Consider the following 288,358-nt stretch of genomic DNA (forward strand, 5'->3'; position numbering starts at 1 on the left):
TGCAGATACCCATAATTTGAAAAGTGCAAACGTTAGTAAATCGCATTGCACGATCACTTTACATACTACACTCACATAAAACTTGGACAGAAAATTCCTACAAATGCATGTCAAAACCTTTTAATCGCTATTCTTTGCAGAGAATGTTAATGCAAACTGTTAGTAAAGTAGTTATCATTTTCAGATAGTTTTTTAACTCTTTTACTGGAATCATGACTGTTTGGCTGACGTTTTGCCCATAGATTACCATTAAAACAAATTAACAAAAAAAAAGAAAAAGAAAACAACAGCTAAATTTGTGTTGTGGTGTCAGGAACACAAATTGTTGGACACAAACAAGTTTTTTTTTTTCTTTAAATGGAGATTAAATGGTTAAAGACAGAATAAATGGTTCTTAAACCACAAATTTACTATGATAGTTAATTTTGTCAGTCTGTTCCATTACATTTCGTGTCTCAATTGAACATTCTGTTTGTTTGGATTCACTCTGTGTAACGAGTGAACTTGTTGAGCTGAACACTTTAATGTTTGCTGCATTAAGTGGTTTCCATCGCTCTGCTCAGCGGCAGGCCCTGAAGCACAGGCATTCATCTACAATTGCGCACACTGTATCTCTCCATTAACTGACAGCTCTCAGAAACGCACACTGCTGTCATTCATCCACAGCCCACTCCAGCTAAAGAAAATGGGCCAACATGCATCACTGTTCCTAATATACATCCGTTCACATTCAATTGCATTTTTTAGCTTATTTTGACAGAGAGAAAATGCTTTGAACGTGGCGGGTTTTGAACCTGAGACTTGCAGTGAAAAAGTCCACTAGACCAAAAGTATTGACTATTTCTTAGTATTGTGTAATATTCTTAGTGTGTATGCAAATTAGGGATGTCCCGATCAGGTTTTTTGCCCTTGAGTCTGTGACATTTGATTTTGTGTATCTACTGATACCGAAACCCAATCCGATACAGAGTGAAGAAACAGATCCAGGATGTTCCTAATTTTTTTATTTAATTCATCTTATTTTACATTCAACATCTCTGTTAACAAACAGAGTACTTCTGTGAAGTAGCTTAAACAATGAATTAACAAATAACTAATTCTGCACTTTTGAACTTTAGTGCAACAGTAAATATAAATAAAAATTAATATAAAAACAAATTGCACTTTAAATACCGCAAGTTTACATATCTCACAGCTTGCTATGGCCATGTTGTCGTCATTAACTTTTTAATCTTTTTAAATGCTCGCGTTTTCTGCTTCAAACTGCTTCTGTGCTCTACTTTGCCGGCATTTAACCAATAGCGTCTCTGCAGCAAAGGGATGTGAGAGTGAAGAGAGAGGTCTAACTCTGTGCCATCGCATAACAATAAATGTGTTAAAACATAATGGCTATATATATATATATATATATATATATATATATATATATATATATATATATATATATATATATATATATATATATATATAATTATTTTTATTTTTATTTTTTTTGTTATATATATATATATATATATATATATATATATATATATATATATATATATATATATATATATATATATATATATATATATATATATATATATATACATATATACATATACTTATATTTATATATACTTATATTCAAGTCCCGATTGAGTAGTAACGTCCGATTCCTATCGAGTCTGAAACTGTGTGATCGGGCCCGATTTCCAATACATGATCAGATCTGAACATCACTAACCCAAATGCAGTTTAAATGTAAAATTTATAATTTAGAAAATTTCAATGAAGTAAAAGATTTAAATACTACATATACGGCATAAGCTGTCTGTGTTGGTCTAGTAGAACTCTGTTGACAGAGGCCCTTCTCGTAGTGAAATTGATTTATATTGTTTTTTTAGACCCCTTGCATTTAAGAATGTGGTGTAAAGGTTACTTGAAAAATATGTAAAGGTTTAATATAAAAAACACAAAACAATTCTGAGTTCCACATATTTGATTTGTGTTGGTGCATCATGAAAACAATAAGTTAATTATCATTAGTTTTTACAACTTTAAGTGCATTAGATCGAATATAAAACAATCAAGTTGTCCCAAAAAAACTACACAAATCTATAAAATTGCTTCTACATTTTTTGCTATACTAGCCAAATTTCTCAACCATCATACTGTAGGTGCAGAATGTAAAGGCGAAATATATAAAATGTATATGTTAAGTTACATATATAAATGTATTAACATTATTAGTCTTAACCCCTACCTTACGGCATTTGTTTATATTTCTCAAAAAAATCTGCAGTGTCTGTACTAAAGCCTCCTTTCCACTGCACACGTCAAGCGACAGACCGCAAGTCATTAATTTCCAATGGACAGTAGTCCGGGAGCTGCATGGAGTTCCAACCATCTCCATATGTGGAAAATTCGGATCCGATTTGAGCTGCGGATCCGTTGAAATATTTGAACTCCTACAACTAGACCGACTGCAGGCAGTCGACTAGATGTGATGTATTCAGTGTTGTCCAAGCAGGTCCATGCGCGCGAGATGAGAAATAGGAGTTTTTTGTTATTTTTTGAATCAGAAAAAAGTTTATATTAAAAAAAAAAATCTATTTATAAATGAGTAAAAAAGAGTGTATAATGTTGTCTCCACATTCCCTCCAAAATTTTTAACGGTTTATGAGTTTCTAGTTTTCATTCATTTAACCTTGGTGAACAAAGGCTCTTGCTTTTATACTCCTTTATTTCGGACACTGCGAGAACAGCTTCTCTCCCATGGTGCACGACAAAACTGAAAATTCTGTCCAAATGTTGTGTGCAGTGGAAAGGCGGCTTGAGATATCAAACAAACTTCCAAAAAAGTTCAGATGTCTCCGAAAATAGTGGGATGATCTTATGCAGCTCATAGGACAGTAGAAAGCTGGGCATCTAATAAGCAGGCAATTTTGAGCCCTCACCCTGACCCCACGTATAGTTTAAAGACCACTCTTTTATTACTTGGCACATGAGGATGTCGTGTAAAACTGCCCATAAGAACATTTGTTAATAAACTGAACCATATAACAAAATTAGCTCTAAAATGGTTGTTTTGCTAAGAAATGAAATACTCACACAGTTGCTATTTTGAGATTGTGTGAAGAATACTCCATGTTGTTTAGTTTAAGGTGAAGTAAGTGTAATTTGTATTCATTAGGTGTCTGTAATGAGATATAATGAATTACGCCAACAGTTTCTCCTTGAGCGTTTCCTTGTGTCATGTTTTCATGGTAACTCTTATTTCCACACACTCCTACATCTGTATTCCTATTCGCCCTCAGGTTCCTAATCAGTCTCGTCCTGCCTTGCAACATGTTCTCAATGGCCCTCGAGGTGCCAAAGAAAAAAGACTGTAATTATATTTCTGATTCGCTTTCATCTTGTGCTGATCTCTTCTGGATAGGTATTGTCATTAACTTAATGACAAGTTAGATTCATGGCGCGTGTGACTACGCAATGTAAGTTTTGAATCATGATGTGGGCGGATCAAGTTATTTCCATTGAAACGGCTTCTATTGAACCAACCTTTGAACTTTCATTTTGCTGAAAAACAGCAGAAGGTCCTCAGAGTGCATTGATTCTCTAAGTTAACAGTGTTTGGCATTGGGGTCAGTGTTTACCCCCCCTTAGTGCCATCAGACCTGTGGATCACGTATTCATGTGGTTTTCCCATAGGATTGTTTGCTATTGACCACAGTGCTCCGCTTGGTCGATGGATTCTAGGAAGATCTCTGTTAGTGATGCCAGAAAAAGCTCTTCATAAGATAAATCTCAAGCAAGTGTGCAATGATTATTTGTTTATTGACAGTAGCGAGCCTTGCTAAATGAGAATTTGTGTGGTGATTTTCTTTTAACGGGATTTCAACTGTGACTCGTATTTCCAGAAGGAAATTGTTGAGCTTGGAAGGCAGCAAAGCAGGAAAGTGTTTGATTAGCTTACGTTTTAGACTTTGGTTCTGCTTAATTAAAGGTACATTTTCCCTGATTGATTTGCAATCTGCTTGTTTGAGCCAAGAAGGTCTCAGTGGCAGTGGCATTCATCTCAGTGGCAGGTACTTGGCAAGATGAAAAGAAGAAAAATGTACAGATATAGAATATATCCCTTATGACAGATTTTCTTCGCAAGTAAATAAAGGAATAAGCATGAATGCTTCCCTGTCTACTGTTTTTGATGTTACAAATGAAAAATGCCTTGATGTGGTGTACTTTAAGCAAATCACTTAAAGTCACTACTTAAAGTCACTACATCAATACTTGCTATACACTTTTATACACATATACACTTATTTAACAACACACTTTACATGCCAATTTGCACATACACTAACAGCTGCACATATAACGTTGTATATAGTAATAAACACGAACATACACTTGTCAATCTGTATATTTGCACTCATTACTTACTTCTATTTCTTTAAAATATATTTATTATCTGTTTTTTGTCCTGTCTCTGTAATCCTGTTGCACTGTAGAAGCTCTGTCACGAAAACAAATTCCTAGTATGTGTGAACATACCTGGCAATAAAGCTCTTTCTGATTCTGATTCTGAAATAGAAAAAATCTGCTGTGATGTAATTTTGACCTAAATTTAGTTTGGCCACACTTTTTTTTGATGGTCCGTTTGTTGAATTTAAGTTATATTGCATCTACATGCCAACTAATTCTCATTAGATTATAAGGAGACTGTTAGGTTGGGGTTAGGGTTAGTGTAAGTTGACATGTACTTGCAAAGTTTCTTATAGTCAGTTAAATGTCTGTTGAAGGAGCAGTATCAACAGATTTTAAGCAGACGGTCTACTAATACTCAAATAGACCATAAAAATAAAGTGTTACCTCAAGTTTTTTTGAGTTCATTTAAAAAGTTTGGTAATAAGGGCTTTGAGTAAGTTTTAATGTGAATGTAGTGGTGAACAATGGTTCGTTTGTAAAAATGTATATTACATATTACATATACATATAATGCATATACATTTCACACACAAATTTGTATGTTCACATTTAGTGAAAGAAATCCTTCATGAAAAAAAATCTTCATGTTTATTAGTGTAAAATTGCTTGCTTAATACGTGTCTACCGTATAAAGTAAATAAATGCTGTTTATTGTTTTTGCATTTTCCAAATAACAATAAAATAAACATCAGACAGGGCAAATGATGAAACACACACAGAATGTGAAATAAAAAGGTAAAATAAAATAAAGCAAAATCCATACATTATCAAATCCAATCAAGTAGTACTATTTTTAAATAATAAAATGTATTCCAGATTTTGTTATATAATTCACACCTTCCTCTCAAAAAATGTGTAATCTTCTCCAGTGGTACAGTTGCAAACGTCTGGGAAGTACAGTCAGTTCAATTGCCATGTCAATTTCTTGCCCTCCATTCCAGAGCAATACATTTTTAGCTATAGTCAGCAACATTTCAGTAAGATTAATAGCTCAATTATGTTGGAGATTAGAGTTTGTAAAATTGCCCAATAAACATACCTCTGGATCCAATGGAAAATCAATTCCATGGATCTGTGATATGGAATTGCATACTTGTACCTGAACCACTTTTACTTTAGAACTCAACCATTTACCACCTTTTGTACCACATATGAGGCAAAGGGTTGAAATGCTGTTGTTAAATTTGGATAATGAGTAAGAAATTAAATTGAATTACCTGGAGTTGAAAGGCTTTATCATAAATGACTCCATGGGTCATTTTCCAGTGTTATTCCCAAATCACTTTAGATTTATCTGGATCAAGTAAAGCTCTCATAAAAAGTCAAATAAAATTGTGAATTATGAGAGCAACAAAGTTACTGGTAGCTGGTAAATCTTTGTTAATTATCCCTGCTGAAAAATCCAGCTTAAACCAGCCTAGGCTGGTTGGCTGGCTTTAGCTGGTTGACCAGCCTTGTTTTAGAGGGGTTTTGGCCATTAGCTGGTCAGGCTGGAAAATGACCAGCTAAATCCAGCTAAAACCAACTTGACCAGCCTGGTTTAAGCTGGACATAGCTGGTTTTGGCTGGGCTCCCAGCCTGGCTAGGCTGGTCAAGCTGGTTTTAGCTGATCATTTTCCAGCCTGACCTGCTAAGACCAGGCTGGAAATGGCTGGAAACCAGCCTGGAAATGGCCAAAACCCCTCTAAAACCAGGCTGGTCAACCAGCTAAAACCAGCCAATCAGCCTAGACTGGTTTAAGCTGTTTTTTTCAGTAGGTATGTTATATGTTTTTGTTAACAGTTCCAATAATGTTAAAAATACCATCATTAAATGCTTTAAACGCACAATTCTCTTATCTGCTTAAAGTGCTTGTGTTGTGTACAATGCAAATTATCCAAACTGGTTCACAAGGATGAAAAGGGAAATAAAAATCAGTTAACAATATTTCATTTTGTGGGACATATTCAATATATCAGACAGGCTGTATATCTGTCAGTTTAGTAGAAATGTCACTGTTGAATGATGTTCTGCTGAGGAGCAGCTCCACTGACCCCAACCAAGAAAACCAAAGGCGACAGTAAAAAGGAACCAAAACTCCACAGGAAAGTGCACTTTTTTATCTATACACAGCTCTCAACAGTGTGCTGTCAATATTTCAAACCTCTAATTTTCTTCAAACAGTGAATGAAAAAGACTTTTACTCTAAGTTTACTGTATAAGGCATTTATAAAGATGAAATGCTATGAGCAATTCACCAAACTAATCAAACCTATATTATCATTATTATCACATTATTGTTAAAATGTAAAAATAATAGACATTGACATTATATATTGAAAACCAACAAACAAACAAATCTGCACTGTGCACTTTTTTTTACTTGCGTAAAGAAGTGTAGCGGTCATGTTTTAATGATAATTCTATATTATATATTCCAATGTATGTTATTTACGGATAACAACTGCTTAAACTAAAAACAAAGGCTCATCTGGGTACTTCAAATCATCTTGACCGCTAGTGAATAGACTGACTGAATTATAAAGTAGGTTATTACAGGATGCATTTTGTTTCTGTCAGGTTTACCTTCAATGAAAAGGTTAAAAAATTATTACAGCTCAGGGGTGCGTTTCCCAAACAACAACGGAACTCGGGGCTGAAATATCAGAGTACGATGCATCATTTGGGAAAAGAACGATGTGGTGACGAGTGTTTCCAAAACCCCTAGTTTCTCTGTCGCAGATCCATCGCCTAAACCACGTTAGTTATAGCGTAAAACGCCCATAAGGATGCTCTATAGGGGGGGATAAGTGGGAATAGAGCACAGCCAGGAACTATGTTTCTAACTACAGCTCCAGTGGTGTAGTTGCAAGTGCAGTTTGTGACGCAGTTTGTGAATGTTCGTTGGAACGATGGATTTGGGAAACAGCAAATCAACGAACTGTTTGTAACGACGGAACTTGCATCCTTAGTTGGCTAACAATAGTTTTGGGAAACGCAGCCCAGATCAATGTTTGTGTATAGTTTTAGGTAGCCATGTAATAAGTGGGATAATGCACATCAAGGCAGAATAAAGTTCGTTATCAAGAAAATTATAAAACAGCCCTCCGCTTTACGTCAGGCTGCTGAGAAGCCTGTTGGGCTTTATTCTGTGAGAACAACCAACTAACTGATTCTGTGAGAACAACCAACCAACTGATTGGTCAGACATTCCAAGTCATGTTATTCTGAGATAACATCCACTGAATAACACAGGTTTATTCAGGTACTTTGAGTCATCTTGACCGTCAGTGAATATGTTCACATCCATATACATACATTTACATTCAGATTTACATTTACTTGTAAGCTCCATTCAGCTAGTTTATTTTTTTTGTCAGCTTTGCATTTTTACTGTTTGGTGCCATCTTGTGACTGAATAATAGGCAAGTTAGTGTATACTCCATCACCTACTCCATTATTTATTTATTTTTTCAGTTCACTTTGCATTTAATGAAAGAAGTAATCAAATGTTATGACTCAGAACAAAGTTCTGTCTGACATTTAAGTTTTGTGGCAAATCGCTGTGTAATAAGCACAATAACGTACATCTGTAAGTACATCTTGTTTTAATGGATGTTCATTTGTAAACGGGATGATCTTTATACCTTACTTAATGTCTCTGAAAAAAGAAATACTAACCATTTGATATAGTAGTTGGACATTTAAAAAGCTGTTTGGAAGTAATTATTAATTTCAATATTTGCATTGAAAAAAGATTAACAAAGGAGGCTGACATCATCCTCGTTTTTTTTTAATCTGTTCTTCATCCCTTAAAATGTTTTAACCCCCTCAAAAAAGAGCAAAAAGATTGGATTAATAGCATTGTATGATTCATAAATTCTTTCAACCATCTGTTGTTGTAATTATTCACTTTAATCATCTTATTTTAAAACAAACAGTCATAAAAATAGCCTGTAATCAAGCACTGGAATTTCCATGGCCTTCATACAATGTTAATTTGGTGCTGCTTTGTTATTTCAGTGTCTGTTATTAATGAGGAAAATCAGCCTTCTGAGACGCACCGCTGCAGATTAATTAAGAGATATTCAGAAAACATGAAGTCAAGAGCAGGTGAATGCCCTATAAATAATTTATTTACTTTCTGTGAAAGGTTCTCTTTCTTTAACTTCACCCATCACTAACTGCACTGCCTTACCGGACTGGATACTTTCCGCTCTATTTAGCTGCATTTTGTAAATTGCTTCAAGCAAAACAAATCTAAGCTATATTTTTGTAATTCTGTATTTTTACTGAAGTGATGTTTAGCTGAACTGTGAAAGTGAATGAGGTGTAATCTGACCAGTGAGGACTTTGTTTTCTCTCTTCTGCTCCATCAGTAGAATTTTTTCCTTCCATATTGTTCAAATTCACACACTCAGAATGACCTCTCCATTTAGCATTAGTATCTTTTTTTAGGGATTATGTGGAAGAAAATCCTATTGCAAGATTGTGATCTTACCATTATTCTTGCACTTAATCTTTGAGGCAAATCATTTATTTATAAAAGCAGTCAAATTCATGGATGTTCATATTCTCCGCTGATGTTTTATTTCCAATGTGCTTATAAATTTTAGTAATCGGGTTAGACAGTTCAGAATACAGGCTTTAGACACTGGCTAAAATCATCCTCACTCCAATCTCTTGCAGACTTCATTTTTCCCATTAAGCGCGCTCTTATGTCATACATTAGTTCATATCCTCACATACAGTAGTTCATGTAATTCAGCTGTGTATGTGCACAGTAACCCTTCACTGGGAAGCCAGTGTCCTAATGAGTGCTGTGGGGCGATTTTCTGTCCTCTCTGGGGTGAGGCTGACGTAGGTTTGTGTCTGAGTGCACGTCGTCTTGTCTCTGCAGTTTTATAGACTAATACAGTTCTGTAATTTGTCTTGGCAATGAGTTGATTACACTTTTTATTTATATGTTCTATATTTATTTAACTCTAGCCAATGAAGACATAAAAACGTTGTCTTGTGACGTAATCACAATCATCACAGGATGGCAGGAAGTGGCTTCTTAATATTTTCTTTGAGTAATTCAGACAAGTCTTATGAGATTTCTGGTGTACAATGCTTGTGAGCATTTATCAGTGGTTTTATGTAGGGTACCTTTCAGATGGAATTTATTAGTGTCCATACTTTTTGTTGCTTTATTAATCAAAAGAAATCTCATGACTTTTAAGTCAATGGGTTTCACTTGCTTTTTTACTTGGGTAACTTATTGCATTTTACAGTGAATAAGAAAATTTTACAGGAATAATCAAATTAAATATGACAGAAAATATAAAACTGATGTCTTGGAGCTGAAGTGATATTTTTGTGCAATTTAACAATTAAATTTTAAGTTTAAAGTTTTAACAGACAGACAAATTAGGGGGGAAAAGGTGATTTAAGTGAATTTGAACGTGGCATGGTTGTTGGTGTCAGTCGGGCTGGTCAGAGTATTTCAGAAACTTCTGATCTACTGGGATTTTCACGCACAACCATGTCTAGGGTTTACAGAGAATGGTCTGAAAAAGAGAAAATATCCATTGAGCGGCAGTTCTGTGGGCGCAAATGCCTTGTTGATGCCAGAGGTCAGAGGGGAATGGCCAGAATGGTTAGAGCTGATTGAAAGGCAACAGTAACTCAAATAACCACTCGTTACAACCAAGGTATACAGAAGAGCATCTCTGAATACACAACACGTCCAACTTTGAGGCAGATGGGCTACTGCAGCAGAAGACCACACCAGGTGCCTCTCCTATCAGCTAAGAACAGGAAACTGAGGCTACAATTCGCACAGGCTCACCAAAATTGGACAATAGAAGATTGGAAAAACATTGTCTGGTCTGATGAGTCTCGATTTCTGCTCATTCGGATGGTAGGGTCAGAATTTGGTATCAACAACATGAAAGCATGGATCCATCTTGCCTTGTATCAACAGTTCAGGCTGGTGGTTGTGACTGATCAGTTTTAGGCCCTTTGCTGTTTACAATATACATGCTACCCCTGGGAGACATTATAAGAAGACATGGGATCAGCTTTCACGTCTATGCAAATGATACTCAATTATATATTTCAACTAAACCTGACGAGACGTCTAAACTGTCTAAGCTAACTGAGTTTATTAAAGATGTTAAAGACTGGATGACCAACAATTTTCTTCTCTTAAACTCAAAAACAGAAATATTACTTATTGGGCCTAAATCCTGTACACAGCAGATCTCACAACTCAACCTGCAATTAGAGGGATACAAAGTTAGCGTTTGCTCTACTATTAAAGATCTGGGTGTCATATTAGACAGCAATTTAACTTTTGAAACCATATATCCCATGTCACAAAAACTGCCTTTTTTCATCTGAGAAATATTGCTAAGTTACGAAGTATGCTATCCATCTCAGATGCAGAAAAGCTAGTCCATGCTTTTATGACTTCTAGGCTGGATTACTGTAATGCACTGTTTGCTGACTGCCCAGCATCCTCTATTAATAAACTTCAGCTAGTACAAAATGCAGCCGCCAGAGTTCTTACCAGGTCTAGAAAATATGATCATATCACTTCCAATTTTATCCTCCTTACACTGGCTGCCTGTTAAGTTTCGCATTGATTTTAAAATATTGCTTCTTACCTATAAAGCTTTAAATAATCTAGCTCCCGTTTATCTAACCAACCTTCTGTCTCGCTACAATCCAACCCGCTTGTTAAGATCTCAAAACTCAGGGCTTCTGGTAGTACCTCGAACAGCAAAGTCAAGTAGGCCATATCCAGGCCATATCCTGAGCAGCTGCTGTGGTGGTCATGGAGGAGTGGAGAGCATGAGACTGATTCCTGTGACGCTCCGGGGACAGACAAGTCTCGTTGACGTCCAGCTTCTCCAGCGCTTAGTCTGCAGCTCTGCACAAGACGTTTGGCCATAGGAGAAATGGTCGTGCCCAACTGAGCCTGGTTTCTCTCGAGGTTTTTTAATTCCTCACTTTCGCCAATTGGTGAAGTTTTTTTCTCGCCACTGGCTTGCATGGTTCAGGATTTGTAGAGCTGCGCATCAATGAATCTGCTCTTCAGAGTTTGGACTCTCAGTAGTGAATATTAAACCGCACTGAACTGAGCTGAACTGAACTTAAACACTGAAAACTGAACTGAAACTGTTTCAGTTTACTATGATCTTCTATATGAAGCTGCATTGACACCATCTACATTGTAAAAGCACTGTACAAATAAAGGTGAATTGAATTGAATTGAAAAAAAAATTGAATTGGTGTTGTAATGATGTGGGGGATATTTTCTTGGCCCATTAGTACCAATTAAGCATCCTGTCAATGCCACAGCCTATCTGAGTATTTTGGCTGACCATGTCCATCCCTATATTTCCACAGTGTACCCATCTTCTGATGGCTACTTCCAGCAATATAACGTGCCATGTCATAAAGCGCGAATCATCTCAGACTGGTTTCTTGAACATGACAATAAGTTCACTGTACTCCAATGGCCTTCACAGTCATCAGAGCTCAATCCAATAGAGCACCTTTGGAATGTGGTGGAACAGGAGATTGGCATCATGGATGTACAGCTGACAAATCTGCAGCAACTGCATGATGCATGTCAACATGGACCAAAATCTCTGAGGAATATTTACAGTACCTTGTTAAATCTATGCCACGAAGGATTAAGGCAGTTCTGAAGGCAAAATGGGGTCCGGCACAGTACTAGTCAGGTGTACCTAATAAAGTGGCCAGTGAGTGTAGTTTATAAATATAAAGTTTGCAAGTAAATGGAAGACCATGAAGGTAAAATTGAAAAGTGAAATCAGAAGATATTTCCTGTTGTTATAAGTTATTGTTTTAAGTAAAAATTCTGTAAAATAGTTAGTTCCAAATTTTGGTAAAAGTCCCATTCAAATGTATTAATTGATTAATTGATTGTCACTGTAATTTATTATTATTATTATTATTATTATTATTATTATTATTATTATTATTATTATTATTCATTTTGTCTCTTGTGGCTTCATTCCATTTTCATCCTTTTCCAAGATTGCCATCTATCCAACCGTATGTCTTCATGGGTATTAGAATGTATGATTGCCCTGAGGATGGCGCAGTGCCTGAGATTTCCTCTTGATTAAAGCCGAGCGTCTGCAGGCTCATATTATCTGCATATAACATCACATATATTTTAAAGCAGAGATAGTGGGACAAGAATAGCATTCTAATTGATTGGTCCTGTGCTTGTTAGTGTGTTCGCTGAAGTTTTGACTCAAAGAGCATCAGGGCAGTGAGACACTGTTTGATGCCCCACAGACCCTCAACAATATACCAGGAGACATCTGGGGACGCTTATATCTTTATCCCTAAAGCCGGTAACTTTGAGAGCTGGGAATAAACATGTCATCATGAAAGCAATTCAGACATTGTTTGCACATTTAACGCATCTTTATCTCCAGCTCTTCCAGCTTTAAGACCACTTACACTTTATAATGCATGCATGTGTGTTGTATATCAAGCTATATTTAAAGATGAGCTAATAAGTAGTGTTAAAAGAGAATGCAGCCAGTCATGTGCTTTGTAAATTATCCGCCAGATTAATGGCCATTTGTGCTGGAACTATTTAAAGCCCCCACATGCGCAGGAATATTGACGTTATGTAAGGATCTGACTGTGGGAGGAGAAATAGTCTGTCTCTCTTGAGGCAGATTGTAAAGACAGTGATTCTGTCATCCTCGTCCAGGCCGTCGAGCTCCCTCCGCAGGCCAAATTAACTGGCGTTCATGTCTCTCTCTGTCTGACTGTAAGGCATCCAAGAGTCAAGTGCCCTAATTATGCTGCAGTGAATACAGTTTCTCATTTCAGTCGGCCTCTGAAGACAACAGTTCATCAGTTCTAGTGGTGTTAGGATGCTGTAATGAGGGAAATGCTCAACCAGGGTTACCTGTGGTGTAGTAGTACACATCTTAAAAAGTGTTCCCTGATTTGTACAGTGAGCATCATTGATTGTCTTCATATCATATTTTTCTTTGCTGATCTCTGCTGCATATTCTGTACAGTTTCAGGCTTTCAATAGGGTCACTGGATAATTTGTCATCACCATAGCATTTTCAAAACAGCTTGGGGTAGGAGAAGAAAAATGTGTGCTAGACGTCATTAGTTTGTCTATTGAAGAAAACAGCATATCCTGGTGTATTTTAAAGCATTGCTGTGGGTTTGAGCTGGTTTAAACTGGTCCCAAGCAACTATTTCCTTGTTAAAACCAGCATGTGACGATTTCACTGAACGGCCATCTTTGAAATGCCTCTTGGGAAGGCAAATAGGGAAACATCATATTCAAACATCAAGCTTGTGATTAAATTTCACATTTTGAATCACCAATCAAATTTAACAACAACTTTCTCATCAAATTAGTTTCTTCTTTATGGCTGTTTCTGGAGGAAGCAGGATCAGACATCATCCTGTCTATATGTACCTATGTAACTATATGTAACTACCGTAAGAATCAATAGCTTATGTAACGCAATGTCCTCTAAATAAAGCTGCATCCAATCACTGTAGTCTAATTACAAACTTATTTTTAATGGCAAAACTCCTTTTAAATGACAGCGACGTCTTTGTTTTTTCAAGTTTGTGGTCATTGAAGTAGTTGCCATCATGTGTTTTTGGTTTGAATGGTACACGTGGGAATAATATAATGAGTTCAGATGGGAAAGATTGCGTTTTTGCATTTGTTTCATACAGATTACATAGTTTAAAAGTGAAGCAAGTATTTACTGAGATTCTAGTTTGTTTGCCAAACCTAGAGGGGTCATAACAATGAAGCTGCAGAAACTGTCATAAGAACACGTGTCTAGACTGAGTCACTTTTCTGGAAAATCATCAGTCTATAGCATCTATAATGACTGTTGTCATTTTCCCCCTTCAAAACTATATGTGTGAAATGACCTGTCTTTGACATGACTAGCAAAGAAGCAGCTCGTGACCAGCTAAGAACCAGCTAAAACAAGTATACGTCAACTGCTATGCTACGAACATACTGTACCTATTCAGCATATGCTGTCTTTTTTCAACAGGGTTGATCTTGAAAAGATGAACATGAATAAGACATTCAGGAAAGTGAACTAGAACACATGACAAGAAATCAGCTTAAGCTAAAAATTCTGATCAGTCATGAAATGATTCATGTCAACACACTACAATAGGCTTCATCATGACTAAATAGTTTTCATCTGGGTGAATTTTAAGCAGCGTAACATTAAAATAGTATAAATATTACTTCTGATATTTGATAGTCAATTGAGTTAATTTATCCACTGTCAAATGATTCATGCTAAATAAATATAAACTTTGAGTCAGAGGTATTATAATTGTACAGTATTATGCAGTAGAAATGATAACGCATAATTATCTATGATGGCAATTCTATGCTAAAAATAACGGAACGCACCGGTGATGTTTACGCACGAGGAGAAGTGAACCGTGAATAAATTACAGACCTACACGTAAGGAAAATAGTGCTCATGTGCACGCTGAACTGATTCATCGCAAGGAAACATGCACTCATGAACTCGTTGTAAACCCTCGTGCACCAATCTCATCATCTGTGCGATCAGTTCTCTTGCTCACTCACTGGCTCTTCTCTCTGCTTGCACGAAACTTTTTGGATTTTTGTCAGTCTCGGGGCTAGTTTTAGGACTAGTTTCCTCGCGTATAGGTCTGTAATCTTATCACGGTTCACTTTTCCTCGCGGTTCACTTCTCCTCGCGTGTAAACTTCACGGGTGCACTCAGTTATTTTGGCAAAGAATTGCCGTCATAATTAAACCTCACATTAACCTAAAATCTGATAACAATTTTCCCCCAATGGCGTCAAATTCTTCACTTAAAACTATCAGAATATAACTTTTCAAAAGTTTTATGTCAAGTAATTTATGTCTTTTGTTGACAACTTAAATATCATATCATATTTTAAATAAAGTGGTATTTAACTGTAAAATTTATTTACAGACATTTAACATTGAATGGGGTCATTGAATTGATGCCTAGCATAATTAAATTTACAACATTTTAATGCTCTATTGTAAAATACCAAAGATACAGCGTGCATTATTGCCTGCCCACTTTTCAGCACTTTTGCTTCCAAAATATTTTTCCTGTCTGTGTTTCCCATAGGAAAAAAAAAAATCTTGTTAAAGTGTTAAATGCCATTATTCAAATTATCCAGCACTAACAGATTAATCAGATGCTGTACTACAGGTTGTTGCATTTCATAAGCAAATAAATCAAGCCATTTTGAAATTGACTAATTTGTGGAGCTTAAGTGCCATTAGCATTCATTGTTCAGAAAAAGCACTGAGATGACATTGAACTTTCTTCATCAATGATGTGCTCGTGTTTGTGAGTCAGGCTATTGTAGATGGTTTTTTGGCAGTCGCCCTTTCAAGACATCGTACTCTAATGAACTGCTCTGACATTTAATATCCGGGGACCTGTGGGAAAATGGGAAGTGCATGGGAGTTTTCAGCCCAAAGCAGCGGACACACTTAAGTCCATCACACAGTTGATGCTCAGCCACCATCAATCCTCATCCAATGCCCAAAGCTGCGGTAAATGAGCTTCAGTCACAGAAACCACAGAACTAAACCACCACCTGCCATGCTGTGAATAAAATGCAGATTTGGATGAGGACGCCGCACAGAAGGAATTAGCCTGGAAAGAAATGAATCTGAGAAGCTGCAGATTCCCAAGAAGATCTTCTATAAATCTAGCTGTGTGCTCATGCATTATTCTCACTGGAATCCTGTGACAGCTTTTACCTTTTGAGGCATTGCTGTTTTTTAAAAAACTTTAATTGCCATTAATGTTGAGAAATGCATTCAGCACAGCTTAAACATAAAGCTCACTCTCTACAGACAATGGTTGTTTATGACTCTTATAGAATCCTAAACGACAGTCCAAGGAAAGTTGGAATAACATTTCTCCCTCATGTAAAGTTACTCAGGCTCTGTTATGCAAGCAGGATGAACACAATCACTCCTCCCTCTGGTACAGTTCTACTGTCCATTCCAGCATGACTCTGACTGTTATCCTAGTATTCCCAAGGAAGATTCGATTCAACCTTTCGACATTTATTTCTCTTTTTTATGTTTTAAAAACGGAAGGATGCTCTCACTTAAAAATAAAGGTGCCAGGAAGACTTAAACGTCTTTTAAGACTTAAACGACTTAAGTGTTTTCACAGTGGATAGAATAATCTTTTTTTAGCACATTAGGGAAAATAAAATATTCAAACAACCATAGTGTGAAGAGCATTTAAAGTATAAAAGTGTCAGTGGATGTTAAATCTTCATCATGGAACTATTCCAATTGAGAACATTCATATTTAAAAGTGCTGTAAAGACATAGAAATCAGGTACTAACAAACATAAACAAGAACAACTCTGAGCTATGGAAGTGGAATTAAGGACAGTTTTTATAGCCCTCAGTTTTATTTCCCTACACTTAATCTCATTTAATCTCATTTTTATTTCTGGAATCAAGGCTTTATCTTGATGTTATTCTACACTGTAAAAAAATGATGATCAAATAGTCATGACAGCGAATGTTTTTAGTTTATTGTAATTTGTTAATCATGTTAATAACTTATAAGTTATGCAAGCTTTTTAAAGTCAGTTAAACATAATATAAGTTCAATGGATTTATAAGGTTATTTTGGTTCATCTTAAAAATAAGGCAACCAGGATTGTTTTACAGTGTAACAATGCACAGAGATTACACAAAATTCTAACATGAAGAGGCTCTTTTTGATTCAAAAACACCACAAATACACATATAAAGCCTAGATTATTGCTCTAAAGATTAATGATTATAGTTATGAAACAATGGCTAGAAAGATTCACTCAAAATGACTTTTGCTGCTTATTTAAAATGAGTTGAAACAACACAATACTTGAGTTTTTTTCAGACAACTTGATTTATTTTATGTTCAATCTACTTACATTTGTACAAACAATTAAGTTAATTTAATCAATTTTTGTTGGGAAAACATGAAGGAGTTGTGTGGAACCCAGCATTTTTTTACAGTGTATGTCTGTAGAGGTGTTGTCTATCCATTTGGATAATTAATATGAACACAATCCCGATTCATTAAATATAAACAAATGCACTCTGACCAATGGGAAGACAGTTGCTTTGTGAAGGCAACCAAGAAACTGAAACATTGCATCATGGATAATTCACCTCAAAATGAAAATTACTCGCTACTCAGCCTCAAGTGTTTCCAAACTTTTATTCGTGTTTTAAAACTTTTTGAACACAAAAGAAGATATTTTGAGAAGGTGGAAACTTGGAAAAGCAACTACTTTATCATTACAGCTTTTCAGCTTTCTTCATAACATCTTCTTTTGTGTTCAACAGAAGTAAGAAAGTCAAGCGTGGATGCTTTTCTGAAAAACCATCGTTCACCAACTAATGTCGCAAGTACTGTCATTACAAACATCAACGTTTGTTGATTTGGCTTTTCCCATATCTATCGTCCCAACGAGCATTTGCAAACTACATCGCAAACTTTTGCACTTGCAACTACACCTCTAGAGCTGTAGTTAGAAGCATAGTTCCTGGTTGTGTTCTATTCCCAGTTATGCCCCCTTTGCCCTATTCCTTTTGAATGTTTCAACATTTAAACTTGGAATGATTAAAAAAAACATTAAAGTCATCTCTCTTACGTGTAATTTGCTTTGAAAGTATTTTTACAGTTCAGTTTTATTGATCTTCATACTGACAATTACGTTCGCTTCGCAGTGCACTTTGAAAACATTTATGTCCTTTGAATGTAGACATGGCTCATGACGAAAGCTATAGGTGACCTATAATTTAAGCTTGTGAAAACAAAAATATATAGCATGTTAATGGTTTTAATTTACAATATAGTAGCCTAGCTTATTTATAAGAAATGTATCTGTACTGTAGATACAGATAGCCTATGACATGGGTCGGTTGGTTAGATTTCTGCGGGTGGTTTGAATGTGTCATTATGAAAGTAGTCTTTTCAAAAATATAAATAAATAAATAAACAATATCCTACTTAATAATAATTATTAATAAAAATAATAATATTATTATTATTAAGTAGGATTTTTTTTCATTTTTTAATAAATAGACTACTGTAAATTATAACCATTAACAATTGATATGAGAGATTAGAATACATGTTAGCTAAGAGAATTTATGCAGAATAAAATATGAAATATTCTCAATAATATTTGTAAAGAAAACAGGCCCTATACTGTATGTGCTGTTTACATATATTTCAATTAATGATAATGATTAATAGCGAGTGCATGTGTTTACCAAAATTTTTGACTTTTTTTATTAAAAAAAAATTGATTATTATTATTTTTTTAAATGTATGTGCATTAACAACAATATCATTTGAAAAGTATGGGGTTTTTCTCTAAAGTTGTTACTCCACCCTGTTTAGAGCATCATTATGGATGTTTTATGTTATAACATGTTATAACATGGTTCAAATGATGATTCTGTGACAAAGCAACTATGGATTTGGGAAACACTCATCACTACATTCTTTTCACTACATTCTTTTCCCAACGGTGCATCATACTATGATAGATCAGCCGTAGGTTATATCATTGTTTGGAAAAACGCCCCCCCAGGTTTGGAATAAGAAAAGAATGAGTAAAGGATGGCAGAATTTTTTCCTATTTTATCCTTTGAAAATAATAGTTTCAAAGAGTATTATGGATAAAAAATATTAACATACTGTAATAATAGCAGAGCTGCTCAATTCATTCCCTGGATTTTATACTATAATTTACATGACAGACTGAGACTATATATTATTTTAAACTACAAAAAAAGTTAATAAAATCACTATGTTAAACTTTGCAGCATCAACGCAGTTCAGAAGTGTAAATAAATGGAAATACAGATTTTTAATTAATTGAAATCTGTATTTAATTTATTTATTCTTACAGGGCCAGTTGCAAAAACACATTATAACATTTTAATTAAAGCAAACATTGCAGAAAATGAACAGCAATAAAACAGCACAAGTTAATTTCTTTGAAAGAGCCATTTTTAGGGAATAATTCAGCAACCTTGAATGTGTAAAATGCACATTTGATGCACATAAAAGCAGATGTCTTTGAGAAGGAAGCCCATTGAATTTGAACGTTAAGATCCACCGCTGACATTAAGTCAAGAGAGCCATATGTAGTTAATTCTTTACTAAAAATAAATTCATTCATTCATTTATTTTCCTTCAGCTTAGTCTCTTTGTCAGAGGTCACCACAGTAGAATGAACTGCCACTAAAAGTAAATAAAGTATTATAATTATTTAAACACATTGAGGGCTTTTTCACATCTGTCAATTTCTTTGTTCTGAAACAACCATTAATGAATCATAAAATATTAAAAACTAAAACAAATATATTTAACAGAATGACACTCTCATGAGATGTTTTAGTTTTAAACGGGATGTATAGAATGAAGAAAAAAAATTATCAAGACGATCCAGAGTTGCAGTGTAGGGATTCATCTGTCCCAGTGTGCAGCACGCTGAGGGAACTAATGAAAGACTGGGTGTTTTGACCTCACATAGGGGAAAAGCACCTATAAAATGTCTTACTGTAAGAGAGCTGACAGCTTCTGACTCCATCACATCTTGTTATTCTCATCATAGACTCAGTGGAGAGAGTGAGTTTAGTCAGTGGCTGTTAAAGCTGCACTGCGGGTCTTTGCTCTGTCTGTCCTGTGTATGAAAGGACGCTAACATGTGCTTGGTCTTCTGTTCCTCTGAAGACCTTGTGTCCACTGCTTTGACACTGCTACAATTATTTCTGATGTTTGGCTGAATTGTGGGACTGCGAGGAAGCTGGTGTGTGCGTTTTGCCGTGGGCTTTGTCTTTTTAAGATTCAGAGGATTAAAATAAGAATGAAAAATCAAGGGTCAGAGAGCTCTGGAGCATCAAATAGATAGAAAACATTCTATTAAGAATTTGAGCTATAGCTAGGTTCACACAGAATCTATGGAAATTTTTTGCTATTTTTGCTGAAAATTTTGTAAAAAATCAGCGGATTCATGCGAAATGATTTTAGGAGTATCATAACTAATAACTTAATATCATAAATAAAAATTAATTATACATTTTTAACTTTTGATGTTTACAATGCAAATCCAATTAGATCCCCTTATTTGGTAAACAAAGCAAGTCTCTCATTTAATAAATTTACTGAGACAGAAAATATTACTTTACAAACTGTATTGTACATAAATTCATTTCACATTACTATTGTTATATCCACAATAATATTAGTGAAATTAATTTAAAAACTGAAAAAATATAAATTTGCACACATTTACACAAGTATATACATTTGAGTCTAACTATGGGCTATTGAGTCTATGATGGGCTAAAATCAGCAGTTTCCATATACAATTCAAGGCAAAAGTGGCATTGTTTCATTTATTGCAAGGGGAAACTGAAATAGAACTGAAAGTTGTTACATTTTCTCAGATAAATAAAAGAAATAGTAAAAACATCAACTTAAACTCAGTCACTTACTATCCTTCAGCTTATTTCCTGATTTATCAGGGTTCACCACAGTGGAATGAACCACCAATTACTCTGGCATATGTTTTATGTGGCAGATAACAACTAAAACTTAAAAAAACAATGCTGTAAAACAATGCTGGAATGTGCATGAAGAGGCGATGGCTTAAAGTGCACCTGTTAGCATTTAAAATATATATAAATATATATATATATATATATATATATATATATATATATATATATATATATATATATATATATATATATATATATATATATATAGAACAATGTAATAAATAAATAAATAAATATATATATATATATATATATATATATATATATATATATATATATATATATATATTTATTTATTTATTTATTACATTGTTTTTGTATAAATATTCTGTTTTCATAATAATTAAATTGAAAATTAAAATTTTTATTTATTTATTTATTTATTTTTATTTTATTTTAATATTAATTATTTCAGTTTGCATTTAAACCATGGGTCTCAAACTGGATTCCTGGAGGGCCGCAGCTCTGCACAGTTTTGCTCCAACCCTTATCAAACACAGCTGAACCAAATAATCAAGGTGTTCAAGACTAATAGAATTTATTAGTTGAGTTTGAGAACATTGATTTAAACTAAATGAAATGAGAAATATATCCATGGCACCTGCTTTAAACACACTCAAAATATGACGTTTGCTGTTTGTTCAAACTACTTATTTAAACTTAGCTGAAACAACACAATTCTTGAGATTTTTTTGGGGGGGACAACTTAATTGGTTTATGTTCAGTCCACTTAAATTTGTAAAAAAACTACGTTAACTTGACTTTCATGTTGTCCCAATACAAATCAATTGTGTGGAAAGCAAATTTTTTTCAGTGCAGTGAGTAAATACATTTAGATATTTCAAATTGAGTTCACATTTAAGTAACAAAAATGTTTTATGTATACACAGTCTAATAACCTGGGGTATTAGTTGCATTGCATCATCATTATTTTTAACTCTCACATTTACTTTTATTATAATTTTATTTTATTATATTGTATTATTATTATTATTATTGATTTATTTTTACTGTGAGACAGAACATGTTCTGTATGTTTGGTTCGAGACAATTAAAATCAGTCACATATGCATTCAAACCTAATTATGCAAAATAACCATCTGGCTACTCTCCAATGTAAGCAACGTGTTTGTAATATTAAAATGCATTATTAAATACTTATATTACTTTACATCATTCTTTAGACTGTAACGTGAAACAATGGGACAGTCAACTACTGCATCGCATTAACAAACCTATAGGAGTGCCTCATTCACCTGCATCAACCTTCAAAAGTTTGTGAAGCTCATTCCGTTGCACTCAGATGCCCAAATAAAACTGCCTATTGCTCATCCCTGCAGCACTCAGAGCTAAAAATAGATCTGATCACAGTCAGAGTTCAGAGCCAACAACTCTCTCGACATGATGATCACTCATGCTGTTATGAAAGAGCAGGTCCAAACCACTCTTTGTTCTCCTACTTTAGCTTTGACAGATCATAGTTGGCATTAGAATTTGAATCTTTTCATTCATTCATGACTTCATTCATGTAGGATTTTTTTATTTTTGAGCTTGGAGCGTTTCCGATTAACATGGGCTCTGTTCTATAGACCTGGAGCATTAATGATTCTTGCAAAGCTGAGGAGGAGAGGGCACAAGGCAGTGGTGGTTTTATGCCAATCCTGTTTGTAGGCATTTAAAAGCTACAGATGATTCTTGCATGAGAAAAAGTGAGAAATAAGAGACAGAATTGACTTTTTTCTTAGCCTGCTGGCTTAAAAAAATAGTTCAACACAAAAAAATGTATATAATTTACTCACTTTTTACTGTCTTAAAGAGTCCCTATTATGGGTTTTTTGAAAATGACATTCCATGCAGGCTTAAATCGGAAAGTGCACCATGTTTAAAACTTTTAATTCATCTATAAAAAGAGTTGACTCATAGTGGTTCGAACGAATCGCCACTGTAACAAATCTTTAGCCATGTTGATGTGACGTCAATATGGAACTCAAGCCCCGCCCATTTGTTGCGAGCACAGACCCAGGAAAATTTAAACCCCAGCCCCACCCACAAACACTGTAGAAAGAAGAAGATGAAGACAAACACTGTAGCAGATCCTTGTTGAATCAAGTCGTGTAGACGCTTTGCTCTGAAGTGTGAGGGATAGTTAGTGTTATTTTTCCTACCCAAAGATTCCCATCATTTTTTTTGACGAGTGCTTCAGCAATCTACATGCTTCCAATGTGGCTGTTATCTGCTGTTTGTTAAAGAAAGGATCAGTTAAGACTATTGCTGTATGGGACTTTGTCAGAGCTTGACAGGAACTTTACAGTACACTGTTCATGGATCAGTTCCTTCCTCCATTTCACAAGTGTAAGTGTGTGCGATTTAAAATGGTTGCCTCTTTGTTTTCTCTAGCTTGCAAATGATGTATTTAATTGTGTTTTGTTACTTGTAACTGCTTGTGCTGTATCTGGTTAACTCTTTATATTCTCACATTGGGTCTAAAGCCACGTTGAAAACGCGACCCATGCCGCTTTGTTTATGGATTAAAATGCGTTTGTGAGCTCGTTCAACTTTTACCGCCGTGTAGATTAATACTGAATGTGTCGTTGTTTTTACTTAAGGTTAAGAATAGAGCAATATGCTAGTGGTCAACTGCATTGCACTGGTTAACTTTATGCTCTCCTGCATTGGCTCACACATACACTCTGCACTCTGACTACTTCAAAATTGTTGATAAGCTGTGGTGGCCGCTTCTCTCTGTCTCACGCTGAACGCAGTTGACCAATCACAACAGACTGGGTCACCGCACCATTCAGCGCAGATTAGCTTCCGCTAAGGAGGGGTTTGGGAACAAATGAATCACTGAACATATCAGATGAGAAGTGTCATGATAGTTAGGTAAAAATAATGCATATTATAAGACCATGAAAGAGTTTTTTGACCTTGCATGCGAGACCAAAACCAAAATATGACTTTTTTTAATGCATAATAGGGGCTCTTTAATTGGTTCAAACCTTTGAGTTTCTTTGTTTCTGTTGAACACAAAAATATATATTTTAAAGAATGTTATAAATCAGTAGCCATTGACTCCATAGTAAAATGAAAAAACTATGATAATTAATGGTTACTGGTTTTCAACATTTTTCAAAATATCGTCTTTTGTGTTTAACAGAAGAAAGAACTCAAACAGGCTTGTGACAAGTAAAGAATGAGTAAACATTGACTGATTTTTGCTTTGTTTTCTGTGAACTGCTCCTTTAAATCTGATCTGGCAGAGCAAGTACACTTAGTCTGATTTTTGTTTTTCATCTGTCAGTTAAATGACTCGTTTTTCTCTCTTTTTTGTGATACCAAGAGTTTGCATGCCCACAGGAAGTCGCTTAAGCTATGCAACAGCATTATGCATATTTACATGTTTGCATCATTTTGTGGTTTTATTGCCAGAGTTGATGAGATTTTCGAGTCAAAGTTAGGTCACAGTGGTGGAGTCCCATTAAAAAGAAATTCACAAATGAGATCTTGTCTTCTAGACTAAAATGAGATTCAGTGGTGAGGAAATGGAGACTTTTGTTTTAAGGGATATTTCAGCCAAAATGAAAATCATATCTTTATACTTTATATACACTAGCAGTTTGGGGTCTGTTTTTGCCAGTTTTTTATTTTTTATTTTTAAAGAAATTTATTCTCTTATCAAGGTGGCATTTTTTAAATCTAAAAAAAGTTAAATAGTTAAATATTTATTTATTACTTATTATATGTGGTTTCAAATGAAACTATTACGTCAGTCATTACTACTTTTATTACTATTACCGATAATACTAATAAGATGGATCATGTGACTATGAAGACTGGAGTAATGAAGCTGAACATTCATCATTAAAATCTCTGGAATAAATGATTAAATTAAATTAAAAACTACTTTTGAACAGTTATTTTATAGTGCAAAACCATTTCACAATTGTACAATTTGTACTGTATTTTTGATTAAGTAAATGCAGTCTGGGTGAGCAGGAGAAGCTTATTTTAAACATTTAAAAATCCTACTGACCCCAAACTTTGACCGGTAGTGTATGTCATTCCAAAAACTGACTTGTTCTGTAAAGATGATGTTCTCAAGAATGTTTTTTTTATTCAGTTACAGTTAAAGAGGTTCAAAACAGCACTGGCCTTCACTGACTCTTACTGTATTGACTCAAAACACAATGTTTTTCTTTCCTTTCTTAAAATATCTGCACAGAAGAAACAAGTCATATAGTTGGAAACAACATGTGGGTGAACAAATACGTAGGTTATCATGCTGGACGATGGCCTTATATTTTCCAGGGAAAAATATAGGAGAAAATTTGTTGTGGTAAAATTCATTGATTCGATCAAATGAGTACAACTATTAATACAGAGTATTGCGTTGTTATGCATGTATGTGTTTATGTGCTTATGCTGGGGCTTTTTTGCCTATTTTTAAGGATAGTCTGAGAGGGGCTTTTTCAGCCTCCTCTTCCCTATTGTATCTTATTTCCTCTTTCAAAAAGTCTCTCGTCTGACCTGACTTCCGTGATGTCCAATTTCGCTACATGTAAAAGTATGTATGTGACAAATAAAAGCTTTTCTTATCATCATCATCATCATCATTCTTTCTTATTGTAGAAAACCATGTGGTCAAATGCATTCAATCAGCCACAAAAAAAATCACCAAATCATTATGTAACATGCTGTGAGAAATTCACTAAAACAAGGTATTCAAACTTCATCAAAACTCAAGAATTACAATGAAAATCATTGTCATGTCCGTTATTTTCATTTGTTTGCTTCCCTGCTGTCTAGTAAGCAAAATAATGTGCGCTTGTTCATTCAATATTTGTTGTACAGCATGACGATATAAGGGCAAATAATAATTTTAACAAAATCTGAACATGTGTTCACAAGAGACCCATTTGAATACATTTCAAAACTAGGTGGAAACAATGCCTGAAGAACAACCTCTGAGCTGCAAAATCTTCCTCTCAAGCCCAGTTCAGTCAGAACTCATTTTCTGACAACTGAGTTACAGTTGTCACTCATCATCTGTGATTCCACACATTGATTTAGACAGGGCTAATGTTTCTGTGTTTATTACAGTGGTGAATCAGTCTGTTTTGATATTACAGAGTCTAAAAACAATATGAAAAATTACTGACCACTTACTGTCCCTTAAATTATTCCAAGTGTTTATTTTTACTCTTTTCATAAAAATATTTATTGTTTTTAGGTTTGTTTTATTTTAAATAACATAATAACTGGTAACGGCATCTATAGTATGAAAAATACAATGGAAATCATTGGCTACCTGTTTCTAGAATACTCTTCTTTTGTGTTCAACACTCAAGAACAAGTGAGTCAATTATCACAAAATTTTTCTCAAAGAATTCTTAGTTTTTCGATAAACAGCAGGTGATTTGCAATAGAATATCTTTATGGTTATGTGAGAGAAACATTTTTTTTTTTTTAATTTCTCTAATGACCCTCTGGAAAACTTCCATCTGCGATAGTGATTTTATCTCTGTTCTCATGGTCCTGTCAATAGACTGAGAGTTATCTTTCTCAGAGGGTGACGTTAGTATCACTGTTTTACCAGCCACTGAAGATATGCAACAATAAAACATGATGCCACTGCTTGCCATTTCATTACCCTGTCCCAGACCTGTCACTAAGATATGAAGGGATTTTAATGAAAGTATTTTTAAACTTTTGGGATGAGTTGTAGTTATTCAATATAATTTTTCCATGTGAGATCAGCAGCACAGGCAGAATATGTAGAAAACTAGAAAAGAGCCTTTAGAGAAATATACATAACCCATTTATCTACAATGTAAAACATATATGTTAATTAATTCTTCCAGTTATTTGTGGTTATGAATTGCATTGTGAGTCAGACCTTACTGTCCTAATTAAATAATTAAAAATAAAGGCATGATCATATTTTATTTTGGTAAAATAAGCGTAATCTAGAGGCCTTTGCCTTTCATATAAGCCACTTCTGATACCAAATGATCAACTAGAAGTCAAGTTATTATTTTTGTTCCTAAAATTTAGAAACTTTTGTCAGGTTATTTATAACCTGTAATTTACAATAAAAATATATTTCCTTTTTTTTTTTATAAGTTGTTGAAGGACAGATCAAAGTTCCATGATGCAAATCAAAATCATAAACAATTAAACTAAATAAAAAGCATGAATCACAAAATACAGACAACTGCTAATTTGCAGAGACCTTTTTTACAGTGCATATGTTCCTGGCTACATAATAGGCTTTGAAAGAGCTCTTCTATCACACAACAGTAAGTACAATGAATATATGTGTTGTACATTAATATACACAGTGCTAAGTTGCTACATAAAGCTGTTCATGTGCAGAAGTAAAGACACAATGACAACAAAACTAACATAATTGATTTGAGTGGGATAAAATTGTAGTTTGAGCATCCCAAACACTCAACTAACACTCAACAAATGTGAAGATCTATTTGTGTATAGTTTGGCGTTAAATAGAAACAGCAGCAACAAAAGTACCCCCATTGTTTGGTTGGCTCATGCTTTAGAGAATATTTGTCTGTTTTTAAAAGAGGAATTTTTCAGACGTCCTTGTTTTCTCCACATGCATTGACTCGATGAAGAGCCTTTGAGTCTGTGTACTTTGCTTTAAATCATGAAAGCCACCCACACTCAGAGCACTTGGTAGCATGAGCTCGTTCTACTTCGGTGAACAAACCCACACGCGTACTTTACACGTGGGAGGCATTGTCAAGCAATTTGACTTCAATGCAAACAAACACCTTTTTGTGTAGCCAAGTTAAACACTGAAAATGGAGCAGAAAATTGGTTGGAGACTCAGCCGAGCTCAGAATTAATGCAAGTTAAACAATCCAGAGAAAGTGAAAACACTCCAGGAGGGCTTAGTTCAATTGACAACATGAAAACACCAAAAACACCAAATATTTGACTTGAGGGCTGTAATTATCAAGAGTCAACGTATCTATGATCATGTCAGTTCAAATAATTAGTTATGTGTTCAAATTATTAATGTAATTAAAGTGTTAGTTCACTCATAAAAATGAAAAGTCTGTCATCGTTTACGCATCCTTCTTTGTTCTAAACTTGTATATATGTTCCAATATATCTTAGCCTATCCAGTAGAATTTCATGATCCACAGAGTCAAAAGCTTTTGCCAGATCAACAAATGCAGTTACACAACACTCCTTATTGTCATCGGCACATATAATTTCATTAAGAACCTTAAGTGTAGCTGTTACACAACTATGACCAGATCTAAAACCAGACTGAGCCTGATTAAGAACATTATGTGTCTCCAAATATTAAATGAGCTGCTTATTGACCAGCTTCTCTAGTATTTTAGAGAGACAGGGCAAAATAGAGATGGGTCTGTAGCAATTTAATCTGTTTTATCACCACCTAATATTATCTAACCTAATATTAACGTGTTATGATGTTGTGTGCCTGCTGGGTAACTGCCCCGTTAAGACAAATTCCACACGCCCCAATATTGTCATCAATACAAAAAAAAAGCCTCATGAGTTTTTGTCCCATATTTGGTCCATGGTAAAGCAATAGCACATCTCTTATTGTCCTGAACACGACTGCAAATGCAATTATTGAATTTATATAACGCTTCAGTAAATAAGAAGTTAAAATCCTGTTATATTTTAGACACCGCATAATCTCCACACTGTGTAATTAATTAGATTAAACAATGTAATCTCTTGATGCTCTCATTTCTTTCTTCACCAGGCAAAATATATCCTATTCTGTCCTTTACTGGAAACCAAAGATGATCTACCATGGATGAACTGAGCTTTGTGGTTTTATTTGATATGCAAAACCTTTTTAAATACATTTTAGATGCCGTCTTTAATCCATTTAACTGTTCAAAATAAAAGCAGCCTGTTGATAAAATATAAAGAGAAGTCAGTTTGTAAGCAGAAGGTAAATCAGCGGACGGCATTTCTGTTATGCAGATGTGATGCAGTAGGGAATGTAGGGATTATGTACCGTGGGTATGATGGGTGAACATTGATTTCTGTGTTTTTGTTCACGCCCAAAACACAACCTTAAGCTGGGTTTATCAGCATTTCCCAGCAAAACATTCAGTGCTTTATCTGAGCTGTTTCACATTTGGTGTTCACAACCAGGAAATTTGATTTGAGATTCAGGATAGCCAGATACTTGAAACGTATCAAAGTGAATGGCTGACTATGATCTCTTTGAAAGCCGTATATCATGTCTTTACCTGTGTTTCTCTTTAATGATCAGGGCTGATCTACTGGTCATACATTATTAGATGCGGATCTGATTCAACAGTTAGAGCAAAAGCTTTCTTCTATCATTAATATCTTACTGATCTGAAAGCTTTTTCTTATGGAGGATGTTGTGAATATGAGTTACATAATACTGTAAGTCTATTGTGATCAAAGCATGCCGTCCTACTCAAATGCGTTACGCTTGTAAATATATTCACTTCAGGACACAATCAATTTCTTGAGTCCCCTCAAGTCTTTCACACAACCTGAATAACATAACAGCAGCACTTTAATTCTGAATGCAACTGATGCAATAAATGGATCTGAGGAAGTTCTTTAATGTGGTCCGGCAGTCATTACTGACAGTTTTTTAATATTGTCACATGCTGTCATTCACGCTCTAAAGAGGACAAACTAGGACAGTAAGTCTGTCTCTGAAAATAATTTACTTCCACCTTGCAAATGGAAAGGTTCTCTACTCGTCATTTCATTATTGAAATGGCTTTACAGGGTGACACTGGCATGCTGGGATAAGATATAGCTACTAATTCAGAATGAGTGAACATCCTGCTGTCAGATAGCGTTTTAGATAAGAACAATTTAGAATAAATGGAAATATCCTCATAAAAGATTGTGCTGATGAAAGTGGATAATGAGGGCAGTAGTTTTAAAAGATCTGTGACTGCAGCTTGAATGCGATCAGAATCATTTGAAGAAAATGGAAATGGGATGCTGTAATATACTTGATGCCTTTTTGTGTGTAAATTGGATAAAGGGTATAATTGCTGGCGTAATATTTTGCTTGGAACATTTGAAAAACATTCTCTGGAAAGCAGCCTTTGGCACAATCAAAACCTGATGGCTCAGTAACAGTGGTCTTTATTTTATATTTTGAGATGGCAGAACAATACATTTTAATTTCTTCATACAGTATGTCCTTTTAGACAAAAAAAAAACCCTGTGGTCCGACCTGTGACCTCAGTGAAGTCATGTCCAAAACTATGACAAGTACTGTCCCAGAGTCAATTTCTGCATTAGTCTCTCTAGGGATTAGATCATTTTAAATAAATGAGCTTTTTTCCAAATATAGAGGTTTCAGTGGTTACAGTAATCATCACTGAGATGATACATTATAAGATCCATCCATCACTTGCTTTATCACTCTGCATTTTCACACAGGGCTTTTCTTTTCTGTTTGTGTGTAAAAGCCCTTTATAGAGAGGTAGTGTTGACGACATTAGAGAATTCATGTTTGTGTGTGCGCATGTGTTTTTCTCATTTTTTTTGCAATCAAGCTATCATGTTTAATTTTTCAATCCACTGGCCATAACTGCAGTGGAACTAAGAAATTACTTGTATTAGACAGGGCAGGCAATAATATAATTTTGGGATTCACAGATATTGGTATCACTGGTGTTCCAAATTCTGCGTTCCGGTACACAAACATATTAAAATGTCTGATACCAAAACTCAGTACCACACAGTGTGTGTACATACAAAAAATGGAGAATGGAGATATCAGGAGGCGAAGGATGTCTGCAAATTCATTTAATTATCAGAACACAGGACTGAGCTGATACTGGAAGTGACCGGTCCAGCAAACATCTGCTTATCACAGACTGTAGGAAATGTGAAATACTAACACATTTGCTGAAGAAAAGGTCTTGTATTGATGATTTTGATTGACACGAGCAAGCGAGCTCATTTAAAATTTGAAAATTAAAATTTGCACTTGATTAAGTGATGTCATAATGTTCAAGTTTAGAAAGCATACACTTTATATGCACTTATATATATATATATATATATATATATATATATATATATATATATATATATATATATATATATATATATATATATATATATTATTTATTATTATTATTTTTTTTTAATTAATTTATTTTTTTAACATTAATACAGACTATCTGACAAAAGTCTTGTCGCCTATCCATATTTTAGGAACAACAACTAATAACTTGACGTCTATTTGATCATTTTGTATCAGAAGTGGCTTATATGAAAGGCAAAGGTCTCTACATTACACTTATTCTACCAAAAAAAATAATGATCATGACTCGATTTTTAATTATTTAATTAGGACAGTAAGATCTGACTGCTTAGACAAAAGTCTTGTCACTTAACAGAAATAATGTACAGTATAGAATATAAAGTCATGGTGCAGTGGAAAAAGAACTTATTAATAAAGTCATCTGGAATGGCAAAGAAAGCGTTCTTGCAGGACTCCCAGAGTTCATCGAGATTCTTTGGATTCATCTTCAATGCCTCCTCCTTCATCTTACCCCAGACATGCTCAATAAGGTTCATATCTGGTCACTGGGCTGGCCAATTCTGAAGCACCATGACCTTTTTTGCACTTAGGAACTTTGATGTGGAGGCTGAAGTATGAGAAGGAGCGCTATCCTGCTGAAGAATTTGCCCTCTCCTGTGGCAGCAGAAAAACCTCAGGCTGTTGATGTTGCCATCCAATCTGCAAATATCTCGCACACCCTTTTTTTATTTTTCCTTCATCAATCTTTACTGATTTCTGTGAGAATCTTGGGTACATCCGGGTCTTCTGCAGTATTTGTGATGATTGGGATGCAGTTCAATAAATGATTTATCAGAAAAATCTACTGTCTGCCACTTTTCCAAATGATCAACTAGAAGTCAAGTTATTATTTATTGCTTTTACAACTGGGATCGACGACAAGACATATGTCAGGTAGTGTAGTATTGTGCAATTACTAATCAATTCTCTTTAATCAGTTTGCAAAAACGTAGGCACATTTTTGACTCTTGTAACCTTTTTTTGTGTAATAATTACTCATTATTTGTCAATATAAATGCCCTCAGCCACATCCATTAATGTTTGTAGTCCCACAAAGATTCCCCTTGGCAGTGTTCAGCCTCCTATAAATTTCCTCCTTTTTGCAATTGTAAACACTCTGGGTCTGACACCAAACTAAAGAGATCTGGGTAACATCAGGAAGCCGAATTTTGGACTGCCAGGCCAGTTTTGAGATCCAACAAGCTTTTTATAACAATTATAGCAGCAGCAATTACACAAGCTAGTGGAGCTGGAACAACTGCACATGCTGGCACCAGACTTCCAGAAATCTCCTTTCTTGCGCATGGGTTGAGGATACACATGGCAATTACAGAGCCACAAAGTAATCTTCTTTTTTATTTTGTCATAATTTTGACAGTGGAATCATTGTCGAAATGAAAGACACATAATCAGCTTGAGTTTATCTAGGCTCTGTTTCCGTCTGATTCCGTCATATTAAAGCATTCTCAGTGATTCAATCACGAGCGAATCAGCTGAGATGCTTTACTTGTTATACCCAGGGGCGTAGATGGAGGGGACGCATCCCCACCAATATCTGCCAACTATTATAATGTCCCCACCGATAATTTAATTCACTTTAAAAAAAAATTGCACTGTCAATATTAAACTAGACATGCAGAAAGGGTTTATCACATTCTCTCCTCGGGTCGCACCGCCCCCCCAAACACATATGATCATTGTGATTGGCTGTGCCTTTCCCTGCTGTCACGTGAGAGACTGTAGCTGCTTGAGATACAAACAGCGAGTGCCAAAATTGTGCAGGTGAATTTCCCATGTAAGAATAGGGTGTGTGAATGGCGGCAGCAAAAAAAGGTGGACATACGGAGCTTTTTTCAACGAAAAGTGTAAGTCATATAAACTCTAGTTCGCTACTGATTGAGTCCATCATAATGCCGCTAATGCTCATGTTTTTCCCACTTTAATACACAGTCTATCATTATAGCAGACTGATATTGTCTGTGCATAATATGCTTTAAAAACTAACTGCAGAATAAACAGCTACATATAAAAGTATATGATCCCTGCCCGTTCTCCTAATCTCACAGAGTAGCTTGTCTAATTTGAAACCATTTGTCAGAAGAACTACAGCCTGTGCTCCATTCTTTATCAATACTGATATATGATACACTGATATATATGAATACTGATATACAATACTTGTTTAATTTTGGCTAAATAAACGTAAGCCTTTATTAAACTCTCTCTTTATCAATTAATAGGCTTAAACAGTCTTTTAACATTACACTATCAAGTTTTATATTACAGTTTTATAAACAATGACATTTTATAATAAAGAAATATATTTAAAATACAAATTTATTATCATCTATCAATACATTTTTTTTTTAAATCTGTTAAAACTTGTTTTAAATTAAAAACTGGAGCCTACGGGCTAATAACAAACTGGCTGGTGCATTCAACTTTCCTCAGTCAGAATTTGGCCATTTGAAAAAGAAAAATTTAAACGTAATAATAATAATAATAATAATCCAACTTTTGGTCTTTCAAACCACCCGCCCCCCCCCCCCCCCCCCCCCCCCCCCCCTCCTCCTTGGCTACGAGCCTGACTATTTAATTTAACATAATACATTTTATGAAGAGAGGATTGATTAATTAATAGTAATGAATCTTTTTTTCTTTTTTTTGAGTGGGAAAATAAGAAAACTAAGACAAGTCTGTAATTTTTCCTATATAGTCTTATTAATCACACACACACACACACACACACACACACACACAAAAAAGATTTCATCAAGATTCTTCCATTTTATTTTGTAAATATAAGCAACGTGGAGGTGGAGTCTCTTTTCAAAAAACTTCAATAATCGATAGTTGTAAATTCACATTAAATTATGGACTAACAGAATTTGGACATTTTAGTAACAGTGAGGTAAAAATAACTACTGACACTAAAATTAAATAACTTAGGTAAATTTCAGTAAAGGTTTGTTAATATCTGACATATAATATATACATAGTATATATTCCTACAATGATTGTAAAACTTCAATCATTTAACATTGTGGGGCCATTTTGCCAGATAAATAAATCAAGTAATTCTAGTGTTTGTTTGTTGTAAATATATTAAATTTAGATTTGTATTTTATTATTATTTTTTTTAACCTGCATGTGTTTGGTCAGCAGTCAGGGAGTACTTTTTTGTGGCTTTTTGAACAAATTCAACTCCATGTCTACACTAAGAAGCATTACAAATCAAGAGGCAAAACCTCTGGGCTCAAAGATTATACTGATGTATGACGAAAAGGTGAAAATGGACCTACATTCTTCAAAGCTGTACACATGTTTGAGGCAGGTTTATTGTAATATCTAGGGATGGTTCACTCAAAATAAAAATCATTGTTTATTTTTCCTCCACTTGCTCCAAACCAGATTAAGTGTCTTTCTTCTGTTGGACACAAAGGAAGATACTGAATGTTGGAAAAGAAGATAAGATAAAGATAAGAAACAGCCATTAACTAGTTGACAGTACTTTTTTGTTTCTATACTATGTGGCTGCTTTTATCCAACATTCTTCAAAATATCTTTTGTATTCAACAGAAGAAAAAAATCCGAAACATTTATAATTTCTTGTAAGTAAATGCTGAGGAGATTTTTGGGTGGACTATCCCTTTAACAATGACATGGGTGAATTCTCTAAATTGATAGAAAATCAGCTGCGAATAAAACATTTAAACTTAAACACGATGGAAGAGTGAATTAGCTTTCTAAAGTGGTTTGAAAGTGTGTAATTATGCTTTAGTTGAATTGTCCTTCACAGATTTCCTGTGCCCTCTGATAACAGCTCCTCTAATTGGTGCATTACTTACAGTAACTCTTTGACTGTAACTGAAAATAACTCTTTTGTGATGGCCATTAGCTCCGCTGCGGCTCAAGAGATGGATGACGGCTTTGTCTTATTAGTGAGGAGTCTGTGAATATTCCTTGTGTCGGTCCATTTACCCTTTCATCTAACACAGAGGACTGTCCTTTCAAACATGGCTTCAAATTTGTGTTTTTGGAATGATTATTTTCCTCCTCCTCCACCATAAAGGTGCTTTAATTGCTGATTTTTGGAGTGATAATAGGGCTGATGTTCATCTCAGGAAATGTGCTGTCAATATTACATACTATTTAAATGTGAACGTAAGAGAAATCCTGCTATTGGCAAATATTGAACATGTTAATGTTATATACGATGGGTTTCATGCAATAGTCTGCACTTCATAAGCCATCAATAGAATATATGAGGCCTGATTTGAAATATGTTATTGATTTAACATACAGATTATATAAGAAATGAATGCTGCCCAGGAGACCAGCTCATTGTTTACTCTGGAAAAAAATGATGGTGTTTAAATGCTATGACAATTGGAAATGTCTGTTTTTTTTTGTTTTTTGCACAATAATTGACTGTGTGATTCTCACTAGATGAATATATACAGTATGCTTGTGAATATTCAGGCATATGTAGTCTGATAAATTCAGACCTTGCTAGTAGAACTTTCCAATTTCTGGGTTAAAAAGTCGGATTTAAGGATTTGCAGTTTTTCCCAGTATCACTGCCTGCGGTGCACCAAACAATTTGCATTGATAGCCCAAGAACATCCATTATCTGTGGGGAATAATATATGGATTGCAGTTCATTATATGAAATATGTGTTTGACGAATTGTTTAAAATGTTTGATATTCATTCAAAGTTAAATAAGTTATTTTTAAAGGGGTGATATGACGCGTTTTCAGTTTATCATTTTTCTTCAGTGTGTTATGTAGCTATTTGTACACTGTAAGATCTGTAACATTGCAAATCTCAAAGATGCTCACAAAAACATATACATTTTTTTTATAACAGAAAATCTGCTGAAAACACTTGTCACAATGTGGAAATATCTGCGTAATTCTGCAAAAATATCTATGCAAGGAAAAAAAGGCATGGTTTCAGATGTTGTATTCAGATACTGTTCTTCTCAAACAACAACAAAAAAACTCTTTTTACGGCCTTGCAAAACTGAGGGTCAAATTGTTCTGTAATCCAGCTTCATAAAGAGATGAAGTATTAAGAGATCCTTTTCACATTTCCGGGTTTTTTCAGTAGTGGAAGTCGTCATAATTGGGAAAACTTAGAGCGCAGTGAATGGGAAAATACAACAAATCATTTTTTTTACTATATTATTTGCTGAAATTATAAAAGAAAAACTCCATGATGGTGTTATAAAGACTTTTAGGAAAAGGAAATAAATTTTGTGAGACTGATGACGGCAGCTAAAGGAGAGAATGACATTAAATACTGTCCTGTCCCATAGACGCTGCATTAGAAACATCTCACGCAAGTGGTAATTAGTTTTTTGTAATTTGAAGCAAAGATGATTTAATACAGTCATAAATACATATAAATGTTCATACATTTGAATTATTAAAAATTTTCAAGCATTTAAGATGCTGATGACCATTAAACACATCATAATAGCATATAGATGTAGAATTGAAAAAGCAATCCAATGTGAGTTATGGAATGTTAACAGTGCAGAACCACCCCAAAGTTGTTTTATTTTGTTTATATGCTGTTATAATGAGAATATAAACATTTTTAAATATATTATGACAATTATGGAATCGTTTTGTACTTTTGAGTCAGTCCCCTTACTATTAGATATTTTAATTCATCTTCTACATTGGGCAGGAGCTTAAAGAGACAAACACTGAAGAGAATTTAAATGTACAAACATTCAAATCTAGTGTTTTTGCTCTGAACCTAAAAAAAGTACTAAATAGGACATTCTGGGGACACAGTACATGTTTACACGTCAACAGTCCTGCAAATTAAATAAAAACTGCACATACGCAGTCTTGTAGTACTGTATGTACAGTTGAAGTTAGAAATATTAGCCCCCCTGAATTATTAGCCCCCCTGTTTATTTTATTTCCCAATTTCTGTTTAACAGAGAGAAGATTTTTTTCAACACATTTCTAAACATAATAGTTTTAATATCTCATTTCTAATAACTGATTTAATTTATCTTTGTCATGATGACAGTAAATAATATTTGACTAGATATTTTTCAAGACACTTCTATACAGCTTAAAGTGACATTTACAAACTTAACTAGGTTAATTAGGTTAACTAGGCAGGTTAGGGTAATTAGGCAAGTTACTGTATAACGATGGTTTGTTTTGTAAACTATCTGGGCTAATATCCTAGCAGAAATAAAACAAATAAGACTCTAGAGGAAAAAATATTATCAGGCATACAGTGAAAATTTCCTTGCTCTGTTAAACATCATTTGGGAAATAATTGAAATAGAAAAAAAAATTAAAGGAAGGCTAATAATTCTGACTTCAGTTGTATATAGTCTAAACACATCATATGTATGTACAGTATATAATGACACCTTTTTCTTAAAGAGACAACATCATCAAAAACTATAACTTTCAAAAACATCCTGTCTCCAAAAATGTGATTTTCAGACTAAAAAAAACAGTGATTTAATGTAAAGAATACCTACAAAAATAATTTAAAAACCTGTCATGTCTAACCTGAGTCTGCGCTCTGTAATAAGACCTGACTATATTGATTTTCTTCATATATTTTCCTGCCAGCTCCTCAGTTTCATGATCCAGATTGCATTGTACTTCTGAGAGCTTTATTACAACGGTGCCATAATCTTGTTTTCTTTGTTCTTTAAGTTGACAAGCACAGCACTTTAAAGTTTGTGTTAAAAATAGTGACACATCGTTGCATTTCTGGAGCAGGCAGATATTTACAAGAGTTTCTTATTCATCTCCCTGCTTAAAAAAATTAAGCTCAGGGTAAAAAGAGAATAAAACATGAATCCACAAACATCCTTCCAGCAACAACACAGAAAAACATCAACATCATGTGGCACCAACACGCAACTAACTGGGGAAATATAAGCTGAGCGATCTGACCTGCAGTCATTTAACAGCTAAACTTCTGCTGACTCCTGACCACATGCCTTCTCTTGTGTCCGTTTGTTTTTCTGACAGCATATGATGTGCTCCAAAGCAAAGTAATGAGGGGAAATGTCCTGAATGAAAGAGTCGAGGCAAACGGTGTTATTAGAACTACAGCAGAAACCAGAGGCTTTGAAACTGAGCTGATATTAGAGAGTCTGCTGTGCCGATGTCCAGTTCACCACAGGCTTTTAAAGAGCTCGCTGTGGAGACAGAGCTCCACAGACATAGCTGAAAAAAGCAACTACCCAAAACATGTGAATTAAAGCATCCATTTAGTACTAATACACAAATTATTGCATTATAAATGCGGCAAGCTTCTTAGCCGATGGGATGCTTTGAAAAAAATATATATGTTTTCCCTTAAAGGGCCATGAAACCCCCCTCTTTCTGTTAAATTCTACCTCAGAATTTTTTCAAAAATGCTGCCAGATGGTCGTGGAGGAGGGAGGAGTGGGTGTGGCCAGCAGAGCAGGGGGAAAAGAAGGATGAGAACAACTGTTGTTAGTTGGTTCACAAAATGGCACACAAACCGTTAGGAGACCCAGGATTTTAGAGATCACAATGTTAAAATGCAAAGAAATAAACCGTAATGCCCTGCTACATTTGTTATTCCTGATTTCGTATACACATAATCACAATTTGTTATATTATTATAAAGATAATCTTGTTTATATAAACACTATCATTTATAATTTATAGTTTATAACTTCTCTCCTTCTCAATCCTTGAGTCTGAATGCAAACACAGGGGATAGCAGTGCAGCAGGTTTATTGCCCTGTCTATTCCAACCATTAGCCCTGCCGGTAATCCAGTAATAGGCGAACACGGCAGCATGGATATAGGCAATGTGTCTGAATAGTAACAAACTCAACTGATAAAAGACAAAGTCCACAATTCTCCAATTCTCCCACAGCTCGGCAGAAATGCTTGCTGCAAACCAATAGCTTTGCTGTATCGACCCTGACAGCATTGCAGGGAAAAACATGCAACAAACCCTGTGGATCATGGAAGCAAACATAGACTTGTGCCGTTCGCGGAAGCGGTTTTACCCATTCATTGGGTCTCATAGCTTGGCAGGTCTGCCTTGCCTTTGGAAAGCATGTGCTCTCATAAATAATTAAGCAGGGTCTTCTCATAGGATAAGAACACTCAGCTATGAATAATAATGAGAAACTGACTCATCATCACTCCGCTTGAAGATGTGCACTACATCATGCCTGCCCCAAAAATTATTTTAAACCCGGAGGAAGACATTAGCTGACAAAAGCTCAAAATTATCCAGCTTTCCCCACAATTAAGGCTGAAAGGTGCTAACGTTGTCTTAACTGATACTGAATACACAGAAACACAGTTGAAGTCAGAATTATTAGCCCCCTGTTTATTTTTTCCCCAATTTTTGTTTAACAGAGAAAAAAATGTAACACATTTCTAAACATAAGTTTCAATAACTCATTTCTAATAACTGGTTTATTTTATCTTTGCCATGATGACAGTAAATAATATTTGACTAGATATTTTTCCAGACACTTCTATACAGCTTAAAGTGACATTCAAAGGTTTAACTAGGTTGATTAGGTTAACTAGGCAGGTTAGGGTAATTAGGCAAGTTATTGTATAACGATGGTTTGTTCTGTAGACTATCAAAAACAAGCAAAGTTTAAAGGGGCTAATAATTTTGACCTTAAAATACTTTTAAAAAATTAAAAATTGCTTTTATTCTAGCCGAAATAAAACAAATAAGACTTTCTCCAGAAGTAAAAATATTTTACAGACGTACTGTGAAAATTTCCTTTCTCTGTTAAACATCATTTGAGAAATATCTAAAAAAGAAAACAAATTCAAAGGGGGGCTAATAATTCTGACTTCAACTGTATGTTAAAATCTCAAAAAAAGTACTCCAGGGTGTCTTGAACCTTTAACATGGCCTCTTGCAAAAAAAAAAAAAAATGCAGTAATTCTCTTCACTTCTCTCAGCCACTGTCAGTTCAAAAGACTGCAGCTCTGATTTTGAACACTACAGTATATACACTACAGATAGATGTCAACAACTCTATCATCTATCAGACAGAGTTTCCCAACTGGGAGTTCACAAGTTCAGCCAACTGAGCAAACACTTTTGACTTTGGAGCAAATGAAAACATTAAACGTAATGCAAATTGCACATTGTCCCTTAGCACATTAGGCATTCAAACGCAGTTATGTCTGATTTCAAAAACCCAGATGGTGCTGAACAATAGTCATTTGCGGTCTTTGTATGGTGGAATTAAATTATCTTGAAAGCTCCAGAAGTGGCATAACATTGTACAAGCCTAATTAAGATGACATTTGGCGTGTCTTTATACAAATGTACATTTATTTTATTATAAATGTAATTCAGTGAACGTATAACATACAGTATCACACAAATACCCATGGTGACTTCAGCACATTTTAGTAATTCAGTACCTAATTTTAAGAACACTGTATTTGCTAAATTATTGTCATTTATTTTAATTGGAAGGATATTTAACTAAATCATTACCTTATACCTCGTTTTGCACCCTCTTTACACTACAGTCCTGACGTGCTCTACTCTTATCAGTAAGTCAATAAACATTCATACTAAACTGAATTTTACTGAGTAATCTTCCTAAACATTCATAACAGGAAAAAAGATCACACCGGGTCCACTTTTACCTTTAATTAGAACTCTTTATTGACTTTTTTCAATATTGGAAAGTACCAATTCCTCTGAGCTCGTTTAATTTAGTAGCAGTGCATTCTGGTCTTGGCTTGTCTGAAGAACACATACGACTGTAAAAAAAATCCATTATTTTACGTCTTCCTATTGTAAAATAACAGACGTTAAATTACAGAAATTTACTGTAAAACAACAAGCGTTAAGTCACAGAAATTTACTGTAAAATAATGGCCGTTAAATTACAGAAATTTACTGTAAAATAACAGACATTAAATTACAGAAATTTACTGTAAAATAACGGCCGTTAAATTACAGAAATTTACTGTAAAACAACAAGCGTTAAGTCACAGAAATTTACTGTAAAATAATGGCCGTTAAATTACAGAAATTTACTGTAAAATAACAAGCGTTAAGTTACAGAAATTTACTGTAAAATAATGGCCGTTAAATTACAGAAATTTACTGTAAAACAACAAGCGTTAAGTCACAGAAATTTACTGTAAAATAATGGCCGTTAAATTACAGAAATTTACTGTAAAATAAGAAGCGTTAAGTCACAGAAATTTACTGTAAAATAACACGTTAAATTACAGAAATTTACTGTAAAATAACAGACGTTAAATTACAGAAATTTACTGTAAAATAACAGACGTTAAATTACAGAAATTTACTGTAAAATAACAGACGTTAAATTACAGAAATTTACTGTAAAATAACAGACGTTAAATTACAGAAATTTACTGTAAAATAACAGACGTTAAATTACAGAAATTTACTGTAAAATAACAGACGTTAAATTACAGAAATTTACTGTAAAATAACAGACGTTAAATTACAGAAATTTACTGTAAAATAACTGCCGTTAAATTACAGAAATTTACTGTAAAATAACGGCCGTTAAATTACAGAAATTTACTGTAAAACAACAAGCGTTAAGTCACAGAAATTTACTGTAAAATAATGGCCGTTAAATTACAGAAATTTACTGTAAAACAACAAGCGTTAAGTCACAGAAATTTACTGTAAAATAATGGCCGTTAAATTACAGAAATTTACTGTAAAACAACAAGCGTTAAGTCACAGAAATTTACTGTAAAATAATGGCCGTTAAATTACAGAAATTTACTGTAAAATAACAAGCGTTAAGTCACAGAAATTTACTGTAAAATAACAGACGTTAAATTACAGAAATTTACTGTAAAATAACAGACGTTAAATTACAGAAATTTACTGTAAAATAACAGACGTTAAATTACAGAAATTTACTGTAAAATAACAGACGTTAAATTACAGAAATTTACTGTAAAATAACAGACGTTAAATTACAGAAATTTACTGTAAAATAACTGCTGTTAAATTACAGAAATTTACTGTAAAATAACTGCTGTTAAATTACAGAAATTTACTGTAAAATAACTGCTGTTAAATTACAGAAATTTACTGTAAAATAACAGACGTTAAATTACAGAAATTTACCAGATATTTAAATTTAAGGAAATTACTGCAATTTAACTGTCATTATTTTACAGTAAATTTCTGTAATTTAACAGCAGTTATTTTATGTTATTTTATGTAAAATAAAAATTTTTTAATGCCAAGTTCACACTGCCTGATTTACCAAATCATCAACCAGAATGATTATCTGAGGTGGCATTCAGTTACTGTTGTGTTCACATTGCCGAGGAATTGACTGGAAGAGTTTACACACTGCGTGATTTTACTAAATAAGAACTCTGTCTGCATCACTACATTTCACAGTCAAACGCTTGTGAGAAGTGTTAAGAAAATAACGCAAGATCACACTTGATAACCAAATTTTGGTGCGAGACTGTAAATATTCCATTGTAGTACATATCAGGCAAAATACCTAAACAGATCAGGGGTGTCCAAACTCAAAGTCGGGGTGTCCTGGAGAGTTTAGCTCCAACCCTAATCAAACACACTTGAACCAGCTAATCTCTTACTATATATACTAGAAACTTCCTAGCAGGTGTGTTGAAGCAAGTTGGGAGCTAAACTCAGCAGGACAGCGGCCCTCCAGGACCGAGTTTTGACACCCCTGATATAGATGATTATGGTAAAGTTTTCCCAAATTCCTCCATTTCTTGGATCCAAATGGGTTGAGAAGGAGCTTTTCTCAGAACCAAAGCCATGTTTTCTGATATTGTAGTCTATAACCCCTCCCCAAAGTCCCCACTACCCTGTCTCATTGGCTGTGGGCCATCACTGATGTGTTTTGCCAGTCAGAACACTTTTCACAGAGCCAAATTTTGAATCACTGACAGGTCCTGATTGTCACTCACGAATGAGCACCGATTTACATCTGATTTGAGGTATTTGTCCACAATTCTGTTATGAACACTCTCAGGATTTAATATAGTATTAAATATGTACAGTATATGGCAATGTTGATGTAATTGGTCTTGGTGGTACAGATCTGCTACGTTGCTGCTGCAAACATAATATACATGTAACCCCCGTAGCAGATCTAAACACAGGTGGAGCTGGGGTTGAGGAGGGTCTTCAAAAACACGCCGCAGTTTAAAAAGTGTAGAATGACCAGAGTTTTTAAACTGATGAGGAGCAAGCTCATTGGCTGCCAAAGTGACAGCAGCCAATCTCCTGTGCAATGTAGTTAATGACACAGGAGCAGATTAGGTGACACATCAGCCTACAAGCGCATAGTTTCATGCCAGAAATTTCACTTTCACAGAACCTGTTAGCGAATGAAAATCAGGGCTAAAATTGTACAGTATGAACTCGACATTAGATATTGGCCAAGGCATCAGAATCTCACTGATCGGAGTCATTGTCCATCTTAAAATGCACACTGTAAAAAATATCAGAAAATTAGCAGTTTTTCGTATTTTGTGATTTTTTTTTTTTTTTATTTTTTTTTTTTTTTGTATTATGTGATCCATTTATGTATGCTTTTGAAATGTTTTATGGGTCCTTGATCTTTTTTCCAACAACTTTTAACCTTGAAACGATTAAAAAGTAACTTTTATTAACATTTTTATCATGTTAAACTACTAAAATGTCAATAAAAGTCACCCTTTTAAACTGTTCAGTTGAATGTTCAACATCAAAAGCTGACAGAGCAAAGATCAAGGTCCCATAATTCAATTCACAACCATAAATAAATGGAAAACGCTTGTGAATCACAAAATATGAAACTGTTAATTAAGAGCATTTGTGTCTTACTAAATTGTCTGATTGTGGGCACTCTTTTATCAATACAATAATCAATTTACATTTAATACCTCCATATTTTTTGAGGTGGGGTCATTAATATTGTAAATACTATTGGCATGTTCATTGTTCTATATTTTTTAAATCAACAAAATAACAGCAATCATGACTGCCATCAAAAATATCATCATTTGGCACAAAGCACGATTATGAATGTGTTGAGGTTTACTGGTGACAAAGTGACTGAGTACAGTGTTCACATCACAGTCCAACACAGAATAAAACAGTGTTCTTCCTTTAGTTTGGTGTTTATCCATCCAAGGTGATGTGTATCCGTCATCGCAATAATGACTTGCATTTGTTTTGAAGATCCTTTTTACTGACAAAATGCTGGCATGACAAAATATTTAGTTGAAAACTACCTTAAAGAAACTGTGTTAGGTTTTGTCCATATAAATGATTTGTACATTTTTAGATAACACCGTGACAGTGTTCAGTAAAAGTGTTTCAACTCGTTGAGTTTGTGAAATATCACCTTCTCTATTGTTTGCTGCATGTGGAAGTTGTTGGATTTATATGATTCCCTCGCTGCGTTTACTCCTCCACACCACCAGAGCAGTCATGAGCAGCGTCACCAGAATGGGCACCACGATAAAAGGCCCCAGGATCCGATTGGGCGGATCGTGAAGCAGCCGTCCAGACAGTGAGCAGTCATGGAAGTAGTGCCTGTGCACCCGGATGAAGAACTCGTCCACCATGCGGTTGGGCCAGAAACAGTTCATCTTCAGAGCCACCAGGAACGTGCAGTTGGTCAGTTCCCCATACGACCTTTAGGAGGACAAATTATAGAATAATGTCAAGTGGTGTGCTTTTTAAAAGACAAATCAATATTTTTGAGCACATTGAAGTGAGTAATGATGAAGATGCATTTAAAGTCATTTAAATATCAAAGTATGTAAGATACTGAAGTACTTTTACTTTTTACTACTGAAGTGTATTGTATCACGATGAAGTTTACTGCTTGTAACCTTTTGATTTTAGTTAGTTTCTCTTTTATTTTAATGTTGTCAGATTCAAATCGAATACTATTAGATTTAATCAGTTAAAGGATATGGTTTAAATATATCTGGCTGTTAAAAAAAAAAACAGATCCAATTAGTTATATTCTATGAGATTGCTTTTCTTAATATTCGGGGGCAAAATTGGCGCAGCTTCATACTCCACACAATAGATGAATTAAAAAGAAGCATTTAAAACACATTGGATTCATTGATATCATTTCATAAATCTAATTCTTATTTGTTTAATTTATGTTTACTTACTCCCAGGGCTGTTTATATATCAAAGTTGATATTCAGCCGCAACATGTTGGTGTTTCGTAACATCTCATTTTTTCGAGGTGGGTCGTAAGCCCATTGTTCAACCCCCAACCTGGAGGACTAGGACATACACACATACACTAGGGACAATTTAGCTTACCCAATTCACCTATAGTGCGTCTTTGGACTTGTGGGGAAACCGAAGCACCCGGAGGGGAGAATATGCAAACTCCATAGAAATGCCAACTGACCCAGCTGGGGGTGACAAAAATCGATCACATAATGTTTATTAGCTCAATTATGTTAAAAGTATGTCATCCAAATAGATGGAAATTTAATATGCAATCAGAATACATTAATCTTATTTGTTAGGCCTAAATTGAGCATTCCGTAGCTATTCAGAGCCAAATTTAGAGAAGGCAATCATAGGTTTATTTCTTAAAGAGTGTAAAGACTGTGGATCTTTTAAATGATTGCTCTTTTGCAGCAATTCAACATGACAATTTTTAGCTCATTACAATGGCTGCTCAGCTGGCTCCGACCTCCGCTTACATCTCTAATCTCTTAAGTCTTCTAAAGAGACACGATCAATTTATCTTATGCACATATTTAAAATAGGCTTTGATTTGCAATGGAACAATGATCAGGAAGCAAAAATAAGCTTAACTCTACCTGCTTCTTACACAAGAATAAGCATCATTCGTTATGAGGGTATGCAAATCATCACAGTTTTCATTTTGCAGTGAACTAACCCTTGAAGTAACAAAGCCTTGTTTACTGTAATAACTTTAGGAGTTTGAAACAACTGGTTCTAATGTAAACATCTGCAAAGATTTAGAAGCCTCAACAATCAATATTAGAAAGTACACCTTTCTAATGGACACAATTTCCTTGTTTCTGGGTAAAATTTGGGCTTCTGCTTTTTAATAATCATTTGAACCGTTATGCTTTTTCAAACAAACAAACAAAAAAAATCTACAATTGCTGTGGATACAATTAATGTATCTGAAATGTTACTTAGTGCTACCCAGTTACACTGTTCAAGATTAATGTCAATTTAATATCTTCAATCAATAAAATAATCACATGGAAACCTGCAAGACTTCAAGAAAACCAAACAAAAGCATCCTACTGTGGATTTCACATTACATGTGCTAACAATGTGACACTGTTCCAAATCATCCATAAAAGACATGTTTCAGGACTTGGCTATTGCGTGATACTTTCTAAATAACAGTTTTTAAGCTCAACAAAACTATTAAAGCTGTAGGTTCGATTGGTCTGACAAGGACAATGACAGGGTTTGTACATTTGTAAAGTGTTTTTAATAAAGAACAAAAATCTGAGATGACAAATGAATGACATATTCCTTTACAGAACAACAACAGAAATCAACCATCAGTCTATTTTAGACATTTTTGGGATAAAATACTTTTTATTTACTGTATTTAACTTTTTATTTACTGTATTTATGTTTTTATTTCAAGGACAGATTATGTACGTTTCTGGTAGAATGTCCAGAAATTGGTTTGGTTCGCTGTCCCAGGAGATAGCTCGGAGATAATTGAGCACAGTGCTCCCGCCTGGTCATTTACAGTAGCATGAAAGGGGGGTCCAAGATCAGGTAGGTCTCAAGAGCTCCCCCTGGTAAAGGAGGAGAAGGGGGAGATGGGGTAAAAATAACAAAGATTAGCTATTTATTGTAGGCTTGGACTCATGGTTTATCGATGATTGCAGATGAGAGACCAGCTGCGATCAATCATAGCATGTGCTCCCCTCAAAATTAGTTTGTGAAAATTCACTTGTTCAAACACACATGAAAACAGTCTTGATAACGCAGAAACAATCCTCTCTGTGACCCCTAAAGAGCCCTGATGGACTGAAATCACTCCAGTAATGATAATGATGATGGTGGTGATGAAGATGAGCTCCTCTCCAGTGAAGGAGCTCAAGGAGAGACAGTTCTTCCAATGAGCTCTTAATAGGCCCCTGTGTGAGTGTTAGACCCCGACCCTCCTCCCCTGAGCCGGCTATTTATAAGTTCAGCCAGCGTAAGCGTGGGATGCCTGGCATAACCTGTGCAGGATTTTAATCGCGAGTTTCCTTGTGGGTCGGTTTCAGGGGATGGAGTGTAGCACACGCTTCCTCCCCTCACATTTCACCCTGAGGGATAAAGATGGCAGCTCAAACACTCGGCCAGAGCTAAAAGCAGGTCTCATCTTCCCAAAGAGGCATATGTGACACGTATAGGTGTCTGGGTCACCCTTGTGTGCACAGCTACACTGCAGAGGCTAAGGGTGGCTGGGTGAAGGAAATGGGAATGAATTAAAGAAGCCAGTCGAGAATGACTGGAACTACTCCAAATTCAGGAGAGGGTTTTAGGGGATTGACTTGGAAACAGAAAATTTAGCCACTGAGCTTCATTTTATAATAGCATTTTAATGCACCATTTTACCCCTCATATGCTTATGTTTGACATCACAGAGTGCAAATACTATATCAGATGCCAAAAGTGAACAACAAATGGTATTAAATGGTATATGTTCACTGTATGCTGTAATACGATTGAATATTGTGATCATAATGTTTATAATATAATAATAATTCCTCACATTTATATCATGCTTTTCTAAACACTCAAAGGACTTGACACATTGGGGGAATCTCCACATCCTCCACCAGTGTGTAGCATCCACCTGGATGACGCAATGGCAGCCATACTGCGCCAGACAGCACACCAGCTGATTGGTGGAGAGGAGACAGGGTGATGAAGCCAATTATGATATGGGGATAGTTAGGAGGCCATGATGGACAGAGGCCAGCAGGCGAATTTAGCCAGGATGCAGGGGGTAGACCCCTTCTCCTTTTCGAAGTACATCCTGGGATTTTTTACGACCAGAGAGTCGGGACTTCTGTTTAATGTCTCACCCGGAAGATGGCGCTGACTGAGCAGTATAGAGTCCCCTTCACTATACTGGGGCGTTAGGACCCACATAGACTGCAGGTTGAGTGCCCCCTGCTGGCTTCACTAACACCACTTCCGGCAGCAACCTAGCTTTCCCATGTGGTCTTCCATCCAGGTACTGACCAGGCGCAGCCCTGCTTAGCTTCAGTGAGCTAGCTGCCGGCATTTTCATGTTTCAGTTTTCATTTTTTTTATAAATGGTTCAAATACTGGTGCAAGGAATGTGTGATAAGACCAAGTATTGGTCTTAAACAGCTATTGAGAGCTTTATCAATTAAAATGAGTAGAAGCTTAGAAACAGAAACAATATTTCATACACCAAATTTAACAATCAGATGATGTATTTAAAACAATTGTATACTTTTTTTTGTATACTCTTTATCTTGATTATTGAATTAAGCTTTTAAACGTTATGTCTATTTGTTGTGTATGTCCATGTAAAACACTTTTAGAATGATCAGGACATAAGTACCATATTGTGCTACACAGGCTTCCTTGAATTATGTCATTTTAATGGATATGTTCTTCTTATCGTGGTAATCATTTTTATGTGTGTAAGATAAATGGGAAAATAAAATAATCACTTGTTGTAGATGTGCTCTAATGGTGGTAGTGAGTCATTTTAGTGGAATTAAAGTTCAGGAGAAGCTCCAGCTTCTGTTAAACCCCATCTGTTAATGGACTGACCCTGAGCTCACACCTCTGACTGTCTGTCTGCCTGTGTATTTATAGCATTCACATTAAAGACTCCAAAATACAAGGAAGCATGCAGCTGTACATTCACAACAGACAGTTAAAGCACACGCTAATAATGAAAAGTGGCACTATTTATTTTGTCTATTTTATTTATTTATTTTTATTTATTTGGTTTTTTTATATTAAATACACATGCACAGTAGAATAAACCTCTTAGCATAGTAAACTTTATCACTTTTGTTTGGCTAAGTGTAGTAGTATTACTATCATAAACTCTCTACTATTAAATATTAAAATATCATGGAGTTAGGACTAAGCCGTTGACTGAAGCAGTTTTAAGTTGTTTTTATTATTATTTGTTCATGATTCCAAATATTTACGTGATAGTAAATTTACCTGTTTGGTTCATTTTAAATATTCATTCATTCAATTTCTTTTCGGCTTAGTCCCTTTATTAATCCGGGGTCGCCACAGCAGAATGAACCGCCAACTTATCCAGCACGTTTTACACAGCGGATGCCCTTCCAGCCGCAACCCATCCCAGGGAAATCATTTTAAATAGTTTTATCTTTTTTTCTAATTTTTGCTTGATCTTTTTGAAAGATGTTATTTTAGCTTTATCCATACTAAACCCTGTGATTCAAAATGAGATTTAATACCTCTGCTGAAGCAATCTTGCCATTTTACTATAATGTATTTTCTGTTTATTCATAGCGTTTGTGCTCTTCAAATCGTCAAATTGTGTTTCATGTGGCTCAAACTATAGATCATAGGAATAACTCTGTATCAGGTGAGCGACTGAGCACGTTTCCATATGGCTGAAAATTCATACATATGAATATATGCAATGTAAACTACCTGTATGTGGTTATGTTGGACCTTTGAAAACTTGCATTTCTGAACATTGGTGTGCAATTACACATCACAAACCCAAAGGTCTGGTAGCGCAGCACTTTGCAGACCTATGATGATCAGTTTCCACTTTATAATAGGTATCAAGAAAGTCAATGTTCACATGGCAGGGGAGATATTGGTAAATAACATTTACAGTGTGAGGCTTTCTGAACTTTTACATTATACACATTGTATTTCCATCCAACTATTTTTATATGCATTTTGTATATGCCCATAAAAACATGGCTGATGGAAACGCCACGATGCGCAAACATTTTGAAAATGCGCATTAAAAAAATGTATGTGCATAACTGAGTAGGATAAACTTTTTATTCGATAAGAAAAGATGCGCATAAACTATGATAGAAAGATGTTTATCGAACAAATTTCAGTATGCGCATTAAAAAAGGTCATGTGATTTTGTTATAAGAGATTATGTGATGATAAAAAAGCAGGCTGAGCACATTGTAAAACATCTGAAATGTTGTTTTGGTCATTCTAAAACTCTTTGACCATTTCAGTGTTCATGTTATTATATTAGTATATACACCTTTAGAACTATCAAGAGAGTCTGTGCTCCGCGTCTTACATCTTCAAACGCCACCAAGCGTTCATTGCATGTCGACATTGTCTTCTGAGGCACAAGTCATTTATTAAATAAAGAAAAGATTCACAAAGATTCTCCTACCTCAGTAAATTTCATTTTTACTTTGGATATTTGGCACCAGTTAATCAGGAAGTGACGATTTTGTTTCTTTTGACTACTTTGATGGAAACGCTGCTTTATTGGCATGTCTCATATGAGATATTCCAGTTTTGCGCCTACATTTAATTCACGTCTTTGGATGGAAAAAATAGCTACTATTGTCTCTAAGAGGATTGAATGGGGACTTTGACATTCACTCATTTCTTTACATATATACATGTGGTTATATTTTACAGGGTTTTACTAGCAGTTTAATGGATTGGTGTAATATTTTATTTCGTTTAGAATACTGAGAATACAATTTTTGTTTTTTATTCTGTATTTTGCACAGATTTTTTCCTACTTATTTGTTGATTCATTTTGTATCATTTGTCGTCAAAACATTTGGTGTGATCTCATACCGTATGATGCAGGCATATAGAAGCATAGAGAGTGGTACATGTGGTTCAGCTTGTCTGATGAAACATCACATGCTATGCAAAAGCTTTTTAATTAAATACATTTCTGATACTTTTGAAGCCTTTGAGGCTGACATTATATTTGATTTTGCAAGATAAACAGTAAAATATATTAACTCACAAATCATGAGCTAAAAACATTGCATCATTCAAAGGAAATGAATTTCGTGACTTGATAATCTGCTCATGTGGAAGAAAATTAATACAATTGTTGGGGTTTGGTCTTCCTTTGCTGTTCATTTTACACTGCAGCAAATCTGGCGGATAACTACATTTTTGCCGTTTGCAAAAATATTGATAGTGGCACATTTTTCCATTGAATCTTAGACGTAAATGTTGATATTGTGACAGCTGACACACAATACATGCAGAAATATGTGAACACAAAGGCACATTATAGCCACAGGGAGCAAAGAACACCGACCTTATTTAAAGCCACAAAGCAGAACTTTTGAAAAGGGCAGAAGATGGATTCATGTGCAAACAGTATAAATGGCAAAGTGACATTGTGACATTTCGTATGGCCATAAAGAACTCGCTACCATAAACAGGACAAAAGCAGAAGCCTAATAATATCATTCTCTCCAGGTGGATTGTTAAAAAGCGACACATAAAAGGTTGCGCCATTCATCTCTGCATCACATTTTCGTTAATAAGCAAATGTTTAACACATTAAAGCATTGCAACCCTAAAAAAAAATCCAACTTGAAAGCCATTTCCCTTGTAAGACATTAGAAGCAATGCACATCAAACCAGAGAGAGATCTGCTCATCTATCTAAAAAAAAATATCTTGCTGTTTGCTCTGCTGCAGAGATAAATGAGGATTTCAGCATGTTTCTGTGTTTATATTTAACTACATCCAACTGTACAGAGTGATGAATAAGAGATGTCAAATGTATCATCGCCGGCATTAACAGAAACAGCTGTGGCAATATTCAGCCTGTAAGCATCGGTTTGAGCGGAAGTCGTTTAGTGAACGAGTTAAATCTGGATGTTTAATCATACGGAGCCTCGGGAGCTTCATTTCTGTCCTGTCAGAAGCCATTATCATGCAATTAACAAGTGAATACAGATAAGATGAAGAAGTTCTGGATAAGATCCTCTGATGGTTTTGTATTAAGGTCATCATTTGCTCTCATATTTTTCCAATATTATTTGCTTCTGTGTAACACAAAAGATGTTGAGGCTGAATAAAATGTTACATTTAGAGCTAGTTCATAACACAGTGCTAAATCTTCAGAATGTCTGTTTTAAATGGCACCAACATTTATGTATGACTGTATTGACTGAAAACATTGTGATTTAAGACGTGCAAAACATGGTGTAAAGACATCACAAGAAAGACAGTCATAAATTATGCAAACCTGACTATAAATAGCTTTATACAACAGTTCTGTCTTGTTCTTGAATCTTTTTGGCTGATAGCCATGCGATATTCTGCAAATTACAGCTCTCGTCCAGTCTCTTCACCTGTGTGTATTACTCCACCCACATACAGCGACAAGCAGAGACACTCTTCAGTTTGACAAATATTGCTGCTGTTGGACAACATAATGTACTTTTGAGGCTTTTTAAGTCGAGAATGGAGTTCTTTAGATTTCAACTATGCAGTTTATTTATAAGAATAGTGACTATTTTAATTATTTATCATTTCTATGTGACATCGCGTCAGCGGCCATTAGCTTGTCATTGAGCAGAGCAAAGAGACTGCATAATAAGTCCTGGAGGACCAGAGCTCTGCACCGTTTAGCTTTAACCCTAATTAAACTCACCTGATCAAACTTATTGAGACCTTCAGGCTTGTGTTAAACCTCCAGGTAAGCGTACTGAAGCAGGGTTGGAACTAAACTGTGCAGGGCTGTAGCCCTCCAGGAACTGAGTTTGACAACCCTGCTAGAGGATGAAAAAACAGCATAATTTCTAGCAACAGCTGATGAAATCATTATTAAACTGATAAGTCACTATCTGACTCAATCTCTCTCTTTTGTATGTTGTAGTGCTGTACTTATACCATATAATTGTAGTGTATGGAGTGTGGGATTAGACTCACATCAGAAATGATTGTGTTTGTATTGTGCTTCCTTGGCTTTTTTGGGGTTAATTTATTGTGATATCCTGATTGCTACAGTGAAATACTGGGAAATCTTTGTAGATTAATGGCATTTCATGTCGTTCAGCCTCATAATCTTAAAATGTGAGCAAAATCATCTGTTTTGTCTTCACTTTAGACATTACACTAGAGCAGGGGTTTTCAAACTGTTGGGTGGGGCGCGAGACATTGAGGCGTGCACTCGAGTAAATTATGATGACGATTTTATGCGTTCACTAGAGGGAATAATATGATTAACGTTAGCTCCACAGCTAACTGTCAGGCACCCGTTGAGCTAATGCGTTCCAGTAAAATATATACAAATAAAATGGCTTTTTAAAACTAATGATGGTGAATGAATGAAAGTAAAACCGGTGAGCCGACTGACAAAAAAAGTGCCCTTCTGAATCGAATCAGCAGGATGCCCTGCTGGATCTTTCACTTCCTTTGAAGACCCTACTGACTACATTTACATGAACATCAGAAATAGTTATTTGCCTTAATCTGAATAAGACAATAAAATAATTAAGTGAAGTGCTTTTTGAATGTTGCGTCACCAGTCTTGTGTCATTTTGGGTGTTTCATCTTCAATTGATCCACTTTAACTGCAGTTCGGCAGTTCAACTTTCACTTATGAACAATTCATTTATGCCCCCGTGACAAACTGGGGTATTTTCGTGACGTGTTTGTGTGTGTGTGTGGTCCTTTACTGACAGGTGCGTGTGTGGATCTTGTCACAAAATGCAGCGAAAAGTTCTACATGACGGTAATAGTTTGATTGCGATGTCTACTTCAATAATGACACTAATATATGCAAACTCCACGTCTTAATTCCATTTCTGTTTAGTTCAGTTATGACTTTAGTCGGATTCAGGTAATCAAAAATCGCTGTTTACATGGTAGACTCTTCATCAGAGTATTGTCTTAATCATATTTAAATGGCATTAAAGTATTGTTGGCCATGTAAACATGCTTATTGACAGTGGAAGTTGATTGGCGGTTAGTTGTGTCAGGAATCCAACCACAGATTAGCATGTTGTCCTCACAGAAACAGGCTCAGCCATTACACTGAATCAAGTAAGCTGTATATTTATGTTTCAATGTAATTAATTCTGCGCACTTTAAATGCAGCAAGTAATATGTGAATGATGTTTGCACATGCATTATAATTTTGGCTCGAGAGAGGGGTGCCTGGTGGGAGTGAAATTGGACAGACTTGGGGGAGCGTGTGTTTAGGACACCCCTGCGCTAAAGAATCATTCAAATAGCTCTAAAGTGACGTGTGTGAAGTAGCAACGGCTGTTCAGACATCAGCTGCAGATGTGAAGGAATGGTGGAAGATTGTTGTTCCTCATACAAAAGGATTTTTAGACTCTCTGTGTTTGATTTTCTTTTTTCTTTTTGATTTTCTTCATGATTATGCCGTCGGACTGTTGTATAAATGCAATATCACACTCGTAGCAGTGCCATATGGCTGTATATTGTCACAGGTAGGACACTAAGGCAGTCAGCCTGCGGCCTCGAGCCAATGCACGCCTCCCACCAGTGCCAGTATACAGCCATATTGTACTGCTACAGGGGGTGATATTGCTTATTTAACAAAGTATAGATTAAAGCATCTTGATGTTACATCAGTATCAGACAATTGTTAATGTTATTCTAAAGACTTATTTTCTTGCAATATATTCTTTGCAGTTAGGGTTTTAAAATAAAAGAAATTCATTCATTTGAATTCGCCTGCCTTTTCTTTTTATAACCAGGCTCAAAAATATTTCAACATTTATATTCATAGCCTAAAAATACAGCTATAAATAATTAAATAATTGGTTATTGGTATAAACCAAAATGTAAATTTTGATGCATTCCTAATAAATATTGACATTCTTATTTCATTCTGCATTTTCTTTATGTATTTTTCATATTTATTTATCTAGTCATTGTATTTAAGAGAAATCTTTAATATAGCAATGTGGATGATTGCACAATCTCTGCAATTTGGCACTAAATTATTAATAATTATGCAACAAATTGATTGAAGCCAAGTTGCTTTACTGAAACCAGAGAACATTTCCATGTCAAAGAAGGTGAAGCCTCAGAGCCACACTTACCTATGATGACATCGCTACACACCGATGGTTCAAATGCGCTAAAAAAATTATTCAAAGACTATTCCTTGGATTTACTCGTTTTTTTAAGTCAAGTGGTTGTAAACAATTTATTAGGGCTGGATTTAAACAAACAAATTTAAGTTGAACATTCCAAAAATAATTTGTTTGTTTAAATTCAGTACATATAAATTGTTTGCAACAATTTTGCAGACATCATATTTTTCAGTGTGTGTTTACTTGCCCATTTTTTGCTATTTCATAATGTATTTATTTATTTATTGGCAAAAATAAAAATCGAACTTAGTCAAATTTGACTTGATTTAGTTTAAAGTTACATTATCGGTTCATTACAAAGTGTAGTACATCGAACATTTAGGAAGCAACAAGAAAACTGCAAATTTGTTTTTTGTTTTGCACCTGGAGAAACTATGATGATCATAAATTAGAGATACAAATCTTAGCAGGTCTTTAAGTGTATAATGGGTTACTGCTGGTACGTTTCTCCATTGGCCATGTGATGGGAAAGTCTCCCTGCAGCTTTCAGTCTTGTAAGGCAGTAGATTGAATTTCTGAATGGTTTAACACCACTAAATATAACTTGTGTAACAGGACAGAGACAATTTGGGACAAATATCAACACACAGAGGCCATGACTACAGCACACTGTCACTGTTTATGCTGTGGGACATGAGGGAGTCTTGCCTCGACTAAAAAAAATAAATAAAAGAAAAAAAGATTACGGGTGTAACAGATTGTAGGTGGAGAGAGTAAATAGTAAATAAATAACCAGCACTCTCTCACATTTAATGAGCTATTTTAAAGGGCAGTCATATTTGACCATGAACCCTGCGAGAGAAAAGTCAAGAAGTTCTAGCCCCATCTAATAAAATAAAAAAAATTTGCCCAATTTTACTACATCAGTGGCATTTTTAGGATAAATCATTAGTTTCTGGACCTCTACAGAGATTGTTTGTAGCAGAAGTTAAACACCAGTGACCCTCATGGTTATGTACTAACTGAAGATGATTCAGAAATGCCCTTTAAAGCGTTTAAGCTTACAGTTGCAGAAGTAGTTGATCTCTGCCCTGGATGCTTTGTGAATTGTTGAAACATACTATAAAGTGTCACCCTCTAGTTGGCTCTTTCTGTGTCTCTCGAAGTCATTAAGTGTCATCAAGGCTGACAGAGGGGTTAAATGTTTTCAAGTGTGGTCACATTCCATACAGCTAATGGAAAATGTCCCACAAGCACCAGCACTACAATATGAATCTTGCACGTCCGGAGGAACAGATGGAGTTTGGGATCAGAATCTAAACCTGCCACTGCTGAATGCATCTGGTGGGTGGGGGGGGGACTCAAAATGTCCTACACGCCACTTTTTTCAATAGATGGTTTAAGATCTCAACAACGCATTTTATAAATACATTGAATTAATATCATCATTTGTCAAATTGAGTCAGTCAGAACAGTTTAGAAACTAACTGATTAAATAATCTTGGTAAACTATTGTATTGAGTTGAATATGAATGTTTTTGTGTGTATGTGTGTGTGCACATGCAAGATTTCTGGAGTAAATCAAATTTTTATTTATAAGTGAAAAGATTAGACCATCATATTTATTTCAGTCTTTGCCTTTTTAAATGTATATATGTTTAAATGTTAATAATTGCTGCTAAGTCCAAATGACCAGATTAAAAAAAACATGTTTTGCTATCCAAACTAAAGGCTTATTCCATGAAATTAACATTTTCACTTAAAATATTAAATATGGATACATTTTATTTGTTATTGTTTTTTGTTTTTTTTCTTCAACTAAGTTTAAACAATCACTAATTTAATATTTATATATATTATAATATACATTTACTGCTCAAAAAATTAAAGGAAACACTTGGGGCCGTATTATACACCCGACACAATAAGGCACAAGATGTGTTTGGTGCAATTTGTTGCTATTTTCAGGCCAGCACAACCCTAATTTTTGCACTACATGTTTAAATAGCAAATCCATTTGCGCCACTTTGTAGACTCATGGGTGTGCTGGTCTAAAATTGAGGTGTTTTAAGGCGCATCATTTGCGGGTTGCTATTTTGAAGAACTGAAATAGACTGTGCCATTGACCATCTAAAAGCAGGTCTAAAGTCCAGGACAGAGTGCATTAGTTATGCACCTATGTAGGTCCAAACACTTACACATTTCTTAATACACACAGGATGTACAGCATTACACAAATATCTTTACATGAGAAAAAAAATTTAAAGATTAAAATGTAACGAAAATTATTATTTAATACATAGATATAAAAACCACTGCCTCTATGCCTTCATCTCGGGTGGCTTTTTCAGTTTATTCATGACAATATGTATAATGTTATTATTATTATTATTATTATTATTATATGCATATTTATATATGTTTTATATTAATAAAAACAGGTTTAGATTTGTCCACCTCTTGGGTTTTGGAGATGCATCACTATATGGGGCATAAGAACAGGACGTGTGTTTGAATATAACTCGTTATTATTTTTCATTTATTCATTTGCTGGAAATTAGAACTGAATTTAGAAATAGTTTTAAAAACAAATCTTTGCGCTTAACAAATTAATTAAATATGTAGGCTAATGGATGTCTTCAGTGGAGTGCGTACAACACCGTTTCCTTATTTCACGAATGTAAAGGAGTAAAGTAAAGAGTAAAAGTAAATCGAAAGACAAAGTAAAGAGGGCGAATGGAGGAGGCGCATTCTTTATTCTCTTGCTGCAGATGGTCTGTTTAACTGTTTTCTCACTTTTTCCACTTACAGAGTCTGCCATGTGAATAGCAAATGCGCCATGGCGTGATGGAAGAGACTCTTAAAGGGAACGGGAGATGAGACTCTGGTTGGTTTAATGCAGGTTATGCTCAAAACACACCCAGAACTCATTAAGAGAATAAGCACAACCCTGTTAGACCATGCGCCATGGCGCGAACCGTATTTTTCTGTCCCTAAAATAGCAAATGTGGCTTCGGACACACCCTTAATGCTTTTGCACTATGCGTTTTAGACTTTGCGCCAAGATCATTAAAATAGAGCCCTTGGAGTTACATTGTGTTATCAAAGTTTTCCCTTTAGTTTTTTGAGCAGTATACTGTATATATCAAACCAGCGATTGTTTAATACTTAATGTATTTTTATGTTCAAAAGATGAAAAAAAAAACCTTTAAAGTACAATTGTACTTTACACTGTTGTTGGACCTTTATAGTGATAACCCAGTTCTATTACAGCATTTAACTTTTCGATAAAATTGGTGAATATCCTGTGTATTAGTTCTGGTTGGTATGCACAAAGCTTGCTCAAAAAAAAAAAACTTTAGAATTTAAATATTTGTAATTTAATTCTACTAATAAATTTCTGTGTTTTTTGTGTGTTGAGTAAACTTAAATACTTAAGTACAGTCAAATGAACCTCATATGATTTAAAACTTAATAGTGCAAGTACAATATAAGCATTCATTTAAACATTGAAGTAAATCTACTTGGGCACCAAGTTAAGAAAAGTTATACAAGTTTACTCAAAGTGAGGGAACGAGTTTACTAAATAATCTTAGTTTATTCAACTTATTAGGGTTTTTGGTGTGTAAAACTTTTAGTTCCTACATTTGAACTTCATGCAGGACAGTCTATATGAACCAGAAATTCTAGCATTTCAATAAATTCCCTTTGCCATGACAGTCAGTTCTTTTAACTTTCTCTGCTCTACTTTAGTTTCTCTCTCACTTTTCAAGAGATCACATGACCCTGCTGTCCTCACATAGTCTCCTCAGGGACAAGACAGCAAGTCACAGAGAGTCAGATCTGCTCACACACAGATGCTGTACACACAAATGAAGGCCAGCGTGAGTCAGGACACCTGAGCTGGAGTTACAGGACTTCTGACGTATTGGAGGCTTGAGGAGGATCACATCTGTCATGGAATAGATTTCTAGAGAGGCCAGAGGGAAATCACTACTAATATGTTCCGCCATATAATCTAGGAGCTTTCATGACATAAAAACATCAACCTAATGTGTTCAGCTTCACCACAGCTTTAGAAGTCTCTGGAAATCATTGTAGTTGGTTCAAATAAATTGTATGATTTTTAAAATGATTTAACACTTTAAATGAACAGTTATTTGTAAATTCCTGTTATAATAAGATAAGAACATAAATGCAACCTTTTTGAAAACATGAACTAGCATTTACAGCATAACTCCTGAGTTTGAGAAATCTAGATAACACACATTTAAACATTGGGAAATGGATATTAAGTACAGTTTAAATTAAATCTTGTAACATACTATACAGCAGACAAATTTAAAAGATCGTGTTGGTCTAGAATAACATGACCTGTCATGTAACATTAATTGTTTAAGCACAAAAAGGCCTATTTAAATTTTGCAATTAGAAGCGGACTTTGACAGAGATAACCAAGCCAGTTACAAAGGTTTTCATTTAGTTACTTGCTATCTGTTGTATCATAAATGTATTGCTTGTCAAATGCAATCTTTGTATTAGATTTCAGATTCAGAGTTGTCACAACCCTGAAATCCCATCCGTACATGCACGTGGGATTTTTCCCCTCTATTTTTAGAGTTTGACAACTCCTACTCAGTGTACTGTATGCTTTCAGTGTATGGAGAGGAAAAAAAAAAACTGCAAAACATATTTTGTGCTCCACGGAAGAAAGAAAATATGATTTGGAACCACACGAGGATGTGCAGTTCATTGTTGGGAAAACCATTGTATTAAAAGAATGTCCTGCAATAACCTGAAACCTCCAAAGGATCTCTAGAGTTTGTCTCCAGTTTTATTTAATATTTGCACTTTATTAAACCTGTAATATTAGTTTTGTGCTTGTTAAATCTGTAGCAATCTGTTCTTTAATCAGATTCCTTCAGAAGAGCTGGAGTTATGTTTTAGACAAACACCTGGCTGTAATCAGATCTCTTAATTTAAAGCTATATATTATATTTCAGCATAATTGATTTTGCTCAGATTAGGAGGTCTCAGAAAGAGATTGATGGACATATTGGATCGACAAAGGCTATTGTGTTTTTTTTTTTTATAGACCCTTTTCACATTTCCGGCTTTCTCAGTAGCAGAAGGCGTCATAGTTGGGTAAACTAGAACGCATTGAATCGGAGAGTACAACAAATACTTTTTTTACAATATCATTTGCTGAAATAATAAAAGAAAAACTCCACGATGGTGTTATCGAGACTTTCAGAAAAAGAAAAATTTGTGAGATTGATGACGGCAGCCAGAGGAGAGAATAACATCAAATTTACTCTCAGCCCCATAGACACTGCATTACAAACACCTTGCATATGTGGCAATTCGGGTTGTTGTTTTTTTTTTGTAATTTGACACAAAGATGATATAATACATTCATAAATGCATATAAATGTTCATATATTAAAAAAAATCTAAATATTAAAAACCTTTGAGGATTAAAGATTATGAGGATCGTTAAACACGTCATAACAGGTTTGTGAAAAGGGTCCATGAAAAAGCAAAAGCAAAAATATGGCCAATTTAAACATAATAACTGCAGTTATTTGTTCCATTTCACATTAATGATATTTACAGGGGCATATTATGGAGAATTATTACACAGCTCTTTAGAATACTTGATTCTGATTGGTCAATCACCACATTCCAAGGAAGGTTATTCCTAGATAACAACCTCTGAGATAACACTGGCTCTTCTAGGTACTTAGAAATCACATTAAACATCGGTGAATACTTTCATATTTATAAAGTATGCTTATCTGACACACCACTGTTTTTGACTGTTTGGCGCCATCTTCTGACTATATAATATGTAGATTAATGTATATTTTAATTTCTGTCCGCTTTGTGATTAATGAAAGTAGAAATAAACGGTTTCGATAATGATTTGTAATTAATGGGATAAAGTACATCCACGTGGTTGTCTATGCAGAATAAAGCCCTTCATATGTAATTATTTTATAAAGTTCTTTGCACAACACCAAATAAATGCCACAAAATATCTTAATAGTGTTTATGATTTGTATATGAAAATGTTTACCTCACCTACTATATCTATCTCCATATTGACAATGCTTTGTACAGTTATGTACTTGTGATGCCGAGCACTTTGGTTTGTGTCCGATGAAGGACGGTTCCTCAAAAAAGATCAAATCAAGGTAAAATGTGGCCACGGTGCACTGTTCACTTACGTTTGCGTTTGAAAACACTATTAATTGGGTTTAAGAAAAGATTTAGATCAGAGGTTTGCTAGGTGATCTGTACAAGCGTGCTTTCTTGTGGACATGTACAAGATGAACGTACCTAAATTGTACTACAAAACCCGAAGTAATGTTTTCAGATTTGCAAAAATGTAGATGACGCCCTCTAGTGGATTTGTCATCCAGAATGTGTAACGAAACATTTGTTTTGCAAAAAATGTAGCCTGAGGTATAGTATTTCCATTAAGCCTGTGCAGGAAATAACCCTTAGAAAGCCGAAGACTGTTTGTTAGTTTTCTTCAAAGCAGTTTTAATACTCCATTGCCCAGGTACAGACAATTTGCTGAGGAGTGCAAGAGTGCTCACCACCTCGGACTGCTTGTATATAACCTTAATTGCCTGCAGTTGACTGGCCTCAGTGCTCCATAAGTCTTTTGAGGCTCATTGGAGGCCTCATGCAGTTCTACTGTGTTTCTCAGAGCTCATCCCAGACCTGTCTGCCTCTGCCTCTGCTTTGTGCATAATTGAGCAATAGACTTGGATGACCTCATGGTGGGAGCCAAGGGGCCATACATACTTTAATGAGCACTGTTTCACAGGTGAACGGGGCACTTGAACCCGCTTCCAGATCTGAGAACACTGTGAAATCCCCCAAGCAACCTTTGAGAAATAACACTCTCCTCTAGGAAGGCTGACAAATTGAGCATGGAGTCTAACTTGATTGCTTAAAAAACACTGAACTGAATGTATTGTTCACTTTATGTTCTATCATAGCCAAACATGTATGGCATGCCTCTTCTTCTGATTTAAAGAACACTTAAAAATTAAGGTTCTTTGTTGTCACTGAAGGTTCCCTAATGAACATTTATCAACCATGAAAAGTATTAATTCCACAAAATGTACTTTATATAATTTCTTCATAAGAAAACCCTTATCATTTAGGAATTATCATCAGAATGTTAGCCAGGATGACAAGGCTTCAATTCCTTTTTCTACACACAGTATATGTTTTTGGTGCACTAATGCACATTTAAATGTAAAAAAACATTTAATTAAATTCCAGAGGTCAAGGTCATCACTGTTTATTAGTACCCACCATTAAACACTGTTAGCAGAAACTCTGACTCACTGTCTAAAGGGAATCGCCCAAACTGCTTTTAATAAAGTTGACATATTCAATCAAGCAGGCGATGTGCACAATCTTGTGTCATAAATGACAGATTAGTTTAACTACACCCAAAGGAAACATTGTCCTAAACAAAATCCCAGCAATTTTGTAATGAAACTGAGACTATTTTGCTACTATAATCACTACTGGATGGACAATAAACCGGGCAAGAGTAAAGAACTTTACAAGAAAGCTCAAACCTTTCAAGCATTATAAAAATGTGTTTTAGTTCCCCTCATACAACATTAAGAACTTAAATTTAGAAAAGGAAAAACAAATATGTGCAGAAAAAAATTATAGTGGCATAAAGTAAGGAATAACATGTGACAATGGAAAAAAAATGGAGTGGCTGTTACACTTTTGGAGTGCATTATTTTCAAATAATTCAATGGAACGTAGTAAATAATTTTTACTTGTAACTGTACCAACGTTTTGTCCATAAAACATTTGTGTACAGGGCTAATTAGGAATCTTAGACCAAAACAACATTTTTGAGCTTGCAATGGAGACTTAAATATGTAATGAAGTCATTAATATGCAAGTGATAAGCGTGCAGGAGAGTGAATGTGCTTATTGTAAACGATAAAGCAATTTTGTGGCAAGCATTTATTGAATTATTGAATAGATTTATTTGCTTTGTTGATGTTTATGGGCTTTGGCCCATAGCCAGCCTGGTGAAAGCGGCGTTCCTCTTTTTTCCTAAAAAAAGTGGGCCTTTTTGCAGTTATTCACCTCATTTTCCATTTAATTAGAGGATTTAAATACTGCATGTTAGTGACTTTAAGTACAATTATTGTGCTTAAAATAGCACAAAAGCTTGTCAGATGGTCATCGTAAACACTTTTTGATGTACCAAAAGCATTTCCTAATGATTCAGAATAAAGAAATATGACAATAATACTTATTTTTACAATACAAAAATAAGAATCTGTTAAAGATTTGAATTTATTTGGCAAGTAACAAACTGGCCAGCACGTTCAACTTTCCTCACTTAGAATTTAGCATGGCAAATTTGGCACGGTGTGACTTCAGTTTGGGAAGTGCCAAATTCGGCATTCCGTTTGGTCTTAAAAGCCTTTTTCAAAGGGTTATTTTCACAATTTATTATGGAATTGCAGTCAAAATAGGACAAATGAGCTCATGTATGAGACAAAGTCTAGACCTTTTTCAGTGAGGAGTGGGTCTTTCAAATAAAACCTTTAATAAAATTTGAATATAACCGTTTTTATAAAGCATTACAAGTGAAATTGAAACTAGTGCCATGTAAAAATGTGCAATACAAATATATTTCTTTGTCATGATGTTTTGATGCAATGAATAAATAGCTTTGCACGTTTCAGATGTTCAATGAAAAAAAATGTGTAAACATGACTTTGTGGAAAAAGTCACTATGACTTTGTGTGGTTACATCTAATTTTAAAAATATATCTGCATGACAATATAGAAATGTAAAAGAAAAAATAAAATTATAAGTTGTAAACCTCAGATAAACCACATTAATTTACATTAAAAGTGCCTCACTTTCAAAGAAAAGTAATTTAAATGTCATCATTTATTCCCCCCATGTAATCCCAGGATAGCATTAAAATACTGGATGGAAGCTCAAAAAAATCCATTATAAAAAAAGGCAGATAAAAAAAAAAGGTAGAGACTCGGTTGAGTCTAATATTGTTTATGTCTGATAAACACATAAGAATCAGGAGAACACAAATTCCTTGATGCACATAAAAAGCTAAACTTCTGCCTCAGCAGAATGGATGCTGTTTTTAGTAAAGAAAAAAAACAAATAGCTGATTAAAAACGATTCATTTATCTGGTAATGTGAGGCACAACAAACGTATAACAGAGGAAAATGAGCTAACGTGGTTTCCCTGCTTGCAGAAACATTAATTTCCCAGGAAGTGTCCAACTAAATCTCTTGAACACATGAAACACGGTTTAGTTAGAAATCTTATTCCAATTTTACAGACAAGTTAAATCCGTGCAGTAGCTCTGGATCCAGCTATTGATCTTCATTGTATGGAAAACACAAACATAATGCTGAAAAAAACTCATGCAGGTTTGTAACAACATGAGAGTGTAAACGATGGCAGATTTTGACATGTTTGTCTCTTTCAGTGCAATGATTTCTAGTAGCATAAATCAGCATTTTGCACCTTGGCACAAGCTATAGCAGAGAGAAACTAAGTTGCAGAGGACAAACAGAGCCTGGAGTGTTGATGACAGCAACTGGCAGACCTTCCTGGCCCCGATCCGACATCTCGGACATCAAGTGTCACTTTCCCTGCTGAAGCGCAACGGCTTCAGTCTAACGTCAGAGCTTTTAGGGTCAGGGGCACAAAAATAAAAAATAAATACAAGACAGTTCTCTTCTAGTTAACCTGCAAATGTGAACGATCTTCTATATCATGTGTTTTTCTGGATCACCACAAATAACCTCCTCCATTATGTCAGAGAGACAGCTGGGCATATGTAGGCATTCCCAGGAACGATGTGCGCCTGGAGCTCTGCCACATGGCACACTAAATCCCTCTGAAGTATGTGATAATATGGGAACCCCTGTCGTCTCTCTTACTGAGAAAACTCCGCTCTTTGCTGACCTTGTCATGAAGTGTTGAAATAAACATGCAGGCCTTTCAGCTCTGCGCTGAACAAAAGTTGCTGAATGAGGACTAAACCTAATTGCTGTTAAAAGTGCTGGGGTCAGATTTTGTCTGTCGTGCTTTTTTTTTTTTTTTTTTTTTCTAAAAGTGACAAAACTGAACTTTAATGAAGAAAAGATTACCATTTAAAACAACAGTTTTCTAGTTTACATCTATTTATTTCAATTTTCATTTTTTCCTTTCTGAATTTCAATTAGCCATTGAAAAGTGTCACATGATCCTTTAATTCAAGTCACCTTTATTTATATCATGCTTTATGAAATGATGCAAACTGTGTGTGCTGTTAAAAGTGCAGGGGCCAGGTTTTTTTTTTTTTTTTGTCTGTTGCTAAAAATGACAAAACTGAAATTTTAGGAATAAAATCAACCCAGGCTCATTCTGATTATGTATCCCTATATATACACACACATTTCTGAAGAGCGCCAAAAATGTCCCAGGAGCTACGTTTTTTTTTTTTTTGCAGTTTTTGTTTTCGTGAATCCACTAGAGAATCCGCTCTGTATGGTTTTTCAGACCTTAAATTTCTCTCCCAAGTGCAATACAATTCAATTCAATTCAAAGTGCCATTCGCACCAGCTGTTCTCACGCATATCCATCAGAGGCCGCTGTCAACTGACTGACTGACCAAACGATCCCCCACCCTCTCCCTTCCCTAAACCCAACCAATAGTGTTTTAAAAAGCACGATTGACACCACCCACCCCCTTCCCTAAACTAACTGCAGTGTTTTTAAAAGCAATCCAGAAAAAGAGAAGTCCTTGCCTGATTTTTACCACGTTTTTAGATTTTACACATTGTTTTACTTGTTTATTTTATTTTTTGGCTTCTGTTTTTGTCCTACCGGTTTTCTGGAACTGTTCTTCACCGGATATATATATCCGTACATATATATACACACACACACACACACACATATATACACATACATATATATACACACACATACATAGACAGATGGAAACCTTGAATACCACAAAACCTAATTGAATACCACAGTACTTAGAACACTACGAATTATATTATTTTTCCTAAAATAATAATTATTAATTTGGGTGGCACAGTGGCTCAGTGATTAGCACTGTCACCTCACAGCAGGAAGGTTAATGGTTCGAGTCCTGGCTGGGTCAGTTGGTGTTGCTGAATTTGCATGTTCTCCCATGTTCACGTGGGTTTCCTTCGGGTGTTCCGGTTTCCCCCACAGTCCAAAGACATGGGGTCTGGGTGAATTGAATAAGCTAAATTGGCCGTTGTACATGTGTGTGAATGTGAGAGTGTATGGTATTTCCCAGTACCGGGTTGAGGCTGGAAGGGCATCCACTGTGTAAAACATATGCTAGAATAGTTGCCGGTTCATTCTACTTTAGGAACCCCTGATAAATAAGGAACTAAGCCGAAGGAAAATTACTGAATGAATAAATAATAATTTATAAATTACATCATAAAGCTAAATAACAATATTACTATTTATGTCTGTCTTAGTTTCTTTATTTTCTAATGTTAAACCATTAACCATATTTTGCATTAAACTTTAATATTAATATTATAACCATGACACTTAAAGAATCAACAATTACTGAAAATATTTTGTAATAATTTCGCAACAGCTCTTTACTCTCATATTAACAGTCAATATAAACATATATATATATATATATATATATGTTACACTTTGACACCTCTTTATGTCTTCAAATATATAAAGACGACAAAGCTCATCAAAACTAAAGCAAGGAATTCCCCAGAACATGTGTCAGCTAATCAAATGTGATGTTTATCACTCACTCCACTGTGTCCTCCCAGCTGCACCACTGATGCTGATCCAGAACCTCCATGTCCAGCTTAAACTTGGCCAAACAAAACTCCTCAATGGCACCTCCATAGTGACTGCTGCATGCCGTTGCCAGCACTGACAGGTTCACTGCAAAAGGAACGACAAACAAACATCAAAATCATTCTCTTACATCTTACAGAAGATCAATAGTAAAAGAAACATCACAAATGAGATCGGTTTTCTTTAGACATCAAGATTAAATCATTTATGAGGTGTGATTGTACAGCTCATATTTTCTTACTGTATGACCACAACTGTATCTTTTTATTTCTCTTAGAGATTCAAGGGATTGCTTTAGATTATGGATTACGTAAAGGTTGTGTTTATTTAAAGTGGAAAAAGTTTACTTTTGTTGCTTAAAAAAAAAAAAAAAAAAAAAAAAAGTAATTTCTAGTTTTCCCCACAGGAGTAATAAGCCAAGAGATAAACTGGGATTTGTTAAAAAGTATAACAAGTTGTTGACTATCTTTCATTTGTCACATATAATAATTAAAAAAAAAAAATCAATCCACACTGAAACAGAATATAATTAATTATTATTATATAATAATTAATTATATAATATATTATTATATTATTATTATATAATAAAACAATACTGTTCCCAGGATTTATTCCAAATTATCATTCCAAAGGGAATTCTTAGACATTTCTTTAAGTTTTTATTTGACAATGTGAGACTAAAATTGTTTTATAAGTAACAAAAAATTACTAGGCATAAAATATCACGTAAAAAAAACTCTCAAACACTCAGAACTTTGTAAAAAAAAAAAAAAAGACATCGGAAATCCAAATGAATGCATCACAAACATCAAACCACATTTGCAAATAAAAAGAAATCGTGCAAAAGGGGATATGAAAGGATGATGAAACAGCAGATTACATTAAAGAGTATAAAAACATCAAAACGCCCCGTAATGCATAGCATCAGAGATAGATCAGAAAAAGCGTTCCTGCTTTATTTCATGTACATAAATAACAAGTGAATCCTCCAGTGAGTCGAGTCAGAGATGGAAAGAGAGCAGATTTTAAAGGCTTTTAGTAAACACGAGCATCACGTATTCCTGGAGAGAAACAATTACATGCATCATATTCCTTTCAAACCTGAAATCAATTGCTGCAGGCAGAAAAAGCTCTTATCCAGAAATGGTACATGCCAGTCGTGTTGTTATAAATGTTGTAAGCATTTATCAGCCTAATGATACACTGAACATTATGCTACCAGCATCTCGTGAGAAAATATTCCTATTTGATATATTGGCAGAGAAGGATCATTTGTATGAATTCACATTTTTGCAGTCGTATATATACTGTAAACAATTTATTTTTTATATGAGATCTTAACCCCAACCCAAAACCTAACCCTAATTTTGGGAAAAATGAATCATACCAAAAATGTCAATGAGATTGTTGAGAATATTCATACAAATTAACCGCGACATCAAAATGTTACGAATTGCTGATTACACTTTTTACATTTAGAAGATGCTTTTGTCCAAAGCAACTTACAATCGAGTGGGCATTCAGTGATTCAACAAGAATAGGCAGTGCACACAAGTGAGAATTACACAGAGGAACTGTTTGTGCTCAGAGAATAAAGTGCTAAATTTAGGAGGAGGGGGGGAATTTTTTTTGAGAGAGAGAGAGAGAGAGAAGAGTATTTCTACAGGTGGTTTTGTCAAGCCCGCTCACCTGCGTGACGCTCACTTGATAAATGCACAAGGTTTCTTTAGGCTGTTGAATGATTTTAGGAGAGTGTCTGGTGCAAATGTGCAAAACTAGTGTCAGTTAAAATGACAGAGATAAAAGAGTAGTGTTAGGCAAGCTACATGAAAAAAAATGTAGTGAACCAAGTTATTAGCTACTCTATTTAAAATGTAGCTTAACTACACTAAAAGCTACCCTCTGGGAAATGTAGCAAGCTAAGCTAAAAGCTACATGGCAAAAGTAGCTTACCTAACCTATTTTTGTAATTTTCGTTTTTAAATCGAAGCAACATAAATCCAAGTCAATCATATCTTAGTGACCTATAAAATTGTTAATGAATCATTTGATGCATAATTATTCAGTTCGGTTATTTACTGCAAAAAATATGCTGTACTAAACACAAACAAATTATAGTATACAACAGAAAATCCAATAAAACCAGGTGTTACATGTTTAAAATACTACAGTAATTAACAATAAAGGGAAATATTTAGGAATAAGCATTATATTGTATATTTATTTGCAACTCTTCATTAATGATTTCCAATACATAATGTAGATTCATTAGTAACTATCATGAACTAATAGTAATCACCACTACCAGTAATTACCACTTATATTACCACTATATATATATATATATATATATATATATATATATATATATATATATATATATATATATATATATATATATATATATATATATATATATATATATATATATATATATATATATATATATATATATATATATATATATATATATATATATGAAGAGTTCAGATGCAAAAGCCGCTAAACGCCACTTCCGCCAAAAATGAGATCATGACATTGAGTGAATGCTTTAGGCACATAATACACCATCAACAAATAGATTTGCTTCTAATGGTCCAAATCAGCACATTCAGAAATAACAGTTTGTTTGCAAAAGCCCAGGGGCGTAGCAACCGGGGGGGACGGGGGGATACGTCCCCCTCACTTTTAGAGACAGACCATTTAGAAACAGGTGATTAATAATTATATGAACGTATGAGCTCATACAGCTGTCCCCCCCACTTTTAAAATGTCTGCTACGCCTCTGCAAAACCGCTAAACGCCACTTGCCTTTGACAGCAGAAGCCGCTATATCCCGAGAACCAATCAGAAAATGTGAATCGAATCATATGTTTTCAATGCAGCAGCGCGCTGATACGCCGGCTTTTATGAGGAGACATATTCCTCTTTCGATTTCGATTTTAAAAGACGGAGTTTGATGAACTGGATGAGCCTGTCCGACTGTCAGTGAACAGCAAATGAAAATGTCCCTTACCTCAAAACTCTGTGCATTATAAGAAAAAGAAAACACAATGTACAGTCGGAAGTGTAGCATGCATTCATAACGTTTGTTAACATTTTGAATCCAATTTATTATACAATAATCGGCAGCTCCATTTCACGAAAGACAGAGTCAAGGTGCCATTCTTTTATCCCACGTGTATGCTGAGGATAAACACGGGACCAAGACCTTAAGTATGGTGAGAATGGATGAATGACAGCTTCTAAAATTGTCTGAGAGGTATCCCCAGTAGGCCTACCTTGTGTTTTATCCAATAGTATCTGGATGCAGCCTTTATGATGCAAGCTGAGATTGCATCACTCAGCGATGCAATGTCAGACACAATGCACTCAATAGAGTGAGTTACGTCACTGTGACGGGTAGGGTTAGGTGAGCGCATTAAAAAGCATTGGATGCAGCTCAAATTGCACTGCACCAGGTCTGCATCCAGACCCCTCTTGTTTTATTTGCTAATTTAAGCTATTTTTTAAAAGATAAATATAATGTTTAAAAACTATACATTACTTGTATTACTTCATAATACCTATAGATCTGATAAGCTTTTTATATTAATGGACAATGCACAGATATTAATGTTTCACAATGTTTTTACACTACATTATTTGAATCTACCAAGCTTAGTTTACAATATTTGCAATGTTTACACTGTTCTACTTACATTAAATCTAAATCCTAAATATCCGAAATGACAACAGATTAAGATTTAAATAAAGTCAGTTTTAATGTTATTGATTAATGCACTTACTTGACAGATGTCATTCATTCAATTTTCCCTGGTTTATCACAGCGGAATGAACCGCCACTTACTTGACAGATTATATATTTTAAATTTCAGGTGGTTTGCGTAATGTGTTTTATGTTTGGTTGAATAATTTCTAATGGCATCTTCAATTTCAACTACTTACACTGTCTTGATCCAATAGGTGGATTTAGAGGGTTTTGCATAAATAGAAGACATGGATTTAGCTGATATATATATATATATATATATATATATATATATATATATATATATATATATATATATATATATATATATATATATATATATATATATATATATATATATATATATATATATATATATATATATATATATATATACACACACACACACACACACACACACACACACACACACACACACACACACACACACACACACACTCCCCCCCATTTCTGTTTAATGGAGAGAAGATTTTATTAGCACATTTCTAAACATAATAGTTTTAATAACTCATTTCTAATCACAGATTTATTTTATTTTTGCCATGATGACAGTAAATAATCTTTGACTAGATATTTTTCAAGACACTTCTATACAGCTTGAAGAGACATTTAAAGGCTTAACTAGGTTAATTTGGTTAATTAGGCAGGTAATTAGGAAAGCTATTGTATAACAATGGTTTGTTCTGTAGTGCAGTGTTTCCCAACCCTGTTCCTGGAGGCACACCAACAGTTCATGTTTTGGATGTCTCCCTCATCTGACCCATTAACTTCAGGCTTTGGAGTCTCTTCTAATGCAGAGTTTCCCAACCCTGTTCCTGAAGGCACGCCAACAGTACACATTTTCATTCTCTCCCTAATCAAACACACCTGAAACAACCCATCAGAACATTAGAAGAGACTTCAAAACCTGAAGTTAATGGGTCAGATGAGGGAGACATCCAAAACATGAACTGTTGGTGTGCCTCCAGGAACAGGTTTGGGAAACACTGCTGTAGACAGTCGAAAAAAAAATGCTTAAAGGGGATAATAATTTTGACTTTAAAATGGCTTTTTAAAAAAATGTAAAACTGTTTTTATTCTAGCGGAAATAAAACAAATAAGACTTTCTCCACTAGAAAAAATATTATTAGGCATACTGTGAAAATTTCCTTCCTCTGTTAAACATAATTTAGGAAATATTTAAAAAAGAAAAAAAAAATCAAAGGGGGGCTAATAATTCAGAATCAGAGTTAGGTTTATTGCATCTTAACATGTACTCCTCTCCATCAGTCATTTTTTTAAAGCAAATTTCTCGTGTTAGCCTAAATGGTTGGTGACGTCACTGACCAGAGTGAGAGGTGGCAGTGCCCAACACCAAAAAGTTTGTTGTCGACCACTTAAAAACAGAAAGAAGAAGAAATCTTCATTCACACCATCATTCACTTCACAGCTCCGTGAATGTCAGTGCCCTCACTTATTGATTCACGATCAGTAAATGTAGCTTGTGTGGACACTACTTGACAAAAAATAGCTTTGCTACAGAAAAGCTATTTGATTTAGAAAGTAGCAACGCTACCGCCACACTGAGAAATAGTTAAGCTAGTAGCGTCACTACTTGTAGCGACGCTACTGCCTATCACTGACAGCTGGTTTGTCAAGCCCACTAAACTGTGTGAGGCGCACTAAATGCTAAAGTTCCTACAGACTAGGGCTACACAATATTGGAAAAAAGACGTTATGTGATATGAATATAATTTCACCAGATGATTTGAATAGCTCTATTTGGAAAGTTTAGATTGTGGTGATAAATTTTTTTTCTATGCAGTGCATCAGTGTAAATTATTAGAAATCACAAGCAAAAACAGATAAATAAACAATGCTTTATGGTTTTTCAGGGGGAATTCCAGTACAGAAATTGAACTACTAAATGTAAAATAACATGGTCATCATTATATAAATATTAAAAATCTATGTAATAGCTTTATCTTTTAATCTTTAATAAATAATCTAATTCTGCGTGTGACTTGCAGAAAGACAAATTGTGATATCGATGCTTAAACAATATATTGTTCAGCCCTACTACAGACCATCTTAGCTATAAATAAATCCCTGTGCATCTCATGTACAGTACTTATGTAAATATCATCATACTGTATAGTCATTTACTTAAAGTATATGTACAGTTACATAGTTCTCAGATGTGAATAGGTTTATTATAATTTTTTTGCTAATTCTTGCTATGTTGTTGTGTATAGCGTTGTTGTTGTTCTGCAAGACAGGACATTTCACTTAACTTTACTCTTGCTTGACTAATTTTAAAATGCACAAGTCATTATTAGTGTTATATTTCAAATTCAAAATCATGCAATGCTTTATTTACTTGCTCTAGCCTGTTTTCTTTGAGGGTGCTAATTCTTGACGGTGACTTCAATATTTCTAAAATAAACTACAGTGTAAAATTACAATCATATAATTCCCCTCTCTGTTTTCGCTTGTGTGCCAGTGTTTATCCTTCTGTCTGCCAAGAGAGTCATGTTTCTCCACACTGGTGCTGCAGTCAGTTGCTTTCAGAGGAGATAAAATGTTCAGTTTTTTGATTAAAGATTTTGAATACGAGCCACCGAATCTCACAGAATTGGGTTGGAAGTGTTCCTCACATTTTCTGCATTTCAACACAACCATGACCTCAGAAATATAAAAGACTCTCTTGGGAAATCCATTCAGTTCCAATTCCTTATCTTAAATTAATTTACTTTTCGATCACACTAGACAAAATGCAAAAATAATATGAAACTGAAAAGTGATTAACAGTCTGAGGAACAGAAGAGTGGACGTGCTGAGCAGTAAAATTGCCAAACAAAGGAGTCCAGAGATGACAACATCAAGCATGCCACATTTCCAGATGACCTTTGATGCAATATTCTCAATATGACAGGAACCTTTTCAGCAGAACACTTAATTAGTCTCTGTATGTAAACATCACTGCTCTCGCTGACATTCACAGCGTTTGTGTGTACACAGAAGAGAAAGCGTGTGGCTAACTACATCACATCTGCAATATGCTGGCAATCTGGATAATATCCAGAGTCAGTTAGTCGGTAATATGTAACTCCATTTGCAGTGATGTGCAAATGCAGATGAAAAGAGGTACAAGGGGACAATTAAAATGTTACTGAAAAAAAATAATCATGGTGCTACATTTCACATTATAAGCTACATGGAAGTCTCCGACTACACAACCAAGACATCTTTGCACCCGAAGCAATTCTATTTCATGACTGATTCTAGCAGGCGTAAGCTTGTAGATTGCCCTGAAGATGGATGAAAGGAGGAATGAATAATAGAGTGGAACACTGTTCCAGTTTTGCCTTCAAATGCAGGCAAAAGTGTCATATTTGCTTATGCAATGTGAATTTTTAACCAAGACTCATGCACTTACAGTGGAGGGAACAGGACATAATATACCTTCATTTTCCATGTTAGCTTTAGAACTTGTTAAAAAAGATATTAGGAAAGCTTGCCATTCATTATTAATGGCAACTTGGATTTTTCACTTGTAGTCGCCCCAAAAACTATTAGGACACACAAGTTACATTTAAAAAGGTGTGAAGGTCTGTGCATTAGATTTGGCACAAACTTTCCAAAACATTTTCACAGTTACTTAAAAATGTAGGCAGGGTGACACGGTGGCTCAGTGGTTAGCACTGTCACCTCACAGCAAGAAAGTCATTGGTTCAAGTCCCAGCTAGTGTTTCTGTGTGGAGTTTGCATGTTCTCCCCGTGTTCGTGTGGGTTTCCTGCATGTGCTCCGGTTTCCCCCACAGTCCAAAGACATGCGCTATAGGTGAATTGGGTAAGCTAAATTGTCCTTAGTTAATGTGAGTGTGTATGAGTGTTTCCCAGTACTGGGTTGCAGCTGGAATGGCATCCACTATGTAAAACATATGCTGGATAAGTTGGCGGTTCATTCTGCTGTGGCAACCCCTGATGAATAAAGGGACTCACCAAAGGAAAAGGAATGAACGAACGAATGAATGAATGAAAGAAATGTAGACCTAATCCCATGTCAACCCCATAGTTCTTCTGTACCCTTCTCTTGTGCACATTTCCATGAAAGGGAAGTCTCAGTAATCATTTGGTTGGAGGTGAAGGGAAAGGGGATAGTCCTTCAGACAAAGATTTTTCAGGACCACTCTACATGAGAATGAGAAATATTAGAGGTATGAATAATTCCTCTGAATACACCGGCTGCTGGTTGCCCATGTGAGCAAGGGGACCCAGAAATGTCAGTATTTTTTGGCATCAATAGGAATTCTTACTACAAACAAGCATCTGTTTTAGTACATTTATAATGGTGTTCATGTTTTACGGTCACGCTCTTCAATAAAACATAACAATAAGCACTGCACAATATTCCAGAACACATTTTAATTTCTGATAACATTAAGCGATGACTTGACAATAGGAAACCCAGTCACAAAACCCTCTAGTGGCAGGGAATTTGCTTTTTACTGCAGGTCTGGTATAACATTAATTAAATTCTCTTGTGCTTACATCTATGAATATGAGCACTGAGTGAATACACAGTATAGTTTAGTGCTTCTTGCAACACAATCCACAAGTCGTAACAAGGATGCCAGGGGAAACCAGTTTCATACTGCTCATATGTTTTCAAGGTGAAAAACACCATTTTCACCAAGTCCAAATACAGCACAAAACTTGGTGAGTTGGTCTGTTAAACGTTACTCTGCTAGTGCTTTCTGGAATGGATGGCAACATCTTGTATGAGCTAGCAATGACATATGATGATGTGTGCGAGTGTACGGAAGTGGTGTCCTATTACTTAGGGGAATATATTCATTTCCAGCCCTTCACACTCAGTTGAATTTTTTCTGTTAAACATAAAATATGATATTTTGAAGAATGTTGGAAACTGAAAGCTACTGACATCCAGTGTATGAAAATGAATACTATGGAAGCTTACGGTTTTCAAAATATTATCTTTTGTGTTTAACAGGAAAGAAACACAAACAGGCTTGCAACATGTGGAGGGTGAGTAAATGACTGAATTTTCATTAACGTTTTCATTTCCTTCAACCAATAATAGTTAACAAAATGTTGAGGCAAGCTTGAGGTGTGTAGGAGGATGACGAACTCCCCAGATCATGCCTCCATCTGTTTGGGCCGCTGGTAAGTGCTAAATCACAATCAAGTGTTTTCAGAAACACTTCAGATTGTCACAAATCTCAGTCTCACTACACATAGAAAATCAACCTTTGGTGCACTCTCAGGTTCATTTTACGTCAGAGTTGAGCTCATTTGTATAATGGCAGCACTGCTTTACTGATCTCGGATGAACACAGGACTGACACAGCAGAGAAACTGAGAAAATGCACATCTCTTTCCTGCTCAGAGAAACTGACAACCACATTCTTTTGAACTTCTGCATCACATTCATGTCAAACAGATGGATTTGTTCAGTTCTTTGTTGGTGCTTTGGATTTTGAAAATGTAGTTTCATTTTTCAAATCACACACACACACACAAAAAATGAGGCTGCAAAGTCAGGGGAAAAAGCTGCAGCTCTGATAATGGAAATGTACCATGGTTTGGAACCAAAAGACCACAGTGTCAATGAACAGAGTCCAACAGGAGGGATCAATTGAAGCTTGGGATCCAGGCAATCAAGATAACGAAACAGCAAAACATGTATCATTAATAAACAAAATTCTCTTCCAAAACTTTTTGTTTTGTAATTACTTTTAACCCTAAGAGTTAACAAAATGCCGAATCACTGTGTGTGTAGGAGGTTGATGGGACAATCATCCATCTGTTCTGCTGCTGTTAAGTGTAAAACTCACAAACAACTGTTTTCAAAAGCACTTCAGTTTGCACAAACCACACTACAAATAGAATAGAAACTGCGCTGAATATGCCCTCAGTGTTAACCTTGATTATCTCACCTGCTTGTTTAAAACTGTGTGGATCCTGGGTTAACCTTATCCTTAAAGAGACAGTTCACCCAAAAACATCTTCATTTTTACTTTCTTTAAAAAAAATTTATTCTTTCTTTTTTGTTCTGGTAAAAACAAAAGAAGTTAATCTGAATATACTTAGAAACCAGTAGCCATTTACTTCCATGATGTTTTTTCTTAGTTTATTAGTCAGTGGCTACTGGTTTCAAACATTCTTTAAAGTATCTTCTTTTGTGTGCAAGAGAAAAAAAATGTCATGCATCCTTAGAATTTGGCAAAAGCAACATTGCATTTTGTACCAGGAGTGAATCTGGTTTGCCTTGAAATGTGTATTATTGCAGAGCAACACGACAATAGCTTAATAATAAACTTTACAATAAAATACAGCAACTTCTAGGTGTTTTTCAAGAGTTCACACTTAGATAAGGCTCAACTATAGTAGCAGGTTTGGCAGGCTGTCCCAGGAGAGAACCCTGAGCTCGGAGATAGATGAGCCCAATGTTCTCGCCTGGTCAATGGGCATTAGGAGGGATACGAGATCAGGTATTTCTCGAGTGCCCCTGATTATGCTTTAGCTAATATGGGGGTTCTGATTGATTCAGTATATATGTGTTAAGTGCTTGTGACTTATTACAATTTGTTTAAGAGTATGTTTTTTAGACAGTGGGAGGAAACCGGAGGAAACCAGAGGACCCGGAGAAAACCCACGCGAACATGGGGAGAACATGCAAACTCCGCACAGGGAGTGCCAACTGGCTTAATTAGAACTTGAACCCTTGGCCCTCCGGTTCCGGCCCTCCATCCTGCCCAATCATAGAATGAGGAGGAGGAAGAAGGTAATGATTGACGGAAAGGGGGGGGGGGGTGGTCCAAAAACGAAGATAGGGAATGAAGTTTAGGCAGAATATTTATAGTAGTTTTAGAATGATCTAATAGGCTAGCTAATGATTAGCAATAAGGATCCGCTGTAGTCGATCATATCACGTGCTCCTCTCGAAATGAGTTTGTGAATTGTCACTTATTAGCTTATTTTCACTAAAGTTTATAGTGACATTTATGATGAGACTTAATTTTATGATTACTTAAAGTACAGTCAGAAGACAGAATTTTTATTTTTATGTTGTTTCAAGTTAATTTATAATTATTTACCATCTTCTATGAAACATGTTATCGAATGTGTGCATTATTAAATTGGAAGTGACGCTAATATTATATTCGATTTCTTCACTTATTATTATTTTTAATATTATAAACTTCAAATTTAACATTTAAATTTAATTAGTTGCCAATGCCAAGCTTGTTTACATTTCTCATTACATATTTATTGCATTATTGCTTGATGTCAAACACGTGCTTCATAAGTTTTGAACAGTTTCTGATCTTGGAGGATAAACCAAATTCATATTTGATACCTAATGCATTCATAAGACATTGGGTACATCATATGGACCACTGTTTATGGTTATTTTAAGGTGCTTTTTGTATTTTTGGCTCTTGTCACCATCTGCATTCACTAAATACAAAAGACGAGCATATACTCTAAACACAAAAGGGACTAGAGACTCTGCAAACTCTGCAGTGCGCTTTAAGTCCATTGAATTAATTCTCCTCCAATACACATAACCAGAGACATGAACTATTATTTCTAGTCCAGCAAGCTGCAATGTTAGAACGGTGTCCTTTTCTGTCGTTATATCTGTTATGCTTAACTAAACATCAAATAACTCAGTGTAACTCTGCATTCAATTAATGTTTGCATATCTGATACTCTTCCAAACAATGACACAAGAGATGTTGTAACAGGTTACTGACAATTATTTGAACAATAACACACAGTGAGACTCAAAATTCAAGACGCTCAAATTTCATCTTAACTGGATGGGAGATAATGCCACAGTATTTTTCCCCCCTAATTAAAGGAATAGGCCACTAAAAAAGAAAGAAATTCTATCTTGTTTACTTACCCTCCATTTGAGTCTCTTTTTTTTCTATTGAACACAAAATATTCTTGGAAACCAGTAGCCATTGACTTCCATTGTATTTGTTTATTTCTACTAAGGAAGTTAATGGTTACAGATTTCCAACACTCCTCAAAATATATTTTATAAGTGTGTTCAACAGAAAAAAAGGAACACATTAAGGTCTGGAACCACTTGATGATAAGTAAATTGTCAGTACATTTTCATTTTTTGGTGAACTATCCCTTTATTAAGAAATGATCACAGCCACAACAGTGAAATGCGACAATAGTCCCAAATACATGATTGATTTACAGTTAAAAGTGTCTAATAGGAGATTACATATAATGTTTGGGATCCGAATAGCACTATACTGAATGTGAAGGTGTTTGATTTACCCCAGATCTTGCAAATAACCCTAGTGTATTTTGTATTTTAAAGAGCCCATATTATGGGTTTTTGAAAATGCCCTTCCATGTAGTGTGTCACACAGCTCTAAGTGAAGTGAAATATCCAGCTAAGGCTTAAATCTGTAAATGTACAGTGTTTAAAACTATTGATTCATCTATAAAAGAGTCGACTCATAGTGCTTCAAACGAGTCGTCTTGATAACGAGTTATTAGGTGTTTCGCGATGACGCAGCTACGAAACACAAGTAGTTGGGCTCGCAAACCCGGGAGATTTGAAACCTGCGGCCCCGCCCACTAACAGAAAAAAAAGTCTCACACACACACAGAGACACACACAGACACCGGTCGAATGAAGTCACGCTGTGCAGATGGATATTATGGACAGTCTAATCAAAGATGAAACATCAGCAATACAGCCCAGCCTTGAGCAGTTCTGAGTGCTTCTGGAAACTATATGCTTTCAAAGAAGACTTCATCAGTTTGTTAAAGGAAGGATCAGTATAGACTGTCAGAACATGGATCAGTGGATCATGGATCATTTTCTACCCCCATTTCACAAGTGTAAGTACGTGCGATTAAAATTATTGCCTCGTTTACTCTAGCTTGCAAATTATATATTCAGTTGTGTTTTGTTACTTGTAACCGCGTGTACTGTATCAGGTTAACTCTTTATATTCCCATATCGCGTGTAAAGCCACGTTGAAAACGCGACGCGTGCCGCTTTGATTACGGATCGTCAGCTGTTTACACACATGCAACGGACAAGTTTCAAAATATTTCAGCTCAATATTATTGTCTCCTCGTGTGTGTAACGCACGGGTATTCGCGGATATAACTGAGCGCCGCTCCTCTATGGACGCGCCGGCCCTGTGTGTGTGTGTGTGTGTCTGTGTCTCCTCGTGTGTGTAACGCACGGGTATTCGTGGATATAACTGAGCGCCGCGCCCTCTCTATTCAGCCGGTCCTCTATGGACGCGCAGGCCCTGTGTGTGTGTGTGTGCGTGTGTGTGTGTGTGTGTGTGAAAAGAGCAAGAAGACTGTGACCTCCTCGCCAGTTCTTGGACTTTTTGCTCAATAAAATAGTTAGTCGTCAGTATTTTCTAGTCCATCGTCTGTGTTTACATTCACCCACTGGCAGCCAAAATCCACTATGAAGCGTGTGTACACTGTGACTACTTTTATATTGTAGATTAGCAGCTGGGCATTTTACTCTCGCGCTGAAGCCTGGTCCGTGTCGACCAATCGCAGCAGGCTGTCATTGGTCCAATCAGCGCAGATTAGCTTCGCGCTGAGGAAGGGTTTGGGAACAAATGAATCGCTGAACGATTCATATGGGAGTCGCTGGGATAATTAGGTAAAAATAAATGCAGATTATAAGACCATCAAAGTGTTTTTTGACCTTGCATGCATATTAGACTGTTGTTGGAGACCCTTACAACCTAAATATGACCCTATTTCATGTATAATATGGGCTCTTTAATTAATTTATCATCATTTTTTCTGGCTGTGTTAATCAAAAAGCATAAACATTTTGGACTGAAATGTAATAATTGAAATGTAATATTTATCCAGCATTTCCATTCATTAATCTATTTTTCACAAAGTACAAAAATAGTTGCCCTCAGAATCTTAAAGACAAAAATGTCCTCATTGAAAGGCATTAAAACAGCAATATTTCTCTTTGTTAACAAGCTTCTATTTGTTCCAAGCTTCCATATGCATTTGTGGTAAATTGCATGATGGTACAAATCCATAAGATGTTTAAGCACAAATTTTGTTGATTATAGAGAAATCCCTACAGTGTGTTTTTGTGTCACTGTCAAGCTGTCATGTTCTCTTAAGGTGTAACAGCCACTTAATTGGTAAAATGAACGGCTGCCACAGCAAGCGCCTCGCGTTTGTAATGAACGCAGGCATACACTAAGACTGACAGATACTGCGGGGATGAAACTCAAAAGCCTGACACATATTCACTTCATATAAGTAGACAATGGTTGGTGTCATCTGAGAAAACACACTTTAAGGGAGCAAGGAGTCAAATACAAAGACAATGAAGTTTCTCTAAAACAATTTTTTGAGGGAATAGGATTAATTATATGGGTCAACGCTGAGAGATAGCACTTTGTGTCTGCATCAAAAAAAAATAAAATAAAAAAAATTATATATATATATATATATATATATATATATATATATATATATATATATATATATATATATATATATATATATATATATATATATATATATATATATATATATATACACACACACACACACACACACACATGCATACACATACATACATACATACACACACGAGATTAAATAATTCATTTTTATATTTAAAAATATCAATATATAAACCCAATTTGGAGTAAAATGGTGGCGCAGTAGGTAGTGCTGTCACCTCACAGCAAGAAGGTCGCTGGTTCGAGCCTCAGCTGGGTCAGTTGGCATTTCTGTGTGGAGTTTGCATGTTCTCCCTGCGTTTGCGTGGGTTTCCTCCGGGTGCTCCGGTTTCCCCCACAGTCCAAAGACATGGGGTACAGGTGAATTGGTTAGGCTAAATTGTCCGAAGTGTATGTGTGTGAATGAGTGTGTATGGATGTTTCCCAGAGATGGGTTGCTGCTGGAAGGGCATCCACTGTGTAAAACATATGCTGGATAAGTTGGCGGTTCAGTCTGCTGTGCCGACCCTGGATTAATAAAGGGACTAAGCCGAAAAGAAAATGAATGAATGAATGAATGAATGAGATCCAATTTGGCAAACATTTAGATTAAAAACGTTCATCCAGCATAATAGATATTTTTAAATAAAAAAACGTATAATACTTATTCATACCAGAATGCAATGCAAAAATATATAAAATAATAATAATAATTGTATGAAATCTTATTGTATTTTAAAATATTAAAAACTTATTGTTCACAGATAAAGCTTAGTGTTTTGAAGGATAGTGGCAAAGTAAAAATTTAAAATGACATTTAAATTGTATTTCAGGACTGCGTTGTGATGCTGTAAAAGTTGTTTAATAAAACATGATGATTGTTTTAAATATGACTTAATTAAAATCTTTAAATAAGATTGTTTGGTACATTGAATGACATTTTGTGGATGTCTCCTGTAAATCACTATGAAAAGCTATTCTTTTTGTTTGCCAAGGAGGAAAAAAAAAAAGATGTCGACAAATTCTAATGTAGTCGAGAAACAAAGAAACATAAAGGGACAGTTTCAGCAAAAAAACTAACATTTTGTCATTTATTCACTTGGAAAACAGTATCCATTGACTTCCATTCTATTTATTTTTTCTACATCAATGATTACAGGTTTTCAGCTTTCTTCAAAAATATTCTGTTCAACAGAAAAAAAACATTCTCAAACAGAGAAGTAAATGATGACAGAATTTACATTTTTGGATGAGCTATCACTAAGCCGTCAATCAAATTTAATCGATTAGACTTTTACTGTTTTTATACTTAAACTCTTTTCGCCTTTGACTCAAAAACGCAATATTGTGGATTAGGATTCTAGTCTTTTTTTTTCTCCAAACCAAATCAAAATAAATGTAAAATGGCTTGCCTGTCATCTGAGCTTTTTGGTTTTTAGGAGAGGCATCTCAGTGATTTGGGTTGGCAGCTGTATCAGTGGTTTGAGCGTGTCTGACTGGAGCCCAGAGCTGTGTTGCGAGAGAGGTGTCGTTTGTGCATGTGACACTGAAAGCCTTGAAGCGGCAGGTCACCTCTGACTGTTGACTAGAACAGACCAGCCAGCCGGAAACTCACAGCTACATGACAGCAACAGCAAAACACGTTTTGAAATAAAATAACCCTTAAAAAAAGCTAAATAATGATACATATTATTATATATTATAAGAACATGTACTGTAAAAACATGTGACATATTTATTTTTGATATGTATTAAGTAAATGGTTTAAAAATGTAAAATAAAGTGGCTGTGTAACGCATTACACTGTGTCAAGTCCCACTTTATATTAGGTGGCCCTAATTACAGATCAATCATAAGTAAAATGGAAAAACATGCATTTACACAATAAGAACATTTTAATAAATGATTCATTTCAGTGTACGTACATATTTAGTTAAAGCCACATAATATGAAGTGGGACCAGTTATTCTAATATTTATTCAAAAGATTAATTGTTTTTCCTACATCAATAGTTAGAGGTTTTCAGCTTTCTTCAATTTATTAATTTTTTTTTCTAATTAATAAATAAATGTGCCCTAAAATCCAAATGTGGCATGAAAAATAAAAACTAAACTAATGTTCACTGAAAAAAAAAAAAATTTTTTAATTGTTTTATGGGACATACATACATACACACATACATACATACACACATACATACATACATACATACTTTAGGAGGTTCTTTTCCTCAGTGTATTGCACGTTCACAAGTACTGTGCACTGATTTATACCCCAGATGCCCAAGGATGACTTCCTCTGATTTGGAATGACATGACTGTGAATAATTAATAACATAATTGTCATTTTCAGGTGAACTAAGACTAAGAATGACCATGCATTCACATTCTACAAATGCACTGTCTTTCACTGCAATGAAAAAAAAAATATTATGACAATATTTAGATAAAATTTTAACTGTAATACCAAGCTAGTGTATATTACTATTTGTCTGCATTGTGTACCACTTTTTTTCTGTTGCTCTAACTTTTTGATCTTATGTCTCAGTGTAATGTATGCAAAATTGAAGAATACTGAGAACTGCTATCCCAGCATGGTCCAAAACAGCCTGTGGCTACTCCTGAAGAGCATGCTAACATTTGCATTAATGCAAGCAGAGATGCATTAGTCTGCAATACGCTGCAGGGGAACACAGTGACAGTCACACACAACACTAGCCAAGAAGTGACCCTTACAAAACATGCTGTAGTGTTGCGAGAGAACCCTGCTGAACACCCAATCAAGCACGTCTGCCATTTTCAGAAATGAGCAATGTTGCAGTACAAATTACCACTTGCTTTTCTCATCCTTTCATTGTGTAACATGGCTTATAACCATTGGTAAAGCAAATGCCGCCATTTACGCTTCTTATCACACACACGCATATGCACAACATTCATCATGGCATTCCAAAATAATCTACATGGCTCAGGCCCTTTGTGAAGAAGCAATTACCCAGGCCATGAACGTCACCGTATCTGGTCATACAGGTGATGGATCACTCATGGTCATTACAGCAGCGGCTGCTTCCCATTAAACAGGGTCATTGGCTGCGGGTCACTATGACTCACTGCTGTAAGAGTTAATCAACACCTCACACCGTAATCTGCTGGAGGCAGCAATCCAAATGCACTTTATATCAAGCACCAGTGTTTAAAAAAAAAAAAAGGTTTGCATCAGAACTTAAATTTACCTTTAACTTTCAAAAACAGACATAGTATTCATATCCCTTGTGCACTGTTCAAATTTACTACCCTTTCATTATGTTAGGGATAAAAACATCTACTGAATTAAACTGCTGTAAAAATGCATCAGATAAATATATTTTTACATTTTTTTTTTTAAATCAACCTCAGTCCTGATCAAAACTACTAAACGTTTTTAAAAATGACAGGATTTTAAACTGTTTAATTATCAAGTTCACAAATGATGTCACTGATTTGGTGAAAAAAAACAAAAAAAAACGCACACACACACACACACACACACACACATAAAATGACATATTTTCAATATAAAAAGTCATTGTGGACTGGATTTTTTTTTTCCTTTTATCACAGTCTTGAACATGTGAGCGATTAGTAATAACATGGGCTTCGATGACGATTGTTAGATTTTCATTTATTCTCTCTAATTTAATGTTGGTAGCTGTTTTTGCCCCATTGTCTTCCATTATAAGATCAATATTTAGATTTTAGACACAAGTGCGTAAAGGTCACACTCACACTCTCACAGACACACACTTTAATTTGCTGTTATATACTATAGAAAATCCAGAAACTAAGCTTTTTTTGTTTTGCACAGGCATATCTAAAGGGTTAACGGTGCCAACTGATGATCAACAGTAAAAATGACTGATTTTACCTCTTCCCAACAAGGAAAATGACCAACAATCAAAAATGCATGATCCTATGATGTCATGGCTTTGTAATTAAAACAATGTGGTTATAATTAAAGTCAATGGGGGCAAAAACAGCCACTAACAGTAAATTAGGGGAAAAAAAAAAAAATACAAAAAAAAAATTTCAACCAAAAGCAATGCATCAAAGGCAATGTTGTTTCACATGTCCAAAACTGATAGAATATATAAACAAAATCCAGTCCACAATTACTGTGTCCTTTTGTGTGTGCGTTTTTTTTTTTTTCACCAACTCAGTGACATCATTTATGAATTTGGCATTTCAGAATTAAATATCTGTAATTTTCTAATGTATTTAATTTGATCAGGACTGAGGTTGATTAACAGATCTATGCAAAAAAAATATATTAAAAAGCATACATGCATACATACATACATATATATATTTATGTGATGCATTTTTACAGCAGTTTACTTTAGTGGATGTTTTCATCCGTAACATAGCAAAAAGGTAGTAAATTCGGCCAGATTGTATTGATAAGGTTTTTTTTAAATTCTGAGCATTTTCTCAAAACGTGTGTCAAAATAAGATGTGTGACCAAAAATCATTCTGCTAGCTAAAACACAGAGAACGTTATGGCCAAATTAAGATACAAAAATCACCCCAGAGTGATGAAAACATTCCCAACAGTACATAAGGGATATTGTCTATTATATCACATACTTAAATTTAAGCAATTCAATCAACCAGAATACAATAAGCTATAAAAAGCCAGTTAAAATAGTAAGTTACAGTAATTAAGTAGTATACTTATATAAACACTTCAACTGTGAAGAACGGTCACTTCGTATACTTTCATTGAACTATTACAGATTTCTAAAAAATTAAAAAGTAAACAGATTTTTCTTGGAGCAATGAACCTATAGAACAAGTCTATAGCTGAAGCAACATTACATTAAATGGCAACTATGACATATAAACATTTAAATTTGTTACACTTCATACAAAGTCTAATCATTGTGCAGACATTTATTTATAAAAAAAAATAGCTGCGCACATTAAAGTCATGTGTGAAAACACTTATGAAATACACATAAAACACAAATGAAAGATGGTCTTAGAACATTTTCATGTGAAAATGAAAATGTATTTTATCATATTCCATGTGACTATTTTATGATGTTATTTTATTATGAAGAAAAAAAAAACACTTTAAAAAAAATGTTGAAAAGTAGCAGCAATTGACCACCATAGCACTTTTTTAGTAAACCACTTAGGAGTAAATGATGAGGAAATGTTCATTAGTTGGTGAACTTTCACTTTAAGCCCTTAAATACCTTAAACTTATCCATAACATTAAGCTTAACCTTATCAAATCTGTTTTGCAATAGGACATGAGCCCACTAAATACAGTATTTACACAAATCACTAACTTCCATATTAGTAATTGAAGACAGAATATAAAGTAGATCCAAATAACTGCATTATAAGAGATATATGGATTAGAAAAAAAAGAATAAATACAAAGAGAGCAGTCAGACAACATTAACCAAAGTAACCCTGACACGTCTATGCTAAATCTGAAGGGAAATAAAATGAACACACTTTGTTGAGCCGCTCAGGTGTTGGTTTACAACTGGAGGGCGAGTGATTGAGATGCCACTGCAAAGTCTCAGGCAGAGAGAAAGATCTTGTTTCCTGAGCTCCTGCAGGCAGACAGGCTTTAAAATCAGTGTGTAGGGTTCAGCACTGCTTCAGTCGTCTCTTTAGACAATCACAAACAGGACCCTAGACTGACTCTTCACAGCAATGTGCCATGCATTCAGTGCCATGCTGTCGTCCTCAGCCTGATAAGGGAGGCCAGTTGATTCTTTAATTTTAAACCTGCCACTAGCAGATCAATCAATCCACCTCTCGTTATCCTTTAAAACTAATTTATATAACAGTCATGCAACAGACTTTTATAGTGCGACCCGATCTGCATAATGAATAATTAGCTAATGCAGCGCTGCACAGAGCTGACATCACACCATAGGTTATGCATTAAATATTTACTGTATTTAATGCATTAAAAAACAGGTGTAGCACTGAAGTAGTGACGCTTTTATTATGTATTAAGATAAATCTCTCAAGAGGGCAGGGCTGGTGCACACATTGGCTGTTTTCATTTATATGATTGGCAGAGCTTAAGAGCTCAATGTCCATGCTACTTGGCTGAAATAAAAATTTGCTGCTTTTCAAAGACTGACTTCCAAAAAGTCACTGGTAACCTCAAATGTGTTTCTTATCAAATGTTTGGTATCACATTCTTTTGATTGTCACGTTAACACATTTTGTTGATAAGTTACATTTCAACTACTGTACATACCAACTAATTCTCATTAGTATTAGCAGACTGCAAGGTCCCCAACCTTAGAGTTTACCAATACACTAATGAGAATTAGTGTAAGGTAAGGGTTAGTGTAAGTTGAAAGTTTCTTGTAGTCAGTTGGATGTCTGTTAGTATAGCAGTATGAGCAGATATTATTCAGGCTGCTCTAATAAGAATAGGTTGGCATGTAGTTTCAATGCAAGTTTATACAATAGTCAACAAAATTTTCATAAAAGTTCATTAAAAAAAAAGTGATATTAATTTTTTTATACTAGGGTCTGGGACTGCCAAGGGAGTAGGCATGGGCCAGTATAAGTTTCTGACAGTATGATAACCTTGGATAAAAATATATGCTCTAAATATTTTATTTTCATTTCGGCGTAGTCCCTTTATTATTCTGGGGTCACCTCAGCAGAATGAACCGCCAACTTATCCAGCATATGTTTTACGCAGCGGATGCCCTTCCCGCTGCAACCCATCACTCGGAAACATTCATATACGCTCATTCACACATACACTACGAACAATTTAGCCTAACCAATTCACCTACTGTATACCACATGTCTTTGGACTTGTGGGGGAAACTGGAGCACCCAGAGGAAACCCACACAAACACAGGAAGAACATGCCGAGGCTCGAACCAGCAACCTTCTTGTTGTGAGGTGAAAGTGCTACCCACTGTGCCCCCGTGCAGCCTGCTCTAATATATATATTCTTTTTAAATGGCTGGGTAAAAAACTAAAACAGTTTTCCTCTTTGAACAACAGATGTTATTTTGAGAAATATTTTAAATATTTTGTAACAGTAAACATGTCAGGCTTAATAATTCCAATGAATCATTGACTTCTGCTGTCTAATTAAAAAAATACAGACTTCTTTACAATTTAAAATGGTATTTTTTTAGATATCTTTTCTGCTGGAGATACTGTTGTCCTAGATATAATTTTTTATATTATATATATATATGCAATACTATAACGATTTTGATTAACATAATTAAATTAATCTAAATAAACCTATTCACCATACTTTTAGATTGTACAATGTGGGTTGGACACAAGAGAATGATCATACTACATGTCACTATATTTGCATTAAACTGAATGGATGGTTCCAGCTACAATAAACATAAGAATGAAGCAGTCTCTTCTTCACTCCTGCAGTCACATTGTTTCACACTGTGCATGTTTGCCACTGTAACGCAGGGTTAACAGCACAAAAGCAGTGTTACTCTGGTTTTGGAGCAGGGTTTCATAACTCCAGGTAACACTGCTTCTAAATGACTAGTGTGTGAATCATTCTTTTACATGGAAGCAGTGTTTAAATGTGTTTTTGTATTCACACCTCTGCTGGCCAAATAGATTATGCATTGCTTTTTTTTTCCACTAACGTTGACTGTTTACACAAGTAAAGCAGTAGTGCACTATTAACATTTAAGGCATTTATGAATTTCTGAAAAACTACTTTTTTCAGCTTTAATGGTAAACATTATGGCTCAAAACTTGCTAAAATGCCTGCGACATTGACAATAAATATCAAAAATGATTGAGAATGATTCAGTCCACTTTTGCAAGTGACTCAAAGCTAATGTTACTGAGATGTCTTCAGATTACGTCTAGACTGTCTGCTGTAATCAGAAATCTAGATGCATTTGTAGTGTTCAGCTCCAACAGTCATTGTGCACCATCAAGCATGCTCGGTTTAGTCTGGCAACTCTATAAATGTAATTCCAAATGCTCCGTTGGCAAGACGAATTCCATAACAATTACCATTTAGCATTAAATTCTTTGCACACAATGCTCACTAATGCACTTAGTTTCAAGACCTAGTGAACTGAATCATCACAAGGGTAGAATTGCTTAAGGCAGTGCATTGGGAATGAAATACAAAGCAGTCCAGACAAGCGAGAAGAAATAGAGCAGCCATATATTCATCTGCTCTTGTTCCGGCTGTCGAGATCTCCACGCCCACTGCCATCAGGTTATTCACCTCAATCAGAGAAATGCACCATGCTTCTCTGCATTTAGAGAACTAGATAGGACATATCTTTGTGCTCCCCTTTCATATCGTTAAAGTGTCCTATACAGTATTTAATGTTCAGACTTTGGCATGTCCGATTATCAAGCCAGTGACTGGGCTGAAACACAGTGAACGCTTTGTTGGGTTTTAAAAAGTGTGCTTGGCATTTATCTCTCGGCTCGCATCGCAACAACCACATGAACCTCCTTTTTTCTCTCAGCCAGCAGTGAATAGTCATGATGCCATTAATATCCTGGGACTTCTCAGACTCCCATGGTGCATCTGTGGGACAAGATTGACGCAGCCATTTATAAAGAGTGGGAGACATCTATTAAAGGGAAAAAGAAAAGGAGGAAAGCAAAGAAACTATCAACGGAAAGAGAAAAATGACAAGGAAAGGAATAGAAAGGAAGATAAACTAATTAATTTGTGTGTATGGATGTTTCCCAGTAATGGGTTGCAGGAACTAAGCCGAAAAGAAATGAATGAATTAATGGAAGACAAAGGAAAGGAGAACTTGTACTGTAAAAGGAAACCAACGTAAAAAGGAAAGCATGATAAACCTGTAAAGGAAAGTAAAAAGATAAAGACAAAACCTGAAACAAGAAAAATAAGGGAAAAAAATAGACAGGAAGATAAACAATCTAAAAATTCGGAAAGAACAGGGAAGGACATATAAAACATGAAAAAAGGAAAATGTAAAAAAGTCAAAGAGAAAGGAAATGAAAAGAATGAAAAAGAGAAAAAGTAAAGACAAACCTGAAACCAGGAAAAAAAAATAAAGGAAAAGTATATAGAAAGCGAGATAAACGAAGAGAAAAGAAAGCATTTTAACTTGAAAAATCCAAAAAAAAAGGAAAGAATGGCAAAATGAAAGGTAATATAAAAGAAAGCCAAAGTATAAAAGGGAAACCAGCAGAAAAAAAAAAACTGAAAATATATTTGATCCCTTTTATAGTTTGGCTTTCTTTTATATTAACTTTCCTTTTCCTGTTCTTTCCTTTTCTTTTCTATTTTGGATTTTAAGTTTCAAATTCTTCCTTTTTTTCTTTCTTTATCTCCCTTTCGGTTCTTTTCTTTCTTTCTTTTTTCTTCTAGTTTCAGGTTTCAGAACAGAAAGGGAGATAAACAAAGAAAAAAGGAAGCATATGAAACTTGAAAAATCCAAAATATAAAAGAAAAGAAAAAGAATTGGAAAAGGAAAGGCAATATAAAGGAAAGCCAAACTATAAAAGGGAAACCAGCAGTAAAAAAAAAGAAAATATATTTGATCGCATTTATAGTTTGGCTTTCTTTTATATTACCTTTACTTTTTCTATTCTTTTCTTTTTCTTTTCTTTAAGCATTTGAAACATAAAAAATCCAAAATATAAAATAAAAGAAAAAGGAATAAACTGGAAAATTAAAGGTCATATAAAGGAAAGCCAAACTATAAAAGGGAAACTAGCAGAAAAAAACACAACTGAAAATATATTTGATCCCATTTATAGTTTGGCTTTCTTTTATATTACCTTTTCCTATTCTTTTCATTTATTTAAGCATTTGAAACTTGAAAAGTCCAAAATATAAAATAAAAGAAAAAAGAATAAACAGGAAAATTAAAGGTAATATAAAAGGAAAGCCAAACTATAAAAGGGAAGGAAAAAAAGCAAAAAATAAAATGAAATCCAATGAAACAGGAAAATGTGGATGTGCTGGATAGCTACTACATTAATGCAGGTAGATTAACTAGCTTTAAGTTTGCTAAAGATTTTTTTCTCAATCTCAAAAATCTGAATCTACTTTGGCACAACGCATTTGCAAGACAAACCTGACCATAGAAGATATAGTTTACACTGCAGCACCAAGTTTAGAGTCATTCAAAAGCAACACTGAATGCAGTGCAGTTAGAAAATAACATATGGCATTATGACCTATTTTGAAATGCATATCAAAGTTTTTGTTCGCATCCTTTCGCAAAGCATAAAGCACGCTTCATTTCCGACCTGGCCATGGTTAACAGACACTCATCCTGGGTTCACTTCACTTCCTCTCACCGTTTCAAAGTCAGAAGATTCCCCTGCTAAATCTACATATTTTATAGCGCACTCACTACAGCGAGCTTAACTGGAGCAGAAGTGTTTATTCAAGAGTCACAGAATTTTACAGGCTGATTGCATTTTTTTCTGCAGTTGCGTGAGCATAACGCCTTTCTCTTGTGTGAATCCATTAGCATCCTGTTTTCTTTTTTTCAGTCACCCAAATGGATGTTTGTTACGGTCACAAACAAGAAAATGTCATATTCCTGACTGTCAGGTCAGTTCATGTCAACAAATCACTCGCAGTTGCATTCAAATTCTTGATAGACATTCTTCCACAAAAGTATGGCATGAAGCTTTGTAGAGTAAATATAGCAGGCCCAATTGAATGGTGACAGAAAATCAAGGCAAGCAGAGAGCTGCTTGTTAGTCATGCTCGGCACAGCTCAGGCAGCTTGTTAAGGTAAGTGTGAAATGAATTCTTTCCAACAGGAGGAGGTTGCCATGCATTATTAATTAGAAAATTAGATAATTGACCCATACGTGGGTGGACTTGTCACTTATGGATTTATGCCTTTCAGCAAAATTTTCAACCCCTGTGTATTGGGGAAAATACCGGGGTCGGAGCATTTAGCGTTTTTCATCAAAATGCATTACAGAAGCGATCAAATTAATTAGATATTTTTTCTGTAAATACTTGCATTGCTTACAACTCCAAATCAAATATATATATATAAAAAAAACAATATATATATATATATATATATATATATATATATATATATATATATATATATATATATATATATATATATATATATATATATATATATATATATATAATTAGTTGTTTTTTTTTTGGTAATTTATTAAAACAGTAAAGCAAAGATGCAACATGTAATATCAACATAAGTGATATTCTTACAGCAAATACTGTTGATTATTAACGCTACAAATATATTATTGAAAACCAACTCCTTGCCAAACCAAAACATGGTTTTATTATAGAAAAAGTGTGCAGCAAACCATTTTGTTTTTTGGCATGATCACATTATACATGATCATAGTTTCACTGCAGCTAAAGTTTAATTACCATTGCTAATTTTTGGTTTTATTTGTAGTAAACCCGTGGTTAACCTTCATAAGGCACTGAATAAAATGTTTTCCTAAAATTTCTGGTTCTATAAATACAAAATCATGCTTTATTATAAAGTTTAATCATCAGATTTAGTCATCTGCGTTTATTTAATTTTTAGAAAGACAGCTACAGCAAAGTTCAATGTTATTTACGGGTGAACTAAAACTAAATAAATAAATAAGAATGAGACAATATTCACTTAATTGTGTAGTTTGAAAAACAGTCTAAAACTTTACAGTTGCTGAGAAATATCCACAGTGACTAGTGCTAGTCATACAAACGACAGGATATTTTAGTTCTTATTTCAGTTTTTTTTTTTTTATTTCTACTTTATTTGTATTTTGCAGCCTTCGTGGATTTTAAGAACAAGCATAAGACAGGAATGCAGACAACAAACAGGAAAAACCAGTTTAACTTACCAGCTACCAAGACGAAAAGCGCGTGTCTCCACGACACTGATGCCATGACGCGTCAATGTCAAACACAAGTTTTTTTGTTAGTCGATTAATCGGCGCTATTTCCTCACAGCTCGACACATCTGAGCGTCTGTCAGATAATTGTTCACACAGTTTCATTCAGCGCTGGTTCTGCACTGAAGATGTTGAAGGAAGGAAGAAATCCCCTGTTCACCTCAGCCAGCATGCCCTGTGTTTTATAAAGTACTGCTTTAGCGTCAAATAAAGCTCAAACGACGAGCACCTGTCTGAAGCGGTTCTCGGGTCAGCTGGAGCGCGCGCTCAGTAGTTCTCGTGGTCGGGCGCGCGGCGGCGGCGCGTCTACTGAAAGATGCGAGCTGCGCTTGTGGGAACATTATACGAGAAGCGCCTCCCTCACTGCTCATCTACTTATGCTGGCTAATAATACACATCAAACTAATTGATTACAGAGGTGAGGAAACCACTGTGACTCACTCTGCGGTTTACGAAAATGAGGAAAACATGTACAGCCCCAATATCATTCAAGATATTAGTGTTTATTCTGTTTCTTCCAATTTAACTACTGTCTTTTTCATTTGCAATTTATAAATAGTGAATACATCCAAAGCTGTTGACAAATAAATAAATAATGATAAAAAGAAATTCGACTCGAAACGTTTAGTGTAGCTACTGATGCAAATTTTAATGTCCAGATGTAATGTAATTTATGAAACCAGCCCCAGCAAACGTGAGATTATACGCCATCTGTGGTCATGATCTGAATTACAGGGGCATTTGGCAAAATGATTAGCAAGACTGATGATTAAAGTATCAGCAGCAGTTCTGCTAGAACTTAGTAGCAGAAAAACGAATGGATTTTTTCTTAGTGGGGTTTCAGCATTCCACATAACATTAATTAAAAAGATCTATTTAAGATTTATGACAAAAACGTTTCTAAGTGGCGACGTAGTACGTAGTGCTATCGCCTCACAGCAAGAAGGTCGCTGGTTCGAGCCTCGGCTGGGTCAATTGGCATTTCTGTGTGGAGTTTGCATGTTCGGCCTGCCTTCGCGTGGGTTTCCCCCACAGTCCAAGAGTTGGGTTATATGATTATATGCAATCTTGAGTATATAATCAGAGACTTAGACTTAGTTGCCTTTCTTTAAACTATATGACAAAATGATTAAAATAGTTCAAACTAATACTCTTTTCAAACATGACAAGAAAATACAGTACCCAATAATAATTCTGTTCAAATCTATTAAATAAATGGATTAGGTCACGGGTAATTTAAAAGCAGTTGGATTATTAGCAATTTTCATAATGAATTTTAATTGCTAAGCAATTTATTCATCAATGGCTGTAAACTATTCATCTAAGGGAGTCTTAATCAAGTTCTCTGTCCAGTGACTAGCCTAACAATAACAAAACGTGTCCTTAGAAATGTTAAACAAATCCTTCACACCTGAGATGCCCAAACTAGGGTTTGCGGGCCAATGTTGGCCATGGTAACCTTTGATTTGGCCCACCATCCCACCTGACAAGAGAGGGAGAATGATGGGCATGGTTTAGAGACTGTGATTTCTCAATTTAACTTTGTTTGTTTTATTGCTAAGTCCAAAAAAGCTAATGGAAATTAAATGTTTTAATTAAAAGATTTTATTTAAATGCACATACTGTCCTCTCGATGGATTGAGCACAATGAAGAGACATCAGCAAGCAAATGGAGACAAAAACTAATTCTGCTTGACTAGTGTATTCACCATTGAACTCCACTGTGCTGTAAAAAAATTTATTGTATTTTTAATTTTAAATCAAATTATACTGCTTTAGTCAATACGATTTAAAGTAACATTTCCTATTTATCTTTTAAATAAATAGAAAAAAAATATTCTGAAATAAATTAGCTATAGCAACTTTATAGTTTGGTATATTTACCTTCGCCCACGGCTTGCAATGATATTTGTCTTTTGGCTCCCCTGCTTTAAACAGTAATCTTGATTTGTTTCTGATATTGCAGTTTATTAAAAAAATACAATTCCTATCAAATAAATTTCCTTCTTTAAGGTGGGAAAAATTACCTTGCGTGCTTGCCGCTTTATGAGCATCCAATTTTGTACAGAAGCCTGAGGACCCGAGCGTGATCCTGAACGACTGGTGAAGCTCTCTGGCTCCACCTGCTGCCCAACTGGACACTTCAGCCTCCCTGCCAGGGGAACCAGACAACCAAAATTACCCAATGATAAATGCATTCACTCATGAAGACTTGAATAATTTGTAGTTTTACCTGAGCCAGTGGCACATCTGGATTGAAGGGAATGACAGCAGCACTTTTACATTCAGTGAGCATTAACAATTGGCTCCTACAATCTTTGACACTCAATTTTCATGATTATTTTGTACACAATTTGTTGTGTAAATTTGCATCAAATTTCTTCTGCCTGATCACATTCATTACACTAATACAGTTTAAAAATTATTGGTATAAAAATTCAATATTTATTACTCAATACACTGTAAATCCCCAAAAAGTTAAAGTTAAATACTCGATAAATTTGACTGTTGGGTTTTACAGTGTACTGTTACATTACCATGCCCATTAATCAGCATCAAGTTTGAGACAAAATGAAACACACAAAAAAAAACAATTTCTTTGAAGAAATAGCGTTTGTGGGGGGCAATTTTTTGGGAAAGTAACACTACAAAGTGTACACACAAAAGCACTAGTCAATAACCATGTTAAAATACCTTTTACTCAAGGAACGTCTCACATCATACAAAATGACAAGGCTTACAGTGTATAACACTTCTCAGCGTTTCGAAATAAACAGATCACTCCTGACATCTACAGATCATTAATATAATATGTAAATAAGCCTACACTGAGAGACGCAGAGAACGAACGTGATTAGCATATACATATATTCCTGCTATAACAGCTTTCTGTGATGGAGCATTTCCAATAATCAGAGCATGATTATCATATAAACACCTTTTGTGAAGTTTAACTTACAATTTCTCGCACAAGAACTGCTTGTATAAAAAGTTGATAACTGACCTTTAAATATTTGATTCCAGTGATTTCAGATCCAGTGATTTCTACTGAATGCAGTTTTCAGTGTACTGAAAAATAGCAGCAAATGCTTGTAGAGTTTACACAGGAGAAGAAAAGGTTAATGAAAGGCCTCTAGTATCACACCTAAAAACAATTTAGCTGGTTTACATTGTCCAGTTTATTACTGTACAAGTCAGAGACGTCTCAGCTGCTCCAGCATCTCCTAAAACACCAAATTCAGCATCTAAAAAGAATTCAGTCATCATTTACTTAACTTCAAAATGGTTCCAAGCAGATATGAGTTTCTTTCAGGTCAGTTTCTGATCCCCATTTTGCATTTTGCTTTTCATAATACAGACATAAATGGAAAAAACAGCATTAGGTGGGATTTAGTTACCCACGTTATTTAGAATATCTTTAATATTAAACAGGAAACTCAGCTTTGGAACAACTTGAGGCTGAAATAAATGAAGAACCTTTTCATTTCTGGGTTAATCGACCCTTTAAAAGCTGCTATTACACACTACACTGAATACTCAGTGAAATACATCAGTTAAACAGATGACAAATGACATTATGCTGCAATGAGTTCATGTACATTTAAAAAAAATATTATATGAACTATTAAAATAAGGCAGGTCATAACTACAGTGTTTGGATAAAAACAGCATTGATAAAAGATCCAAACAGCAGATCTTGGCTCAGTGACTTGACGACTGCATGTTGGCCAGTGCTAACAGTGCTCTAACAACTGTGCAGTTAAGAGTGGTACTTAAAAAAAGCGCAATAAGAAATGCAGCTACTTTTTATAAGAACATAAAAGAAAGGCAAAGATAAAAAAAGGACTTCTGTATGAAGAAAAACAGTCAGTGATGCGCTCAGTCATCCAATCGGAGAACATCTGAACAGGAAGTGGACAGCAAGTAGATTAAACATTCTAGATGATCAAACATCCAATCACAACAGGAGCGGGTCATCTATGTACTGCTGCTGCTGCTACAACAAAGAGCTGTTTAGAGTCAATCAAAAGAGGTATAAAAGTTATAAAAGGAATGGTGGTCATCAAAACTGGAACCGTGCTGCTAGCCCTTCAAGTTCTCTTATTTGTGGTTGTCAGCGCTGAGATCTAGGCTCGTGAATGCCATCTGTTCTCCATGTTAGTCCAGCACAGTTGTCTGTTCCTGCACTGCGAGGGCACTGGAATGTGTTTGACTGGAATGTCGTGCTCAAAAGAATGTTTTGATGGTCCAGGGGACAGGTGCTGGGCATGTACTCGAGGTATCGCTCTCAGAGTTCAGTGGTCAGCAGACCTTTGGGCTTGTGGTTGTTGTCCTTGGTCGGGTGAGCCACAACGCTGTCAAAGAATCAATTAAATTGTTTATTATCAAATAAATACAGATTATGGTGGACAATTTTCCTTGGAAATTTAAAGTTACAGTATGCTACACAGAAAAAATGCTTCATTGCAAACAATTTATGTAAGCTGAATTTAAACAAACAAATTAAAGTTATACATTACTAAATTTGTTTGTTTACATTCAGCCCATATAAATAGTTTGCAATCACTTAACTTAAAACAATTTATTAAATCCAATGAATCCTTTTTTTCAGTGTATGGAGTCCTTATGAAGTGACATTTATGCATTGACAAATTTAAATTAACAACATGTACGTATAAAACTAGTGTTACTGAATGTAATGAATGCTTTTCACTGATTGACGTGACAAGTTTTCAGTGTTGTTCACTGTGTTAAATAATGACTGTTTAAAGAATGACTGTTTTAAATATTGGTTTACACACACAGCACTGATGGTTTACCCCCAAAAAATAATCCTGTTGCACTACTACACTTGATTTTGGTTTTATTGTTAAAAAAGCATGTTAAATGAGAATCTGAAACATTTTATGACATACTTAAAACATTTTTGACATCTTTATTTTTTAATTTTGATTATGTTTTTAAATAAATTGGTCCTACACTTCATATTGTCAGATTTTTAATAGTATATGTTTTCATTCCGGTACTTACCATAAACCCACATATCAACCATTTGTTAGCAATGTGTTAAAAAATGCATTGATTGTGTCAACTAGTGACATTAGGAGTTTAGAAATGCAATCCAAATTCTTTTTCTTGATGGGGCACTTGAAGGGTTAATACAGTAAGTACATGTAACATGTGCAGTAACAAGGACATTAAAAAAAAAATAAATAAATAAATAAATATGTGCAACTACTCCAAACCTTTGAAAAAATAGTGTATTTATTCATAGACTTCTACTTTGGAACGGCTGAAACAGATGCACCCAGATGATAGCGTAATTAAGCATGACTCCTCTTGGTTTTATAGACCACTAAGCTAAAAACAGTTAATCGGAATGACTGCAAAGCAACAACTGTTCTCAGGAGAGCAGAAAAGGGTAAAAGAGCAGGGATGAAACAAACCTGGTGGCAATGACATTGTGAGTTTGAGAGAGCTGAGGGAGAGGGGAAATAGAGCCCTCAGGATGGTGAGATGACATCTTTGTGGGACAGTCGAGGAGGCCGTTAGTAAAGGTGCCAGACTGCTAGAGGAGAGAAAGAGAGAGAGAAAGGAAGCAGGGGGATAGTCAGTCACTACATCAATTGCTAGAAATGGGAGAAGAAGTGAAGATAATGAAATCGTACACTCTATTGAATGTGTGGAAGTCATCAGCTGCAATTTGAAAAGCTAAATGTGTAAATCTACAAAGTGCATCTATAAAGGTGTTAAGAAAAAAAAAGAGGATTTGTTCTACAAGAATGCATGGAAAAAGAGTGCTTTTTAAATTGGTTTCTTTTTAGCAATTCTGTCATTTTACCCCCCCCCCCCCCCCCCCCCCCTCACAATTGTAAAAACTTCTCAATTTAATTTAAAAGTCTGAATTTATATCTCGCTAATCTGTTTTTCTCAAAAAATATGTTCATTCTTTTATTACGCAACACTGATTTGAATACGTTTATAGGCTCTTTCTCGCAATTCAGATTTTTTTATTCACTTTTTTTTCTTTAAAGAATTAAGAAAATTCTGACCTGTGAGAATTTTTTTTCTTCACAATTTCAACTTCAGACCTTAGAAATAAAACATTTATTCCTTCTTAGAATTGCAACTTTAATTCGATTAGTTGTGGCTCTGTTAGTTCTGGCTTAATTTCTCACAATTCTGTTCTTCTATGAATTACTGCACATAACATTTTTGCCAACTCCAAGTTTAAAGCTCACCAACTTTAATTTGCAAAACTGTGAGTTTATAGGCAAATCTGACTGTATGTAGTTGTGAGATTATAAAAGGAAAGTCTGAATTTTGAAATAAATTGACTTTCATTTTAAAATATATTTTTGATTGTATCTGGAGTTGATGATGATGATTTTTTTATTTAATGCCATGTCAAAAACAAAGGCTATTTTCATGGCAAGAACATTTCATTGATAAATATACAATTAAAAACAACAAACAAATGAATACATAAATAAGATTTTCAGTGCTAATACATGACTGTATCTGGAGTTCTCAACAGGGTAAAAGTAACAGCTTAAAGTCTTTTGGTTGCTACAGTTAGTATCAAGTTTGATTAAACCTTACCTAAATATACCAATCATTGTATTGTCCCTATTCATATATCCATTATCATATTTAACTTCATCTAATGCTTTCTTATCAGAATTATTCAAAGAAAAAAACCATAACATTTTAGCAGTAAACTCACTGTAGGTGTTGAAGCTGGAATGATCCATCGTGGAGTGATTGTGGGTTTAGGTGGTGGCACCTATGTCAAAATAAATAACATTAAATGTTTCAGAAAAGTATTAACAAACAACGGCATTGTTTTTAGTCTATAGAGTGAAACTCTAATCTCTGGCTTACTAGAAGCATTACAAGCACATTGTTTGAGTATTCAGTCATTTGAGCTGCAATGCTGAACTTACTACAGGAATGGGGTCTGTGAAGTCTATCAGGTTATCAGTCAGAGGGGCTGTCAGCGGCTCGGGATCCTCAACTTTCACCTGCATTGCAAAAAGCCAAAAGCAAAAGCTCTAAAAAATACGCCTATAAAAAGCTTATATAATGTCTTTATTTGCAAGGAAATATCAGTGCTTGCAAGACATCACCAAAATTAATAAATAAATACTTTTATAAAGTATTAGAATCACAGTAATACTCAATATACACTCAAAAAAAGGATTTTTGTTGCATGATCAAACTGAAAACAACACAATTCTGGAGATTTTATTGTGAAACTTATTTACCTTATGTTCAATCTACTTAAATTAGTATTGCGTTAACTTAATGGATTTGTGTTGGGACAACATGAATGAATTATGTGGAAACATTTTTTACAGTGCAGCTGAATATAAGCAAATCATCACCCGTTCTAGATTACTTGTGTAATGTAATACAACGTAATGTGTGTACAGTATTTATATAGCGCATTTATCGTTTATGGCCATACACCCAAAGCGATTCACAATCATGAGGGGGGTTTCTCCACACCACCATCAGTGTGCAGCATCCACTTGTATGATGTGATGGCAGCCACAGGACAACAGTACCAGTGAGCTCACCAGCCACCAGCTATTGATATAGTGATTTAGTCAATTCAGTGGATGGGGATGATTGGGAGGTCATGATAAGTAAGGGCCAATGGAGGAAATTGGCCAGGACACTGAGGTAACACCCCAACTCTTTACGAAAAGTGCCATGGGATTTTTAATGACCACAGAGTCAGGAAAGTCTATCCGAAAGACGGCACCCACTGAGAGTACAGCATCCCCTTCACTTTTACTGGGGCATTAGGACTCACACAGACCGCAGGTTGAGCGTCCCCTTGTAACACCACTTCCAACAGCAACCTAGTTATCCCATGTGGTCTCCCATCCAGATACTGACCAGGCTTAGCCCTGTTTAGCTTCAGTGAGTATATGGTCTGCAGGGTGATATGGCTGTGGCCATATCTTGTGGGATTTTTTCCAGCACATGCTAATTTTCAGCTTGAGTTGAATTTTTCGAACTTGCGCAGAAGATGCGATTGAGGTGAATTCTGCACGTTCATTGCAAATATCCTACTTCAAAATATCATTTGCACCACCTTGCAAAAATTAACCTCTTTTTCCATGTCTGCATCAACTAATACTTAAAAATACTTAAATTCGCATTTGGTGTGAACCCAACATAAGTGATTTCTAATTCTCTACATATAAATATAACGTGTGATAGCTTCGTTAGTTGATATTTCACTTAAAATTGTATTCGGTTAAATATTGTTAACATAAGCATTTTTTATTCTTTTGAAACAATACATTTTAATGATCCTTGTGAATTTTAATCTTTTATATGCCATGTCTTGTATACTTGGGACAACATCAACTTCAAGACACAGTGGAAAAACTCATCAACTCAAAGCCTGTTTGAACTTAGTTGTGTTTGTACTCATGATCTTCCAAACTATTGTAGTTCAAACATTCAAACGAACACCGATGGAGCCACAATCTGGTGTTCAATTCAGTGCTGTTAGCGGTGACAGTCACGTGACCATGACATAGTTTGTTCCTTTCATCAAGTTGACTTAGGTTTCAAAATACATAATAGTTGTGTTCACTTGTGAATATCATAATTTGTGTAGAGCTTATTTTCTGCAATAAATAAAACAAACGAAAAAAACAAACCAACTTCAAAACACTGTAATGACAGGCGAATAGAATAAGTGTAGTTTTTCACTGGACTTAGTTTCTCTGTTAGAGCGTGTGTCAGTGAGTAAATGATGGTGTGTGTGTGTGTGCTGACAGCTGCTGTGGACTCTCTCTACTGCGTGCCAGCAGCTGGAATGACATTAAGCCACTTCTGTTACCTTGGATGAGTGAGCTTCATTCACTGGATCTGATGATAGAGGCGGCACTGAAGATATGAAGTCATCGGCCTTCTCTTCCAGGCTGAGGGCAGACAATGAAGAGTTGTGTGAACAAATGCACCATGAGTCAATCGTGAAAATGCGGTTTTCAGTTAGAAAAGAAACTACACTGAATTTTGCCAAACAAGCAAACATAGTACAGTTGGCAAAAAAAAAAAATAGAGTGAAATGTATTTTCTGTGAATTGACAGCATGATGAATTCATCAGTGTTCTCTTTAAGGCTGAAAACACACAATGAAGAGTTATATATTTGCCTGTTACTGGCAATTTTCCAGAAAGGTCTGTATGTGTGAAAGGGGCTAATATCTCTATTTGGAAAGAATTTATCGTTCAATTGGGATGGTCCTGCAGTGGGAGTGCATCTACATAATATCTAATACACAATCGCTAAAATGTTTGGGGTCCCCCCAACACATTTTTGTTGTTTTCTGTGCTATTTGCATTGCGTTTCTCTATTTGCATTTGTTGTAAGTATTTTCATGCACATGTTTAGTCAGAGATGGATGAATTAATGTTTACTATTTGCATCTCCATAAAATCTAACAAAATAATCTATCAACTTTTTGGGGTCCCCCGACACATTTTCATTGTGGTCTGTGCTATGTGCAGTGCATTTCTGTATTTGCATGTGTTGAGAGTAATTTTATGCATAACAATCTGTAAATACAATCAAGAAAAAGATACAAGTGAAATGAAGTGTTGTATAATAGTCTTACAGTATTCAGGTACAGTAACTGAATGATAAAAATAAAAATAATTCAATAAAATGAATCGTAGTTAAGGTCAAAAATGGTACAATTTCTTATACCTGAATGCTCCTAAAATTATTATACAAATCACATGGTCAAATACGCATGCAAATGATCAATTATAACTAACTCAACATTGAATATATCCTACGATGTGACTATTGCAAATCATCACATTGCAATATCGATGCTGAAACGATATAATGTGCAGCCCTAGAACGTGTGTGTGTTTGTGATATATTCTTGCGAAGAGTTCTGAACAGAAAACTTTTGAATTGAGTGCTTAAAATGAGCATGTAAAAAAACTTTTTTCATTTCAAAGCAGTTATTCATTCAGCCTTCATTCAAAAGACACACAGAAAATCACAATATTCAACCTTGAATGAAACCTTATGAACACTTATGAAGTGTTTGAGGAAATGACTCAGGGTCACTTTGTGATTACTGCTGATTATGGGTTTGTGTGTGTGTGTGTGTGTGTGTGTGTGTGTAGATTTGGATGGCTCCGCAAAAGAACAGAGCCTTCCAGAGAGTGTTGTCAAAGTGTATACCATTGTAAAGGTACCAATTATTTCTAGATTTGGCAGACGCTTCTGCCAGCATGCATGTTCCCTAGGAATCAAACTCATAATTGTGGTGTCTACAAATTGAGCATATGATGTAGGCACTGGTAGCGAATTTTAATATAAAACCAGGTTCATTCCTATAATAACCATTTTCCTATTGCAGATAATTTTACCAATTAGTTACATGACATTTATTTAACAGAGATCTGAGTGTAAATAAAAGCTGCAGCAGATAGTACACAATGATGCTGGACAGACTTCCACATTAGGAGAAACATTTCACATATCTTTCTTTATCATGTGACAGTGAAGCTAAATGGCTCCAAGTCAGTGTACAAAGCTAATTGTGCAGTCAATCTGTGAAATGAGTACATGTGGTTACATAAGAACATGTTTCCAAGCAGATCTCAGCTGTGACTAATGGTATGGCAACTACATATGAAGAGTTGCCACTAGATGGCAACAGCTAACTACAGTAGGGCTACATAAATGGAATGTTCTAGGTTTGATAAAAGGTAGCAAAAATTAATGAACATCACATCAAATAATGCAAGTTAAAAGAAAAAGAGAGGGAAAATAATACTGAGGGTGTTGTTTCACTGGTAGTAAATAGTTAATATATGATAATATGCCATTTAAAAATGTTTTTGAAGCCATTTATGCTCACACAGGCTGCATTTATTTGATTAAAAGTACAATAAGGAGGCTTCCGATTCTGGCAACTGAGGGAATGGCAGCGTAGCGCATAGTCTCTCCAAAGATTACATTAACAGTCCCACTTAAACTTGTGAAATACCTAAAACTATTACTAAAGTACTCTATAATAATAGAACAACAATGGAAACGAGAGAGAAGAGCAAAAAAAAAAAAACAGATTTGTAGAAATTGAAGGTAGACAGTAGGAGCACATGCATCAACACAAAAATTCAATAAAGTAGGGCAATAAATTCAATAACAATATTGAGAAAGATAATATCAGTTCAAAATCTTTTTTTTCACCATTGAGCAATTTGTTAAGAGCAGTTTTCAAGGGGCTAATAACCAAAATATACAAAGTTCTATCTAACTCATGTACCTTCTCTTTTCAAAGATTTAGGTCACTAAATTGAAGATACAGATTGGTCTGAAATATGTACAAATTTGTTTTCTAAACGAGTGTTCATGACCTCAACTACAAATTCATAGGCCTGTCACAATAATCAATATATTGCCTTATCGCACAACTTATTGCCTTGACCACAATAACTTTTGGTGATGCGAAATATATATAGTTCGTGTACACACACAACAATTTCAGCAACATTTTAGCTGATAGCGCAACTTCTCTATCGCTATTGGATAGTGACAGTATGGTTACCACTATAGTATTTACTATAGTATATTTTCATGCGAGATCTTTTTTCTAGTTCTATTTGCTTTGCACATTTCTGTTAACATTTCTTTATTATAATTATTATTTATTTATGATACACGTTTTCACATTCTGATTAAATTGTTAAATGAATAAAGTATCATGTGTTCTTTGGAAAAGTGTCCCTTGTTTGATGCTATTATGCTGTCATTCTGGCATTACATAATGAGTGGCATAAAATGGTCTTTACTAATAATAATATCATTTATCTCAATATATTTTGGTGCAATATATCAGACAACAAAAAATAGTTTTCGTGACAGACCTATAAATTCATTAAGAGTTCATCTTACACCCTTACGTCTAAAAAAGATTTACTGAAACTCCTCTGATCTTTGTTTTAACTGTAAAAAATGCAAAGGGTTATTCCTTCACTGCTTCTGGCATTGTGACAAACTCATCTCTTTTTGGAAGAAAATACATCATTTTCTACAAGGACTCTTTAAGATAACATTTAGCTTTCTCTGGAATTTTAGTTGTTATATGGTGGAGTAGAGAATGTGTTGGACTCTCACACCAAGCATTTGTATTTAATCTTGGTTTATCTGGCAAAGAAACGTTTACTTTTATTGTGGTCATCTACTCAGGTACACTGCTTTAAAATGTGGTTGTCTCAAGTATGTACGCAATTTCCACTCGAGAAAATCACCTATGACCAGTGTTCGAACTATACCGTGGCCTTTGGGGAGGCCACTTTTTTGTTTTATCAGGGGGGATGGGTATTGTCGCTTTGATCTTGAGAGTCCCTTGCCACAATGATGTAGGCTAAAAAACACACAGGATCCCTGTCCTTAAACAGCAATGTATAAACAAAAAAAATCTATAAATATAAAACAAATATTTATATAATTGTAACTAATATTAAAACATAGAACAAAACTCCACGATAGTTTCGGTTTACCTTCTCGCTAAAAAGTGCTTGTTTTCCCATCAGTAACTTTTCTTGACCCTTGAAAATATCCTTTGATTTTTTTTTTACATGCACAAACAACAGCAGCCTTAACAACAGAACTTTGTCATATTTTCCCTGCATTGTTTTTGTGAGAGGAATACATTCACAAATATAAAACCAACAAACACAATTATGTTTCACTTAACAACAAAATAAATAACCTTGTCATGTAGCCTATCATTTTTCTATTCGCTCTGTAAGTTCAAGATGATGGCACTAAGGACAACATAGGCTTTTTTATTTTACATAGGCCTAAAGAATGTCATGGGTTCTCACTTTTCACTCTGGTGAATTTCACTATTCACTAATCGTGAATTCGAAAATGAAAGGAACACAATTGTGAAAGGGGTTCAGTTTTGTTATGTTTACCTGCTTTCAACTTAATTGTCCAACATGTTTACAACTATGTCACGGTGTTTAAACATTGTTTCGGCCTACTGTATGAAGCAAATTAAACGAAACACAACATCACATCATTTGTTTCGGAAATGCATATGAAAGCATCTGGCTCTCAGTCTTTGACATGACTGGACTTCGCTCCTCAGCGCCCCCACACCTTGATGCTCATGGCAAAATAACATGTGTAGATATCTTTTTTTAAGTGAGGTGTAAATCGGCATCATGCATGACTGAATGCTATTTTTGACGATTAATAATAAGTACATACGTAATAATTAGTAATATAATGCTGAAAACTTAGTTTAGTTTTTTTAGTTTAGTTTTAAAATTTAGTTTTTTTTTCCCTTTAATACATTCTTATAGAAATATAAAGATTAAAAGGAAAATAAGTCTTATAAGTCACTTCTGTTTATTTAATGTGTCCTTACAGAATAAAAAGTATTAATTCCTTACCCTAATATTTTGAACGGTAGTGTGTGATCATATACAAAAGATATAAAACAAGCCCCGGCTTGATGGAGGACCAGGTGGCCCCTTTAATCTGGGTGTGCCCCAGATTCTGCCTGCCTTCTTGTGCTCCACTGCCTCTGACTGTGTCCCAGGAGGATTACAGGCCCGCAGGCTCCCTCACATGGCCCTACTACATCTTAATCCACACACTCAAACAACAAAGCAAGGCTTCTTTGTAGTACAATCTTGTCACTGTACTTTGAATAGGTTTTGTGTGCTGTCTCACCTGCTGGTAGAGCATGGCAGCAGGCCGGGTTGTTTGAGCATATCCCAGGACTCCTGCCGCTCCGCTCTCCCACTCACTGGCAGAGAGGTGGTACTTCCCATACGCCCCCCACGACTGGTTAATCTGATGAGGACACAGACATATCCAAAATTTATTTAAAAAAAAAAGAATACACCAAGTAACCATACTTAATACATACAAATAACCATCAAGTCAATTCACACTGCATCCGTGTTGCCGAGTCCATGACTTTTACACTTTTGCCAAGGATTTTAGTCTATAGGTTTGGGGAAACAAATGCTAATTAAGCTATCCCCCAGAAAGCAATTTTACTCCAGAGGAGTATTCCAGAAAGCAGGTTATGTAACATACCCAGGTAAGTTTAGAAGTAAGTAGATAACCTCAGTTTTGATTCTAAAAACGGAGGTAACTTTTAGGGTATGTTAAATAGTCATAGCAACTTACACCCTGTATCTGTACAGTATGCCTGGCAATGAACTGTTTTATACACCTTTGTACAATTCCTCGGCCATAAACCACTGCGTATCATTACACAAATGTTTCAGAGCGAGGCAATAGTGTAGTGGACAGTGCGCCAATAAAGAGCAACAGTGTTCAGAGCAGAGCGAGTTCGAATCTCGCAAAGATTTTCTCTCTTTCTGTGTGTGTGTGTGTGTGTGTGTGTGTGTGTGTGTGGTTTAAGGTCAAATAATTCAACCACTGATTAGCCTTTATTAAGGGACAGAGCAGCTCCTCTGAGTTATTTAGTGAAAGAAGTATTTGACAGTATTTGAAAGAAGTATTTAACAGAAAGAATATTCTAATATATGTTTAATACATAGCTGCTGTAGTCAAATATGACCTTTTAAGAGAATGTTTCTGTGTTTAATTTTGACTTTGGACAGAGTTCTTCTAGCCCCAGAAGGATTACAATTTATATAAGCCTTATATACTAGTCAATATACATTATTATTGTGGCATTAAGAAATGAATGGCAGGAAAATTAAATGCATGAATGGTTACACAGCACACTCAAAAAAGATGTTAAAGTTACATTTAATTTTTTATTACAAAGTGTGGCATGTGTACAACGTGTGGAGTGTGGCATGTGTAATTTAATAAACTAACGAATTCTCTTATTATTTATTTTTTATTTTCTTATCTTCTATTTCTTTCCTTCATTGATGCAGATGTCTATTGCTTTTACTTTATAATCCACCTTAATTCCTCATACACCAGCATTAAATCCTCCAACTCCGTCTCTGTAAAGTATGTTGCCCTTTTTTCTCACCGTGACTTTCTATGGTGACTCGTAAATTCGATCTACTGAAAATGCCTTCAGGTATGCGCCGTACGCACGTATTAACCTGCGGTTATCTTCAGAAGGTTAACTCTTATCAGCTGTTTTGGAACCGACATACTCACGGTAAGCAGGTTTTGGGTTAATCAACCGAGAGTTCAGGGTTTAGCAGATAGTAAGTTAATCCAGCTTTATGGAATACCCCCAGGTGGACCTGACTGGATAACTTTTTAGGTCATTTAATCAGCAGTTGGGCAGGTTGTGTTCCACAAACTTGGCAACCCTTTAGTGAACTGACAGAAGCCAATCAATGCAGACAATTAGCAGACTACAGTAGAGCCTGGTGAATGCCAATGAACATCTATAATCAGCAGAAATGACCACCGACTAACACCAACTAATTGAGACCATGGTAACATGCTGATGCAAAGTGCTATTGGACACAAACGTGGCATCTGTTATCACTGTGAACTGGTCTTGAAAACCTGATTTTCAGCTGCAATATTGAAATTTATAACGATGGTGTTTGAGTCAAGTAGAGACTTGATGGTAGAGTAGTAGAGACAACACTGAACCCCAAAACAGTCCAGTTATAAATGAATGGATCTCATCTTGACATATAACTTGAAGTACAGTGAAGTAGTAGTAGAAATATAGATTACAAGTAGGAAGGTGTATAAAGCCTAAACTGCAATTAGGATAACGGTTATTAAAAACTGAATGCATTTCTGCCTTGGGTCTTTAATTCAGGCAGATGTACAACTGTGTTTATACCTGGCTGCTGCTTCCTGCAGGTTACAGTTCTTGTCTGGAGTCAGTCCAAGCTCATCTCTTGAATCCTGAACAAAGAGACGAACATTTACACACATTTAGATTCATAAATTACCAGTATACATGGCATTAACACATACAGTATCAATGCTGGTGCAGTATATCATGTAAAGAACTAATAAAATGTGAGATCCCCTTCAAAAAACATAAAAAGCTGAAGTGGATATGAGTGTTAATAGCACATGTCAATACCTTAAGTGCTGCCTCTGCCTGAGCTTTCAGGATGTTGCTCTTGAGTTCGTCAGGAGCTTTGAGCTGGTTCAGGACAGGACTGCTGCTCACACTGTTCAAACTTTTCTCTGTCAGTTTCACCACATCATCCTGCACACAATTGCACACAATTTCTGTGTTTTCCTGAAAACAAGCCACAGCAGGTTAAAACTATTCAAAGGGGAAAAAACACCTAAGTTGCATTGGTGTTTCATTTGAGATTTTCATTAATACATAATGTTCAATAAGCTACAGTTGGCCCTAAACACAAACATTTTGAACACAGTCAAGTTCCTCTCACTCAACAACAAATCCATTCAGTTAAAAAGTATTAGAGCTGAAGGAAAAATGTAAATTAGAGCAAAACTGCTATACAAACACATTGCTTATTTGGTTTAAAGCTCATGTATGTATTACGAGCATGACATTAATTGCATTATATGAGTCAGAGCATGTTTACAAAAGCTTCATTCCAGAATAAAACAAACAAACAAAAAAAAACAGTAAATGTTTTCTGAGTTTGAACCAAGCGGCAACCTCCCGCTCTCTCTCGGGAAGCCAATACGGAAGTAACTGAAACTGCAATTCATCAAAATTCCGCTAGTCCTGGCTCCATAATAGAGCAAGTTGCAATTGAGCCTACTGTTAGAATGGCCAATTTTACAACAGAAAAAAAGGTGTTTACAGCCTGGTACAAAGAACGATTTTGGTTCATATAGCTATTATTACCCTCCATAACAACTGTGAGGGGGGTGAATTTTTTTATAACTCATCCATTTCCTTTATATTAGGTTATATTAAGTTTGCATAATTAAGGGCGTGGCCACTTGAGTGACAGCTAGGTCTCGCTGGTCGCCGTCACTTCACCTCAGCTGAATCCGGCAGATTAGCCACTGACCTTGGCATATTCATCGTATTTTTGTTTTGTTTTATGTGGCTTTACACAGTCAGCTGCCTTTTGGACTTCTTTCTTACAATTGTCAGATGATATGGGATGCTGTGTGCACTTAATTGTGCTCACAAACCATTCACGTGGCCTCCGTTTCCCATGTGAGTAAAGTTATATACTTGTATACCATCTCTATAAATGTATTTGTTTTATTTAAGATCATTTATCATTAATATTTTTCTTTAGACCCATAAAGCACTCCAGAATGTGCCAGATTGATTAGCTGTAGGCTCTAGAACAGTCATCTGAAGCGTTGTCATACAGTGTTATGCTGGATTTCATCAAGAGTCTTGCATTTACTAACACAGACTATATTTGAAGTGTTTGGAAGTAATTCGCGTTTTCCTCCTGTAGAAAAACGTCATAAGAACAATGTTTAGTGGCTCACTGTATTACAACAGTGTTTTTAAAAGTCTAAACACTTTATTGATATAGTGTACAGCCAAGCACATGTGGTCAGAACACAAACGAGTCGCAGGTAATAAAGTATCAAGCGTTTCTCCCAAAGTAAAGTCTGTCTGCTAGGTCTAAGCAAAGTGCCAGCAGGCGTCTGTAGCTCCGCCCACTCTCCGCCTCTTTGCCCTTATTTGGTATCCCGCCGTGGGTGCGATGACGCGCGAACAAAATGGCGACGGTTGGCCGCGCCTACTAGTAGCTTCTTTTGCGCTCTTCAGAAACCTATGGGTGACGTCACGGATGCTCTGTCCATATATTTTACAGTCTATGGTTTGAACCTGTCTCCACTGTGCATAAAATGTAGCTTTAACTTTGTCTACATCTACCTTGTGTTTTATTATGCTTAAACCAAAATGTAGTCAACACTACTGTTAAGCATTTTCTTTTAAAATCTGCAGTAAGGGATTTTCGACATGATATCTGTTATTTACATGGAGACTTAGATTTTTAAGGACTAGCTCCATAATTTTTGGCTACTTGGGGTCAATTTCTTGATTTATTTAACAAATCTATATCTCAAGAACTCTCCAGTGATCCCTCTGAGGTTTCAGCCCTATACCCTCTCTAGTTTTGATAGTACGTTTTGTGACTATGATGCATTTTGTTGTTGTCTTTTTTCTTTTTTGTTTTTCTTTATATTGTCCTTTGTATGTTCTGTGTGTGTGTATACATATATATTTACATAAACCTTAAAATAAAGTAATAAAAAAAAAATCTGCAGTAAGATGTCATTGTGCCGACATACAGCACGATTGTTATATATAGTTTGATTGTTAGCTCAAGGTTTTTTGCCAATCCTTCCCCTTTCTCTCGCTACAAACCATTCATTCAGGTCTCCCTCTCCACTGTCCTATCAAAATAATAGCTAAAAAAAAAAACAAATTATTAAAATAAGTCTATGATTGTGTAGAACAAATGAGTCACATCTCTTCAGAAAGAGCTCCCTGGATGATTTTTAGGCAATAATTTATTTGGCATTAAATAAATCTCCCTATGAAATTGACACAGCAATACCCAATAAAACCAAGTCTGCAATTTGCCTTTACTGTAAATAGCTTTTACACAGTTAACTTTTGCTAACCAAATAAAATTGTATCCTAGTGTACAGCTACATTCAAGCCATTTTAAGATGGATTTGATTTTCCACAAAGTTTCACTATGCAATTTTAATAATCAGATTACTTTTAGGGATAAATTTAGTGACTGCAAGGGGACTTTAATTATATAGTCCAGGCTGAATAAACCTTAAGTGACACTGAGCTGGAAAGGATATAGAGATCACTGACTGCAGTAATAGCATGAGTAATCATCTTCCCTATTCACTATTTAATGTAATGTACATCCTGAGGTTAGTGTGGACAGAGTTTCTGGTTCTTGTATTTAAAGTGTATGTGGAGCTTTAATTGTATGCTGTAGAGTCTTATGGAAGGGGGAAATATACTGGAAAAACACCATTTACAAAAAGCTTTGTTTTCAGTGTGTGCAGGGGCTTCTGGATGGCTGCTCTGACCTGGTTGTTCATGTTGAGGTTGACATTGGTTCTGGCTGGAACAGACACTGGAGTGTTTTCAATCTCTAGTTGCTTGAGTCGAGCTGCAGCCTCTGTGGATAAGAACTGATTCAGTGAGCATCACTAAACAATGAGAGGTCAGTCAGACAGACAGATGGAAACACATCTGCATGTGTGAGGCTTAAAACCTTAATGCTGGGGTTAATCTCTTCACACAATAAACAGGCAAAGTGTGACAAAATATAATAAAATGAGTAAAAGCAAGAAGTAAAACAGTTCATATAAGATATCAAAAGGCTAGCTGGTAAATTTTTACAGAAATGAGAAATGGGCATTACTTCAGTGTCACATGCTCCATATATCAATATGCTCAATTGGTGGTTAAGAAACATTTTTTTCAAATTCTGAAATGATTTTATTTAGCGTTCTATGATCTGAACTGGCCTAACTTAAAAACAGACAGTTATTGCAGTCTTGCAGTCTGGCTATTTGAAAAAGGAATATTTCTCGAAGCTGCAATGATATTTTATTTATTTTTTATTTTTCCAAGACACCTTTCATACAGAATTCACATGATCATTCTTTAAAGATAGGGGCGACACGGTGGCTCAGTGGTTAGCACTGTCACCTCATAGCAAGAACGTCGCTGGTTCGAGTCCCAACTGGGTCAGTAGGCATTTCTTTGTGGAGTTTGCATGTTCTGTCAGTGTTCGCATAGGTTTTCTCCGGGTCCTCCAGTTTCCTCTGGGTCTCAGGTTTACCCCACAGTCCAAAGACATAGGCCATAGGTGAATTGAATAAACTAAATTGTCCATAGTGCATGTGTGTGAATGTAAAACTGTGTAAAACATATGCTGGAAAAGCTAGCGGTTCATTCCCCTGTGGCGACCCCTGATGAATAAAGGGACTAAGCCGAAGGAAAATGAATGAATGAATATTGAAAGATAAAAGGTGTGTTCAACTTCATGCAGTGTTGCACAGAATGAACAAAATCTAATTTGGAGTGCAAACCAGTTAGAATTAAGTTTGCATGAGCAGTTTTAAATTGATATTTAGAAAATGACTGCAAATATTCTGCTCAAATTTGCAATGTAACTGATTAGTTAATTTACAGAGTATATAAAGGAAACAAAGAGTGAAATTCAATACATTTTAAGACCTTTTTTAAGACCCTTCCCGTACATTTTAAGACCTTATAACCACTTTATTTGCATGTTCTCCGGTTTCCCCCACAGTCCAAAGACATGCGGTACAGGTGAATTGGGTAGGCTAAATTGTCCGTAGTGTATGTTTGTGAATTAGTGTGTATGGTTGTTTCCCAGAGATGGGTTGCGGCTGGAAGGGCATCCGCTGCGTAAAAACGTGCTGGATAAGTTGGTGGTTCATTCCGCTGTGGCGACCCCGGATTAATAAAGGGACTAAGCCGAAAAGAAAAATGAATAAATTAATGAATAACCACTTTAGGTTTCAACCGGAAACACTGGCGAGATTTTAACTTACAATATAATTACTAAATATTAATGTAAGAAACTAATCCAAAACGAAAACATTATTCATATACTGAATAAAAATCGACCTAGCTAATTCAACAGGACGGTGCCTATAGAACTGCAGAAATAATGGTGTTGCCTTGGTGTCTGCAGTAAACAAAGCAGCATGATCTCACATCTAGCTGGGTTTTATTGATTTCATAAACTACACAGCATCCTGATATTCGCAGATTTAATTCAGGCAAACTTTAGCATACAACCATGCATTACATAATTAAAAATAATATAAAATCTAATACCTTGCGAAATAACATTGAAGACTTTTTAACTTTAATTACTTATTAGGGCCTTAGATTTCTCTACATTGATTTATCAACTTTAAATACATTAAGACCCCGTGGATACCCTGATTTAAATAACCAAAACAATACATAATAATTCAGAGCCAAGATACAAAAGTATGAAACATTTCTAATGTACTAAATATTGTTTTTTTTTTTTTACGACTCAATTCACTTTAAAGATATTAATTATTAATGCAACTAATCTGCAAATGCAGAATTGTCTGCATCTCTGATATCTGAACTCACCGGCAAGCGACAGGGTCTCCTCGGTGACACTGCTGGCGCTGGTATGAGCAGCACCTGGCCCTGCTTCCTCTACTGTCGCCATGGGAACAGTGGCCTGAAGAACCTCATCTACGCATGTCTCCAAGAGGTCAGTCACAATAGGCATGCTGCGAAAGACAAAAGGGTTAATTACCATCTGTCAGTTACGGGATGTTACCTCGTATGTGGTGCCCATACAGTGTCCACAATCAGAATTATGGCAAATGTGACTCACCTCCACAAAAATCCTTAAGGCTGGGCCAAGACTCAAGTTTCAGCTACGCAATTGTACAGTTTCGCAACCAAAGTGAGTGCAAAAAAAAGACATTTTAATAAATAAAAAAACCCACACCAACTAAAAAAAAAATGTAAAAAATGTGTTGAGTGATAAAGATTTCCTCTAATGCTATAATCAAATGATTATAACTCAAATTTGAGATACTCATTACTGAAAAAGCAGCTTACACAAAAAGAATGGACTAGTTATCTAAGGGAGTCATGCCAACTGACCACACACACACATTCCACTAGATCTAGATTAAAAGACCACACACACACACACACACACACACACACACACACTGCACGCAGACATACACTCACACACGCATATCAGTAATGTCTGTACTGGAATCACAAAAAGCAATATAATAATTTTCTTCCTAAGTGAAAAGAGGGAGGAAACGTCACATTCTATAAACTGCTGGAATGAGATTAAAGCTCAAATCAAGCTCAAAGGCAAAGCTATGACCAAGTTATTAATGGCACTGCATTAGAAATCTTTGCTGTTTGAGACATGACAGAGTTTGTCATTTACAGAAATACATCACTTAAATACTGACACAAAAGACCTAAAGAGAAACTGAAACAAGTTATATATCAAATGTCTTAAAGCTTTGTAAGATACAGCTTTCCTTTGGTTATGTCTGTCTGGCAATATAAAAACTGCACATTGCACTACGCATGGTCAACTAGTTAAAATCTCAATCACTCCAATAAGAACTCACAAAAGCGCTCAATAAGCAGATATATCTGATTATAGATATATTAAAATAAAATATAGAACTTTAACAGCACTTTACATAACTTTTGTTTAAACACACAAATGAAATGCTCGTAAGAAGAAAAATAAATGTAATTTACAGAAAACATTTCATAAATTTCACCAAAAAGGCATTTCATTTAATGATACTGTAACTGTATATTTAAATGATATTCAATATATATATGTGTGTGTGTGTGTGTGTGTGTGTGTGTGTGCGTGTGTGTACGTGTGTGTGTGTAAAAATCAACAAAAAACAAATGAAAACTAATCAAAAACTTTGGTTTTAATTGGTTTTCGTTTCCCAAATGAAATTAACCTATAAATGCATAAATGGTCACTAAAAATTATTATTACATGAGGTATTTAGCAACAGAACCTACAGTACATCTCTAACATGGATGGATCTCTAATCAAAGTCCCTTTAAGGCAAATCCTTTCACTCAGCGTTCAAACACTTCTCGGGCATTCTGTCTGAATGGGGAAACGTCAAATTCTCCAAAATTGCTTGCCAAGCTTATGATTAAATTTCATATTAGGAATCACCAATAAAATTAAACAACAACCATCTCCTTAGTTTCATTTCTGACATCTGAATCACACAAAATCTGCAGTAACTCACGTCTGGTCCGAGCCCCTCGCCCGGAGAATCTTGAGTCTGTAGCGATCGATGAATGACTCCTGTACTAGAAGGCGGGGCTTCATTCACCATATTGACTGTTAAACTTTTCCCCAATCAAAACGCATTGAGTGACACTTCTTGTGTATGCTACAGTATAGTCTTTGCCCTAATTGCTGAAATGATATAAACTCTCTTGATATTTCAAGAAAAAAAAAAACATTTCATTAACTTTTGGAACTTCATATGGTTCGATTTTGACCTTATAATATTACCATCACTATCAGAGCACAATTACGAGTAAGTTCAGCATCTCAATCTCAACCAAATCCTCAAATCTCTCCAATATTACCAATGTCTTCAAATTCAATATTGAGATTTTGACATTTATTAAAAATGCAAACCATTAATCTAAGCTTTTTTTTACCTGTTTGAAGTGAAAATATATCAATTATGAAGATCATACAAATGCTAGCTGATTGTGGCAAGACAAGAAACCTTTTGGGTTTCAACATAATAGGCATGCAATTAAAAGTGAATGCGTGCATGTTTAAAAATACTATTTCAGATCATTCCGATAATTAAAAATCATTACTTTTTATTACTACAAATAAACACTGTTCTATTTCTTTATAGCTTATGAAACACTTTGAAAGTTGGTGTTTAACTTAAATAAGCAAGAGTGTAGTGAATGGCATCAAATGTCGCTAAAAACCCGAGGTACACTGTAAAACCCAAAAAGTTAAGGTAACTCAAACCATTTGAGGAAACCGATTGCAACAAACCATTTAAGTTCAAAAACTAATACTAATGAGTACAGTGAACTTAATCCATTTGAGTAAGAGAAGCAATTTGAGCCCAATAAGTTAAATCAACTCAAACCGCTTGAGGAAACAGATTGCAATAAACCATTTGAGTAAAAAAAAAAACGAATCAATTTGAGTACTGTGAACTTGCTCCATTTAAGTTGAAGTAATGAGGTATTTATTTAACTCATTACCTTCAACACTGAGTTCCAAACTCTCTTTAAATAAGTAGAATTAACTTTCAGTAAATTTTGAGTTAACTACACTCATTTCATTTGATAAAGCTGACTGTTGGGTTTTACAGAGCATGTCTTGAAATGGACAAACAGCATTTTGTCCAACATAAAACCCTCCTTTTGCTAAAATGATTATAAGAGTTAACAAATTTGTGAAAAGCAGCTATTAACTTTTTAATATAGTTTCAAACAATCAAATGTGGTTATGAGGATTAAGGCAGAAATTCAACAACAAATAAATATCTAAAACAGGATATACTGGGTGGCAAAGCTGGTTGAGTATTGACAGAGTCCGTCTTATTGCAAGCACAGCCACAGCAAGTTATTCAGGCTCCTCCCATGAAGGTTATCTCATCACTCTGGCTGGTTTCAGTCTCAGAGAGGAATCTTTCTGTGCTGAAAATGAAGAAAGGATTTTCGCCAAGGTAGTTTCGGTGGATATCTTTCATCCAGGCGCTCCTTGGCACTCAGTTTGTGTCTGAGGAATGCGGCGGTCCATGTCTGAGAGGAGGTGCCTGACGGTCACTCTGGTGTCAGTGGTGGGACTGAGTTGGGGAGTGAAGCCTGGATGGGTCAGCGGAGGAGGAGGGGGAGTGTTAACATGAGGCGACAGAAAATTGTGGAGTCTGATGTATCCAAGTCAGAAAAGTGTATAGGCAACAGTGTGCAGAACACAAGGCAAAAGAAAGAGGTCAAAACTGAAGGAGCGAAGCCAGAGGATGCATTGGAGAATGAAGATGTTTTAAGGTCGATAATGTTTATAGAGAAATGAATTAGTAGGGAAGAGTGATTCAAGATTCACTTGTTCAAGAATAAAGTATAATTTCAATACTTTACTGAATGTTATGAGTTCTGCCAACTAAATACAGTTTGATAGATCAACCATATCCCATCTACAGCCTGTTTGATTATAGTACTTTTGAATACCTCAATTTCTAATTTGACAGCAAATGGATCAGAGAAAAAAAGTATTAAATTGTGATGCTGTTCAATGGTCAAATTCCAGTCATGCAATTAAATAATAGCCTATAATTAGAGTAATACAAAAGTTAACATGAAGGCTTCTCACTAGCTTACTGCCAGAGAGGACAGATGGATCAAAATTCTATACTGCAAAAGTGTTTATCAGGGTTTCTGCAGGTTTCACAAAGTTGAATTTAAGACTTTAAGACATTTTTAAGACCATGATGAATGAAATTTTAGACTCATAAAGGGATAAAGGTTAAGGAATTTTTCAAATGGCCCAGATGGAAAAGATTTTCATTTGTCCTATCGAATTTATTTTTGATTTATTTAATAAATGTAATAATACAATAATAAATAAAAAATAAAATATTTTAGATATTTCTTAGAAAAATATTTTAAATATTGTGTAAAAACAAGCAAGCTCTACTTTTATCCATACATGTTTTTCCAAAATAAACTTTCTTTTAAATAAAGAAATGAACAAATATTTTAAAAACTATAATAAACTAAATCTATGCACAGCAATCTGTTGAGGTTGGTGTCCTTAGCAGTAAATGGACATGAAGAACTTTTAAACAAATGTTATTGTAAGGAAAATAATTAAACCATTATGATAGAGTTAAAAATGACCTTTTTAAATAAAGTTAAGACTTTTTAAGGCCTAAAATTTCGATTTTGAGATTAAGACCCCGCAGCAACCCTGGTATATGTATTTTATTGTAGACAAAATAAGTCATTTGCATCTTTAGAGGACCTACAGATCTCCTGTCCTCGTTGTATTCAACAACAAACACCTGAGATATCAGATTTGCAAATCATTTTGCTTTTAATTTATTTAAATTAGCATTTTAATTTGGTTTTGCATGTTCAGTTAAACTGACTAAATGCACAATGAGTAATTTGTCACAACCCTGTGTTCCTGAGTTACTTCATATGAAAAAGTAGGGCTGGGCCGATAAACAATATAATAGTGAATCGTAATAAAATTTATGCCAATAACGATGATGAGCTCTGGACATTCTTACTCGATATTGATCCTAAGAGCCAATCACACAGCAGAAATATGCAACAACAGGAATCTATAATTGTTTTGATATTAGACATTAGTCAAATTTTTGGTTTCTGAAAATTATTGGTTGAAAATAGGTCATGCTGCGTCACCCAGTAATGTTTAGCATGCTCATTTCACTTTCCCACCAGCAGTATCTGCCTTCAGTCATGGTTGGGATACTCTTTTAAAAGTGGAAGCATTAAGAACTTATATCGAAATGTATATCGTTACTGTTTAAAATAGAAAATAATTACAGAGATTGCATTTTTGCCATATCGCCCAGCATTTATTTTATAAATATTACAATAATGTTTGATTTACGCTATATTGCTATACTAAATTAATAACTAAAATGTATATTTTAAATGACTGGCAATATTCTATTATTATTAGTAATAAATTCATATATTAGTCAAGTCAATACATTTTGAAATGACGTTGCATGGAAAATGTGGAAATGTAAATAGGAAAATGATGGGAGGATGTTAGTGAGAAAGCAGTGTCACAGGGGAGCAGATTGTGATACAGATTTGACCTCAATCTATTCAAAATATTTGATTAAGCAAAATCATAAAGCAAGAAAGTTTGTTTTAGTTTATTAAATAATTTAAACCACAAAGTATACTTGGTCTGCACATTGTGTTTATGATGCTATTTATCATCATCAGAAGTGTGGTTGGATATATGCGCAAAGCCAAATTTATTTATTGTTTAGTCTGAGCAGATGCAGTTAAATGATGAAAAAGAACCGAGTCTACTAGGTGGGTACTGCACATGCATCCAATCCATCCATCTGCACTAAACCACTGCTCAGTGTGCTGTGCACAAGATGGACTAGAATGTGGAAAAAGAAGTATACATGGTAAGGCTGGGCGATAAATTCGGTATTGATATTTATTGACTGAACACCATTGTCAATATCGATAAAAAAAAAAAAAAAAAAAAAGATTCGGTGTGTAGTTCTATAGTTCTATCAAAATGTGGCTGCTGAGCACCCTGGAAGCAATGCCAATAAGCTTAGGGTGACACTTTGTCATTTCCAAAGGAAGCACGTGACTTGCACGACATGCATCTGGGAGTTACGCGCAAACGTTGTGCAAGCATTTTCCAGCCGCACCTAGTTGAAAACATTTTAACTTTTCCGAATGCTGGGAGGGCACAGCAATTCATGCAAGTAGAACTAACCAATCTGCTTCACACTTCGTATGGAATACATTTCAGCAATAGCAGAGTAATTACCTCACACAATACAGCGCACCCAAATACTGCAGCGCTTTTCTCCATAAACTTGTATCAGAGCTGCAGCAATGGTTTCTCCGTTTGTCATCCACTGAGCAAATGCTTGATGGTCACCTAGTTACGAGAGACGCCAGGGGAACACAAGCGTAAAATCCATTGTAAATGGTCAAGGAATCCATGCGCATACTTGTCACTTCAGGTCAGAATAACAAGACATGCGAAAATGAGTGCCATGGCTAGCAGCAGTGAAGCGATTGTAAATAAAAATAGGATTTAAGGATGTCGCCAGAGTGGCTTTTTGGTTTCTTTTCTTGTGTATCCCAGCCACTAGCTCCCCATCTGAAAGCATATTTAGCATAGGGGCTAATATAGTCATTCAACTTCCATTAAGGTTTACTGTATCATTATTATTCAAACCTTAAAGTTTGCTTTGATTGTTTAGTATTTACGCTTTACCATTGCACACACTTTGTAACATTTCATTATTAAGTTTAAGAGTATCTTTAACACTTATGTTTATATTACTATGAAGAGATCAGATGTTTTGTTTAAATATTTTTGTTTTTGACTATTTAAACTATTTGCCTTAGTAATGTTGGTCAATTAAAATAAAGTGTTAAATAAAATTTAAAAATCCTAATATTCCTAAATAGATTGTTAAAATATATTCAAGAATTATCTATATCGAATCATATGAAACATGAAATCGTGATTTTTTTTTGCAAATATCGCCCAGCCCTAATACATGGGCCTTTAGCAGTCTGGTTAGTGAGGAGGATTAATACAAAAGAAGAATAGTTGAATCATAGAACAACAAAAGTGAAAAATGGCCACCAGCGGTTTGTCCATCTGCCTGTTGATTCCATCTTGAATTTGCCAAGCAAAGGCACCAGCAGTGAAATCACCTGCATTAGTTTCAGGTTTGACAAAAGAGAGGTCAAGGAAAAAATAAAAAAATAAATAAAACCAAGCCCACTGCTTCAGCTTGCCGTTACACCCCACCTCTACCGACCCAGCTGAGATCACAGGTCTGCCCTACTGATTAGGTTGTTTGGTTTGGACTAGAATCAAGCAATAGCAGAACTGATGGAGATACTGATTTGCCCAGCTAAAGAAAAACAATAAACAACTGCTCCCAAGCCAATCATGAGGACTCCCTCAGAAATGTACTGATTGGTTGAAGCGAGGGCTTAAAAACAAGAGCGTACATACCTTGCCTTATGAAAAGGCCACTTGGGTTTCAGAACATCAGACTAGAACAAAGTTTAAAGTTTAGAACGTTAAAGAAGGAGGATCAACATTTTCATAAGTCAGAAAAACATCCCCAACACTCACACGATAATCCCCACGGGTCTCTTATTTAATTTCTTTTCAATATTTCAAGTTTAAAGGCAAAGCTCCGCACAGCGCAATAACCCCAAAGACAGCCTCGGGAGAAAGGAGTAGAAGAGAAAGACGGGAGAGAGTTTGTTGTTGTCAGCGAGCGCAGCAGGCATTTTCTCCAGTGCTGAAGCGGCCATCTGCTCTACGTCAAAGCTAAACAGCACGAAGCACCTTAAGCACCAGTCACCAACCAGCACCATAACCTGACACCAGCTCACCGACACATCAGCAGCAGCAAAACAGCAGAAATAAAGCATTTATATAAGCGTCACATTCAGCTAATGTCATGCTAACTGGCTGCGTGGGGGCCTGGAGTAACAGCAGGACATCAGATTAACCTGCTTAGAGGTCTTATTGCATTAAAATTGTGAGAAGCTCACCTCCTCTTGTCCGATTGGCTGCCACCGGGACTCCTAGGAAGGGTTTCGATCTCCATGGGGCCTGGCGCAGAGGGCGGACTGCTGACCACAGGCATACCAGACCAGGGAGGACGTGTATGGGTGGGCTATGGAAATATGCATGTGGGATGCATTTAGGTACCAAAAAAACAAAGCATTGGTAACTAAACATGCTAAATGAATCATCAAAAAGATTGAACTGATTAGAGAAGTGAAGTGTTAACTTGCTGATTCATTGCGAAAAATTAATTGTGGATGTTTAAGTCAAGTTGGTTTATTTGGTTGACTTATTTAACATTTATTTATATCATTGTGATGTTGGTAGAATATTTAATCGCTTAAAGTCAAGTGCTATTTTGGGCTTTCCGCCTGGATTTTGCCTACCTAAATTCAAAAGCTTCCTAAATCCACATGCAGAGGTGTAAATGCAAAAGTTTGGTATCATTTTAAAGAAAACCCTTTGAATTATTATAACACTGGCAAAAGTGATTAAATAATTGTATATGTTGTTCGTATTTTAATAAACCCCTAAAAAAAAAGGCGCCTTTTTTGTTTGTAAACCTAAATTTTGAAAGTGGTCTGTGTGGTCTAGGTTGCTGTTATTGATTTTGGTGATTCCTGCTCATGTCAGTAATCATAGGAAAAAAGAAAAATGTCTCATCACAATCTATACACAATCTATACACAATTTATCCAATTCCAACTGATGAAAGAACAGAACCACTTATGGGGGTACTGGACCAGTACAGACCTTTAAAATTTAAAGAATGTGGAAGTAAATGACGTCATGGACCCAATACCGGGTACACAGAGTTTATTTTAAAAAGTATCATAAGCTAATCAACTAGACATTTATTAGATCAAAGATACATTAAAATGTTTATTATATTCATAAATGTATATATTATATTTACATAACACTGTTTTAACATACATTAACATTCATATATTGTAAAATATGAATATTTTACAAAAACGATATACAGTTAAATTAACCGTTTTCCCATTTTATACATATTTTTAATATTATATTATATTAGTTTCATAATAATGAATAGTATACATAATATTTTAAATATTTTTTCCTGTGATAAAATTGAATTTCTAAATACTAATTACCCCAACCCTCAGTGTCCCATTATTCTTCAGATATTTTCCTAATATTATGATTTGGTACAATTATTATTATTATCATTATTATTAATTGTATTAATTATTAATACACAATTTAAAATAGATTTCAAGCAAAGCATATTTTCCCAAATAAGTTTACTTACAAGTAAAATATGACTTGACATTCATTTTGAAAGATTAAACCAAACAAAATAACAACATTAGATTTAATCTTAAATGTAATAAAAAGTATACTTGTAAGACATCTTTAAGAATGTAATACCTTTTTTTCTATACTTGGGCTCACACCGTTATTGTGGTTACTGTAGAAAGACAAAAAAAGTAAGCAAGATCAGAACCGGACTTAAAATGCTCAATGAAGGCAAAAAAAAATTGCTCCTTCATACAGGTGAACAGACATGGTGACTCAAAGGTTCAGAGTGAGAAATTCCTGATGTCATTTTTAGCATGTGACCAAATCCTTAAAATAGAAATTAGTCAAACAATCATACTTGTTAAGCATTAATGCTTAGTCACAGCATGAATCGTAAAAAAATCCCTGTAAATCAGCACTACAAAAGCAGCAGCACATGATGTTCACGTTTGTGCCTTTAACACCAGCTGAATCACAGTCTAAGAAGGTACTTATAAAACTAAAGCAGAACACTCAGTGTAACAGCATATCCTTAAGCTGACAGACCAGTCATGCATTTAGCCTGTAGAATAACAATGAATTTAAAAAGTTGAAGTAGTGCTTCATTTCTTAGATTACATTCAAACCATGGTTTAAATAAAACAATATTTATGGTTTGACAGCATTTATGTAAAACAAATTTACTTTATAAGGTTTAGATTAAAATTTTTTATTCTAAATTACACAAACATAGGCCTGTCACAATCAGTATTATGGAATACATGGATATGACCTGAATAATATTTTAAAATCAACATCTGATTATCTAATGTCTATTGGAGGCGTCAGTATGTTCAGAAAACTCCTTCACAAACACTGCTTACTAATAGGTGATGAAAAGATGAGTTTACACTTGAAAATTACTGCCGGTTTGGAAGAAATTGTCCAAATGAGCTCTGTTATACAGCTGCAGTCCACTTCCAGAAAATTTAAGATTCAAAAAAAGACATTTAAAAGCCATTTTACAAAGACATTTACATGTCATTTTACCCTTTGAAATTGTTTATACCTATTTATATGCAGTTGTATAATCATTCTATAAACACAGTGGGATAAAATGACAATATTATCACTTATCGCAAGAATTTTAACGTGAATATATCGCACAACAAAAATTACTTGCTGTGACAAGCCTATACATTAATGTGGCCATTAAACCATTTCATCTTTATAAACAATAACTAAACTCATCCACAGTAACACTATACTCTAATTCAGTAACACAATTGAATTCATAAAACTGTGAGCAGCTCTGAACAGCGTTGTGCTTTCAAATGACATATACTTTATGACTGACGCTGAAACTGGAAGTCCCTTTATCACTGTAAGAGAACCATAAGAAATCCACTGCACAATGCAGGAATGTAAAATACTTACTCTGAGGATTTGTTGGGACCTGCAGGGATATAAACAAAAGAATGAGCATGTTATTATGAAAAATCACATAAAACTCAACATAGGACTCAAAACAGTAAAGCAAAAGTCGACTGTGCATGAAAGAAAGTGCTTCAAAATGAAGGCTGACTACATTATAATTGTTTTAAAATATGTAAAAGGGACTTAAAGTACTGCATGAGGACATCAGAGTGATGACTGATTTACTGAATAATAACTGCTGGTACAAAAAAATTGCATTGTCAAAAAAAAAAAAAATCTAATAAAAATATTAAATAAAAAAAAAAAAAAAATATATATATATATATATATATATATATATATATATATATATATATATATATATATATATATATATATATATATATATATATATATATATATATATATATATATATATATATATATATATATTTATATTTATATGATAGAAGAACATACAAACAAAATGACGGAATGAGAGAGCATCAGCACAATAGATAAATAAAACAACAACCAGCTAGAAAGATAGATAAACAGTCAGATAGACAGATAGAGAGAGTAGGGGTTCAATCTTAAAGTGGCTGGCATGAACTGCCAATGACAGACAGACAAGCAAACAAACAGATACTATAGGTCTGAGATCAATATACATTTATATTCCTAACCCTAAGCAGGTCAGTTCCTCACCTCTGTTCAGCATGGTCCTTCTAGAGTAACGACGGCTTGGTCTTCTTTCAAATGAGGCAGACCTTCTAGCTTTATTTGCCTTCGTTGTCTGATATTCTGTCTTCCCACTTTAAACAAATAGAGAAAAAAGGAAAAAAAAAAAAAAATAAAATCAACGTCAGATACACACACACACACACCTTTAAAACCTTGATGATAAATCCCTGCTTACACGATAAGACTGCAGATATTTACTTTTATAGGCTTAGAGTAATGAAAGTCAAACAGTATCAGAAAGTATAATGCCGCTGTTCATTAGAGGATAAGCAGACCGACCAGCATTGGCAAACAAATTCACAACAACAACAAAGAGACAATCAGACATGCAGGTGAAATCAAAGATAAGTACATTCATTGATGTAAACAAAAAAAGGCTAATTCTGGATAGCTAGGATAAGTGCTAAAATAAGTGTAGGCAAACAAAAAAACCTGACCAGTAGGGAGCTGAACTGGAAATCGTCAAGGCTTTGGGCTGGCAGCTGGAGATAAGATGCAATTCCAAAGAACAGCCAACACACACACACACAGTGTTTGGAGTAAACCATACTAAAATTTACAACTTGACAGCAGCTATTGTTGAGGGGCCTATAAAAAACAGGAAGTCTCGTCTCAAAGAAAATAAAATTTAGTAGGCCATTTTTGGTTCCCTTTACACCCTTAGCATAAAAGTACAAGATCAAAAGGGTGGAGCTAGACTCACTGCTGAACGCTATTGGTTTAAAGAGAATCTTCACCATCGCATGCAACGAGACAAGGAAATGACAACACAGGAGTGGCATTTTTAAACGCACATCCAAAACACAACACCATAACTATATAATGATGGTGCACAGCAATGAAACATGGTCGACCTGAGCTCAAATAATGCTTCTTTTGACAAAGAGCCACATTCTAAGCAAGAACAGAATCTGCGGTGTGTCTTCTATTGTTGTTTACTAGGCTGTGTGTAAAGCATGACAGACAAACGTTTCTCTATTTGCATGCTTTTGCCGTGTCTAAATTTGAAACTTGACTTCGCAAAAGACTCAATATGCAAATTACTCATAGAGGTGGCCCTTACGGCAAAAATATCATATAACGATTTTTTTCCAAGAAAATCACGATTCACGATTTTAACACGATGCTTTCAAATGTTTTGTTGTTTTATTAACATTAAATGGATAGTAATAAATTAATACAGATTAGGGACATCATCAGAGGGAGCAGATATTGATAGAATAAACATTTTAGAGTGAAGCAAGCAGCAGCCTGTGTCTATTAGTCTGCTGGCCCTTTAAGACCTGCACAGATCATGCATCTGTTTTTGTATTAACAGTTTTCCTTCAGTTTAAACACAGTAACCAAATGTGTTTATATGTAAGTAATTTATGGTTTTGACAGCTTTGACACGATCAAACTTTAAAGATAGCTTAATCTTGTAATTTTGCACAGTTTGAAATGCTTTGTAGTGGCACGTTCATATAGCTCTCCTCCAGTGTGTGCGCTCTAATACCAAATTCTTCCCTGCATTTTGTTTTCATGTTCAACCCTCAAGGCTTTAAGACAAATGAAACTATCGTCGATATGAATAAGTGCCGTGACTGCCGTAAATAAAGTGTTGTGATATTGGATGTGAATTTATGTGGTGTTGTAAAACAGCTATATTGAGACAGAGGCACCAGAAAGGCAGCGGTTACAATGAGCATGATAATACGATATTCCTTCGATTTCCAAGACATTTTAATTGTCCATGATCAAAAATCAACATACTGCACACACCTAATGACTTACACAGCTTTCTTTTTCAAGTCAGAATGACACCAATCGCAACTTTCTGCCGTACATCATGTGTACCAGGTAAGAGCACTATTTGGCAGTAAAAAACAGGTATAACTGACCCCATGTAACGATTATGAGTTTCTGGGCACCACCATCTCCCAGGATCTGAAGTGGGACATTCACATAGACTCTATTGTGAAGAAAGCCCAGCAGAGACTGTACTTCCTTCGTCAGCTGAGGAAGTTCAACCAGCCACAGGAGCTGCTCGTACAGTTCTACTCAGCTGTCATCCAATCCATCCTCTGCAGTTCAATCACCGTCTGGTTCAGCTCAGCTGCCAAAACTGACCTCCATAGACTACAGCGAATAGTCCGGACTGCTGAACGAATCACTTGAATGCACTACCCTTCCTACACTTTAAGAACTGTACTCTTCCAGAGTGAGTAAAAGGGCTCGCAAAATCACTCTGGACGCCTCACACCCAGCACACTTCCTTTTCGAACTGTTACCATCTGTTTGGCGCTTCAGAGCACCAAGCACAAAAACAGCCAGACACAGGAAAAGTTTCTTTCCTCAGGCTATCAACCTTATGAACAGTTAAATATTCCCCTACTGTGCAATAAATATGTGCAATACTTTCTCATACGCACTTGTACACAGCACCTTAAATCAATATACAATGCAATACCTTCTCCATTCGCATTTGTACACAGCACCTTATAACCTGTATATTTAGGACAAATCTGTACACACAATTCAACATCCAGATTTTTTGACTAATTGCATCTCTGTTCAATGTTTATCGTCTCTATTTTTTCATATTTATTTTGTGTTGTCACTTGTCACTTTATGTACACTGGAAGCTTCTGTAGCCAAAACAAATTTTTTGTGTGTGTGAAGCACATTTGGCAATAAAACTGATTCTGATTATACCAAATCCCAAAAGAGAACCACAGGCATTACACATTACTCAAATTACTCTAATGCATACTGAAGCCTTCAAACTCAACCTTCAAATTCTATTTATCCAGCAGAATTGCATAAAATTATTGAAAAGGAAACACCTAAACATTGGTGAAAACATGGCTATTTTCAACAAAACCAAGTTACTGAATAGTTTTTAGATGAATCAACTTTAACGCACCTGTATCTGAAACGCGAGCCCATGCGAATGAACCCCGAGCGAGCGGAGCTCTTTTGGACGGGGCCACGCAGGCGGAAGAAAGCATGGTGCTCTACGGCACACTTCCACAGATGCTTGCAGGCCTTTGGATGGTCCATGCGGAAGACAAATGTGTGCTCCTGCTCTTTCCCCTACAGCAAAGGTCAAAATGTAAGGGCAAAAAATTGTCATTTATGCTTTGCTGTGACAAAACAACCACATAAAAAGAAATGAGAAATGAAGATGACAAACAAATATAAAGACTTTTGGGAACATTTAGAAAAGCTTTATCAAAAGTCTAGATTAGATAAATGAAGCTTATTTGCGTTACCCCTTAAAGGTACACTAACTGCTCTTTCGTCATACTGCCAAACCTAACCAGTCTGCTAGTTATTACACAGGTTCAGGGTGCTTTTCACACCTAGACGTTTGTTTTGCAACTCACGTCAGCAATCATGCTCGGATCGGCGCCAATGAGGTGGTCTTGGCTCGATTGAAACGAACTCTGGAGCAGATCGATTGTAGTGAAAAAGCAATACCAACCCACACACTAAGGCCATATCTAAGTGCATTATGGTTATGTAATAGCCATATATATATATATACGGCTATATGAAGAGAGAATGGTAAGTAGGGCGGGATATCATTCCTACCTGTAAATGAGCATTTCATGTCGAATACGAAAGTGAAAGCATGCTGAACTACTAATGGACAGCTGTTTATCTATTAGGAAAATTAACTGAAATTACGATCTGATATTTTTTCTGTATTTTAATCTTACAATATTTTGTATTAGGTCTAATGTTTCATTCATTTGTTCATTTGCATTGACACCTCGGAAGAAAGGTTGTATCTGCTTCATGATCTAACTGCAGTCTCGCTTATAATGTCTTATTGCTTATCATCATATTAAAATAATCATCAAATTAAAATAAGGACGCATGACAACAGAGCGGATTTCGTGGGACTCTGAAAAATAAACCCTGAAACTCTGACCAATTGTTTTAACTGTTTTGGGGTGTTTAGAAACTTTGTTGTGTGAAAGTGAACCGCACCAAGAACAAAAATAAACATTGTAACGATTTGAATCCCTGTTTCGGAATAAAACAATCAATCTACAGATGTGAAAGCATCCTCAATTATGGCTGTGATCTGCAGAAAACGTGCAACTAATTTACATGTAGCTGTGATTTACTGCAGTTGTGATTTACATTGTTGTTTTTTTTTCTGTTTCTTAAAAAAGTTTGCTGGGATTGATTACAGTGTGGAAAAATGGCCAAAACATGTAATATATCAACATAAAGATAATAATAATGTAATTGATTAATTAATAACAATTGTTACATTTACTTTCCAGTACAAATCATAGTACTAACATTAACACATAAAAGCGGAGCATATACCTTTTAATTCACATGACATCCGTAGGTTTTTATTAATTGTATTATAATTCTTCAAGTTTAGGAAAGCTGTTTTCCAAATCTATTTTTAAAGCGACTCACAACACCTGCAGAGATGAAGTTTTTGTGAAGCAGGGTGTTGCTGTGGTTGGAAAAGATAAGAGGTTTATGGCAAACAGAGCAGCTCCAAGACATTGAGAACATCCTGTTCATTAAACATGTTCAACTTAAGAGCCAATGAAACGCTTCCTTTTGAGACAGCATATTTATGTCTTGTTTTCTTCCAATTTTCATGATATCTTTATCTGAATTATTGCCCGTGTAGAGCATTTCCACACAATCCTCTGCGAGTTTCCATTTAGATTTGTTTTTGACAGTAATAGTTGTAATAGTAAATTGGATTATTACATTTTGCAATATAATACAACTGTATTATTTGTATTGGCCTCCATTACATAGTCTGTTACTGTGACAGAGAAAACAGATACCTACAGTGACTCAATTTAATTTCCATTTTACTATTTGAGCAAATTAAATTCTATCTGAGGCTCTGTCAGTTGTAAATCTGAACCATAACCTCATTTGTGAACTGTGAAGTTCCTGCCAGATTGCAAGTGAAAATATAATAAATGTGTGCACAGAATTGATGAGGTATCAATATTAAAATTGCATAAGTATCCGATTCTTAATCCAAGTATCCGATTCCAGAATCTAAATCAATTCAATTCCCAACCCTAGCCTGAGCCTGCTATTAATAACAGCCTAAAAGGATCCCGTTCTTTGACAAACACAGGTCATGATCAACTGGATTAAATAATCCTGGAACAAACTTCTAGCCTCAACAATAAACCTAATGTAGTGCATCAAGCCTCATTTTACCAAACACCTTTACCTGACTGTCTGACTCAATCATGTGTCAGAATTTACATTGTCATAGTATATGTTCAAATTTAAAAGAGTGATGGGTGGATTTGTTCTTCTATTCAAAGCTCCTGCACTTTATAAAGCGTGAAGTGCCTCAGATGCCAGGCATGCCTGAAGGCAGATCGTCATTTATTAACTCAAGCTGGCAAGATGCCAACAGTCTTAACAAGAACACATCCACGCACACACAATTTCTCACACATAAACAGAATCGACTGACACAAACTTCACATCATTTTCAAGCTGGCAGAAACCCATGCAGCGCAGTATTAGTAGTTTAAATATAAATATGTCCTAATACACTTTAGACTATAGCTTATTAGTTATGCATAAAAGCACACATTCATTAGTTTACAAACACCCAGATTTGCTCAAAGGGGATTTAAACTATGTTAGAATCAAGACAACAAAGAGTGTGCCTATTATTTTTGATCACCCGTAAAGATTTGTGAAACTGTATGCGTGTTTGAGCTTTGTCTTTACCTCTTCGGTCTCCTGCATTACCTGTTCGTCATCCTCCACTACCACCAGGGTGAGTTTGCACTTCTTGAAGTCCAGACGTGTGATCTTGGGCCTGTGCAGACAAAACAGTTTGCTTTAGATAAAATGGCCATTGTTATTACATTTATTGAGGTATGACCCAGCAGTTGTCAAATATTGAAGATGTTGCCAAACTTTGGGTAAAATTTTAGTGTGATAAATAAAACTAAAAGCATTTTTAAGACCTGCACAATTAAAATCAACAATATAATATTTTGAAATGTCTCTACTTTGCTACTTTTGCCTCCAAATTTAAAATACATTTTGTGTCAGCAATTTTATGAGTTTTCTTTTACTTATCCCACATAATATAAGAGATATTTAAGATGTCTCAAGAACAATGTTTGTTAAAAGTCAAGCCTGTACTGGGCTACTCAAGAGCAGGGATTTGTCCATAGTATCTAATCTTATGCAGAGTGCAGACTGCATGATTTTAGCCCCGATTTTGACTTGCCGATAGGTTTTAAGAAATCGCAGACAAATGCCTGGAATCACAGGTAAATCAGTGCTCGTTCACGTGAGTAACAATCACACAGTGTGAACTATCAAAGATGCTAGATCAAAATCTGATTGAAAATTACATCTGCGATTACCTAAAGCTAATGAGAGAGCAGCATCCACTAGTATGGGTATCTGCAGGCCAGCAGGAGGTTGGAGATGTTAAAATGGCTTCGTTTCAGTCTATTTGGACCCAAGTAATGGAGGAAAAACTAGTGGAAATTTTGCAGGAGCACCCGTGTCTGTTGAGCAATTGTCATCTGAGCAAAATCACGACCAGGTTAAAAAAAAAAAAAAAGTAGAGGAGAAATTGCTAATTCCCTTCAAAGGCCAGGAGAGCAAAATAAGTGCATTTTCTACCCCATTAAAGGCTTATTTCTCATTATGTAGTAAATAACAAAAGATGTGTGACCTCGCGTGTTTCCATGTCACTTCTTGCGTGTGTTTGTTTGTGAGAGACGTAGCTTGAGGACTGAGACAAAGTTGTTGGTGATTCTTCCTATTCCATGGTTTCCGCTATATTCATTCTTCCATGACAGGGCGCCACGCCAAAATTGATCCCGCCACGGCTACATTGCAGCTTCTCATTCAAAACATTCAGTCATGTTTTTTAATAGCAGGTGATGATCGTACCAAAACGTATTAAAAGGTAAGTGAATTATACCAGCGCAAACTTTTCTGTAACCGTAATAGTGCTGTGCGTAATTTGTTTAACCCTTTAAGGATACATGCTGACAGACAGGTGCGTGATGCGTGAGGCCAGCAAACACGACAAATAGCCGTTTCACTTCAGGACGCACTAATACCAGCCTGTATGTCTATTGGAGACAATCATAAATATTCCTAGCAAATCTAATAAATGTTGGCGACATACTTATTATATAAACGCACTAAATCACACTTCAGCAGCGTTTATTTGAGAGCGCACAAGAAGATCTGCGCTTGAGCAGCGTATATTTGAGGGGGCGTGCAAGAAGTTTTGTGCACGAGCAGGGGAAATCGGCGTGCAAGCAAAGAGATTCGCTTGCTCATAGGCTATTAAATAAATGTGATCTCGACTTGTAATACTGCGCTCACGACATTTGTTATTAAAATAACGCCACAGGTAGTTGCTAGATCTGTGTAAAAAAGGCCTGCCTCCACAGCTGGAAAAAATCCTAGAGGAAACATTGTATACTAATGTCATGCAGTGGGAAACCCCCTGTTGCGGATCCATCTTGCAGCAACGAAACACTACCCCAGATAGTCATGCAGTGTAAGAACATCTGTGACACGACTACTTTGAAAACTGTACTCGGCATTAGTGATCCAAGATAAGACAAAAAAACATGGTTTATAGATGGATTCATCATTACTTGCTCAATAAATAAATGTAGTTATTTCTAAACAAATAAAAAAAAGTTACAACTTGCAGCTTTAAAGGTGCAGTAAGTGTTTGTCTTCAGAAACTTTTTTTGCTATACTAGTTGAAAGTCTCTTCACATTCCAACAGTACTGATTGAAGAAAATTATCTAACTGTGTTTATATGTATTTTTTTATTCTAGGTAAGGCATACGACTGAAAAATGTTTGTCCAATTAAATATTGTTAGGCCGACAATTGCCTTAATTCTGATAAATAGCCCAAACTGTCTGTCAGCAAATGTAGATTCGAACAACTGTGCACCCATTAACGCAGATCCACCGATGTGCGTTCACAACATTTGCAAGCTGGAGGAAGGATGACACCATGGCTGAAGTATTTCTTTTAGACAGGTAATGTTACTGTAAGTTTTAAAAATATTTAAGTCACACAAAGCTTATATAGATTTTGCTGTTACGAATGAGTTATATGCAGTAAGTGTTGTTCAGCCACTTTAATCTTCTGGAGAACAATTGATGCGACTATTTTCAGTTTCATAAGGGACCTTTTACAACATCAATAATGTAGATTTTTAATAATTTAACAACAAAACACAAGTAAATAGCGCTATTCCGCCTAGCCTGCTTTACTGAGGTGAAGTTGGTTTGTATTTTCACATTGGTTCAGTTTTGAACAATGACAAACTGTGATGCGGTCCCTACATTGTTTACCATGATACTCTGAAAATTCAGCCTGAACTAGCATGCAAGTATGACTTATGAATATGTGTAATGTGTAATGTGCTAAATATAATACAGTTTTTTGTTCAGAATTGTAGTTTCATAAAGTACTATAAAGTTTTCTAACTGGCAAATGACATGATCTAGTGGGTCTCTGTCATCTTTAATGTGTGCGATTTCAGGAGGCATGGCTTTGGATGACAGGGCAGGGATTGCTTTTGAAAGATATTATGCTAACCGCAAAGCATTTAGGCAGATCACCTACTGCACCTTTAATGTTTGGAAATAATAAACTTTTCAGATATAGATTTTTGCAAATCTCTGGATTTTTTATTACAATTTCTGCTAGTGGTGCGGAAAAAACCTCACCATAGCAGCAAATAAAAAAGCAGCAATTTCTTTGGTAAAATTGTGTTCCTGAAAGCACTCTGAGCAACATTATTTGTTTTTAAGGATGAGCTATGCATAAAAGGTGTAAACCGTGTGGTTACATTACCTGTCAAAAAGGTTATTAACTATTAACTAAGGTTAACTATACAAAAAATAAATACAAATCAGGTTAGTGAGCGCTTACCAGAAGAACAGGCCAATTTTAGTTTCTCCCTCAAACACAAGCACTCCAGTGGGGGTCAGACCTAGGCTGTATTCATTTCCGTCTCGTGCCTGGAGGAGGAGGCAGCAACATAAAGAACAGATAAGTTCTGGATATACCTCAGAGTGCCCCTTCCTCAAGATCCTGATTTGAATGATATACTGCATGCTTCAAATATGTACCTTAACCATATGCATGTCCACTCCATACATCTCCAGCCATTTGGCCTTATTAAGATAGTTAATCTCCGCTTGTGCTGGCGTCTGGCCTCTGCAACACCAACAAACGAGTATGGTAAAACAAAACAAAGAAAATGAAATAACCCAAACTACTGCACATCTGCTGTTGATTGCAGCACTTCAAGGTTACAGTGATGGCTCATAAATCACATGCGGAGTGTTCAGGGTCAACAGTAGAGCTTTGGTTGAGTAGACAAGAGAGATTGGAGGTGATGACCTACACATTGACTCTTATTCACCTGCTTTACATTTAGATTTCCTCTCTAAAAGCGGACTTAAAAGGAGTCATCATGAGGGTTAGGAGGTATGTTTTTATAGAGTATACCTGCACTCCTTCCAAGCATTGTAAATGGCTACTTCCATGTCTTCTGTCTGGTTTGGGATGAAGCGGAATTCTGACACCAGGTCAAGTCCGTGCTCGGCAGGGTCATAATCGCCTAGTTCAGCTGAAAGGTGCAGGTGCCAAAGATTAACAACCAAGTAGCATTATGCAGTTTTGATTTGTTTTCTGTTGTGTGACCATTATAGTTATCGGAAATCAATGTCCCATCATGATGTGCTTTGTACTAGAATGTTTTGTTAGGTTTGTTATACTCCTTGCAGTCTGTTACATGTTACAGTTCAGTTCAAGTTGTTCTACTGCAGTTACGGTGAGATCATGAAGAAATCTTGATCAGAGAGAACCAGAACAAATCATTCTCTTCAACAGATTAAAAAAACAAAACACTCAGAAGCAAAACTCTAAACCTGAGATTTAATGACTGGGTTTCCAAAACAAAACTGATTCAGAAAAATGAGTCCTGTGCATGTAGAAGACCAGAGCAAAGCACAGTAGGAAGAAGGGGATTAGGAGGCCTTTCTTTTACAGATCCGCACTAATGAGCTGTCATTTACGTTCGAGACCGAGATATTTTTCAAAAGGATTGACCAGCTTTTCTTTCTGAGATCTAAAATGAAGAACAAACTTTGAAAATGACCTCTTGTCTAATGACTCCAAAAGATGAAAAGAATGTGTAAATTTAGTGTAACATACACAAGCTTTCAAAAGCTTGAAATAAATTGATGGAGATTAGCAAGATTAGATATTTATGTTATAAATAACTGTTCAAAATGTGTTTAAAGATTTAGGGACGCTCTGATTGATCAGTCGAATATCGGTATCGGCCGATAATCACATTTAATGACTCAAACTGTACTGGCCAATCTCATGAACTGATCGCAGACACACATGCGCTCCCATAAATTACAGATAGCATACAGCAGCTACAACACATAAGGAGGTAAATGATGTGTGGAGTCGTGAGCGATCGATTCGCTAGCATCAACTAAAATATTTACAGATGTGATGTGCCTTCTGTTTATACAGTCTATTGGTGTGACTCTGATGAGTGATGTTCTCTTTGTTGCAAGTGCAACCATTTTATTTACCGTGTTTTAAGCTGATGTGACACAAGCGTCATTTTTCTTAACAATTTTTATATCTGTGTTATGTTATTTTCTGTAAAGCCACTCTAGGCCATGATATGGTTACACCTAAATAGTTAAAAGAAATGTGTTTAAGGGATTATATGCAACATCCTTAATTTATTCACTTAGGTGAGGCAAGATCTCCACTTAAGTATCATACTTAAAGTAAGCTTGAAGCATTAATATCGGTACTCTGTATTGGCCGATCACCATGACAAGAAATCGGTACTCTGCATCAGCTGCAAAAATCCTGATTGGTGCCACCCTACAAAGATCCTTTAAAAAGTATTTTTCACAAAATTAACTTAATGCCAATGATAATGAGCAAGGGTACTTCAAAAACAAACAGCACCAAATAATCATATTTGAAAAGATCACATGAGACTAAAGACTGGAACTCAGACTTGCCATCTGTGGAGTAATGTGTATGTTCCATGCACTTTTTCTATGCACTTTTGATTAAATAAATGCAGTATTGGTGGACATAAAAGACAACACTAGCTATGTTTCAATCCACCTACTTTTATGCGCATTTTAAATATGCGCATAAAAAAAATAAATAAAAAAAAAAGGTTGATGGAAACGCCAAGATGCGCATAAATTTTGATGTAGGATTTGATTGTAGGATAAACGTTTTATTCCATAAGAAAAGATGCGCATAAACTACGATGGAAACACTTTTACCAAACAAATTCCAGTATGAGCATTAAAAGGTCATGTGATTTTGTTATGAGAGATCATGTGATGGTAAAAATGTGTGGTGAATGGACAAACTAGCGGGCTGAGCAGACTAAAACATCTGAAATGTTGTTTTGGTCATTCTAAAATGCCTTAACCATATCATTATTGATGATCTCCAGAATCAAGAGCATCTGTGGTCTGCGTCTCATGCCTTAAAGCGCCACTGCGCAATCACTGCGTGTAAAGAAAAGATTCACGGAGCTTCTCCTACCGCAGCAAATTCTGTTTTTACTGTTGATATTTGGTGCCATTTAATTAGGAAGTGATGTTTTTGTTCTCTTTGACTTGGATGGAAACTGTTTTATTCACACGTCTTTTATGTGATATTATAATTTTGCGATCAAGTTCATTCGCATTTTTGGATGGAAACATAGCTGCTGATAAACATACACTATTCCACAATTGCTACCTACCTCAGACTTTTGAAGAGCAGTTTAAGTCGTTGTAACTAATGTTAAGAAAAACAGTCGCTTACCTTGTAGAGCATACGATGCCAACTCCACGGTTGTGTCGAATGAGCATTCTAACCTAGAGTAAACAAAATCAAGTCTATTTAGACGATCTCTTCACATATCAGCTATCAAAAACCATAACAGTTTAAAATGACTTATTTCACAAATCTGAAATAGCTAAAGACAAAAATGTCAGAATTCTTTGGACACAGTTCAACTCTAATCTTAAATATTAAACTTCACTTACTTGCCACTGAGAATGTCTTGCTTTAACTGTAGTACAAACAGGTATCTACAACAAATAATACAGATAAAATGAGTGCAAAAGCGAACAACCAAGCGAATATTAGTTGTGTGTTAATGGTATAAACAGGGAATTAACCTTGTTAGCTCCTCATGCAAGTTGTTGGGCTCGGAGGAGTAGAACTTTACTCTCATATGGAGGCAATACGGTGGTCCAACTGAAAGTCAGAAAACACAAGATGAAATATTCAAAGCAAAACTGCTTACTAGAAATGTGAATTTGTACTGCAAAAGTGTCAAGTTTGCTCTGGTATGTTTTAATACAGAACACTGCATAATATAATAGGAATTACAGACAGAATGCCAGCGATGAGATACAGAGACTTTCCATTTCATGGTTCATTATTACCTGCCCTTCACGGACAGAGTTAAGCATTAACCATGTACTTTTGAGAGTAGTCACAAAGACTAGCTAAAAATGTTGCTTCGTTCTAAACCTTTGCTGCCTACTAGGGCTGTGGCATTTGGGGAAAATATCTAATTGCAATTTTTTGACAGATATTGTGATTTAATTTTATAATCAAGATTCAGCTCAATAATCTGTATTGTACAGATTCGTATCGCTTCTTACTGTAGTGAGTGTTAGTTGAAAAAAAGAAACTGAAAAGATATTAACTTACTACAACATTTACTAGATTAAAAGCCATTGGCAATACTATCAGTTGAATTTTTTGTAAGACACTCCTCATAAGGCTGCCTGTGATGCTTTTTTAGGTGCTGGTTGTTGTATTTTCTTGTGAATTGGCAACAATCCTTTTACAAAAGAAGTTTTGTTCAGTGCCTGTGACTTTGAAACCAAAATATTCCCATATATATTACAGATTTTCTTTGATATTAGTTACCACTCGTCCGCACTTTCCTGTTTGTTTGTTTTTTATTGTGGGTGTTCCACAGAGTCCAGTTGCATAATTCTGATTGGGCAGAATGAATGTGTCCTCACTCAATTGGCTAGTAAGACTGTCACACACAGATGGCAGTCACACATTTGCTCTGGGCGGGAGAAATTAAACAATACATATATATTTCATATCGCAGCCTCTTTCGATTAGCTTATCGCAACATTTTAAATCGCGATTGCAATTTGATTTCGATTAAACGCACAGGCCTACTGCCTACCTAGATAGGATAGGTCAAGTTTGGAGAAGAGATTCTGAACAAATTACAATGGGTAACTCTGTATGGATAAATAAATCAAACATATCCAAAACAGCTTTTTCCCAAGACACCAATTTATTTGTTAAAAAAAAAAAAGCATACAACTTACTTTTGACTTGTTTTTTGATGCTTTTGGTGACATCAAGCCAGTGCTGTAAATATATGAAAAAGAAATTCAACAAATGTATTACTAACATTGAGGACCTTTAGTTTGCAGTTTAGTTTTTATTGCTTTAATACACACACTCATGGTAGGTCTTTAAATGAGTTTATTCAAGATTTACTCATTTACTTTTTTAACCAACATTCATTCACTCATTCATTCATTCATTTATTCATTCATTTATTCATTTTCTTTTCGACTTAGTTCCTTTATTAATCAGGGGTCGCCCCAGCGGAATGAACCGCCAACTTATCCAGCTTTTTAACCAACATGTCTGATGTCAAAAACAGCCATTGGCTACTTTGGCTGGTGGGTAATGTGTGATTCAAATACTGTGGTCTGAACACCAGAAAATTCTGTCCCTTTCGTTGAGCTGAGCTGCTCCAACAGGGTGATGCATAAACAATGTGAAGGGAGGGAGGAAGGGAGGGTGGAGGCACTCATGCTGATGGAAGAATAGAGCATCTCAATCTCTCCCACACATTCCTCACACACTCTTCCCTCCCTCTTTCCACTTTCTGCATAAGATTCAGCATTAGCCTGAGCTGTGCCTGCTGCTCTTCACTTCTGACAGAAGTGTCAGGTCTGAAAGTTTAGAATTCTGAGGGGCTGAACAAAAGTTAATATACAGCTTATTCTGAAAAGGGAACCATCAGAATGGTTCAACTGAGTGTAAAAGATAACAAATGTTTACCTGTGGTTGATGGAAAATTGGATATATAATGCAAACGGATTCACTGAAAGTAGACTACTCCTGGTATAAATTTTTGTTAATGCAAACAGCCAAGAATTTTGGGAGTTATGTTCAACTCATACTCACTTCACTGGCTCTCAGCAATGTTTGCATTTAATAATGCTGTAAAGGTTTAAAGGGGCTAACTCATTTCTTCAAACCGCTTCATTTAGGTTCAACAGAAAAGAGAACCACTCGAGGGTGAGTAAATAAATAGTGAGACATCTGAACATGACAGGTCCATCAATCAGCTGACATATCAAAGAACATCTTGCATCCACCCTTTAGATATGATTTTGCTCTTACCGGGACTTGGGCTGAATCCATAAAGCGCAGGCCAAAGTAATCCTTCTCGACAACATCCAGGTGATACATGATCTGTTCAAACAGCTCTGCACCTTTGGCTTTTTTCTGGAGAGAGAGAGAAAACCATCAACAGTGGCTTGCAGGAGGAATGGGAGTTGTTTCTGTGTGTACATGTCATTACAATGTTGTAAAATGCTCTAAAATACATGTCAAAGCAACTCTGGAGTTGAAGAGCATGTGTCCTCATATAGTGGGATGACAGATGTTGAAACAAACATTACAGTATGCTGGAGGAAGTGTGTCATCATCGGGAATAAAAGTCATGCAGACAGTGACACACAAACTTCATATTTATATAGCCTTTTTATGGTTTAATATTCACATGCATTCGTCCATTTAAGTGGTAACTTGATTAATTTATCCAACATTTACCAAATTCTGTGGCATTATAACACTCAGCACCTTATGTACCCATCTACATACTTGCAGATTTTTTTCTATTTAGCCTAATTCTTGACCACTGTGCAACATATATATTTTCTTGGCCACTATGCAATAAGTAAATTTTACCAAACATTGTTAATATTTTAAAACACCAAAAAAAAAAAAAACATGCCAACAAGCAAACACAACCATAACCCAAACAAGACCTCACACTATTTTTGATATCTCCGTTATAGTTACACCCCTCACTGCTGATTGGCTGCAAGTGTGTTTTGGGACTAGGTTGGACACGCTGGTCAAAAGTGTTGGTTTGAATATTGCTTAGCATACCTTTAATGTAGGTTTTGCTCTACACAAGAAACACAAACTATTTAACTATCTTTAAGGCTTATGCCTTAAACAAATCATCAAAAATGATTTAAAGAGCTCATATAAATCTAAACACTCCACACTTCAATCTTGATCATGATAACACTGAGCAGACCTCAACAACTTACCCACTTGATTTCAACTTTGTTTGAATTTAAACTTCATTCTGAACAACTTCATTCTGCATTTTGTCAGGTCAATGAGGCACATTGTGGCTTCACAATGATGCAAGTTCTTACCCATGACCACCAAAGACATAAACAAAAAGAAGAGCAGACAAATATTTCACAACGCTGGATTTAAGCATGTGATAAATGTTACAACCAAAGAAAATGAACACTGGAGCCAATTCAGAACTGCACAAATGTAAATCAAAGTCTGTTATTTGTTTATTTATTTATTGCCACATCAGAAACTTCTGACTATTTTATGGCAAGATCAATATAAATAAGAACACATTTTACACATTAAATTTTCATGTCAATATAGAATACTTATTATACTTGCTCCCAGGGCCGTTTATATCGCAGTAGATATTTAGCCACATTATGTTGATGTTGATGTTTTGTAACATCTCATTTTCACGAGTTAGCTTAACCAATTTAGCTTAAACAATTCAGCTATAGCGCATGTCTTTGGATCTGTAGGGGAAAGTACCCGGAGAAAACCCAAACCAACACGGTGAGAACACGCAAACTAAACACAGAAATGCCAACTGACCCAGCTGAGCTCGAACCAGCGACCTTCTTGCTGTGAGGTGACAGTGCTACCCAGTGCTCCACTGTGCTGCCCAACATGCAATAAGTAACTCAAAATTCTTCTTGACGAGACATTTTTAAAAACAATCGCCAGAGTACTTGGAGCTTAAAATTCTAGTCTTGTAATCTTTAATATTTCATATTACGGCTGCACGATATCAGAAAAATCGGACATTGTGATATTTTGTTTTGCCACAATATATATTGCAAAATGAATATAATTTCACCAAATTATTTAAATATCTCTATTGGGAAAGCTCTTTTTATATGAAATGCATCTGCATAAGTTTAATAAATTACAAATCAAAAGTAAACAAATAAACAGTGCTTTATTGTTTTCTGGGGTGTCTAACAGTATACAAGTATAGAGATTGAACAATCAACTGTAAAACAACATGGTCATCATACAAATAATGAAAAAAATAATAATATTTAAAAATATTCTTTATCTGTTAATCTTTAATAAATAATCTAATCCTGCAATGTGACTACTGCAGTTACACACACTGCGATATCAATGCCCAAATGATTGTTCAGCCCTATTTCACATTCTGACAAAATATGTTTTAAGGTGAGGGAGATTGCATGTTGGTGGTGCATCGTTCTTCAGTTTATATAAACGTGTCAACCTCTAGTGACAAATTCAGCATCTGAATATACCATATATACGGTTTAGTCATGCCTGGTCTCAAAAAAATCTAATTTGAAAAGTATCTTTCATTTATACTCAGGTTGATCTCTTGCAGTTTTCAAAGTCAGTTATAAGTTTGATTTCTTGTTTTCAGATCAAGCAAATCCCTCTATCATTCATTAGCCTTAATTGCAGCAGTGTATAGACAGTTCCATGCTAGTATCTCCTCCATCCATAAACCAAAGAGTGCTGACACACAAGCATCTCACCCAATTGCTTTGCTTCAAGTTGGGAAGATGGCTTAGCAGTAGCCCGGGCGCTCTGCACCGGATGCTCACGCAGGCCCCAGTGAGTTGGCATAGTGTACAAAGCATCCCAGCGAGCAGCAAGAATGCAGACAAAGAGTCCATTGTGTGCTTGAGTGAACCCCAGGCTCAGGACTCACATTGTTCAGCTGAGGTTTTCCAGGCTGCTAGGCCAACATACAGCCTTTGGAGGCGCAGTTACATTCCTCAGTATGCTTCCAGCAAGCAGCACAAATAGGAGCACGAGATTTGATTACTTGCTCTGAACCCAAATCCATCACCTTCTCTCAGTAGGTAATATTTGATATTTGCAATTATCATCATCAATCGAGTGAGTGGGATGTTTGCATGGATAACTAAAGTGCTGCACTGATTTTGTGGTAAAGCTTCATATCTGTTATTCATTTTTTCTTGAAGTTCTTTAGCATTTTTTTTTTTGTATTTTACACAGTAAACCAGACAATCTGGCAGCATCTCTTTTAGTCACTAAGCTCCAAAAATGTAGAACTGTCTTCCAAATTAAGTGAGAGTACCCTAGAATTCATGTTTTGAAAAACAAGTTAAGACATCTTTTTAAAGTTGTGTACGAACATAACAGTGTTTGACGTTCGTGTATTTCATGTAAATGCAGTGCTTCCCACAGGTTTGAAATATACTTGCGGTGGTAGCCGGATTGAAACGATTTACCCACATTACAAAAATAGTTAACTATATGCGACAAACAAAACAATTACATTTTAACAATAATTTTATTTATTATGACACTATTATCGGGTTTCTTTTCAACGGGTTAAAGTAAAAAAGACTATTCACTATTTCTGTTCTATTCAGGAGCCATGTGCACCCACTGACAGGTAAAATCTGCTTCTCTTTCTTTCAAGTTCAAAGCAAACTTGAATGCCAAAGCATCTTAGATATGTACAGTTGAAGTCAGAATTATTAGCCCCCCTTAATCAAAAGGGGGCTAATAATTCTGACTTCAACTGTATATAAAATAGCCTATGTAATATAGCCTAATGGCATCATCAAATTAATAATATAGCAAATGAGAAATAAATGACAGACAATATCTTTTTAAATGACAGACAATATCTCTTTAAATTATAATAATTACAAGATTAAAACGTGTAGATTATTTAAATAATTAAAAATAAGGTCATGCAAAAACGCATATGATTGATCACAGCTTTAGAAAGCAAAATCCGAAACTGGGACATTTTAGGAGAGTAAGAAACCCCGGCCGGAAAATTTTAAGTGCCAAAAAGGCAAGTCTCTGTGTGTCTGCAGAGCATGTGAGACTGTCTGTAGGATTGTTGACGGTTCATGTGCACACAGAATGAAACAGGTAAACGAGAGAGGTTATTCCACTACTTAATCAATCGCGGATGTTTGGTTATATTAGGTGGATACAAAATAGTGTAAAAGGATGATAATAATAGTAAAAAAAATGTGTCACTAAATATACCTGGGCGGCCCGCCCAATTAAAGTCTGTGTGTGGGAAGCACTGATATGTATGTATGCACACATATAGATATTGTATTTCCTTTTATGTTCTTATATTTGTCTTGTGTTTATTTTGTTTTTAGTATTTGCTTATATTTGCTTACATCATTCAAAGATTTATTGACCTTACATGTTTTTAATATTTGGTTATGCCTGTGAAGCACTTTGGTTGCATTTATAAGGTATAATTCAGCCAAAAATGTCATTTCTATCTTCATATAATGATGTATTTGCGGCCGCAAAATCACACATGAGCTGACGCACTGTTTGTTTACTACTTAAAGGACTCACACGTGCACGTCAATGATGTCTGCTTTAGTGAACAGAACCTGCATAGGCTGTGAAAAACACGTAATAAAGTTGCAAACTACATTCAGTTTGTTGCAAACTGAACTCAAAGTGACGGCAGCCATGACATGAACACACTCGGCAGTAAAAGTGAAACCAAAACCGCACACATCATTTAAATGATCATATCGCATTTTAGAGTAAAGATCACGACAAGCATTTGATATGTTTTTTTCTTTCATAGTGAACACAAAGTGTTGTTCATGAAAATAAATGTTTACTGAGTCAGTATAACTACTTTAGCCTATATAATGTGGAATATAACGTAAGAGGGAATCTGATAATGACAAACGTCTCATTTTACCAGTAAAAAATGGTCTAATAATGTTGTCAATGACAAATGACAAGCATATGTCTCAAACACAATAATTCTACTTCAGAATTATGAATAATTATTTTCTGATGTCATCACTGTGAATTAACAATCAGAACATGTTTAAAGTCATTCCAAGTCTATACAAATAACATTTTGCATTTTAACCAACAGTATACCTACACATAATATTATTATTGCTGTTTTACTGTTTGAGAATAACAATAGCCTACTCATATTAACATTTATTTTACATTAACAGAATTGTGAGAAAATCGTGATCTTGATTTTAAGCAAAAAAAACTGTGATTCTCATATTAGCCAGAATCGTGCAGGCCTATTTCCAAGTACGATTCAACGCCTGTAAACTACCATTAAAATTCAAGTATCACAGCATCACTTTTTGAACTGAAACACAGTACATGACAAGCACTAAAAAGTTGCAGATAAAATAAATAAATAAATAAAACCCTATATCAATTTACTATCACCATTAATATACATTCAAAACATTTTTAATGGAACAGTTCACCCCAAAATGAAGATAGTCACCATTTACTCTCACTCTGCTTGTTACAAATAGGGTTTCTTTCTTCTGTTGAATACAAAGTAATATATTATTGGAAAGCATTGAGATCTATAGTTGACTTTGATTTCAATATTCCTCATAATATATTGTTTTGGGTTAATAAAACACATAAAGGTTTAAAACCACTTGAGGGAGTGAAAAAAACTGGTGAGAAAACTGTCTTTATTGGGTGAACGATGCCTTTAAAAAGTGTCAATAAATTAGTCAACCTCACAAACAAGCGGGTCGACACAGCCGTAATGTGTGCTTTTCCTGATTTGTGACACTGGGCTTTTCTGTGTAGGCTTGGCTCAATAGTGAGAGAACATACATGTCAAGGCAGGAAATTAAGTGAACTTGAATCCTCCACCTCCATGCTGGGCAGTGAAACAGCGATTCAGCATTTATGTGTATCCGGGGCGACTGCTTGAAAGGCTTTTCCTTGGAGATGCACCAGATGGTCATTGCATGTTTGTGCAGTGTACGAACTGTAAATATATTTATGTCCCTTCTTTCTCAGCAGCATAGTACTAGCCTATTCAATGGGTGCGTTGTCTTTCGTCTGTCTAGAAAGGTGCAGTGGGTGGCTTTCTGCACTTTGGTTCTTAATGTGTGTGAACAGGAGTTCTTAAAAACAAAACAACACGTTAAAGTAAAAAATTATAATAAAAGTTATATGCATTTTTAAAATATATTTGTATAATGATATGTTATATTAGATTCATAAAAGAGATTATTCACTTTTTTTGAGGATCAGTCAGTTTTGTGTCAATATTCTGAAAAAAAAAATAGATCTTTTATTATTCCTGTAACTTAACTCAGGAAAAACAGAATAAAAGCAGAAAAATCTGTGTTCTGACGTGAGCTTCAGATGGACCAAAAGCTGGATTTAAAATAAATAATATAAAATGTACAAAAATTATAATAATTACCATCATCATCATCATCAAATTACCATTTTACACTTCATGTAAAGATTTATTATTATGTAACCAAGTTTACTGGTCAAGTTTGATCTAGATTTCTGAATATTATACTGCAAAAGTTGAAATTTTAGATCAACTTGTTAAATAAATAAATAAATTTATTAATTAATTGATTAACTAATTTAAATAAATAAATAAATAAATAAATAAATAAATAAATAAATAAATAAATAATGCATTTTTTACTTAATTTAAAAAGCTGGGAAGACTGACATTTGGGGTCTGTTCTTTGTACCTCACTTGAATAATCCAAGATGATTTGACATATCCTGGATCTTTTAATCTTGATAACTGATCTTTGGCTAATTTAATTCTTCAAAAAAGTTGGAGAATCAGATTAAAATGTCTGGATGAAGTGATCTGAGATCGCTGCATGTGTTGTGAAGGACAGATCTATCTAAACCATGAAATCATGATCAGCAATCCGATTATCTGATGGCACAGCGTAATGACATCATCTGAAAAATATTCAATTATCCATGTCAGCAAAATTACATAAAATTCACAGTAAACGGTTTGTTAAATTTGATACGCAATAACTTTCCATCGCTGTTGTGGGCTGCACGCTTTAAACTTTAATGTGTCAAGAGTATTTATTTAATTAGTTTTACATTTGGAGCGGATTTTCTAGTGGCCTAGGCCTATTGAGAGTAAGGAATAACTGGCTGTTTAAATTAATTTTCCATCAAAAAAACATTTCAATATCAGTAAAGGTCTCTGCAACTTTTGCGTAGCATCAAATTACTGTCATATTAGCGAATTGTACTAAATTGTAGTTTTTTTTGTTTCAGAGTGCGGATTGCATAATTTTTGATAATAAATATATATATATATATATATATATATATATATATATATATATATATATATATATATATATATATATATATTTTTTTTTTTTTTTTTTTTTTTTTTTATAATTTTCAAAAACCTATTATTATATATGAAGAGGTTAGATGCAAAAACCTCAATATGCCTTCTGAAATGTCAGTAATATCACTTTTATGGCAAAGAACAAGTCCTTTTCCTGCTCTTTAAAAAGAAATACCTTAACATAAACAAAGGAGGCTGTGAAAAATGTTCATTTTCAATGGAAAATTCAGACGGCACTTTGAATATTTGCAATCATATTTATATTATTTTTTAACTATTTACTATTTTCCTAATTGCATATAACTACTACAGTCAAAAAATATCAGAATTTGGTATACTTTCAGTATTCCCTTTGCTTGAAAAGACCCAATCTAATCCTGTTTATTTGAAATAAGCCTGCTCCCGAGCAGGTTTGAGCTACCAGAACTGTTGCTATGACAATAACTCTCGAATACGTTTTGCAGAATGAAACGATCCTGTATCATGTCAAATTGTCAATAACCAAATCCAGCTAATTGAGTAATCCACGTATGAAGAACGGACCCCAGTTCATCTTTTATATTTGGGGGACTGTTTACTCTTGATTATAAAGCTCCAATTTTTCAGTCAGCACTAGTGAATATTCATAATTTCCTGTATGACAGATCTGAGGAAATCTTCATAACAACAACAAAACTGTGGCAGCTATACAGAAAAAAAACCAAAGCAAAAATCATGGCAGATAAAGATCTTCTAGCAAACCATTAATTGTTTCCTTGCCAAACCTCAAATAGGCCATTAGTAATCTACAGTGACCAGCCTAGAGACACCACTGATGTTTATCAAACCAGAAGAACAAAACACAGTAAGGCCACAGTAAGCAGCTAACTTATTACTACAACAAGAAACTTCTCATATATGATGCCAGACATATAAACATGCAATCTCTGGATAAAGTCCACAATACAAGTCTCTAAATATGATATCCTTAAACAGACATATTTTAGCCTTTGATACAAGCGTACCACAAATGTGAATAAGGCTCAAATAATTACAGTACATGTACGTAGTTTTCCTTGCAGTAAAAAAGTATTTGACGTGGTTTGCAATATGCAGTAAAAACATACCAAACACTGATTCATTTTATTTAAAACAAATTTTTAAAGTGTTTGAATTCAGAAATAATGTGGGAAAAGAGCCATTTTGATCTGAACTTACTTTAGCCCAATCAAACAGTAACTGATTAATAAACTAGCACGAAAGCACACTGAATGGAGTAAAACTTGCGCACTGCATTGCAGAATATACTACCCACTCTTACTGTACTTCTACATATTTCTGCTACACCTCCTTATACTTTAAGCAAATTATGAGAGTAACCTCTGTTAAACTGTAAAGCTATCAGCAACTGCCAAATAAAGCTGCTTACGAGTGTGCTTAAAGAATGTAATAACAACAATCACTACAACAAAATAAGCAGCATTAACTCCTTAACCATCAACAGCAAAATGTTTAGAAATTACTAACACTAAGTGGAAATGAGTAAGACTTTCAACAGCATATGTACATGTTAGAAAAGACTATATTATGTACTACTACATTATAAATGTAGATCAAAACTTCATCAGTGATTTACACTGATTTAACCTATTTACCTCATTGCATCAGAAATAGTGCATTTCCCAGATTTACAAATATTCCAGTAAAACAGCTTATAGGGATTAGAAATTAAAAAAGCTTACAGTTGTAAAAAAAAAACCCCAAAAAAAACCAAGAAACTGATGCAAGTAATTTGGATATTAAAACACACACACAGACACACACACACACACGCACACACACACACAGTGATCAGAAAAGAGATTGTCACAGATATTCTTGTTAATACCTCAGGGGTAAAACATAACATACAATTTATGTTTGTTTCCTATATTTTAGTAAAGTTAAACCAGAGGTGCCTCCCATAATTTAAAGTTATAAATACTAAAATTGACCATTAAAAATATTATATAGCTTTTCTGTTTGTTTTTTATAAAATAGAAATAGCAGTGTTGAGCACAAAACAATTCCTAAACCTATTTAATTTAACTAAATTAACATATGTTTGTTTAAATTATAAATACAGACAGACAGACAGATTGATTTTTGCATTTATCTGCTTATGATGACCTACTGAAGACCACACAATAAATTGCAACAAATTAAATACATAATAATCTGCTATACTCTCTATAGAGGACTGGTGACATAAAATGTGCTCTTTAACAGCAACAAAACAAAACTGGACTAAACTACCAGTGTGAATAATAAGCCTAAATTAGAAATGAATATGAGATGCAATGACACAGTCATACATCAAAGCTAACTGACCCACACATTCATGTGGAGGTCAGGGGTATTCCTGCCAAAGGCTCAAGCAGCACAGCGTAAACAGAGGCATTAAGAAGCTGAGGCGATCAAGTCATTCACTGTCCGCACAGTGCAGTGACCACATGCTACAAGAGGCATGACGGTATTATGGCTAAGCAGTAAACAGAATGACACGCATCTGGGTCAGATCTCTGAAAACTCAGCTTGAGAGAAGACTCTGAATGATCAAAATTCAAATCAAAAGTAATAGTGAAATAACGTCCTGATTAAAGTTAAACACTGCACATAAAAAAAATTAAAACTGGTATAACTGGGGTTTTAAAAAATATTCACACATTCATAACATTCTAACTTTCTAGCTAAAGAGACAAAATACCCAGCCGATGGATTTTAGAGAGTGTTTACACAAATGAGGCCTGGCTTGACAGAGGAAAAGCACAGAGCCAAAGTGAAGCCCATTAAAAGTGAAGTGGTGAAAGTGAGCTACAGTTAAAACTTATAGGACTTTTAAAGACGATGCTGGATAAAAAGGCTCTGTATAGACTAAAGCAGTGTTTCCCAACCCTGTTCCTAAAGGCACACCAACAGTACACATTTTCAACCTCTCCCTGATCAAACACACCTGAATCAACTTATCATAACATCAGAAGAGACTCCAACACCTGAAGTTAATGGGTCAGAAAAGGGTGACATCCAAAATATGTACTGTTGGTGTGCCTCCAGGAACAGGGTTGGGAAACACTGGACTAAAGGAACAAACTCAATCCAATCAAAATGTATGTAATCTTAGTATAATCTTATAAAGCAGAATAGCATTTTATGTTAACAACAACAACAACATTCACTGATGTAACATATATTAAGCTCAAAATAAGTTTTTCTAGGCCTGTCACACAACGCAGTAATTCAAGATAACCACAATAACTAGTATAAATTTAAAATGAGGGAAATTTGAATGTATCAGTGCCAATGAAGGATTACAGCATGTAATGGTCAAAAAATGCTCAACTTGTTAACATTTCTGTAATGTTCATGTCATGCCAAAGACTCTGATCCTTACAATTTCACAAAGTTGATCACAAAAGACGCTTGTTTAATTACTGTGGGAAAAAGAAAATAAATGAAAACACTGCTTAAATTACACATTAACAATCAAAAACATGACTTTGTGAGTTATATTTTATAAAGATGAATGAATAACTTCAATTACGTGTTTGACAAGTAACTGTCAGCATACAAGTTATGCTGACTGGCTGCTTGAATCGGGTAAGACTGAATAGTAGAAAGTACATGGGCAAAAATCTTACAATATAAATCATTAAGATTTCTTCTAAGCTCTATAACACTAATGTTGCCTAGTGTAAATCTCTGTACTGTAGTTTTAACATTTCCTGCAAAAAATTTATGTACAGCTAATGAAGAAGCTAATTTAAGCAAATTATTTACATTTCAATATTATGTAAAAGTCGTTTGTTTTACAAAAGTGATTAAAGAGTTCAGCAAAAAGAAACACGTTATGACCAAATCACTTTCAGAATTATACGAAAATGCCCTTCATTAGACAAAGTTTGATATAATATGCTGAAGACAAAAAGCATTTAGAAAATAGATTGTGTAGTTTAAGAACTAGTTTAGGCCGTTAGGAAAAAATGCCAAAAAAGAAAAAAAAACATTGTGTCCTCCCTTCACATGCATATTAATTTGTTCATATTAAAGCCACGGCAGCAAAACACAGGCTGTTTAATGGTACAAATTAGGGTTCCACAACATGTTATTACAGCATCGATATCACATGTGCACATCCACAATAGTCACATCGCAGGATCTGCAACGCAGAATCAGGATTGAGTTAGAGTTAAAAACACACATGATTGTAGAGTAATTGCAAAGTTTAACCATAAATTAACCACCCAAAAAAGTATAACTTGCATGTGTTTTAAGGCCTGTGACTGTGTACGCATTAAGCAATCAGGCACAGGAAATAAAAATGTTAGTATCTTTAAGAAAGATTAATACAGTATAAATGAAGATTATACACTGAAAAAAATTATTCTGTAAAATTGTTGCAAACAATTTAAATTGGGTTAAATTTAAACAAATCAAATTGAGTAATATTTAACCTAATTTGCTTGTTTAAATTCAGCCCAAATAAATTGTTTACAACCACTCAACTTAAAAAAAAAGTAAATCCAAGCAATCATCTTTGAATATTTTTTTCAGTATACAGTGTTATTTATTTTACATTGAATTATTCTATTTGTTTACCTGAATACTGTTAGACTCTCAGAAAAACCAAAGCATTTGTTTAATTTGTATCTTTGCTTTACTGTATTCATCATTACATTTGATGCAGATGTGCTCCACTACAAAATCCTCCTATTTCATCCAAAATTATTCTAAAACTCTTCATCCTTTCCAAATAGAGCTATTCGTTTCATCTGTTAAAATTATTGTATTACTATACTACGATTAAATGAAATACTCAATATCGCAATATGTATCGCAGAAAAAAAAAAAAACATTGCAATGGCAGTTTTTTTCCAATATCGTCCAGCTAGGGCTGGGCGATAAAACCGGTATCGGTATTTATTGACCGAACACCATTGTCAATATCGATAAAAAAAAGATTTGACATGTAGTTTCGGTATGAAGCTCTATACTTTTATTAAAATGGCTGCTGAGTGTGCACCTTGGAAGCAATGCCAATAAGCTTAGGGTGTCAGTTTGTCACTTCCAAAAAAGGCACAAGACGTGCATATGTGAGCAACCAGCACATGGTTTGCAAGTGGCGCACATGTGACCCGCGCATTTTCCAGGTACATCTAGTTAAAAAACATCTTAACTTTTCTGAATGCTGTGCAATGGTTTGTCTGTTTGTCATCCTCTGAGAAACGGTTGATGGTTGCCTAGTTATAAGAGACGCCATTGGGAGCGCAAGCGCAAATCGCATAGAAAATGGGGAAGGAAACCAGATGCTCGCGCTTGTCACTTCAGGTCAGAATAACAGCACATGCGAAAATGAACACTGTACAGCAGCAGTGAGGAGATTTTAAATAAAAAAGGATGTATGGGTGTCACCAGAGTGGCTTTTTGGTTTCTTTTCTTGTGCATCCCAGCCACTAGCTCACCATCTGAGAGAGTTTTTAGCATAGGGGCTAATATAGTCATTCAACTTCACAATCTGTAATGATGCAATATGTATTTGAATAATGATGGTTGCTTACTCGAAAGCGCAGATGTGATTTACTATAATTTGTTATGTTTACAGAGTTTGAAGTTTACTGTATCATTATTATTGACATCTTAATGTTTGCTTTATTAATTAATTTAGTAATTAATTAGTAATTTATTATCACACTTTACCATTGCACACACTTTATAACATTATATTTATCAAGTTTAAGGGTCTCTTTAACACTTATGTCTTAAAGTTGTGTAATGTAATGTGGATAAATCCTGCTGTTGTAAATTGAGGTAGTAATGTTGGTAAATTAAAATAAAGTGGTCAAAAAAGTTAATAAAAAAATCCTAATATTCCTAAATGGATGAAAAAATGCAATAATTATTGATACTAAATTATATGAAACAAGATATCGTGATCATTTTTATTGTAATATTGCCCAGCCTAAATGCAGCCCTAGTACAAATTAGGCTGAGGTTGAAAAAAGGTTTGAAAAAAAAGCTTCATATAAATGTCTGACTCTTATGTTTTGATCATAACAGCTTCTTAAGATTTCCCAATCTCATCAGTTAAGGTAGTAACAATTGACAAAGCCTTTTCAAACTGAGCAAGTTACATTTGCCAATTAATTACACCTCTAGTCACCACCACTCACTCACTGCATGCTCAGGTTTTCTCCCAGGATTATGTAATAAGGACACAATGAAGAGCATTCTCTTTGCCCTAATAGAGTATCAATGTGACTTGGTAGGCAAGGACAAGTTTCTGTCCGAGCACAGGCTGAAAGCTGATGTCTGGATTCAGCCTTGAACTTCAGTCAAGATCATCTTTGTGAAAAGCAATTAGATTTTTTTTTCACAATTCAACCACAACAACAAGAACTGACAAGAAACTGAACAAGCACATCTGGTTATGTAGACAGTTTAGTCAACTCACCGGCAAGTCAACACTGGCATCTGTGCCGTCTAACAAAGACACTCGACAGGTGATGATGGACTTGGCATCTCCAGCAGCAGGGATGTGTGTTGTGGCTCGCTGGGCTTCCCGGAGTCGAGCTTTCTCAGCATGTTTACGAATGGACCGCCTGCCCAGTGTCCGGCGCAGGAAGCTCAACATGTTTAGGAAGATCTGTTAGTCCAGTCTAAAACAAAGATCATATCCATTTTAAGAGATAGTTCAACTTCAAAAAAATTAAGATGGTGTTGTCATTTTCTCACGCCTTAACTGCTTGAATTTCATTTTATGCTTAACACAAAAGAGTTTTATTGTAGAATGTTGGAAACTGGTAGCCATTGACTTCCATAGTTTTTCCCCTTAACACTACTGTCACTGGCCAAAGTTTAACCACATTCTTCAGAATATACGCCTTTGTGTTCAACAGAAAAAAAAACCTCATAATGGTCTTAAAGAACATTTTCACTTTAAGGTAAACTATCCCTTTAACCAGTTTAATTATGCTGTCTTGCCATATAGTTATGCCATACTTAAAGCATAGCTTGGCACCTTTTTTGAACATTCACCTCAGTATTTGTTAAATAATTCTGATTACTATTATGTAAATGACATCTGAAATAAGACCACAGTCACAAGAAAAAAAACATGAGTCAAAGTCAAAACATGAATGTCCTCCAAACCAACATTTTGGTCCAATTTATATAAAACTATTTATGTGGGAAAACGGTCTAAATCTTTAGAGTATAACTACAAATACTAACTGCAAGGTTAATACTTAAGTAAGTTACCTTTATATTTTCTTTCCACTCAATTATTATTATGACGTGTTACAGTAATACGTCTGCTGTAAACATGTAGCGGTCTGTTTTGTTCTGTTGCAAATTATTATTACTAAGTTACAATGGTTCAAAGTACATCAAATCAGTAAACAAAAAACGGCAAATAATCTGAAAACATCGTACAAAAGTCATAACTCTGTTGTCAGGCGTGAACGCGCAAAATCTAAACGGTTTCATTCTTCTCACGATCACGCGCTTACTGACTGTACTCCACTGACACCTGTTTGCTCAAGAATAAACTACGTATAACTTACTTTCAATGGCGGAGCGATACATAAATCAGGTATTTGTGTAATGATACGAGTAGCCAAAAATCACAAAACGCTTACGACCGGTGATGAATCTAATTTTGTTCCGAGATAAAGCGCGTCCACCTCAGTGATGACCGACTCGAGCCGTCCTCGCGCGCACTGTGCGAATCCACTTGTTGATCCTCAGCCCAGAGACAAAAGCGACACTCACTGCAGATTGACGAATATCTCGCCGGTCAAACGCTCCTCCAGCAGCCGCTTTAGTCAGTAAACCACGTTGTGTTTAGAAATCTCCATCTTGTACGCCGCAGCGTGCCTCAGTCGCCGTATTTTTGTTTGAGACGAGTGTAACAGATATTTTCCCTGTCCGAAAGATAGTGGGGTGGCTGTTTTCCCTCAGGAAATGACGTCACGCAAATCCCCAAAAGTGGATTTACATTTAAAGGGCCGGTGTGAGGTGAAAATGGACTTGATGCTTTCAGTGCTTGCGTTAAGCACATTCTTACTACGAAATGTAAGAAAATAAATAAATGGTGTCTTTTAATCTGTAATCACACAAGGCGTGTATGTCTAAAAGGCCCAATAAACATGAAGTTACCAAATAAACATCATGAGGAATCTAGTTTGACTTCCCAATCCAGTTTCACAGACAGTAAATGAAAAGTGAGTGACAGAAATCAAAATAAAACTTCTGAATGCATTGTGTTAATGTAATGGTTCTGTAATGGAACAATTTCATGCAAATGTCAACCTTGCCAAGGAAAAAATAAGTTTTCACCAGAATATAAAAACTGTTTCTAAGTTTTTTTGTGTAAGCACGTATTTTACAGTGCTTTAGAAATACTTACAAATGTTTTCAAACTATTATATATGATTTAACAGTCACACAAGTGCCAATTTCACATCTGTCACATCCATAACGACAGTTTTTCCTTATAAATGCAAAAATATTAAATAAAATAAATCAATTTTGTTCTACAGAGAGCCAACTCTTATCCTTTTGATTATCATTGTTTCTTTTGGCTTGTGCAGTTTAATTCACAGAATGTTTAGAAAGCATGTTGTTTACTGTAAATTTTCCTCATTTAAAGAACATGTTAACAGATTGATATTTTTCCGATCCCATAACTAAGTGGTCAGTTGTTCTGGAAAACATAAATAGATGTTTCAATATAACGTTAACATACACTTTCTATGTAATTTTTTTTACGAGTTTTTACTGAAAATGTCACATCCATAACGCTGGAGTTGCTCAACAAATGACCCAATTAACACACTATGGTATTTATTTACATGACCAATTCTACCTTTTTGATATTGTTAGTGATATAAGAAATTAATCTTTCAGAATCATGTCAATTTTTCCAATTCAATATGCTTAAAAATTATAACATTTATACATTAAATGTAGGTATTGATTTGTCTTAAAAGCATACACTATTGTAAAAATATACATTTAATATCAATAAAACTTTAAACTAAAATATAATTAGCAGATATTTCAAATTAAAGAACTTTTTAAACAGCAAATGTTTGTTGTATGTATATTTTAAATTTGTCAAATAATGAAAAGGCAAGTGTACATTTCAACTCAAGATTCAGCTAAACAAATAAATAAAAAAAAATTTTCTAGGACATACCTCAGTCAGGTATTTACAGGTGTGCAGCATTTATTTATTTCCAACAGCACCACCAACTGGTTACTGAAGACTTCAAACTGCTGCATCTTCACGGATGATCCTGTCAAGATCTTGAAGGAAGGAATTAAATCATTCAATGTAATCATGTACACAAATCTCAACACATCCTTACACAAACCAAGCCAGATCACACAACTTATTTTTATTTTAAAGAGTTTCTTTTTAATATACAACCTTGTATGTACACTATAATATTTTCATAAAAATGGACAAGTGGCACAAACTTGACCTTCCTGTTATTTTCAGCAAATAAAACGTTAACACCAGTCTACAATTGTACATCTTTTGTTGAAAAAGTGCCGTCTTTCACACAAGGCAGGAGGCCTGTATTTTCTCCCAAATTGCATGTTGTAATCCTGTTTTGAATGTCTTTTGGTGTAACTTATAACACGTTGAGCATAGAAACACATTATTTGGTCCTAAAACCAAGGTTCTCCAGCTAGTGTGATCACAACAAAAATGACAAATGATTGACTGTAAAAGTAGATAGTACCTCAGAAACACTACAGGTACGGACAAATTCAGCTCTGCATTTAACAAGAGATAACCTGTTCAACCGGACAATGCATCACACATTTCATTCCAGAGCGTAATGATTAAAATGTCTTCAAACAGCAACGTCTTATCACGAGAAACCAATGTTATTTTGTCAAAATAAATGCAAATGCTGGATTCAATGGCTTCTAATCATGTGGTCGAAAAACTAGGGCTCAATTAAATAAACGAAATAAAATCAGATGAATGAACCAGATGTGTTAAACCAGGCCATTATTTAAAACACACACACACACACACACACACACACACACACACACACACACACACACACGCACACTCAGACAGACAGCAGAAACATACAGTAATAACACATACTGGACACACACTCTCTGTGTGCTAATGTTGGGGGGATATTCTGCAATGCGCAATCTGCTGTGAGAAATAAACAGGTCAACCATGAACTCCAACACACTACTGCTGCATTTGACACACTGAGGTGTGTAACATTCATATAAAACAACACAAGGAGCAGTTCTAATTCGCAACATATAAACATTACATCACCTACAGAGGACGTTAACACCCTCGAACTCATTTTAAATGCTCACAGAGTTAATTTCAAGAGAATGTCTGCATCCGGACTGATCCAATATCTGTTTTTAAAACAATTATATTGCATATTTCAATTTTCTGTTGAGTTTGTGGCTTTGAATTTGTATTTTCACACAGTTTCTTACATTTTATAAGCAAATGTGTACCTGGGAGGAATATTTCCTGTAATTAAAATTCAATGTCAGTCGTTTTCTCGCTCAAAGCTATTGTTTGGCTTCAGAAAAGTGTTGTAAGTTATGTTGCTATTAAGTTGCAGGCTTTCATTTTATGCAAATGAGCAGAATGAACATTTTTCAAAACATCTCCTTTTATATTCAATTGACAAAAAACATCATATGGGTTTGGAAAGACATACAGATGAGTAACTAAATCACAATACTTTCATTTTTAGTTGAATCCTGTAAGAGAGACTGAAGTGATATTTTGCATTGAATCTGTTATACAAAGTGCTTCAGTCTCTGTTGCCAGCACTGAAGTTCGACAGCAAAATAAATAAAACGGTTGAAAGAAGAAAACAACCCAAACAAAATCATCATGAGAAATACCAGTTTGATGGGTAAGTAGTTACGCTGAACAAGCAGGACTCAAAAATTAAAACTAAATAAATACTCTTAATAAAAAAACACAAACGTTCATCTGAAGCACAGGCCGGGGTGTGAATTATTTCATGGGTGGTGTTCGTCTCAAATAATAGGTGACCACATATAAAAACACTCATTCATTCACGGGCCTGCCCTTACACACTTACATATGGCACCAGTAATCTCTACTATATTTAATTTTTATTAACATGTATATTTGTCAAAACCCTGAACACTCCAGTCCCGACAAGTACCTATTTCACCATTTTGTTCTGTCCATTCTTCCTCCTCTCATTGAAGCCTGGCATTAAGTCCCTTTGCCGGCGTAAAGTGCAACAGTGCTTGGTTTATGTCCTGTATTCCTGGCTCCAGTCTCTTGTCCATCGCTCCGTCACGGAGGAGGACAAGATCCTGTCAGTGAATTTCAGCATGATTTTGGAGGGGAGAGCTGGCAGGGGTTTAGTTGGATTCGTACAGAATGGACTTGAGCGGTTTGACCAGGCCCTCCTCGTAAACTTTCAGTATGGCCTCGCACACAAACTTGAACTGGCTCTGAGGAAGCAGAAGAACAGAAGTGGATGTTAGACGTGTCAGTCTGTCAGAAAAGAGTGACCGAGTGTGATGGCAGAGGGTCACACTGAGATGAGAAGAGAGCATCATTCATTGACTGGGTTTCTGTGAGTGTGTGTGGGAGTAAGAGATAGAGACTATAGAATGTATATAGAACTGCTATTGAGAAAATAGGAAGGTTTTTGAGATTGAAAATTAATATTTTTATTCATTTGTCAGTGATTATAGGCAACATATTTTGGTGCATTTAAACAAAACAGATTTATTAAACAGATATATGTATTAAAATAATATTTTAGTCACCAAAAATATTTAGAAATTAAAGAATAATAAATTATTTCAAGCACAATATTTGAAAGAAAATATGTACAACCTACAAAATTGCAACAAAATTTTTCTTTTTTTTTTTTGCTTCTCTTGATTTTTCCTCTTTTAAAATTTGTATTTAATATTTTTCTATGATATAAATTTGGGTGTACTAGTTTTTTAGCCATTATCGTAGGTTATTTTGTTAGATGAGCTCCAGATTTGGCTTCAGTACTGACTAATCTAATGTAAATGCACACATATAATATTGTATAGCTTCCTGTTAAAAATATGAATGATAGAATGAAAGATAATTTGTGAGGGCTGTACTTATATATGCTGAGCACTATATATAACTGGTTGTGTAAACAGTTGAAGTCAGAATTATTAGCCCCCCTTTGAATTTTTTTCCTTTTATAAATATTTCCTAAATGATATTTAATAAAGCAAGGATTTTTTTTTTCACAGTATGTCTGATTATATATATATATTTTTCTAGAGAAAGTCTGATTAGTTTTATTTAGGCTAGAATAAAAGCAGTTTTAAATTTTTATAGGACATACATGGACAGCACATTTTAGCTCTTACGTAGCTATTTAAAATACTTTGAATGTTTTTTGTATTTTGTTACAGACATACAGTGTCATCCTGCAGGAAATGAAATGTCCCAAATACAATTTTTAACTGTCCAAAATGGGGGGAAAATCGTTTTTACTCTCTGATAGTCAAAGCAAGTAAAAAAATGTCTATGTTAAATATATGGATTAAAAAATTCAGGAAAAAGTATTTTATGTAAATTCGGACCATACTGTATATGGACATCATTTTTCCCTAAAAGTACATTGTATCAAAAGATGATACTTGGGTTTTATTCTAATTAGGTTCTAATAAGCACAAATAGCAAAGAGAAATAAATTGGGCCTTAAGAGGTTATGGTCAAAATTATTAGCCCCTTTAAGTTAATTTTTTTTCGACTGTTTACAGAACAAACCACTGTTATACAATAACTTGTCTAATTACCCTAACCTGCCTAATTAATCTAGTTAAATCTTTAAATGTCACTTTAAGCTGTATGGAAGTGTCTTGAAAAATATCTAGTCAAATATTATTTACTGTCATCATGGCAAAGATAAAATAAATCAGTTATTAGAGATGAGTTATTAAAACTATTATGTTTAGAAATGTGTTGAAAAAAATCTTCTCTCTGTTAAACAGAAACTGGGGACAGAAACGCATTTGCTAAATAAACTCACACAGCAAAAATTACACCCACATGACTAATCAGCTGTTTCTGCTGTTGGTGCCTTGTTTACCATTGTTAACTAGGTTGCCAAAACTACAGACAGTCACTCTAACAACTTGATTGAAACACACCTAGTTTGCCTTTTTTACATTTGAAAAAGATTGGCTTCACATTGTGATGGAAACCCAGCTAATAAGATGTAGACAGAAAGAAATGGGTTCCAAAAACATTGTTTATGCCTCTGCTTTAAAAGACGTCAAAAATGTATCATATAACAAGTGAAGCTAGACATGAAAACAGCAGAGATTTAATGCAAATAATTCTGTTCAAAAGTTTAGGGCTGGAACAAGCAACTAACTAGATACTAACTACTAAAGTTTGTGATCATTTAAATATTAGTATTAAAATTATTATACAAGTTGGTATATATAACTAACTCAGTGTGATAAAATAATCTTTAAAAAAGTAGACACTAACATTTGACATGCTTTCTATATTGAGTAACATCTAGTCTTCGACCCATTTTTCAATAAAAAATAAATGCAATTTAAAATATATATAAATATTTCTGTTTTTAGAAAAATTGTGTAACAGCTATTTTCAGCATTAACAATGACATTATGGAACCATTATTAATGTTTAAGTTTGTTAAAAAAACATATCTTATTTTGAGAAAGTACTTGAATTATGTCTGAAACAACATTAGGGTAATTATTTATTTAATTACAGTATGTAATTATTCTTGTAATTTGTATAGCTTGTGCATTTCCAGCAGCCATGCTCTAGTCTTCAGTTTTACATGATATTTTGAAAATCTTGATTTATTTATTGATTTGTTTATTTTGGAAACATATATTATTACTATTATTATTATTATTATTATTATTATTATTATTATTGTTATTTTTATTTTTACTATTATTATTATTTTTACTATTATTATTATTAGTATTATTAGTATTATTACTAAAACTGGTTGTGTGGTTTAATATTTTATTTGTATTATAGAAAATATTTTTTATAATGATGTAAATGGGTTTATCATCACATTTGATCATTATAATGCATACTTGTTAAATAAAAACCAATAAACCATACCTCCCCCAAACCTTTGAATGATGTATGAGCAATAAAAATAGTGCAACTCGACAGCACCACTAATGAAAAAGTACAGAAATGCACGTAGTACACAAGTGTCTTTACTGAGCATCAGTCTTTTCTCCTTCTTGCTGTCTAATTAGTGTGGTGTCATGGTCAGCAGCCTTTGGGCAAGACGGGCCTCATTAAAGAGAGCAGATCATGTTGAAATCACAGCTGCACCATTGTCTTAAGCTCTGGGAGTCCCGGCATAGACAAAACCTGCTGCTACAGCAACTCTAATTCACATTATACATGCGGAAACATCACAGCATGCAGTTGAATGCTGAAATCTCAAAATGTCCCATCAAAACCATTTCTGTGTTGTTTATTTAATATGTCACCAGCATTCGGCATTTCCCAGCAACATATGTAAAGACAAAGTACTGTTTCCGACTAATGGAAAGAAAATACCCTGTTAAGTGTTTCTTTATGTATCAACCTTTCATTATTAATTTCAATTTCAACTTGTATTTTTAAGAGGACATTTCTTGAAATAAGTATTTTATCCTGCACTGACCTGTAAATCTCAATTTCAGCAGCACTTACACCAAAGTTACACCAAAGTTACACCAAAAAAACGCTAAACTAACTTAAACTCAATATATAGATGCTGTGACAAGTCTAAGTGTGACTTCTTTTACCCACATTTGTAAGCCACTCTGGATAAAAGTATCTTCTTAATAAAAAATAAATAAATAAATGTAAATATGCAACTCTTTATTCTACAAAAAAACTGTGAAAAATGTTTTTATTTTCTACTAGTATTTTCATGATTACCATATTGACTCGGTCAAAAAAATAAATAAATATTTTGATGCTGACTTCATCCAAAGATCAAATTTTTATACTAGAAAGATATGCATATTATGGCTTATTTGGTGAAAATACCTCATTTGCATATTTAAGCATAACATTTTAGAAAACTTTTTTTTTGCTATTTTTAATTTGCCCAATCAGCTGGGAAAGTATGACGATAATTATAGTCATTCTCATTAATCTTTGTACCCCTTTCACCTGCAGCGTCTTGCCTAATATTAATAAACTCTGAAGGACAGTGGTTTGACAGAAAGACACAGAGGCTGAGCAGGACTTACAGGCGTCTGAATCATCATGGCCCTCTGATCCCGCATGGTTCTCACTATGTCTAACGGAAACACCGGCTGACTGCACTCCATCAGACACATGGCTGTCTCCATTGTGATGAGAACTCCGGTCCGGCCAATCCCAGCACTGGGACATAGCAGAGAGAAGAGGAAATGGTACAACAAGACTTGATTAGACTGTAATTCACTCCAGATAACTACATTTAGAAATTACTGCGATTCATAGGTATGTGGGTTACCTGCAGTGGACCACCACAGGCTCATCCTTCCCTGCTCGTTTATTCCGGACCAGAGCCACGAAATCCAGGAAGTCTGTTGAATCATCTGGTACACCGTGGTCAGGCCATGCCAGATACTGGATCTGGGTCAGTTCTCTGCTCTCTCCACTCTAACAGCACACAACAGAGCAGTAAGTACAAAAATCCCACTGTTAGACTCACTGTAAAAAATGCTGGGTTCCACACAATTCCTTCATGCTGTCCTATCACAAATCGATTAAGTTAACTAAACTGTTTATTGAAGAGGATTGAACATAAACAATTAAGTTGTTCCCAAAAAAACCCTCAAGGATTGTGTTGATTGAGCTCATTTTAAATAAGCAGTTTGAACAACCAGCAAAAAAACTTTGAGTGCTGGAATAATGCCGAATGATACACCATGTAGACCAAATTTTGTCCAATGCAAGTAAACTTAAAAACATTGTACACCTAAAAATTGTAATTATTAACCATTCTTTGACTTCATGTCCATACAAAACAACAGTAGTCAACATTTTAAATTGATCAAAACCATCATCAAAGTTGTCCTAAAATGAATCAACACCCATTCCTGTCTTTCACAATTTTGATCAACTTCAAATGTTAACTACTGTATTTATTCTTGGAAACAAATGTATTTCACACAAAAAATATTTATTCTATTATCATTTACTCTCCTTATGTTCTTATAAACCCTGACAAAAGTTGTTTATCTTCAGAATACAAATCAAAACATTAAGTAAAATCTGAGATATTTCTGTCCCTCCATTGAAAAACACATCAGAAACGAAATGACACAATGGCTTCACAATATACAATCCGTTTTAATTTTAATAACATAGAATACTTGAAAACTCCAATTCACAGAATCTTAGTCATGCTTGCTTGATAAGCACAAACCAATGAGAATCCTTCTTACATGTGGTGCAGTATGTTTGAGTTTCTGCATGAAGCAGAGAGGTTAGCTGTAACTTCTTTATTAATATGGATTTATTTTTTCTCATTATAAACTTTTTGACACTGTTTTTTTTTTTATATAAACAGACTTTTAGTGGAGGGAAAGAAATAATTCAAAAACACATAAGAAATATCTTGTGTTCTGAAGATGAACAAAAGTCTAATTGATTTGAATTGACATGAGGTTGAGTAATTATCAGAGTAATTATTTCATGCCAGAGCCAGTCCCAATTCTACAGTGGGGCTTGGTCAGGCCCCATCAGTGCTTTCTTATGGCAAACAGCCAGGAATTTTTGGGCTGCAAAATATCTTAGTCCAAAGCAGTGGTGGAAAAAGTACTGAAAAGTCTGAGTAAAAAGTAGACCTTTCAAAAGTACTTAAGAGTAATGAGTATTACACTGTAAAAAGCGGATGCATTTACATGTAATTTGTGGATGTGTGTAAACGTAACATTCTGTGGTGCATTTAGTTATTTCCCAGCAGGCACATGACATCATAAAACAATAATTTTAGGTTAGATTTAGGTTGTGATGTCAAGTGACCAAAATTCAATGTCTAGCCAGTGTCTAAGGATGTTATTTTGATGCTCAATAACAACATCAAATGACGTTCATATTTGGTCGATTTTAGGTGACCAAGATCCATTGTCAAATTGACATCAAATACTGACATTTATTTGTCAAGTATGGCAACCAAAATCCAACGTCTGATAGATGTCATAGTGGAAACGTTCACATAACATGAAGCTGTAACATCATTAGACGTTGATATTTGGTTGCTTTTAGGTTGGATGTTGGACATTGACGTTACCTGCCTCACATTGGGTTCTGATGTCAACCCAATTATCATTTCCAAACAAAATGCAACGTCCCGACGACGTTGTGGTACAATGCCTATTTGACGTCATGTTGACGTCCTGTGCCTGCTGGGTGTTTAAGGCCATTTTGATCATCATACAGTAAACATCTGTCTTCTTGTCATCAGTGACATGCACCTAAACAGACTCTGGGTCATTGCGTGTAAAGGTTTTGGGACACTTTTAATGCTTCCAAACAGTTTGCTGCAATTATAAATCATTCATGTCTTGAGGTAGTTCATTGCTATGCGATTTACATTCTATGTGCGATTTGATTGGACAGGAATCACAGGACTGATTTTTCTAATCTCCATAGACAAGAAAAAATAGTGACTGCAAGTTAAAGGAAAGTAGTGGAGTTCAAATACCGATACAGCACTAAAAATGAACTCAAGTGAAAGTAAAAGTTCACTTGTTTAAAACCACTTAGTAAATTACAATTTCTGTAAAAAACTACTCAATTACTGTAGTTTGAGTATTTGTAATTTGTTACTTTACACCACTGGTACAAATTGAGCCAAGTGGGGCTTAAAGAGTGGTCATGAACAAAGGAGTTTACCAATGTAGAGGCATGTTGTTCTGACGTTTTTCTTTAAAAGGTATGACTGTAACGAGTGTTTTGAAGTAGCACTGCTCAAACAGTGGACATGCAGCTTGTTTTTAAGAAATAATAAACTGATACTAAATCTGTGGTAAACTCACCTCAATGTGAGTAAGTGTAATATCTCTAACCAAGAAAGCAGAGTTTCCTTCTTCAGACTGGCAGGAAATATGAAATCCGCCGTATGTAGCGCTACCTGAGGGGTTCGGCCAGTACTGATGGCACTTGACCTGTAGTAAAAAATAAATGAATTATGTTAGCAAACAACTAGACCATCACATAATCATCAAAGGTCAAGAGGCATACGTACACGTCCACGCTCAACCTGAGTAGTAAGCATGACTACCATAGAAGAGCCCTGCTCCCACGTCATCTGCCAGAAATCAGAGCACGTGTTGGGCAGAGGCCCCTGGCAGGCGATATAGCGGTTTATAAGACTGCAGGCAGGGATTTCCATCTGTGAACATGACAGAACACATTATGAGAGGCTATTAATCACAGCGCATCTTTCCTGGGGTACTTGAGATTTTAGCGAGATAATAGAATAATTATGAGTCACTCACGTTGATGTAATTTGCATTGATGTAGTCTTCTGTGCCTTTCAGGATGACTCGAGTTGCATCATCTAACAGAAAAACAACAAAAACTGACTCCTGTTTTATCACTTACACTTGTTATTAGTCCAAAGGAAAGGAGTTGAGTTATACTCACAAGGTGAGATGTCTCTGTAGCGGTTTTTGGAAATATTCTGAGGTAATTTGGCACATGACATTGTCATTCCAGGCCTTTTCCGATACAATTGCTTTTGAAAGAAAAGGAAAAAATAAATGTTAATTATTAGACTAAATCTTCAAGCATGACCTTCAGTATCCTTTCGGAAATGTCATACATTAAATGTTTCCCTCACAAAACAACAAATAAATATCAATGTCAATGCATTCAATCTTTCATTCACACAGAATGTGTTTTTACATTAATTATTAGGGATGTAACGATTCACTGTGAGCCTGTTAAAAAAATCGATTAAAATATGTGACGATTCACACGCACGCACGCACACGCGCACACGCACACACGCGGGCACACACACGCGCGCACACACACACACAAACACACACACACGCACACACACACGCACGCGCACGCGCACACACACACACACACACACACACACACACACACGCACGCACACACGCACGCACGCACACACACACGCACACACACGCGCACACACACGCGCACACACACGCGCACACACACACACACGAATGTAAAAACTTTTCCAAAAATGTGTCTTTTCAGTCTAAGCACAGGTGTTTTGCAAAAGACCTGATGGCACCACTCAAACTCCATGTTTACAAATACATTCAATGGAAAGGAAATGAAATGCAAAATATAATGACTGTAAATCCTACTTAACACTATATTAATCTATGGCATGTATGTATTTTCAGCACACACACCATGTTTGTGCAGTCTACAACCTTTATCTAAAATAATGCAAGTGTTTATTGACTATAACTCCACATACACGGAGATATGTTAGGGCTGCTTGATGAAAGGCAGGAAGTAATAGGGAATTCATTTGATATGACTGCACCATGAATAACCCTGATTGCTGTAGATTTCAGAGCATGCCGTAAAAGAGCAATTGAGATAATAATTGGATATGAGATGCATTTTTTGCCAACACAGAACAGAAGTCAAATTATTATGCAGCTCACTGTTGGTAATCAAAGTAAAATCTTTTGATTTTGATTGCAAAGATGCTTGAATCCTTGTTTTTGCTGCTAGTACAAAGCATGAGCTTCATTGGAATTCAAAAGACTGATTTGGTTTACTCACATCAAACTGGGCCAGTATAGTACCACTGTTGAGACCCTCCTTTAAATGCAGCATTGAGTCTCTCCAGGCGTCCTGGTCCAGGTGAGATGGGTCTGTAGGAGATTTTTCAGGGATATACTGGAAATCCGGCTCTGTCTCCAGCTTCTCCTCAACAACATCATAGATTGCTGCATAGGGAGACACAGTTATTGTGAAAGTTACTGTAAATTCCACAAGAACAAGAAATCCTTATTCCCCAACAAATGCCAGAAAAAGTAAATAAATGGAATGAAAATATGAGTTTGTCATTTAATGTAAAATATAAGTTCATGGTTTAATGTTTATCATCAAGTTATTATTACATTTTAAAGGGGTCAAAACTAAGAAATCAAAATTCCAATTCCAAATGAAACCATTCTGGATTTAGGTTATGCAATAGTGTGAGGCTAACCCATGCCAAACTCAAACAATAACTAAAAAAACGCAGTTGATGTTCTCTTTAATAAAATGGAGATTTACAACTAGTTTTACAGTTCTTAAAATCAGTGTTGGGTAATAACATGTTACTAGTGCACTACAGTGTAACAGCATTACTTTTGACAGTTACTAATACATGCACGCGAGAGAGACCGAGAGACTATTAACATTACAATTATTAATTACTATTAATAATACTAACATGTATGTTGTTTCAAATAAATAAGCAGACATTTGTTATCTGCATAACAAAATTGTTTAGTTTAGTAGACACAGTGACACATTTCTGTTATATTTCAGAACATGTTATTTAAATGTAAAGTGTTGTATTGCTCAGATAAAATGCTGTGATTTATTTTTTATTGTTTTTTAGTTTTCCATATTTTTTAGCTGTTATACCACAGCAGATTTTGCACTTTGAATATACACAGCTTACTTTCCATAAGTTGCTGACAACACATTTAATTTGCGGTTAGTTTGAAAATACTCATCAATTTAATTTTTGAGCAGCTGTTATGTTTTTAGTTCCGTTTAAAATGCATAAAACCTTTAGTTGCCTATAACAACAGTTTTTGGTGCTGAGGCTCACCAAACTGATTCTGAATGATAATTCAGATTACTTTCATTTATTTATTTCATAAAGTTATCGGTGTTTGCTGTATATTGTTGCTAGTTTTCATACTCAAGCTGTGAAAAAACATGTTTAAGGCATAAATACAACAACTTTTATGATGCTGAGGAAATTAGCTTTTTTGTTTCTGAATATATTATTCAGCTGGTTTATCACCTTGTGTTTTTTATTTTTGTACCGATGGTCACACTTAGTGACCAAATTAGAATTTAAAAATGACTTTTTGTTTAAGTTTTGTGTTTTAGTAGTGAGAATGCAAATTATTTAAAACTGTAAAGTTGATCAACAGTGTATTTTCCATGCAGCACTGAAGTGACGTTATAATGGCAGTAACGAGAGCATTAAAATGTTGTTTGAAAAAGTAACTCAAAAATTACTTTTAACAGTAATGCATTGCTTTTTGGTGTAAGTAATTGAAGTAATAAATGAAGTAATTAGTAACTGTAACTAGTTACCATTTTCAGTAACTAGCACGAAACTGCTTGAAATTAAGGAGCCACGTCTTTTTTTACATGAAAATAGCTTATCACTGATATTTACATACAGTAATCATAATGGTGTTTGTGATATACAAACTAGAGTCAAAAACCAAAAATGTTAGAGCTTAGAGTTACATACACTTTACTCATTCATTAATTCTTTTAGTCTTTTACTCAGCATGGATGCATTAAAGTGATTAAAAGGACTGTAGAATGTATAGAACTGCTACTCTGTGTAAATATATTAAAAATAAATAAATAAATCAACATCACAACAATATTACTTTAACATATTAGTAAAACTGTTTCAATATTACTAATAGTTATAGTTTTAACAATTCATAATGATAATAATAATAATGATAATAATAATAATAATAATAATAATGATAATAATAATGATAATAATAATAATGATAATAATAATAATAATAATAATAATAATAATAATAATAATAATAATAATAATAATACGTTTCTAACACTAAACCAGAATGATTTCCAAAGCATCATGTGACAGCAAAGCCTGAACTGACAGTAGCTGAAAATCTGGCTTTGCCATCAAAGGAATAAATCCAAACTTCAATTGCAATTAGATTTCACAAAATTGCTGTTCTAACTGGATTTAAGTCAAACAAATGCAGCAACGGTGAGTATAAGAGACATCTTCCAAATCCTCCCAGCCCAAACTTCTGTAGTCATTATTCAAAGGCAGCAGCAGTGTATTAATAAGACCAGGACTCACCGTTGGGCCGCACCAGCAGAATGAGCTCCCCCGAGTGGCTTTCACAGCTGGCCTTGATGAACATGACCACCTGATCATGTGAATGCTCTGCAATTTCCCGACCGTTGATCAGCACAACCTGATCGCCCTCGTTTAGTCGGGGGACACACAAATCAGCCTACAGACGAAACACACATGGTTGGACCCAAATTCTGTTATCATTTAGTCGTCTCATTATTGACACACACACAGACACAGACAGACAGACAGACAGACAGACAGACAGACAGACAGACAGACAGACAGACACACAGACACACAGACACACAGACACACAGACACACACACACACACACACACACACACACACACACACACACACACACACACACACACACAAAGCTATGTTGTAAATGTTAGAAACTCATAGCTGTTGACTTCCATTGTATTTTTCCTACTAAAGAATTCGATGGCTACCATTTTTCAGCATTCTACTAAAAAAAAGAAACTCATAAACGTTTGATGAGTAAATGGCGTACACATTCTTATCTCTTTAATGCATGATTTGAATATTCTAATACCAACACAGAAAATACTATGGCCAATTTTAAATGAAAGTAAAATAGTTCAATGCATAAAAATCACTGACAAACAGGACAGTTCACTTCTAATCCTACAGGGGTCGCTCTTCAATGTGTCTATTCTTATTGTCTCCTGCTTTAATCCCCTCTGCCCTATAAACGGTAGTATTAAAGTATTTATGGCAATAAACAGTTTATTTGACAAACCGATGTTCCAGGCGCTACTCGAGACACAATTATGGGCATCTTCTGATCAGATCCACCCTACAGTGAAAACAAAGAAGAGGGAGAGGTGGTTTCAAAGGCACTGGGATATTTAAATCATCAACAATCAGAGAAAACGACAGGAGTAGGTAATTTTACCTTCACATTAAACCCAAATCTCCCATTCTCATCCGGCTTCATCTTGATCAGGACAAGATTGTCATGAGGAACGACTCCATTGGGCTAATGTAGAAAATATAGAAAATGATAAAATATAGAATAAAGAAATTATTTCAGTTTTAAAGCAATTCAAAATAGCACATTGCTCTTTATTCTCTCTCTCTCTCTCTCTCTCTCTCTCATTTAAATTAGCTTCAGGAAGTACATTCTAGCTTGTTTTTGTCCATCTTTCTTTTTAAAGTGACGTATGTCTGCGTGTATGTCATATGCCTTCACATTTCTGATGATCTGTTCAAACATGTTTCAAGATTGTTTCGTTGTTTGAGATCTTCCTAAGCTGTTTTACTGGCACACTTCTAGTGTTTTGAAGATTTGAAATTCTAGAATAGAATTCTAGATTCTTTGATTGTACATTACAATCGCTCACCAAATAAAATTCACTTCTAAATTGTCTAAGACATCTTAGTCTGCTTCTGTATAATACAATTAAAGACAAAATATTTTTATGCCCTGTGAAATGAATACTTTTGCAAATATTTCCTAAGATTTTTATTTCTTTAATAACTAAATTGTAATGATTTTTATCTTTTGCCATGATGACAAAGAGTACATAATATTTAACTAGTTACTTTGCAAGATATTAGTATTGAGCTTAAAGGCTTAAAGTTACACTGCATTACACGTAAACTAAAGCTTAAAATATGATATTGTAATGGACCGCCGCTTTAAATTAGGTTAAATAGTTTTACCAGGCAGATTGGTTTCATTAGGCAAGTCATTAGACAACATTGGTTTATTATGTAGCCAACTGAATAAAGATAGTCTTAAGGGGGCTAATAATATTGACCTTAACAGTTTTTACATTTTAAGTGTAAAAATAAAAGCACATCAAACTGCATTTTAAGTATAAATGCTACTGTACATCATTTTGTATTACTATTAGTTCCCACAAGCATTGTCTTTTTATTCATGCTAAAAAAACAAGCCCTTCAAAAGATGAACTCTCACACAAGCAGTGAAAATTATTTACGTGCAAAGAACTGCCTGCACCAAACCAGCAAGTGTTTTATTACTTTAGAGTGCAAGGCCATCAGCGGTGTGCCACAGAAGGGAGGGACTCTGGACTATTAATGCCAACTTTGGAAAGAGGAACTACAAAGTAGCACAGACAGTCTGGGTCGAGTGAGTCACTGGATGTGTTCTTACCATGGCCTTGTCGGTTGCTGTGGGGACATCGTACATTTCGTTGATGTGGTTGTCCAAGTCCTGTTGGGAATGGGACAATATGAGCTGGCTCAGGTTCTTCCGGGACTGCTTGGGTGGGAGGGCGGGTGGTGGGCCTTCAACACCTTCTGGAGACCTGTCACATTTTATCAAGGAAAGTAAAGAAATATAAATACATATAAAACGCAATATAATATATGTAAATATAAATATAGCACTTTAAATGTTCAAAGTGCATTAGAAACATTCTTCAAACCATCTCATTTTGTGTTCAACAAACAAACGAACATATATATATATATATATATATATATATATATATATATATATATATATATATATATATATATATATATATATATATATATATATATATATATATATATATATATATATATATATATATATATATATAGTTTCTTTGGTTTTAAATAAAAAGCTTTAATGCTTTAAATTCCTCAGATATGAATTGACATGAGTAATATGAGTAAATTAAGTCAATTTTCATTCTGAAGTGAAATAACACAATAATAAAAAGGCACAAACATATTTGGTTCAATTTAATTTACCAATAATAATTTTTTCAAATGCTTCTTTCAGTCTCACAATTTAAGACATATTGTGTTAACCATAAGAAATGAGTCGAATCAAAGTAACGTCCATATGCAAGTATTGGACATACAACTTTAACATAAGTTCTAGTGTTAATTAATGCCATGTATTCATTCATTCATTCATTACCTGTCACCCCACAATTTCAAACTTGAAAATTATAGGTGTATATTATAGTGAAGAAAAAAAAATTATATATTATATATATATATAATTTAAAAAAGGATTATATATCAACAGAACCAGAATAGGATTAGACTATTAGCATCTCAATTTAAAATGAACAAATTTGTTTAACTGAAAAATATTTATAAATCAATAGGTCACCCAAAAAAAATGTAAATTGTCATTATTTACTCAACCTTTGTCGGTTCCAAACCAGTTTGTCTTTTTATATTCTGTTGAACACAAAAGAAGATATTTTGAAAAAAGCTGGAAACCTGTAACCACTGACTTTCATAGTATTTGTTTTTACTTCTGTGGAAGTCAATAGTTAAAGGTAACTTTTTGCATGTTGTTGTGTTTTATGTAACTATAAACATCTTCTGTGGGTTATGGATAAAATATGGTAATTCTAATAGTTTAGTAAATTTAATTTGACTTTTGGAAATCATCAAGGGACCCCCTGTCATCGTTCCGTGACCCCTACTTTGGGAACCACTGGTGTAGAGTATTCTTTAAATCAAGGTGCTTTGAAGTGAAGCTAAAGAAGGTGAGGATATATCGTTTTGCGTGATTCTGTTTTTCTGTCTTTTCCTTGCATGCTGAGAGGATGGAGCAAGGATATGAGGGAAAAAACAAGGGTGCACAAAAAGTAACTGCTAAGCTCCTGATGGGTCTCACTGAGGGTAGTGTTGATCAATCTAGTTCAAGTCCACAGGTTAAATGTCCACTTTAAATGGAAGTCCAGACATTATTTTTGAAGTTTGGAAATTTCCACAAGCACAAAGTTTTTTCCAAAAGTTATCAGCAGTGAACCAGGCAGTTGTTTCACAGACTGAACAAATTAACTAATAAAAATTTCTAAATGCATGGTTGCAGGGTTTAAAAAGATATACGCCACTCTATATCTCCACAATGAATGTCCAGCATTCTCCAGCCTCCGGCGCCTAGACCGCAGCTTTACACAAGAAGTTTAGCCAGAGGAGAAATGGTCATGCCCAACTGAGCCGGGTTTCTCTCTAGGTTTTTTGTTCTCGTTCACTTCATCAATTGGTGAAGTTTTGTTCCCTCCCTTTTATTTGGGACTTGTGGAGCTGCGCAACGATGGACTTGCTCTTTAGTGTTTGGACTTTCAGCAAGGAAATAAACCACACTGAACTGAAATTAACTAAATTAACTGGACTGACGCAGTTTTAATTTCAATTTACTAGACCTTCTTTGTCAAGCTGCTATGGCACAATCTACATTGTAAAAGCGCTATAGAAATAAACATTGCATATATTAAACAAAGTTAAAGTCATTTTTATTGCTCATGACTAGAGCCAGATAGAGTCTGTGGACATATTTTGCTATTTTCTGTGAAGAATTTTGTAAAAAATAAATCAACAGATTTTTAGTGAAATGATTTTGGGAGTAACTAAAAACTTATTAGCCCCTCTGAATTATTAGCCCCCCTGTTTATTTTTTTTCTTCCCAATTTCTGTTTAACAGAGAGAAGCTTTTTTCAACACATTTCTAAACATAATAGTTTTAATAACTCATCTTTAACAACTGATTTATTTTATCTTTTCCATGATGACAGTAAAAAATATTTGACAAGATATTTTTCAAGACACTTCTATACAGCTTATAGTGACATTTAAAGGCTTAACTAGGTTATTAGGTTAACTAGGCAGGTTAGGGTAATTAGGCAAGTCATTGTATAACGAGGGTTTGTTCTGTAGACTATCAAAAAATATATAGCTTAAAGGGGCTAATAATTTGGACCTTAAAATGTTTTTTTAAAAATTAAAAACTGCTTTTATTCTAACAGAAATAAAACAAATAAGACTTTCTCCAGAAGAAAAAAAATATTATCAGACATACTGTGAACATTTCCTTGCTCTGTTAACAGTCATTTGGGAAATATTTTAAAAAGAAAAAAAAAAAAATCAATGGGGGGCTAATAATTCTGACTTTACCTTTATATGAGCCTTTCTAGTGAGCATGTGTTGAACGCCTCTGTGCAGGCTATACTTGGAATGGCTGTGTTCAATTGCATATTCACAGTAAGCACACTTCGCTCTAGCAACCAGCAAGTTCACAGCAATTCAGCTCAATAGATATCTTTCAGTTGAGCTGAACACATTATACAGTGACAAATCACTGAACCACTGAATTATGCAACACATTTTGTTTTACCTTTCACACTTGGGTGCACACTTCCAATGAACACCACACCACTGGGGTCAGGAGTATGTGTGTGTGCCTGCATGTTTGTATATGGGGCGTAAGAGAGTGTGTGTGTGTGTGTGTCTGCATTAGTGTGTCGCCTCCCACTGACCCCGTTTGGCTTTTGTGTTCATTTCTAGTTGTTTTCTCAAGGCAGCATGGTGTCAGAAAGTGACCGCACTGACCCACACTGAACACATCAGGCCCATACAGAGCAGCAGAGAAGGCCAAAGGGCATATTGAGAAAGTGTCCTGTTATTTACGCACAGCCAAGACATACATCTCCATTCTTGAACCGATGATTCGTATGAGCCCATTCTTTTACCGAATCAACTGAAAAGACTCTTAAACACACTATTGTGCACAGATTGGGTACTGCTGCTGGTTTCTGTTCTGAGTATAAACAGCAGATGGTTATGTCATTATTTGGAAGTATGACAGAGATAAGCAAGCATAAAACTGAATGTGTGTGTGGGTGTACATTTCTCCTCCGTGCTGGTTATTCTATATGAAAACAGGATGGTAAATATGAAGTGAAAGGAAATATGCCTTACATTCAGTTTCTTTGAAGGAAAAAATAAGAGAATTATATGTGACACATACACCATACACCCCCAGATAGTCTAAGATGTGTCAAATTCTCAAATCTTGTATATTTTAAACTCTTTAAACATGTTCAAATTAATTCAATTACACCATATCCTTATGTCCCAACTTTTAAATGTATTTTTTTTCTATAGGATGCTTTACAATATTAAATGTGTGCATATACATTAGGTTAATGCAGTCATTTATGCCAAGCACTGCATTTGATATCTAAGCATAATAGAGCACACCCCTTTTTGAGAAGGTTACTGAGAAATGGACAAAAATATGAAATGTATTTTGGTGCATTTAAACAAAACTGATTTACTAAACAGCTATATTTATTAAAATAATAATATTGGTCACCAAACACATTTAGAAGCTGAAAGATAATCCAATTAAAATAAAAAATTACAACTAAATTTTTAAATTTTTTTGCTTCTCTTGATTTTTCCTCTTTTTTTTAATTTGTATTCAATCTTTTTCTATACCATACATTTGGATGTACTAGTTTTGGGACTGTTATCTTAAGTTATTTTGTTAGATAAGCTCCAGATTTAGCTTCAGTACTGACTAGTCTAATGTATATGCACAAATATAAAATTCTTCCTATTAAAAACATAAATTTAAAATATTTGTGAGAAGTGTACTTATAAATGCTGTGCACTGTATTATGTGAAATTAGATTACACAGTGGTCAGGGCCACCCAAAGCAATTTGCATTTATGGATTTAGCAGACACCTTAATCCAAATTGACTTTTAATATAGTAACAGACACTTTGTCAACAATCCATCAATTTTCACAGTACATAAATACTGGAAGCTCACAGAATTAGAAACTAGGAAATTATATAGCTTCATATATTTAATACATACATTTTAAAATAGAAAGAATACATTTTTAAATAAATTAATTAAATTGCAAGCATTCACGAATGATCATTATTGAAATGCAAGCACTGCTAAAATACTGCTGTTCTAACATTCGGTTCTGATGACACATTCTGACACCAGAGTATTTTTCTTTCAGTAATAATCATCTATCATCCGAAAACATAGTCCACCCAATAAAATAAATAAAAATGAATAAAATAAATAAAAATGAATAAAATAAATAATAAATAAAATAAATTAACAAAATATAAAATAAAATATTAAAATTATATATATATATATATATATATATATATATATATATATATATATATATATATATATTTATTTTTTTTTTTATATATATTTATATATATATATATATATATATATATTTATATATATATATATATATATATATATATATATATATATATATAAAGAATAAATAAAATAAAAAATAAATAAATAAATAAATAAATTACAAATATCTTTAAAAAATTAATTAATTAATAAAATAAAATTAATGTAAAAATAAACAAATAAGCAAATAAAAAATTAAATGATATAAAATATTTGTATCTCTTTTTAGATTTTTGTCGTCACTGCTGGTACTGTCAAATTACATCTGAAAAGCAATCAACAAAAAAAACAATTATGTTTTTGCGACACAGCCCATTTTGAGGCAGGTCATGTGGTGACACCCCCTACTATAAACAGGTCATTCCTATAGCAGCTTAAAGGTCGAAACAAAGAAAGAAAAAAAAAAAAAAAAAAAGGGGGGGGGGGGGGTATTATATTCCTATTAAACTAGTTCAGCAAAGGAACTCAAAACAACCACATGCCATGCAAATAACCTATCAGCTACTGGCAATGTCATTAGGCTTAAGTACACTGCAGACCCATTCAAGAGGATCACAAAGGGCTTGACATGTTTACCATGCCCCGTTAAAACCCAAAGCACTGAGCCCAACGCTATGAGCGGTAAACACATTTTACAGCTGCGCAGCATGCTTTTAGTTTCCATTCAGGGCCATTTAAGGGCGCAGACAGAGGGTGGTACTTGTGATTGGAAGGCAAAGACAAAACAAACGGCCAATAAAAGATGGTTTTGGTGCAGTAAAACCACTTCTCTAGTTTGAGGAACAGACTTCAGCTTCTGTTTTTTTTTTTAACACTAAATTATGTGGCTTTTGCAAATAGCGTTTTATAATAACCAAAATTATTTAATGATTCTAAAAGTAGATACAATTGGCACTGTGGTATGACTAATCAAGCAATATAAAGCAAGCACATTAATAATAATAAAAAAGAAAGATTTTATTCTGTTCCATTTTAAGACCAGCTTGACTAACTGAGGAGCCTGTTGAAATATTAAGTTTGTCGTCAAACATTTGAATGATCCACATTACATTATTACTCCATTTGTAATTTAAAAATCTTGCTTAAGTGAAGTAAAATTATGAGTTTCGTAATTTAAAAGAATATTTGCATACTGACCACCGGGAAAACTCATGTATAAATGTATAAATGTTTGCATATCTATGGCTCAAGATGGCCAGTCCTCCACTACGCCTTGGTCCCACATTCATTTCAAAGGAGCGCTACCCTGTACTAAAATGGCGGCTCTATTGGCGCATTCCTTCCAATAGACAACAATAGTGTAGGTGGCATCTAATGTAAATATCTATGCTAGTATAAACACTGGAGCACCTTAGGAAGCATCATCAATAATATCAAAGTATAAGCAGACGGAGTTTGAGCACATACTGTTCTACTATCAAAAGAAAGTACTCACGGTGTAGATTCTAGGCTGATGCTGTTAGCTTGTGTAGAGGAAGCTGATTTGTGATTGGAGAAAACCGGAAGGCTGGGGGAGGCATGGATGACATGGTCCACCAGGTGACCCATTGAAGAGGGCCGCAGCCGGGGACCCTCTTGAACAAACAAGGAGTTGCTGTCGACAGAACATTTATAGTGATGTAATCAGAAATCACCAATCTGAGAATAAAAATCTGTTGGATAACGTTAGACAAGGTGTTCGTACTGTATTTATGAAAACTAATTTTGCACAGTGACATGCGAAGTTACTGTAAAGAACACGATGCATTAACCCTGATTTATACAACATCTAGTTTTTCTCTTATCCTTTTTTTATTGGTTTACTGGTAATCCTAAAGTCTCTAAAAATCCGACCTCTTGTGTAAAACTCACTTAGATTGCCAAGAATAAGTTTAGGTCATATACTGCTATTAAATCAGATTAAATCAGATACAATTTGCATTAAAATTATGCCTTTTTAAAACTAGGATTTCTAAATCTTAGAAATAAGATTTTTGCATTGTGACATTCTGGTGGAAAAGCAAGAAAAAAAAATGTATAGCAAAATTGTTGCTGAATCTCTATTTCTTAATATTAACATAATAAAACAAATAAAGGTGTAGTTGACCAAAAAATGACAACATACTCCCTGTTTCCTCACTCTCAAGTGATTTAAAACCTTGATGCGTTTCTTTTTTGTTGTTGTCGTAGAAAGTACAAATACTATGAAAGTCAAAAGTTACAAGTTTCCAGCAGAGTGTTCAACAGAAGAAAGAATGTCAAGGTTAAGAAAATTAATACCGAATATCTGGTGTGCTATCCTTTGAGTTATTCTTAAGAAATAGGGGATTGGGGGGGGGGGGGGTACACGCATTACTAGGGGCAGCACTGACTAGCAGTTTTACATAATATTAAAGTTTTGTGCTTATGTTTACTCTGCATCTTTGGATGAAAACACAGCTATTCTCAATTTTTTATGTTGATCACAAATTTAAAAAAAAAAATTTGCATAGTGTTTTATTTTATCCTACTATAGATATCAATGGCTACCAGTTTCCAACATTCTTCAAAATATCTTCTTTTGTGTTTTCATCACAAAAATCAAAACTCATAATGTCTGGAAGCACTAGAGGGTGAAAACCACTTTTTGATTAACATTGATTAGTTGCTCTGTGCAGATCATGTGGTTTGATCTGAACTACAAGGCAGCTTTATACATGAAGGTGGTTCACTGGACGAAACTGCCCTTGGATTATTTCCATGCCCTCAAGTCATTTTAAAGCGTTATATTTCTTATGTTAGCATCAATGAGCATGTGGATATATTTCCTCCAAATAAATCGCAAATTGTGGCATGTTGCAAAACATTTGACTCTTGTGTTTTATTGATGACATCACCAGCAACTAGTCGACGTCGACTTTGATTACATAAAAGTCGACTTTCAAAAAATTTAAAGTTGTTCAACCCTTACACATTACAGAGAGAAATAGTGGCTAAAATTCTCTAAATTGTCTTTCCTTCTTTTCCTTTTGATTTTGGAGTGACATGACAGGCATGAGATCACACACATGCAGCAGTCACATTTTTTATAACCTAAGCACCCTGCCGAGTCTTTGCTCATTAGGTTATGGGTTTGACTGAAAGCGAGCGGCACTCACTGGTTGGGTGTCCCAGGAGGGGAGCGAGTGGGCAGGCTGCGGGTCTCTAGCCTCTCTTCAGACAGTGAGTTCCTGCTCACTGCTTCCCAGTCTGTCACACCCATCAGCTTTCTGGCCAGAGGCTTGCTGGGAGATCTAAGACATGAAACACAGTTTGTTAATATCTGCAACACCTCGGTAGAACCATAGTATAAAGTCACTTGTGTTAACTGTTGAGACAGTACAGTAAGGCAGTTATATATTATTACAGATTAATTGTATGATTGAAACCGGTTTAGTGTTCAATTTAGCGTTAATATAATCTTGCCAACCATTTCTTAAAGTTTTAACATTAACTCCATGTTTATTTGGCAAAAAAACTTGAAATTTGAGTTTATCTTTTAACTTTTCTGCTCTCCTGAGATATTGTTCTACAATGTTCCATATATTTTACAAATGTGTAACTGCAGGAGTTTGCTATATTTTGTTATGGTGATACCTATTGAGGTATTTCTGTGCCTTGAAGGGCAAATTTAGCAAATTCATTGACATTCAAGAGTGCTGTTAGGGGTTTCTGTCATAACAGTTTCAACTTTGAAAGTCAGACAGAGCAGAATCTCCTGTCAGGCTTCCAAATGTCAATCACTATTCTGAGATAAAAAAGAACAAATACAAGGTTGGCTTTGCTCATCTTTTGACAGTTTCCTATTTGTTGACATTTCAAACAATTGTATCAGGAAAAAAAATCTGAAACTGCTGAAACAAAGACTATTTATGACTTTTAAAGATGCACAAAAGTCACTAGCTATGCTTCCATCAACATATTTTGATGCACATTTTGGAGTATGGCATAAAAAATGCCACATAAGTACACATGAAATCAAAGCTAACCATATGTTTTTGTTAGCTCACATTACCAGTTTTGGGGTGAACAATTCATCTGTGCATGTCATTAAGAAACGAGTTAAATGCTCTGTCTGAGGTATAGGGGTGTGGTTAGTACTGTGAATTTATAGTATTGGGCAAGGTGAAAATACTTAACCATGCCCTTACAACTGACACTATGACAGCACTGTGACAACAAACAGAAATGGTGAGGAGAAGATGTCTGTTAGGATTGGTAAGGATAGGTCCGTTGCATAAGCGGAAGATCGTTTTTTGTAATGTATGGCAAAGATGATATAATACATACATAAATGCATATAAATGTTCATACATTTAAAAAAAAAATCTAAATCTTAAAATCTTTCAAGGATTTGAGATTATAATATAAGGATCTATTGTGTTCAACGTCTTCTTCTGAGGTGAAAGTCATTTATCATTTAAGAAAAAAGGCCCATAGTGGCTTCTCTGCGGCAAATTTTTCTTTTAGATGTTTGGTGCAAGTTTATAAGGAAGTGATAATTTTGTTCTTTGAGTCATTGGAAGGAAATGATGCAAATATATATTTGCAAAAATTTTATGCAATATTCCAGGTTTGCATACAAGTCTAATTTGCATATTTGGATAGAAACATGTATGAGAAAGATTTTTTTGTTGTTGTTGAATATACTAGAAAAACCAGATTCTATTACCTGAAGTACAGCTGCATACTAAAGTATGTATGTATGTATGTATGTCCACGACTGTTAATACCTACACTTGGGTTGTTACTGAGACTGTGACCACCAAATGAACTTAATCTTGCTTAAAAAGGACTTTGATCCCAGCATCACACTGCATGTTCAGTTCACAGGCTAAAGAAGAAGTCCCTCCTCCTTACCAGCTGCTAGCTTATTGTATTTAAGAGACTTCACATTTTCACAGAATGAAATACTCTTCCAGAACAAATTAATATTCTAATGATCACCACCAGAAGAATCACATCACAACAAAGTAAGCACACACTACCTTGCAAACACTCTGTCCTTGATTCCCTTCTCCTTGCCATACTGAACAGATTGTGCTTCCGTCCTCCCGCTGTGAAGAAATGTACGATGTTTGTCAGGATTCAAGCTATATTTTTCAAATTCACAAACATATAACAAACCTCTAAAACTTTCATCCTTCTGTGCTTTTATCTTTATCTGCTCCAAGCTACAGAGTTCAGATATGTTTTATTATACTATAGCAATAAACGCTAATAAATCTAGAGAGCATCAAAAGATTAATTATTGATCACCTCCTCTTCCTATATCTAAAACTGGATAAAGAGCATCATCAATGTTTAATGAGATTATCCCTAGGATTTACTAGAGTATTTGCTCATGTCAACTAAGGTCAAGACTTTTAGTGACTCTGACCTCAATCAGCACAAGCTACCACTGAAATGCTAAAATCTTACATTTTCCACTCAACAATTCCAGCTCCAGTTCAACAATAACAACTTTTTTTGCTGGCTTAGTTTTCCATAAATGACAAAATATAATTCCAGTTTCTATTGCGAATTTTATTGGTAAATAACATATATACTATTAAATATTCAAAATGTGAAATGAGAAAAAAATTATAAATATAATTATACATAATAATTAGGGGTGTGACGAGATGCTTACTCCATGAGATGAGACGAGACATGAGACTGGGTTCACGAGAACGACACAAGATTTTTACAGTATTTTTAAGAAATCCTCAATGATAAAATACATGAATGGAAAATATTTTATTCAACGAAAAAAATAAAAATAAAAATCACAAATTGCAAAACTATTTAGGTGCTTTTTTAAATTCAACTCGTAATAAATGTTATTTTTCTGCTATTATAATGAATTCTATATAGTAAAGGACAAACACTGCGAAATATTTGCTAATACATGATTGGAAAATAATGTTATATATATATAGATATATATTAATTAGCAGAATATTTGCTAATTTATGCATGGAAAATTGATTTTTATTCAACTGAGGGAAAAAAACAAACAAACACATTTTCAACTTTTTTTAAAATGTTTGTAATCATGTAATTTTTGGTTTTTATTTTTTCAACAGTTTCACTTTCATTCAGCAACAGCTTACATTTTTTTCGGACACCATAAACGTGTGTTCGGTGATGATAATGATGACGACGACGGTGTATGTGTCTCCAGGAGTTCACTGTGTGTGTGTGTGTGTGTGTGTGTGTGTGTGTACACTCAAGGGGGAGTTGTGTATCTGTGGTCCTTTACTGACTCGGCTGATGGGTGAAGAGAAGTGTCTAACAGCTGAGTGTGTATGGCTTATCTTGTCGCAAAATGCAGCTAAAATCCCACCGTTGTGGTAATAGTTTGATTACGTCATTTACATGTCCGTACCGCACAATAATGCGACTGAGGGCGCATTCACACTATGCTATCCGAACCGTGCCCAGGCACGTTTCCTGGTTCATTTGAGAAGTGTGAGTGCTCTGAATCGGGCTCAGGTGTTGTTCAGTTAGCCGGTCCTGGCCCGGTTGGAAGAGGTGTGCCAGAGCACGGGTCACTTGGGCTTTGGCACGGTACGCTTGTAGTGTGAGTGCAAAGCGTGCCTGAGCCTGAAAATGAAAACACAACGTCACTTTTTCATTCCTAATTTTCAACGAACGCAAACTGCCGTAGTTTATCAAAGACGCAAACCCCTCGCTGCACTGCAGCTGCATCTTCAGGAAACCTCCCTATACCTGTAGCACAAGGACTTTTATGATAATTTATGAGTGTCAAAAGCGGTGGTTCTGTTTGACTGCGAGTTACTGCATCCCAAATGACTAAAAATAATACAAAACGATATAACTAAAGCAATGTCCACTGTGCTGAGCGAGAGCGCTTCTCTCTGTTAAACTGAACAGTCGCATCATCGATGATGTAAGCGCGCTCAGGTCCAGCAAGTAAAAATGCAATGTGAGTGCATGCAGAGGAGGAGAGGGAACGGGGGACAATCACGCTTTGGGACGGTTCAAGGCAACTGTACCTTATCTGAGTGCACCCTGAAAAGGGAATACTCCACATGTTTACGACGATTATGGCTTTAAGCATATCTAAAGTGCTATTCCATTGATGTTATGAGCCATGGTTAATGTGTGTGCTAATGTGTTCTGCTTTTGGACGCAGCAACCCTTGAACTCCGGTGAAGAATTAAAAAAAATAAAAATAAATAAATAAATCGATTACATCACAGTGATGCGCAACTCCAAGGCTAGCCTGACGGGTGTATGCAAAGCACTTGATGTGAGGTTCAAATCCAATCCTGCCTCAAATCTTCAGTGCTTAATTTACCCTCACACTCCATCATAACATCACAACTCACGAGACAACTTTTCACCTCAACAAGAAATCTCGTCCCGATTTAGTTCAGCGAGATATCGTAGCCCGAGATCTCGTCACATCCCTAATAATAATATACTGTGTATAATCAACTCATATTTAATAATAATTTACAAAAACAATAATTTACATAAAATGCATCATTTTACAAAAATTGTGGCAGGGAGATACACTGTAAAATTGCAGGGTTCCACACAATCCCCTCATGGTGTCCCAACACAAATCGATTAAGTTAACTTAATCATTATACAAATTTAAGTGGTTTGAACAAAACAATTATTTGTTCCCCCCTCCCACGCCCCCCCAAAAATTTTTTTTGAGTGTATCTGAATTAATGGACTGACTGGGTAAGCAGAAAAAGGAAGATTTGCTGTTGTTGAGCAACAACAGAACTTTTTAAAAAACAAGCCACCTTTCTTCAAACTACAAGCATCAAACACAATATTTGGAGTTTTTTTTAAACACTTCAAAATGCAAAGGCACAGGAGAAACTTCTTACCAGTAACGAAACCTGGAGCCCAAACTGAAGTAGTGCGCAAAAAAGTTCTTCTGTGCAGGAACAGGCCGATCCAGCCGAAAGAAGGTGTGGTGTTCAACACATGTCTTCCAGAGGTTCTTACAGGCCCTGTAGTTTACCATGTTGAAACCGAGTAATGTATCTCTTGACTCATGCTGTAGGCCAAAAGAAAAAAATATTTGAAATTCTCTTAACCCATTTCACAGGCTGCTGTAAGTATGCCATTTGTGGGTTTATCACCCATAAAAGTGTCAAAATACTTGGAACTGTTCCCTAAAATCTGTCAATCATTGTCCAGCAACAGCTCAACCAATAGTGAGAGTTTGGGGTGAGGCTATTGTACAAAGCAGGCAGAGCAAAAGGTTGCTTATGGCTGACAAAAGCAGGACAAGATGAGGTCACACTTTATTTTGATGGTCCTTTTGTTGAATTTAAGTTACATTGCAACTAATTCCCATTAGATTATAAGTAGACTGTTAAATTGGGTTTAGGCTTGGGGTTAGGGTTAGTTTAAGTTGACATGTAATTGTACAGTTTCTTATAGTCAGTTACAGTTGAAATCAGAATTATTAAACCCCCCTGAATTATTAGCCCCCTTGTAGATCTCTCCCCCCCCCCCAATTTCTGTTTAACGGAGAGAAGATTTTTTTCAACACATTTCTAAACATAATAGTTTTAATAACTTATTTCTAATAACTGATTTCTTTTATCTTTGCCATGATGACAGTAAATAATATTTCACTAGATATTTTTCAAGACACTTCTATACAGCTTAAAGTGACATTTAAAGGCTTAACTAGGTTAATTAGGTTAGGGTAATTATAATTATTGTATAACGATGGTTTGTTCTGTAGACTAGCTTGAAGGGGCTAATAATTTTGACCTTAAAAATGTTTTTTAAAAAATTCAAAACTGCTAGCCAAAATAAAACAAGTAAGACTTTCTCCAAAAATTTTCTTGCTCTATTAAAGATCATTTGGGAAATATTAAAAAAAAAAAAATGCTTACTCAAATGGATCATCAAGATAAAGTGTTAACCAAAAAGATTACAAACAAACAGCAGTAACCAGTTGGTCACTAGTAGGCACAGATTTTCACGCCATCATTGAGTTTATTTAGTTGTGTGTAAATGTGTAAATTTTCACATTTTAAAAAAAATGTATTCGGTTTTTAAATTAATTTCAGTAATATTACTGACTAACTATGAAAACGTTCATATGATTTACTTACAATATAGTTTGTAAAGTAATAATTCCTGTCTTTTAGTAGATATATGGTAGATAAATTACATGAGACACTTGCTTTGTTTACCAAACAAATGGATCTAATAGGATTTGCATTGTAAACATTAAATAAAAGTTAAAAGTGTATGATATTTTATGTAAAATATCCAGTTTTTAGTTACGATACACCCAAAATCATTCAGCATAAATCTGCAGATTTTTTACAATATTCTGCCCAGAAATAACAAAAAATTTCCGCAGATTCTGTCTGGCTCTACTCACTAATAACCCTCAGTGACATCAGTAACTCATGAATGACATTTCACCTATAACGATATTTTAAAAAAAAAAGCATACCAAATTCTTATTTTTCACCAGAGCCAGACTATATAACTCACAATTGTGAGTTTCTCTAAAAAAAAATAATAATAATAAATAAATAAATTTAAAAGTGTAGGTTTATATCTGCTAATTCGAACTACTTTTCCCCTAATACCGACTTTTTTCCTTGCAATTACAAATATATCCTGCAACTTTGCCTTAAAACTAACAAAAAAAAAAGAGCTCATGCTACGCAATTTTGAACGAAAATTACAATATCATAATTTGTAATAGTGAGAAATAAAAGGAAACGTGAGATTAAGTCAAAATTACCTTCGTATTCAATGGTGGATATGGGCTTCCATATCCACCACTTCCATACAAAAATAAGATATTATGTACATTTTGCAATGGACATTAACCACCATTCCAAACCTGGAAAAAAAAAGTAGCCAGAAAGCTCTGCTCTGGAGAGACCTATTAGGCCTGACACTCCAATCTGCACGACTCCATTGGTCACTAGAGACTCTGGTAGGAGGTAAATGCACTTTGCGAACTGTTTTACTTTCTGCAAATCGCAGTTGTGACCAAGGTCCAGGGAAATCGGACCCACTTAGCCAAGCTGTGCCATCTGGGCATCAATTATGGATCATGACATCATTGAGTTCTGCTTTTAGTACAACTGCCTCTGAAAGGCCCCTGTGCATTATTCACACCGCCGGGGTGTTTTGAGGTCTGTGATGTTGTGGAGACCCGCTTCAGGTTCCCGTCGAGTCTCAGCAATCGCTGCGATTCAGATGTCAAGTCGCATCCCGCTTCCCCGCATGCAAAAACTCATGCATAATGAATACACTGTTAGGAGTCATCATCTCTTCACATCGTCACTGACAGCACAGCCGTAATTACAGATGGATTTCAAATAAACAAAGATCAGTGGTGCTGCGGGAGCCAATATGCTGTTTAATTTAAGACTGCCTTGGCAATACGGTTTATTAATAGGAATTACTGCTCCCTGCAGTTTGTAAATAGGAGCGTTTATGTCTGGTGGGGTCATCTAATTATTTTATAAGCTGCAATCCGATAACAGCAAGAGAAAATAGCACAGGTGAACAAAAGCACAGGAAGTTGAAACGTTGCTGGACATTATGCAGAAATTAAAGACATCATGAAATGTAATAAAGAAATAAAAGCGCACCACTTACCGACTCTTTTCTTAGCTGGATGAAAAACTGTTTGCACTTAAAAGATATTTTCACAATCTTCAACCTAAAATAGAGAAAAAAATCATTTGTTGGCGAAACAAGAACTGATTTTTCAAGGGGAAGCAACAAACCCACCCACATTCTGAGCTGCTAAAATTCCTTGACCCATTTCACGGCCCTTTGTACGACTCTAAGCTTCACTCCTATTAAAACATGACTCATGGTGAAGCTAAATATATTCAACACAACACAGAACACACACTCTCTGAACAAACACACACTAAAGCAAAGTCAGCCACTTATGACACATTCTGTCACACACAGTCAGTGCAACTCACAAACACATGACTCAAATCAGTCAAACTCTACTATATTTATCTGTACATAACATCCCCCATTGCCATTGGCATTCACATTTTTTGTGATTGATGTGATTTACAGTCAGCACAGAAGACACACGCAGATATAGATACAGCTATCGATAAAAATAATTGATAAGTGGAACCGTTTGAGAGGTCAGTGGACATGTGTGGCAAATAGGCCTTGTTCTCTTCGAGGCTAAAGATAGTTTGCCTGGAAAGCATCTGTGTGTGTATTTCAAATAGAGATGCTTGGACTAAAGCAAGAACAGCAGCTGAGCTTGTGTCAAAAAAAAAACAGCCTGGTGTTGGAGGAAAAGCTTTGCTTGATTGGTGTTTGGACGCCACTATTCACAATCACATTTTTCAGAGGCCTATTCATTCCATATCAGCTATTTCACTTAAAACGGTTTAAAATAAAGGCATTAAAAACAGTTAGAAACATCATAGTGTATCTTTACACCTTAAAGGAATAATCACGTCAAATATGATATTTGGATGTTTGGTGAAGAAAGCCATGTGAATCATAGGGAAAAGGGAATATCGATCCTTAGAATCGTTCTATGAGCAATCAGTTTTTAGTGAAGCTATATTAGCTGACCCCTTGCATAGCGAGTATGAGTTACTGCCTTCCAGTAGACAATACAGGCTGCCTGTGTGTAGATACAACCGTTTAAGACATATTTTAAACTATATACAAAAGAAATCTTTTACATCTACTAGATTTAATAAATCTACTAAAACTAGATCAATTAGACTTTTAAATATGCAAATGTTTTTTTCTTGATTGTTTGTGTTGATTTGTGTTCTCGGTTTTGTTCAGTGTATGCAAATGTGAGCCTAGTGTCTAAGACAAATTTCCCCATTAGGCGCAAAGTCTATTAAGTTAAGCAAGTTAGATATTTGTATTAATTTTAACTTTATTAACCAATGATGTTTTTGTTACAAGTTTATAAGTTGTCAACTGCTACATCAAATTTTTCAGCTCCTTAAAGCAGGATGAATTATGACTGAATCCATTATTTCCCTTTGTTTTCCTTTGTGTAAATGTGCAATTTCTTCAATTATTGATCAAAAGCAGCTTTACAAAAGGCGTGCGTGATATTACAATCAAAACCAGAAAAAGTTAAGGTGTGAATAAGTTGTACAGTACAGCTGTCAAGCTAATAAAAGGTTTACAATTAGTTTTAAATTTGCATGTGTTTTTTTACATTCGTATCCTAAAAATTACTCACTCACAGAAACATTGCACACTGTGTCCAATGTGTATTAATTAATTAATTGTGTAAAAAACTAAAACAAAAAAACAATTCAAGCAATGATGCTTAGTTCTCCTCTCTCCTCTTCTTCTTCTTCAAAACACAGAGGAAATGGATCTATCCAATCCATTTTATGCCACAGAGTGGAAAGAGAGTTAACCTTTATTAAAGACTGTGCAGGATTTTGCCCAAATTCAATGTTTATTTCAAGAAGTCAGTTGCAGTAGGTTAAAGGCATGGACACACAGCACTCACACACACATGCCAAACAGCGGCAAGGAAAAGGTGCATGTGAGGCATTGAGACCAGCATTCAGTAGACTACAGTAGTGGATCTCAGCAATCCGGCCACATTCTGTCTTAATATTCTGACTTTGTTTATCATAAAGTGCTAGTCTCAAGTGACAGCATTCTAGTTTGACTTTTACCTGTAAGATGGCTCTAAATTTTCACATCTCGCAATACTTTCTATGATTGTGAAAAATGAGAAATTTAACTAGATTTAAAAAATGTATGTCGAATGAAAGTTTCAGGGCAGTATGTAAATGTGATTGACACAATGTGTACAGTCAAACTTATTTATTTACATAACATTCAAAAAATTCTATGTGCAATGAAATTTAATCTGCACAGTTATACAATATAATGCACTTTTTCACAAAGATGATGTCTATGTATATAATAGATTTGATCATGTTATATTCTTACAATATCTACACGGAAAAAAATATAATGAGAAAAAGTCAAGACTACAAATATTTTTATGTGGCTTTAACTTATTTCAATAAGTTAATCATCCTTCAACAATTCTTTTTCAAGTTATACAAAGTTTAACCTAATATTTTAGTCAGTTTGATTGATGTAAGTTGAGATAACTAGAAAAGTTCATTTGATTCAACTAAGTCATCAATTTTTTTACAGTGTAAGAACATAACGCAAAGTAAAATGTGTAAACAAATTTAAAAATACTCTGTTTGATTTAATTTTACATTATGCACTACATATTTTGCTGTGTTGTACAATAGTTTAAAGAGTTGACTGACAAACTGCAACATAACAATGTGCATAACACAAAATTAATTTTAAAAGAAATCTATTTCAGGATGCCTTATTTTCAACCTTGCCACGTATGCAAACTCTGTCTCGGTCATTACAACTCATGAACTGAAACAACACGAACGGCACCAATAAGACAGGTTGACTTACCATGGAAAATAGTTGATTCGTACCCTGTTCTTGTAGATGCCAATGCCAGCTGACAACACGCCCACATAAATCTCAGTGTTGCTTTGATCCTGAACGCATAACAGAGGGAGAGAGAAATTATTAATGAGGATCATTTAGCGTTTCTGAAAGTGTGCTGTGTAATGTCTTTAAAGTGTTAGTTCACCCGAAAATAAAAACTCTGAATGAAAGGTCATTTGTCTTATTTTATTGCAAACCCATATAACCTAGTAGCTTCAATTGAACATAAAAGCTCTGCAAAATGTTAAGTTGCTCTTTTCCATGCAGTGAAAGTACATACGCTGACCAAACTCTTCAGAAGCCATTTTATATATCTTTATATTTTGTGATAAAGAGGTTTGGGTGTAGATTCCTGCTGGCACACTCACCCTTGCATAGTGTAGTTCAACTCCATATAGATCCAATGTTCGTGCCGTGTTCAGGTAATTGAATTCAGACTGTGCTGGGTTAAGACCACTGTGTCCAGAGCAAAAAATAAAGAAAATAACAATTTAAAATGAAGATTAAAAAAAAGAGGATCTTTAGAATCACATCACAGACGGTGCAGTAGAGTGTATGTGTGTAATTAATGCAAGATTTCTATGTCATTTCCTACATAAAGGTAAAGTGTCAGAATGCGATGATTTGTCAGTATTCATGTTGATTCTGTCTGGTGATTTTTCCCCTAAGATTTGGTCTTAGATGATGGTCAATGATGAGAGGCATCTGTTTTCATACACCTTCAAATTGCTACCATCAGGTCATCAATATTGTGTTCCAGATATGTAAGAAATTTGACAAATTATAATTTTTACCTCAAGCAATTGAGTTTTTTTTAATTCTTCCTCTCTCAGTAGCAGTTGATAGCCAGTATACACCATATTTTTTAGAGTAAGGGTTCCATGGTACTTTTTTCATGGTAGATTTTTAGAGATTTATTTATATAAATTGCAAATGTTAAATTGTCAAATGTCTCTGTGAGTGTATGCTGCAAATGAAATTTCTCTACGGGGACAGATAAAGTTAATTAACCAATTAGTCTGGCATAGATAAGTCAGGTTTAGTTGTTCTTTCTGTTTAACTTACATTTTGCTGTTTGCAATCAGCTGGTAGACCATTTAAATTTAGATACATTTTCATTACATTCTATGCAGTTTGGATTTAGAGCACGTCATTCTATGGAGACAGCAAACTGTGGTGGTGGTGGTGTGGAGAGACCCCCCTCATGATTGTGAAGCGCTTTGGGTGTATGGCCATACACAATAAATGCGCTATATAAATACACATTACATTACATGTTACTTTATTGATCAAATTAAATCCAGTCTAGATAGGGGTGGAGTTGTTGGTGCTGTATTTATTTATTTTAAAAAGGTCTTTGATAATGTTAACCACAAATCTATCTAAATTTTCGAGGTTTAATTTTTCTGTTAATGCATTATCATGGATGGAGTCATATTTAAAATCGAGAAAGCAATGTACAAAAATTAATGGCGCATACTCACCGTTCATCAATTGTAATTTTGGAGTTTCACAAGGATCAATTCTTGGACCAATTCTGTTTAGTTTATACATTAATGAATTGCCTACAGTGTGTCCAGAAGTTCAGGTTCATATGTATGCAGATGACACAGTAGTATATACTCACGCAAAAACCAAAGAACAAGCTGCTAACAAACTTACTGCTGCACTCAAGAAAGTTTCAGACTGGTTATATTGTCATGTCTTACCCTCAATGTAAGTAAAACTGTGGGAATGTTTTTTTTTTTTAATTAAGAAAAATTAGGAGCATAGCTCAGATATTTTAGTTAATGGAGAAGTAAGAAATATAGTTGATCATTTTAAACATTTAGGTATAATTATTGACTCTAATTGAAAATTTTGGTTTCCAAAAGTGCTAGAGTCAGTATGAGGATTTATAGAACCATTAGGCATCAGTTACCTATGGCTGCTGCTAAACTTGTTATGAATACAATGATTTTCCCTGACTTATCTTATTGTGCTACAAGCTGGTCTTACATGAACATTACAAACTTAAAACCATTGTATATTATATATAAACAAACTGTAAAAAATTTAGCTAAAAAGCCAAGGAGCTATCATTATTGTAACTGTATTGAACAACAAAAATTACTACCATTCGACAGTTTCTTATTTTATGCTAATGTATGTTTATTACATAAAATATTTAATGATCTTGCATCACCACCCCTCAAACAATGTGTGATTGTCGGCAAGGACAATACAAGACAGACTAGGTCATCGGTTAGAGGTGATTGTTCAGTTAAGCTTATAGGAGAACTGCTTTTGGACAATCAGTTTTTTCAGTCAGAGCAGCAGAAAGATGGAGCAAAATACCAGTGCATGCAGAGAGAGTATCACGTTTAATCATTTTAAAACTGTTCTTAAAATTTGGCTTAAACAAAATCAAATATGCAGCCACTGATTTGATTTCATTTTATTGATAATGATGTATTGCATGCATTGTATTGTAAGAGTATAATGTATTATTTTTTACTATTAAATTTGTTACAACTTCCTGCCCAGGGACTACAGATGTAAATTAGCTTTACAGCTTACTCTGGCACAACATGTCATGTCGTACATTGTCCCTGTATAAATAAATATAAATTTATTCAAATCTATCTTGATTTGTCTTCTTTAGTCATGTAAACACTGGCTAATATTCTGTGAGTTTCAGTCCATCTTCAGTGAGTGTCTTGCTATTATTTTAATATCATTTTACTCATGCCGCATAATGTTTAAGCTAACTACGGCTGTCAAATGATTAATTCTAGTCAAAATAAAATCCAGTATTAAAATATGTTTGTGTACTGTGTATATTTAGCATGCATATACACAACAACAAGAAAAGATATTTAAAGAAAAAACAAAAAATGTACATATTTTTATTTAATTTATATTGGATAAAACATTTTAAATCTAAATATACAAGCACACATGTTATAATTTTAGTTTTGTTTCCAGCAATCACATTGTTAACAATTCATTCAAATCTACACTTATTATAGTTTGCCTCTGAGAAGATTTGACTGCAAATTTAAGCGATGCAACAAGAACAAAATGTCATGTGAAGAAAAACAGACTGCTTGGATTACTATTTCATTTGAGCATAATATCCCAGTAGATATATAACAGGTTACAAAGATGAAGAAAAACACAGGATAGAAAAAGTTATCTGGCAACCACTGGGATGAAAGCTTGTAGAGCTTTTTTACTCTTTTAACATAAAGAAAATAGAGATGTTTGGGTATTTAGCCTTCTTTTCTCTCATCAACAATATTGTATCTGTTCAACAATCATCAACAATATTGTATTTATTCAGTAACAACACTAAATTTTGATGGTGACAATATTCAACAAATAAATTGAATCGTATTTTTCTCTGAATAAATGAACCCTAGTTATTATGGCCAGGACGCAGTGCACAATTGATTTCAGCCCAGCTCTAGTGTAGGTATACTGGGCACGTTTGATTATGTTAACTAACACTTAATGCGAGTCATCATGAATATTCATAAAGCCATATGCAGTGGCGGATTTAACCAATAAGCAAGGTAAGCGGCCGCTTAGGGGCCCAAGAAATCTGGGGGAGCCCCAATAAATATCTAGAAGTATAAATTATACCTATATAATAAATATACCTACACTGTAAAACCCAAGAAGTTAAGGTAACTCAAACCATTTGAGGAAACCGATTGCAACAAACCATTTAAGTTCAAAAACAAATCCTAATGAGTACAGTGAACTTAATACATTTGAGTAAACAAAGCAATTTGAGCACAGTAGGACCCAATAAATGAAGTGAACTCAAACCATCTGAGTACTGTAAAACTCAATATGTTAAGGCAACTCAAAAAGTTTGAGGAAACCTATTGCTACAAACCATGAGTAAAAAAAACTAATCTATACAAGTACGGTCAATTTACTCCATTTAAGTTGAAGTAATGATGTATTTAATAAACTCATTACCTTTAACACTACGTTTAAAACTCTTTTCAAATGAGTAGAATTGACTTTTAGCAAATTTTGAGTTAACAACACTCATTTCATTTGATAAAGTTGACTGTTGGGTTTTACAGTGTATATAATTATTATAAATTATTATAAACTATAAACTGTATATAACCATCATTTTCGATCGTATTTTGCATAGTAAGGTATTTTTACACAAATAAATATTATTTAATGAAATATAATATTATTATAATGTGATGTTATGCAATGACACGCACGCACGCACGCACGCACACACGCACACTATTTTTGCTGTAAATTTATTTGATTTGATATTTTACCGAAGAAAAGAATATTGAGTAATATAAAGAAAGGAGCAAAATAAATCATTTAATAAAAGTAGAAAGGGTGCATTTCAGGACTTTCAGGAGTTGCCTAGGGCCCCCAATTCACTAAATCCACCCCTGGTCATATGTGAAATCAACTACACTCCTTCACTAGCACTAATTTCTGACAATAATTTAATGTGCTGATAGAAATCACACAATATGATTACACAAGTGTTAAAACATTCCTATATCAATGTTATAATATGCAACACTAAGGGCCAGAGTGAATTTAAAGCAGTGAATCTTACTTGTGTTGCTGGTGATGTTTGGCGACATCTTTCTCAAAGCCCTGAGGCTGGTTGGGGATGAAGAAGAACTCAGACAGGTATCCTGGCAAATTCTCAGCCTCGCTGTAATCGCCCAGTTCGGCTGAATCACACAACACATCACAGCACTATGAATTACAGCCATGACTTATGACATCACAACATAACACACAACATAACACCTGATACTGTGAATAGAGGGTCACCACTTTCACATTGTCACAAAATGTTTCAATCATAAATAAACGTGTCTATTATAAACAAGTTAGTTAACGAATCCTTAAAAATGAATCATAAAAATATTAAGCAGCACAACAGTCTTTAGCTTAACTTGACAATAATTAGAAATGTTTCTTAAGCACTAAATCAGTATTTTAATAATTATAATATATACATTTAAATATATTGAAATATAAATATTATTTTAGATTATATTTAAACTAGTATTTACATTCTACTTGCATTGTAATTGTGATGTTTACATATAAATATAATGTACATGTTTCTAGATATCAAGCATGTAAAAGTATTAAAGAGTGAATAAACATTTTAAGTCAAATGGCAATGAGAAAATAAATAAACCCATTACACATACAAAGAGCATACTTCTCATTTTATCTTCTCAGGATATAATTAGATATACAGTGCATCTGGAAAGTATTCATAGTGCTTCACTTTTTCCACATTTTTTTTTGTTACAGCCTTATTCCAAAATGGATTAAAATTATTTATTTACTCAAAATTTTACACACAATACCCCATAATGACAATGTAAAAAAAGATTTTTTGTAATTGTTACAAATTTATTAAAAATAAAAAACCTGAAAAATCACATGTACATAAGTATTCACAACCCTTGCAGTGAAGCTCTAAATTGAGCTCAGGTACATTCTGTTTCCACTGATCATTCTTGAGATGTTTCAGCAGCTTAATTGGAGTTCACCTTTGGTAAATCTAGTTGATTGGACATGATTTGAAAAGGCATACACCTGTCTATATAAGGTCCCAGGGTTGACAGTACAGGTCAAAGCACAAACCAAGCATGAAGACAAAGGAATTGTTTGTAAACCTCCGAGACAGGATGGTCTCGAGGCACAAGGCTGGGGAAGGTTACAGAAAAATTTCTGCTGCTCTGAAAGTTCCAATGAGCACAGTGGCCTCCATCATTTATAAGTGGAAGATCAAGGAGTGAAGATAAGAGTGATCAAGGGAGAAGGGCCTTAGTCATGGAGGTGATTAATAACCCGATGGTCACTCTGTCTGAGCTTATTTTTAATAAATTTGCAACTATTTTTTTTACATTGTCATTATGGGGTATTGTGTGTAGAATTTGGAAGAAATAAACGACTTAAACCCATTTCGGAATAAGGCTGTAACATAAAAAAATGTGGAAAAATGTGAAGCGCTATGAATACTTTCCGGATGCAATGTAATTATTCAATGCCAAATGTTTTCAGATCAAACATTTCATTAGTATACTGTATAAATATTATATTAGTAACATTTCAAGTGTAATAAAGTTATAAAACCCACTAATGCTTAACCCTATTCAAAGTGTTATCAATATTAAACACCAGATATAATATGTATCATCATTTAATACACATAAGTGCTCAGTAATTCTTTCAAATCCACTAGCTTTCAAAACAAACAAACTGAAATGTAGCATTCCTTATCAATTTTGCCACAATGCCAGCTAGTCAGCAAACCCTTAAAGCAAACAAAAGAAGCTGCAATAGATAAGTGTTAGTGGGTTCAACAGAATCCCCTCTGACCTATATAGCGCCCAAACTGCTTGCTAAAAGCCCCTGAGAGAGCGGAGCAAATGTGCTCACTACAGCAATCTGTCAAGAGTCATTATTGCTGGGCTCAATCTGGCAAACGGACCCCCGAGGGCCGGGATATGCCCCGTCACTGCACCGTTTCGAATGGGCACTATTAGGTTAACTAAGATGTGCTCAGCTATGTTGGTGCCTGCTGTACTTCAGAAAGATTTCCAGCTCGCGTGTGCTCCCGTTTTACAAGCTAGTGCTTGTTAAGAGCTGAGGTTCTGCACAGATGGAATGTGCCGTGCTGAGTTTGCGATGTCATATTTCGCTGGTTTGTTTGGAAGCACTCTGTTGGATTTTTGTTTGCATACCATCATCTCTGCTGTAATATATTGCCTGATGGGGAGTGAAAAAAGAAATATGCAACCAAAAATGGGTGGAAAGCTACTTTAATTATAATTCTGCTGTCGTTCTAAACTGCTATCAGTTCCTCGCACTCAAAAAACAAAAGACGTCTCTTGTTTTACACTGACATCAAACAGGATTTAAAGTTGAAAAGTTAAAGATAGCCAGAATAAAGTGGAATTTAAGCAAACCATGTGTAAATGACACTTACATTCTTTAATGTTTTATAAAATGAAAGTAGTGTTGTGTTTTTTGTCATGCAGATCCTACAACCGTTCTTTCCAATGAAGAATTCATACTTACACTGTATGGCATATGATGCCAGGAGTGCGGCAGTATTGTGCGGACAGGGCAGTCTGTGAAGGATATAAATTATATTAAATGAACAGTGTAACATGTTGAAGATCAAACCAAATTGGTCCCAAATTACTATACTTAAGCAACCATTAAAGAACATGCAAGCACATGCAACTGCAGAAGCAAAACATGCAGTGGAACCACAAGATGAGTATCAAAAGAATGATCTATATTGTAGATATAATCAATTACAGCTGAATATAAAACACCTGAAAGCGCTATAAAACTGTTCTAAGGAAGGAGAAATATACGCCACACATCATTCAGCTCACCTTCCACTGAGTATGTCTTGCTTAATCTGTAGAAAATACTGGTACCTAAACAGATAGGAGAACAACAAACAAACAAAAACATAATATGTGAGGACTAAATTCAAATTGGATGTTTTATATAGAAGGTTTAAATATGTAAAAAAATATATTCTTACAGGAAACTGTACTGCTGTAGAGTATAGATATTATTGACAGTTTAACTAACAAGGAATGGATGAAATACATGCATTATTATCTTATAAACTAAAACAAATCATAGTTATAAGGCAAGTTTATCCACTTTTTTCTACACCCCTTAACACATTACACAATCGCAGTAAATACAAATAAACTATATATTCAGAGAAAGGTTTGCTCTATAAACATAAGCATTTGTATTGTGTATAATAAGGTGAAATTAGCTTCTTTTGGAGTTTTCGGGAAAACTACTGATGTGCGGACAAACCCATTTCAAAAAGTACTGGAAAATTTGTTGCTGCAATTTCTCAGAATGGGAAGTTGTCACATCACTAAAAAGGTTTCTAAGCAGTACATAGCGGTAAAGTTGTTATGGTAATTTTACAGAAATGTACAATATGACCATGCAAAAAGGGGCGAAAAACATCTACAACTAAAAATTTAAAATAAAATAAACACAGTAAGTAATATGTATTTATATAGTGCTTTTATCATGTATGGCCATACACCCAAAGCACTTCACAATCATGAAAGGGGTTTCTCCACACTCCAGCACCAGTGTGCAGCATCCACTTCAATAATCCAACGGCAGCTAATAATTACCACACACCAGCTATAGGTGGAGTGGAGAGAGCGTGATAGAGCCAATTCTTGTATGGGGAGGATTGGGAGACCATGACGGTTAAGGGCCAATGAAGAGAATTTGACCAGGACACCGGGGTTACCCCCTTACTCTTTACGAGAAGTGCCATGGGATTTTTAATGACCACAGAAAGTCAGGACCTCGGTTTAACATCTCATCTGAAAGACAGTGCCCACTAACAGTATAGTGTCCCCTTCACTTTACTGGGGCATTAGGACTCACACAGACCACAGGTTGAGCGTCCGCTGCTGACCTCACTAACACCACTTCCAATAGCAACCCAGTTTTCCCATGTGGTCTCCCATCCAGGTACTGACCAGGCTCAGCCCTGCTTAACTTCAGTGAGTAACCATCTTGGGCTGCAGGGTGAACTTTCAATAAATATTGCATACCTTCAGAAACTTCCTTCAGAAACATTGAACTAAACATAAAAAAAGGAAAATCCATTTTAAAAAAAAACCTTGAAAAAAATAAAAGTCAGGGTTTCAGAGAGAAAGATTCAATAGACAAACTACAAAAAAATTGTATAAAAAAGATATATTGTCTTTATTTCATATAGCAGTGAAGGTTTACAAGGATAAACAAAGAACATTAAATCAGCAGGCTAAAAAGAGATACTACTTTGATATGTAGTATGTAACATTAAAACACCAAGTGTCCAAGTTCATTATGAAATTATAATACAAGGTTTCCTCAAGTTTGTGAAATATGATTAATATTTGAAAGTTAATACTTGTCGTTTATAGCAGCAAAAAGGTTCACCCTGCAGTCAAGGTATACATGTTATTTGTTAATGCATTCTGGGTATTGAACCCTTGATGACCTTGGCAAGCTACAAGAACACTATAAAGAGACACCTCAAACTTTATCACTATGATTCACGATTAATTACATCACTGTTTAAGGTCAGGATCTCAGCAAGTGTAACATAATCCTGTTTTACTCATCTCCTTTCTAAACTCACTATATACGAGAAGAGTTTCAAGCGTAATGAATACCTGCAAAATATATCAAATAAAGTTTGATCAAATATCATTTAGATTAACATCAAATATCATTTTAGATTAAATTCTGGCATAACAAAAAAAAAAACATTTAAATGCGTTTCAAATATTCAAAAATCTTTATTTTTAGGAAATAAAATCGTTCTTTTTAGGAAATAAATCCCAAATATTGATGATTTTGTGACAAAATTTTGTGACAAATTATCCAAAATGAACACTAAAGCCAGTTTTCCAGTGCACTTTAGGGTACAGCTTGGAATAACTCGATTCAGTTTGCATATCAACTGCAGTTCAGTATTCCTTAAAGTGGGTGGGATTATTGCTAAAGTTGTGGCATCTTTATTGCTGTGACCTCATCGTAAACAACAAAAACATAAGTGCGACACACACCAAGCCACAACCCAAAAAGTCAATGGATGCTACTGATGAAATGGTGTTTTGATTCTCATAATGTGGTTGTAAATCACAGCAAAACACTAAATTTGTTTCAGCAGAGGCTGATGGCAAAAACAGCAATTGTAAACCAACAGAGCCGCAGACTGTTTAAATACACTGGTTTAGCGTCTCCTGTTGCAAATCCAATAATGCTGGTAGAGATGATTCTCTTGGACCAATCAGTGATCAGCAATCTGTACACTTTACGTTTTGTTAATGGTACGGCTTTCCTTGTAATGCATCAAAAAAGGTGGTATTAAAACAAGTGCCAGTTACTTGGTAGGGGATGCAGTGCAAAAGCCCCCAAAAAGTGAACAGAACTAAACCATGCCATGTCACTTACATGCCCCTAAACAATACTCTGAATAAAACAAACTGTGACCGGTTGATTTTACGCCAGTTAAACGTCCACTAGGGTGGTACCAAATAAAATCTGTGATGAGGTCCAGACTTCTTTGTTTCAGTCTGCATGAGAGTCACCCAATTTAAAATACGACCACAATTTTATTTCTCACACCAAATAAAAACACAAAGCCGAAATTCACAAACTCACCGTGTGTATTCTTCCTGAAGTTTGTTGGGGTCACTCACAAAAAATTTCACCCGGAAGTTCAGATGATGTGGGGAGCCCCCTGTCATTTAATTCAACACAACATAAATGCAAGTACAAAGATAAAGCAGAAGAAAAAATAATTAACGCCTGGTGGCAAGCAACAGCTCAGTCCAGTGCTTTCAATAAAAATTACTTACTTTTTAATTGCTTCCTTATGGGTTTATTTGGATCCAGCCACCTCTATAAATTATTGATGGAGAGAAAGAAAGAGAGAGACAGAGATAGAGAGAGGAAGAAAACCCTTAATAACATGGCAACAGTCCAACACAACCTAATGCCACTCAATAATTTAATAGTCTTGTGTTTTCTGCTGTGGAGAGGTAGAGATGTACTTATCTGCAGTTACAACACAAAGAGTCAAACTGAATGTGTTTAAGTTACAATAAAGAAAAACTCTTGAACTTCGATTTTGTTTTAGCAATCAATATAATAGATCAGTTTTTTTCAGACATAGATAGATGCGGGTGTAACATTAATGTTGAGAGTATACATAGAAACCCAACAAGTCTGTTAAACATTTGCTGTCTTTTGAATTGCATACCTTAAGACAAAGAATGCTTGTAATATATTGCTAAAACAAAGTAAGACTTCAGGAGGATATTAATTCATAATCACATAACTTGTATTTTTAAAGCTTCAGAGTACTTTATTTATCTTATCATTATATTATTTGTATGCCAAATATAGTACACTAGTAGTTTAATACTGGATATTAATACCACACCCCCTAAACAAAAAAAGAGATGCTTTAAATTAGAACCACTATGTGCTCTACATTCCTAAAAGTGAACCTATTTCAGGAATTCTGGAATAATGTTTAAAGCAAACCCCTAGTGAGTCCTTGAGGGCTGACCAGCATGGCTCTAGCACATCTTTGAGTTTGACCTTTGAACTCACCGGACTATCAGAGGGCTCGTCGGCCAGGTGCAACCCAAAATAGTCTCTCTCGGTTAGTTCCAGGTGCTTGAAGACAGCGTCCAGTAGGATCTGTCCTTGATCGTGCTTCTGTAAAGTATGCACACACACACACAGACAGACAGACAGACAGACAGACAGACAGACAGACAGACAGACAGACAGACAGACAGACAGACAGACAGACAGACAGACAGACAGACAGACAGACAGACAGAGAGAGAGAGAGAGAGAGAGAGAGAGAGAGAGAGAGAGAGAGAGAGAGAGAGAGAGAGAGAGAGAGAGAGAGAGAGAGAGAGAGAGAGAGAGAGAGAGAGAGAGAGAGATTTTAGTTGTAAAAATTAAACATTAACGTTTTGTTTTGGTGGGGGGAGGGGGTGACAGTATCTCAGCTCAGATACTGGAATTTGAAAATAATTTTCTGAATAAAGGTAAAAAAATAAAAGAAAAGGAAAGGAAAAAACTACATCGAATATATCCTTTATGGTTTATTTTTAGTGACTTCTTGCCAGATTTGACCCTTATTTAATTGAGATAAAAAAAAGTGGGCCATTTAATATACTAAAATCCGAAATCTTTGGGATAGAACTAGATAGGATCTTAAAAATGAAGATAGAAAATAGCTATGAAAAGAAAAAAATGTTATAATTTAAAACAAATAAACAAACAAACAAAAGATTCAGGAAATATATATAGGTTATAGTCTTACAGACACGCAAACCTCTGGGGGGAAAAGGATATTTTGTTTTTGCACAAAGCAAAGAAAAAAAATAGCTTAAGTCAGCACATTTCACTAAATGGCCAACCAGTCTGTGTGTAAAAATATAAGATGGTTGCTGTTGCCATCTTTTTAAAGTCATTTTAACCACTCTAATTTGGCTCCAAATATGATGCAAAACCTGCCATTCTGATCTCCAGTAAATAGTGTATTACTCAGTAAATGTCTTTCTCCAGGAAAAATAAATATTTAAAATAAAATAAATATATAAAATAAAAATAAATATATTAAATAAAAAATATAATATATTAAATAAATATATAAAATAAAAATATGAATTAAAATAAATAAAATATCTAAAAATAAATTAATACAATAAAATATCTAAAAATAAATAAATAAAATAAATATTAATTTATATGTAAAATAAATAATCTGGGTGGATAATGTTTGAAACAGTTATTTTATATAAATTATTTGAATCATAACAGTTATTTCAAAAAACAAAACTTCTATCCTCATTCCTTCAGTTTTATTTTGCAACACTGTTCTGTTGGTACTAATAAAAAAGATAGAGATCCCAGAGCACCTAAAGCATAAGATTTTAAAAGTAATCAATTTGTTAAGCGGATATAAAAGCAAAAAGGGTATCACAGACTCCGTATCATTGTCACTGCAATAGTATATATTAGTAGTAAAGCTGCTGACATCAGCAGAACAGACAAGGGAAATAAAGTAACCAAACCCATATCTCCAGTAAAGGGCAAGCCACTTTGGTTGTTAAAAACAGTGAGACGTAATAAGAGGATTTTATTGGCTGTCTGATTCGTTACAGCATCCTGACAGCAAAACTGAGGCATTAGCAGAGCTTTTATTTCCTGCTTGACTCTTTCAAGTGAACCTAGAATGGCTAAGACCACATATTCTAAACACATGCCTCTTGAGAAACACAGACAGACAGCTTAAACCACATACACGCAGAGTGTCACACAATAAACAAAATATGGCAACAATCACATTAGCGAAGTGAATGACAGGCCAGTTGAGAGAAAACGGGCAGTCTAACGCATCTGAAGAGCTGCAAAGTGTGTGAGGAAATTCAGAAATATGGAGAACTCATATGTTGACTTCTTGTGGAGACCATTGGAGTACAGAGAACTCGCTGCTGTGTTCAAGAAACTTGCTGGCAAGAGTGAGACGTCAGGATCATAGAGTTACTTTGCGTATTGTTACTTATTGCTATTTACTGCTGCTAATTGCAGTTTATTATTAATGGATGTAGTAGGATTATTTATGCTTCTTCCTACTCCTTTTCAGACATGTATAAGTTGAAATTGTATTGTATGGTGTTATATAGGTTTTTCTTATTAGTTTATATTGTAAATATACAACCTAAAGTCTCAAAGAAACCAGTTAGAGAAGATTTAAGCTCTGTTTCTCTGTGTTTTCCTGCTGGAGGTAGCCATTACAGGACGGGGTACACTGGGTATAATGTTATGGACACAGTCAACAATATTAGTAACAATATAAGTAGGCTGTGACACTTAACCAGATGCTTGGTTGCAATAAGGGGCCCAAAGTAGGTATGGGACGATTTCAAGGTATACTGCGATTTGGAGTCAAGGTTTAAAAAAAGTTATTTTTTTTTACGTTTTGTTTTTTAGGACAACAGTATCTCCAGCAGAAAAGATATCCAAAGATGCCGTTTTAAATTGTAATGAAATCAGTGTTTTTGAAACTAATGAAGACAGCAGAAGTCAGCGATTCATGTAAATTATTTAGCCTGACATGTTTACTGCTTTAAAATATTTAAAAACTCTCAAAATAAAATATATTGTGTTCAAAGGGGGACATTTTTTTTTTGTTTTTTTTACCAAGACATTAAAAAAGAATATATTTTAGAGCAATAATCACAATACCGTAATACCATGAAACAGTGATATTTTTATCCAAGGTTATAATACCTTCAGAATCTTTAACATGTTTTATACGTTTCATGTTTACATGTTTTATCCTGTTGTTATTACATGTTTTATGCTGTTGTCATATGTAACTTTACTGTTTTTGTATGTGTGATGATGTGTTTTTTGATCTTAGGTTGCCTTTTAAAATCGGGCAGGGGGTAACAGATGAAAATTAGCCCTTGTGGCTAACTCTGGCTTATTTACAGTTTCACTGTATATTAATGAGCATTGTCCCTGTTAAATAAATAAATTACCCACCCAAGCCTAGCCCAAAGTATGGCAAGAATTATTTTCTCCCCAACATTACATTAACAGCCTAAACCACTTATTCGAGTAATAATGGATCCATGTTTTAAAAAGCTCATCTGAATACAACACGCAAGCCTCATCAGACCAGGCAACACTTTTCCAAAAAAAGGCACTTTGCTGTCAGAACGCTGCATTTGATTCAAACTAATATTTAGTCAAATCAAGTGAAAACAGCAGAATAGCATCTTGTAAGGTTTATAAGCAAAGCTCATTTTAAAAGTTGACTGCCATTTTGATATAAAGGGAGTTTGTAGAAGGTACACATTATTAAACAGAGTGGTCGTGCAAACTAATTAAAGTAAAAGTTTGAAACATTTAGTTGTTTAATTGTTTCATTTCCTTGTTTTCCCAATGCTTGACAAACCTTGTGTGGGTTTATATAAAAAATAATCTACGCATGTGGGAAGACATTGCCACCTAACAGCTATTTCTGGCAACAGCCCTTTTAAAATTGATGTGATAGTGCTTCTTATGGTTTCCGATAAATTAATAAATGACCATATCCTGTTAACAAAGTCACCAAATCATGTCATAAAATCCTATGCTGAATCATAAACACACACACCCCCCACATTGTAACATCAGGCCCCAATATTGGCGTCAAAGGAAACAATGTATAGAAAGATATACCATGGGAAATATCAAAACAGGAAGCATTAATATAGGCTTTAATTATTCTGAAAGCTTTTTTAGGATGTAGATATGAACTAAGTTCCGGGATTTTTGGACCCATGTGTTTCCTTCCCCTACCCTCAGCACACTTGTTGAGATTTACACACCAATTAAAGTGTCGGAGCAGAGACTTGCTGTGGGTGTCAGACCTTGTGCCTCTTTGATGGTGCTTTTCAACTGAAGTCAAATGTAACAGCCAGCATTAGAAGTGGAATATATTTTATCCATCTATACTTCTATGTTTGTCATACAGATATGTGCAAGACATCATTAAAAACTGGAAAGGGTTTACATTCATTTGTGTATAACCTACTCTCCTCTCCAAAAAACTGTGCCTATGTAAACAAAAAAAAAGAGCTCGAAAAAGGGCTATATTTTTCCTCTCCATTCACAGAGACTACAGGTCTGTGACGGGTCTCTATTGTTGAAACAAACATTTGATATTGTTTAACATTTTAACTGTATCATTTAACAGATAATGACTGGTCATAAATAAAATCATTCGTTCATTCATTTTCTTTCAGACTAGTCCCTTTTTTATCAGGGGTTACCACAGCGGAATGAACCGGCAACTATCACAAGCATATATTTTACGCAACGGTGCCCTTCCAACCACAACCCAATACTGGAAAACACCCATACACTCTCACATTCACACTCATGCACTTCGGGCAATTTCATTCATTCATTCATTTTCTTTTCGGCTTTGTCCCTTTATTAATCAGGGGTTGCCACAGTGGAATGACTGCCAACTTATCCACCATATGTTTTACACAGCGGATGCCCTTCCAGCTGCAACCCATCACTGAAAAACACCCATACACTCATTCACAAACATACGCTATGGGCAATTTTAGCTTACCCAATTCACCTATAGCACAAGTCTTTGGACTTGTGGGGAGAAATCAGAGCACCCGGAGGAAACTAACACAAACATGGGAAGAACATGCAAACTACACAAAGAAATGCCAACTGGCCCAGCCAGGACTCGAACCATTGACCTTCTTGCTGTGAGGTGACAGTGCAAACCACTGAGCCACCGTGCCACCTCTAATCGAATCAAATAAAATAATTAAATATATAAAAAAACATAAATCATCTGTGGCATTGCCGTTGCATGTAGGATTTTTGCTGTTATATCTAACTGTCACATAGCCTACAACACATTTTCACATGTTTATTTTTTACATGTTTGTACGTTAAAAATTAGCAGATGTAATTTCAACAGCCAGATGCATTTAAACTCCTCGGTTTCATCTGGAATACATCCCAGACCACCTCCTGAAGTGGTTTAGGTGGTCATATTTGTATATCCATCTCGATTGCGTTTTTGTAGTGCATTTACGCCTGTCTTTTTCATGATCCAAACATGATTAAAAATGCACATGAAGTGACCAGGCGTGAACCACCCCTGAAAGACCAACTTTGGATAAATCGATCAACTGTTCACATGAAGTCCAATAACAAGCATTTATAAAATAGACAGATGTGGGTGATGTGGGCAGATAGGGTGAATTTCGAAGAGAGGAGAGGAAAATGGCATGACAGAAATGCAAGTAGACATGTGGCAGCTTGCTCAGTGATTTGAGATCTGCTGGAAACCTGTGAGTGTTTTGCAGGTAAATCAGAGATCTACACACAGCAACCAAACATACGTGCAAACAGTGTAGTTATGACGTCTGTGTTTTGACATTAAGAGACTAGCACAGCACAGGAGGCCTACAAAGTATTTAGACACTTAAGCCACAATTGTAACAGCATGAAATCATAATGGTATTTTCTTTCTTCATACACGCTCCTGTGGTTATTGTGTAAGACTCATCAGTGCATGCTGTTTTGCAGACGAAAAAAAAAAGTGAGGTTTGTAATCTTTAACAAAAACAGCAAAAAATCTGGAACTTCTAAGCTAATACTAACGGATGAATTATACTTCTGCGTCAAGTGAGCACCATAACCCATGGCACATGCCTAGCGCATAGCCATGCATTTATACTTCTGCATTCTGTTAGAGTTACTCTGCAATAACACTTCCCAAATGCTAGCTGGCAATGGGGTTTCTATGTTCTTCTGTTGAGTTTCTTTGCGGGTGTTTTGTTTATACAGGAAATACCACTCTTTCCACTGAGTGGAACAGTACGGTATGGTACGGTACGGGTCACCTTTATCAGGCTTTTGTCTCCATTGCTAAATAGTACCAATGCATTGTGTACAACAGAAAGCTGGAGTCAACGTCATTCTCGCTTAAAGTTCACATTTCAAATGAGAAGCACTTCATACTGAACAAATGCTTTATATTTATGTATAAATGTTAATTATTAACATTTCTATGAACAGGATTCGATTATAGCTGCAGATCAATGATAATGCGAAATAGTCTGTAACTTCTGTGATTAAATAAAATAAAAAAAAATAAATGCAACATATATTACAGTCTCTGAAATGTTACCATTTACAATAAATACCCAAAGCATATATTTAGGCCTTATTTGGGTTCATAAACAATACAAAACATACACAGTCAGTACAAACCTTTCTATTTTATTCTTCACCAGCATGTTTTTTTTGTTTTTTGCACTCCCCTCTCGCGTTTCTCCGTTTTTGAAAGGATGTCAGAAGCACTTCAATAATCAAACACACGTTACTATCATCAGCTCAAGTTCATTACTTCAATAATAGACGCGTGGCGAGCGCAGCAGATTCTGCAATTGTTCTTGGCTTTGTGGCTGTTTATCAAGATGACGAAAAGGTTTGTTTGCGCTCGGCTTGACCATGGCTTGTTATTATATGTAAATATTATCACGATGTAAGGGGTACCCAAAAAGTGAGACAATAATGTTGATTTTTTGGTAGCTTTGACAGAGGAAATGGCCATAAAAGCGTACAGAACAGTATCATACCGTACCACTCAGTGGAAAAAAGTCAAAATCATACCTTGCTGTACAAGTAGCTCAAACTTACTCATTCAGAGGCGTGAACCGATGGACAAGCAACAACTTTAATAATAAGGTAAACACAAAACAAAAGTAATCATTTGGAGCTCTTTCACGTGACTTGGCACTTGTTAAACACTCACTACAATGGGTTATCTGGTCTCTCACGACTGCCCACACTCATCAACGATACCCAGCCGAACAACCACAGAGCCAATTTTTTGAAGCTGCACATCAGGATTGGTACGCGAATAGCAATAGCAAAAGGTACGCGACTGTGCAAAGGTTGTGCTGGACCATCTGCGTGCAATCGACACAGAAGCATTAATCTGCCTTTAGGCCACTTAATCGGGTTATATATGCAAAAGGCAAAACGCATGACTTCAAAGTTACTAACACCACCAATAAGAAAAATCAAGATCAAAACCAATTAGAAACCAAACATGCACACAAAAAGAGACGCTACATCTAATATTTATAAACTTCCGGCATCTCCTCCACATTCCAGACGTAACATGCAGCTTTTCAAACTCACAGATGAAGCATGTTTATGATGGGCCCTCTATAACATCAACATCTGTAACGCAAATAACAGCCTTCCTGTTTTCAACACCTCGCCCCCTCCTGATTATTCGCCTCTGGTCCTTCAGTTCTCCTTCCATTAGACCTTGCGCTTCCGTTCCATATGCGCCCTATACTCATCAAGGGCCCGCTGTGCTGCCAGACTATCTAGGTCACTGAGAGGTCTGGCACCAAAATGCAAAGGACCAAAGAGCAGGCGAGTAAATTTGATCAATGGGGCCATTACATGAGGACTGACTTTCCTGGAAATGTTAGTTACAAATCAAAGAGCAGCATGACAGACAACTTCTAAGAAAGGACGTCTTGATTCATCTAACAGATCAGCGGTTGTTTAAAGTGAGTCATGTGATGTTTATGGGTTTATTGCTCCCTCCAATTCAAATACGGAAATGCTTCCTGCGCGCACAGGAAATCTTTGGACAATGTAACGAATGGAAAAGTTGGAAACCTGACCAACCTTCTACACATTAAGAAACGTTTAAATCTAATGTTAGCATTTACTTCAAGTCAGGACATAGCAGTTCTCCATAAGGACACTTTTACACAACACTTTGCACAACACTGAGAACAAAGATGAACAAACACATAGGTTTTTCAATCGAATGACCAAACGAAAGATTTGGGGATTTGTGCTTTTGCGTGTCGCGTGTGTGGGGTGTGTCGTAGCAGCTTCATGTTGCAGGTGCAAGTGTGTACATGAATCTCTGGTGCCCCAGGGCCAGTTTTTAGCCTGCTGGAATGTCAAGTATGCTTCCTTTTATAAGCAGCATTACACTGCTATACACTAACTGGAACATGAGCACTGAGTAAATGATGCAGACCATTACGAATGGGGTAAATCTCAAACAGGCGACGGATTTAAAGTACTCACGTGTTTGTGTTCACATAGAAAATGTATTTAAAATCTTACAAACTGTATAATAGGCATTGGCCGGTATCAGACACTGTCGGTATGATAACCTTGTATAAAAATATGACTGTTTCACGGTATTGTGATTACTGCTCTAAAATATTTTCTTTTTCAATGTCTGGATAAAACATAAAAAAAAATTACTTTTTTCCCCATAGAACACAATATATTTTGTTTTAAGAAACATTTAAAAGATTTTGGAACCGTAGCTTTTGATGTGGAGGGTCCTTTTCAGCTGGAGATATTGTTGCCCTAAAAAACTAAATAAAATAATTGTATAAAAAAATCTATTAATTAATTAATTAATTAATTAAAAATATATAAATAAAAAATGTAAAAAAACTCACATACACCGTAGAAACGGTATAACAGAAAGTGTTGACTTTTCCAAACCATAGTAAACCTTAAATGTTTATCGTCCCATTCCTACTGTATGATGCTTAATTCATAAGCATTCACTCATAAGCAAAACTTCATATCATTAACAACAGCTATGTTTCCATCCAAAAATGTAAATTAACTTTATGCGCATAGCTGGAATATCGCATAAAAGACGTGCGAATAAAGCAGCGTTTCCGTCCAACGACTCAAAGAGAACACAATCATCACTTCCTTATCAACTGGCACCAAATATCAAATGTGCATAAATCATATCCAAAATGTGCATAAAAATAGGAGGATGGAAACGTAGCTATTGTTAAAACTATTTGTTGCCAGTACAATGTTTTTAAAATAAGTCTCTTTTGCTCCTTAATGCTGCGTTTATTTGATCATTCAAATTGCTTTAAATTTTAAAATACTTAAAAAAAAAATGTTATGATGGCAAAGTTGACTTTTCAGCAGTCGTTACTGAAGTTTTTAGTGTCACATGATCCTCAGAAAGTTATAAATGTTCCGCATTTTTTAAATTTATTTATTTTAACAATGTAAAAAGGTTTGCTGTCCCTATGGACCAATTTAGCGTATGCTAGATAAATATAATAATTTGATCTTTTTCAATCTTTTAAAAAATATTCTTTATGTACCCAAACGTAGTTATAATATACTATAATAATACATCATTTATCATTAGAAAGCTGATTAATTCACAGAACGTTTTACTTACATTGACTTTAAAAGGCTGGACAGTATTGTCCAAAAGAAGAATGTTGCAGACCACCTCGGTGCGCTGTCTGTCGCGTGCCAGCTCCGTCGTCCGGACATTGTAGGATCTGCCAGCAGGCAACCGGAAGCGTGCGGTCATTACGGTCCACACAGGGTCTGTAACACAAGGTCAAAACAGATTACGCTTGCAGAATTCCAGCATAACAACATTTGTGTCAGATCATCTTAATATTTAACTTCATGACATGAATAATCATAATAATATAAATATTTAATTGCAGCATTGTTCAAAACTGGTTCAAAACATTAAAGAAGGCTGATTTGCACTCCAACTTTTTTTAAATGATATTTTTATGCAAAGCCTACATTGTGCCTAAATATACTCATTTCCTTAGGGGCTCTTTTGCAGCATTCCAGCTAAAAAGCAACAGCAATTTGGCAGAGATGATGGACTCAAACAAGGTGTAATTTGCATATGTAGGACTGTACTTGACATTATGATAAAACAAAAGAAAAGAAATAAATGGAAAGTTTGTTGATCCAGATACAGAAGACCTGCATTTGCCATTGAAATGGGCCTAATCCTGTCATGAGATATTTCTTTTCCCCCAAAATGAAGCTTTAAATAGCTTCACCTTTCTCTGATTTTCTTATTTTTTGAAAACTGTTGTGCTCTTTTCAGGTGAATAGAGCATTTTGTGTGTAAGATCATCCATGTGGAAGTGCTTTGAAGCGCAGCATTTGGACTGTCCACAGGTCACAACCATCAGGGTTTCCACAGATCCACAGAGACTGCACTCCTCTCATGTTCATTCACAGATTTACAGTCACGCAAAGGTCACAGAGAAATAACTCTGACCTTTAATGCACCTCACAGGGATGTGTGGGTATTTACGCTCAAAGGTTGAAAAAAAAAAGAACAAAAGGGAGAAAATATGAAAAGGAAAATATATGACATACATTTATAAAATTACAATAACCTTTTATGTTGTATTTTTATGATTATGCACTTATTGTGTACATGTGGATTTACAATGTACTGCCATTTTTTTTGCAAACAATTTATATGTTGACTCAAAGAATCATCTTTGAATAATTTTTTTCAGTGTTTTTCAACATTTATTTAAATTCAACTTAATAGCGATTTCACAATCCATACAATGTGTGACAAAAGCAAGAGAGGTAATATAATGTAAATGATCATGCACTAACAAGAGATGGCCTGTCTATTTAACCATAATCAGGAAACTTACAGTGATGTTTCATGTAGTTTAATGCTCTTTGAATTAAACATGCTTCTTTCAAACTGGAATCATGGCAGAATATCATGTGATGTCCACTCTGACACCTCTGAATTGGTAAGTTAAACGGACAAAATATGCAGAGCAGAGGGTCACGAGGACCACAGTTGACAACTGATGTTTTAGAGCTGCAGTAAATAATGTTAAACACAAAATAAGGTTTTTGGAAAATATTGAAAACTTGTAATTATTGACTTCCACAGTATTTGTTTTTCCTAAGTGAATGGTTACATGTTTTCAGCATTCTTTAAAAATCTCCATTTGTGTGCAGCAGAAGAAAGAAACTCAAATGGAACCAATTGAGGGTGAGTAAATAATGAGTGAAGATTCATTTTTGGGTGAGCAATTCTTTTAAAGTTACAAAAACAGGGTTTTACAGGGTACCTCACCTGTCCACTGCCTCGGCATTTAAAAGAAATACAGAGAGAAAATGTTCTTTGTGGATTCTGTTGATAAAAGGTGTATTAATACAGGGTTTCTTCAGGTTTTATCAAGTCAAATTTAAGACCATTTTAAACCCATTTGAAGACCATAATGAATGAATGAAATCTCAGACGTACACAAGGCTGAACACTAAAGATTTTTTAAAATGGTCAAGTTGAAACCTTAAAGGGGTGGTTCACTACAATATCATATTTTAAACTTAAGTTGATGTGTAATGTAGCTGTGTGAACATTAACATCTCTGAATGTAAAAAGCTTAAAAGTTCAATGCAAAGGGAGACCTTGGTTTTTACAGAGTTAGCTTAGCAAAGCCTACAATGAACGAATTTTGGGGACTACAAAAAAAATACTTCCGGGCCTTGTGAGATCACAAACGTACTTTTACTGCGTGCACACACTGCGCAGCTAAGGGCCGTGGCCAGAGGCGCTGTAATGTTATAGCAGAGAGAGAGCTAAAATGCGTCCAAGCGCTGCTATTTCCACAGAGCTTCTTCGGTTTCTGTATTTGGGCTTCCAAAGGACATGACACAAAGACAGAAGTGCTTACAGTTCAATATTAATTATGTTTCAGAGAATTATAAAATGCATAGCAAGCATAATTTGACAAACAGCTCCAGAATCTCTCCCAGTTCAGTGCTGGATTCGGTTAAAATCTCCTCAAAGATGGAGCAGCTCCAACGAGCAGAAGATGTAGCCTGTGAGTTTTTATTTGTTAAAATTGATCATAACATGTACAGCTAGCTAGTGTCTAGTCTGTAGCAAATATGTAAACAATGGGAAATGCTGTTTCGCACCGCAAATGATTTAGCAACAAATTCATATTTATCAGTCAAACTGCTATAAACCCACACACACACACACACGCACACACGCGCACACGCGCACACACTTCACCGGCGCGTGCAGCCTCTCTCTATGTGTATGCGACTTTGCATTGTTTCTCTTTAGGCAGCTTTTCCATGCATTTTACATCTCAGATAATGAAGTTGCAACAGATATGTGGATGATTCATACTACTTACACATGCATATACCGGATATATGTGAAAGACGTTGTGTAACGCGTTGAGTTAAAAAACACAGGAGAGCTCGCATAACTCATGTAGCAGCAGAAAAATAAATCAAGTCTCACACAGGTGTCATCCCACATCTTGTGCTTTATTATACATTATAAACAAATGTTATTGTAAGGAAGATAATTAAACCATATTAATAAGTAAATAGAGTTAATAAATAAACACTTCACGTAAGTGATTAGATGGGTGTTGGCCCAATTGGATATAGCTTTACAAGGACATAGGAAAATTAAGACCCGTTCAGTTTAAAATGATGACCTACAACACAATATTTTAGCAGATTTAAGACTTTAAGGCCTAAAATTTTATTTTTGAAATTAAAGACATTTTAAGACTTTTAAGACCCCTCCGATACTCGGTTATGATTTAAGACTAGCAATTATACTACATGTAATGCTGCCAGTCAACACTAAATCAGCTAGCAGATTATAAAAATACAAAATGGCAAACTACACTGTTAAAAAATATTAGTTGACTATACTTTTAAAAAAGGAAGTAAACCTGTTGGCTGAAGTAAATGAACTATGTGCATAAATATTGTATTAACAAGTTAAATCATCGTAACAGTTCCAAGTTTATTCAATTTTTTAAAGTCAATTTAATTGCTTTTAAGGCAACAGGTTTACTCACTTAAGTAAATAATCACTTATGTGTGCATTTATAGCCCAATTAAATACTAAAACAACATACAAATGCAGCAAAGATGTTATGCTAAATTTTCTTGTTATGTCAAAGCTAAACTAGCAGCTAAGGCACTAAAATCTAAGTAAGCTTATTGTAACCAAAAGCAAATGCCACCCTTAATGCTGCACTACGGTCTATTCCAAAAACATCAACTTTAATGCATTCAAAAGCACACAAACTGAGTGCAAAGGTCAGCAAGCATGCCAGTGTCTACAAAGCCCAGGTGTCCTCAGTGTAGCTCCAACTTCCTACGTAAGCTGACCTTTATATGGCAATTCCCTCTGGGGACGTCACCTGGCCACATGAACACGCTTCAATAGGCTTCCATTACATTCTACATTTCAACAAGAATTTCACTCAGAAAATGTGGCTTATGAATGGGAAAACTCATTTGGCTGAAATTTCTGACATGCAAAATAACACACTATTAAAAGTTTGAAATACACCGTATTTCATTTGTATTACTAAATAATTACTAACAAATGTAACAAAAAACACAAATAATATACAAATTTGCATATGCAAATTTTACTTTCATTGGCTGTTTTTCATTGTTTTCAATCCAAACAGAAATTAATTTGCACAATATATTGTACAGTTTGAAGGATGTGCTCTTTTATTTTATCCTTTTTTGTCTTTGCTTATTTCTTCCTTATTTATATTTTTATAATTAAATAATTTATTCAGTTTTACAACCTCAAAGTAAAAATATAGGCTATATTTGTAATAGTAATTAATGCATAGCACATGGGTCAAAGAATGACCTACCTGACATCAACACAAGACAAGTGTAATAAAACTTAAAGGGGAAATGAAGCACTCAGTTTTTCTTAAAGACACACTTATGGACATTTTTATCAGATATCCCATAACTCTTAACATTTCAACGGTGCTAACAAAGGGCAAGGCAGAATCTACAGACATTTTTTGATATTTTTGCAGAGAATTTTCTAAAAATCTGCGGATTCATGCAATTATTTTGGGAGTATCGTAACTAAAAACTTAAAATCTGCAATAAAAAATCTTTTTAACTTTTATTGAATGTTTACAATGCAACTTTATCTAGATTCACTTATTTGGTAAACAAAGCAATATATCTATAATATATCTACTAAAAGACAGAAAATATTATTTTACAGATAGTACTGAAAATAAATCATATGCACATTTTCATATTAGACAATATTATTAAAGAAATTAATTAAAAACTGAATAAATATAAATGTACACACATTTACACAAGTAAATAAATAGACTATAAAAATCTGCAGAAACATATCAACAAACACCTAAAATGTTTTTTTCTAAAATCCACTTTTTCCATTGAAATATTATTTATCAGCTGATACCAATATAGTGGCCAATATCTTGTCCATAAATATTTTATGTAAATTGTGTCTTTTAATTCCTGAGCATAAAAGTATGACTATCATTTTTTCCATGATTTCCAGAAGCCAGAAGCATATGGTTTGCTACATTTGGAGCATAGCAATCATTTTCAGTTCATTCATATGGAAGTTGAGCGTAAACCTCCACAGAGTGCATAATGGTATTAAAAGCGGCAATGAGCGCAGATCTGACACTGTACTGGAAATGTACTGTAAAATTTAATTTTGTAACAAGCATTTATATACAAAAATACATCGTCAGGCTTATAAAGAAAAACAATAATTTGATCCTATTAAAAGACACTATTTAAGTAAGGTCTGTGTGATTAATCCAAAGTGGTTTTCAAGAACATTTTGTCAGTAAAGCCAGTTATATTAAACCACATGCATTCAGATGGAGCAGAGTTTATTACACTGTCATAGTTCACTAATAAGCTACAATGTAAAAAAAACAAAAAAAAAACTGTTATTTTACTTTTTTTTGGGAAGCTGGGGTGCAGGGAAAAAAACATAATATAACGGCCATCAAAGCACAGACAGTAACCTTAAAATAACGAACGTTAAATTGCAGAAATCTACTTAAAATTAAATTTCCGGTAAATTTCTGTAGTTTACCGACTGTTATTTTACAGCAAATGTCTGAAATTTAACCGCCTTTATTTTACTTTTTTACTTTTACCCCAGCTGCCAAAAAAACATGAAATAATAGATTGAGACATTGAGATAATCATTCTGTAATAATGACATCTGTTTGCATAGCTTCTCACTGAACTATGGCTCTGTGTAGCAAATTCTGCACATGAATTTACCACATATAATCCCTTGGTTTTACTCCAAACTCACCACAAATTCAGTTAAGTGTTTGAAATAAATCCTTCGGTGAGATGATTCCACAGTTGCGTTTATTAGTCATGGTGAATCAACAAAAGCAGTTAAATATTCGGTTTTTAATGCAACACTATGGGGATTTCCTGGGTTTCTTTATGGTTAGTTGAAGTTTCTGTGAGATCGCCCACTGGCCTTTACAGATAATATCTGTTGCAAGATTTACAACAGATCACAACGTGCTCTCCTGACAAGACGTACATGGCAATACCAGCTTTGTTAAATCGTGTTAGCCTTTTTAATTGAATATATCCCCAGCATTAATTTAAGATCAAATTAAAGCCACAAATATTTTCATTTTGCGAGTTTCCTGTATGTTTGCACTCTTGCATCTGGTCTCTCCACAAAACAAAACCACTCACCAGGAACACAGAGCTACTTGAACAAAAAGGCCGACTACCACAGCAATCAATATCCTGTAAACAAATCTACCTCACTTCATTAGAGAGAAAAATGTCTCCCCTGGGCTGGAGACTGTAGAAGAGGCTTGAGCACTTTACTAAAGGAGACTACGGTGGTGAACTTGGCCGGCTCAACTGAAATGTTCTGTATTCATTATACATCCCCAGATGAGGGACGTCCAGATCAATAGACGCTGTGTGCTCTACATGGTCAACTTAAGCTTTGAGCCCTTTCGCAGGGATCTATTGTGTATTGGAAATCCCCTCCTCACATCTCCTTTCCATCTTATTTAGGATACAAATGACTCAGGAGACTCACATGTTCCTCGGTCTATTAGCCCGAAGCCTTGCTAATGATGAAACTGTGATGAATCAAAGAGGCATAAAATAGATTAGTTCACTATAATAATGTCATTGCATAAACCATGTCAGATTAAACAAGTCATCGTCAGAGGCTACTGTACATGGGTGAAAAGAAATCTGGAGCTTTGAGACTCTTATGAAACAATGAGAAGATCAACATCAATAGGTTAATAATAAATGAACCATTTAATTAGTTGGTAATGTTATATTTAATACATTTAAGTACAGTAAATCAAGATGAAGATAAGCCAGAAAGAAATTTCAGTATTTGAAAGGCAAAACTTAGGTTTTAAGCTTTTGGTTTTAGATGTGAGCCAAAATGATGGAAGCCCGTCAAATTTTCTGTGATTTTTATTTACTTGAGTAAGTTAAAAGCTTGAAGCTAAATTAACATACACATTTTTAAAGTAGGGTTTAAAAATAATTATAGTAATAAAATGGTTTTAAAATAATTTTGTAGTCAGAATAAAACATTTAATTGCCTTGTAAATATTGTAAATCATAAACACTTTTTCTGCCATTAATGTTTATTAGATTATCTGTAGTCTGAATCCAGGAAGCAACTTGGGGAATTTACATTGTTTTCAACTAACAATGACAATAATGCCAGAACATCCTTGGGAGTTTACCTGTTCTAAAAATGTGCAACTCTGGATAAAATCTGGTCAGTCAAATGATACATTTTTGTTTTTGTTTTGTTTTTAAGATCAAAAGTTTCCCCCTTTAAAAAAAAAGACTCATTAGAAAAATTTTAATTTCCTCAAACTTTTTTCTGTTAAAAAAATTTTATATTTTGGAAAATGTTGGTAAGTGCGTGACCACTGTCGACCGTAGGGGAAAAACTATAGAAGCCAATGATCAACAGTTTCCAACATTGCTCAAAATATATTCAATTTTAGGCAGAAGCAGAAGTGGAGGGATGAGTAAATCATCACCTTGGAATTTTAAGGTTCTATCTGCGTTCTGAATGATTTTGAGATATTGAGCTTTAAAGTTTTTGCATTCCATATAGCAAACAGTATGTGTGTAATATTTGTTTTTTTAAATAAAAGTCTTAAAATGTAAACAACTTATAAAAAAAAAACATTCCATCATGTAAATAAGTTGTCATGTAATAAGAATATGTCAGTAACTAAATTTTGACAAAAATTTCAGATAGAACTTTATAATTATAAAGTGACGAAATGATGACAACTTTTTGGTTTAGCTGTCCTTATAATACCACAGTGTTTCCTTTAGGATTTTTTCCAGCTGTGGCGGCAGGCCTTTTACACAGATCTACCAACTACTTATGGAATTATTTCAATGACAAATGTCGTGAGCGCCATATTACAAGTCGAGATTGCATTTATGTAATACGAGCATGCATATCTCTTTGCTTGTGTGCAGATTTCCTGTTTCTGCACAAAACTTCTTCCACGCCCTCAATTATACGCTGCTCAAGTGCAGATTTTCTTGTTTGCTCAAATAAACACTGCTGAAGGGTGATTTAGTGCATTTATGTAACAAGTATGTCTCCAACATTTATTAGATTTGCTAGGAATACTTATGAACGTCTCCAATAGACCTATAGAGCGGCATTAATTCATCCTGAAGTAAAGTGAAACGGCTATAAACTCCAGCAAGATTGTATGCAGGGCCATAGACCTTTATACAAAAGTATAATCATGGAAACTGTGTTGATCTTAACTGAAAGCTACATTGTGTTTGCTGCCCTCACGCATAACGCACCTGTCAGTCAGTCAGTCAGCACGTCACCATAAATGTTTAAACAAATAACGCACAGCACTACTACGATTCCACACAAAAGTTCGCGCTGTTATAACTCACTTACCTTTTAATACGTTTTGGTGCGATTATAACCCGCTATTAAAAAACAACAACGACTGAATGTTTTGAATGAGAAGCTGTAATGTAGCCGTGGCGGGATGAATTTTGGTGTAGCGCCCCGCTATGGAAGAACGAATGTAGCGGAAACCATGATATCAGTAAATGGTTTTCAACATTTTATATGTTATTGTAATAAAAAGTGACACTGGATGTTTTTTCACTGAATGTTTAAAACTGTAGTAAGTATATAAAATACTGTAAAGATGGTGATTTATAGGCCATCAGTCATTTAAAATGAGGTTGTGAATTGAATTGCCGTTTCAATCTTACTGTTATGATCACCAGTGATCCAGCCTGTGCAGATCGCTGGTAAACTCACAGATCACTGGAGAACTAAAAATCTGCCAGCAACAGAACTACAATATCAAGTCATGCGCAACACGCACAACCAGTTCCTGATCCTGACTGATTACACTCACAAAGCTGATGCTGCTCAAAGACTGATTACAAGGACTATAAAAACAGTACACACACACACACACATTGTTGCTGAGTCTTGTGAATCTGTATAGTGAAACATTACGACACGTTTTCCTTTGCCTTGTCTTGCCGTGTTTGAACCTAGCCTGGTTTTATTGTCTATTCCTGTCTGCTGCCTACCTTCTGTTTACTCGTCTGTTACTTTGACTACGATTCTGGATTGCCTGTATACATCTGTTTGCTCCTGTGTTGACCATCGCTTACCTGACCTCTCTAATAAACCCTGCGTTTGGATCCGCACTCCCTGTTGTCAGCGTTCACTTTACATTACACTCACCAACATCATTAATCAGATACCTTCTTAACTGCTGTATTCATACTTTCATTTACTTTCACAATTATTTTGTTAAAAGCAAATCACTCAGTAAATATCCACATATTACTATACAGCCAATAGAGCTGCATAATTAATTAAAACTAAATTAAGATCACATTTCAGCAAAAGCTGCAATTCTCATGCACATCTTGTAGAAAAAAAGCGCAGCTCTGTGAGCAGTAGTAAGTCTCCTCCAAGTTGTGTGCAGAAACAGCAAATACACCACAAAGGCAAATAACATTGGGAAATTGAACAGAACAAAGGATTTAATTGAATGTATTGATTCAGCGTGACTAATGAACACAACTATGGAATCATAGTTATTATTATTATTTCAAACACCAAACTGAAGTTTAAGGTGAGTTTGAAGTAAAAAAAATGTAATTAATAGTTGTTTTTTAGTTACAAACAGCGGTCAATATTGCAGAATTATTACCTTCAACTTCAGAATTGAATCAATTAAATCTGAAAGCAGGTGCTGTAGATTTACTGCCAAGTCGGTTTTACTGCCAAAATGCACATTAAAAATGGCCTTCGATTTTTCTTTGCCAGTATGAATAGAGTGTGCTTTTAGATTCTATGTGTTTGCAGAGCATTGCACTTCAGAATCTCTACTTATTTTGCATGTTCTCGACTTTTTTTCCATTCACCTTGCTGCCTTATTTACACTGGAAGTCAAAATGTCCTCTAGCTGTTATGGTTTAAAGCAGGGGTGCCCAAACTCGGTCCTGAAGGGCCGGTGTCCGGCATATTTTACTTCCAATCCCAATTAAACACACCTCAAGCAGCTAATCAAGCTCTTTCTAGGTATAAGAAACTTCCAGGCAGGTGTGTTGAAGGAAGTTGGAGCTAAACTATGCAGGACCGAGTTTGGGCACCCCTGGTTTAAACCAATCACAAGTCTTGACACAAACCAAACAAATAAATATCGATAAAGTACTTTTGAAAATTGTTAATCACTCCCAACACAACCCCTCCAAACATCTACAAGCCCTACTAAAGTAACTAAGTTACACACTGCCTTGAGTATGCGGATGCAGAAATGGGTACTCCTATATTAGAAAGTGTTAAATGAGCTCAGCACATCTAGATCAGTCAACAAGTCAACCTCTGTTCCGAACTGAAACAGCAGGAGGACGACCACAATTATGCACAGACATCATTCAGAAATACTGCTAGCAAAAGGACTCCCTCGGTCTAAAGTTAGAGAGGTTTAAGGTTACAGTAGCACTGCAAAACAAATACACACACACACACACACACACACACTTTCTTGAAAAGACACTGCGACAATGCAGGATAATACCCAGCCACATTAAACAGAACTGCAAAAAGACAGAAAATACTGTAAGCTTAGAATAGTTTACATAAGCTAATAAAGGATAAAACATTTGCTAAATTTGACTCGTGTGTTAGTTTGCTTAAATTCCATTTCGGGAGAACAAACACAGACCTTTTCTCCACAGCGAGTGGCCAATGGCAGCCCACATAAACAGCGCAATGTGCTGCGAGTGTGTTTTCTGGCATGCGGGGAGGGGATTTGGGCGTTCCTCCTGATTCAGGTGAGCACACACACATACACACTTTCAGTCTAGGTCCCCGCGAGTGTGTAATCAGATCTTACAAGCAGCACGCAGACAAGTCTCTAAAAGAGCTTGACATTTTTGCAGCCTCTGGCTACATTTGGCACAGCAACCACAAAAGCAATGACTGGAGGAAGTAAAAAAGGAAAAAGAGATTTTTCCAACCACTCTGCTTTAAAAACAATGAGGGAAATGAAGAACTTGGGAAATTTAACTCAAACTAGTTAAGGTATTTAGACTACTATTACAGTGTTTCCCAACCTTGTTCCTGAAGGCACATCAACAGTACACATTTTCAACCTCTTCCTATTCGAACACATCTGTATCAAATCATTCAGAAAATTAGAAGAGACTCCAAAACCTGAAATGAATGGCTCAGATAAGGGAGACATCCAAAGTACCGTTGGTGACCCTCTAGCAACAGGGTTGGGAAACACTGAACTAGTCCATGAAACATAAGCTTAAAATGTTATTTATAGAAACAACAACAACAACAAAAAATTATAAACAATTCAACTATCAAGGCCAGGGCTCGAAATTGTAACCATTTTGCAACTGAAATTGCTACCTGTATATGTTAGGCCTGTCACAATAATCAATATATCGACTTATCGTATAATACTTGGCGATGACCTCAAAAATCTTTGATGCTGCAATATATATTTACAAATTCACAAATAACGTTAAAAGCCATTTACAAGGACATTTACATTCTACCTCACAGCTGTCAAAGTTTATAATTGGACATTTACTTAATTGGATATTTAATAGTATATATAATAGGACATTTACCTTTTTAACATCTGACTAACCTTAAGAATGATACTTTTAAAGTCTTTATGGCTATTTGCATTATTATGCTTTTATATAATCATTATATAATCAGTGGCATAAAATGATCTAAAAATGACAATAATATCGATTGTCATAATTTGTGACAATATATCGCACAACAAAAATTCCTAATCATGAAAGGCCTAGCATATGCGCCCAAAATTTTATCTATGTGACCTTAAAATATATTTGGAAGCATTTATGTGAGTGCATGTTGCTATGTGACCAGTTTTCATTGCTAAATGTTCACCGCATATGCGTATTTAGGAGACATTCACACAGAATGCACCTAAAAACGCTAAACACAGCACTCAGAAATAGTTTAAAACAGTTGACATGTCAGCTTGCTGAAGTAAACAAAGCCTGCAATGCTTGTCCCGCCTTCAAGCTCTTGAACTGAACGCGAATGGATTGGTTAATATCAGCTGTCAATCACTCAGTCAATGCCTTTTTTCAGATGACAGGGAGCAACATCCGGGAAAATGTACTGGTCTGGATACGAGAGAATGAAAATAACACTGACAGATTTAGTTTTAGAAACCACCTAAAGTTTCAAATAATGGCAAATCTGATCAGTGATCATGTGGTTAATGTTAATCCACCATTTACATTTTGAAGAGTGGATAAAAGACTTCTAGTGGGTGAACTATCCTATCCTATCATTATTTTATTTTATTTGATACATTAATTCATTTTCTCAGCAACACACAATGCATTTATTTTCAAACATCAGTGTGCATGATATATAATATAGTCTTTGTTGTGTAAGAAGTCTGCAAATTTTCAAAGATCAAAGTCAACAATAAATGGAGTTATTGTCTCTTCTAAGAACTGAGTCTGCAAAATGGCCTGCATGCATTACAGAAAACATGAGGACTCTGGTTTAAACTGATACAGCAAAACCAAACGCACCATTACTGTTCATATCACAGTGTTTATTGCCGAGGAAGAGTTCAAAACTGAATTTTAGATAAGCTAATCTTATTTGTAAGCTTTTAATTTCTGTATATGATGGAAAACATCAACTGTTTTATCTCTTTAGATGGATGTAAAGGATGTAAAACAAAAATTAAGAACATCTGAAATAGCGCAGCAGGAAATTTAGAAGCATAACTGTTGTTTACACCTTTTTTATTTAGTTTTTAGTATTTACATAAAATACTAAATGAAACATCAACCATTTATACAGAATATTACAAAAATACCCACTGCTTAAATTAATTGTTTAATGGTTTAAATGTGAAAATGTCCATCTCCGTTTGTGTAGTAGCTCAACCAGGTACTTGTCAACCCATGTTCATCCAAGCAAGAGTCTCAGAACAGAATCTAATCTTAGATAATGTGGCCAAGCATGAAGCGTCTGTCCAGTGGCACTCAAGGTCAAGTATTTAATCTTTTTTTATTTTCCAGTTTAATATGCAGAGACATTTATAAGTAAAGCCATTAGTAGGCTCATTTCCTCACCAAAGGGTAAACACTGTGGATTCAGTTTGTTTGAGTATCCCAATGTAGCAACATTGGAAAAATGTAAGAACCATCAAAAGATACACAGAAATGCAGAGCTGTTTCCTAAGAATTTACAAAGAGGCTTCCTAAGTAGTAAAGCTGCAAGAAAGAAACTTGTTCAGTGGGTAAGTAAAAGCAGTTAAGCAAAGCAACATGTGACAGCATCATTACATTGCCTTGGGATTTCTCTGGATTCAGCAATTTCAACACTCAAATTAATTAACTGCAAGTAGTGAACGCTTCCCCACCAAAAAAGAAATTTAATGACTTGAGTTCATAGACATGTAATTAAAATTAGTTTCCACTCGTTCCAGATTTGTAAAACCCCACATGAAACATACTATATGAAAAAGGGCCAATAAACAAAGACTTAAAGAGTTGGTTAAAATCTAAATCCCCATGTGATTCCAGACCCATATAATGTTTGCAAATCATTGGAACTAAAAATGAAATTATTTTTAAAAATCAAATACACAGGAATTCTGTCTTTCAGTTGCTAAAATTCTGATGCTTTGACATGTTTATTAAGAGATTAAAAATATATGCACTTTGTAAGATGAACATATTTTAAAAAAGGTCTTTATTCACAAATAAAAACTGATCAGCAAAGAGATTTACATTTACTCATGGAAGCGCAAATATATTTGCCTAATGTGAGTGAACCGAAAAGGTTCACAAATATTCCTGCATGTCGCACAGCATGCTCTCTTCCACAATGAACAGAGCAAAGATGTCTAATGGGACAGAATGGAATGACTTCAAGGAGAGTAAAAGATGACAGATTTTTTTTTTTTTTTTTTTTTTTGGGAGAAACTGACGCTTAAAGTAACTTTAACATCTAATATCTGGGGTTGAAACTTTCTGATGTATTCATTTACTTAATCTACTTCACACATGTCTCCACTACAAAGGTCACAGTGGACCGAACTACCATTCAACATTGAATTGTTTAAAAAATAGAGTTCAAACAGGGATAAGAGAAATAATTGCATTGCAGATCAATTCAAGTTGTGTCCTTAAATTCTCTGCTTGAACTTCAAAGTTCTTCAGTAAAGGGCTACATGACTGAACAAGAAAAAGGTCTGGAGATATTAGAAAAATCTGACATTGCGATATTTTGTTTTTCTGTGTTATATATTGTGATATAAATAAAATTTCACCAGATGGCTCGAATAGATTTATTTGGAAATAAATCATTCATTAAGATTAATTGGGGTGATTTTGAAAGGGTGTAAATAATATATGAACTGCAAGCTAAAATAATTGCAGTAGAGCAACAAAATAAGTAAACAGTGTTTTATGGTTTATTTTCTGTAGTCAAACAGTATTCGGGTACAGAAATGAAATAATGAATATAATGTAAAATAACACTGTGTAGTCTTCATTGCATTAATTCAGTACAATTATGCTTTAAAATCTCTTGAAATGCCTTTAAAACACATGCAAATGAATTTTTTTTACACAACACTTAAGGGTATAGTTTGCAATGACCCCACAAATATCATGTATTCCCAACTGTTGTAATCAACTATAATCCCAACCCAATATTTGCATATCTTGTGATGTGACTATTGTAGACACACACATTATGACATTGATGCTGAAATGATATATTGAGCAGCCCTAGTATAGAGGATATATATATTAATCCAAGTACAGGTTAGGACAAGTATCAGGCCTCCAATGAGTTATATTACACAAAGTTTGAAGCTTTATATGTGGATTTTATTTTACGACATAAAACATTACGCTTTCATCTTATGCATTAATTAATGACATTGAACAAGCTCATTAATTGGCTTATTATTTTTTAGCCAATGGTTCGGTTGTTTTTATGAGTTTGATTGATTTATCTTTAGCTGTTTCAGGAGTATTTCATTAGGGTTAGGGCTAAACTCTGGAGAACAGTAGAGCATTAGGAGTAGTAGGCTTGGGCACCTCCCTGTGTTATTAGTATAGTATAGTATAGTATAGTATAGTATAGTATAGTATAGTATAGTATAGTATAGTAACAAAATAATGATAATCAAGCAGCAACAAAATCCCCATCTGAAAATTAGAACAAAAGCACAATTTTTGGCAACCACAATGCACTAAAACACTTAAACAGAAGTGAACAGCAACACCCTGGCAAACACCTAGAAATGGGTTTCTTCAATTATAAAATAATAAAGCAGAAACGGTTAAATATATGTATCCTGTATGCTGGAATTTTCCCAAACAACTCTTCCTCTTTCAGTCAAAACACAAGAACTTTGCTCATGAATACTTAAAACATCTCATTGTCTCTTTGAGATGTCAAGAGCCGTACATTAAAAATGAAGGGGAGAAAAGAAGGTCGTCTATTTTTGTCTGAGGGAGTTTAGATGCAGACAGGAAGAGAAGCCAATAAAATGTATAGGGAATCTCCAGTTTTAACATGGGCAGTGACATTCTAATCTAGGCATGGGACGATAGCAGTTTTAAAGGTATGCCGCGGTTTGGAAAAGTCAAGGGTTTAAAACAGTTAACATTTTCTGCTCTACTGTTCCTCTGATATATGTAACATTTTTTTTTCACATTTGGTTTTAAGTTTTTTTAGGACAACAGTATCTCCAGCAGAAAAGTTCTCCAAAGATGCTGAGAAATCAGTGTTTTTGAAACTAAGGAAAACAGCAGAAGTCAACGATTCATTTGAATTATGCAGCCTGACATGTTTACTGCTCCAAAATATTTTAAATGTTTCTCAAAATAAAATATATTGTGTTCAAAGAGGATAAAAAGTTTAGTTTTTTACCCAGACACTTTAAAAGAATATATTTTAGAGCAGTAATCACAATACCGTGAAACCATGATATTGTCATCCATGGTTATCATGCTGTCAGAATCTCATACCATCTCATGCCTATTCTAATCACACTAATAATAATGTTCAACTCAGTTCATCTTTATTTCTATAGAGCTTTTTACAATGCAGATTGTGTCAAGGCAGGTTAACATAGATGAAGTTGTAGTAAACTGAAACTGCTTCAGTTCAGTTTTCACAAATGAAGTTCAGCTAAGTTCAGTGTAATGTAAATATCACTGCTGAAAGCCCAAACACTGAACACTGAAGAACAACTCCAATGATTCACAAGATATGGATTACATATCTTTCAAATTCACACCAATATTAATTATCATTAATCTTTTATAATTTATTGAATCATTTAAAGCAGGGGTGGCCAAACTTTTTCGTATGAAGAGCCAAAAACCAAATATCATCAAGAGCTGTGGGCCGAAGATAAATACACCAAACAATTTTACATTTAAGTTGCCATGGGTAGTTTCCTAATTTCTTTTATAATAATAAAACGAAGTAGAAAATATTACTTTAAATCATATTAACTAACACAGAATAAGTTTTTAAATGATAATTTATTGCAATTAAAACAATCACATTTATATCACAGTGAAGTTCAATGCGGCATATACAAGCCAAGCAGAATCTACCTTTGCTTTGATTCCCTCAGCAAAGTCTCTGCATTGTCTTCTATCTATCGGGTGACAGTATGCACACTTTAAACTAAATTACAGCATCTAAATTGAAACATTTTATTTCAGATAGCCTTTTTGTAGCTTAAAAATAAAACAAACAAATAAAAGGTTACGTTTAAATTTACAATCTCTAAACCATCTCAATCATTCTCCCTCTCATCTCAGATAAGATGACGGGCCAAATCAAAGAATACAATGGGCCAACTTTGGCCTGCAGGGCCTAGTTTGAGCATCTCTGCTTTAAAGTCTAGTTCAAGTTGATGCTTTGTTGCAAATCTACATTATAGTTTTCACAGGTTTTGGATAGGTAATTTTAAAGGGCAGCTAGGTTAGCCCTTTTTTTCAGATTTAATATAAGTGTTTTGCGTCTCTAGAATGTGTCTGTAAAGTTTCAGCTCAAAACACCCATCAGATTTTTCATTATACCTTTTGCAAGATTCTATTTTATACATTTTTGCACTAGGGGGCGGTTTTGTCGTACTGCGCCTTTAAGGCTAGTCCTCAACGCCTACCGTTTCTACGTGCCTTTCTGCGTGCCTTAATCTCCTCCCCTGGCTGCGTCAGACAACAGACTTAAAGGAAGAAGATCTCACGTAGCGTTTGTGAGAAATACTACAGTAAGAACACACACAGATACACAGCGCAGACACACACACACACACACACACACACAGACAGGCAGAGCGTGTTTAACGCAAATGTGACAGGATACATGTTAATCTCCACTGCTGTATGTTATGTTAATGTACAATATAAACCTGATTTAACATCCACAAATCAGGATTGAAGCGTCTTCCTTTATAATTGTTCTGACACGCAGCTGTGCTGATGAAGTAAAGCCGAAGTAAATTGCTGTACTTCATTACACACATGCTCTGTTTTAAAACATTTTAAACATGTGAAACTTACTCTTGATCACATTTGATGATGATTGATGATCCTAGCGAACTGAACAGACCTTTTATTCCCAGTTGCTTTGCGCACGTCCTCTCTTGTTGATATGATTATACACTGGACTACCAGGACATGTTAACACGTGCAGCTATCAATCAATTGGGTGGGCGGTGGGACCGCACTCCTACGTCAGGTTGCGGTCGGTCTGAAAACCACTCCAATTGGTCCACCGTTTTTATGTTTTTAGATTGAAAAAAAAGGACTGGGTGTGTTTATATCACCCCAATATGACTGTCTATACACTATATCTATAGATTTTTCACCATAGGTGCCCTTTAAATAAGTCTCCTGATCCTGCTTATTTGAACAAACTAATTTTAAAAAAAATAATAGGCTTATTTAATAGTAAAGCTGAATCATCAAACAGCCATCATTTCAGTCTTTACTGTCACAAGGTTCTTCAGAAATCATTTTAATATGTTAATCTGATCCTCAGGAAATGTATCACCAGTTTTTCACTAGTCTTGTTAGTCACTTTTGTTAAAGCTGAAAATGTCTTACAGGATTTTTTTATGAATAGAAAGTTCAACAGAAAAACATTTATTTGACACTATTTTTGTAACATTTAAATCACTTCTTTGTAACTTTTATAACAGGTGGATATATCCATGTGAAAAAAACATAAATAATTAGAAAATATAATAATAATATTAAACTGTACTTACCCAGTAGTGTGTGGTAGTAGTGTCAAACTAAAAGATTTTATTTCCGTTTCACAGACCACTGATGTAAATCTCCGAGTAAAAAGGAAGTTCGTGATAGCTTATCCCTTTAATTTCTCAGTACTTGCCACAAAAATGTGACACTCTCATTTCCTCAGGGCCTAGCGTGTGTTTGGTGTCAACAGAAGGAAGCGCCGCTGAGCTTTATAATTAACAAAACCTATGATGTGGTCATGGATTTACAAGAATGCGTTATTTTGTGAGGAAAAGTGGAAATTACTGAATGAATCCTCCCTCGCGAATACAACACGTCTGCTAATAATACGACAGACGGAAGCATCCTCGCAGCTGTGATTTGCTTCTGTCAGTTCTGCTGGAACGCATGTGATGTGTGACTGTGGATCCGTTTCGCAGCGCCACATGAGCAGTCACCGCAACAGTGCTGACAGAACACTCTCTATTCGTGATAGCGAGGCCAGCCACCCATCCATCTATCCATCTCAGACAGGAAGTTTTTATTGGAAAGAACAAGCAGAGAAAACCTGTCAAAACGAGCCTGTAGTTCTGCAGGCTTGTTTCTTTATGACTCAGATCTGAGATATATTTGACCTGGCAGCAGAAGGTGCAGTGGCCTGATGAACTGATGACCAATTCCTGACTGCCTGGTTTAAGCTGATGGGTGTTTCTGCGTTGAACAACAAAAGCTGTTTGGTCACAGCTTCAGTCACTTTGACCCTTGGTCCACTCAAAGCTCTCAATAATCTCACCTTAAGTTTTGTACTAAGTAACTATACCAACCCAGATAATCATTTGCACAAGGTGATTATTAGCTAAATTGGTAACAACATTGATTCAAATATTATCAAGAGAGTCGACTGAAAAGAAAAGGAAAAAAGATGTGTGAGCAATTTCATGCAAATGTCAACCATGCCATGAAAAATAGAATGTTTTACCCAAATAGCAAAACCCTTTCAAGGTTTTTTTGTGTTTTACAGTACTGTAAAAATACTTTAAAATGTCTCTGTCAGGGTTTTCAAACAATTATATTTGATATACTAAAGTCACAAAAAATGGCAGTTTCACATCTGTCACATCCATAACGGAGAGATGCCACATCCACAATGAAGCTTTTCCCTCATAAATGCAGAAATGCCAAATAAAATAAAATCAACCAATAAAATCAATCCTTTTGATTAGCATTGTTTCTTTTGGTTTGTGCAGTTTAATTTACTGAATTTCTATAAAGTATGTTTTATACTGTAAACTCAGGGTGCTTTCACATCTGTAGTTCAGTTCATTTGGTCCAGATCAAGGGCAACAAATCATACATTGTAGCATTTTTCTGCCGTTTTTGGGTCCTTTTCACACCACACTGATTGCTTTCGTCCGAACCAGTTGAAAAGAACCAAAAAACAGTCATGTGGCAAAATCCATACTCATTGGCCAGATGTTTTTAAACTTATTTCCTAGACTGCTTTTCGATTGGTCAGAATTAACGTGTGGGAAAACTCCCGCAAGTAAACAAACCAGCAGACACAAAATGTTGCTTTTTACTATGGAAGGATGACTGCGCTGGCTGATTGTACCCCTGGTCAGGGTATACTATATGGTTTGTATACATCACTCTAGACAAACTATACATTTCAAAAATGAAGCGTGGCTGCGGCTGGAAAACAATTTTTTAATGCATAGCAAATGGTGATGGCAAAACTGCATCTTCCGGAAACATTACCAACGATCCATCAGGTAATGTTTTTCCTTCTCTCCCTACATTTAAAACTGTTGGTAAAGTGCTGCCAACAAATATTTTTCAATCCACATCCCATAATGCACAACGCAGACTACGGCAGCTGGATTAGTCCAAAAAGGCGGAGTACTTTTGCGGTTGGGATCTGTTCTAATTCGGATCATGTTCTCACCACAAACAAACTGCTCCAGGGTTTGTTTAGTCTCGGTACGCTTTTTTGCTCCACTTTTGGTGCGCACTTGAGTTCGACTGCTACATTAACACCTGCCCAAACGAACCGCACCAAGAGAGAAAACGAACTCTAGTACGATTCAACCAAACTAAATAAGGCATGTGTGAACATTTATAACGGATGTTTATTTTCCTCAATTAAACTAGAGAAGGGTTTATAGAAAACTGTGAATTTATGTTGAGTGTTTACTGCAAATGTCACATACATAATGCTGGAATTGCTCTTATTTCACAGCACTGGCCACTCTTGAAAAATACACCATCAATTTACACTTTTCTATTCATAAAAAAAAAAGTATAAAAAATTAAAATTAAAATATAAAATTCATGTTTCTGCATAAATGCATTTTAATGACTTCATTGATGAGATGTGTATTAGTTAAGATTGGTGTGCTTTTCTGTGTATGTGGCTTGCTGTAAATGTTTTTAAAGAATAAATGGAAAACCAACTTATGCTATTTTTGCCACCGGTTTAATATAATGCAATATGATCTAAATCTGAGCAATGAATCTCATCATGGTTGCATCATAACTGTGGGTTTTTCATGGCAGTTTTCCTAAATCTTCCTTCTGAAAAATATGTCACTTTTTATACTGCATTGCTATAACATAGCAATGCTGTATGCTATAACATGTTGTTCAAAATACAAACACTAACACACACTCAATTGTCGAAAAGTTACTATTTTTATTTGTTAATCACATTTCTCAAACCTTTAAAAAGCACATGTAGATTTTCTTCAGTGCAGCTTGTATAAAGAGACTTCTAAACAGAAGTAAATTGTTATCAATAAGTGTAAGTGATTTAAGGAAACTACCATTAAACTAAACCGCTTGCCAATACAAAGAAATGGTTCTTTGTTGAACAATTAAAATTGAAAATATATATTTTTACAATACCAATTACTCAAACACAAACACACACAGCGGAAACTCTCAGGTGGAAGTCAGTGAACTATAATACAACAGGGAAACTACTTGAAACAAAATAATAGCTCAGTCTGAGAGAGAACATGGTGCCATGAAACATCTCTATAATGAGCTGCTTAACTTGGCCATGGGTTGTACTCAGGAGGTCAGAAATTGCAGCGCAATGTGCTCAGTCAGGCAATGTGGTTTGCCATACTGAGATGGGCAGGTGCTGCCAGTTCCAACTGTCTGAACACCTGCCTCCTGTTACCCCCTCTTCAAAGCCCCCCAATTCAGCTCAGCATGGCCTTGGCTCAGGTGTACAGAAATGCCTGCCAGGGCCCCTCGCTGCAGCCCTCGCGGCCCTAACAGCTGACAGGCTGAAATCAACTCAACCTGCAAAAAACCCAATCAGCAGGACACGACTGCTAACTCAGAAAAACAGAATCACCATAAAGGGATAGTTGACCCAAAAATGAAAATTCTGTTATTAAGTCCTCACCCTCATGTCGTTAAAATCCCATAAGAATTTTGTTCATCTTTGCAACATGAATATATTTTAGATTAAATCTGAGAGCTCTCCAACCCTGCTATAGAAAGCAATGCTCGTAAACAGGAACCAAAAACAAAACATTGTCAAAAGATTCCATGTGACTTCAGTGGTTCAATGTTAGTATGATTCATATGATTACAGTTAAAATCACTTGAAGTCACACGGGATGTTTTGAAAATGTTTTTGGTTCCTTTTCTGGACTTTAAACATTTTGAGACTTTAGTTGTCTTTACAGAGGATGAAAGAGCTCTCGGATTTCTAAAATATCTTAATTTGTGTTGCAAAAATGAAACGGTTGTTATTAAATGTGGTCATTTATTCAAATATTTATACTTTCTTTGCACATGTCATCAGTACAATTTCCTCTCTTTTACTTTAGAAATAATGCATTAAATTGGAATGATGCAATTAAATTGACTATAAAATCACAATGACACTGAAGACTGGAGTAGGGCAACAGAATATTGGAAAAATCTGACGATTTCTTTTTTTCTCTGCGATTTATATTGTGATATGAACACAATTTCAACAGATGGATTTGAAAAGTCAATCATTTAGATTGATCAAGATGATGTTGTAGGGGGGTGTATCGTATACAAATCTATATTATTCATTCATTAATTTGCTTTTCGGCTTAGTCCCTTTATTGATCAGGGGTCGGAACAGCGGAATGAACCGCCAACTTATTCAGCATACGTTTTACGCAGTGGATGCCCTTCCAGCTGCATTCACACACATACACTACGGACAATCTAGCTTACCCAATTCACCTATAGTGCATGTCTTTGGACTGTGGCGGAAACCGGAGCAAGTCTATATTATATTTTACATAATTATACATTTTATATGATTTATTATACATATAATGAACAAACTACAGTCATAAACAAACACAATGAAGAAGTGACATAATTTGTGGCTTTCTGGGGAGTTTAACAGTATTCAGATAATTAAATAATTAAATGTAAAATAACTTCACTTAGTTATTAGGTCTTCATCATTTAAATAATGCAAAAAAGAAAATTATCAGTTACAAACTGTACAAATGCCTGAATGCTTTAAACTATGTTAGAATGCTCACACAGTTACAGGAATTAATATATCAATATTTTATGATTAAATTCTGCTGTGACACAAATCTTGTGTGTTTCATCCTGTGGTTTCAGGTCAACTATAAACCCAACTCAACATTGCATATCTTGCGATGTGACTATTGTGGATAGACACACTGCGATATCGATGCTGAAATGATTTATTGTGCAGCCCTAGACTGGAGTATTCACACAGGAATAAACAGAATTTTAAAATTTAATAAAACAGGAACCATTTAAATGAAATTGTCATTGTTAATGTATTCTATGATCAAATAAACAATCTTAATGAACGTGGGTCTAAATGCAGTGTGCGAATTAGAAATTGATGATCAGGGCCATCAACTGTTTTGGTTAGTTCATGTAATACATGCTTCAGTCATTTATTTATTCTTAGTTACATCGAGTTTATTAATAAAACACATTTAAGTTTGTAATCTGACCTGTAGTATTCTCTAATTAACCATTCCAGATGTTACTGAAGGTTAAACTACAAACTATGTGTCTATTTTGACTTTACCTTTAGGCTAAATGTAGATACAAACACCTCTTTTATGAGAAAACAAAGTCTTGTGAACACGATCACAGTGCTCTAGATCTGATAATTTCAGACTTTTTTCCTGATTATGCGTTCATAATGGTTTGAACCGTTATAAGGGTGGTCAAATTTATACCATCTATAACTCATTCATTCATTCATTTTCTTTTAAACTTAGTCCCTTTATTAATCAGGGGTCGCTACAGTGGAATGAACCACCAACTTATTCAGCACATGTTTTATGCAGTGGCCCATAAAATGCCCTTCCAGCTGCAACCCATCACTGGGAAACACCCACTTATTCACACACATAAACTACGGACAATTTAGCTTACCCAATTCACTTATCGCGCATGTCTTTGGACTGTGGGGGAAACCGGAGCACCCGGAGGAAACCCACGCCAACACGTGGAGAACATGCAAACTCCACACAGAAATTGACACACAGAAAAACTGACCCAGCTGGGACTCGAACCAGAGACCTTCTTGCTGTGAGGCAACCGTGCTACCCACTGTGCCACCGTGACACCCCTCATCTATTATTTAATTATTAACATTATTATTTAAAATACAGATCAGAGTGAAATATTTCTCAGTATTAAAGGACTGACCCCCCATGCATCTTGTTTTGACGTCCTTCAGGGGGGATCAAGTGTTAATTAGGGGGGTCAATACTCCCAAATTCGCAACCTGTCTGCATGCAAGATTTACTTAAAATCTCTCACATAGATCGTTTCCCTATCACTGAGGACTCTGCATAGACTTCCAATAGTTTTATATCCAGTTAACTATACCTTACAGACACCAAATCTACCCTACCCTTAAAAATAACCATCCCAGAAACAATAAGAATAAAACCCCCTCAGGAGGACTTGTCTCCAGTCAATTGTCATGATATTTCATTTAGGCATGGGACGATAACAGTTTTTTAAAGTACTGCGGTTTGGAAAGGTCAAGGTTTTAAAACCGCCAAAATTTTCTGCTACCGTTCCTATTCAACTTATTCTTTGCATACAAGTGGCCACAGCCATTTATTTCAATCTTTTTGGCTTGAGATATCTGGTCTTATTCACTTCCATTAATTTTTAGACATTAGTTGTGCTGCTTGATGCTGCAAACAGAAATTTTCTTATTGTAATATTCTGCTTTGTCAGTATAGTCATGCAAACACTTGTTTGTAGAGCAAGTACTTTTATACTTTATGGCCGTTTATCATTCCTAGTCATTTCTGAATCAGAAGTTCTAAAACAATTGCAAAAACAAGCGCACTACCGTATTGAAGAATAAAGTTAATAGTATATGTAAGATTTTTTATTTACATTTCTTAAGGTTTTAGGACAACAGTATCTCCAGCAGAAAATATATCAAGTGATGGTGTTTTAAACTGTAATAAATCAGTGTTTTTAAAACTAATGATGACAGCAGAAATCAAGGATTCATTTTTATTATTTAGCCTGACATGTTTACTGTTCTAAAATATTATTAATGTTTCTCAAAATACAATATATTGTGTGTAATGGGGGAGAAAGTTTGGGTTTTTTACCCAAGCATTTAAAAAGAATATATTGTAGAGCAGTAAACACAATACCGTGAAACCGTGATATTTGTATCCAAGGTTCTCCTACCGTCAGAATCTTATACCGGCCCATGCCTAATTTCATTACAATTGAGCACATTTGGCCCTCACAAGCACAACTTTCAATACACACACACACACACACACACACACACACACACACACACACACACACACACACACACACACACACACACACACACACACACACACACACACACACACACACACACACACACACACACACCCATCGACTCATGCCTGCATGAAGAATTCTGAACAACTGGTTTTCACCTGTTCATGACGTTGCAATGATAGAGTCACATGTGACAACGTGATAAACCCTGTCAAAAATCGATGACATCACAGACATGTACACCATCAACGCAACGCATAAAATACAGTACCTCTGTTTGACCACAAAACACGTCGTTGACTTCCAAACCACTAAATGTGTCCACCAGCGATCGACATCAGAGCTTGCATCTTGATGAAAGCAGTTAACAGAAGACAATCTTCTCAAAATGAAAAAGACCACGTTTATCGCTCATCAAAGCACTGCTGTGTTGGCTAAACACACCACAAGCGTCAACACAACACTTACTGTAATATTTGCAGCTACAGAAAAAGCTGCTTTAAGAGAACCTTTAAGTATTAGATAAAAAAAGAAAGAAAAGCGATAGCAGGACTCTTTATAAAGTGAGTATTTTCTTGACTAAAATATTACTTGAAATGAGCGTTTAAGTAGCTAAATACTGGAAAGGAGACCGCATTTTAACAGTTATAGTAATCCCCAAACCTAAGCAAAGTGACATGTCCTTTCTTACCGTCATAAACAGCTCCAGGGGTGTCCAGTTTTCTCCGTAATTGTTATTTGTAAAGAGAGCCGAGGCAGAGGAGCGAAGAGCCGCTCAGAGCAGCAGCAGAAGCCTCATACTGACCCGCTCCAGCCCAACACTCTCACACACACACTCAACTCCACGGGCCTCCGCGTCCAATAATCCACATAAACTCGATCCTGGACAGACACACGGCGACGACACACTACAATCCGGTCAGCGGGCCACTATGGCGGCAGAAGGGATCTTGCGGGAAAATAAAAAAACGCATTTCCCTCTCCGGAGGTCGACTCATCTGATCGGTGACTTTTTTTAGCTGTGTCTCCGTTCGCGGTGCTGTTACATTGTAGCCGCAGAAGCAGCAGCAGTGCTGAGTGTTACATTGTAACATGGCGCGACATCTCTCCATAGCGCCACCAGCGGCCGGGGGTGGACTTACAAGCTGGAGACGGGGAATTTACGTTGAACGATCACATTGAAGGATAATCCTCGTGCGAGTGACCCCAATCCATTTTTTAAAAGCATGTCAGTAGTCAGGCTGCGAATTATACATTGACGATCGGGGGTCAAATACTTTGGTAATGTTAGTGCAATATGCTTCAAGTGAACCAAATTTGTTTGTTTAATTCAATTACATCTGATTTATTAATCCCACTCGTTATTAAGATTTCTGTGTTTTGAGTGGTTCTCAATGACATTTGTAATATTAAACAAACGGTGAAAAGTTTACAGATCAGAGTAAGCTACTTCTTAACTATTTAAAAGGCAAACCCTTATACATTTTGTTTTGTCCTTAAGGTGGGATCAAGCATTACTTAGGGGAGACAGAGCCCCCAAACCCCCTGTAATTCGCACTCTGTATGTAGTCTGCAGTATTAACTTTGCTTTGAAAAAAATTTATGCTTTTAAAAAATATATGCATTTAAAACTTTTAAGTTGCATTATTGTATGTTTCTACTTATCATGGCACATTCATTCATTTATTTCATATTCACTTTATTAATCAGGGGTCGCCACAGCGGAATTAACCGCCAACTTATCCAGCATTTGTTTCCTTCCAGCCGCAACCCATCACTGGGAAACTCATACACACTCATTCGCACACATACACACACAGTGGTTTATTCGTCTGTATTTCTTTGGACTGTGGGGGAAACCGGAGCACCCGGAAGAAACGCAGGGAGAACATGCAAACTCCACACAGAAACGCCAACTGACCCAGCCGAGGCTCAAACCAGCGACCTTCTTGCTGTAAGGCGACAGCACTACCTACTGCGCCACCTCATCATGGCACATATTTATTTATTTTTTTTACATTTATTTACAACAAAATCACCTTTATTTCAAGCACATTTTATTTTCCAGTTGAATCAAACATGTATTTGTAGCCATTTTTACTTGTTAGATGACACATTCAAATTATTTTGAGTAATTTATTTATTTAATCTAATTTAATCATATTTATGTAGTGTTTTATCATTAATAATTACATTATTTAAATGCGTTTTTTATTCTTTATTTCGTTATTTTTATAGAGTGTGTTTATTTATTTCAACAAAATGTTGAGTCTGAATCATAGTTGTCCAGGAGCCACAGAAGACATTTAGAGTCACTTTTTAAAGAGTTTAACCATAATAGAGTGAAGGTTCATCATTTGCATGTGTTTTTAAGGCCTGTGACTGAGCATTTCAAGAGAGTTTAATTATTTGGTCACAAAAAATGATGTTTGTAGGTGTTATGGGAAATTTATGGAGAAAACCTAAATTTGTATAAATAGGAACATTTTAAAGTCAAAATAAGACTTTATTTTACTCACCCCCCCCCCCCCCCCCCCCACTGGTAGATAATTTAGCTTGTTTTAATTTATGTGTTAATTCTGACTTATTTCGTATAAAGGAGAAAACAAAACACTCTTTTTACTTCTAATATTTTTTGATATTTGTACTTGAAGTGAGACAAAGTAAGAAAAACCTTTTTTACATTGTGATTATTGAATTTCTGTATCTGAATACTGTTTGACTCCCCAGAAAAATACAGATATTCAAACCATCTTGTGAAATATAATAATAAATATAATATTTATCACAGAAAAAAAGCGCAATATCAGATTTTTTTCAATATTGTGCAGCCCTAACAGATAGATAGATAAACAGACAGATAGACAGACAGACAGACAGACAGACAGACAGACAGACAGACAGACAGACAGATAGATAGATAAAAACAGTTTAAAGATAGATAGATAGATAGATAGATAGATAGATAGATAGATAGATAGATAGATAGATAGATAGATAGATAGATAGATAGATAGATAGATAGATAGATAGATAGATAGATAGATAGATAGATAGATAGATAGATAGATAGATAGATAGATGCAGTTAAATAATATGGACAACAGTGACATCGTGTGGCCAAACAATGTTCATATTTCTAAAATGGATTTACGTTCATAAACATTAGTCTATCTATTAGTCTATTTTTTTACTACGTTATAATGTTCAGTTATGCTTAACCCCCAGACGGTTTTCAAAACAACAATAAAACTTTTTTTTTTGGAACGTTCAACAAGAGTACAAAAAAAAATACAAATCCTATAACAACAAAAAATAGACAACAGAACAAAACAAAAGGAGAAACAAAAGATTATTCCAGGGGTAATATAAATTAAAGATCATAAAACTTGTTAATAGTAGTATCTGCTTAGTGTCTAAAACGTCACAGCAGGCGCAGCAGAACACTATCACGCAAACCTTTAAAGACCAAATGGAGGGTTCAGATGCAAAATCCTCTAAGTGCCATCTGAAATTTCCATTGAAAATGAACGTTTTTCTCAGCCTCCTTTGTTTGTGTTGAGTTAGCTTATTTCACTTCAAAGACCATGAAGGGGAACTATTCTTAGCCATAAAAGTATTACTAAAATTACATTCAGGATCCTGGTAAAAATGTTCATTTTAGGAGAACATTTCAGACAGCATTCAGAGGTTTTTGCATATAAACTCTTCAAATAATCTCGAGATAAAATCTTTAATCTGGAGGGTAGCTTACAGTAAAACAGCGTTCAGAGAACCATGAGGACTGCCTAACATACAAAAAAACCTACTATAAATGTCATTAGAGAATGAGTGATGTACTAAGCGAAGCCTGGGAAAAGTCCACACCCAATGTGTGCTTCAGCAAGATTGCCTCTCAAACATCTTTCTGGCATACATCCTTTGGCTCGCACTGAGACTTGTGGTTACGTAGGTATGTTTCATCAGAAAACGTCACGTACAGTAATGCAACCTCTGTATTTCCGTTTTACTACGTTCCATGACCTTAGATTTAAAACACAGTCAAAATAAATTTATTTTAATTATACTATATATATGATAAAGGAAAAAGGTCTCATGTAAACCTCTTACATAACTTTGCTGGACAATTTAACTCTACAGAGTAATCTACCATAATTTATGGCCCCAAAACTAAAACGATCATATTGTTATTGAAACTGATCAGTCTTTTAAAATGTAATCCAACAGAATTAAAACACCATTAAAAACATGTTAAAATAAACTGAAAATCAATTGTAAGAAGTCTAGTCACACATCTTCATTTTAATGGATTGCAGTGATGCTCTTTCAGTTTCAGCAAGTAGATGACATTTCTTTTTTTCACTATTAAAATGCTGAACAGCTCATGAAGTGATATGTATATTTGAGTTTGTGTGAGAGTGTAGCAACCAAAACAGCGCCATTATTATTAGTGCTGGACAAACATTAATCGCATCCAAAATAAAAGATTGTTTTGACACAATATTTATGTGTGTTCTTTGTATAACTATATATATTTAAATACATATATAAAAATATGTATATATATTATTTATACATGTATATAAATAAAATGTGTATGTATATGATACAAATTAAATTTTATTTTAAATATTTGGTTAGATATTTAATCAAACGTTTTGCACAGTTTTGTTTTTATGTTTGTGTGTTACTTATAATACATATAATACACACATCATATGTCAAAACAAACCATTATTGTGGATGTGATTGAGCTTTGCACAGCACTAATTATTATTCATATTATTTTATTAGCAGTATGAACTTACTGACCATGTTAAATTTATTTTTGGATTACAGGCTATTTCAGATTACTATACACCTAGTGTCAGAATAAATACAACATTAGCAAGACAAATCTTTGCCAATGTAGACTAGAATAGGGCTGTGCGTATTGGAAAAATTTGACATTGCGATATTTTGTATTTCTCCAATATACATTGCGATGTGAACAGCTTTATTTGGAAAGAATTCTTCATTTTAGAGTGATTAGAGTGACTTTGTAGTGGAGTGAATCTCAAATAATACATAACAAATACCTTACAAGCATATATAAATACAATATAGCAAAGATAAACGTGAATTCTTTGAAAAGTTAGACTGCTAACAGTATTCGGCTACAGATTTGAATAATAAACACTATATTTATTTAGTGTTATTTAGTATTTATAACACTTTTTTTGTATATAATTATAATTTCTGCTTGCCAGATTTTTAAACTCTGAAATATTGAAACAGTCACAAGCCCTAAAGAGATAGTTGACCCAAAAATGAAAATTTACTGACCCTTTACTTGTTTCAAATGTTTATGAGTTGTGAAAATATTGTCTTTTTGTGTTCAACCTAGAATAGAAACTCATAAACATAGGAAACAAGTGAGGGGTAAAATAAAAATAGTGAGTAAAGTAAAGTTTTTGAGTCAACTATCTCTTTAAAAATGTATGCAGCTGATAAACCTTTACTCCACTATAATTAAACTCTGCACTGATTATAATCAACTATAGTCACAACTCAACATTGCATATGCTGCGATGTGACTATTGCGGATGCACGCATTGCGATATCAATGCTGAAAAGATATATTGTGCAGCCCTACACTAGAACATCTTAGAAATAGCTTCTTAGCTGTTTATTCATAAGAATGAGAACAATAGAATCCAGTGGTGTGTATTGTAGTACCATTTCAAAAACACTGTACATACAGTATACAGTCTCATGACTTTCCACATGGCATTTGAATACATTTAAGCAGTTCATGCGTTCTCATTTTTCAGAAGATTTAAAATCCTGTCTCGTCTAGATGTGTAAGTAGCATGTCTGAGTTGCAGCAGGTGTGCAGGAAACAGGTTTCCGCTGGGGGCGTACATCTCTTCCCCTTTCTGGCCCATCAGAGAGCGCAGCGTCTTGTTCCGTGTCAAGATCTTCTCATAAAACTCTAAACCACCCTTTGCGTAACCACTAGACAGACCCGCAGCCCGACGATCTGAGCGGTAGTCCAACCACTGGCTCACAGAATCAGCAGCCAGGACATACGTCACGACTCCTAAACCCAGAGAAAGCAGATTCACAACACCTCTGAAGATGATGGAGCCAGCTTGAAACCTGAAGATCTGTTTGAGGGTCACACTATAGACACAAGCCCCTGCCAAACATACCGGAGCCACTGCAGCGTGCAAGATGGGCCCTCCAGACCCCAGTCGGGCCACTTCTCGGGCGATAGCAAACTTCTGTGCATCCAAAGAGAACACCAGAGAGTTTTTGAGAGCTACACCAGAGTCACTGTCCCACTCCAGCTCTTTGCCATTAATGAGAATTGTACGGTTAGTGATGCCTTCCAGGTCACCGGTGCTGCTGTTAAAGTTGGCTGGGATGCCAATTTGTGCTCCAGAAGGAAGCCAAGGGACACCAGCTCCTACTGGATGAAAGCCGAAAGCTGCAAATGCACTGAAGTTTCTGGAGGAGCTGATGGAAGAATCTTTCAGCACCTCCTGAAAGATGTTCTGGAGCTTCTCTGACAGGCTGGCGGGTTCTCCTTTGTGCCAGGCCTGGTACACTTTTCTGTATGTGTGATCTGGGAAAATGTGATAGAAGATGTTAGCAGAGAAGACGCCTCCACAGCCGATGAGGAGCAGCGGTGTCCGATACTTCTGAATGAATACAGAGATTTTTAGAAAGCGCGATGCCATCTTTGCTCTCCTGGTTGAGCACCTGGACAAAACCATCAGGAGAAAGAAGAAATGATTCATCATGAAAGTGTTGCAATACACTAGTTTAGTTCAATACACAACACTGATCTTATGATACCTTTAAACCAAGGGGTGCCTAAACTTTTTCTTATGAAGGGCCAAAAACCAACCTTGACTAAGGCTAGTGGGCTGAAGGTAAATATAGTTGCCATGAATAATTTTTTTATTTATTTAATAATATTTAAAAAAAAAAGACTAGAAATGCTTTCTATTAACTAATACCGTATTTTTTACATTTTATATGAATTTGTATATCGTTAAAACAAAATCTTATTTATAACAGAGTTACACTAGTTTTTGCCTTGATTTGCTCGCTGATGTCTTCATAGTCCTTTATCCTTCAAGTGACATTATTTACGTTTTTAAAAATCTGATTCATTTACAACATTTAATTGAAACATTTAATTTCAGTTTGCTGTTTTGTAGCTCAGCAGTAAAACAAACAAAAAAAGTTCGCATTAAATTAGAAATGATGATCTCTGTGTTATGGTCATTCACCCCAACCCTCTCCATCATTCTCACTCTCCTCTCAGATGGGGTGGTGGGCCAAAGCAAAGGTTACAATGGGCCAACTTTGGCCTGCATGCCCTACTTTGAGCATCTCTGCTTTAAACAATGCCCAAATAAGTTTTTAAAATCTTACTTTTATTAAAAAATCAATACTTTGTACTACAGAGCCTTATACATGAGCGATTCACTCATTAGTCCCTTTATTCACCAGGGGTCACCACAGCGGAATGAACCACCAACACAGCGGATACCTTTCTAGCTGCAACCCAGTACTGGGAAACATCCATACACACACACACACACACTACGGCAAATTTAGTTTGTTCAATTCACCTATAGCGCATGTCTTTGGACTGTGGGGAGAACCAGAGCATCCGGAGGAAACCCAGGCGAACGCAGGGAGAACATGCAAACTCCACACAGAAATGCCAACTAACCCAGCCAGGACTCGAACCAGCTGCCTTCTTGCTGTGCGGTGACAGATCTAACCCCTGAGCCACCCTGTCGCAGTTATATACAGCTATGGAAAATATTACAGAGACTATTTGAAATTCTTGTACTGGACTTGAGGCTTTGAGGGTTAAATAAAATAAGGTTTAACAATTTTTTTATAAATATTAACCTTTCTTTCAAAGTAAAAAAATAAAATAAAATGACAATAAGGGCGACACGGTGGCGCGGTGGGTAGCACAATCACTTCACAGCAAGAAGACCACTGGTTCAAGCCCTGGCTGGGTCAGTTGGCACTTCTGTGTGGAGTTTGCATGTTCTCCCCTTGTTCACGTGGGTTTCCTCAGGGTGCTCCGGTTTCCCCATCAAGTCCAAAGACATGCGCTATGGGTAAATTGAATAAGCTGAATTAGCCGTAATGTGTGTTAAAAAGTGTGTATGGGTGTTTTCCATTGTTGAGTTGCAGCTGGAACAGTATTCGCCTCGTTAAACATATGCTGGATAAGTTGGTGGTTCATTCCGCTGTGGAGACCCCTGATTAATAAAGGGACTAAGCCGAAAAGAAAATGAATGAAAGAAAGAAAGAAAGAAAGAAAGAAAGAAAGAAAGAAAGAAAGAAAGAAAGAAAGAAAGAAAGAAAGAAAGAAAGAAAGAAAGAAAGAAAGAAAGAAAGAAAAAATTACAATAAGTCAGAATAACAAATTAACCCCATGGTTGCATTTGGGGTTTTGGACATGTTTCTTCTCCTTCATTCACAGGTGGATGGTAACACCAGAAAATAAATATTCAAGCATTGTCAAATATTATAATAAATAATTACAAATTATCAACAAAAAATGTTTAACCAGGTTTTAAGATAACTACTATACATGATGCATTTCAGCATAATAATCAGTGTAATCAATTAGCGTTTTAATGTAAATATAAATAAATATAAAACTGTAGTTTTTTGTAAATGTAGCTTGCTTTAAACATCTACTGTAACGTTTCATGTCACCCAAACCCTTACTGTCTGAACTCAACTGTATATTTTCGAATAAGATCCCAAATGTTACTCCTTAGGGAAATAGGTCTATTTGGGAAAAGCAAACTTTAAACACCATAAAATAATTCTTCTTATTTTATGGCAGGTGGCATCCAACTTTAAGCTGCATTACCGCCACCTACTATACTAGAGTGTGAACCAGAATGACTATGAGACTCGATGAGACTATTTATTGTTTCCTGGATATTTCCCTGTCATTATTATACCTCTGACATTAATATCTGATCTACCGACTCTTCTACTTGACAATAACCACATAAACCAGTAGGATGTTTCCCAATGATAAGTAAAGTGTTATTTAATCTAGCGTGCCCTATTCTTAATCTACATGTTACATTATCCATCCAGTGTACTTCTCCTCATCCTCTTCATCCTTCCGACTTTCTTTTGAATGTTAAATATATGCCTTTCAGTATTTGCATTGTCCCATTTATTTTGCCATTTAATACTGATGTATCTTTAATTATTGCTTTGATATCCTTTTTACTGAATGACATCTCCATAACATTCTCCTGCCCTATTGCATCCTTTGCCAGTGAATCAGCTATTTCATTTCCTTTAATTCCCCTATGAGCTGGTACCCACATACAAGTAATCACTATATTAAGCCTGTACAGTACTTCATATTTCGATGATTAAGTCTTATCTACTTTGACATCTAAATGACTGAATTGATAGTAAGTCTGCACTAGAGAGTCGGAAAGCAGAGTAATTTTATTTCTTAGTTTTAGTTACTCAACCCAGTGTAATGCTGTTATTATTGCTATTGCTATTAACTCCACTGTATAAACTGCCAGGTGGTCTGATGTTCTACTGATATCCTCAAACATGCAATTGCATAATGCTATTTTTCCAAAAGAATCTTTAGGTCCATCTGTATACGTTGCTATATAGTTTTGATATAATGTTTGGATTCTGTCCTCAACCAACATTGAAGCATATTCTCTTACCTTCTACTTTATGCTCATTCTCACAAGGACAGCACGCCGAATGTGGATATTTTACGATAGTTTTACGACAGCACAGACGCTTTGCGGTTTTACAGACATCAACATGTAAATTAAATAAAAGCTGTAATTGATGTTTTTTGGTGAAAAAACGGCATTAAAAAATACAAATAAAAAATAAAAATAAAAAATACGCTATAATAGGGCTGTTTGGCGCGCACTTGTAATTAATTAGGATAAATATTCTATGAGAAACCGGCCAAGAGAAGGTGTAAGATTCTGAGTAAAACAGCGCCTCCTGCAGGAGTAAAACTTTTTGACTAGTAAACACAAGAAGACGAGCAGTTTTGTTTACCCATAATCTATTTTTACAACGCACACTTTTATCGATACACGGATACATTTAATTTCACTGAGATGTCAGAGCATTGGAAAACCCATAACATTCATTTTCTATTTTATTTCTTCTTTTATATTGTCATATTCTTCTTTTATTGTATACGCCCCCTCATATTTTAAATAAATAACACCTACAATATTTAAGTTACAGTTGCATATGTCGCCCTCTTTAAATAAATAACCCAAATATACAATTAATCTATCCTTGATCCTTCAAATGTAATGTAATTTAGTTTCAGCTTGTTTAGATATTCATCATCTGAATCGTCCTGTAATAAACTTTAGCTGCCGCTTTAAAAGTGATGATGAGGCTGCACAGGAATAGCCCATTCGCTCTTGTGGGGAAAGATTCTTTCGTTTTTCCGGCGATGCACGGGTCTTGAACAACAAGACGTGGGTTAATATTCACTGTTATTTGTATCAGACTGTTACTTTGTTTTGCTAGTGGGATAAAACGTTGAATGAAGTACAAAAGTTGACAAAAGGGGAGAAAATAAGCATTCACCCGGGCGAAACCATTCTATTTATAGCATCAGCAGTTGCGATGTGAAGATTGTTGCACTGTAATTTCATAAGGGTGGAGAAAAATGTTTAAACTTTTCTTTTACTCTGAAAGGCAGACTCTGTCTCTTCTGAAAGCCTGTTGAATGTCCTGAACTCAAACAAACAGGAATGTCGAGGAGAAGTCCAGATTTTTGCACACTTGATAAATCGACCAACCCATCACTGGTAAGTTTGCTGTCAGAGTTTGATGAAGGTTTATGGTGACCGTTGGTATTCGCACGTCTGTGTCAAAATCGCACGTATGTGTAATTTCAGAAATAAACCCGTAATAACGGGCGGTTTATACCTTTCGAATTGAGTGACTAACGGGATACGTCATTATGCTGCGTAAAACATTACGTCATTGTGATGCACGTGACAGCATATTATTTGTACTTTATTATGTTTCTTGGTATTATACTATATAGGAGCCATTGATTATCGTTTATTAATAATTTCTTTTTAAAAAGGGCTTGTCAGTAATATAAAATATAAAAACTAAACAAAAAAAACTAAATCTGTGTTTACAGATGGGTGTTCATGAAAGTGACACAATGATATAGAAGTTCAACTATTTATTTAATGTATGATACGATTTGTAATTACTTTGTAATATAAATATTTTTTTAAAGATTACTTAAAACTTAAGTTTCCAAAATACAACAAAAATGTGTATTTGGAGCGATACTGTTGTAGGATAATTTTGGGTTTCAAGATTGAAGCTTGTTTTTATTCATTCATTCATTTTCTCTTCGGCTTAGTCTCTTTATTAATCTGGGGTCGCCACAGCGGAATGAACCGCCAACTTATCCAGCACATGTTTTACGCAGCAGATGCCCTTCCAGCTGCAACCCAGTGCTGGGAAACATCCATACAGTCTCATTCATACACATACACTATGGACAATTTTAGTTTACCTAATTCACCTGTACTGCATGTCTTTGGACTTGTGGGGGAAACCAGAGCACCAAGCCATAAATCTCCACTTCTGCAGCACGTACATAGACCATACTTTAAAGTTTTATTCATATCTATATTCTGAAGCGATTTATTGAGGCATTTGACCATTCTTAATTGGCCTAATAATATACAATTTTTTCTATAAATTTTACAACTGTAAATACCCTGAGTAAAACTTTTATTACATTTTTATTTTATTTAAAGATTATTAAAGGGGTGATCCAGAGTATATTTTTAAGGCTTGGTTGTGTTTATAAGATGCAAAGCAATGTGTGCTCATGCTTCATTTGCAGAAAATCACATATTTGTTCATGTATCTTACTTTGATTATATACAGCTACTCAGCTAACATGAAAACTACCGTCATTTTCCTAGTTCATTGGAAAGGCCTGCCCTCATGAGACTCTGATTGGTCAGCTAACATAATGTGCTGTGATTCGCGGATCAGGTCCACCGCACCAGGAAAAGTGTCACGCCCCTACAAGCTGACAGTATTTACACAGTGCATTTGTCTCTGCTGTGTTAATACTGTCAGTCAGAGTAGCTGTTAGCCGTATCAGTTTGTGCCTGAATCAGACAGAAAAAGACAGAGGACACAGCTGAACCTCATGCCTGCTCTCCAAAATAAAACCTGACTAGTGTCTTTCATATATATTTGGGTTATAAGCATGTGTAAGTAATATGAAGCATTCACTTTTCTTTTGCGAGTTTGTTATTTAAGATGTAGAATGAACGGAATGTGGCCGCATAGAGAGACACTGCAGCGCTGCTGAAGATTGTGGCTGTTTACAGCGGTTTGACTGATAAATATGAATTTGTAGCTAAATTGTTAACAGTGCCAAACAGCATTTCCCGTTGTTTACATGCTTGTTTACAACCTTGCTACAACATACCGTTAACCCTAGAAACTGCATGTCATAGATCAATTTTAACAAATTAAAATACTAACAGGTTGTGGCTCACAATCCACAGCTTCTGGAAACAATAGAAACAAGCCCAGGGCTTTATTGTGTTTTTATCCTCGACAGTTTTTATTTCAAAATGTATGGTATACTTGTACAGCTTGTCTAAAATCTGTCAAATAAAATTCAATTCAATTCTTCTATTATGTTTGGAGCTGCTCCTTGGAGTTTTGAGTTTTTTAGCCGTATCCAGCACTGACCTGGGAGAGATTCTGGATGCTGTCCTTTGTCAAATGCTAGCTATATATATATTTTATAATTCTCTGGAACAAAATTAAAATTAAACTGTAAGCACGTCTCTCTTTGTGTCGTGTCCTTTGGAAGCCCAAATACAGAAACAGAACGAGCTCTGTGGAAATAGCAGTGCTTGGACGCCATTTTGGCTTTCTCTGCTACATTACAGCGCGTCTGGCCAATGGTTCTTCAATGACACCACTGACAAAATCTCATTTTTTGGACCTTTACCTTTAACTTTTGTATTTATTTTCCAGAGAAACGCAGGAAATAATTTTCCAATGCTTAAAACGTCCACAAATTATTTTTTCAAACCAGTTTACTGGAACGTTTGTATGTGTGAAAGAGACTTTCATCAAACATTGTGTCACTTTCCAATTTATAAAAGCATGGGGAAACAATGATGACATTAAGATTAATTTGCTTGTTAATATACATTTTAATCTGCAAATCTACAAAAAGAGTTTTACAAATGTAAAAAGCCTGTGTAATTTATTTTTAGATAAATCATTAAAATATTTTCACAGCATAAATTGTTCTTCAATGACGTCACTGAGAAAATCCTTTTTTTTCTGGAAAATGCAGGAACAAATTTTCAATGTTTTTAAAAAGGGCCTGTTAGTGTACACAAATGATCTCTTCAAGCCACTTTACAGTAAAGTCTGTATGTGTGAAAGAGACTTTTTATCAAACACTTTGCGTCACTTTCCAATGAATAAAATCATGATGAAACAATCACGACATTAAGATTTTTGGACTGAATGCCAGGTGCCTGTTACTAGAGTACATGAACTGTAAAGAGGTCAGTTTAAGGTCTCTGTCATGGGTGTGTTTGGCTGAGGGGTATCTCTTAGTTCCCTAATGAAAGTGAGATCAGTCAAATGTCCAGGCCTGTTGGAATTAGGAAGGAAGTTTACTCCTTCCTCACATTGTGGGCCGCAGGAAGGGGTGGCCGTCACCCACTGACAGACTTTTCCTCCTGAATAGCTCACAGTGCCCTGATCACAGGCTGGCCAAACACTTCCATCTTTCTCAAACTCTGCTCTCAGCTACAGTACTCTTTTTAGGTAAGAAAATGTGTTTTATTGTTTTGTTTTTTTGGTTGTACTTTAATTTACGGTATTGTGCACTTAGAGTACTAACCAAGCACTGGTAATTTAAGATAACCACATGGCTTAGGTCTAAGTTATAGATATAATTAGTATGATAAGTACTTATCATGTACGTGTGGAACTGGACTGTAAAATATAGTCCCATTTTTAATACCACACAACCTTTAAGTAAATGGTTATTTTACGGTAACGCTGGTGAATCTTGCTGTTGTTAGTAGTTTTTATATAGTGTCTATTCTTTATTTATTGAGAATCAATGACTATATTTATGGCACAATGATTACAATATTTATAGTTATGATTACAATTTAATTTAAATTTAATAATGATTAACAATTAAACAATTTCGTCTTTACATGAATTAAAATATAACTATTTACATAAAGAAAATAATAATAATGCTTGTATATAATCTTTTATTTCAATGTATAATAAAAACTCAAAGATTATTCAAGGAGAAACCTTTTTAAACTTGTCTGTTAATTTCCTGAATAATATTGTAATATATAATCTATTTTCACTATGTAATATTTAAAAAAATAAAATTATGCTCCAGAAAGTCACAAACCAGTTTCTATTCCCTTTTTTATAAAAATGAAGTGCGTTTTGAGTGAAAGAAATCAACATTGTGAGATAGCTAAAGGGGGAGGGTAAGAATTCATGTCCAGAGATATAAATTCGTTAGTTAATTGTCAGTTTTCGTTATTATTCTCTATACAGGATACGTGTTCGCATTCTCACAGTCTCTAAGAAACATCATGGAGCTTTAATGAAGTGTAATTCTGTTTTTGCTTCAAACCAAAATAAAAACTGACTTGGGTTTGGAAAATTCAAGGCTTGTGTTGTGCAGAAAACACTAGCAATTAAAAAGAACCACAGTGGTTGCGTCTAGACCGTATGCTTTGTAATGCATCTCTTCATTCTAAATGAGCTCTGTGCAGAACTGTTCCCAAACCGCAGAAAACCTCATCTGACCCTTCTCGTCACCACTTTCAGCTGTATTTCACATAAAACAGAAGAAATGTTCAGCACTGTCACCTTTTTGATGCTTATAGAATTAAATTAGTGGATCCCAAAGTGGGGGTTGTGGGACAATGAGGGAGGGGGGCCATTGGTGATTTGCAAAAAATAAAATAACAAAATTATTAAACTATTAGAATACACATATTTTATCTACAACCAACAGAAAATAAAACTACTAAAATTCATGCCAATAAAAAGACTCATTATGTTTGACACCTTTCCGCCACTTGCATACATTAAAAGTAAAGACCACAACTGAACATGGAGGATGATCTCAAAGTAAAAATTAAACTAAGAATAGACTTGTGTGGCATTGTGCCCAGCAGTCTCATTAGGTGAGGTTAATATTAAACTAAATATTGTAATTGTAGCTATTGTCATTTTTGTGTTGTCAATATGTTCATGTTTATACAGGCCTGTTTGGACCATTTGTATGTTTATAACCACCTCTGAGGATAGTTGGGGTCGTGAGTAATAGGGCTGCATAATATATGAGAGGGGTCTGGATGCAGACCTGGTGCAGTGCAATCTGTGCTGCATCCAATGCTTTTTAAAGGGCTCACCTAACCCCACCCCTAACCCTACCCCTCACAGTGACATCGCTCGCTCCATTGAGTGCATTGTGTCTGACATTGCATCGCTGAGTGATGCAATCTCAGCTTGCGTCATAAAGGCTGCATCCAGATACTATTGTAATATATCGTTTCAGCATCGATATCGCAATGTGCACATCCACAAAAGTCACATCGCAGGATCTGCAATGTTGAGTTGGCATTGTCTAGCTTAGGATTATATACATTATTATATTGGAATTATATAGCCACAGTTAAAAATACATAACATTTGTGTAGTTACTGCAGAGTTTAACCTTAATGATGTAATGCCTCATTTAGACAAGCAGCGACTTTGTAGCTGCCTTTCGCTCTGGGTGACGACCCTTAGTGGTGACCTGCTGCAAATGCAGGTCTGTGTGTAGGTATATATAGCACAAATACAACCGTCCTCTGAGCAAGCTGAAAAGGGGTCTACTGGTGCTCTTCTGGTGCTCCTATTGGCTGTCGCTCAAGAAAGTCGCTCTTAACTTGCATAAAGTTGAAGGATTGTCAACTTTATCACGTTGCTTGACACACCCACCTGATCGCCAACCGCCACTGTCGCTTGCGTAGACGGGGGCCGCCGAAGTCCTTCACTGTCCGTTGAAATGAACGGTCGCTAGACGCTTTGCGCTGTGAGTCGCTTGTAGTGTTGGATTAAAAGTTCATTGTTGGCACATGTTAAGCGCTAAGAGCATTCAGACACAGTATTTAATAAAAAATCATTTTATTGAACTGTTTAAAGGGTAAAACCTTTGCAGTGTTATTTTAAGTTGGCTTTTTTTTTCATTGTCTGTACATGAATATGATTTTATTATACCCTGAAAACCATAAAGCACTGTTTATTTCACTCTTGTATTTGCATATTACATTTCATACATGATTTATTCCCCTATGGTATCATGCCAATTGATTGAAAATTCATACATTGTTTCCAAATAGGGCTATTTAATGCATCTGGTGAAATTGTATTTATATTACAATATACATTGCAGAAATATAAAATATCGCAATGTCTGATTTTTCTAATATCGTGCAGCCCTAGCGAGTAATTGGGATTGTTATTTTGGGGGTCTGAAAAGTTTGGGAACTATGGCCTAAATAACGATACAAGATATGTTCATACATGTTCATGTCTGACTGTATACAACATTTTATTCTACATGTTTTTCTTCTTCTGAATAATGGAGTGATAAACAGATTCACAAAATCTCTTCTACATAACCTTTAACATTGATGTGAAAAAAATAAACAAGAATTTTTTACCAGGCTTTATCCAATGTTCATATTTTTGTACTGTTAATTTATGCAAATTAGTGCATAATTAATAAAATAATGCCTCATTAAATGTCATTTTAGAAAAACGTATAATAATAATAATAAAAATAAATAAAGTATTGATTTTTTGACTATATTCAGATGGTTATTTCTTGAATTTTATTTTATTAAAATAACAGGTTCTAAGTTAAGTTTGTTAAAACTAAAAGTTTCTTTCAGTAATGTTTTTGTAATAAATGGAAAGTGAATGTCATTAGCCTCCTCTCTTTTTTGATGATCTGAAAAATGGTCTGATCCGTGACTCAAAAACCACAGTGTAATTTGAACCGTGAGATTTGTGATCCGTTACACCCCTAGTTGTGGTAGTATGTGGACATAGATAATTATATTGTTTACAAGATGTCGCCTATGCTATTGTTGTCTATTGGAAGGAATGTGTCTATAGAACCGCCATTTTAGTACAGGGTAGAAATGAATGTGAGACCAAGATGCTGTTTGGACTGGCCTTCCAGAGCCAGAGATATATACACATACATGCATATCGGGAGTAGTCCTGGTGGTCAGTATGCAAATATTTTTTTAAATTACAAAAATTATAATTTTACATCACTTTTCTAAATTGATGGATAAGTGAACGCACAAGGAATTGCCGACAAAATACAAGTTTCAACGCAGCATCTTGTTGTGATATTTCATTTACATTGTTTTTACTTTACTTTATTGTTTACAAGTGGAAATTTATCTTTAGCTTTACCACACAACCACATCAGCGTTCACATTACACACATCACAGAAAAAACAGGCAACACAAATACATTCAACGTTATCACATATATCACAATAATAAACTCAATTTAAAACCCTATACATACTTAAAACACAGTATTTAAAATTCTAATGGCACTCGGCACAAAGGACATTTGACACACGTTTCTTTACTTGAGGTTGCCTAAAACATCTTTTTGATGGCAAGAGCTGAAATTTTATATTTAAGGGATGGGAACAATCTTCAACAATGATGTGTGTTTTCTGTTTAACTCTTATTGAATAAATTTCATTTGGTTGTCTTTGTGCTTTACCTACAATTGCACTGGCAATTTTTACTACTCGACACAGTTTTTGCTTTTCCTTAATTGGCAACAGTCCATACCATGAAATCCTGTTAAAACTCACAACACTTTCAACCAAGTTGTTGTAGACCATCTCCAGAACATTTGACTCACACCAAATTGTTGTAACCTCCTAATTTGATATAATCTCTGCGTTGCTTTTTTAAAAATGCACTCTGCATTTGCAGCGAATGTTAATCCACTATCAATAAGTGTTCCCAAATAAAACATCTAACTGTCTCTATTTCATGTCCCTCAAGGACCAGAGGTTTCAACCCTTGACTAAGGACTAGTTTATTTCTGCTAATTATCATCTCTGGGCGACGCAGTGGTGCAGAAGGTAGTGCTATCGCCTCACAGCAAAAAGTTCACTGGTTCGAGCCTCGGCTGGGTCAGTTGGCATTTCTTTGTTGGCATTTGCGTGGGTTTCCTCCCGGTGTTCCGGTTTCCCCCACAAGTCCAAAGACATGCGGTACAGGTGAATTGGGTAAGCTAAATTGTCCATAGTGTATGAGTGTGAATGCAAGAGTGTATGGATGTTTCCCAGAGATTCCAGGTTGCAGCTGGAAGGGCATCCGCTGCGTAAAACATGTGCTGGATAAGTTGGCAGTTCATTCCGCTGTGGCGACCCCGGATTATTAAAGAGACTAAGCCGAAAAGAAAATTAATGAATGAATTTTCATCTCCTTGGTTTTATTAAAATTGATCTCCAGTTAACTCCTTTTACACTAATTTTGAAGCAGATTTATATAATTGTAGTACAAGGTATCTCCTGTTCCTATTTTAGTCAAACTGCCTACAAGTGCCATATCATCCGCATATTTAAATAACTTAAAACCTAAAAAAGTAAGGGTGATAAAATGCTTCCTTGTGGAACTCCTGTATTTACCATCATTGTTGTAGACACCATTTCGTTAACAACTACACTTTGAGGATGATTTAAATGGAAATCTTTAATCCACCAAATAATGATTTTATTTGCTGATTTTATTCAACAAAACTAGCATAAGCTTTGTATTTAATTCGAGTTTGATGCTGCTTTGCCTTATAGTCAGTGCAGTAAGAGACTGTATAGTATCATCAATATATCTATGGTATGTGGATAATTAGTAGTTTATTTTCTTTTTTTTTTTTCTTCCATATGCTTACTCTATCTGTCCTGTGTTTACTGTGTCCTCAGGTGTAGCTGTTATTATGGCTAACAGTGCGGTTCCTGGTGACAATCTGCCCACATATAAGCTGGTGGTTGTGGGAGACGGAGGTGTAGGAAAGAGTGCTCTTACCATCCAGTTTTTCCAAAAGATTTTTGTGCCTGATTATGATCCTACTATTGAAGACTCCTACCTGAAACACACAGAGATCGATGGCCAGTGGGCTATTTTGGATGGTATGTCCCAATACCTCATTATTGGTGTTTTCTAGTATCGTAAGTAATATTAATGATCTCAGTGCTCTCATGTGGTTTTGTGTATTTGCAGTTGATCAAAGCCTCATTACAACACTAAAAGTCATGGTAAATCATGGCTATTTTAAAGAGGACCTATTATGCAAAAATCACTTTTATAAAGGGTGTAAATACAGTTGTGTGGCAACAGTGTGTGAATATAGCCAGCCTCTAATTGAAAAAAACATATATATATATATATATATATACACACACACAGGTCCTTCTCAAAAAATTAGCATATTGTGATAAAGTTCATTATTTTCTGTAATGTACTGAAAAACATTAGACTTTCATATATTTTAGATTCATTTCACACAGCTGAAGTAGTTTAAGCCTTTTATTGTTTTAATATTGATGATTTTGGCATGAAAACCCAAAATTCCTATCTCAAAAAATTAGCATATTTCATATGACCAATAAAAGAAAAGTGTTTTTAATACAAAAAAAAAAAAGTTCACCTTCAAATAATTATGTTCAGTTATGCACTCAATACTTGGTCGGGAATCCTTTTGCAGAAATGACTGCTTCAATGTGGCGTGGCATGGAGGCAATCAGCCTGTGGCACTGCTGAGGTGTTATGGAGGCCCAGGATGCTTCGATAGCGGCCTTAAGCTCATCCAGAGTGTTAGGTCTTGCGTCTCTCAACTTTCTCTTCCCAATATCCCACAGATTCTCTATGGGGTTCAGGTCAATTGAGCACAGTAATACCATGGTCAGTGAACCATTTAGCAGTGGTTTTCGCACTGTGAGCAGGTGCCAGGTCGTGCTGAAAAAGGAAATCTTCATCTCCATAAAGCTTTTCAGCAGATGGAAGCATGAAGTGCTCCAAAATCTCCTGATAGCTAGCTGCATTGACCCTGCCCTTGATAAAACACAGTGGACCAACACCAGCAGCTGACATGGCACCCCAGACCATCACTGACAGTGGGTAATTGACACTGGACTTCAGGCATTTTGGCATTTCCTTCTCCCCAGTCATCCTCCAGACTTTGGCGCCTTGATTTCCGAATGACATGCAAAATTTGTTTTCGTCCGAAAAAAGTACTTTAGAGTGCTTCTTCTCTGTAGCCCAAGTTAGGCACTTCTACCGCTGTTTCTGGTTCAAAAGTGGCTTGAATGTGACACCTGTAGCCCATTTCCTGCACACAGTGGCTCTGGATGTTTCTACTCCAGACTCAGTCCACTGCTTCCAAGGTCTGGAATCAGTCCCTCTCCACAATCTTCCTCAGTGTCCGGTCACCTCTTCTCGTTGTGAAGCGTTTTATGCCACACTTTTTTCTTTCCCCCAGACTTCCCACTGAGGTGCCTTGATACAGCACTCTGGGAACAGCCTATTCGTTCATAAATTTCTTTGTGTCTTACCCTTTTGCTTGAGGGTGTAAATGATGGCCAGCAGTCAGGTTGGCAGTCTTACCCATGATTGAGGTTTTGAGTAATGAACCAGGCTGGGAGTTTTTAAAAGCCTCAGGGATGTTTTGCAGGTGTTTAGAGTTAATTAGTTGATTCAGGTGATTAGGTTAATAACTCATTTAGAGAACCTTTTCATGATATGCTAATTTTTTGAGATAGGAATTTTGAGTTTTCATGAGCTGTATGCCAAAATCATCAATATTAAAACAATAAAAGGCTTGAACTATACACAAATCAACACTGTAGTGTCCATATACTCCGCCCCTTTTGAAAAGAGCACAGTCTAATTTGCATTTAAAGTGATAGTCGCCAAAATGGCACAATTTGGATCAAAGCCTAAAAGGGGCCACTTTCAAAGAGTTATAAAAGATTATTTGTGTGGTATTTTGAGCTGAAACTTCACACCAGAGAGACTTATTTTACATTTTGTAAAAGGTGTAATATGTCCCCTTTAAATAAACTGGTTGAATTTGGTAAGACACAATAACTGATAAAATACTTTGTTTAACATTTGTTAAATGTATGTAATAGTATTTTAGTTTACCATAAACAGTAATCAGCATTTGAATCGTATCAAACAAGTTTTTCAAAATTGCCCTAAGACAAGAATGGGTGTTGTTCATAATTTAGGAAATGTAATTTAATTTTCTGGACTGTTAATGGTTAAACTTAAATGTAATCAGAAATCATGACTAAATCATAACCATTTACTCAATTTAGCAACAATTTATTAGATGTAAAAATAATATTATTTAGGGACACTAGTATCTTGTTAAATTAAAACAGGGAGGATCAATCATCAGATATTCCTGACAAATTAAGTTTTGATTATTATTGTTATCACTATTATAAATATTTGATCCTTATTATTATTGAGAAGAACATTCTACTATAAAATAGCTCTTTTCTGTGACAATTACCATGCCATTCATTCATTCAGACAAGCAGAGCATGCAGATTTCTAACATTGGCTTCACTTTAATTCATCAAAACTTTGTACAATTTTGTGATATTCCATGTTACTCTATCATTTTTACAGTATAGTATGACGTGAAGATTACCTTGTCTCTTGTGTAGTTTTGGACACAGCAGGTCAGGAGGAGTTCAGTGCCATGCGAGAGCAGTACATGAGGACTGGTGACGGTTTCCTTATTGTGTTCTCTGTGACAGACAAGGCCAGCTTTGAACACATCGACCGCTTTCACCAGCTCATCCTGCGTGTAAAAGACCGGTCAGAAATCATGTGTACACAACTCTGATTATTCCTTCAGAATGAATGCATCCCTGATTAAAAATGCTCTGTTTCTTTCATATCACCAACAGAGAGTCTTTCCCCATAGTTTTGGTGGCTAACAAAGTGGACCTGGTTCATCTGAGGAAAGTGACAAATGATCAAGGCTGTGAAATGGCAGCCAAGCACAATGTGAGTCTGCCAGACTTCAGTGCACTGCTTTATGCAGACTGATTTCATTGTCAGAGAGGTCATGATTTAGAGTGCATGTGCTTGTGTTGACTGATAGTGTTTGTTCAAGGGTTAGTTCACACAAAAATGAAAAGTCTGTTATTAATTTCTCACCCTCATGTCGTTCCAAACCCCTGAGGCCTTCATATGATATTTTAGATGCAATCTGAGAGCTTCATCACCCTCCATACACAGCAAGTTGTGGCCTAATGTCTTTATGGTAATGGTTTAGGGAGTTTAAGGTCTAACGGTTAGTGAGTTAGACTTGTAATCAAAGGTTGTTGGTTTAATTCCCAGTCCCGGAAGGAATTGTAGATAGGGGAGTTAATGAACCTTCATGAACGTTTTACATCTTTGATACTTAGAGCAAGGCATCTAACACTTAATTGCTCCCTGGGTGCTGGAAGCAATAGCTGCCCACTGCTCCAGGTGTATGCTCACTGTGTGTGTGTGTGTGTGTGTGTGTGTGTGTGTGTATGCTTTCACTTCTCACTAATGTGTGTGGACTTGGATGGGTCAAAAGCAGAGGACCATACTTGGCAATACTCACTTTACTTCAATGGTCCGGACTCATTTAAACTTCGGAAAGATACCAGAAAATAGCTTCAAATCAGTACATGTACAATCAATGGTTTAATCACAATATTATGAAACTATGATAACTTTTGTGCGCACATAAAACAAAAATGAATGCCTTTTTTAACAGTTTTTTTCTCTCTTTAGTGTCAGTATAGGGCACACTTTCACGAGCACTGATGTATACCCCAGGATGCCCACACATGACTTCTTTTGAAACAGAGGACAGGCGCATCCGAGGCATACATCTACTAAACCTACTGAATGTGAGCCCTATACTGACACTGAGGAGAAGAATCTGTTGAATGACTTTGTTGTTTTGTTTAATGCGCACAGAAAACTAACATTTCCCTGTGCTTTGAATGAGTGAGGAACCTTGCTGTCTATGGAGGATGATGGAGAATCTGTGTTCTGAAAATAAATGAACATCTCAGGTGTTTGGAACAACATAAGTAATAAAAATAATTAATAATTAATTAAAAGTAATATTTTTTTGTGTGTTAACTAGCCCTTTAAAGGTTAATCCCCTGAACAGGTGTCCATACCCATGTGTAAATATATATATGCCATCTTTCAAAATTGTGGGGTTGTTAAGATTTATTTATTTAGTGTGTGTTTTTGAGTTGCCTGTACTCAGCAATACTGTGTTTATTTGATCAATTTACGCTATCAAGTAAAACATTGTGATATTCTAAATACATTTCTCTTAAAATCTCATTTTATTTCAATTTAAAAAAACTAAAAGATTTCAAACATCCATATCTCCAGTTTTTAAATTGTTGCAATATTCTGATTTGATCCCCAAGTAACATTTCGTCTTATTAACCCAGTTGTGCCCAAATTTTTCTAAATGGTTTCACATACTATATATAGTTGTATTAAAACATGGACCACCTCTTAAAAAATATAAAAAAGGAAAACAACTCTATATATTAACTCTAACCTCTAGCAAAAAAAGTTGTTGGTAGATTAGTTAAAAACAGTAATAGTTTTATTTTAATATTAGTTAATCGCTTTGTGTGAACTTAAACGGTGTGATACATTTGACTTTTTACAATACTGTTACGAATAGAAAGTTAATTATAAATATATTTAGTGACCTTGACTTCAAAACTTTGTACTTCAAATAGTATGTATTTTGCAATTATTTTGATCATGAACACAGTCGATATTATTAATTAAAATAAAATAAAAAAATATATAAAATTTCTAAAATGTATATTAACATTTCAAAGTGTTTAGGAAACTCTTGCTCGTTTTAAACACTGTGCGAAATTGTATGCGTGCAGTCATTTCATTTCATTTTCTAACTTAGATTACTTACATTGAAACAAGTGCCAAGGATCCCCCGATGAATGTGGAAAGAGCCTTTCATGAACTAGTCCGAGTTATCAGGTGAATAAAACTGACATTTTTCACTCACAATGACATATACATTATTCAACCCACATAACATAACCCTGCAGTTCAATGTTCAGTTTGGATCAGCTATTTATATACTTACATTTCTCTTTCATTTACTCTTTGCCTTTTTAGACAGCAAGTTCCAGAGCACAGTCTGAAAAAGAAGAAAAAGATGAAGTGGCGAGGAGACAGAGCAATGAATTCACACAAGCTTCACTGTGTGATTTTGTGACTAGATCTCCTGTCCTAATCGGCAGCGTTTGGTGGACTAGAGATCTGCACTAATCACTTACCATGAAGTGAATATAGTAAGACAGTCTCTTCGTGTCTCAGGGAAGCATCTTATGCGAGTCAAGGGATCAGTAGCAATCGATACAATACATTCTTATTGACGCACTGCTTAAAACAACAAAACGCCAATCAGAACATGCTTGATGTTTAATATACAATTAATGGACCAATGATATCGCACTGTGGGAGGAGCTACCCAGACAGACATATCCAACATGAAACAGCCCAGCAGGCACAGGATGTACACATGACGTCAGATTGACGTTGTACCCCAACGTCATGGGGATGTTGCATTTTGTTTTTGAAATTCAGGTTGACGTCAGAAACCAATTAATGTCCAATTTCCAACCTAAAATCAACCAAATATCAACATCTAATGATGTTACAGCTTGACGTTATCATTATGATGTCTATCATTTTAGTTGCCCTACCTAACGGATAAATGTCAGCATTTGACGTTGGATTTTGGCCAAATTTCAACACAACCTAAAATCCACCAAATATTAACATTATTTGACGACACTATTGGACGTCAAAATAACTTTGTCCTTAGACACTGACTAGACATTGTATTTTGGTCACCTGATGTCACAACCTAAATCTAACGTAATATTAACATCTTATGACCTTGTGTGCCTGCTGCGAGTGTACCACAGTGATTTCTGCACTTACATCAATGTTCATATAATTATGTGGAGAATCATTCTGCAGAGCTGTCTGAAAATGTTTTTAGAAGCAACAAGCGACAACAACTAATATATAGGTATATTGTTGTTTAGCTTTCAAGGGGGAGTCAAATTTGCCTTACAAATGCATATTTAGTGGCATGTTTGAGGGAATATGGAGCTATGTTAAAAGTTTAAGTGTTATTGAGTGTTGAGAGATCTCCTCAATATGGCCTTTACTGTTAAGAATAAAAAGTACTGAGATGAATGAAGGGTCGATTGCACTAGCAGACAAATGCAAGTCTTTTTGCACTTTCAATATTTCCTCATGGGCCTTTGCTGTTTAATTTTGCCTTCTCATTTTTTTTAAATAGGTTTTTTGACTTTTGTTGGACTCTTTTAAGAGCTCTAAGCCAATGTTGCTATTTTATCAGACAGAAAATGTCTCTATTACCTGGCAGATATCAATGAAACAGGTCTTGATAAATCACACATGCCTGTGACAGTTTTATAAACCGGTGTCCTGACATTTTATCCCACCCATCAGATTATGCTACCAACACTGTTCTGAGATTGGGGTTATGGATTAGGAAGGTTAGGGCAATATTACAGCTTCATATCACACTAATCCACATTAAAATTGACACTGTAGCAAAATCTAATAGGTAACATATTACCTACTTTTTGAATGAGAGGTAAGACAATCCCACAAGGTAGGACAAATCAACAGAACACCGGTTCCTTCAGGGTTTTGCGAGTCTAATGGTTCTTGAGATCAAAACAGGAAAGTTTTTCAAGATTTCGTGTGTATTGTGAAATCAAAACACAAGAATTGAAGCAAATAATGCCACAAGTTTTGAGAAAAGTGATCACAAAATCAAATCATTTTTGGCCACAGGTGTTCTGGAAGGATTGGTAAATGGTATAAATAAAAGTTTTGTGTTTTTTTTGCTTTGATATTTTTCACTTTTGGATTTGCTGACAATTGTCATGAAAATAGGAGATTTAGTAAAAAAAAAATAAATAAATAATAATAAATAAATAATAAAATAAAATAAAAATAAATTGAAGTTACGAGAATTTTTTGTGTTTACATTCCCAGCAGGCACAGGACGTCAACATGACATCAGATTGATGTTGTACCCCAATGTTGTGGGACGTTGCATTTTGTTTGGAAATGAAAATCGGGCTGAGGTCAGAAATCAACATCAAGCCGACGTCAATGTCCAATGTCAGACAGATGTTGCATTTTGGTTACTTTCTAATGCAACCTAAAAACAAACAAAAATCAACGTCTAATGATGTTAAAGCTTGAGGTTGTGTGGACGTTATCACTATGATGTCTATCAGACATTGGATTTTGGTTGCCATACCTGATGAGTAAATGTCAGTATTTGACGTCAATATGACATTAGTTTAAGCTGTTGGATTTTGGTCACTTTTCAAGACAACCTCAAATCAACCAAATTTCAACGTCATTTCCTATTGGTTTTGGATGTCAAAATAACATTATACTATATGGCGACCTAAATCTAACCTAATCTTAACATCTTATGATGTTGTGTGTCTGCTGGGATGTTTGCAGACAATCCTCTTTTTTAGTTATTTTTAATCATTTATGCACTTAATTGATCATACGTGACAGTGAAGATATTTCAAATATTACAAAAGACTTTTAATGATTTTATTAAAATAATGCAGTTGTCTGGAACTTTATATTCAGCAAAACTATTGGGAAAAAAGCAACAGTTTTCAATATACATGCACACATAGAGAATATTTAGAGAGTTGAAATCTGTAGATTGGATGGCACGGTAGCTCAGTGGTTAGCACAGTCACCTCACAGCAAGAAGGTCACTGGTTTGAGTCCCAACTGGGCCATTTGGCATTTCTGTGTGGAGTTCGAATGAGTGTGTATGGGTGTTTCCCAGTACTGGGTTGCAGCTGGAAGGGCATCTGCTGTGTAAAACATATGCTGCAATAGTTGGTGGTTCATTCCGCTGTTGCGACCCCTGATAAATAAGGAACTAATCCGAAGGAAAATGAATTAATTCTGTGGGTCAGTGGGTTAGATTTTAAGTTTGATCAACTTTCAGTACTCAAAGGCTTATCAAGCTTCCTGTGGCTCCTCAGTTCTCTCAGATTGGACAAACATATAGTATGTCCATGTTCCAGTGTGTTGAATAATCTGTTTTTTGTTGTTTGTTTGTTTGTTTGTTTTTTACTTCTGATGTTACTTGTCTTAAAACAAATGATATGTTGTAATGTTCAGTAAAGCTTTGCTCTGCTTATTTTTTACTGACATAAGTAAATCAGGAAGGCATAATATCAAACCTTGATTTGATCAGTTGAATTGGGAATTCTTAAAAATGTTAAAATTAGTTAAACATTGACAGAAAACACTGCCTTAATTTGACATTTGGTACAAAGAATCTTGAAATGCTTGAAATGTTCTAACATTTCATTCTAATTGAATCCCTCATTTCTTTCTTAAATTGGTCACATTTTATTTATAATTAAATTCATGCTACCAGTGATGCCATAAACAGGTATTCACTTCAGCACATGAATCCAGTTCATATCAATTATACCAATCCAATCCTTCATTATTTAATAATTGACATGAATAATTCATTACATGCACTGCTTGTAAATGAGAAATGGAGTTGTTTTGCATTCAGAGGTCATTGTTGTGGGTTAATGAGTTTTGCATTCTGTGTTTAAATTTGTGTTTTGTATTTAAATGAACAGAAAGATTGTTTTGTTTTGGCATTAGATGCCACTTGTTTTACAATGCAATGTTTGTTTAATGGGTCGTTATCTCTAAACGCCTCAATCATAATGAACAGACCCAGCATTTGATCAATCATAAACATGTCAGGTTTGAAGCTGCTGTGCGACAAATGCTTTATTTGCTTCCTCATTTCTCTCTCCCTGATAAAATGAATGTGTTTCTGTGTGCAAGTCATTACGATAAAGCCCCTTTGTTTCAATGACATGCCAGTGTTGTGTTTGCTGAAAAAGTAATATGATGGTGATTGATTGTTAGTGATGGGTTTTTAAACAAACAATTCTTCATACACAATGGAGATGAGCAAGGATTGTGGGACGATGTATAACAATTTTTTTATTGTGTGTTTGTTTAAGTGTAAACTTTATGTTTACAAATAAGCATATAATGCTTTTGTTTTCACACTGTACTCATAAGCACTGAATGTATGATCTGAAACAAAAAAAACTTTGTACCAGCAGATGGCAGTAAAACACAGATTTGTATAAATCTAATGCAGTTTCTAAAAACTTAATAGCATAATAATGCATTGATATATAAAATAAAGGGAATAAAATAAAGGGAACCCTTAAACAGCACAACGTGACTCCAGGTTCCTTGTATTTTTTTTGAGCAGTGTTTATATAGTTGTTTAAAGCTACAATGGTTTTCTGTTGTCCTTGTCAGTGAAACATGACAAACTTTTTTTCTGTAGGCCTACGTCCCATTTCACCAGTTATAGGAGAAACTTAGGCTATACACAAACTAAACGAAGGTGCTTTAAAAACAGTGAGGTGCCATTACTTTATTTGCTGTTCGCTGTTCTTCAACCAAAATAACTTATTAAAATGAAAATGAAATTACTTTCGTCAAATCATGAATACCCTCTAAAACTCAAGACAAGTCTGTTGAGTTATTTGAAAAGGCAACCACCAGCACTGCATGTTTTGGATTTCTCCTTTGTCTGTCACACCCATTCTTTCAGTCTCTGCTAATGAGCTGATGATCTAAATCAGGTGTGTTTGGTTAAGGAGACATGAAAAATGTGCAGAGCTGGTGGTCCTCCTGGAATGTGGTTGAGAAAAACTGGGTTAGTGTACTGTATATGCTAGTAGGTTACGGTTTTAGCATCCAGATAATATTTCAAATCTTTCACTGAAAAAACATGCTTAAACCAACCTAGGCTGGTTGACTGGTTTAAGCTGATCGACCTGCCTGGTTTTTCGAGGGGTTTTGGCCATTTCTGATTTCCAGCCTGGTCTTAGCTGGTCAGGCTGGGTGATGACCAGCTAAAACCAGCCAAAACCAGCTATGTACAGCTTAAACCAGGCTGCTCAAGCTGGTTTTAGCAGGTTATATCTGGTCATTTTCCAGCCTGACCAGCTATGACCATGCTGGAAACGGATGGAAACCAGCCTGGAAATGGCCAAAACCCATCTAAAACCAGGCTGGACAACCAGCTAAAACCAGCCAACTAGCTTAGTCTGGTTTAAGATTTATTTACCTATATTTTCAGCAGTGAGGCTTTTTTCTGTGGATTACAGAATTGATATTGAAGGATATATAAAAAGAAAATCTTAACCCTAAAAAAAGAAAACCCGAACCCTAAAACATTCACTAAATGAAGACTGAGAATTTGAGATTTATGGTGAATTACTTATATATCTTATCTCTTTCCCTCCCAAGCTCTTTAACACAGCGATTTTAATGATACACTCTGTAGACCTAAGACTGAATGTCAGCACAACATTAAGTAAAATGTGGAATTTTAAAGAGCTCCTCTTTGAGTTCTGCTCAAATGACGCTACTAGATTAGATGTTTGAGGTCTCGAACTGCCAGCTGCTGTAGCTACTAGGAAAGAAATTTGATTCTTTGCTTAAAGTCATCAACAGTACACACTTTTTCACACAGACTAGTGGCTTTATAGCATTCAAATAAGATTTTAAACACTTTCCAAAATTAAAAATGGTAACACTTTATTTTGATGGTCCATTTGAGTATTAGTAGACCGTCTGCCTAATATCTGCTGATACTACTCCTTCAACAGACATTTAACTGACTATAAGAAACTTTGCAAGTACAGTTTACACTAACCCTAACTCTAAACCCAACCTAACAGTCTAATCTAATGAGAATTAGTTGGCATGTAGATGCATTATATTGGAGAATTTCTGATGCACATAGTGGAACTTTTATTATGTAATCACTATATAATCTGCCACTATTAAAATATAGATTCGTATTAAAATACACTGTTAAAACTTATAGAAAATACCTATATTCAAGTGATGCTGAAGAGACATATAAACAAGCAGGGCCTTATAATTGAGGGCCTTACAATTGAAGCACAGCAGGTCATGCGCCAAAGTGAGAACATTCAGACAATTTAGACAATATATATATTGAACAAGACAAAAACAACCCTCGCCAAAATAGCATACATAAGGAGAATCATTTAGAAAATATGGAAACAACATGATCATATGCAAACACATAATTGTAAGCACATGCTATATGACCTTTACGATATGTAAAAACAGAAAAACAAACAGCCATTAATTAAAAAGCTAGGATCCTATTGGAGCCGGGAATAGGGTGATGTTACATCATATCTCATGATACCTATGGATAAGAAACTGTATATAAACTGTGGGTTTTTGGACATTGAGGGGGAGAGAGCTCGATCGACCATCTCTGCTGTAACAATAAACTGCTTCAACTTGAGAACTTTGAAGACCTCAGCCTCTTTTTTGAAACCTAGAAGATGTTTGTCGAGATCCAGCGCAACTTTCCACAACATAATGTAACTTTAATTCAACAAATGGACCATCAAAATAAAGTGTGACCTTAAAGGTTGTTTTATTTAATTTTTTAGAGCCTAGTCAGGTTTAATATCATATTGAATTTAACGCAGATAAAAGAAACTGTACAGTTGTTTAAACTGCGATGATGTAATTTTCACAGCTCACAATTGTTTTTGTCAATTTTTTCTGAATAGTTTATCAAATGAACAATCCACAGACTATGTAGTTTAAACAGAAGAACAATGCTGTGAACTCACTTTCCATTCACTGCCTCATTTTCATTCAGAAACATATCACGCTGATAAGGTTTATAGAGTACATTAGGGACAGACACTTTGCCGGCTGCACTGATTATGGAAGTTTTTTGTTTGTTTGCTTTTTGTTTTTCCAATTAGGTTTTTAAAAAGTGGTCGTTAAAGCATTACAAGCCACGAACCAATCCTAACAGTTACAAGCAAAATAATTCATTCATTTTCCTTTGGCTTAGTCTCTATTTCAGAGGATGCCACAGTGGAATGAACCACCAACTATTCCAGCATATGTTTTACACAGCGGATGTCCTTCCAGCCGCAACCTAGTACTGGGAAACAGCCATACACTCTCGCATTCACACACATACACACCCATACCAAAGGAAACCCATGTGAACATGGGGAGAACATGCAAACTCCACACAGAAATGCCAACTGGCCCAGCCGGGACTCGAACCAGCGACCTTGCTGTGAGGTGACAGTGCTAACCACTGAGCCAACATGCTTTATGAAAACTGGACAATGGTAGGACAAGATTGTAACAGCATGAATGGAGGGAAAACTACAATCCCACAAAGCCTTGCCATTGGCACAATCAAATTAAAAACAACTTTATTTTACGATTACTGTAATTATTTTATCAAGAACTATGTATACAGTATCAAGAATGTAATGATAATTATTTGTATGTGTCATTTGCAGTGGAGTAAGTGATGATGAATATACCTTATGGTGCATTAGTTTCTCATTGCATCTCTTGATTGGTCCAATTCCTGAACAGCTTTATGGGTAATGTAGTTTTTCAGCAGGAATCGATTGTGTCTGAAATTGCCTACTACTCATGTAGATACTACAATTGAATTTGAATTTACTACATGACCAATAGAAAAGTATGTTCTATATAGTATAAATGTGAATAGTAAGAATGGAATTCAGATGTATTACATCCGCCATTTGACATCATCACATGACCTTTCCACGTCAGTTACGTTGTTTCACTCCCATTCATGAATGCTGTCACGTGGCATCAGATGATAACGTGATATCAGCATATGTGCATTTCAGAATCTAGCTGAAAGTAGTAGGTCATCCGGGTACTTCTCACATACTTTTTTTTCGATAACTATGAATTTGGACATACTATTCGGCTCACTTACTGTTTTTTATATACTATGTAGTATGGAAGTATGCGATTTAGGACGCAGCGGTTATTTTGTGTTATGTTAGATGAGTGTTATTGGTTAAAACTGGTTTTCTTTCGAAGAAAGATATTTATTTCTTTATAAGGGTTGTTTGTAGGGCAATTTATATCTGTAGGGCTATTTGCTATTTTCTGATCACAAAAAACTGGTCAGAGATCATTTTCAGCAACTAACTTTAATTTAGAGGTTAATAATGTGGTTATACATTATTACCATGAACACGAGTGCTTGCAGGAGCAGTGGTAGACAGAGTGTGACCTTAGAAATGTCAGATGTCACAGAGAAATAATGGGAAAGATGAAAAAGAGAACTGACACAAAGCTTAAAAGAAGAATTATATTCTTTTATTCTTTTCTTATCCTATACCTCATTAAACCTCCAGACATTTACACAGACTAACAGGAAGGTCATGCACACCTTGAGACACGGCAAGAACACACAACCAACACACAAACATGTCAGTCTAAAAGATTTCAGAAGCTGCTCCTCAGAATCACCTTTTCCTCCTTTTATTTACTGTAAATTTTGAGTATTTTTGAGAAAATTGAGAAGATTTTTAAAACCTTCATTTTTTTTTGTAGAGATGTCTCATCTTAAATGAAAACCTTCAAAGTTGTGCTATTGACAACTGTACATGCAATGTTTGAATATCAGTCAAATCGGTTTTGAATAAAATTAATTCTATTCAGAGACACACAATATACAGAAATCCTGCAAGAGGATTCATTCAAATTAAAATATACTGTAAAATGTATGTGAGCATAATTGTACTATGCTTAAAGAAAATCCCGCATATGAGTTGGACTTGCTAGCAGTTGACAATTACAGTAACTAGTAGTCAGATCACTGGGACCTTGAGTATTTATAGAATTTACTAATTAAAATTCTCAAATATTGAGAGCTTTGGTAATGAATATTTCTTTAAACTGTTGTTGCTCTGTCTTGACTCTTCTGACATTTCTTACGTCCATCAAAACCAAATACTACTGGATAAAGAGTTGAACATATTTTTGATCAAAGCAAGAAGGTCGCTGGTTCAAGTCCTAGATGGACCATGTGGCATTTCTGTGTGGACTTTGCATGCTCTCCCTGTGTTGGCATGGGTCCTCCGGGTGCTCCGATTTCCCCCACAGTTCAAAGACATGTACTATTGGTAAATTCGGTAAACTAAATTGTCAATAGTGTATGAGTGTGTGTGTGAATGTAAGTGTATATGGGTGTTTCTTAGTACTGGGTTGTAGCTGGAAGGGCATCTGCTGTTTAAGACATGTGCTGGAGTAGTTGGAGATTTATTCCGCTGTGGCAACCTCTGAAATAAAGACTATGGGCTCTATTTTAATGAACTAGGCGCAGTCCAAAGTGCAAGGCGCAAAAGCATTAAGGGTGTGTCCGAATCCACTTTTGTTATTTTAAGGACGGAAAAATCCGCTTTGCGCCGCAGCGCATGGTCTAACAGGGTTGAGCTTATTCTCTTAATGGAGTTATAGGTGTGTTTTGAGAATAAACCAATCAGAGTCTCATGTTACATTCCCTTTAAGAGTCAGTTGCGTCGAGCCATGGTGGATTTGCTGTTTACATGGGAGACTTTGTAAGTGGAAAAACTGAGTGCTTCACGTGCGAGAAAACAGTTTATTCAACTAAATAAACAGAATATCTGCAGCGCGAGAATGAGAAAATGAGCCTCATTATTTACTTTCACTTGTGGATAAGGAAACGTGTTGTACGCACAGATATCCATTAGCCTACATAACTCATTTCATTTGTTAAGCGCAAAGATTTGTTTCAAAACTATTTCTAAATTCAGTTCTAATTTCCAGCAAACTAATAAATGAGCAATAATAATGAAGTGTGGTCAAAAAACTGAGTTATATCCAAATACACATGCTATACAGGTTCCACGTAACCGGATTAAGTTACCTTAAAGAGAGAATATTTATTTTAGTGAACTTAAGTTAGCTACATAAAGGTAATGTAGTTTAATCAACATAACATTTATAAATTAGCTTTAATCTGTTTAGTTGTTGAACTTGTTTACATATTTTCCAACACAACTATTTTGGTTTTAAGAGACAAACATAAGTGAATTGTTTCATTTAACCAAATTTTTTGGACCAACTAAAGCCATAATCTATTTTTTGAGTACACACACACCAGGGCTGCTCAATATAGTATAGTTTCAGCATCAATTTCACAATGTGATCATTGGAAATAGTCACATCGCAGGATATGCAATGTTGAGTCTGTATTAAAATGTATCATTTGCATGTGATTTTCAAGGCCTGTAACTGTATCAGGATTTTAAAAACATTATTTTATTGAATTATTATTATTTTCATCTTTAAATTACTGTACTTGAATACTGTTTCCTGAAAATGATAAGTGAAGTTTATTTTTAAACTAATTTTGAGAGGATCTCGTGATTATGATTGAACACGGCTGGTTCTGCATTAACTTGATCCACCAATCAGACGATTCCTAACCCACTATAAAGAGCCAGGATTTCTCACTGCAGTCGTCTTCTATTTGAAGAATCACCCCTTCCACCCCTACTCCTCCACCTTACCCTTTATAGGGCGGTACAGTGGCCCAGTGGTTAGCATTGTTGCCTCACAGCAAGAATGTCACCGGTTCTAGTCCTTTAACAGGCCGGCTGTCGTTTCTGTGCGAAGTTTGCATGTTCTTCCTGTGCTCGCGTGGGTTCTCCGGTTTCCTCCTACATTCCAAAAACATGCACTACAAGTGAATTGATCAATCTAAATTTAGCACTATAGTCAAACTCTCATCCAGCAGCATATCTCTTCATAGCAATTATTTTAGTCATCATCTCTTATCAAAAAAGGGGGAGTTGTCAAGATCTACCTGAGCTCAAAGCTCCCCTCTCACCCTGCAAACGGGAGGGAGCCCAGGGCTCAAGGAACTTTTGAGTTCAGGGCTCTCTCCCAGAAGAGCATGCCAAACTTGCTTATAATCCATCATCAGCTAAGTGTGAACTCTTGAAAACACTGTTTATTTCAATTGTAGCTTTCTTTATTGTATTTACCTATGCTTTTAATTTGATTATTATTCTTATGTAGATCTACACGCCTACAGAATCATCCCAATCAATCTAAAATGATAAATTATTTTCCAAATAGAGATATTTAAGTCATTTGGTGAAACTGCACGTGGCAATGTTTATCACAGACTAACAAAATATTGAATGTTAGACTTTTCCAATATCGTGCAGCTCTAATACACACACACAAACACTCACATAGATGTTTGCTTATAGAATGAAACATCCTGAAATCTGAAGAGGTTATGGCATGTATACAAGACACGTAACCTCCTATCACTCCTTCCTCATTTCACAATAGAGAAAGGAGCCAAAAAAAAGACACAATAGACAAAATTGCCCACCCTTATATCAATAATAGGGAAAAAAGAGATTGATTGAAACATAAGAGTTTGAATGGAGAGGTGATGCATAGAAGAGCAATCACCCCTGTGTACACTCCAGGCACGACTTTGGCAGTGCTTCTCTTGTGATTCATATTTAAAAGCATTTGCAGCTGCCGTGCCGTAACACCGACAAAGGTCGTAATTGGCACGTGCAACAAAGGCTCTGCAGATGCCATATAAACTACCTGCGTATGTGTACAGTATGTTGCAAACCTCGAAGATATGCTTTGAACATACGAAAAGAAAATTTACCACAGCCATGCTGTATTGCTTTGGCTAAAAGACTAAAACACCCTGATCTGAAATAATATGTTACACCAGAAGTTACAAAACTGAGCAAAACTAAATAACATATATAAAGAAAAAGGCGCAATAAAATCTTATCAAGCAAATGTTACAGTATAGCTGCATCCATATTAGTCTTCAGTACTTTAAATATATTCATTCATTTTCCTTCAGCTTAGTCTCTTATTTATCAGGGGTTACCACAGCAGAATGAACTGCCATCTATTCCAGCATTTATTTTATGCAGCGGATGCCCTTCCAGCCACAACCTAGTACTGGGAAACACCCATACACTCAATCACACACACCAATTTAGTTCATCCAATTCACCTATAGCGCATGTCTTTGGACTGTAGGGGAAATAGCACTCGGACAAAACCCACGCGAACACAGGGAAAACATGCAAACACACAGAAATGCCAAATGGCCCAGCCAGGACTTGAACCAGCGACCTTCTTGCTCTGAGGTGACAGTGCTAACCACTGAGCCACCATGCCACCCCATTTTTAATATATTCATACAGGAAATTGTATTCTTTTTTTTTTTTTGAGTATGTCTTACTATTATATTGCCTTATTCTCATTGAGAATGTAATCATTTGTCTGTGTTAAATAAAGTCAGAATCCTCAAAAGCTCTTTCTCCTTTCTCACCAGTGAAAGATTGTGGGAAATATTAGCTGAAAACGATTTTTTTCTCTGACACCCATGATTACTCATTTTCAGTATAATTTGTTTGGGGATAAACAAATCTCGCATTCTAGATATGAACTCTATCATGGGGCATTAGTGGAATTATAGAGACTGCAGGTGTTTCCATGACTCTCTCTCATATTTTTAGAAGAACCACTCTGTGTGTACTGTGCAGATTTCATCTATGAAATATTCATTTTGACATTTGGTTGAATTGAAATGGCATTTTAAAGTACTGGACTGTAATGCTGTAATACGTTAAAGTCTCAAACATGTTTAGTTTTGTTTCTTTTTGCAATATCTAAAACAAAATAGTCCAACAAAAATATCTCTCTTTCATTCTCTCTCTCAATCATTTCAATTTGTCCAATAACTCGACTAATTATCATAACTTGCCTAGTTAAGATAATATTAAGTCTTTAAATTGCACTTTAAGATGAATAGTAGCATTACATATCACTTATTTAGTATTTTAACTTCAGTTTTCTTTCAGTGTTATGTGCTGATTCTTTGTAATTAACTATAATTTTTATTGGAAATTTCTGAATGAAATCTGTTTTTACACCCAATGTTGTAGATGTAAAAGCTTTTTTGTAAAGCTTTTATAGCTAATGTGCTGAAACATGATGCAAAAGAAAAATACATTCTTCAAGAGACATGAAAACACCTCTATTTTCTACAAAGGAGCACATTTCACAAAAATATGCAATTTGGTGTAGTCACAGAGAAAGATGTAAGAAGTCTTTCAATAAAATGTCATGAGAAAGATATTAAAATGATCAGATTAAATGTAATACGATGATGATGAAAGATGCACAACAACTATTTTTTTGAAAAGAGGAAAGGTATCATCACAAATGATACTCATGTTTTAAAATAATTTAAATATGATGTGTGGATAATAACTAAGAGTCGATTGTGAGATTTCATTGTGCCAAGTGCAAAGTTTGGTGGAGGTGGGATTGTTTTTGTTTGTTGAGATTGTTTTTCAGAAATTGGGCTTGATCCCTTAGAGTTCCAGTATAAGAAATGCAATAATTCACCAAACCAAGACATTTTGAACAATTTCATGCTCCCAACTGTGTGACAACTGTTTGGGAATGCAGCTTCATGGTCCAACATGACTGTACACTAGTGTGCAAAGCAAGGTCTATAAAGACATGGATGAGTGAGTTTGGTGTGGAGGAATTTGACTGGCCTGCACAGGGCCCTGACCTCAACCTGACTGAACACCCTTAAGGCTCGGACACACCAAGCCGAAGGTCAATCGATTGACAGCATTCATCCAGCTATAGGTTGTTTTGCGTGTTCCACACATCGCCTCTCATTGGGTTAATGCCAGACTGAGTTGGCCCAGTTCATCATGCTAAATCTACATCAGCGTCAGTTGAAGAGAGCACTCTAATTGGCTGTTCAGCAACGAATCAGCAATGAATAAGAAACAAAAACCGAACTGACAAACCCTCAACAACTAACAACTCAAGTCAAGAGGGAGCACGATGAAGCTGGCAGTTAATTCACTGCATTTCTCAAATATTTGCAAATGATTTGGGTTATTAAATTATCAGATTTATTAATCTATTTGCATGAGCAAATCTCTCTGTGGTGAGTGACAAGTACTGCGATAATGATACTAAACACTGCCTTGTTTGGGCTTTTTGTGTGATTGTCTCATGTTCTGGTTTCCTCTTGTTGAATGAGATAACAGATTACTGCCCCAATGGGTGTGGAAAGGCACATAGAAATGTGCACTCACATTTCTGCCATCCGCTTGGTGTGTGCTTGTGCAGCTTTTTGGTCAAAACAAGATCAGATGCAGCCATCAGGACCTGACAACACAATTGGTTTTCATCAGTGTTAGTTGCTTGGCGTTGGCTTGGTGTGTCCTGGCCCTTAGGATGAACACGTTATATTCTCATAAACACACTGCTATACCTTGTGAAAAAACCTTCTCAGAACAACTGAAGCTGTTATAGCTGCAAATAGTTGGCCAGCTCCAAATTAAACACTACCAACCCAGACTCATTGGAAATATGGGCCCAGGACAAAATTTTTGAGAAGCAACAAATATGATTTCTGGACTATGTTGCATTGTAGTTTTGCATTGTAGAATGAACTATTCCGGCATATGTTTTTACACAGTGGATGCCCTTCTACCTGCAACCCCAGTACTGGGAAACACCCATCTGCTCTAGCATGCACACATGCACTCAAACATTATTGCCAATTTAGTTTATCCAATTTACTTATAGCGCATGTCTTTGGACTGTGGGGGAAACCGGAGCACTCAGAGAAACCCACACAAATACAGGGAGAACATGCAAACTCCACACAGAAATGCCAACTGACCCAGCTAGGACTCAAACCAGTGACATTCTTGCTTTGAGGCAACAGTGGTAACCTGCGAATATTAACATCCTTCTCACGTGCATCTATGAGAGAAGCCAATATATCAGCTTGACATCGACTGACCCACCTATCACCTTCCCTAAACCCAATGAAAGAACAGCCATCACGCCCATGTGCTTCTACCATGAAATAACAGAGCTTCATTTCGTTTTACCTGGTTTCTGGAACCATCCTTTGCCAAACTCGAATCCTAGTCTGTTCTGCTCCACTCCACTCCACATCCCATTTCTGACAACGTTCACGATGAGCTACCATGCAAACCAGTCATGCTGGAAAAACCATCCAAACAGAGATTAGCAGTCAGTAAAGTCCCAGAGCATTCGTTTTACACATAAAATATAGCATATGTACCCGCGAGCACATATTTCTCAGTTCTCAAAAATATACTCCAGGGTACATTTTTTAAATGAACCTGTGTTGAGTAAGATTGGGATGACATTAAAGTTCACATAAAGGCAGATGTCCCAACTCTTTTGGCAACATCCAAGTTGCTTCATTCTAGTATATATGTGCCATTTTTTCATGAATTTATTCTTTTCTCTTTCTTTTTCCAGTAAAATATACAGTATGCAGTACTGTTCAGTGTATGTCATCTGAAATAAAAGCCCTGCTGTCATAAGGCTTTAGTTGGTTTTAATGGTTTTCCTGCATAGGTTACTCAGAGAGGGAATGGAAGGGTAATTTATAAGTCATTTTCAGACTTTTCCTCCAGTGGCATTGCATGACTGTAGAAAACTCTAGTCCACATCTCCAGCTGTTACTCAAGCTTTAAGTGGTGCTGTTCACATTGCTGGTTAAGCGGAATTGCCTTAACAGAAACTGTATTATACGCAGTGGGTATGCTGGAGAACTTCATGCCTCTCTAATGTGACAGTGTTGTACAACTGCTGATGAAGCTCTGAACTGCACACCTGGGATTTCAGATTGTTTTTGCTGAGAACAGAGATTTGAAAAGAAACCACTTATCTGGCCAGCCACAGCTCTGGAGAAGCACACTGGGCAAACATTTTTAGATGCAAAAGGTTTTTTAAACATTTAAAAATCATGTCATGCATGCATTTATTTAATTAAAAATATATTTTATAAATATTATTACGATTCAAAACAAAATGTTTTATCGAATGTAGTAAAAAATAATTTATTCCTGTGACTAAAGCTGAATGTTCAGCATAATATCTCCAAATCTTCAGTGTCACACGATCCTTTAGAAATCAATATAATGTTACATAATATGTTTCTGCTGCTCAAAAACATTAATTGTTATCATGTAGGATAATGTTGGGCTGCTTCATATTTTTGTGAAAACTGTGATACAGTACAATTCAAAAGTACCATTATTTACCATTTATTTATCAATGAGTCAATAAGACTAAAACAAATTCAAATAAATGCTGTTTTTTCCATCAAAACCTCATAAAAAGTTAAATATATCAGTTTCCACATAATTATCAATAATTATATGATTATAAGTCTTCTTCAAAACAAAAACAAAAAGTCCTGATGCCAAACTTTCAGCATAGGCTCATTCTGAAAACGTAGCCCTGTATTCGTTTTTAGAAAATTGCGAATTATGTAGCCAGTAGTACGTATGGCTGCATTTCATTTTAAAACGAACGCTATGAGGTGGTATGATGCTGTTCCTTTTCTCGCTTACCAGTTGACCGGTTACCTCCATGAGGATGACTTTCCTGCTGTTACCAGTTTGTCCAGTTAGCTCGCCATGTGTTGGCAAACTTGAGGTGCAGAGAGGAGATGACCTCAATGAAAGAGTTCAAGTCTGGCCAAGAACGGTTCCAGAGATCAGGTAAGACAAAAACTATATATATAAAAAATTAAATGTACAAGTAAATAACAGGGTGAGAATGTGGTAAAATCTGAAAACATGGTAAAAATCAAGGGCTTTTCTTTTCTTGATTGCTTTTTAAAACTGTTGGTTGGGTTTAGGGAAGTGGGTGGGCGGGTCAATCTGTGCTTTTGAAAACACTATTGGTTGGGTTTAGGGAAGGAGGAGGGTGGGTCAGTCAATTATAACCAGCTGCAGACCCGCAGACCCACACACGTTTCAGGCACGCACAATCTAACACACACGATCTAGGCAAACCATACATGTATATGGTTACGATGGAAGTTAATGTTATTAATGTGTTCTCGGACATCGTCATCAATATATTTTATATATATATATATATATTGTTAATAAATATTGTACACATACAATAGTGTATACTATTTCACAAATATGGCAATTGTGACAGGCGAATGGGGAACATTGTTTTCGATCGCCATCCAATATAACAGATTGAAGAGTTTTCTATCAGTCATCATAGAAGATCAGTCATTATTTATCTGATAGAGTCAATATAGCAGATACTCAATTGCTGGCTTTGCTGAAACATTTTTCAGAGATATATAAACAATCTAAATTGGACAGGTTTTATTTATAAAGGATTCATTATAATGAAAGAAATCATAGGAAGTTTATATGTATAGGCTATACATGGTTAAATGTTATGCAAATCTTTTCACATTTAATAAATGTATAACACTATATTAATATTTTACTCAAGCAAATTTATAGTATTTATTTGCTTAATTTTCTAATAACTTTTTATTAATGATTTCACACATTAAATACTGTAAATAATGTGTTTAAACTATAAAGTACTGGTAATTTGTGGTAATTATAGCTGCAACAAATATAGTAATACAAACAAATTAACCGTTTAAAAAAATTATATATATATATATATATATATATATATATATATATATATATATATATATATATATATATATATATATATAAACAGTTGCTACAGTTTAATAAAAGATAAAATAGTTTCAGTTTATAACTATATTAGTTTTAAATGATTAACTATAGTAATTCATTTTAATGTGACACATTATGCTTTGTTTTTTTACATTTTACTACGTAACAATTTTAACCAAGAATGACAATATTAAGATCCTGAATTAGTTTATTAAACTTAATCCTACAATTAGACGGTCTATTAGGTTTTCTTTGTGTATGTGGATATGTGAATAAAGTCATAAGCGTTTAACTAATTCTTTTTATTTACATAATTTGAGCAACAAAACTGCACACAGATGTTAAAATGGTTGTTACGATATAATAATGAAATGACTAAAATGGGAAACCCCAAACCGTTCACAGTCTAATGAATGGCAATCGTAGCACAGGCAGTCTTGATCGCCATATTTGTGAAGTTCAGTAAGTGGTAATAATGCTCCCAAGCAGTTAGTCGTAGTAAAACAAGAAAAAAAAAATAAAGAAATAAAATTATAAATATATCACCATATATGGTTAGCCTAGATCATGTGTGCCTGAAACATGTGTGGGTAAGCAGCTGGATAGATATCGGTTCAGTCGATAGGTCAGTCAGTCGACAGCGGCCTCTGGTGGAGAACAGCAAGCGTGAATGGCATTCAAGAGAAATTTGAGATCTGAAAAAGTGTACACACCAGTGGCCACTGTCGACTAACTTACTGACCAACCCTCCCCCTTCCCTAAACCTAACCAATAGTATTTTCAAAAGCACTGATTGACCTGCCCACTGCCTTTCCAAAACCCAACCGCAGTGTTTTGAAAAGCAATTCAGAAAAAGAAAAGTCCTAGCCCAATTATTACCATGTTTTCAGATTTTTACCACATTCTCACCCTGTTATTTATTTTTTAGCTTTTGTTTTTGTCTGACCTGCTTTCTGGAATCATTCTTCACCGACAAAGTGGTTACAGTGGAAAAGCAGTCCACATGCAGGTAAGCAGTCAGCTAATAAGCGAGAAAAGGAACGGCATCATACCGCTCCGTAGCATTCATTTTAAAGTCAATACATAATGGCTACATAATTCGCGATCTCCAGAAATGTATTTAGAGCTACTGTCACGGTCACACGGTCACACACGGTCACAAATTAACAGGAGAAGTAGGTAAGTGCTATTTGTAGAATAAAAGCGGTCTAAGCAGTTCACTAGGTAAACAATAGATCTTCCATCAACCACCAGAGTAATATAGTCACTTCCCTTATTTGCAGCATTTGCATCCACAGGTGAAGAGAAACATAGGAGAAGGGAGACATCCATGGAAGGCGAGTGGGGGAGAAAGTGAGGTGCACCATCCAACTTCAATTCTAGCTGATGAGCGACTGAAATCGGTAGGCTTATGTGGTAGACGGTGATTGATGGTGCAGGTGTATGTAATCAGAATTCAGGTGATTGTGCACAGGTGTGGTGAGAGGTGGCTGGTGAGGGAGAGCGATTATCGGAGCTGCAGGAACGAGTTGGGGATGTGACAGCTAAGTTTTCAGAATGAGCCTGTGTGCAAAGTTTTAAACGTTAGTGTATAATGTTAGATTGTTTAAAAAATAAATAAACCTGTACTGTTACACTGCCCATTCCTTTGGGAAGCTAATGGGTAAGCAAAGCCCTTGAGCCACAGGACACATCACTGAAATAGTTAAAACTTCAGGGGGAGAAAAAAATAAAAATAAAAAAAATCGCTATTTACCTACTTGGCTTTCTGTGCGCATTGTGTTCAAAACAACATCATTACTATAGTGCTCAACCACAAGTATTATTAATGAAGTGTCAGTCAAGGCAAGTGTCAGTTCTCTATAAACATCAAAGCCATGGGTTCCCAAAGTCCCTGATGGAGAAAAAAACAGCTTTCTGTCTGCTCAGCATGTTAATAACAACTTTAGCCTTCGTAATATAAACTGGATCAACACTGCTCTAGTCACTCAAAGCTAATTGCTGCATTTTTAAGCATAATAATAGTGTCACATGCAGATTTGTTTTTCATAATGGTACTTTTTATTCACACTTTGCTTAACCCTGGCAATTTAGTAGCAGGTTTACTGTAGCACCTATTTTTACCTGCTTCAGTGCATTTTAGCATAGTTGACCCTGCACTGTGCTGCCAAACATATAGTGTGACCAATGTACTATTTGAAAATTATACATCAATGTTTTGCAACCACTGTTAATAACATGCATTGTTTGCTTTTGACAGTTATAGAAACACTATGCTTTGTGTAGTCATTTCAGCATTTGAGAGAAATGACAAATCGTGATGGAAAACACATCAGCTGGAGTAAAGTACAGACTGTTTACAATAATGATTTAAAAAGCCTATATGGTGTTTAAAAATGTAAACAAAAGCTTTAATCGCTTTCACTTGAAGCAGTTAATCAGGAAGTGATGATTTTAGATGGAGGCGCTGCTTTATTCACACATCTTTTATTCCATATTCCAGTTTTGCGCATACATTTTATTCACATTTTTGGATGGAAACATAGCTACTGACACAGATGATAAAATATCAGACAATATCATTTCCCAAAACTTCCACTTTGAAATCTGCTTTCAAAAAAGTGCAAAATGCTGTTGCTGTGTAAATGAACAGACAAAACACATACAAAAAAGTGTCCATATGTTGTGTAAATGCTTCTTTTTGTCTGCTGTGTGGTTGCTAGAGAATTCTGTTTAGTTTTCAGGACATTGCGAGACACAACTGCTAAGTTTTGCTACGTTAAGTACTTTGTAAGTAGTTTGTGTTTGTTAGGGTTGCTAGGGTGACAGGGTTGTTAATGGGCTTGCTAGGGCATTTATCGATGATTACCATTGGGGTTTCTGGGGTGTTGAGCCTGGGTCAACGTATCAAAGTGAATGCGGTGTGGTTTTGATGATGTTTTTTTTTTTGGTGGTTGACATTGATAAAGTGTTTAAAAGGGGGTTTAGTTCGATTATATGTGGTGTTCTGGGTGGTTTCCAGGGCATTTCTACAGCATTGAAGTATTCTAGAGGGTTTGAAAAGCTAGATGTTTGTTGGTCATTTATGCAAGGTCATTTGTGCTTTGGTTCTGTAGTTGTTTTTTGCAGTTTTATGCAGGAATGTTCTGAGTGGCTGCACACATCTGTTTGTGATGCATTAAATATAATAATATGGCATTAAAGATGAGTGTTTCATGTATTTTTCAGAGAGTAAGGCGTTGTTTGATCAGTTTGTTTCAGTACTGGTGTCAAGGATCAACACTATGAACACAGCCTCCTATAATGAGATACCTGAGTTGTGTTTGGAATCAACCTCTATATATTCTCTATATTCTCTTTACTGACTATCATATCATAGTCCACTATCATAGTCCACTTGAAGGAGTAAATGAAAATGAGTGAGACATTCATTCCAAAAAAAATTAAAAATCCAGGGTTCCACACAATTTATTCAGTTTGTCCCAACGAGTCGATTAAATTAACGCAATATATGTAACTGGATTGAACATAAGACAATTAAGTTGTCCCAAAGAAGCTCATTTTAAATAATTAGTTTGAACAAGCAGCACAAATCTTCTTCTTTTTTGAGTGTTTGCATAGACTGTCTTCGACATTTATTGTTTAAATGAGCAATTTAATAAAGGATTAAGGAATGTATGCTATTAGGTTAACTGTAAAAAAATCTGGGTTCCACAAAATTGATTTGTGTTTGGACAACATGAAGGAATTAACTTAAATGATTAGTATTTATAAATTTAAATAGTCTGAACATAAAGCAATCTGCTTAAGTCATGATGACGTATGAAATATACTGTGTCCATGCCGCTACTCATTTGAATTGTACGCACAAGACAGGGCAGAAATGTGCGTACACCACTTCCCATGCAAAAGTTGTGATCTATATTAAACAAACTTTATGGAAGAATCTGGACAGATGAGAGTAAAATCTAAATATACTTAAACTAAATATACCTAAATAATATACCAGATTTATATAAACATATAAATAATATAAACATTTTTAACTTAAATATTATATTAAACTATTATATACTAAACTATTATATACTAAACCTAAATAGTTTAAATAAACTTGACTTAATTCAATTAATCTGAGCCACAATCATTAATAAATAAATACAAATTTATTTTGGTGTACGTTCACTTTAAGGTTTCTAAGCACATTTGATAAATCAGACCCCTGGTGTTGGGGAGAAGTGTTAGTTATCCACACATGAGAGCTGTATATTACAAGATATTAAAAGCCGAATTAAGGATTTATTATTATTATTATCGCCAGATATTTTTATTTAGGCATTGTACTTGTGTGTGAAGCAAATGTGTTTAGTTTAATTAAAAAGCTATTTAAAATTAAATTAAAAGGCTAATTAAAGTTCATTCCGACTATTATGCAGCGTTTATTTATTAGATGCAGAACCAAAACTCAAAAGAAAGAAAGTAATCTTTTTTTTTCGTTGCAGCAAAGTGGTCTAAAAAAACTGTGCACTTTGCTGCAACAACCAAGTGTCTTTTGCTTCAGGAATCTAATCATACATGATTACTAAAATTTAGAGCAAGATTTGTTTCTTTTAAGTTCATGTTAAGTCAAATAGCATTCCATAAAAGAAAATGCATTTTCAAACGAGCAGAAAAGCCACACACTGCATTTATGTGATTATTTATCATTTTGCAGTCTAATATTAGCGATGCTTTTTAGGAAAATGATCATTTTAACATGCTGATGCCATAGTACTCAAATCATGTTTGAAATGATCCATTAATGAACATCTCTGTGTACACGCACAGTAAATAGCTCTTTGATGATAGTGAAAAGCTTCCTGTGGGGATGGTTATGTCTGCCAAATGCTGCATCTACATCCATTTACTGTAATTGTTGGGCACATTCTTGTTTACTTTGCAGTTACGCAATTTGTCAGGACCGCGAAGCTAAATGTTAAACGAGTCAAATAAAGACGAGGGCCCAGTTCCAAAACAACTTTTTCCATCCGAAAGCCTTTCAGACCCATTTAAACACAATTAAACCAGCATACTTTTCAGTTGTAGAGTACATTTGTTGTTGTAGAACAAGAAGTGATTGTTGAAGCACAGCAGCATTGTGTCTGACACGCTCTGCATAAATATAATAACTCAGAGTAGACTCTATGATGTGAGGCGTAAATCCTTTATCCGTATTTAAAAAAAGGGTTTATTTACTGTTGTTTTGTACTTTATTTGTCACTTCCTAGCACTTTAGTCCATTCAGCTCTTCACAGCTTATGAGATAAACATAGGAACAAAAGAAATGTTTGTGTCATTGCTAATAATTCTAAGATGTTTATGCTTAGACAGCTTCCCTTTGCAGGCTTTTAATTAACATATAGCATAGGAAACTCATAGAAAGACTCAATTACAGAAATATGTCTGTGAATGCTTTTATACCCGTTGCTAAAACTAAGTCGAACCCACTTTAACCTTTAGAACTGCATTAATTCTTAATGGCATTGATCATCTAGATGCTGAAAACATTCCTCTAAGTTTTTTCAAATAATTACTCTTTTTTTAATGATTATTTCTGGTGTTCTGATTTATGTTTTTAACATACCATATTTTGTCTACATTTTAGTTACTATCTGCGACAGGATAGTCTATACATCAATCTGAATTAGACAATAATATGATTAAAGTGTTTACATGAGTTGCTTTTTAAATGTTCCTTTCATAATCCTGTTTCACATGTTATAGCACAGATTGATTAATGTCATTGCGTCATTGCCGTGTTTACATGTCTGTACTGCAAGTAAAATCAGCATACTGCAAGTCTTAATTTGATTTCTGTTTAGTTCGATTATGACCTTAATGGGATTAAATTAATCAAAAATCACTGTTTACATGACTCTTAATCAGAGTATTGTCTTAATCGTATTGAAAACTGATTATTGGTGTCCATGTAAACGTACTCAGTCTAGGACCACAGACACCTGCATTGCGAAATGCGGAGTTTTTTCCCATATGGTGTGCGGTATCAAATTCCATTGAAACAACACTCTTCCAGCAGTTCATACTCACATCCAATATCTCATTTGGCATGGGGGCATGCATGAAATGTTCCTGAAAGAAAGTGAAAGTGCCAAACTGCAGTTAAAGTTGACAAATTGAAAATTAAACACACAAAATTACACAAAACTCCAGGTAAATGTGGACAGTGTGGTGATACAATGATGTAAATCGATTTATGTGACATAACATGTAAAACAGGATCATGAAAGGAACATTCTAAAAACATCTCATGTAAACACCTTAGTCATATAATTGTCTTATTTAGATTAAGGCAAATCATTTGATTACGGATGTCCATGCAAATGTTGTCAATGATTAGTAGGTTTAACAGAAAGTGGAATAAAACCTATAGCCATTTATTATTTGAGTGAATGATTAAATTACTCAACTGTAATGACAGTCATTTGTTTCATTTCTAAATCATTCAGTGGTTTAAGTATTGAGTCCCTTATTAACTACCTAAAAGAACTGGTTTTATGGTGTCTTTTCTCTATCTTTGCTGCAATGTTTGTGGCATATCTGTCTCTAAAAACAGTTTATTGTAGATTAAGAGGAATCTGTAGTCTTTTATACTAATATGGTAATATAATTCCTTTGCATTTGTTCCTCCAATTTCTATTCAAGTAAAACTGAGCTGCTTTATGTACTGCTTTCTCACATTAAATTAGATGGCCATTAAATGTTTGATGTATCAAGTAGCCTAAAATAAATAATTTAAAAAACACACACTTTTTCTGTCATGTGTAGTAAAGATTAAAAATAAACAAATGAAAATAAATACCAAGTCATTAATGTTGTTTGATGGCTATTTGAACATGCTGATATAAATAATGCCACTCAGAGAGAGTTTGTAGGTGTGCTTTCTTGCCTTCTATTCTGTGACACACTCTAAAGCTTTTGTGATCACCACAAGGATTGCACTTCCTAAGCAAGTATTGTTAGTTAATGTTTTGTTAATACTGTGAATTGTTACTTAAGATAAAGTGTCACTAATATATTTTTTATTATTTAAGCTGTATTTACAAAATCCAAAAGAAACAAATATTAAACTGTCCAATAAAAATTGGAACCATTTTTAAATTAAGTTTATTTTTCATTTGTTATTTGTCGAAAACAATATGAAACATGAGCACTGCCATCTGTGAAGCATTGCATCAGTGGGTGATGCAATGTTTTTCAAAAAAGTATCAAGTTATTGCACAATTTTGGTTTTGACATTGTAAGTCACTAACAAATTGTTTTTGCTTCCAGTTGATATCAAAAGACAAGCTTTAAGACACTTCAAGGCATGGAGTGTTTTACTCTGCTTGACATGTATACATACACTGTATAGCACACAGTTGAGTAATGTAATCTTGCTAGGAAGGAAGTGAGGTTTGAGAAAGCCTTCATCCACACAGCCATGGCAGCAGGTTTACGCAGTCAGTGGGCAGGATCAAGTCCTTGGGGAACAGAAGAGACACGTCTGATCACTCCCCAGTTAAACCCAGGAGAGCCAACCCTGACAAGCTGTCTCAATGCTGGCGGAGGTTTCCTGAAGGTCTGAACATTTTCATATGATGCTACAATTGGAATAAAAATAATAAGCCATAACTAACAATTCACTGATTGTATTCTTTAAATCTTTTTTCCTTTATTGTTTACAAAGACTAACAGTCTAGTGTCTTATGCTAAGATTTTAAGATCTATATGACTTTTCCCTTCAGATTTGTGTTATTTTTCTTTTTGCTTTGCTGATATTTAATGGGATAGGGATAACTTCCAGTTAATTTACTCACTCTCAAGCCATCCAAGACATACAGTTGAAGTTAAAATCTAATTAAGATATTATTTTAATTCTTTTTTAAGTGCTTTCCAAGGTCTGGTTATTATTTTTTATCAACACATTTCTAAGCATAATAGTTTTTGTCTTTTGTCTTTGTCATGATGACAGTACATAATGTATTACTAGTTATTTTGCAAGATACTAGTATTTAGCTTAAAGTGCAATTTAAAGACTTAACTAGGTTAATTGGGCTAACTAGGCAAGTTAGGTTAATTAAGCAAGTTATGGTATAACAGTGTTTTTTTCTTTAACTGATAAAATATATGTAATTCTTAGGGGGGCTAACAATTGAAATGTAAGGGTGCTGGACAACGGAGTTGAGGATCCAAATGCAGGTTTATTATGAGAATGATCAGGCAAGCAATGGCCAAAACAGGGGCAAACAGATGCATGCAGGAATCCAGAGTTGTGGTCAATAAACAGGCGAATGATCAGTACAGCCAGCAAGCAACATAAACAAACAGAACAAAACAAGAGTCAAACACAGCAAGGCTAGGCAAAAGTAATGCATCAAAATGTTCATAATTCAGCATAACAAGACTGCCACTGGTGTGTGTGTCTGTGCTCCTTTTAAAGTCCAAGTAATCAGTTCATAACGATCCTCTGGCTGTGTGTGTGTGTAATCAAGATTAAACAGGAACAGGTGTGAGTGTGTGGTGCATGACAGGATTTGTAGTTCTTTTAGTGGCAGATTTGTAGTTCTCCAGCAATCTGTATGGACTAGATCGCTGGTGATTGTGACAACAATAACGACCATAAAACTTTTTTTTTTAAATGTAAAAAATGCTTTTATGAACTAAAAGAAATAAGAATAACTTAAAGAATATGCTTATTAACAGAATTACTTTCTCCAGAAGAAAAATATAGGAATTACTGTGAAAATGCCCTTGCTTCATTAAACATTACTTAAAAATATTTTAAAAGGAATAGAATTTTCAAAAAAAGGCTAATCATTTTGCCCTCAACTCTAGGTGACATTTTTTTCTTCAGTAGAATAATAACGAAGATTTGTATTATCCATTTGATTGATGTTAGGGGGTGCCATCACTTAGAAATTTTAAATAATCTGGGCAACTTGGGTTGCTTCACACCGTGCAGTGACTAGAGCTGCAGAGAAAGTGAAACCAGCATGTAGCCTTTTTCTCATACTTTCACCCATTATTCTCTTTTGGTAAAAAAAAACTGAAAAGCTAAATATTCTGTTTGTCACGCTTGGGTCTCGGCATGGCAAAGAAAAGAGAGGTAGGATCCAAGTGTAGCTTAATAAAAATGTATTAAAAAAAGTATTTGTGCAGGTAATCTTGGACAAACATAGAAACAAAACAAGAATCAAATAGGGCAATCCCAGGGCATAGCCAAAACAGTCATAAGGTCATAAACAAGGCATCGATCCAAAAATACAAACAAAACAAACTTAGACTAAGGCAAAAACACAGTGACAGGAAATATACGTGAAGGGAAACAACAAAGACTCACTCCAGACTGATGTGTGTAGGGTATAGTCTGGATAATCAATGACGAGAGTCAGCTGTACAAGTGTGATCAGTGGAGAATGGTGACCGGTGTGTGTAAAAACATGCAGGGATTTGTAGTTCATGGATGAGTTTGTAGTTCACCAGCGATCTTCCAAAAAGTGATCGCTGGTGATCATGACACTGTTGTTGTTGTTTTTAATCGCAGTGATGGCACCCGCTGACATCCATTATACAGATACAACAACTGTGCCCACTAAACATCTTCTTTACAGTTCTACTAAAAATTTTTTTTTGGGGGGAGGGGGGGGGGGGTGTAAACTATCCCTTTAAGCAACCTATTAACGTAAATCTCATTTCCATATGCACTCTGCAATACTGCAATAGAATGCTACACCGCATTTCTTTATGCATGTATTCAGATAATTACTCCAACAAATGCTCTCTAAATGTTACTTAGATGCTACATTTTGTGTCACTGCTGGCAAAATGCAGCAATAAGGACTCATTTTATCCACACTTAGATTTGGTTTGTGCTACTACCCTTAGTGAATCTAAAATCAATTTCTTTGCGAGTAACCGCATGCGTTCTTCATTTCCAAGTGATTTAGCATATAAATGTGCTAGATGAATAAATGCAAAGTTAATATTGCAGTGTTTTTTTATTTGAAACACCCCCGCTGAATCTTGTATTGGGAAATTTGTAAGATTGCTGTCGTATTTTCTTCAAATTTTATGTTATCAAATTCATTTGCATTTCTTCTGTGAATGCCAGGCAGTTTGGGGATTAGGAGTGATTTGAAATGGACCAGTGGGGCGGCTGTTATGAAGATAAACTTCAGAGAAAAGCCACATTTTCATTGAGGAAGAAAAATATGCTTGCCTGTGCATAAGCCGACACCATAATGTGGTGTTTGATCATCAGGGGGTTCCTAACATAATTTCTTTTCATTTATAAATGGTTCCTATAGGGCATACTAACAAATTAGTCACCAAATTTGCTGCAGATACCTTGGTCAATACAAATTTGTTAGATTTTTTTTTTGACATTTAAGTCTGATCTCACAGATCTTCCCAACAGGATATTACTCATGCCTGAAAATATAAAGTAAATTTCATGTTTGGAATTAAGCAAAAATTTGAAGATTTGTGTTTTATCTAGTCATTAGAAGTCTGTATGATGCAAAACATCAACACAAAAGACTTAAAGAGGTCTCAGTATTGGTGCACAATAAAAAAAATTGAAAGACATCATTCTCGAAAACTCTGGGATAGTGTGGACGGAAGAAATAACCATAGAAAACTTTATGCTTTTTAAAACTAAAACATGTTGGTGTAAACGGGTCCAGTTTTAAAATTTCCTCAAATAATCAAGTACACAAACAATTCCAAGAAAGATACACTCATAAGTTCAAGCTCGCTACAATTTATTCAAGCTTCAAGTCAGAACTTTCATAGAGTTCACTTTTTCATTCCTAACTAAATTCTAACTTGTTCAATGTAAAAAAAAATATTGGCAGAAAATTTAATATGCAAATGACTCCCCGCCTCCATTCAATCTCACCCCCTCAAACTACATGCTCCTCTTCCACTTCACTCACTCAACTGAAGTAGTAAACACTACACAATGGTGAGTGGCAATACAGGACTAATTCATGTCATATATTTTGACAAAAGGCGGTTGAAGTGACTGTATGTTGCACAATTATCTCAGGGGTTTATTGAGAATGGCTCTAAAAAAGAGAGAATGTCCCGTTGTTGATGTCTGAGAAAATTGGCCAGACTCGTTGATCTGATAGAAAGACAAAAGAAACACAAATAACCACACATTACAGCCCAGATCTG

General features: G+C 35.2%; 5 protein-coding genes and 1 long non-coding RNA gene across 11 annotated transcripts; 1 reads left to right on the plus strand and 5 right to left on the minus strand.

Annotated features, from left to right (window-relative positions):
- Positions 1 to 44,290: 44,290 nt before the first annotated feature.
- ramp1 (receptor activity modifying protein 1) lies at positions 44,291 to 93,705 on the minus strand. The gene is made up of 3 exons (XM_056465473.1): positions 93,346 to 93,705; positions 67,165 to 67,300; positions 44,291 to 44,911 (listed from the first exon to the last, which is right to left on the minus strand). The coding sequence occupies exons 1-3, from the start codon at positions 93,389 to 93,391 to the stop codon at positions 44,656 to 44,658; spliced, it is 438 nt and encodes a 145-aa protein (XP_056321448.1). The 5' UTR covers positions 93,392 to 93,705; the 3' UTR covers positions 44,291 to 44,655.
- A 2,371-nt stretch (positions 93,706 to 96,076) lies between these two features.
- On the minus strand, positions 96,077 to 155,291 carry epb41l5 (erythrocyte membrane protein band 4.1 like 5). Of its 5 annotated transcripts, none has more exons than XM_056465404.1 (26): positions 155,038 to 155,291; positions 153,719 to 153,923; positions 140,154 to 140,258; positions 139,061 to 139,103; positions 137,876 to 137,954; positions 137,741 to 137,785; positions 137,517 to 137,569; positions 135,159 to 135,279; positions 134,777 to 134,864; positions 134,577 to 134,665; positions 131,388 to 131,457; positions 128,542 to 128,711; positions 125,601 to 125,707; positions 124,914 to 124,932; positions 123,627 to 123,666; positions 122,213 to 122,337; positions 114,473 to 114,618; positions 112,393 to 112,484; positions 109,460 to 109,588; positions 109,211 to 109,275; positions 107,137 to 107,259; positions 102,263 to 102,344; positions 100,344 to 100,421; positions 100,124 to 100,183; positions 98,844 to 98,965; positions 96,077 to 97,751 (listed from the first exon to the last, which is right to left on the minus strand). In XM_056465404.1, exons 2-26 carry the CDS (start codon positions 153,896 to 153,898, stop codon positions 97,685 to 97,687), a joined length of 2,298 nt encoding a protein of 765 aa, XP_056321379.1. In that variant the 5' UTR covers positions 153,899 to 153,923; positions 155,038 to 155,291; the 3' UTR covers positions 96,077 to 97,684. The 5 variants fall into 5 exon arrangements, with proteins under 5 accessions (XP_056321379.1, XP_056321378.1, XP_056321376.1 ...); XM_056465403.1 differs by having other exon boundaries at positions 98,844 to 98,962; positions 131,367 to 131,457; XM_056465401.1 differs by having other exon boundaries at positions 131,367 to 131,457; positions 155,038 to 155,290.
- LOC130235034 (uncharacterized) lies at positions 117,343 to 120,853 on the minus strand. The gene is made up of 2 exons (XR_008838354.1): positions 120,450 to 120,853; positions 117,343 to 117,757 (listed from the first exon to the last, which is right to left on the minus strand). It is a non-coding gene; the product is annotated as an uncharacterized LOC130235034 (long non-coding RNA).
- Positions 155,292 to 156,653: 1,362 nt separating the features above from the next.
- On the minus strand, positions 156,654 to 236,400 carry ptpn4a (protein tyrosine phosphatase non-receptor type 4a). The gene is made up of 27 exons (XM_056465406.1): positions 236,002 to 236,400; positions 210,250 to 210,404; positions 201,042 to 201,149; positions 200,282 to 200,324; positions 200,085 to 200,163; positions 197,273 to 197,317; positions 196,947 to 196,999; positions 194,452 to 194,572; positions 190,226 to 190,313; positions 189,819 to 189,907; positions 186,996 to 187,059; positions 184,232 to 184,404; positions 181,367 to 181,435; positions 179,498 to 179,632; positions 177,817 to 177,975; positions 171,557 to 171,710; positions 170,330 to 170,413; positions 170,174 to 170,230; positions 169,407 to 169,563; positions 167,096 to 167,262; positions 165,962 to 166,052; positions 165,814 to 165,875; positions 165,561 to 165,707; positions 165,352 to 165,480; positions 162,819 to 162,967; positions 162,571 to 162,706; positions 156,654 to 158,769 (listed from the first exon to the last, which is right to left on the minus strand). The coding sequence occupies exons 2-27, from the start codon at positions 210,385 to 210,387 to the stop codon at positions 158,677 to 158,679; spliced, it is 2,790 nt and encodes a 929-aa protein (XP_056321381.1). The 5' UTR covers positions 210,388 to 210,404; positions 236,002 to 236,400; the 3' UTR covers positions 156,654 to 158,676.
- A 4,551-nt stretch (positions 236,401 to 240,951) lies between these two features.
- tmem177 (transmembrane protein 177) lies at positions 240,952 to 245,104 on the minus strand. Its single transcript, XM_056464863.1, has 2 exons — positions 245,051 to 245,104; positions 240,952 to 242,057 (listed from the first exon to the last, which is right to left on the minus strand). Exon 2 carries the CDS (start codon positions 242,033 to 242,035, stop codon positions 241,103 to 241,105), a length of 933 nt encoding a protein of 310 aa, XP_056320838.1. The 5' UTR covers positions 242,036 to 242,057; positions 245,051 to 245,104; the 3' UTR covers positions 240,952 to 241,102.
- Positions 245,105 to 245,915: 811 nt separating this feature from the next.
- Positions 245,916 to 261,524, plus strand: mrasa (muscle RAS oncogene homolog a). 2 transcript variants are annotated; one of them, XM_056465837.1, is made up of 6 exons: positions 245,916 to 246,175; positions 254,441 to 254,647; positions 257,195 to 257,348; positions 257,441 to 257,540; positions 259,471 to 259,550; positions 259,692 to 261,524. In XM_056465837.1, the coding sequence occupies exons 2-6, from the start codon at positions 254,455 to 254,457 to the stop codon at positions 259,789 to 259,791; spliced, it is 627 nt and encodes a 208-aa protein (XP_056321812.1). In that variant the 5' UTR covers positions 245,916 to 246,175; positions 254,441 to 254,454; the 3' UTR covers positions 259,792 to 261,524. The 2 variants fall into 2 exon arrangements, with proteins under 2 accessions (XP_056321812.1, XP_056321813.1); XM_056465838.1 differs by lacking the exon at positions 245,916 to 246,175 and adding an exon at positions 249,132 to 249,212.
- The last annotated feature ends 26,834 nt before the right edge of the window (positions 261,525 to 288,358 follow it).

Source organism: Danio aesculapii, chromosome 9, assembly GCF_903798145.1.
Source record: "Danio aesculapii chromosome 9, fDanAes4.1, whole genome shotgun sequence".
Lineage (NCBI taxonomy): Eukaryota > Metazoa > Chordata > Actinopteri > Cypriniformes > Danionidae > Danio > Danio aesculapii.

What these genes read in the sequence shown, in the direction of transcription:
- epb41l5 (XM_056465401.1), bottom strand. Translation starts at nt 153,898, where the DNA reads ATGTTGAGCTTCCTGCGCCGGACACTGGGCAGGCGGTCCATTCGTAAA. An exon ending in AGGCAGAGGCAGCACTTAAG is followed by an intron (nt 109,276 to 109,459) that starts GTATTGACATGT and finishes CTCTTTGTTCAG; the next exon opens with GATTCAAGAGATGAGCTTGG. An exon ending in CTGCAGGAAGCAGCAGCCAG is followed by an intron (nt 107,260 to 109,210) that starts GTATAAACACAG and finishes TGTCCTCATCAG; the next exon opens with ATTAACCAGTCGTGGGGGGC.
- ramp1 (XM_056465473.1), bottom strand. Translation starts at nt 93,391, where the DNA reads ATGGCATCAGTGTCGTGGAGACACGCGCTTTTCGTCTTGGTAGCTG. An exon ending in GCTTTTCGTCTTGGTAGCTG is followed by an intron (nt 67,301 to 93,345) that starts GTAAGTTAAACT and finishes TTCCTTTTGCAG; the next exon opens with TGAACCTGTCAGTGCTGGCA. An exon ending in AGCTGGGAGGACACAGTGGA is followed by an intron (nt 44,912 to 67,164) that starts GTGAGTGATAAA and finishes GTCCTCCTAAAG; the next exon opens with GTCGTATGGGGAACTGACCA.
- mrasa (XM_056465837.1), top strand. Translation starts at nt 254,455, where the DNA reads ATGGCTAACAGTGCGGTTCCTGGTGACAATCTGCCCACATATAAGCTG. An exon ending in CCAGTGGGCTATTTTGGATG is followed by an intron (nt 254,648 to 257,194) that starts GTATGTCCCAAT and finishes TCTCTTGTGTAG; the next exon opens with TTTTGGACACAGCAGGTCAG. An exon ending in ATCCTGCGTGTAAAAGACCG is followed by an intron (nt 257,349 to 257,440) that starts GTCAGAAATCAT and finishes TATCACCAACAG; the next exon opens with AGAGTCTTTCCCCATAGTTT.
- tmem177 (XM_056464863.1), bottom strand. Translation starts at nt 242,035, where the DNA reads ATGGCATCGCGCTTTCTAAAAATCTCTGTATTCATTCAGAAGTATCGG.
- ptpn4a (XM_056465406.1), bottom strand. Translation starts at nt 210,387, where the DNA reads ATGACCGCACGCTTCCGGTTGCCTGCTGGCAGATCCTACAATGTCCGG. An exon ending in TCCAGCCTTTTAAAGTCAAT is followed by an intron (nt 201,150 to 210,249) that starts GTAAGTAAAACG and finishes CATACTTTACAG; the next exon opens with AAGCACGATCAAGGACAGAT. An exon ending in CAAGACATACTCAGTGGAAG is followed by an intron (nt 197,000 to 197,272) that starts GTGAGCTGAATG and finishes TATCCTTCACAG; the next exon opens with ACTGCCCTGTCCGCACAATA.